Here is a 266927-nt window from a genome sequence, read left to right on the forward strand (position 1 = left end):
CTAGCCCTTAAAATTTCATCTGCTACTCCTATCCTGTCTCTGCTGCACAAGAATAAGCATCAAAAATGCCTCTTAGTCATCACCCCTGCTTGGCACACTCTGAAACAGATACTGAGGTAGTGTAGAGGTGGTAAGCATCACTGCAGCTCGGTTCTTATCATTCAGCACTGCCCTAGAAAGATCTGTTTGTCCTAGTTTCCATCTTTTGGAAATGCAGAAGACTGCTGATGCTGATAGCCAGATCTTTTACATTCTGCTGTTTTCCACTGGATGGTTTTGCTTATCAGCAATGGCATGGAAGAGGAACAATATCCACTGCGTCTGTGCAATCAAAACCAGACTATAGTGTTCATCATAGAATGTAATCAACAGAAGCTGGAACTGAGTGCAGTCAACACGAACCACTTTTTTAAGCTTTCTTTTTTTTTTTGTCATCCCAAAATGTGGAAGTGACTGCTTTGGAGTTAAAAGAAGTCAGAACTCTTAGAAATAGTTACTGTTGGAGTTGGATATTGACCCAGGTAGTGTGAATGCCCATTTGAGGACTTGAACTTCCTGGGACCCTTGCAGGGTCTTTCTCTTGTCTTAGTTCAGCTCCCTGCAATAACTGCTGGTGTAAGAACATATTTTTATGGCACACATCATCTGGGTAGCTCATGAGGAGCATAGAATAGAATTAAGCAGGTTGGAAAAGACCTTCGAGATAGGCATCCATCACCCATGGCTTTCGTTACAAAAGCCAGAGATACCAGTACGGGCTGTGTGCTGTGTAAGGTCAAGGCCAGGTACTCACAGCCCAGTGGTACTAACAAGAATATTTTTAAGCATGGAATCTCCTTAGGTGCGTTTTGCTGCTTCATGGTACTGGGTTCTGCACACACCTAACCACATCTCTATGCAGGAGATAGTTTTACTGATAACACTCAATCTGTAGAACATTTACAGCAGAAAAATACCCATCTCTAGTAGTGCTGTACAGGTTATGAGGGTAGCTTAGTGGCAACTTCAACAACAGCAATTAAATAAATTAAAAGCTGTTAACTCCTAGTCTGAAATTTGTACTTCCAGGGAATTACTGCTTACATGTTCCCTAGTGACTTATTTTACCAATTCATTTGTCTCTAAATTATGTAATTAGATTTAAAAGTTTTGTTATTTATATTGTTAAAACTTAGGGAAGGTTTATTCTAATTCTAAAGTATTTTTACTTTGCTGCTAGGCTACAGGCCTAGTGAACAGTGAAATTATTTAATTGAAAAAAGAGGTATCTAAAGATACCTAAAATTCCTATTTGGAATAATGATTGCCTCAGTGGGACTTTTTTCAGAATAAGATGCAATGTTTTCCTGTAAGCAAAGCCCTCATTGAAATGAGTTAACTGATGAATGTGTCAGGAATTGGTTATTTTGTCTCTTTTAATAGGCATTTTTCAGAAGAGGATAGAAGAATAAAGAAGGATTCTGTTCAATGTACTGCTCTAAAAGTTCCTTATATTTATGCGAGTACATCATAAGATAGAATAGAATAAACCAGCCTGGAAAAGACAACTTTGAGATCATCAAGTCCAACCTGTCACCCAACACTATCTAATCAACAGAACCATGGCACCAAGTGCCCCATCCAGTCTCTTCCTAAACACTTCCAGTGATGGTGACTCCACCACCTCCCTGGGCAGCCCATTCCAATGGCAATCACTCTGTGAAGAATTTATTCCTAACGCCCAGCCTAAACCTCCATTGGCACAGCTTGAGACTGTGTCCTCTTGTTCTGGTGCTGATTGCCTGGGAGAAGAGACCAACCCCCACCTGGCTACAATCTCCCTTCAGGTAATTGTGGATAGCATTAAGGTCTCCTTTGAGCCTTCCCTTCTCCAGGCTAAGCAACCCCAGCTCCCTCAGCCTCTCCTCGTAGGGCTTGTGCTCCAAACCCCTCCCCAGCTTTGTTGCCCTTCTCTGCACATGTTCCAGCAACTCAACATCTTTCCAAAACTGAGAGGGCCAGAACTGGACACAGTACTCAAGGTGTGGCCTAACCAGTGCTGAATACAGGGGCAGAATGACTTCCCTGCTCCTCCTGGCCACACTATTCCTGATGCAAGCCAGGATGCCATTGGCTGCCTTGGCCACCTGAGCACACTGCTGGCTCATGTTCAGCCTACTATCAAGTAGTAACCTCAGGTCCCTTTCTGCCTTGCTGCTCTCCAGCCACTCTGACCCCAGCCTGTAGCACTGCATGGGGTTGCTGTGGCCAGTGTGTAGAAACCGGCACTTAGATGTGTGAAATCTCATGCCCTTGGACTCTGCCCATCCGTCCAGCCTGTCAAGGTCCCCCTGCAGAGCTCTCCAACCCTCTAACAGATCAACACCTGCCCCTGTCTTGGTATCATCTCCAAATTTACTGATGATGGACTCACTACCCTTGTCCAGATCATCAGTAAAGATACTGAACAGGGTGGGGCCCAACACTGATCCCTGGGGGACACCATGGGTGACTGGCTGCCAGCTGGATGTGGCACCATTCACCACCACTCTAGGCTCGGCCCTCCAGCCAGTTCCTAACCCAGTGCAGAGTGCTGCTGTCCAAGCCACGAGCTGACAGTTTGGCCAGGAGTTTGCTGTGGGGGGACGGTGTCAAAGGCCTTGCTGAAGTCCACGTAGACTGCATCCACAGCCTTCCCCATATCTACCAGGTGGGTCACCTGATCATAGAAGGAGATCAGGTTGGTGAGGCAGGACCTGCCCTTCCTAAATCCATGCTGGCTGGGCCTGATCCCTTGGCCATCATGTAGGTGCTGTGTGATTGCACTCAGGATGACCTGTTCCATAATCTTGCCTGGCACTGAGGTCAGGCTGACAGGTCTGTAATTCCCTGGCTCATCCATCCAGCCCTTCTTGTGTATGGGCATCGCGTTGACCAGCTTCCAGTCTTCTGGGACCTCTCCGGTGAGCCAGGACTGTTGACAAATGATGGAGAATGGCTTGGCCAGCTCATCTGCCAGCTCTCTCAGCACCCTAGGAAGGATTCCATCTGGTCCCATGGACTTGTGGGGATCCAAGTGGCTGAGCAGGTCTTTAACTGCTTCCTCCTGGATCACAGGGGAACTATACTGCTCCCTGACTCCATCTGCCAGCTCAGGAGGCCAGTTGTCCAGAAGACAACCTATCTTGCTATTAAAAATTGAGGCAAAGAAGGTGTTAAGTATCTTTGCCTTTTCCTCATCTTTTGTTACTCTATTCCTTTCCGTGTCCACTAAGGAGTGGAGCTTGTCCTTGCCCCTCCTCTTGCACTCTCTGCAGCCAGTTGCCTGACACCTGCCTGCTTAAGTTCAACCTCAGTCTGGGTCGACACAGATCTTTTGAGAACAGCTTCACGGTGAGTCACCACCATCCCTATCCCTGGCCATGTGGCCTGGCTGGAGAACACTTCAGGAACGAGCCCCTGTGACTCAGCACCTCCCTCCCTCTGGTGAAAGCACCGCCACCGCAGCAGTCTCTGCCCACACCACACTGGCCTCTCAGGAGAGAAATAACTGACTCTGGTGGTGGGGGACGTGCTGCTCTGCACGGCAAGCTGCCCAGGTCCTGCCTCGGTGCACTGCAGTTACAGATCACAGATCATCTGTGCTTTGCTGGTCGTGTTACACTTGTAATCATATTTTGGGACATTTTCTGGCAAGAAGTCCTCTGGAAGTGCTTCACTTTTCGTTGCTCCTCTTCTGTAGTCTCAGGGGAATGGCATGGGTAGACCCCATTTGAGGACTCAAATTTTACAGTTGTTATCAGTTACTGCTTCATTACCCAAAGCTAACAGATCAAGTGTCTTCTATGTAGCTATGGATGATGGTGGCACTTTAATGATGCTCTTGAGCAGCTAACACAAAGCTGAGTCGCTGCCCAGCATTGGTCAGAAACATGTATGGATGTGGAGAGTAGTTTGTTTTCCCCAAGTCCTTAGCATACCTAAAAGAAATTACACGTGTGGTGTAAATATATCCTGAAGATTTGTATGGCTCTTTTCTTCACCTCTTTAAATCTCACATCATGTTTCTTTATCTGTGAGCTACCTCCCTCATTACTTCAGTCTGTTTTTTCATTCATAGAGCTCTTCTTATTTCTTCCAACTATGAATCTTAAAGCGTTCAGCCTTTCGTGAGCTCCAGTCTTGGTTCTTTAGTGACTCAGGGGGGTGTCCCAGCTGACTTGAGCTGTGTTGGCACCGGCAAATGAAAGCCCAGCAGCTGGACCCTGCAGGTGCGATGGGGGCCGACAGGCAGTGCAGGACCTGGTCCCTGCACTTTACCAACCCCGAGAAACTGGTGTTGAACCACAAAGGACTCCATTTATGAAATCCATACTATAGAATCATAGATCATTCAGGTCCAACCATTAACCCTACACTACCAAGTTCACCTCTAAACCATGTTGCTGAGAGCCACATCTAAATGACCTTTAAACACGTTCAGGGATGGTGACTCAACCACCACCCTGGGCAGCTTGTTCCAATGCTTGACCATTGTTTCAGTGATTTTTTTTTTTTTTCCTATGGATTAGGCTTTCTGTTTTTTCTGTATGTGTTATGGTATTCCATGCTGAAATATAGTGAACTGTTACTGTGACATGAAGTTCATGGCAAAGAACGGCGATTTAAAACCATTACCTATTCTCAGTGTTTGATGACACACCTTTGCTTCTGTTCTTACAGAACTAGAAGAGAAATGGTACAATATGTCTTTATTATAAAGTGAATTTACAAGTAATTTCAATTACCTGAGTGTGGTGAACTTACGATTGCATTTTGGCATAGCCACGCTGTGATACGAGCACAGGTGTTTGTATACAGCTATGCAGTTGTTTTCTGGTTATTGCTGTGTGCTCTCATGAAGGGTAGGTTTGCCCTTTCCCAGTAAAATATGTAACTCTTCCTCAGAGGTGTTTCTTAACCTCATCCAAGAAACAGGAAATTACTCACATTCCAAATACGAAAATCTCTTGCATGAATAATAAAACCTATTCTACATGTTGCTTTAGGCATAAATCTGGCTAAATGGCTGGAAAATGTTACCTAAGTGTCTAGTCTCAGGCTTGTAACTGCTGGAGATAACACGATTACCATGTGGATCCACAGCCGTGCATTACCCCTGGGGATCCAGCCTGTGCACAGAGCACAGCTGCTGGATTGGATGGTGAGAGTGAGGTGGCTGAAGGGTGCACGTTCAACATTACTGTCCTCTGGCTGGAGAGGAGAGCTCCTGGCAGCTAGTGTGTGCCAAGGGAGCTGCCAACTGCCCAGCCTTCTCCTTGGGAGTCTGTCTGGGTTTGCTGTCTGCTTTAGCAACCAATAGAAAATTAGTTAATTGAGGGAGAGGGGTGTCTTTGTCCACAGAATCAGTTTGATAACTTAATTATTAATGCTTCAGCATTGATACTGAGTTCGTGTTGTTGCTGATCACCTCTGGTCTGAGACAGTGCAAACACAAAATATGTCAGCTCAACTGGCAGAGGGCCTCCTGTTGGAGCCACAGGAAATTTCTGGAGAAATGAGGAACATCAAGGGTTTGGGTAGCGCACATGGATCATTGTCAGTTCTTGTGGCTCCCACTTGCACAGTTCCAGGGTGTCAGAAATGGGTGCTTGCCACTAATGACCCTCCCCAGTTCAGAAGAGGAGACCTGCTCTTGGCTTTCCCAAGTTGTGGTCTGCCTGCAGAGGGAGAATAAAACCCAGGCTGTTCAGCCTGGGCTGCTGGCCACTAGGGCTTTGCAAAGACATATGAAAATATTGTGCTTTGGAGTCACAACCAAGTGTCTACCCACGGCAGAACTCAGGTTATGTGGCTGAGTGTTGGGCCAGTCCTTGTGTTTTCACAGATGCTGTTTATGTAACACCCTGTTTCCCTTTATAGAGCTGTGGTCCATGTGCAAAAAGCCAGCTGCATTTTCCTGGAGGAGTCACTGCATTTTACTGTTAGGGTAGTATATATAGTAATATTTGTTTTAATAGGAATATGTTCCACTGAACTGAGAAGTACATTTTTGTTTTCATCTGTTGTATGCTATCCACATTACTTTTAACCTTTTCCAAGGAACTTGCAATCTGTGGAGGGAAGGGTTGAAGATGGGAAGTAAAAATGAGATTAGTTCAGGGCACACTTTTGTGTTAGACCTGTTACAGGAATGAATTCAAGTTGTGCTTTTGAATTTGCAAACTTGAATTTGTTTAAAAAATATGTTGTTATATGAGACTTGTAGGTACTATTTTGGAAAATTGGAGAATACAGATGGCAAAGAGGAAAACCTACAGGGAAAAACTTCATCTGGGTCCACTGCATCCAGAAGAAAATACTTTGAGACCTTTTTCTGTGACCCTTTGGATTTTGAGATACACCTATGAAAATCATAACTTTTTCATCAACTGTGTTTAAGGCTGGAAAATTGCATGAGGAAGGAAAGCCCTAACTACATGCATGTGAATTTAAATTACTGAGTTTAGTGGATACTGGAATATAATGTTTGGAATAAAATTAAGAATAAAATTAATCAGCTCTGCTTTTATTGGAACAATATGAGTTTTTCTTAATGCATCACAGTGAGAAGTGCATTTGGGCTGTGGGCACACAGGTGTGCAGGGCATACCTGGGAGCAGGCTGGTACAAGCACCTCCATGCAAACAAAATTCCTCTGTGCTGGCTGACTTTGCAGGATCCAGACTTCCAGCTGTTTTAAATGTTAGCATCATGATTGCCTTGAGAATTTGTGTCCACTGGGTCTGCATCAGCCTCACACCTCCCTTAGGAACACTAAGCAGTGCTACCCCTTAAGGCTGGGCAGTGCTAGAAGCGCTTTTTGGGCCTCACCCTGACCCTGCCGTGAGTGGCTGCCTTGGCCACAGCTGTTGTGTTTACACAAATGATGGCAGCTGTGGGCTTAATTAGGGCCTTGTAGGGTAGCTGGCTCCTTTTATTTTGTACCTGAAGCTGATAGGAGAAAGCTCCTGGCTGGCTGCTGCTGAAGGAAGTGGCAAATATGCCTAGGGAGCAGTCACTGCTGTGATACAAATGGTGTTTCTCCTGTGAGAAGCAGTAGTGTGCATTTGTGCAGGTCACGAATGTGGAGGAGGCAGGAGGTGAAGCTGTGGAGAGCTGTAGAACTATGAGCCGATGATGCAAAGCTGAGAGCAGTGGCTTACACACTAGGAGGCTGTGCTGCCATTTACCAACACCTGGACAGGCTGAGGAGTTGGGCAAAGCTGAGCCTCATGAATTTCTACAAGGACAACCACAGAGTTCTGTACCTGGCAAGGAATAACGCCATACACCAGTACAGGTAAGGGATTGACCTGCTGGAATGCAGCTCTGCGGAGAAGGGCCTGGGAGTGCTGGAGGACAATTAGTTTGCTATGAGCTAATAATGTGCCCTTGTGGCCAAGAAGGTTGATGGTATTCTGGAGTGCATTAAGAAGAGTGTGTCCAGGAGGTCAAGGGAAGTTCTTTTCCCCCTCTACTCTGCCTTGGTGAGACCACATCTAGAGTATTGTGTCCAGTGCTTGGCTCCCTAGTTCAAGAAATACAGAGAACTACTGGGTAGAACCCAATATAGGGCCATGAGGATGATTAGGGAACTGGAGCATCTTTCTTTACAATGAGAGGCTGAGGGGCTCTTCAGCCTGGAAAAGAGTAGACAGAAGGGATTTATTAAATGCATATAAATATTGAAAGCATGGAATTTATGAGGAGGAGCTCTTTTCAGTGGTGTCATGATAGGACAAGGGGCAATGGGTACAACAGAACACAGGAGGCTTCCCTTGAGTTGTGGAGAAGCTACATATGCCTGCCTAGAAATGTGGAGAAACCTGCAAATGAAGTCCCCAGTTGGTGTGGTGTTGTGTTGTGTTTTGGTTTGTTTGGTTGATGTTCTGGTGGGGGTTTTGGGGTTTTTTTGCATGCTTTTAAAATCTTGTCCAAGTGACTTTTTGGCTGCTGGGTTCTTGTGACACTTTTCTTGGCATACTTGGACACTGTGAAATTTCTGAGGAGTGGGATAAGAGGAGAAGGCATTTGATTTGCTTTAGTTAGTGGATTTATTCATTACTTGCTTGGAATTTGTTTTTGAAACATGTTAGCAGGGGGAGGTTGGTGTGTGATGTTTTTGTTTTGGTTTTGTTGTTGTTTTGCAAATTGAGAGTTCTTCAGCACTGACCTATAATGTCCATAGTCATGAATAATTGTTAAAGACTTGAATCAAATTCATAATTACCAGGTGTGGTTGTTATGTGCTCCAGAGTTCTGTTGCTGCAATTCATGATACGTAGCCCTTCACTTCTCTGTTTCAATAGATGTTCCTTACACTCCACCTCCTCATATATCTTCGATCTTGCTTAAATATTTTAAAACATTTACAAGGAAACATTGCATGTGGACACTGATGCCTAGCATGATTATTTTGAATTTAGTACTTCCCAGAATGAGAAGAGGCCTTAGTGTGCTCACATGACAGCAAATAAAACTGTTAAGTACTTTTACACATAATGATGTTCTGTTAGATCTCATTGGACTTCTGCTCCAATAGAAGGATATTATGTTTAAGGTGACTGCTATTCTTTCAGTCTTGTGACATGGTCTCAATGCCTTACATTGTGGTGGGGTTGTTAACAGGAATCCTGTGCCTGACAAAAGCCCTGGGACTTGGGGTTCTTGTTCGTTTGTATTTTGATTGGTTGTGGTTTGTTTTTTTTTCTTCTGGTAGATGTTACTAATAGTTTCAAGTCTAACTATGTACTGGTTATGACAAACACAGTTCATTACATAACATATTAGATACAAGTGCTTCTTTTTATTATGAATTGTTAGAGGGCTAAGTATTCTTAATATCACAAGGTATGCATCCTAGTGGAACAGAAAGTATATTTATTGCCTTACTATTTTTAAATGAACATTTCATTTCCTGGTGGTTTTAATTTCTTCCTCATCACACCCCTTGAGGAGAAGGCAGAGTATTTGTCTGAGACTGTATCACCATTCCCTGTGTTACATAAAAATTGAGCTTTTTAATATTTCATTACAAAAATTAAAGAATATCCCAAAGCTATTTTGCAGCAATCAGCTGCGTCCATTTTCTGTGCAAAAGCTGAACGTAGTATCAACAAGCCACAAAACTGCTGTTAGAAATAGCTGACAACATTGGAAATATTAGAAACACTGTTAAGATTAATGTTAGAGAAAAGGTTGCACTTCAGACTGTACCTTCAAGTTACTGCAGAAAAACACCCCCTCAAATGTTGTTTCTCTCTTCCTAGGCCCACCTTGGGGGGAGCTGTTAGAGAACCTCTGAGGGGAGGACTGTAGGATATATACCAAACTGTTAAGAGAACCTCTGAGGGGAGGACTGTAGGATATATGCCAAACCCACAAAGCACTCCCAGTTCTGCCTTTCCAGGGACAAGAATGGAAAGAATAACTTGAAAACTACTGTTAGTACTTGCGCTGGTCTGGAAACTTCCTTGATAGCATGCATTAATGGTTTAGGATGAAGTCTTCCTGGTATTTAATTAAATTTCACTGTTTGCCCAGCCCTGTACACACTATTTGTAGGTTTTTGTGGTTAGTTGGGAAGCTGGGGTTGCCATGATAAAATTATAGCAGACTAAAGAGGGAAGATCTGTCTGCACATCCTCCTAACAATTACTGATTTGTCTCTAAAAGATATACTAATATCAGTAGCCAGCTCAATAGTCAGCTGAATTTTTGCTACATGATTTATTTGCTAAAAGGAAGCTGTTTCTTGGAAACTATTAACTTGATAAATTGCTGCTAACATAACTGAAGAGATCTCACTGGCATTGAGTTACTGCTTGTCATACTGTGTTGTGCTCTAATGGCAGCAAAGTGCCTAGAAAGCAATTTTATTGTTTACTCTTGTGCCTGTGTAAATAGTTAATTTAACCTAATGACTGCATGGGACATAATTGGAAGTAAGTTTTTAAGCATGTGATAGGCATATTAATTATGAGTGTGATCTGGCCATCAGGAAGACTGTTGTCTGTTTGATTGTTTTCTTAATACTGGTAAACATCATTATCTTTTCTAATGAGCCATGATGACTGAAAGTGGTACTGCTCTACTCTGGGAGTCTGTTGTGGATGTCTGGTTATCAAAAGAATTTCCCTGGAGAGCGTTCAACAGTTTAAAAATGCTTATGTGGCCTCCAGAGCTCCTGTACTTTCAAGATCTATTTTTTCTATGGCTTCTATCTCTGAGAAAGGAGGTACTGTGGGTAGCACTGGGAGAGCATGTTAGGAAAGCTGGAGTCTCTTCAAGGCTCTGTGCTTGTTCAGGCCCAGTGTGTCTTTGGAGAAGTGGTTTTGCCTCAAAGTAGGGTAGTGGTTGTAACCACTAAAATGTCAACAGAGTATTGCTACAGGAAACCCTGCACTGTGCTGCAGCCAGCAAACATTTCTCTGCTTTCCTGTTAAAATGATAAACATGTGGGAGGGAAAAAACCCCATAAAATTCAAGTCTTAGAACATGCAAAATGTTTTTCCACAGTGGTGTCATTGATCACTTTCATTGAGAGAAAGAAAACATTCTGCAGCAGACACTGTATCAAATCTGGAAAATGCTATTTTAGAAAGCTTATTAGAAGTGACAGCATGTTACTGTTTTAGTGTTGCCATTGCCTTTGTTGGAAGATATTTAAATATTTCATAATGTATCTTTATAGGAAACAAACCAGTTGGTTGATTACTGCTACATTGCCTTCTACAGTTGGTTCACCTTGTTTAGCTGCTGGTTTTCGGCTTCATCAGTTTGCAAGTGAAAAGGAACGATGGAAAAAGTTAAGTCTGGTTGAAGCAAGTTGGTGTTTTTCTTTTTTATTAATGCAAGCACATCCAGTCAAACACAGAATATCCTGCTTTATGGTACAGCTTTATATTTAGCATTTCAGCTCAGAATAGCAAAACACAGTATTGAAGTAACGTATCAAACCGAGGGAGGAAAAATAAAAAGGAACCAATGTGGATACTGCGTTGATTTCAAGTATATACTAGGACTGATTGACCAGTGAAGTGCACATTCATGTGAAAGCTTTCTTTAAATACATTTACAGAAAGTTCTAAAATTGCATTTCAAATATATATTTTTTCTTAATTTTTAAGCATCCCTTTTAAATTTCAATTACATAAACAAAGCTGATATACAATCCCTCTTTTAGTGTCCAACAATGTTGCTAGCTAGAACATCTCTGAAAGTGCAAAACACTGTAATAATACAGTATAAATATTCTTACTCTAATCCAGGGCTGAAGATCAGTACTTCAGCACAGGAAAAATAGCAGCAGATCATACGAAATTATCCCTTCCCTTTTTTCTGGGCTGTTCTTGTTAACAGTATTCTACTACTTCCTTCTTCATACCATAACTTGCTTTTGTTTCTCTTTGACGTCAATGCTATGGGAATAGCAAAATGTTCATTTATCTCTATTCCATACCCCAACTTACTCTTCTAATTTTAAGTATCTCTCAAAGGGGCAGGTGGAACAGGGAAAGAGGGAAGGCTCTTTAATTTTTCACTGTACTGCAGGGCCAATACAGCAAATATTTTTTTACTACTGATTGCAGATGCTACATGAAACAGCGGCTCTGCTTTTGATTGTAGGCACTCGGCAAGGAGAGTGAGTCTACCGGGCTGGATTGAACCAGACCCTCAGTCAAGGACATCTTGCCCCTTCTTCAATACAAGGCAGAATGAGATAAAATAAGATCTACTTAGAGTTGATCATTTTAAAAGAAGCTTGTGCAGAGGTCCTCTGTGAGGCTCTATGATGAAGGCTGTAACTACTGTAAGCACTAGAGGGCCTTCTAACTATTTAGATCAGGTCATTATCTTCACAAATATTCAGGCTTTGAGACAACAATTACTGGAAAGGACAGCAGATATTGATGGGTAATAATTTATTTGACAAAATAGTTTATAATCTGAGCCTATTCTTTCTCACCTGATCTCTGAATTAAGAAAGAAGAAAAAGTCCTGAACTATGTATTTTTTCCTGAAACGAGTACCTTGAGTCTTAACATAAGTTTCTCAGATGCTCCTTTGGGTAGCCAAATTAGGTGTAAACTCATGACTAAAAGGAGAAATTGGAAATGGTAAGCATCAGTGCATTTACAGTGCATTTACCTATAATTTTGACAGTGACCTGAGTTCAAAGGTTTGACCAATATCTTATGATGTTTTCCCTTAGATTTCAATGGGTTCTGGGCCAGACAGTTAATCATGTCTTGCAAAATACTAGAAAAATCTTCTAAGTTATTTTTCCCTGTAATTGTATTTAAGTGCATTTTCAAAGGAAATGAGGGAATTAAATGACCATTTCAGTAGTGAAATTTTGAAATTTTGAAATTTTAGCCTTAACTTCACATTGAGTTCACTTCCCTCTCCCTAGCTCATGTACAATTTTTATTTTTCAAAACCTATTTTTGAGCAAACATATTGAGCCTGTTTTGCAGAGATAATCTAGATTAGACATCCTTAAAACAAAATGGAAAAAAAAAAAATCCCTGATTTTTAACAAGGAGAACACAAACTATTCTGACAGCCAGAATTTAAAGGATAGTTCCTAGAAGTATTAAAACTTAAGACGTGTGCATCTTCACACATGCACACACACATACACACAAACGCACATACCCCAGCAGTTACCTCATCTTATCTTTTAAATCGTGTAACAAAAATATGTTTGCTGCACCATCAATGTTACAGGCAGGTATACTCTACTTCATGTGCCATATTCTCCATTTTATGTAAAAAGTACATTGTAGCTGGTTTCAAGACATCCATAATTTTATCTTCTTTACTTCCAGTCCAGCGTAATAGAAGGTACACTAAACAGTATCAGTACCTTGTAAGGCACTATTTTCTGATGGAGGAGAGGAAAACATTCACTGTGGATGTCTAAGGCCTTGACTCTGCAAACACTAACACATGTGAACAGTATCACTGATTTGAAGGAGACCCTTCACTTCAAAGCTAGAGAGACAGGTTGAGTGCTCTGTAGGATACCAGTCCAATGGAGTATTTAACCTGAACACTGGCTTTAGTTGCGATGTGTGTTTTAATTTTGGCGGAAGTAATCAAAAATAAAAGTTTGGATGCTGATAGAATAAGATCTCCCCAGGGGTACCATCTCCCGTGATACATTTCATCTCTGAGAACAGGGCCCTGCCCTTGTATTTAAAATAAAAACCCAAAACCCTTCACTTAAGTGCCTTAAGGTTGACATGTGAAATATTTACCACGTTTTATTTCATAAAAGTTACTGTATATACAAAATAGACCTCAGCCAGTGAGGTCTTTCTTAGCTCAGTCCAAGTCTTTCAGGTTGTAAAAACACGTTCATTTGCTGTGCTTCAAAGTGTGCAGATCAGTTCCAAAAATCTCAGGCTCTATTAAGCAGAGTTGTCCTAGCAGAATAAAGAATAAAAATAAAATTATCTTTTCTGTCATGACAGAAAGGTTTAGTATTAGCTGGAAGCCTTGTTCAAGGGAGAGCTTTTCAACTGCGATAAACTGGAATACATCTCTACAAATTCCAGTAAGGATGCTAACTTTAAATGAAATTTAACTTTTGTAACATGACTTGAGGCTCTTAGGATGTGCTTAGGCAAATAATCTATGTTCCTCTGTCATCCTAAAACATTGCTGCTGAACAATATTGGATTTAATACAATAATGTATGCTGCATGGATGTCCTAAGTGAAAAGCTTATGTGGATTTCCTAAGGAACACTGGGATCACTGGGAACACAGTGTCTTCTCTAGGACAATATGGTTGTGATGTAGCTCAGCTGCACCTCAGGTTGCGTATAGATGTCTTCATTCTTTATCTGCTATAGACATGTCAAATCTAAATGTTTAACATGACTTATAACGGTCTAAATCTCTCTTTCTGTCATGGCCTCAGTATTAGAAGTAATTGCATCTAAATTATCTCATCATTTATGTGGAAGAGGGAGGAGGAGTCACTGAGACTTTCTCCCTTGAGAGTAGGCTGAAAATTAGAATATCCATATAAAATTTCATCTTTTATATGATGTGTAGGGATGATAAAAGATAGCAGCTTCTTAGTATCTCTATATTTGTTCCCCTGAGAAAAGCATGTCTGAAAACTGCTACAAACAGTAGATTCTTTTACTGTATTTGATAACCTAAACAAAGGAAATTCTCTTTTATAGTGATCTTGCAGCCTGAACTAATCTGGCTGGAGGAGATGTATCAAAATCCAAGCCCCGTTGATTTTATTTTTTTTCAAATGTGAATTTAGAAGAAAAATTATGTGGGCCAAAATGGATTTAAGATGGGTATGCAAATAGAAGGGAGGAAGCTGATGATCATGTGCCTGTGTCTGCAAAAAGACTCATGGTCTGAGGAAGTACCTGAGTGTTTTCCAGCTGTCTTTTTCCATGTGGTTTTCTGGACCTTCACTTTCAAAGGATGCAATGAACAGAGCTAGTAAATAAAATAAGAACAATCAGATATGTGGGTTCTATAACTGAAAAAAAACCAACCCAAAATATTACAACATAGTATGTGAGACTTAGCATACTTCATAATCAAGTTAATTCTTATTGCACCTCCCGCCCTTCGCAGTATTTTCAGCCCGCAAAGCCAAACAGATCCTGGGCTGCATCAGGAGAAGTGTGGCTAGCAGGTCGAGGGAGGTGATCCTCCCCCTCTACTCAGCCCTGGTGAGACCCCACCTGGAGTACTGTGTCCAGTTCTGGAGCTCCTATTACAAGAGGGATGTGGAGGTGCTGGAACGTGTCCAGAGAAGGGCCACAAGGATGATCAGAGGGCTGGAGCACCCCTCCTATGAGGACAGACTGAAGGAGTTGGGGCTGTTCAGTCTGCAGAAGAGAAGGCTCCGAGGTGACCTAATTGTGGCCTTCCAGTATCTGAAGGGGGCCTACAGGAAGGCTGGGGAAGGACTTCTCAGGATCTCAGGTACTGATAGGACTAGGGGGAATGGAATGAAGCTGGAGGTGGGGAGATTCAGGCTAGATGTGAGGAGGAGGTTCTTCACCATGAGAGTGGTGAAACCCTGGAATGTGTTGTCCAGGGAGGTGGTCGAGGCCCCGTCCCTGGGGGTGTTTAAGAGCAGGCTGGATGAGGCTCTGTCCAGCCTGATCTAGTGTGGGGTGTCCCTGCCCATGGCAGGGGCATTGGAACTAGATGATCCTTGTGGTCCCTTCAACCCTGAATGATACTATGATACAAGCCAATATGGATGTGATAATACATACTCAGCATATATTTTTTGCATGTTTATTTTTTTTAATCTATGTATTCTGCATTTCAACAAGTAGGAAGACTCATTATAATGTTAAGGATTTTACCTTCTTCACTGTAAATGGGTGCTGTGAGTAGATAGCTCTGGATCTTCTTGTCTTTTTCAAAAGGGCACTCGACCTGCTTCCATGTCAGGAAATCATGAATCTGTCTTGAAATTTCCCAGAATTTCTACATGAGGTAATTAAAAGAATATTATTAAAATAGTATTTGGGTTTTATTCAAATATTAGCTCTTTTGCTTCAATTCCAGAGTCTCTTATTCACACTTCTCTTATCCTCTATTCAGTCTATATCCTTGTTATCCTTTTTTCTTCCCACTTATCTTCCCCTCTTGCTCCCAGTTCCTCGCCTGTTAACTTTTCAAGTTTACAACAGAGTATCCCTGTTAATTTAAGAAATTAAAAACTACTTAGGGTTTGTCTTGTATATTCTGTGTACCTCCTTCCCTAGCCTTAACAAGGGGCAAAAAGCTTAGAAAATCTCTGACTTTTTGGGTGTGGTCTTTTGGATTTGTATGTTTGCTAGTCATGGAGAGAGAATCCAGAACCTTCAAAAGCTGATTGTTTGTAGTGTTTACAGCTAACTAACCCAATAACCTTCCATCAGGTAATGCCGACGATTCAGGGTAAAGTTATCCATTAAAATTCGATCTGATATCTTGCTTCCACAAAAGCCTACTTTCCATTCTTTACTGCCTTATGCTTTCCTAGTCCCTTCTGAAATAAGGCAGGTTACATGGCTGAGGAATGGCAAAATTTTGTCTGCCATCATATGTGGTACTCTGAAATTCTAACACCTTTTGATTTCAAGTTCTTTATTTTAAATACATGAGTACAACATTCCTTGCAGAAACTTCCCTTTCTGATTAGCAAATGGTAGACTATTACTGTACTGAGTAATTTTTAATGTTAGAGGTTTGGCTTCTGAAATTCTTGATTTCTTCTCAGTCTTTACAGGCAAATGAATGTAATTGCAATTACTTCTGCTTATGTGAATTTTTTTTGCAGTGCATCTCTCCCATTTCACATAAAACTAACAAAAAAGTCTCTTATTTCTGTGCATTTTAAAGCCTTTTAACTGAAAGCAATTACATTCCATCAGTGTTAGGGATTCTCTTGTCTGTATGTAATTGTGGATCTGCTGGATATTTAACACAAACATGGCAACTAGAAGCACTTGCTTTCAGAGGTTTGGTGACAGCATTTCCCCTAGATAATGATATTTATTTGTCTAGATCACAGCAATGCTAAAGGAATTGGTAACATAATCAGCTAGAAGTTCAAAAGCAGCAAATATTTATAATGTCCAGTGTTTAATTAGCATTACAGTTTTTAACAGCAAGGTCCTACCTTGAAGTTTATCTGCCCATTGGGCAAGCGGTTTGTGTGTATTTTGTGCAGGAAGTAGATATCCTTAATAAAGAGGTTGAAAACTGGGATGACAATTTTCTCTCGGTTGCTGTTGGCAGTTTGAGATCGCTGTGCTGCTCCCTGCAGGGCTGTACGGTAATTACAGAAGTTGCTGGATGGGTCCATGTGATGCTGGGGGGGAAAGGCAGGCAGTTAAGTAATCCATGTTTTCTAAGAAAACTCTTTGATCTAACCATCAGAGTTATGGCTTCAAAGTTCATGAAGTTGTTAGGCCCCTTTTTAAACTTTCAATGTAGAGCACGTTCTACTGACCAGGTCTGGAATCAGGTTTTGATAATTTATGTCTTGTTTGAAAGCGGGGTTCTGTACTGACTTTATATCTCTGCTTTGCTCCAGTGGTTAATGGAAGATTGAAAGGAAATGCCAAGTGACTGTTGGAGGAAGTAGTTTTGTTGTCATTCCCATCTCCACTAGATGGAGTACTGTAGTTAGTTTTAAGGGTAGAAAAATGGTACTCACTTGAAGGAAAACTACCTTGATCTTAAATTGGGAAAAAATATGAGAAAGAAAGAAGACTTGCATCCATCTTTTATTGCAGGCAAGCAGGGAGTCTGAAATTCAGAAATGCCCTCCCAAACATCCAGAGGACATTTGGTTGAAACTATTTGACATTATTTCTACACAAAATCTAAACTTTATACATACCTCTAAAACATCAAACTTGGCTGTTTTGACCTTGGACCAAGTTTTCTTTAGCCGTGCCACAGGACTCAAATTCATGCCAGCTGAATAGAAAGAGAAGAGACAAAGAGAGAAAAAACTGAGCTGAAAAAAAATAGGGTTAACACAACTCTGTATTTATGTATCAGCACCACACGTTTTGGAAGGCAGTTCAGCTTGACAAATGAAAGTTGCAGCTGAAACTTACCCACCATAATCTGTCACTGGTACATACTGCCCCTGTAGAAATCTAGGGCAAGTAAAAGCATAGTCTTGCCAGTCAGGTTGTAAAATAGGATGTGTTTTGTTGTCTGTGTTATGGATACTCACAGATAATAGCCATCATTGAGTTGAAGTTTCCAATATTGAAGCATTCTCTTGCCACATCAATGAAAAATTCCACCATTCTTGTACGCTGCTTTTTCTTTACAACCTGAAAAAAACCCAACATCTCTTGAGAGGGAAGGGATGGCCCGAATTTTGGATGGGATGTTCAGTTAAAAGCATGGTAACAGGTTGATTGAACTGGTATTTCAAGACTTTATCCAGCTAAATCTTACTATATACAGGCCTAAGGGTGTTTTGTTAAAAGTACTTTTTAATAAAATAGCAGAAGTATTTGGGGCTACTCAGCTATTTCTCTAGTTGTGGGGAGGTAAATTTTTGTTTATACAGAAAGTTCAATGTCTTGGAGAATCTCATATAAACAAGCTGGACACTTTCAGCAATTTCCTGTTACTGGAAAAGAGAGATAATATGAAGCTGGTATCAAAAAGAATATATATAAGAAATTAGAACCACTGAAATAGGGGGGAAAGCAGTAAACAGACTTGAGACTGGGGCATGTAATCTCATTGTGAAAGAGAACAATTGCAATGTTCTCATTTTCACATTTCACTGTGCATGCTTAAAATGACCTCTAGAGAGCAGGTAGTGATGATGATCAACTATACAATTTCTCAGTCATGCAAAAGCATGGAAAGTATCTAACAAGTGACACTGAACATCTACTTTACAGGTTCTTTTATAAATGGCAAAGGAAAATTAATACACAGCACTATCTCAAAAACTTTGTTTCCAGAAGCCATCAATCTTTCTCTTTAAAAAAAAAAAAATGCCTGATTAGATTCATTCATCAAAATCTTTCTCGTATTTAGACCTAGAAATTCAGTCTATTCCCTTCACCAGTGAATTCCTTTTCAAGAAGGAAAAAAACCACAACCAAATGCAGCCCACAAAACAGGAAAGAAAACCATAACAACCACCTTCTTACCTAAATACTTGGTTTTTTTTGTATCAAGAGAAAATGGTTCAGTAGCCAATGGCTTCACTTAGCCCTTAGGTATGCTAAAACATTTTGACTGTAGCAGACATACCAGCCAGGTTTGGAAGATGTCTTGGTGTGGTTTTGTAATAAGTTTTTGTACAAGCAGGAAATCTGAAGAGATTAGGATTGATGTACCAGACTTTGAAGAAACTGAGCAGGCACCTGGACATCCACAAGAGGGCTACTGACCAAGCAGGAATAGAGAGAAAATTTCCCATTTGCTGTAACTGGTGCACATTACTAGGACATTAAAAAGACAACATACAGATGGGGAGGAGAGAGAAGGTGGAGCAGGTGCTTCTGGGCCAGTATACCTTCCATTCCTTTGCTTATTACAGGATAGAAGTTATTTTAGGCTCTAAAAAGGATAAAGGCTCCCTGAAAAGAGTGTATTCCTGATTTCTCTACAAAAAAACCCTGAATATATGACAGTGTTAATGATACCTAAATGTAAAGGAAGGACACCTGTTTATTTCTGTCTGCATTTAAAGATGATTATCTAAAATAGCTCCAAACTCAAATTCCACAAAAGTTCCATTTCACTGCATGATTAATTCTACTCAGAAGCTACACAAAACCAGAGAATATACACAAAGCCAAACATAGCCATGCAAATAATTTAATGCTTGAATAATGCCATTATCTTTAATTGCACTGCTAATGTTTAAATCTCCTTTCGTCCTTAAAGCCAGGATCACTTTGCTATCTTGTTTTCTACAAATACATACCCGACAAATCTCTGTAGCCACCAGCATGCTGAGACAATTGAACCAATTGTCATAAGCTTCCAAATTATAGGTTTTGGTCACATCACCTCGGCACTGGTAAGAGAACAGGCCACATGTTAATTCTGTCCTGTATTGTGATAAAGCCAGCATGCCAAAGGATAAGCTTCCTTTTCATGTCTTTAATAAAATCTTGTTAAGTATCTCTTGAAGGCATGACCTTGAAGGTTAGAATACGTCAGCCTTTCTTGCACAGGTTATATTCCAACTATGAAGTTTCTTTATTCTGGCTTTTTGTTTCTTTTTTCCCCTCCATACCCTTTATTGTACCTTGTGATTATCCAGGGAGTCCATGTGGCTGACAATCTGCATCAGGTCCTCTGGGTAGATGTTGCTGACCCTTTCCTGTGTTTGGAGAGATGAGATATTGTCACCATACAGACAGAGTTCAGTGCAAAGTGCATCAATGAAGCCAAAATTAAGAGAAGATTTTGATAGCTTTCAGCTTCCTTCAGTGCAGACGTGTGAGGTATTTTTATTGGTGTTCCTAACTGTCTTTTCATTATTTGGTGTTTTCTGATTAAAATATTGGAAGCTCTTAGCAAAGCCATAGCAAAAATCACAATGATGAGTATAGTAATATTTAATAAATGGAAAATGAACTCATTCACACAAATTAATGTCTCACCAATTCAATATAGGTCAGCTGCTGTGCCAAGATCAGAGGGTCACAGCACACGCTCAGGATGTCCTTTTGAGTTGACTGTGGCTTGGTTTTGAGGATGGTGCCTTTGTCGGTAACAGGTTGTCGGAATTTCTCTCTGATTTCCTGATACTGGCTCCGTGCAGAGAGGGCCATCAGGAGAGTTTGTGTCATCTGGCTAATGATCTTTTTCATGGTTCCATTTTCCTAAACAAAAAGCAGAAATAATGACTGATAAACCCCTTTAACTCTTGCAGACACAGAATACTAAGGAGTTTCTATCTGGGAAAAAGAAATGCCTATTATTCATATTCATCATGGCCAAGCTGATCATCCTATGACAAATGAACTTGTCCTCACTGCCCACACAACTTCATAGCAAGGTTGTTATGCCTGCCTTCCTTCCCTATTTTGATTCATTTGCTTGGCCTATCTGCTTCTTGCAGCAGTTTTTGATTAGTAACCCATTTCAGAGGTGCTTATGTCAACACCTTAAAAAATGGGTATAGTGCAAGGTGGCTGAGTTGCTTTCATAAAGCTTCTTGGATCCTCTGTGTACCAAGTGTCAAAAAGCTCTTTTCCAGTCTGATCAGACCCCCTGATCATCACGTTTGTTCAGCAAAGGCAGAAACCAGTGGATTCTGTCCAGGCACCTACTCCTAAAATACTCTGGCTTGACTTTGAAATACTAGCATCCAAAGATTTAGTTAAAAGGACAATATACATCATGTTCTTGGACATCAGTTCATCAGGTGCAGATTTTAAGCATAGGATCAATAATGATACATACTGGTAGAGGCATAAGAATACAATCCATCCACTCAGTGTTTTGACAACTAAAGCATGAGAAATTATTTCTGCCATTGACTATTTGTCCTATAGACATTTGTCTATAATTTCAAACTTGATCTCAGAGAGAAGAGCTAACTTGATCACTTTCCTACTCCTCCTGTTAGTGCTTTAAATGACCCAGGTTCTCTGACCCTGTTCTTTCTGCTGCTGGAAAAACTAATTCTACTCAAGACAGTCAGTCTCCTCTTTCTTACATTCATGCAAATTATTTCTTTCGAAGTCAGCCACAAAGTTAACTGTTAGATAACAACCTGCTGTGTTGGTTTCTGCCAGTACACTGAATACACTGGAAAGAACTGCAATGAGTCTGTGATCACTCAAAGAACCCACTAATGTGCAGTGATGACTGAAATTATGTAGCAGATGTGAGAGAGGATGACTACCAGATACTTGTATATTGCATGCTATAATTAAGCAATAACAGTGTCAGAATGTTGCTTTACAAGGCAATAATCTGACTCCCAAGTGAAATCAAATGAAAAGCTGAAGGCAGTGTAGCTCATCTTGAGGCAACTGGATTACTGCTGAACAGCAGCTGCTGGAGCCATTTCTGATATCATGCTACAAGTGTTTAGAAATGCCAAGTGAGCGTGGTGGGGTAACTAAAAGAAAGCATTAATTCTGCTCTCTAGTATGCTGAGCTTTCTATCATAAATCATTTGACTTCAGCTGCTATGTCTGACCTATGCCATGTGTCTGGGAGGAAGATTTCTAGATATGTATTACAGAATCAAACTTGAAGGGAGGTGAAAGCATTGCACATACTATGTGAAAGTGAAAAAAACTGCAGTGACATGAAAACCAGTGGCTTGCTATTGTGAATTTATTAGTGCATTGCCCTTAAAAGATTTTTTTTTCATTACTATATTTTCTTACAACTATGGAAAATAAGTCAATGAGTATACAATAATTTGTTCTTGTCTGAGCTCAAGCAAGACATTTGTACTTGATTTGGAGCACAACTGCAGCTACAGTCAGAGTTATTTGGCATGGTGTCTGACACCACTAGGACAAGCACCTGACTGATTTGTGTGAGTTCTCAGTTGACTTTCTACCTTACGTACGGAGAATGGTGACCAAAAGGAGATGTGGTAAACCTTCTAAAATACAAAATAACCCCCCAAACCATTACCTTGCCAAAGCACAGTGTGGGTAATTTCTTGTGGTAATAAACACTGAGAGCAACAGCTGCTTTTTGTCAGTGCCAGATTATGTCTCCTAGGGGTCAGATGTGGCATAGTTCTTCACTAATCAAACTTGACTTACAGCCTTGTTAAGTGGATGAATACTGTGATGCTGTAATCAATGGATGTCATCAGATGCCTCAGACACCAGAGCACTGAGCCAATCCATGAAGATGTGTTTTTCTCTAATGACAATTTATTCATATATAACAGAGTGGGAGGGAAGAGGAAAAAAGGCCACAACTTTTCTAGTTCAAAGTAACAGACAAATTAAATATGAAGATACAGACACTAAGCAAAACCTGTCAATCCCCCTTTCACAGGAGCATTTCTGTCAGCATACACCTGTTTGCCCTGGTCTACAAAGGGAATAGAAGGGATGTTATAATCCTGTTTCCTTTTCCCCCTCCTACTAAGGCACTGACATTTTCATAGTCCAGGTAAACAGTTTTACTGATGCAACAAAAGTATCATGCTTCCTTTTGACGACTTGGTAACACCTAATTGTATTGTGTCCTATCACTGATTCATGTAATGCCGTCAAACCTGTTGTTCTTCATTCTCTCTGTACTCAACAAAAACATAATTGTCTTCCCATTTCCTGCTAATTGTTCTCAAAAACATCCTGAAGTTGTGGGTTTAAAAACAAGGAGAAGCTTCTACTTCTGTATAAGTAAGCTTTCATGTTCATACAAAAACTCCACAAGTAATTCCCTTGTAGGTCTTGATTAGATCCTTCCATTTGTCTACTGGTAGTTACAGTGACTTTCTCAATGAGAAAAAAATGCAGTTTGAGTGTTGGGGGCAAAAGAATCCTCCCTTCCTCTCTGCAAAACAATAAGCAACCAAGCTCCCACCCGGGCCCCAAACTCCCAGGAAACTACAAGCCCTTGTTTTCTTTGAGTTTGCTTTATGTGTTTGCTTTAGAAAAGTCTTTTGTGAGGTGTAGTTTTCTTCATAGGCTAGAAACTCAAGTTGCTGCTTGACTAGCTATCAGAGTTCAAATGTAACTTCCCTTGTAGAAATGCTGTGTAACCTGAAACATAGCAACAAAATACTTGCTGATTATGCTAGGAGATAGGAATGAACTATTAAATAATAAGCATCTTCACCTTGAGCGAGAGTACACTAGATACAATTAGTTGGTCTTGTGGGTCTTAGATGGACAGATTAGTAATGAAGTACAATGGATGAAAGTTAACTATATTATGCCCTTGCAGTTACTGTTCTTTCTCCTTCTGCACCACATACATTTTTCATGTTGTCATAACTATTTTGTCTCTTCCTCTTATACTCGGTGATTATATGCAGACAGTTTCTGCTAATGGACCATTAAGCTTATCACTCAGCTCATGTCCTGCAGTTACACTGACAGCTTAGCAACTGCTGCTGCAGTCCACTTAGAAAATATTGCTTGGAGAAGCAAGAGTTTGTATATAATATGATTAACTATATATAAAGGTTGACAAGTATTGTTTTTCTCCCCTGCCCAACTCGTACCTCATCACATTGTGTGATCCTGTGAGCAATCTCCTTCAACTCCTTCATGGATTTTTCATCTTGGAAATCATAGGGAAAAGTTTCAGTCCATTCCTTCAAGAGCTGAATGATTTTGGCAGCAAAGGATTTCAGCTTTGCCTAGGGGGGTGGAAAAAAAAAAAAAAAAAGCTGATTAGTTACCATAGGCCTTTCTGACTGCAGAATAAATTAGTTGAAGGAGGTTCTCAGAAAACTACAGACCCCCTCAAAAATACTTTGCATTAGTAGCAGATGGAGGGCATAAAAATACCCCGTATTTAACTGTGGGACAGATTCCTAAATAATATGATTTATCTTCCTTTCATGATATCTTGGTAATGTCTTTTCACAAACTCTTTGAAGGTATTTCCCAGATTAGTTGTTTAAAGCCAGGAAGATGACAGAACAGTTTAAGTGACTTATTTGAAGTTATTGGGACTTAAGCTGATTTATGCTGAGGCAGCAGTACACCTTAGTATTTGAATTCAAATGCATACAAATTGCAGCACTCTGCCAAACATCTCTCATGAGAAATGTTCACAAAGACATTTTTTTTCTACAAAATTTATCAGACCCTCCAGACTGAGCTATATATTAGACTAAGTGAATGACAGGAAAGATGTGTGCATTCTCTCCATGACATCTACATCAAAATGGACTTTGAAAATAAAAAGTATTGGCTATTACTCAAAAAGCTGTCAACAACAGAAAGAAAAAATTAGAAAATAGCTCTCTTTCCTCTGTTATTCATGAATCTTCTAAGGCTTTTCACCAGTTGGACCTGAAGTGGATGCCAGTTTCTCCACTATCATAGCAGTTGAGACCAACATCAGTAAATCCAAGGGAGCACTTAGGGAGTGAGAGTGCTAAGAACCCTTAATGAACAAGAATCAAAACTTAAGCTATATTTATCCGCCCACTCATGATGCACTGAGGAAAACGGAAGTTTACCTCCCCACTTGTGCAAGCTACAGAAGTCTCACTACATAGCACTTCCTTCTCCTCACACACAGCATGCTTTCCTCATTGTATTCTCCATCAGCCTCTTGGGGGTTACAGAAAGCAGCCTAGCATGTGGGTGTCACTACAGGAAATTGGTGTGCTTTCTTTTAAGACAATGGAGAATGCTTTCCAAAAGTCGGCAGGAATTCTTGCCAAAACATCATCTGATCGTAGTATGTCCAACTTAATCAAAACCAAAAGTCAACCACACTAAGCTTCAGGTTATTTCTAAACTGTGGGATAGAGTTCCACATTAGAGTTGTCTGTTTTCCACACACTCCCATTGTTATCTGCCTTGGGGAAATGATAATTTATACTTCTTTACTAAGAAATGCATGGAATTTGACATTATAAAATAATCAGTAGGTGATGATAGATAACTGATTAGTCAGTCAGTATGCTTCCATTCAATTAACGTTAACAGATACGTGTCTGGTTCGCTTTTGTTTACCAAAAGCTGCTACAGAACTGGGTTTTGGTACTGATTATCCTGGCTGTCCTTTATTTTTCATTTTAGGAACTTAAAAAAAGAAGAGGGATAGAGGCAGGAAGGTTTCCAAATCCTTCCTTATGTTGTAGCAGGCACATCAATATGAACACTGACTTCTCATATATGTGCTGAAGAGTTGCTAGGGTTGCTTCCTTCATGGTGAAAAGCCAGGCATCTTGTACAAGAAAAACTGCAAACCACATTACTTTTCATGTAATTATTCTATAGCTTTAAGTTTCAGCGGGAGCTTTTAATGTTCATGAAAGTAAGGTATGCTTTACGAGAGCAGCACTAAAAACATCAATGTAGCAAAATTAAGAGTCCCATTTCATGTGCACTCAGATGAAGCACAAAGCAGTGTGGCTGTCTTGAGACACATAATTTGCAATAGCCTAAACAGAAATCAGTTATGTGGGTAGTCACAGTTGGAATAAACCTACCAAACTCTCTTTCCTGTAGTCCTACTCCTGTGGATAAGCCCTGTTGTGCATAAGGTAAGACAGACAGAACTGAGAAACAGCCACCAATTAGAAAGGGAGGCAACAGCATTACTGCGCTTGTAGGAAAGGGAGGTTTAGTACACATGACCTAGTTATGAGTGTCGTTTTGATTTTTTGTTTGTTTGTTTTAAAAAGAACTTAACTGATGACAAAAACTGAGGGAAATCATCCTTCTTGAAGAGGCTTCTGCATTCCAACCCGGGCAAGACAAGGCAATTAATTTCTGCTTTCTCATTTTAGTCCCTACTTCTTTTCCTTTTTAAAAAAGTACTCCCAAGCTGCAGAGATCATGCACCACAGTTTTGCCAGGCTTTTCCACTAAATAATAAATACTATACAAGTGCCTTTTTTCTGTGACAATGTTGTTTAGGTCTTTCCAGTCTCTAATGCACTCAGGGAGAGTTGAATTTTATCCTTTATGGTCAAGTTTAACTACTGACTTGTATATTATAAGTGATGTCATAATATGCTGAAATCCTTCCATTCTATGAATGGCCAGAAGGACTCCAGTAGAACCCGGAATGTTTTTCTTTTAAATCCACTTTTCTCTGGTTTTGTATAGGACTTTTTGGCTAGCCAGTTATGTCAAAAACAAACGAATGATAAGTACTGTGGTGTATAACCTCAAAGCCTGGCTCCTTGCCACTTGTTCAACTCACGCTATCCAGACAAGTCACCCAGCTCCTCTGCATGAGTAAACTGTCAGAAATTAGCAGAGCTGCTTTAAACTACTTTTGCCAGCTATTTCCTGCTACAGACCACTTAAGAAGGTTCTGGTAGCTGGTGATACCACATTAAGTTATGACTGCAAATACATAGTGTATAGAGTTGAGAATTTCTATGTTGTGTGTGAATTGAGCTTTTACTTGTTGCTAGATAGAAAAACAGATGTTTGCAAATACTAATGGACAGACTATTCCCTAAGACAATACAGACGTATTACTGTAAAGGACAGCAGTCATTTGAGAAGGATGTCAGAAGTTTGTGTAGTGTTTCCCAAAAATGGAATAAATTAGAGTTTATATGAATAGGGTAGGAATGGATCAAGGGCATAGTAGGAAAAGCAACCAGCACAGCATGTAAATTAAAGCAGTCCCCCAAAACATTCACGTTTTATTGCCACCCTCCTGTTTGCTGGTTTTCTCATAGATTCATTTCCAAACCATCAGCAGAAGGTATAAGAGTGTGTGTGTCTGGAATACGAGCTGCTCTGTTTTATATACTGTTGCCAGGACATAATGCTATTTCATTTCAGTGTGGAAGTACTGATGATTATTATTTTTTTAACACATCTGCTTAAAGCAGAATAATACTACTTTACAACTAATACCTGATCTTTAAGGAGCCCAGTGATTTAGTCCACAGATGTTTCATTTTAGTATCTCCCATATGTATTCATTCCCAAAGGTTTCATCTTATATCCCATTATTTTTAATCCAAGTATTTCACACATGTATTTGGACACAATCTACTGAAAAGTCGTCTTCATCTGTCCTCAGGTCAGCTTTCCTCAATTTAACGTTTCAGACAGTCCCAGCATCTCTTACAAGTTCCTACCTCTGCTGCCAGTTGCATGTTGCTAGGGACCACAACCACTTGTACAGAATCAGTTTGAGGTTGATTAGTCATGAATTTGTTTGGCAGTGGTGATGAGAACTGTTACCACCTCTGAATGCAAAGATGCTTGTACTTTCCTTCTCTGATCATCTTCAATTGCCCAGCACCTACATGTCAAGTCACATAGCTATCTGGCAAGCAGATCAGGGGACTAACCTAGATGAAAGTGATATTTTTCACAAAGTGGTTAGTGCTTCCTGTGGAGTGATTTTGTGACATAGTATGAGACTGCACCCCAGGAATGTAAGGGAGAAAGAAGCTCTTAGGTCAATGTTGCTGTCACAAAGTCTGCATTGCCAAACCACAGGGTTACCTTGTGTGCTCCCCACCCAGAGTCATGAGACACCAAGGAGAAACAAAAGGGGACTATCTATCTATATGCTGAAGATTAGGAATGTAAACATGCAGTTTCTCAACACAGAAGAATGTATCCAAAACATGCCCAGAATTTGAACAATTAAGATCTTCAAATACTTGCTGATTTCATCCTTGTTTTTGTCACTGCATATCAGCTTGGACTATTCTGGTATTTCAATTTTAGTCAACAGCCCTTCAACACAAGCTTTCCATAACAGTGAGATTTAGATGGATTTAAGTGCATGTCAACTGTGGTTTTATTTTTTGCAGTAAAACTGCAGTCACATGTTAGACTACAATTTTAAGTAGCGCATCCCTTGCTTTTCATGGGAGGTAACTTTGTGATTTATTGTCACACCAACTCGAAACACCAAACCAATAACCTCCAGTAAAGCACTCTAACAGGGTGGTGAAGGTGACACAAGAAAGGGGAATTGCATTCAAGAAAGACTTAAGTTGATGAAAGCCCAAAAGTGTAGTGACTTGCTGAGCAGGTTTCATGGCAGGTACACATTGCTCCAATGCTCAGTACTGACCTGTAGTTTATGAGCAAAGTTATATTTCTAGCCACTGTATCCCACTGATAATGAAGTATGCAACCTATGTTTGTGGCCAGCAAAGAAGCAACAGCACCTCAAGGAAGAAGACCCAAATAAAAGTGCTTCCAGCAGCACTTGCCAGTTACAATTTCAATTTATTCTTTATCAACCTGTTCAGCTTTACAATGAGAAGGAGAGTGTGGGAAATACAATGACAGTAACACAGCTAACTGAAGGAACATAATGGTTTGTTTACCTTTTCTGCCTCAGTCCCCGTTTCTAGCTGCTGCTTCTGCTTAATGCAGATCTGCCCTACTTTAGCCAGGAGCTCATGTGGGTGAATGAAGACTCGTGAGCTCAGCAGGAAAGTGAAGATGTAAGTCCTCTGTGAAAGTAGAGAGAGAAAAAAAGAAAACAAAACCAAACTGATAAGCTCAGTAACTTCAGCAAAAATAAGCTGTCTTCCCTGGAAAACCTATTACATAAACCACAAATGTAACTCTCCTTCATTTAAATTTCTTATAATTTTTCCTGTCTCCAGAGACATGGTGGTCTTTTCTAGAGCTGTTACAAGGAAATGTTGTAGGCTTCAAGACTGTTAAGTGTGGTGTTTCCAGATTCCCAGTTTATTTCCCTTAAAAATGCTAAACATAATATGCCCAACTGGTCATTGCTCACCAAAAAGACAAGTGAAGTATGTCCAATGTGGGGTGCTGTTTCTCTTTAACAATACTACTTCTGTTGCTTTGTTTCAAGAGTGACTGTTTTTTACTGAGCTCCAGAAAACTGCTTCACGTGCATTCTAAACCACAGCTGTAATTTCTTCATGTATGAGGTTTTTTTGTTCCTTTTGCCCACAATCACTTACACAAGCTTTAGCTTTGATTGTGGCCATGTGACAACAATTTATTTTTAAGCTTGACTATTTGGGGCTTGTTTCAGAGTCTTTTGAATATAAACACTGCTAATAAATGCCAACAATTATTTTTCAGCAGAAACAGACTCTCCATTTGTATTTTAAAAGCTGTAATGCACTGTGTTCCAAATCATACTCTACATAGTTTAGTTAAAGTGAGAATGCCTTCAAGCCCTAGTCTTGCTTCAATGTTTGAAATTTGACTTCTGTATTTGGATGTAATGACCTGAGTAATGACAGCAGCATCTCATAAGCACTCCTGTTGTTCCTTTAGGCTTCTTGACAATGGATTTCAATTAACTGTTAGACTTGCAGTGTTACTGTCAACTGTTTTTAGCAATGTCATTTGGCAGGCCACAGCCAAGTGTGCAAATAAACAGTACGTGTGTATACCATCCTGGACTGGGCAAGTGAATTGAGCCATCTAAAATCTTAACACCAGTTGTCTAAAATATGGCATCTCTACTATTAGCTACTAAATTCTGCTGCTTGCAGTCTCTAAAAAAACACTTGTAGTAAAGAGCTGATGGTATCTTTAGGATTCCAAAAAGGTTATGGTGTTTATCTCTCTAATCACAATAAAAAGTGTTGTTAATGGAAAAGTTTCTACTTCAATAGTCAGTGTTAAATTAATATTATAGGGCACACTAAACCTCTCCAAATATCAGAAGCAGGTGGGAAGCAATGTATGTTTGTGGTTTTTTGTTCACTTGTTTGTATTTTTTTAAAACAAAATGACTTTAACTAGAAATCAGTGTTCTGGGAGCACATAAACAGTGTAAGAGAGTAAGCATGTATCTATTAAACATTCAACTCTGTCTGGCACTTGTGGAAGAAACTAATGATACAACAGAGATGTTTAAAAATGCTCACTCTCATTTGGATATCTTATTAGCACTGGGGTTCATGCATTAAATCAGGAATAGCATTAATTCTCTACGACTGATGCTGAAGTTGATCTGTAGTCTTTGTCTTTTCTATTGTTTATGAGTAGAGGAAGAGAGGGGAAGGGTTAACTGGATGGACAGTTTGGGTTGGGTTCCTGGGTAGTGCTTCCACTGATAACTACAGAAGATGGACAGCTGAGGCTATCTAACAGTTAGGCTCTTGGTGACTTTTGAGCAGGTGGCCAGGGCAGTGACAGGACACTGACAACACGGCCTCCCTTCCTGATGCCACACAGGCACAAATTGTGGCTCTCTCCAGACTTTCAGAGAGTTTTTTTAACATTTACAATGACAAAAAATTGAAGTTATTGGGGGGGAAAAAAAATAAAATTCAATGCTGTTCTTGTGTCTGCATTGGGGAACAGCTCATGATGTGTAATCTTTGGAGAAGCTTTATAAAAAAAATCTAGAGTAGAGTATGTGGCAGTACATTGGGCACTAAAATTAGGTCAAAGAGCTAACCTGATTCACAAAAGGTGACCTGGTTGTATTATAGGAAAAAATCTTTTATGTATGTGATCCCAAAACTGGCATGCTCCCTATTCAGAATGAAAACAAGATAAAGTGTAGTGTTGGGTTGTGAGGTCTTTGCAGAGGGGTTGAGCATTTTTGCTTGTTTGGTTTCATTGTTGTTGTAAGTTACACCTGGTTATCCTCTGTTATGTTTTGCACCTAATTTTTGTGCTCACTTCTATCAGTACTGTCCCTGGACTTAGAACTGGGAATCTGAACTATATGGGAAAGCAGTTTAGCTGTTGAGTGTGTCAGCTGTCACTGGGTTGTATGAAAATTTTTGTTCTGGAAACATGAAGCAGCCCTCACTATTACTGTATTTTACATTTGAGAGAGAGAATGAAAAGAAAAAAAAGACTTTGATGCCTTCAGAAATTTCTTGCTTACATTCCTCTTCGGGAGTTTAGAAGCCTATCTGAAAAATATATCTATGTGTTAAGTAGCAGGGAACCAAAACTTAAGTCATGATGCCCTGCCAATGACCTCTGCTCTGATAAGCTGGAATGCATTATTTAAGGAAAGGATATAATTTTGCTTCTCATACTAATTCTAGTGTTGGTCTCCTTGTGGAAGTTTGTGTGATGTGGGACAGCATTTATCCAAAGTGACTCTGAGAAAGCTCCCCTCAGACTATCATTTACCTTGTGTTATACTGCAAGAAAATTGTGACTTAGATGACTTGTTATTTTATTTGGTTTCTCTGATAATATTTTATATGATGTTCAAAAAAGTGCCAAACTGGCAAGACGCAGGAAGATGAATGGCCATACAAGTGAGTACTTGTCTCTGATGTCTCTCTGTAAACAGAAACATCTGTACTGGACCTATGTAATGCTTTCCCAGACGACACAGGACTACCACCTTTAAGAAACAATCATTACTTCTGAAACTCATCTACTGTATTCTCATTCAATCTTTTAAGTCACTTAACTGGAAGGAGGTTCAGTACTTTGGAAAAGAAAATGATTCCATTATGGTCAATGAAGATATGCTGGTTTACAACATATTGGTAGCTAATTGTGGATTTTTTTTTTTTTTTTAATATACTTGTATTGCTTATGCTAGCATAGACAAGGAGTAACTGCAATTAGGAAACAAACAGAAAATTATAGGTCTGACAGCAATATTGACCCCCATCGCCCTGCCTCTCTTCTAATAGCCACTCTATCCAATAAAGAAAAGTCAGGCTGAACTAAGCAATACATTTCAGCTTAGCAGTAGGTCTCTGGGGTTAGGAACAGTTGTTTTGGATAGTAAATATTTCATAATGATGTCACATGCCTTATCTAGATCGAGGATTCCTGGGATTTGTTGCACCTGTACTACTACACATGTAGGCTAAATGCTGTAACAGTGTAAAAACCTACAATCATAGTCAGTCTCCTAATCATGAAGACAACAGTTTAGAGAAGGTAAATTTAGCTAAGAAGCTAGCTGTTTTGAGTAAAAAATGTTTCCATAAACTATGAGATTGAAAGTTAACGTCCATTTATCCCACAAAAGTGATAGGTATTTGGGAGGAGAGACAAAAAACAAAAATCTTTTCTGCACTTGGCACAACATAAGCTGACATAAAAAGGGCTTGCGCTTTACAACAGAATAAGAAGCCAGATTCCTTTAGTGCCTAAAGTTGTTGCTAAGAGATGAGTTGAATTATATTTAAAAAAAAAAAAAAAGAGAGACAGCATGCAGGAGCACAAGACTAAAGAAGGAATTGTTGCTCTCTAACCCAAGAATGCACTGATGACTTCTTGAGGAGGGTCAAAAAACAAAAACCACCAACTTTTCTTTGTGCACTCACTGCTCATCTTGGAAGTTCTTGTTTGTGAAATACTTTCTTGAAACGTTTTCTTGCTCGGGCACAAGGGTTGCAGACTGGTACATTCCATTCTTAACCTCCCGAACTCTTCTGTCTCATGAGTATACATTTTTCTATGTGCTGAAAAAGTCCCTGTACATAAACAAGCCCCAAAAGAGCAGCAGCACACAAATGTAGGCCCTTATCTTTCACTTCCCCCTGTGCCTGACTTGTGCTCTGCCAACACTGCAAATACATTTTTGTTTTGCCCCTGTAACCAGCACAGAAAGATATTCAATGTTAGCTTTCTCCCTCACCTCTTTTTTTTTTTTTTTTTTCCTCCTGTCTGGAAGGTTACTGTGATCTTTAGCTTAATTTCCACACAGGTGGGAATGCCTTCTAGATCACCGTCTTCAGATATTTTAACCCAAAAATTTGGATGAATACTGCCACTTACAGATATGTTACTCTAAGGTTATCTCTGCTACCATTACCAATAACTTCTCTTTGTGCAAATTACTTGGTGATACCTTGCTGGTTTTAGTTGTATGTGTAACCAGAGCCAGGAGACTGAGAGGTGCTTATACCTTTCTCTTGAACATACAGTACTGGCTACTCTTCTGACGGCTTATCAGCATAAATGGCTATCACCCTCTGTAGCAACTTCCTTAAAAGTAGAAATGAGCATGAAATTCAGTACAAACATGCAACTGAACAAAACCTGAAAACTGGGATTTGAAGATGACTCAAATACAGCCCCTACTTTATGGTCTTCAAAGCCTATTTATATATATTTTTTATAATTAATTCAGCTAAATTGAGTAGTCTGATTTAACTAAAAGAATGTGTCTTGGTTTAATGCCATTTTCCATTTCTCTTTCCCGGGACACCATGATTGCCTCTGTCAGCTGTCGGCTTGCTGTCTGTTTAAACTGCATCCTCCCAGGGTGGAGTCTATGACTGCTTGATTTGCAATGCCTCCCTTGCATCAGTGGGTATGGGATGATAGCACCATGGAAACTAGCAGCATTCCAAAAAAAGTCATAGACCCCTTAAGTAATGCTCACTTTATGGAACCATTTTCAGAGTAGCTGTGTTATAAATAGATTTGCCAGAAGTTACAATAAGGAAGTGCATTAGCAGCTACTTAAAAAACTTAGCTATAGTCCAAAAATTCAAGCAGCAAGTAAATATATTTTAGTATCACACAAAACAAGGGGACTCCTTGGAAGGTTTAATTACAACAGCCTAAAGCTATTCCACTGGTAAACCGTATCAGCCCTATCTGCTGCTTTCTTCTGCATATCTGTTCTGCACTATGCATTTGGAGGCAGGGACCACAGATTTTAAATCCAACAATGGTTATTCCTCTGTGTCTTAAAAAGGACTTGATACTAAGAGTCTGGCAAAGATAGTACAATTTTATACTAGCCATATTTAAACACAAGGGTTAAGATTACTTCTAAACTGCAACACTAAACCATCCTGGTTTTGCTTTTAATATTCTGCTGATGTGATTGCTGGCAATTCTGCTGCTTTTACTCAGTGAGTTCTCATATAGGAAGTCCCCTTCTCATGCATACTGACTGTAAAGATGGGAGGGGTATACACGGGAGCTTGGAGGGACTTTATTGTGACTGATGTGAAACAATGAAAAGTTCCACACAAATTAGACTGTCAAACATAATGCATGATAGAGCATGGCTCACTACTGCAAGTGTTGAACATGCAGCTTACTAGTGATTCCAATTCCCCCCAACTCCTTGCTTCTCTTCAGCAAGAGCTGGGATGCTTCTGCCCTAGTTGCTGCTTTTTTCAGAGCTCAATGGAATATACACCATAGAGCCTCCCTGATTTTTGGCAAATTATTTAAGTAACATCTTTCGGTAAAGGGTACAAGGGGTAATTTTAAGTGATAAAGTGATCTCTTGATAATGTCCTGGAGTTTATTGCACAGAGTATGCTTCATCAGTTGCAAAGTAATTTTCAAGTTCAAGAACATACATTATTACACTGCTGGCCCTCTAAAATGTCATGAGAAAGAGAGCATTTTAATTAAAATCTATTTTGGGTTTGTGTTGGTTTTTTTTGGGGGTTGGTTGGTTTTGGTATTTTTTGGTGGTTGTTTTTTGTTTGGTTTTTTTCCAATGGCCTAACTAGGAGATGCATAGGAAACTAGGGAAAAATACTAGAGCTCATTTCAGGTCTGCTTTCCTAGGTAGGAGCTGGTTAGTAGTTAATTCTTGGCTGCCTTAGAGCTAAAGCAGCTTACGAGGATTGAAAAATCTGTGGCTAATGCTGCTTTTAATTGGCTCTTAAAGCACCCATTTGGGTTCAACATGGCTTTATCTAATGAGTATTTCCATTTAAAAACAGAGAGTATCCCCATTCAGCAACATCTTCAGTGAATAAATACTGCATGTAAAATAAATGCATCTTTAGCCTGTATCTTAACTTTGAATCAGTGAGGTAGAAATTCTTAAGGAAGCATTAATCCAGATACTAACACAGGAAAAACATGAGAAAAAAAAGCCCTTCAGCGGCTACTTACATCTGGATAATAGTCCATAGTGGGCACCAGGTGCTCTATCAAGGCCTCCAGTGATCCAGAAACAAGGTTGCCATCCTGATAAACAGGGTCCACACACCTTTCTCCCATATCTGGCTGCACTTGTCCACTACAACTGGAACCAAGCATGCTGGAAAATATTGGTGTCTGGGGCATAGTTTCCTGCAGAAGTGGGGGAAAAAGAGAGGGTTAAGCTTTTTTTTCAGAATGTCTTATGCAGGGGGTTTTCAGAGGCACCGAGTATATGGCTGAACACAGCCTGGACATCCAAGCTGAGTTCTGAATCAAGGAGTGGCACATGTGCAAGCTGGCTTTAAAACTATGTCACTGAGGCTGTAGATGCAGAAGCCGTAAGAATTGTCTTTGCTGTCTTCTTTCTCCCCAGTTTTCCTCTGGCTGTTTATGCATAGAACCATACAGAGATGAAAATTCAAAATGTTTCCTGAATTCCAAAGATATCAAAGCAGAGCTCTACTAAACATCCTGTGCCTTAATGTCCCTTTTCTTATTATTTCTGAAGTCAGATATTTGGCCAAAATGCTTGACATGATGATAAATTCTTTACCATTTCTATATCTAGATGTAATCCAGGCACAGATACCATTGGAAACAGCAGGAGAATAAAATTGTCTGAATAAAATTGCCCTTTTTTGGTATATGAAACCATGAACTGGATGGAAATGATTGCTCTGACATGGACAACTGTCTCTTTGGAGACACTTGCTTAGGAAACAAACCTGCTATCACAACACAGAAACCACATGAAGATTTTTGGGCTTCCACCTCCCTCTTCCTTGGCCACAAGCTGTATCAGTACACCCTAGTTCCCAGCTGCTAGTAAATGTGGAATTTGTTTGTTTTAAACTGGCTGAAGTTAATATATGCAAAGGCTAAACAAATTATCCAGCTACTGTATGCAAAGATCCAAAACACTATTCAGCATCAAAGCAGTTCTCCCTGGCTGCTGGAATAGTTAAAACTATTTAGAGGGCAAAGTGAAAAAAATGCACCATTAACTCTTTAGTTGATGTCTCACCTCTATGAAACAAACATGACATTGCCACACTTGAAAAGCTCTTATTTAGGGAAAAAAAGGATTAGATTATTGCTATTACCTCTAAACTGACAGCTGTTTCTTACTATTTGTGTCTTGGATGCAAGTCCTCTTTCACTGTACCAAATTTTCAGAAACCAGTTTAATTGCTGAAAATCTTAAATGCTATGAGGGTGGGATCGTTTGGGGTTGGTTGGTTTTGGTGTTTGGTTTGGGGTTTTTTTGTTTTGTTTGTGGGTGTTTTTGTTGTTGTTTTGGGTGGGGGTTTTTTGGGGGGGGTTGTTTTGTTTTGTTGGGGCTTTATTTTTGGTAGCACTTGAAAGAATTGCAGAGCAAAACTGTACTTTGTATCCTTTTAATGCAATGTACATTCTTCCCCTCAAACTCTCCCAAGTGATCTACAAGCTGGGTTACAAAGCATTTTTGTTTTTAAACTCACAAGGATGACAGCTACATTGGTAGGGAAAAAATGCCAGTTTTAACAATACTTGCTCATCAAGGTAAGAGATTTACTTCTATTTTAGATTGATAAGTAGAACTGGGTTGCAACTTTACCCAAAGGACCTTTTATGTATTCTTATGTGATACAGATATAAGGGAAGTGTACTTCCTTGTAAATTGGGATACATCAGCTGTTTAATAGCAACCAGGGAGGCTGAGGATTGCAGATCAATTTCAGAAGTTCAGGACATAGATTCAAATAGAACAGAAAATCCAGGGTTCAATGGAATATCAAAAGAAATTAGAAATTATGATTCTGCATGAATAGGCATTAAAGTTACTCAGTATTTAATGGATTTATTTTGGGCCTAAGCTCTGAAGTACACAACAATCTGACAAATCAGTGGAGCATATGATGAAGAAGCCAGCTTTCCTATGCATACTAATTTTTTGTTGGTGGTGTTTTTTGTTGGCTTTTTTTCCCCCACATTTTGTTTTTTTCCTCTTTTAAGGTCCATAGCAATAAAGCTGAAAGCTACTTCTCAGGCTGGACAGGCAGTGGTGGGCACTTCTGGCTACTAAGATGTTGTTGCACAGGGTTTTAAGAGAAGTTAACTACCAAGTAAGCTCCCACTGAAAAGATGCTTTCGGAGGACACTGATCCCGTTTTTTGGATCCAGTGTTTTAAAGTCCTTTAAGACGTTCATTGTTGCATCAGTTTTAAAGACCCTCTTCGGGAGCAGCCTGTAATGATCTTAGCCGGGCTGCAAAGGCCAGAATCCCAGCCCTGGATCTTCCCGCGGAGCCGGCTGCTGCTACCAGCACCCGCATCCGGCGGTGCCGGCCTCCCCAGAGCTGTCAAAGGACCCGATCGGTCGAGGCTCCTGCATTGGTAGGGAGGCAGCGCCCGCAGTGAGGGCAGTTAATACCACCGCGAAGAGCCGCAGCACTGTCAGCCCCCGTACTCCACTCGTTTCTTCCAAACTCGCGGTTCCCTCTACATAAATCGAACCCCCGGCTGCTCGGGGGCGGCCAGGAGAGAGGAGCGCTGCGGCGGCCGCGGACGGCGCCCTTGCGCAGCACCTGCCGCGACCTGCTACGCTCGGGGGCCCGGACAACCCCCGCCCGCTCTACCGCAGCACCTCTGCTGCGATGACCGCGGAAGACACTCACTGGCGTCCTCCCCCCGATAAGTTCTGAGGCAAACTCTCCGCGACTTTGACCGCTAGGGGTTTTTCCCCTCTCTACCACCCAGCCGTCACCCTGGGACTCTGCCCTGCCGCGCGCTCTCCCCTTGGTGTCCGCACATGGCAGACGGGGGTCACGACGGCAGCGACCGTCACGAGGCGCTTACCCTCATTTTCCTGGGCGACGTGTACATACGTGTGGGCAGGGGCGGCAGCGCCGGCGGCCCCGCGGCTGACAGCTTTCAGCTGCCCGCCCGCGACGGAGCTGCCGCCCGGCGCGGCCGGCCCGACCCCACTCCCGCCGCCCGTGACGTCAGGGCCCAGCGCGGCGCCCTGTTGGCTGAGCGCAAGCGTGGCTCGTTCAAACGGAGCCGAGTCAACGGTGCGGGGGCGTGGGCACCGCCTCGGGCTTACGCAGGTCTGACTGCTAGTGTAGGTCGCATGGGTGCTTTTTTTGGAAGCATTTGGTCTTCCTGTTGGGATTTTTTTTTTTTTCTCCTGGTTTATTTGTTTGTTTTCGGTTGGTTGAATTTGGGTTTGAGTTTTCTTTTTTTTTTTTTTTTAGGGGGGGGGTGGGAGGGGAGTTGGCGTATGTTTTTGTTTTGGTTGTTATTTGGTGCCCTTTCCCCTAGCCCCAAACCGTTCTTAAGTGACCAGCCCGCCAGCCATTTGTTTTTCACATCCCGAGCACGACGTGGGAGCCGGAGCGCTCCTCACCGGTGTGCACTTTGCCACCTAGCGTGGAGAGCCCGCCCCAGCGCGACGACGGACTGCGCGGGCTCCGCCTACCGGCACGCCTACCCACGCCCTGTTCTCGAGGGTCACGGCCCTCACGCGGCGTAGCCTCGTGCGGAGCGTCGCGGGAGAGGTGGTGCCGGAGCCTTTGGCCGCACTCACCGTGTGACGCTGCTGAAGCCGGCTGTGCCCCTCTCGATTAGCGCAGCGCTGAGGGACACCGCCCAGCTCTCCCTCCTAGTCCTGCGTTGTATTTCTTATTGCTGGAGCTATTTCCCAATTGCTTGATCCAGGTATCTGGTAGTTTGGGCTGGCCATTAGACTATAGGGCTGGTGTACAGCCAGCCCCTGTTGTTCCCCTCTGCAGGCATGGGTGCATATCTAGTATCTGATCGCCTGTGGAAATGCTTGCTGGGCACATCCAGCCCCATCACAATCTCCTTGACCTATACCCAGGAACAACTACGGGCTGCCATCTTTGCAGCCTTCCTTCATGAACATTTTCCACATCCTGTTTCTCATTTTACTTGTGATTATTTCAGTATTTGCCTCATTGTCTGCAGGCAGTTTGGTGGTGAACTTAGTAGAGTAAGGCTGATGGTTAGACCTGATGATCTCAAGGGCCTTTTCCAACCTGAATGATTCTATGATTCTCTGAATATATAGCAGAAGGTTTCACCAGTTTCCATGGTGATTTATGTTGGGGAAAGTGGTTTTGGAAGTAAGCATGCAAGGCTAGGCAGGTGGGAGGGGCAAATAAATTTGGAACACGCACATACTGTAGAGCACTAGGAATATATTCATGTTTACTCACCTTTTAAGGGCTGGCACAATCATCACAGAATGGCTTAGGTTGGAAGGGACCTCCCTGCCTAAACAGTCATTTCAGAAAGATCTGTAATCACCATCTTCACTGCTTGCCTACTAAATTCTCTCTTGATTTCTAAATCTTTAGAGATCTGCCATAGAGTCTTTGTTAAATTAGCTTTTGCTGCTCAGTGACATGGAAAGTCAATCCTTTTCCTCCCTGCCAAGTTAATTTTGCAGTTAATCTTAGTCCTATAGCTTACTCTACAACCTTTAGAGCATGCAAATGTTGGCAGCAGATTTGATACCTGTGTACTCTCAGGCTTTCATCAGCCAAGGGTACTGGTGTCCTCACTTGAACACAAAGGAAGTGCCCAGGTAACATGAGCTTTGAATCTAGTTGCCTGACCTGCTCCAGTGCATGTTAGAATCTTTGGGTATAATGCTAGAGGAGGGTGTCTTATACAGAGGGTGAGGGGAAAAGTTTTGTCAAGTAGTAGTCAAACAACTTCAAGATCTATATAAAAGGTTATTGAAAGCAGATTAGCATTATGTAATAAATACATTTCTTTGTGAAGGTTATGAACCTCTTTAATAATTCATATGTACAGCTAAGAATATCAGCAAGCCTGCAAGTAAGTGTGCATGAAAAGCAGGTATTGGATCTCACTCTGTGTCTATGCTAATCTGCTTTCCTGCCTTATTCAAACATTTGCTGAGACTCATAGAAATATATGTTACTCTTAGAAAAGCATACAGTTAATTGAGCTGTAGTCACAAATTCAATCTCTTGCAAAAACAATCCCTGATCTTTTTCATTGGGGGGGGGCTGTGGATTTTGTTTGGTTTGTTTTTTGGTTTGTTGGTGTTTTTTTTTGGTGCTGGGTTTGTTTTTTTTTTTACATCAGAAGTTGGATCTGTTACTGAAACTAAAAAAATGTAAGCATTTAGAAACATTCAGAATTAAGGAAAACAATGCTAGTTAGGCATGCTTTCATTAAGAGTTGTGTATCAGTACTCTGGTCTATAGGCGAAGGCCTGTTATACCACCACGCAATAAGCACCATGAAAAGCACCTAGGATTTCTACCACGTTCTGGAAGAGCTGACAGACTGTACTTGTTCCCCAGAGTACAGATTGCATAGGAGCTGATTCTTGTCATACTTGGATTAAATCCAAAATAATGTATGTAGAGGAAAATGGCTGGGACTTACCCTGTTCTCTATAGTTCCTTACGTTGTGCTTCTTGGCACCATATCAAAGTTTTTCCATGCTCCTTCATTCTGTAGTCCAGCAGAATGTGTTTAGAATTTTTTTTCCCATGTATATGTAAAAGGGTGTGTGTATGATCTTAAGGGTCCTTTCCTACTGTAATGATTCTATGATTTCTTGTTTGTATACATACCTAGTGGCATGTATGCAATACTGGGGGGAGTGTTAGAGAATGGGAGTAGGGAAATGTATATTTGTCGTTTTCTAGCATACACAGTGCTTCATTTTGGGGGTACTGTATTGCAGTGTTGTTGGAAAGGTAGTTTTTATAAATCAGGAAAACTGAAGACCTACATTCAGCTCATGTGAAAGAGATAAATCGTGTTATCTTTCTATTTCCATTTCTCTTTCTGTAAAGTGTGGTTGATGACCTTTAGCTATCTATATTCTGAATGTTGAAATCTGTTGATACAGAAACTCTAAGGTCAAATTGTTTTTGCAGTTGTGTAAGTTCTGCTCCTCAACAAGTTGCTTGCATTTTGAAAACATTTTCATTAGACATTGCCTCACAGTACTGGTGGGTGGACCCTATAGCAAGTTCAATCAGCAGAGCCTGTATTTGTTCTGTAGCTTGCTTTTGAGGCAGTGCTGCGGTGGTTCAATCCAGCTTGTCGGAGTATCTCTCTGCAGAGTGAGTCAGCAGCAGTCATGCCATGACTGTCTCAACCTGGAAGGTTGCTTCAGCCTCTCTTATACTGGCTAACATCAGTATAACGTGTTCTGTTATCCTATGATTAATGAACTGGATTGGAATTTGCAGTATTTGTATTCCATTCCTGCTTGCACTATAGACTTACTGGACAAATGATTTAATCCCACTGTGCTTCAGTATTCATCTGTGAGATGTCGATAAGGATGGTTTCACACTGTTATGCTTACTGTGTATGTTTCTATATTTGGACAATCTGATAAGAATGGGGGAAGAAGTAACTTGAGTTTTTTCGGCTGGTCTTAGAAAAGGGCATTTTGGAGACAATTTACTCATTCATGCTCATCTGAGACTATAACCTCAAGTATAAAAGAGCTCCCATAGAAATGGAGTTTTCATTGTCAAGTTACTCAAGGCACTCTTTGTTCACCTTCCACATAGATATGGTTAATATTGACATTTGGTTTCATTTCAGAGAGTATGTCAACATGATTTAAAGCCCCAGTATCTGCAGCAAAGGAAGCAGGGAGAGACAAGGAGTCTGAATGGAAAATGGCCTTACGTATGGCATTCTTCAAAGTATTGATTAAATAATAAAATGTGATCAAGGCTTCATCTGACTGTTGCCACTCTTTTATGTACACAGTAGTCTTTTGAAATACAACTGGATTTAGTGCATAGCCCTGTATCTTACCCTGAGGTTGAGTTTGAACTACAGGTCTTGAAAGCTGCGAGCGTGTAGAGGGTTCCCGTGTATGCACATTAATTTCTCTCCCACAGAGAAGCATGATTCCAGAAACCTCTGTATGCCCATCACCATGACAAGTATCATTATAGCAGTATACTCTGGTTTGTGCATTTTGGATGGCTGTTATTTGGAACTTGAAAAAGAAAGGTGAATTAAAAATGCATGCTGTATTCATGGCTTTGTTGACTAATGGCCTTGGTTATAGACAGAACTATTTTATCTGTACCTAAAATAAATAATTTGTCCAGTAAATGCCATTAAAACCTCATAAACAGTAATAACAGTGGCCTCGGATGGGGCTTTTGCATAGACCATTTGTAAGAATTCAGAATTCCAGGAGCTGTATGTAGATAGATCTTCAAAATCTTGGGCAAATGTCTTTAGGGAGCATTAGGGTTTTGGTCTTATTTGTAGGGCTGCACAGATGTTCAGGATTTGCTTCTTGCATACAAATTTTAAGTTTTGAAAGCTGTTCTCAAACCAGTTTTAGATGACTCTGAAGATTTCTAAATTTCAGAGATTCATGCTGCAAAATAACTTGATGGCATATTAATAACTCTGCAGCAGATGGGAGTGGGAGAAGAGAGTTTGAAATCGTGGTTTTGAACTGAGAAAAACTTTTAAAACTTGATACTTGAAGTGAGGCTGAACACTTAAACCATCAGTCTGTGATTATTGTCTGTGCCTTAGTCTCTCTCTCTCTGTCTGACCTAAGACATAATGACATAATTTCATAATGACATAATTTCAGACATAAAGACATAATTTCTGCTATAGTCAGAACCAATGAATGTTGTAGTTTGGAAATGTTAGTTTCCAGTTGTAAAATGTTTTGCTGAAAAGGTCTTGACCAGCTTGATCCCTGAGATATCCATCAATTTTCAGTGCAAACCAAGCTGAAAGTATAAGAACAATTTAACATGTGGCCCATCTCTGTCTGGTTTTAGTTCTACCTGAAGGGAAAACTAGTTGTGAAAATTCAGTCGTATCTGCTGAGCAGACTGTGTTTTCACTGGCATTAGGTCAGCCATGTGACAGTACTGAGAATAACTGTTTGCTGAGCAGTGTGAAACTGATTTTTCACTGATACTCAGTACTGTAGTTCAGACATAGTTTGAAAGGAAAGCCTTTCTGCAGGATTTAAGAGAGGACCTGGTGCTAATCCACATTTTTTGTGCCTCTACCAAAACAGGTGATTTAACATAATCTGATGCAACTGCCTATGATATTAGTGTGTTGCTGTTAATTAGTGACTGAGGTTTTAATGGTCATTTTTGGCATAGCTGCCTGAAAAAATTCAATGCCAGTCAGTTTGATTTCTCATTTTCATAAATACTTCATTTGAACAAGTCTGTAGTTTATAGGAATTATCTTGCCTGCTAATTGAGATTTAAGGTACATCCTGTTGGGAAACAATGCTGTAATATATCATGGATGTTGTTACTATATTGTTGATTGGTGTGGATGAATCAGCTTTGTTAAAAAAAAAATTAAAATGGCAAACAAAAAGGGGTTATACTACTTTGAATTGAAGACATTGCAAGAGAAATATGTTACAGGGGTCTGAGGAGATCAGGTCATTTAAATGCATAGGAGAGCTAGCCAGAGTGAAAGGATAAGATCTCAGAAAAAGATAGCTGTCTTAGCCTACTCTGCTTAAAGGAGCTGCTACATCTTGTCAAGCATAAATGACAATTTAGGCAATCGGGGTGTAGATGAACAGCTGCTTCTGCTATAGCTGTAGATATCTTCCATTTTTATTCATGTTTTCTGGAAATGATGGAATCTGTTCAGAGTCTTGTTTTCTAAGAAGGCAGAAAATGCATTTAAAAGCTTTTTAATAATTGTGATTTGGTCCGATTTTTTTGACTATAACAGGGGAGAACAGAGCTATATATTGTGCAGATTTGTTAGGGTCTTTTTAAGCTGAATATTTAAAAGCAACTGATATTCTACTTCAAATTGAGTTCAAGCTCGGGTTCAAGATGAAGGAGTTCTCATCCTAGCTAGTGTGTCCTTTGCTTGCATATTCATACTTGCTTTGACACCAGCTATTCCAAGAATGTGCCACCATAGACAAAGTGAAAATCAATTATGCCAAGAAGGGAGCATGTACATACATCAGCGATTTGGTGCCCAGGGGAAGAAAAATCTGCATGTTGGCTGATGTCAATCTTCTTGACATGGTATTTTTGTAAATGCACATTTGTTGCTATTTCTTTTAACCAGCTCAACAAAAAGAAAGTTTATTTTTAGCGTTATAAGCTTGAGGGCATCACAATTAGCAGATCAAAATTGCCAGTCTGACTAGTCAACCTTCTGTTTGCCTTAGCAGAAACTATGACAACATTGTTAGCATTCCCACAGGTGTTTTGGAAGATTCATTTATGTCAGTGATGGATTCAGTTCCCTTCCCCCCCCCCCCCCCCCTTCTACCCTGTTTTCAGTGTCTTTGGTTTTACAAATTTCTCACCATCATCTGTAAAATAAAATGCTGGGCTGATGAGCTGTTTTGTGGTAACTGACTTGTGACAGACAAATTTCTATTAAATGTGATGTATCTGTCTTGCCTGAATTACTGCAAGTAGTTCAGTTCCTATTCACATCTACTGCTTGGATTCTTTTTGCTGATACAGCCAAGTAGTTCAGCAGCAATTATTAGGGAAGTTCCAGAGTGAATCAAAAGCTACTTGGTTTATGTGGCAGTCAGCAGCTTTTGCTTTAATTCTAATGACTTTATTTGGAATAGAATCAAGGTGTGATAGTCTTAACTGTATATCGAAGAAAAGATAAGGAGATATATTGAGAAAACTAAGTTAAATATGGTTTCATTTTAGCAAGAAGTCACCAGATGAAGTATTCAAAAAATAATTTCTCTTTGAGGAAGAATTTTGATGAATAACAAGCATTAGTGAACAGATGGATGAGCCCCCAGACCTACTTTGAAATGTGCCTGTAGATTAGCTACAGTGTGTTTCAGCATAGTTTTAGCTATATAGAGAGAACTTGCGCTATCATACCACAAATGTGTATTGATTTGATGTTGAGTAGTGCAGAATATAGGTTATTTTCTGATATGCATATGTATTTATCCTGTCTTGTATATCCTAGGAAACAGCCTCAGGCTCACCAAGCATGAACTGCTGAATGTGAAACACTAAAATACGATGATATATATTTGCTCTAGATTGAGCTGAGAAGCAATCTGCAGATGCACAAACACCCTGCTATATGTGCATAAATGTTGAAAGTAAAAAACCCAAAATAAACCAAAAAAACCCCAAACCAACCACTCAAACAAAAAAAGAACTACTTGCAACTGAATAATTATGTAGTCTTCCTTTTGCTAAAGCATCTTGACATAAATCAGTTGAAGAATTAATATGAGTGAGCTAACTTGGCCCAACCCTTTATGACACCATCTGTATAAGGAGATAGATGCAAGTGAACTACAATAGGATCTTCCTGGAGCTTTTCTTTTTCCTGTGTTTTGTATTGATCAAATCACAATTCAAGTAAGTGAGGATGAAAAAGCAGTGTGTTCCTTGAACCTGTTCAGCTTTGTCATTTAGGACTGGCAGTGATATGAAAGTGTATTGTAGCATACTAAGTTTCAGTATTTTTGTTAAGACTTGGTTATTTTGGTGTCAGTACAGTAATTATTGAATTTGTCACTTCTTTTTTAGTTCACTGAGCCAATATTAATGATCATTTGGGAGGTTGATTTATTATTTTACTGAAGTGTTACAATTTATATTCTTCCCTTCTTTCTCACCAGAAGAAGGATCAAACAGTATAAAACAATTACAGTGAATTCAGGAGTCCTGTGCATTCTGATGTTATAGCCTTACTGCAGCTGAGGCACTTCAGTGGCATGAAACTGATGTCATATCAGCTAGCAACTTCAAAGGGGATTCCCCAGGCACAAATGCGTGAAACTTAAAGCCGATATTGTTTCCCCATTGAAAGCTTGTTCCTCCTGGTACTAACTTGGGTTTACCAGTAGTTCTTGGGTCTGCAAAAGCTGTGCATACAATGGGAAGCCAGCCTACTTTAGCTCAGGTTGGAGGATTTTTTAAAAACTTCTTTATGGTTTTTATTATTTTTAGAGAAGTATTTTCATTTGTGTGGGATGCCAAAGCTCCTTAAAATAGTCATGTTAGTGAGAGATCTTTCGGAACCTAGAGCTGAGAAGGCTGTAATCTCTAGAATTCAGACTGCTCCTATGGTTGATGCTATTTTCACTGTATTTTCTGCTTTCCTTACTGCCTTTTTTCTCCTGAACTAGAAGTGGGTAGAAATGAGTCCAGATTGTAGGTATATATGAGGAAAAAAAAAGCTACAGAAAGATACAGGCTGAGTTTGTGAAACGGGGGTTTGTGTGTGTATATATATATATATTGGATTTTTATGCTGTCGTTTCCTTGTGTAGGAGATTAATTCCTTTATGAGCTACAGTCCCAAATTTTCAAGATACTCTACTGGGAGGTAGTTGTGCTGTAGATTTAACTAGAGGGAAATCATGCAGCTTAATTCTGAAATTAAAAAAAAAAAAAAAAAGCAGCCAGCATGGTTTACATGAAGTGTTGCAAATTCATTAAGTTACTTAACTGTGTTTTCAAATGCATTAATGAAGTTTATCTTAATTTTGATCAGTGTTTTCAATGTAAATGTTTTATAGATGTATATTAATTAGGGGAGTTCTCTGCCTAACTGGAGACACTATATTCTATACCTTTATATTGTTCCCAGAATTATTATGAGCCCATGGCTTAGATGGGAGCACACTGCGATGGGTTAGGAACTGGCTGGAGGGCTGAGCCCAGAGAGTGGTGGTGAATGGTGCCACATCCAGCTGGCAGCCAGTCACTAGTGGTGTGCCCCAGGGATCAGTGCTGGGCCCTGTGCTCTTTAACATCTTTATTGATGATCTGGATGAGGGCATTGAGTCCATCATCAGTAAACTTGCAGACAACACCAAGCTGGGGGCAGGAGTTGATCTGCTGGAGGGTAGAGAGGCTTTGCAGAGGGACCTCAACAGGCTGGACAGATGGGCAGAATCCAAGGGCATGAGATTTAACACATCCAAGTGCCGGGTTCTGCACATTGGCCGCAACAACCCCATGCAGTGCTACAGGCTGGGGTCAGAGTGGCTGGAGAGCAGCCAGGCAGAGAGGGACCTGGGGGTGCTGGTTGATGGTAGGCTGAACATGAGCCTGCAGTGTGCCCAGGCAGGCAGGAGGGCCAATGGCATCCTGGCCTGCATCAGGAGCAGTATGGCCAGCAGGAACAGAGAGATCATTCTGCCCCTGTACACTGCACTGGTTAGGGCACACCTTGAGTACTGTATCCAGTTCTGGGCCCCTCAGTTCAGGAAGGATGTTGACTTGATGGAGCGTGTCCAGAGAAGGGCAACAAAGTTGGTGAGGGGCTTGGAACACAAGCCCTATGAGGAGAGACTGAGGGAGCTGGGGCTGCTTAGCCTGGAGAAGAGGAGACTCAGGGGTGACCTTATCGCTCTCTACAACTACCTGAAGGGGGGTTGTAGACAGGCAGAGGTTGGTCTCTTCTCCCAGGCAGCCAGTACCAGAACAAGAGGACACAGTCTCAGGCTGCACCAGGGGAGGTTTAGGCTGGAGGTTAGGTGGAAGTTTTACACAGAGAGAGTGATTGCCCATTGGAATGTGCTGCCCGAGGAGGTGGTGGAGTCACCATCACTGGAGGTGTTCAGGAGGAGATTTGATGGGGTGCTTGGTTGCATGGTTTAGTTCATTAGGTGGTGTTGGATGATTGGTTGGACACGATGATCTTGAAGGTCTCTTCCAACCTGGTTTATTCTATTCTATAGTAGTAAACATCAGAGACAGCATTCTCCTGTGGTTACACACCAGTCTGCATAGCATCAGTGAGATAGACTGAAGAATTTCTTGCTGTATTCTACTTTGTGTAAGACCAGTCCAGCAAAGGGAAAAAAAATAATCACGTTGGTTCCTGCTTTTATGTTTCTTATCAGATACACTTGTTTTGCTGGCATAAAAATTGGATGATGCAGGAGGAGTTTGAGATTATTGAAGTACTTAAGTGTTTGGACTTGATATCTCTGTTACAAGTTGAGTACAATTGTGCTGTGTGTCCTTAGATGAAGTCAAATGTCTGCCTTGTCTCACACATGCATCTGTTGTAGTAAAGTTTGTTCACTTGGAGCAGTTTGTTCTAGCAAATGGCATTGCAATTGTAATATCAGATGAAATGCACTGTATATGCTAATGCTTTTTATTGGTGGTTATTTTCTAAATGGAAGCCTAGAATTGCCCTAGCATTGTATGATGTAGAAGATAATAATTCATAATAGCTACTACTTTAATTAACTTTTATAACAGATATTCTGTGAAATTGTTGTGTGCTTTGTTGTTTTCCAATTCCCACTGATTCTATCAAGTGATACATTTTAGATGTTGCTGTTAAAGCTTGTTAACTGTTACTAGAGAATATTGGATTATGTAATCACTTTATGGTTTGCAAAATAATAGCAAACTGAAACTGAAGTCAGCGAAGGAAGGCACTGCGAGATATCAGGAAGGGCAACTGTAAATCAGCTGTAAATAATAGTACAGATAACTTCATGCACAAACTATGAAAAATCATGTCTGGTCTGTTGTCGGTTACCTTTGTCAAAACTGTCAATAACAAGGCAGTGAACCTAAGTGGAATTGCAGGAATATAAGGCATTGGTGGAATGCCCACTTGACATCTTTCTCTGGGACATATCACAGCAAGACATATCCAAGCAAGAATAGCTTATCCAATGAGAAATATTACTTTCTAGAAGACTTTTATTCCTTAATTAAAATGCTAGATTTTCAGGTAATTGCTAAGCTTTCTGAAATGAACAGACTGTTTAACATCCTGTAAATATCTGGGCTAGTGCATTGACCTAGGTGTTGGCTAAGGAACCTTCCAAGGTGCATCTTTTGACCTAGAAACAATTCCTAGGCTACTGTGGTCAAACCCTTGTAAATTACATGGTTACTATTTCTAAAAAGCCTCATAGAGAAGTTAGAGGAAGTTTCACAAGAAACTTTGGTTTCTAAGATCAGAACTGCATCTGAAAGCAATTTATAATCTGTCACAGAACTCTGTTTTGACATATGTTTTGTTAATTGAACTTCTGAGGATGCTCAATTCTAATGTGTCTGTTTAAGGAAGCAGTGTTGCTTACCTGTTTCACCTATTCACAGCTAAGCTAAACTTTCATCTTTATTCTGCTCAGCATTACTGTTTCTACTAAAACCAGATGAATTATTCATAGCTGCTTCTAATTTTGGCCTAACTTTGAACTGGAGATAATTGGAATGTCTCCAGTTGTCTTATATCTTCACACATCAAAGAACATGAAGTCAGTAGTCAGCATTGTTCTTGCGGTGTATAAAATCCTAGAACTGTTTTGAGGGGAAAAGACCTCTAGGATCATTGAGTCCAACTGTCAAAGACCACTCTGGCTGTTAAACCTCATCCCAAAGTGCCATGTCCACACATACCTTGAACACCTCAGGACAGTGACTCCACCACCTTCCTGGGCAGCCTATTCCAATGCCTGACCACTCTCTCAGTAAAGAAATTTTTCCTAATATCCAATATGAACCTCCCCTGGCTGTTTCCTCTAATTCTGTCACCTGATACTAGGGAGAAGAGACACACTCCCACTTCACTACAACCTCCTTTCTAATATAATTTCAGGCCTTAAGAGTTTCTTCTTCTTTAGAAGGAGGGAGACTGCTAGATAGGAACAGGACCTCTTTAAAGCAAATCCAAATACCTCGTGTAGGTAGAGCCTGGAAGGACAGAGGTTTTGTGTCATCCTTCCTCATGCCATGGGAACCCCCTGGACAGTGTTGCTATAATAATTACAATGGTAGTTCACAATTTTTAGATAAGCTTTTTTTAACGCTTAAATATATACTTAAACATAGAAAGACATGTTGTTGCTCTGTTGCCCTTTACATACAAGCACCTGTAATAAGCATTTGCAATATGTGTGGATTTCTTTTAAGTGAAACTTGCCCCCTTTTTTTTCTCCTCATTTTTTCCATATAAAGAGATGACCTTTCACAGAAACAGCGAGCTTGCAATACGGTCCTCAAAACTGAGCTAGCAAAGTTATCTGCTTACGTGTCTGCTCACTTGGAGGAGTGTTCCTCTGTAGTTATGGCAAATGTCCCAACACGATCTTTTATATAATTTTAGTGATAAGCTATGTGAAGTGTTCAAGGACTAAAAGAACATTTCAAGCCCACACAAAGTTTGATGAGAGCTTGTGGCAGTGTACAATTTACAATAGCAAGTTGCATGTTCCCTGTTGAAACAGTGAGGATGGTTAGGATGTTAGTTAGTGGGTTTTTGGCATTATTTCACCAGAAGACAAAAAAAACAACCCCCCCGAAAAACCCAACCAGCAGCAATTCTTTCAGTTTCATGCTGGCAAAATAAATACTTTAGTAAGGCTGGGAGAAAGTTGGACAGTAAGGGTATATTGAAGGTGCAGAGAAGCTTTCTGAACATGTTGGTGAACATTAAGGAAATAAAAATCGGCCTAGGAAAGGCATTGCTTACCTTGTACGCTTATAACCTTTCCCCAGAGACCTGTGCTGCAAACCCCTCGAAGTTCCATGTTGAGTTACAAGCACTTTTTGCTACCTATCTTTTCCTTCCCTTTCTCCAGGCATCTTTTTTTCCCCTTCCCCCAACTCGCTATTAAAAGGAAAGCTATGGAGAGCTCATAAGTAACAGGCTCATGCTTTCAATCAAAGGAGAGAGCTGAATAGCCTTCCACTCAGAGTGAGTTCAGCAGACCTAGAGTCAGGGCCCCTTTAATAAAGAGAAAGGAATCTGTTCACCTTCTGAAATCTTTCAACACAGTTGTGTTGAAAGTTGTCTGAACCACACAACTTGCATTTCTCTGTATGTGGCCACCATTCGATTTCTCTTTCTCTCCCTCATCTCTTAAAAAACAGATGTACAAAGGTAATTTTTGCTCTTGCAGATCCTGAGGTTCCTGATCTTTATTTGCACATTAGGAGATGCCATTTCAAATTATTTCCCTCTTTACTGTGGCCCCTAACCCCTTGGTTTCATTGAAAACAAACAAACAAACAACAAAAAACCCCCTTAGTCTTAGAATTACATGCGGGGAAAACTAACATTTGCATCAGGCTTGCCAAGCATGTGTGCAGTGCAGGTCCAAACACATTGGTTTTGATTCTCAGGCTCAGTGGTTTTCATTTATTTTTTTTTTTTCCTCCACTCAAACCTGTGTTTCAGTTCACACCAATGGAGGTTGTTTTTTTTTTTAATTTTATAGAACCAATCCTGGAAATTCAAATGCAAAGCTCCAGTGGAACACCTCCTGTTCTTTCTTCAACCAAACTAAGTTGCAGCTAAAATGCTAAAAATTACCCTTAGCTCCTGAAACTTAGTTCAGATTTGGTGAAAACCTCATTAATCTAAGATGATACCTGCTTGGTTTGAGAGATTATATTTGCTGTTTTGTTTTGGCACTTCTTCTATGTCATAAAATTAATATGACCTTAAATACCCCACCAAATCAGAAACTCTGTATCTTTGTTCCACATATTAACAGAAATAGAAAGGCATTCTTTGTCATTATCTCAGAATTTAATTTTTTACTCTGTGTCTATACTGTGCCTATAATGCTACTCTATCTATACTATGCCTATAGTGCTAAAGAAATCATACCTGTGAGTGAAAGAATAAAGCAGTGAGAAAAGCCATCGTGTGGATCCATCAGTATCCAGTTGTTATGCTACAGATGGTCTCTTATATAATACCTTGGTCTGGGGAAACAAAGTTTCAGTAGTACTCCTGCTGGGGTCCCTTATGTAAATATAAATTACTTTGCATGCAATAACTATGGGGATGCTTTGTATGTGGGAATGGGAATTGACAAGAAAAGCATGTTCTGTAGATTCAGTTTAGGCAAGCATTGGTTTAGGTTCTGATAGTGCTTTTGAGATCAGGCTCTCATTATAATATGCAAATTATTACAGTAAAAATTAAGACCAAATTGGCCAAATTCAGACTGGATTGGCCAAATTCAAGCTTCTGTTGGTGTTTAGATCCATTCTGTTTCAAAAAGTATAATTTTCTATTAATGAAAAAATCATAGTACATAAGAAAGAGGAAATTTTTGGTTCTTGAGCTTTCTTTGTTATTTTGCATTGACATACACCTTGACTGCCTGAAACAATCTGAATGAAAAATACCTAGCATTCTTGACTTTAAAAAGCTGTAACTTGTCAAAACAAGCCCTGCTTCTTTTCTATGAGAGAAAAGAACTAGAGAATGCCCAACTCAAGTACTCTGTATGTGATGTTAATTGCAGTGAGTACTGATTGCTTGCTAATTTAAATAGATGTTATGAGTGCTCAAAACCAGGGTATGAAATGCTGGCAATTGCTTTCTCTGCCTGACAATCATGTGAAAGAATAATTTACAACTGAGATTACAGATATAGCTGTAAGATTATACGCAAGACTATGATTGTCTATCTTCCCCATTTTTGTTTCCTTGTTCCTAAATTAACTGAGGATTGAAAATAATTGCATCAGAACATAGGGATGAAGATAAGCCAAGTGGAGGTCAGTAGTACTGTGAGACTAAGTTAAGATACTGGTATATTTCAAATCACATCACTGCAGCAAGCAACTGTAAAAATCTGCCTGTGCCTATTTTTCCAGATGTTCAGTGGCAGTGCCTGCTGGCATGCTCCATGGCACCCTATGCAGCAGAGGGGAAGCATTCACTTCTACTCTTCAGGCTTGTTTTTTATACTTGCAATCATTTCTCTCCTTGCTATTATTTCAAACTACAGAAGGGAGCTGCTGCTTGTGAGGACTGTACTCGGGCTGTTCCAACCTCCCTGCCATGGGCAGGGACACTTTCCACTACATAAGTCACATAGTAGGTGAGGCTGGAAAGAGACCAGGTGTCCTGGATCTATTGTCAGTTATCCCATTCTTCTTCTGAAGTCCCAGCTGTCATCTGAACATTTGACTTCCATTTTGCAGCTTTGCTTGGCTTTCTCTCTCTGAACACACAGGGGTGGCTCAAGCCTGTATGGTGCAATGACCTGCTCTTTTCTTTTTTTCTTTTTCCCCCCAGTTAGGCTCCCTATAAAGAACAAAACTTTTAGGTACAGCTGAAGCTCCTTGCGGTGATTAACACAGCACTGCATCTACAGCAAATGATACAAGACCATTTCAAGGACTGCTTGATCATGACCTGTTCTTGGCAACTGTGCCTAGAAGTTATTTAAAATTTGTGGACCTATTTCAGTTTTCTAAGAGAGGACCATTCAGTCTCTTTTATATTCTGCCCAATAAAAGCCAAATTAAATGTTACTACCATTTATTTATTATATTCTTATTATTTTAGAAAATGTTAATATCTTGTTTACTGTTATGCAGGCTGCTCTGGATTTTCAGGTAGGTGAAAGATGTGATCCTTTGAATTTTTCAAGGTTGCGTTGAAACATTTCAGAAATGTGTAAAGGGGGCTAAAAAAGGCCTGTGTTTGTTCACACAATCAACTCTGCAAGTCCCACAGGAAGGTCCATCCTTAATACAATTTAAAATTTGGAGCTGTAAGCCTTCACCTTTCGTTTTGTTAATGCTGAGGTTAAGGAGTCAAGGGTCGGGGCATTAATCAGTGACTATGGTGCTAAACTTGTGGTGAAATATGAGCTTGCTGTCATGGGAACAAAGTGGGAGAGAGAGCCATTGGGAAGAGTCAGCCTTACTAAGCCTCCTGCAGGCAAGGGCACCTCTGTCTGGAGCAATTGTTTGTGCTGATTTACACCAGTGCATGTGTGTACTCTGCATTTAATCTTCAAGGCTATGGATTTTCCTGTATTCCTCAGCAAGTTAGCAGCTTGCTAGAGTTAAGGTCAGTTATCAAATGCATGATTATTCTTGCTTGGTGAGAAAGTACCAAATAGAGTGAAATCTGCAACCCCAAAAGTTTCTGTGATGTTATCTTTGCTCAGCAGTAACTTAAGATCTAAATCCTTCTTTACGTAGTCCACTGACAAGTTTCCTTTAGCGCAAACAACCCTTTAAGAGAGGAACTGTTAGTGTGCATAGCTTTCACAATGTGGTTTTATGTCACGATACTGGAAGATGCTGAGCAGATGTAGTGCCCTTCAGTGTGTTATTAGCAGTTACAGGAGAGGACTGCTTCATGCAGATTCTCTCCTTTGTGAAAGAAACATGAAAGCACTCAGGCTGACTTCTTCATGCAGAGGGACCTTGACAAGCTGGACAGATGGGCAGAGTCCAAGGGCATGAGATTTAACACGTCTAAGTGCTGGGTTCTACACATTGGCCACAACAACCCTGTGCTACAGGCCGGGGTCAGAGTGGCTGGAGAGTGGCCAGGCAGAAAGGGACCTGGGGGTGCTGGTTGATAGTAGGCTGAACATGAGCCAGCAGTGTGCTCAGGTGGCCAAGAAGGCCAATGGCATCTTGGCCTGTATCAGAAATAGTGTGGCCAGCAGGAGCAGGGAAGTCATTGTGCCCCTGTACTCAGCACTGGTTAGGGCACACCTTGAGTCTTGTGTCCAGTTCTGGGGCCCCTCAGTTCAGGAAAGATTTTGAGTTGCAGGAGTGTATCCAGAGAAGGGCAACAAAGCTGGTGAGAGATTTGGAGCACAAGCCCTATGAGGAGGCTGAGGGAGCCTGGAGAAGAGGAGGCTCAGAGGAGACCTTATTGCTGTCTACAACTACCTGAAGAGAGGTTGTAGCCGGGTGGGGGTTGGTCTCTTCTCCCAGGCAACCAGCACCAGAACAAGAGGATACAGTCTCAGGCTGCACCGGGGGAGGTTTAGGCTGGATGTTAGGAAGAAGTTCTATACAGAAAGAGTGATTGCCCATTGGAATGTGCTGCCTGGGGAGGTGGTGGAGTCACCATCATTGGAGGTGTTCAGGAGGAGGCTTGATGGGGTGCGTGGTGCCATGGTTTAGTTGATTAGGTGGGTTGGATTGGTTGATGGGTTGGACACGATGATCTTGAAGGTCTCTTCCAACCTGATCCTGTCCTGTCCTATTCTATTCGATATTAATAAACTATTATTTATTTAGTGTATGCAAATCAAATTTCATGTTCTTATTCAGAGCAGAGACTGTTTTCTCCCGAGTATCCCCAGTCATCAAGAAAAGCTATTGCACTTTAATATAATTCTTGAGCCATTAATCATGTTGACTATAATTTCACAAGAGGCAGAGTTTTAGTTACTTGTAGTCTGTTCTTTACACTTAAGCTTTTAAATTATTGTGCATCTTTATTCCTCCCTTAAGACCTTCAGAAATGATAAAATCTAAGGGGATACCAGTTCCTTCTCTCATTTAAGTGTGCAAACATTGTTTTCAGAGGCCTTTTGTTGTGGTGGTGTTTTGTTTTTGTTTTGGTTTTCCCCCTTTTTTCTTTTTTTCCTGTGGTAAAAGCAAGGTCAAAACATGTGGCAGAAGATACCCAAAAAAAAAAAAAAAGAAGTATCCAAACTAGATTCTGGTTATAGTTTGGAAGGATTTAGTACTGCCATCTGTTTCGTAGTCTTCAAACACCTCATAGCACAAGTCCGAGAAACCTGGCACTTACTTTAATTTGTCCATAGTCTTTGCAGCTCTGGGAGAGCTGAGCAAAATGCAGGCTTCTACTGCACTAGCATCCTGCTTTGCTATTCTAACTTGCCCATCTCCCTTCTCTACAAGTAGCACGGCCTTACTGTTCTCACTTCAAATGATTATCAAAGCTATAGATGCTATTCAGCATTACTTCTGCAGATCCCTTCAGTGTATGAGATAAATGACGCTACCTACAGCGTACTATGGCTATTCTAGTTTATTCTCAAAAAGCCAGTTTGGACAAAGTGGTTGCACATATTACTGAGTGACTTAAAATACCAGTTTTAGGGTCCATTACTGTGTATTGTAAGATAGTCTATTACTTGCTTGAGACAAAGAAGTAACATTCATTTCTGCTATTGCTTGATGACAAAGACTGTAACATCCTCCTGGTATTGCACTAGCAGTTTAATTTTTAGTTTAGTTTTTATTTGTATTATTGTTTCTTATTTTAGAACAAGAATGAAAACTTGTATCAGAAAATCAGACTTACTTTCAATCTGTTATCTTTCACTGTCAGATCCCTAACCTATTTCCCTTCTCAAGGGACTTACATATTTGAACTTTCTAAATCCAGAGATGAGCAGGTTTTCTCCTTCTTCTATTTCTTTTCTTTGCAAGGTTTTTTCATCTTCTTCCTTCCCCCTCCCCCCTTTCTTAGTGTCTGTGAGGCTGGAGCCCTGGAGATTTCAAGCTTCTTTCATCCTCCAAAATGTCAGCAGTTTCAAAGAAGTGGGTTTCTGTACACTTCTTTTTACCTCCTCTACAGTACTTTTCAAACTTGACTTGCAAGCTCTTTCTCTGCAGGTGAGAAGTGAGTGCGGGCAGGGGACATGTTTATCCTTCACTCTCTAGCAGAAACAGTCACCAGGGAGAGGAAAGCACCCTGGCACAAGCAAATGTGCACAGTCCAAAAGAATGACATTTACTTTTGCATCTTCACCCTCTTTTTGTGGCCTCCTTCTGAAGTTTGCAAACTAGCAAATTCATGCAGCTGAGAAACAGCTTTAGGGTGTCTTAGTTTTGTGTTCTTGCAGTGGAAAGAAACATGAGAAACAATCAAAAGCAACTGTGTCAAGTCCTTTGCTGCTGCACTCACTGGGAGAACTCACCCTTCAGCTGTTCCTTCATTTTAGGTTACAAACTATGAGGTGACAGAGATGGAGATCTGTAAATGCTTGTGTGTGCAGGCCTTGTGCATCTTCATTTAGACTAGAAAAGGTGGGTGGTGAAGGAAACCAGTGAATGGGAATAAATCCTATTCCTGGTAACTGAACTAGCAGTGGTAATTAAGAGGTGGCTGGGTCACATGACCAGATCAGTATGGAGAAGGGAACAAGGCAGAAAGCAGGTAAATTCTGGAGGTAGCAGTAAGATACGCAGAGGATCTGGTAAAGTAATACATGTAAGGAGGGAAAAACAGAAGAGGTAGAAATGAAGAAGTGGAACAAGGCCAAGTAGAGTTTGCAATAATCTTTGACCTTAAAGCATTAAAGCCATTTAAAACTTGTCGAAGGTTATTTTCTCCACAGAGACATACTGCATTCACTTTTTCAGAGGAGGAATGGTGCTTCCCATGTTAATATAAATGAAAACTTTCCAGATTAATATCCTCTTAGATTTGTGTGATCTGTTCTGAGCAAAACTTGATGGCTGTTTTTAAAACAAAATTTTGTGCAACACAAATTTTACTTTTAAAAAATTGCGTATTATAATATTGAGGAATGATCATTTTTCGATCTGTGCTCTTTATGTGTTCAGAGGTGTAGCTGTTGTACCACTTTTAATGGTATGAGCAAGGGCATATGTGTAAAGCAATGTAATTAGAGAATGCTTTTTGACAGTTCAGAAAAGCATCTTCCAAACACTTTTCTTTGGGAGATTACCTGAGCCTTTCCAAAGAAAAAAATAGTTCTGGGTGAAACCTCCCTCCCATACTTTCAGCCCTTAAAGTATAAAAAAACCCAAAACACTGCTGTGCTATTCCTGAGCAATCCTCAGAAGGTTGGTTCTTTCACATTCTCAAGGAGCAAGCCATAGATTTTGGATGTGAAAACAGTTATTGAATCTTAATTGAACTCTGCACAGTATCACAGAATCACACAGGTTGGAAAAGACCTCAGAGATCATAAGTCAAACCTATTACCTAATACCACCTGATAACCAAACCATGGCTCTGAGTGTGCATCCAATCTTTTTTTTAAGATGTCCAGGGGCAGTGACTCCACCACCTCCCTGGGTAGTACATTCCACTGATCAATTACTCTTTCTGTGAAGAACTTTCTCCTCACCTCAAGCCTAAATTTCCTCTGGCACAGCTTGAGACTCTGTCCTCTTGTTCTGTGACTGCCTTTGAGAAGAGACCAACCCACCTGTCTACAACCTCCTTTCAAGTAGTTGTAGAGAGCAATAAGGTCATACTAAGTAACAATGGACAGTCAAGATTCTGCAAAGCATGAAGGTACATTGAGTTTGGAGTAGCCTTTACAACTACAAATAGATTAATCTCTTTCAATTCAAGTATCCTAGAGTGTATTTAAGGCAAGTGTAATTAAACTGAATCCATAATCAGTTATTGTTCTTTTCCCTGGTCCCCCTTCAGTCTTAAAGTCTTTTTCAATGGAATGTTAATTACTCTGTCAGATCTTTCAGTAATATACAAAAAGTTTATGTTAAAAAAAAACCAACAAAACCCCAACAAACCATAAAAAAACCCCCAACCCCCCCCCCCCCCCCCAACCCTGGACTTCTATTAAGAGAAACTGTACTAATTTAATTTTTTATGAGTGAGAAAAAGCATGACCAATTTAAGAATAGGTTGAAAGAATTTGCTTGCACTTAATTTTGAAGAAAGTTTAGCAGTTGTGAAAAGGATCACAGTAGCAACTTGGATTGTGTGTTTTCATAGGTACATTAAGTAATTACATTTTATGTAGGAGAAAGTCCTGGCTTGCTTTCTTTCCTTTTTTTTAAAATTTATTTGTTTCCCCCCCTCTTGATATGGTTTTTCTGCTCCCATGCAACTTAAATAGAGGCTCTAGATCCAATGCTCTGTGATGCTAAACTGGAATGAACTACACAATTCTTGTTCTGTTCTATGTTGCTTTGTCCTTTGAAGCATACAAGAAGCAGACATGGAAAGTAATGCTTCATGAGAGCTCTTGGTTCCCAGGCTATCATAGTGTGTGTTGTCTTGTCTCAGGTGGTGTTACTGAGTATGACAGATGTACTACAATTTTCCTACTACAAACAAAAAGAAATTATTGTACTTGTAGGATGCCAGTGGCTTAGCTGTTGCATTTTGCAAAGTTGTGTGAAGATAAGGAGGAGGGAGTACTTAGGAAAAATTGAACCATAGTTTTGGTGTATCTAAGAGGGGTGAGTGTTGTATGTGTGGGAGGCAAAGGTGTCAGGAAAAGGAGTGATATTTACTGAACTTATTGCTCAAGCTCCCTGTAGTTCCAGTGTGCCTACCTAATGGTGTTTGTAGAGCAGTAGATGTGTGAAAGAGGAAAAAAAAGACCTTATACTTAAAAAGGAAAAAATAAAGAAATCTCTAGCTCCTATTCTGTCTAAATCCAAAAACTTATTTAGCAGTTTGGAGTAGTTTTTTTGTCAGAACTGTCAAATCTGTCAGACTATATGAATGAAGGGCATGCATTACATTAGAAATGTTTAAACCCATTATGTAAAGCCTGTTGAAAATGTGTATAGCTATTGACCATTAGCTGAATGCCATCTGGTTCATTTGTACAGTTCTCTGTCTTGAAACATCAGCAGCTGTCCTGCACAAGTGTAATACCTAAAGCTAAACATACCACAGAAGACGATATAAGTCTCCACAGAGAGCACATTTACTTGCTGTTTCCTGTTTCAGGTTTTGTGAATGAAATGGGTTAGGCAGCACTTAAACTGTATTGTAATTTACTCCAATAAATCGAATAAGAATATTCCATAAATCATTTTCATGCTACTGAGCTGCCAAAAGCTAACTACGGTGAAGGTAATATTTAGTTGTTAAATTTAGGATTAATGGGTTAAGATGCATAGTTAGTAAAAATCATCACTTGTCACATCTATGCCAGTCCCATGAGCTATAACCGGCTTGGACATCTCTTTTGTTCCAGCCATTTCAGTTTGCTTTTCTGCTCTGCAGAATTTCCCAGGAGACGTGATGGGTCAGTAACAGGCCAAAGGAGGACTTCAGACCTAATCTAGTCAATAGTGTAACAAAAGTAATGAAAGAAACTATGTCACCTTGGAATCCCATTTTATCAGCTCAGCTCCTAATGGGATTTGACAGCAAAGTTGATTTGTGTCTCCTTAGGACAGAATTTGTGCAAGGGCTTGTGCAAGGATGGCTGTGTGGCAAAGGGTAATCTAACTTCATGACGACTGCAGCTAAAAGCTGACGCTAAAGGTTCTTACACAGTGAATCAAATAATTATTTTTATTACCTTCATTTTCTGTGTATGCATTTATGTTTTCAGCTACTCTAACATATTATCTTTGTTAAAAGAGAAGGTAACTTTTTAAGAACCTTCACAGTTAAACGGAAATTGTTTTCACAAATTAGAGAGCAGTAGTCACTGGCTTTAATACACATTCCAGGCATGAAGTTGCATTTCAGTTCTCTGTAATGGTTTTATATTTTATTTTGAATTGTCCCTTTTTGCAATCACATACAACTAGATATGTGACATTTCTGTGAGACTGGAGTCAATGCATTTGCTTGTGCTGTCCCTTTACCCTAAATTTCTGCCTCAGGATGAATGGTAATTGCTATAAAAATGCTCTCGTAGATAGAAACTCCATGACCATTTGGATATTTGGAGAAATATAACTAATATAAGTGTTGGTCAAGAAGCTCTTGTATCTTACTCTTTTTCATTGAGGAGATAATCTTTAATACTTTTTTTTTTTTCCCCTCCATGCATAATGTTTTAACATGAAAAATTATATTGCTTGTCCACTAAATTAAGAGCAAGTTTTCTGAATCTCATTTTCAATTATTGAAGTTTTCTATGTGAGGATTTCCATAAATTGCCTTGATATGTAAATAGTGGAGTAAAGCTGCCTTATACTTTTTACTAATCCTGCAATTACATTCTGTAGAATCTTTTTACTTTCCTGTAATATGAAGCTAAGCCCTCCACTCACCTACTCCTTTACATAAACAATGCACTAAGAATTATGGACATGACAGCTAAATCCCAGATGTAGTAGCTGTGTGCTATTGCTGCTCCCTGTTTCTTTCTAATGAGCTGTAAGTAGTGCAATATCTTATTAGTTAATTTGAAAGTCATTTCTCAAGGGATTGCATGGCTTATGTGCATCAGGTCGCTACCAATCCACTTAAAGCTTAAATTCACCAGACTGAGAAACAGTGTGGGACTGGATCTTATTTGCTGCAGTAGAAACATTAATTTCCCTGTAAAGTACCAGGATAGCATTTTTGATCTAGCAGAATCTGTGCTGGAAATGCTCCTGAACCACAGTTTCTGGGGACAGTGAATCCTATGTCTCTGAAAATAAGAGCTCTCACCAAATATTTGCTTGTATTTTAAATCTACCAAACCCTGCTATTTCTGCGATCTTACAGAAAATGTTTTCTTACTCTGCTGCATAAGCTAACAAAAGGCATATTTTGTTGACATTAAAATGCCCTGTTTCTTTTGAAATTTCAGTGTTGTTACTGTTCTTTTTTTAATTAACTTGGACAAATGCTGGCCTTTGTCTAAAATACCTGAAACTTGATTATTGATGATCTCAGAAGCAGTGCTTGAATTTGGGATGGGCTCACCCTAAAAGGCGAATTCAAACATAGCTGGAAAGTTGAACTTTCATACTGTGTTTAGGGCTTTTGGGTTACTGCATCATTTTAAGCCTGCTTGCACATTACTGAAACCATCTCACTTGGTGAATATTCTTTCAAATAGATGTTTCTGTTTCATCTGGTATTTTGCTCAAGAGGAAAAATAAAACTATTTAGCAAAACAACATGAAATTTCAACCTCTGTTTCCATTGTTCCACAACAGCATTGTATAAAGCCACCAGCACATAATCTTCCTTATGGATAGCATAAGTTCATTACATAGGAGCTAAGTATCACCTAATGCACAGAAAAAAACAGTGAATTTATAAACTGTGTCACAATTTTAAATGTGCTTTCTCTGTATTTAACTACATTGACTCAATTATACATGATTATATGGCTCTCAGTGGCTGAACTCTGCCATCCCTGTAACAGCACCACCTAGCACAGAGGATGCTCCCACTGTAGTTAGCCCAGGTGTGCTTTTGCCTTTTAAAGTATCAGCAGCACACTGGAAGAGATAGTATACAGAACTATGTTGAACTTACCAGTGTCTCAAGGACCATGTCTTCTTACAGCTGGGGCACCTTTTGTGTCAATCTGTCCCTGCTTTTTGCTGCCACGTACACAAAGAGCTACTTCACCACTTCTCTTCCACGTCTATCTTCAGGCAAAGTATGCTGGGGACTGTGGTGAGCCTTGTGTTTTCCATTACAATTATACCCCAGAAAAAATGAAAGTACTACAGGAGGTAGTGCACGAGAGGAAGTTCTGAATCTCAGCCTTATGCTACGTAAGTGTCATGTGAAAGGCTGCTGGGTGGTGACTGGGAACTTCCATTCTTCTCTTTCAGCTGTAGTGAAACCATGGTTGTTTTGCTGTTTTCTCTACATACAGAGTTACAGGAATTGATATGCTGGTTAAGATGGGTGTACAGATGTTGCAAAAGAAAGGAAAGGTTTTGGGCAGGCATTTCTAACTGGCTGCTTTCTTATGGCATTGCTGCTAAAATGTCTCCCCAATTCTGTTTTCTCTTTGAAATTATTTTAGAGCAGCATCTCTCAAGTATCTCAGTTTTGTCCTTTTTTAAAAAAATATATATAAAAATTTCTACAAACCTATCTGGAAATTTTCTGCAGTGTGTTCTATGGAAATCTGACAGCCAGGAATCAGCACTCTGAAATTACACTCATATTTTGTTTTGTATTTTAATAGTAATTTTTTATTTGACCATTCTTTGGACTTGATTTTTGTGCATTACTGTCCACAGTATACCAGTCATTACTCAGAGGCTCAGTTAAATACTTTGGGAAAATACTATGTGTATTCTGTTGGGAAAGCTGAATTGGTTTCCCAAATGGTATTATATCCTTAGTCAGTAAAATAATAAGACCGAAGGATTTCACTATTTTTCATCTGTGCCTACAGTGTGAAATCTCCCAAGTAAGGCAAATCAGGAATAAGGAATTTTCTGCGTAGGTAACGTTTTTAGTTGACGAAGACTGTGTGTCAGTTGGTATTTTGTTTTGTTTTGGGTTTGTATAATGGTAGAGAAAAGCTAGAGGCTAGAGAAACTGAACAATTGGCAAAAGAAATGAGGAATAAAGCACAGAGGTGATTGCACAAGATGATGACATACCTTTTTGGAAATGGAGCTGGCATTTCCATAGAGAAAATGTGGAGAAATAGCTTAGAAAAGAGAAAGTAATGAGATGGGGACATGATCATATACCAGTGAAACATTTTTGAAAGATGTTAGTGGAATATATTTGATCTTGGAGGAGCTATGGTATCCAAGATGAACGGTAGTAATGTATAAGAAGGATCTGACTTTTACAAGTGTTGCGTGTATTTAGATGGGATCTGAGAAGTGGATAACGGGGAACACCTAAGTCCTTTAATCAGAAATCTGTCCAAAGGGGTGGAAGGAGAGGATGAGTGGAATGTGTGGGAATAAAGGGGTTTTGAAAGCAAATATTAACCATACTGAATTTTGCAATGAATTATTGCCCCTGTTAAGTGTTTTTGCCTGCATTTCCTAATGCACAGTTTGGCCTCAAATAGTTCCAAGGTTCTTCTGTACCTGCTTACAGAAGCTTCTAATGCCTGAACTAATTTTTATTTAAGTCTAAGGCTGCCCAGTGTGATTTCTTAACACTATAAATTACTAACTATAAATTATCCTGCACAAGTGCTTTCAAATAGAAAAGGAACTTCTATGTAAGAATCATTAAAAGTAAAATAATACTTACTTTGCATTTCTTTACAGCTGCATTGCACAGTGGTTCTGCCATCCAGCCTTTCCCAGTGGATGGACTTCTAGCTATTTCACTCTATGATTTTTGTCATGTGTCTTGCCTCCTTCCCCTTAAAATGACAAGTGAAATGAATTACTATTCAGAATATGCTATTGTTTTCTACTAAAATGCATTGTAATATCAGAATAAAATTTGACATGCATAATTTTAGAGAGAGAAGGGTCATAAGAAGGAGTAAATAGTACAAATTATGATTTTATTATTTTTTTTAAAAAAGGAAAAGGCAGAATTTTAAATACTATCTGCCAAGAAAACGGTATAAGGAATTAAAGGACTAAATGTTCACATAATTGTACCTTCAAGGCTGAATTTTCTAAAGTGATTCAATGTCATCACTGTATTTTGTTTTCTCTTGGTGCTTGATCAGTCTCCTAATTTAAATCAACTTCTAAAAAATTTCTAGTGCTCCTGTAGTCTCAGTTAATCTATGGGTTGTTCTAAATCAAAGTAACCATCTCTTTTCAAAGCAAAATCTGATTTCTTTGATTTTTCATTATGCAAACATAAGGAAATACAGGAAGTAAACAAGAAACAGGAAGAATGCAATTCTGAGCTGGATGTACATTGTTCTGCTACTTTATGGTACAAGGTGTTTCTTCTTTATTAGTACTATTGGAGAAATGCTGCTTCACTTCCATGCAAACAGCTGCAGACTGCCTGGAATTGAAGTGAAAATGGGATTTTTTTTCTTTATAGTAGGGGGATTTAAAAAAAATATAAAAATCTATAAATATGTTCCCGATTCAGGAAAGCTTCTCCAATGACTTTGAGGATGAAGATAAGTCCCATATAAATAATTCAATGATGTTCTGGCAGTCCTTCCAAGCTCTGCTGCAGATGCCATCAGAATCTAATGCTGCAGGAGAGCACAATTGTGTTTAGATTGTGTTATTAGTGAACATGGTTACCAGGAAGCCAGCTATGTTTATGCAGCTTCCTTCTAATTATTTTTTTTTTCCCCCCAAGTAAAGCCTAAAGTGCTCTAAACCTAACGTGCCCTAGTACTAAAGGTACAGACTTGCATTGTAGGGTATCTCCTTTTGCTTTGACAAATTAGCCCAGCGTGGGACATGCAACATCTTGCCTGAGATTCAGAGAATTCCTCTTAATACCATGGCATAAATGAGATCCATGTGCAGTTACTGAGCAGTCTGTCTTGACCTTCAACTTTATCTAGCTGTGACCTTTTGTAGTTGCTACCTTGTGAATTAGGCGTAGGCTTAATCTGTCATTTCTTATTGCAACTCTTGCAGTCACATATCACACCAAAAGACTGAATGGGCTTGGCTTTGGTAGAAAGTGCATGTGTCCATATGAGGTTAAACTAGGCTGTGACCTCAAAAAGCTGCAGGCAGACAGCTTCCCTTTTTGTTAAGAGAGCCACTTCCTGCTAGCACTGATAGTTCAACATACCTCTGGGTATGTAAAGTGGAAACCCCCATCATCCTCGGAACTCTATGTAGTGGAATGTACAGTAAGTGTAAAACCATAATGGTATGTTTATTTTTAGACAAGAAGGAAATTACTGTGGGAGTGAAGTGTGTTCTCATGGGGTTTTTTCACTGTCCACTCAGTTACTTGTATACAGTGGTTTGGAGGGAAAGACAAAAATAGCTAATGAAATCCTGAAGAAATTGAATGTTGGGGGGTATTTTTGCAGGGCTTGGCGATTTTTTCCTGATAAAAAACAACTGTATAATTTAGTCTAGGTGATTCTACTCCAGCAGGGGGTTTGGATTAGATGAACTTGAGTCACTTCCAGCTACTGCCATTCTGTGTTTTTGTAACAGAACTGTTACTGGATTTGTATTGCTTTTGCCATAAAGGAGAATATCAAGCAGTATGGTCTGATATGAGATGGGTAGCACCTAGTCCTAGGAAATATGGTTATAAATCTGTTATTCTTTTACTCTACCAAGGAAGGGATTTTCAAGGATTGCAGGAACTAAGCAATTTTTGTTGTTGAAATTTTTTATTTTGAATGTAAACTTGGAATAGTTAAAAGAATAGTAATGACTCTTGTTTCATTTATTGAGCAGTGAAGATTTTGTGGATATACTTTTTAGTCTTATTTAAAGTATATGGGAAATAGTACAATGTTCCCTTTCAGTTTTATTTAAAGTAGGAAAGAGGAAGCACTCTAAAAAAGGCCCAGAATATCACTGCATAATATTTGATTTGTGGCATTCTGAAGATTGTATTTGATTGCCCAGTACAACTGAAACAAAGCACTGGTGAGAAATTTTGTGCTTGAAAGCAGCTTCCATATTTGAAAGATAACTTCTTCTGATAATCATGACAACAGGATGGAAACTAGGTTTGGTTATGTTGGTCAATGTTAAACTTTGAAAATATAATACACCTGGAAAGGTATCAGAAAAACATACTATCAGTCATAAGCTATGTCTCAAGATTTCCCTTTAAAAGGGAGATAAATTTCCCTTTAACTATTTCTGGTACATTGCTCCTAGGTTAATGGCTAGCAAAGGAAGAGAAAATTCTTCATTTCTTACAATTCTGTAGGAGCACATCTTCACTGTGCAGAGGAGAATATTCAGTGTTGCTTTGAGTTGCTGCCTGCATGCAGTGCAGATCAATGCTGCCAGAAGCACTTACGTGTGGAAATAGCAGCATTAACCCAATATTGTGCCAAGGCTTTACAGCCAAGAGTGAGACTTAGGTCTGTAGAGCTAATTGCAATATTTAGACTCTTTAAAAAATTGACAAAAGATAATGGTCAAAATTCACTCTGACAGTCATATGCGTGTAGATGACGATTCAGTGGTCCTACTTCTTTTCATAAAGCTTTGCAAAGTGGCCCCAGGGATGTTGTGTTTTAGCGTCAGGCTTTATCTGCAGCTCCTGTTTCATGCAAAAAGGCGCTTATACACTCGAACCTTTGTTGCTTCCTGTGATGCCTGTTCAATTACGTACACAAGTTTTAAAAAGCATGGAGAGACGTGGACTGGTATGATTTCTTTCATACTGGTTTCATTGTGAACTTTTCTGTTGTTAAGCAAAGACACTGTGGATGTAGTAATTCCCATAGCTTTTTCTGTTGAAGATGTCATACTGATGTAGATGGCATTAAATAGTCTTATTACAGTGAGAATACTTCTCAGAAGGATATCATGTAAAATGAAGATGCCGGTCTTAGGCCATAAGCTGTATGGTCTCATCTCTGCCAGTGATCATCAAATATGAGCCAAACACAGCCACACTATAAATAATAACTAGTCATTATTTGTGTAAAGCTTTTAGGGTGGCAATTAATGTTTTGTCCACCTGAGAAAAGAATGGCTGTGTGTTGTTGATGGCAGAGTTTTGTCTATATTGGCAGTGCTGCATACTACAATCCCCTGCTCTCAAAGTGTTTAAAGAGATTATATCAGACTGTTGGTCCTTTACAAAGAAATGAGATGTTTTGATACCCATAATAGTTACAGAACATAGAGAAGGCATATAAGCACACTGACTAGCTATATGCAGGTAGTATAAATGATGTAAACTTGGGAGGGTCTGAAGACACATGTTGGGACAAACTCCATCTTCTGGTTTTGTCGTAGATTCTTATGTGAGCTGTGTGTTAGCTCCCTTGTCTCTGGTTTGATGTTCACATGGCTAAATTTGCCTTCATTCTTCTGATTTTTCTGAAACATTCTTGGAGAAATGGGAAATGGAATGCGTATTTTTCCATTTCTTAATTCTAATTTTGTTTTCACAAATGTCCTAATGAACACTTTTATTTCAGTGCTTCAAACTGGAAATGGACAAGTCTGTACTATGCCTTGCTGTTTCATTGTGTACAGCTTTTTATGATGCTGAATAAAGGGCTTAAATTGCTTAGTAGTAAGACTGATGCCTCTTTTTGGTGTGTTTTTGGTGTTTTTGGGGAGTTGGTTGGGTTTGTTTATTTGTTTAGAAGCATTTCTATTTGCAAGTCAGAAGGGGAAGTTTTGGCTGTAAATTTGCTGTACACTTTTAGGAAACAGGCTATTTACTGGGGATTTCCTTGTTGAAACAAATTGCTTGGCATGGGCTCAACACTTGCAAGATTTGAGCCAAATTCTTGGACCCTACCTCCATATTTTATCATCTTTCTAACACAAATATTTATATTCAGATCATACTGCAACATTGATTTCCTCTAAAAACAAGTATCACTGGTGAATCACTTGATATTTGCCTTAACGCAGAACCATCCTTTGTCTCTTATTAAGCACTCTCTGGTTTAAAAGTTGTTTGAAATGTGTGTGGAAGGGGTCTTTTGTCTGATTACAGGGGCTGTGTTTTGCTTTATTGATGTTCAGGTGGTTCTCAGTAGCTTGACTACTGAATGAAAGCAGTCAGTGTACGAGCTGATGATTTCAGCTATTATCTGTTGCCACAGTCTTGTTTTTTTTTTTTTTTTCTAATGCTCTTCAGTGTGTGTCCCAGAATAGAATGAGGATCTTCCAAAGAGCATGAGGCCTCAGATGGTCACCGCACGTGACCAAAGCAGAAGCTGTAGAAAAAGCAACTATCCTTAATTATGAAAGGAGAAACCCAGCAGCTCAAGTGACAAAATCCATCCTGGAAAGTACCAAACAATTTCTCACATAAATCTTCAGCATTTTTCTTGTTTACAGATAAATCCAAACTCTCCAATTACGAAACAGTTCTTACAGTCACAGTATGGGAATTGTTGTAAAAGGTATTTGAAAGTGATACTGTGAAAGAAGGTGAACAGATGTGAGAAACAGGAGTTACCCGGATTACAAAGGTAATGCGAAGGAGAGTGCAAGAACACTTCTGGAAAGAAGGGGAGCTGGTGTGACAGCCAGAATGTGTTTCAGTGGAAAGGGAGTGGAAAAAACCCAACTTGGACTTCACACACGTTATGTAGCCATTAGAAGTTGGACATATGTATTAAGAGTTTTAAATTCTCTGCTAATAAAATATTGTTGTTATGCTAATGCAGGCTTACAAAATAAGTGTGGTCGCTTCAAGATATGGGCTGAGGGCCAGCAGAGAGGGAACTCTGCTTCTAGCATGAATTACTGTGGTGGTGTTTTTCTGGTAGATACTGAAGGCCACTCTATGGAAGACTGACTTGAATGAATAAATAAAGCTTGTGGGACAGATGAGACACAAAAAAATGAATAGATCAAAGCCAGAACTTGGTCACCATTCTGCAGCACTACAGAAAATGCACCAGGTAAGCCATAGCCAGCAGAGTATCTAATGTTGTGTGCTGTGTACAGGAGAAAGAGCCCAATTCTTGGATATTAGGATAAAGTGGTGAAAGAAAATGTAAGACACTTAGCATTTAGAAGCCAAGAGGTTCATTTCATTCATCACATCCTTCTGATTTTGAGCATTTGCTTGAGCCCATTTTGTGTGTGTGTACTTCAGCATTCCTTTGTCACTCGATTTGGTTAGAAACATCCTCTGCCTCTTGTAGTTTATGCTTCTGGATGGAGGTTTTTTTTCTCTAAAGCTTAGGCTTCATGTCCTTGGGATAGTACTGGTATCCCACACTGTATTGTGGTAGCTGATTCATGTTATTAAGAAATTACTAATTCCTATTCATGGGACAAAGCCTTCTGTTTAAACCAACACCTTGCTTTTGAATTAGTTTAATGAAAGCTGGTGGGGTTTTTTAATTAGTTTAAAAGTATAATTGATACTGTCACAGCCTACTATAAACAGTTTAGGAGTTTTAGTGACAAATAGTAAACTATAATTTAGAGAAAGTTATCTTCAAAAGACCCCAAACACAAAAAAAAAGTAATCTTTCCTTCAAACGACTCTGCATCTTGTTACTCTCCTTTCTCATTACCAGTGGTTGACAGGGTAGCATATTTGAAGCTGAGACTTCTCATGACAGAAATCTCTCCATTTTCTGTTGGAAACACATTTCACTAGCACTGTATGCTTGCTGTCATGAGGAAAACAGGACCAAGACAGACACTTAATAATTACAAAAATGAGACCATCATGACCACAGAGACACAGGAGGAAAGAACCCCAAGCAAACAAAACCTGAAAAATCAGCCAAACAAAAAAACCCAAACCGAACCAAAAACCCACATCAAAACACCTAATGGCTACTGAAAATTAAGACCAGTACTTGTCTTTCCTTTGTGGTAACAATTACTTCGTATATCAGTTCTCAGCACCTGTCAGCAGTTCTCTCCATTTAGGTGTTCTTATGGTGCAAGGTAACATCTTTTGGGGACTTTGTTTTGGTTTTGCTGTCTTTCTAATTTATCTTATTTTCTTTTGGACATGTTTTCTCTGCCACTGATGATGAGAGGTGCAGGCACAGTGAGACCACCCAGAAGTGTTTTTCCCAACAGCAGTGACAAAAGGAAAAGGATCCCCAGGGTTGGCCCTCCTGCTCTCCCAGCCTTCAGTCTTGTACTTTGCTCAAGAGAATCAGCCTCAGTCTGGCAGTAACATGGTGAAGTTCAAAGGTGAACAGGCATCCTGGTTCCTGTCACTGAGCTTTTTTAGCAGAGTGTAATATCTACTCTTTGTCATATGCTCATCTATGCTTCAGGAGAAAGACATAAGTGTGACATGAGCAAACAAGCTGAACAGATGACGAATAAAAGTGAGAAATACAGTTTTTCTTTCCCCCCCTGATTATTTTAGGGATTTATTTTCACCAGTCCATGTGTTGGTTTATGCTTGCTATTCTAGCATGAGGTTTATGACAGTTGTATATCTGTTCTGATCACACTGCTTTGAAAGCCAGGGTGGCCACGATGAGCTGGCCACCAGAGAGGCTTCACTCAGCTGCTTAATTAATGTATGAGCTGATGTACCAGGTAAGTCATGTAGTTCTGGCCACTACTGTAGTCTGTAGAAAGTGTCAGAACCTAAGTTATATCTAAACAACATCTTTCATAAGAGTAAGTTACAAAATCACCATTAGAAATTTTTATTTTAACTTTCAGGTCCAAGAAGGTGTCAGTGTGTGAGCTCCTCAGCTGAATTAAATATTAATTCCATCAAAATCATCAAATAATCTGAAAACAAGGCTCAGTGCAATACAGTGATGTATACAGATAGATGACATTGGAGCCTTGTTCTGTACTGTCACTTGCCACAAACCTGCAGTCTGATTCTCACTCAAGAGCTGGCAATATGTCACCATGGATGGGCACAGAGAAATTTGCTGTAGGCAGTCTGGCTCGGAAATTCATGGAAAGCCCAGTCTGAGAGCCCTAGAAGGTTTCCGAGCTATTGTTTTGCTCACAGTGACAGGTCATGTGTGCTAAGATTCCAGATGACATCTGCCATATACCCAACTATTTTTTTCGCCCATTCTGCCCTGCTTGCACAGATACAGACTTTTATCCCACCCTCTGTCATATCTCAGGTACTTCACCAATCCTATTTGTGTACATTCACCTGGGTTTTTTTGCTTATGTGCCAAAATGAAGGCTTTGTGTAAGCTGTATTTCTGAAATTAGTGCTAACCATTTGAGAAGCAACTTTTGTCTGAGGGTTCTAAGGCGTGCTCCAAACAACCAATTAATCTTTGCTTTGGGGGAGCTGAAGTTTATATTGGGTCAGCTAGGCTACAGGATGTTACTTAAAACAGGTGTAAAGACTTACAATGCTCCTCTCAGAATAACAATAATTTAGTTCTCTTACTCTACAGATTGAGGAGGAATCAAAAAACAAGCAGTGCAAAAACTTATTTTTCACATAAGACAGTGAGCTCTCAGATTTGTGTCTGATGACATTCTTAACTAGTGCAAAACCCATGATGAAACTTGTGGCAATTCTGTCTCTGATCTTTCATCATTCTTTTGTAGGTAGATGTGGGACAACTCTTTCATGCAGAATTCCTGTAGAGATAATGCATAGTTTGTACAAGTGAAGACATTTCAAGCACCTTCTATCTTTCACTGAACTGAAAAGAGATTTCATTTAAAAAAAAATTTGCAATGATTATTTGTAATTCATTGTAGCTCTGTGAAAGTGAGTTGGCATTTCTTACAGATACATCAGTATGTGATCTCTTGTGGAAAGCCCACTTGCACTTAACAAGCCTAATGCAATTACATCCACTAAGGTCAACACTGGAATGGAAAAGTACTTTAAAATATCTTTTTCTGAAATTTCTGAAGTCCTACTTTGTCATCAATATGTGAAAACAACTTTGCTGATTTGGAAGATGAGTATTACTATAGTGTTGTTTTTTTTTTTTTTTTTATTCTCTGCAGCTGAAAAAAAGAGATTTTCCCCTATTAGTGGATGTTACTGAATTAAGAGTAGAAGTCTTTCCTCATTTTTTTTCCTCATTTCTCTCTACTGTAGCATTTGAGGACAGTAGGAGTGATTACTCTCTTATTACCAAGAATAAAAAAAAATAAATTCATGGCATGTGTTTCTCTTGAGATGAATATTGCATAGTATAACTGTAGATTAGGTACAGATTAAGTAGGATTTTCATTTTTTACTTTTGAATTATATGGATCATCTCATTAAACAAGCGGAGTCCCTCAGCTATCAGTCCTGGGACCTGTCTTATTCAACATCTTTGTGGGTGACATGGACAGTGGCATTGAGTGCACCCTCAGCAAGTTTGCTGATGACACCAAGCTGTGTGGTGCAGCAGACACGCTGGAGGGAAGGGAGGCCATCCAGAGGGACCTTGACAGGCTGGAGAGGCGGGCACAAGCCAACCTCATGAAGTTCAATAAGAGCAAGTGCAGAGTCCTGCATCTGGGTCGAGGCAATCCCAGGCACAAATACAGGCTGGGCAATGACTGGCTGGAAAGTAGCCCTGAGGAGAGAGACTTGGGAGGGATGTGGAGGTGCTGGAACGTGTCCAGAGAAGGGCCACAAGGATGATCAGAGGGCTGGAGCACCTCTCCTATGAGGACAGACTGAAGGAGTTGGGGCTGTTCAGTCTGCAGAAGAGAAGGCTCTGAGGTGACCTAATTGTGGCATTCCAGTATCTGAAGGGGGCCTACAGGAAGGCTGGGGAAGGACTTCTCAGGATATCAGGTAGTGATAGGACTAGGGGGAATGGAATGAAGCTGGAGGTGGGGAGATTCAGGCTAGATGTGAGGAGGAGGTTCTTCACCATGAGAGTGGTGAAACCCTGGAATGTGTTGTCCAGGGAGGTGGTCGAGGCCCCGTCCCTGGGGGTGTTTAAGAGCAGGCTGGATGAGGCTCTGTCCAGCCTGATGTAGTGTGGGGTGTCCCTGCCCATGGCAGGGGGGTTGGAACTAGATGATCCTTGTGGTCCCTTCCAACCCTGAATGAAACTATGAAACTATGAAACTGTTACATGCAAATCTGTTGTGTACATCTTTCTACTTTTACATCTGCTTTGTGCAATGAAGGCTTTTTCTGGAGGAGTTTATTTTGTCTTGGAAATATTTCAAGAAGAGATCACAGGAACAGGGCCTGGAAGCGACATGAGGTACCAATTAAAATCAGAAGTAAGGTACACACTAGTTTTGGCACATGGCTTTGAAATGGCTCTTTTAAGGTTTTAATGACAAACTTATTTGTGTTGAAAACAAAACAATTGCAGTCCTTCCTTGTATGATATTTTCCAAATTTTTTTTTCTCACTTTTCTCTGAATGCTTCTTGCATTTTTATAGTTTGGAGTTCAAATTTGAGTGCTACGTTCCAGCATTGAAAAGAGTGGTATAATTACCATTACTGCCTGCCTGTAACATTCATCTCATCTCTTACAAATATTTTGTAATAATCGCTCTAAGTTATTGTGTTCCTTTTCATGTGAGTGCATTTCCTAGCAGTTCTCCAGGCTCGTTTTTCATGTGTCTCATAAGAACTTTTCCTGTTGTTTTTAAATTCTAGTTTGCCAGGAACACTTTGAGTTTAAATACTGTTGTCCCAAGTACATCTTCTCTCACTTTGGTAATATTTCTATATATCTTGTGTATAATTTATATCACTGATGTCAATAAAATACTGAATAGACTGGGCAGAATACAATGTAGACCCCATATAGTCCCCCTGGAGACAGCTTGCTGATGCTGCAGCAAGTCACTGATAATTGACTCCATTATGATTTTCCAGCTGATAGTGGACCCTACTTATGCTAATTCCCTGCAGAGGAAAATTTCTTAGCCTCCATTTGAGAATGTCTTCTGTGACAGAACAAATAGCTTGAGCGTAGCTAAGATATGTTGCTCCTACTGCTGTATCCCAGACATCAGTTATCCTGTCACGTAAGGAAATTAGTTTTGTTTGACATGACCTGTTCTTGACAACTTCCTGTTGGCTATTTCTTTCTGCTTTACTGTACTCCACATATTGTTTTTCTTTCTGGGTCATCCTGAGCATTACAGTTAGCACCCTGTATGCGATACCATAAGTCTCCCTGCTTCAACTAATTAAAATGCTGCATTTATTTTTACTCAGTAATCTAGTATCTCTCCTTCTGTGCACTTTGCCGGTTACAAAAACGAACATTATGGATTTGTCTCAAATAGAATATTGGAAAACTAATTACATATCAATTCTCATGAGCTTCTCATCTGAATACAGCAGCTATTAGAGGATTAATTAGCTTGAACAAGCATCAAATGTTTATAGATAAGTGATTTTTCAGTTTTACATCCTGCACTGTACTGTTATGCTAAATTTGGTGCGATTTTCACGCAGAAATTTCCACAACAACAAATCCTTGGTACGATATGGTTTGTTTTCGGGACAACTTCTGCTAGTTTTGCACTGACATACTAACTGCTATGCTGAGCTGCTCTGTTCCACTCCTGTTCCAATTATGCACTCCAGCCTGCTCAAAAACTGAAAAAAATATATCTGCAAAATGCTTTAACAGCTATTGCTCAAATGTGTCCAAATATCTTTGACGGAAACGGTTAACAATAAAAACTGATGCTGATCTATTTGTGTTTCTCAGGCCTAAGGATGGAAAAAAAGAAGTGCAAAATAGGGTCATAACTGAAATATCAGAATCCAGGAGTTTGTCCCTTCCTGTATTTGCAAAGCCTACATTGCTCTATTCCATATCCTTTCTAAGTCCTTGTTTATGAAGTTTGTTATTGTTTTATACAAGTCAGGAGTTTATTCCTAAGCTTAGCAGTAAGTATGCTTGCAAGCATTTGCAGGAATATGCTTCCAGGAAACTGCTACATATTTTGTGAGCATTATCACAAATTCAGCTGGCAGCGTTTGAAAGAACAAAACCCTTTGAGTTGTTTTGCACTTGTTCATGGTATCCTGTTTCATAAACTGGTAGGCCATGTTACTTGCTGTAACTCTCACCTGCACACATTAAGCCTCAAAAAAATACCAATTTTAGGACTACGAATTATAATAAATGCCCCTCTGACTGCCTTAGTTCTAGTGAAAACATTAACATATTCTCTGGATGCAAACTGCTCGGGCTACATTTGTAGAAAGAATTCATCTGTGTCATTTTATGTTGACTTTAATATTAGAACTGAATTTGTAGATCGTTGTTATCAACTTTCTGCCTAGCACTTTACAAGCCTGCTAAGAAAACGTTTGTCCTGAATACAGACAAGTAAAATTTGTCATTTGGAATGTATATTTTTAAGGAGTCTGTCAGCCAAGAAGACAAAATCCTTTGTTTCCAGAGCTGAATATAGCAAAGGACAACGATGAAGTATCTCATTCAGAAATATTAGCTTTTGTCTCTGGCATTTGGATTTGTCTTTCCTGGATTTGATCTCCTTACGATATGCTGATACCAAGAGAAACTTGATCAGATCTCTCAGGAACAGACCCTGTTTGAAACCACAAATTTAGCAGGATTATTGTGGGCTAAAGATCACTTAAATGCCACCAGCCTACTGTAAATGGGGCTGCTAGTGTGATTTAATCATAGACAAACTCTTTTCTGATGATTAGCATTTTCCTATGCAAGGATAGTGATAAGAACCATTAATAGCATGCGCAATGATGCGTGCAGAGATTTTATTGTATAATTCCAATTCACAGAGAGCAGAGGATCACAAGAAAGCTTACTAGTGTACTAATTTATTTTTTAAGTTTTAACATACAAATATAATGTTTTGGGGTTTGTATTTGATTTATTATTATTTAAATCAGATTGCTCTGAAAATAATGAGCATGTGAGGAACTGTGTCCTATTCCCTGACATCTATAGGAAGGTCCATGATGAAATGTTCAAGATAGGGTAGCCTGTAGAAGCTTGCAGAACTACAACTTAAAATTTTCTGTGTAAAGAGGGAAATCCTGTGCTTGGTTTTTAAAATGGTTTTATATTTTAGAGTGTAAATTAATGTTCTCTGACCTTTTGGGACATTGTTTTAATTCACAGTTAATCTCTTCTGAACATACCTTTCCCTATGTTCAGACCTAAATTTATTTCTTTGTGTTAGAAAGTTGTTGGGGCTTTTTGGGGTGTGTGGGTTTTTGGTTGTTTTTTAGTCTGATGTTTTTTCTCTTTTTTTGTTGTCTTGGAAAAGAAGCATTCTTTATTCAGAGAGCCTTGCAGTCTCTTTTGCCTCCATTTATTTAAATGTTATTTTTAAGGGAAATTGCCTTTATATTTTGTTTCAGAAAAGTTTACTTGACACTTAATGAATTCCTGTTTGCTAAATCAGCTACAAATATTACTTTCCCTAGGATGTAGTATTTATGACCTTTAAAAGTAAAAGTTATTGTCTCTTAAACAGGTTTTAATTTCTTTTTAGATTAACTATTTGATTTGACCCACCAAGATGGTTTGGGTAGTTTGGTTTTGGAAGATTTGTTTGTTTAGTTGTTTTTTTTGCACATATGTGCAACAGTATTTTTCTTGCTCACTCTCAGCAATTTGTTGCTTCTGTATTGTTCATAACCTGCTGACAAATTTGAAAGGGAAGAATTAATTGCTGAAATACTTTGCACTTTAGAAAACAGGAGGTGACATGAATACATTAATTCTCTCAATTAGGTCTCGGTTCACAAATTCATCTGAAGTATTGGCAATGTGCTATTCTAAACTGAGACGTTAGGTTTATCTAAAATAATGTGAAAAGGGCTTGTTTATCTTAAGTGAGGGCTGTGACAGCATAGTCATATGGGATCTGAGAGTTAGAAAGAACTTTGAATGGGAAGCAGTATTGATGTTAAGCAAAACATGCAATATTTCAATTCTTTGTGCTTCCACAATATAGAGAATAATAATTGAAAACAACACTGTTACAAGCTATAAAGTAGCATCTCCATCCACATACCATCGACTACTCTTGATCCTGGCTTTACTATTTACCCAGAGATTGATCAGGCCACTGAATAGAAATGATACATTATTGTGTGTGATGGGTTGGTGTTTCAGTCTAGCTGGTTTTGTTAAGGCAGTGTGGATGTTTGTACTTGAGTGGTTTTACACGTGAAATGCTGACAGTGATCACAGTAAATGAGATGCAACAACTACAGAAAAGTAGTTTGTATTCCCATTGTCACTCAGAAAATTAACTTGAGATGAACATAACAGTTGTACAAATACCTAGCAGTAAGTTAAGGCTATAGGACTATACACAGTTTCAGCACTTGAAATAAACATCAGCTTTTTGTTGACTTGCCTTTTCTTTGTAGGCCTTTGATTGTTGTAACGGAGGACAGGCTACAGACATATCTTTCGGTCACAGCTGGTCTGTGGAAAGAAGCACAGCAATGTTGCAGACTAGAGAGTTAAAAAAGTCACAGAGTAGGGAAAGATAAGAAGTACCTTTGAAGCTGATTTGCTTTTTGAGGACTATCATACTGTGTTGCTGTTAGCAGTCTCTCATTCTAAGATTTCTGTCACATAGAAATGAATTTGAATATATGATATTTTCTTTTCTTTGATACACGTAGCCAAGAAAGATCTATGAATTCTTAAAATGGTGTAGAGAAAGAAATCTGTATCCAGAATTTGAGCCTGTTCCAGTGCTCTGTCACCCTCACTGTAAAGAAGTTTTTATTCTTCTTGAGGTGGAACATCCTGTGTTTATGTCCAGCCTCTTGTCCTATCACATGGTACCACTGAAAAGATACTGACCTTTTCTTGCAGAAAAGGAGAAGAGGAGAACAAGGGGTGACCTCATTAATGTTTACAAGTATGTAAAGGGTGAGTGCCAAGAGGATGGAACCAGGCTCTTCTGGGTGATGCCCAATGACAGGACAAGGGGCAATGGATGGAAGTTGAGGCATAGGAAGTTCCACGTAAACAGGAGGAAAAATGTTTTCACTGTGAGGGTGATGGGACACTGGAACAGACTGCCCAGGGGGGTTGTGGTGTCTCCCTCTCCCGAGATACTCAAAATTTGCCTGGATGAGTTCCTATGTGATCTGGTATAGGTGATCCTGCTCTGGCAGGGGGTGGACTAGATGATCTTTTGAGGTCCCTTCCAGCCCCTAACATTCTGTGATTCTTCATGACACCCACCCTTCAGATATTTTTAAATATTAGTAAGATCCCTTCTCAGCCTTCACCTCTCCATGCTAAAGAGCCACACATCTTTCAGCCTAAGACAGATGTTCCAGTCCATTAATCATCCTTGTAGCACTCTGTTGGACACTCTCTAGTGTTTTCCTGTCCCTCCTGAACTGGGGAGATCACAACTTGACACAATGCTCCAGATGTGGTGTCAGTAGAGCAGAGTACTGTTCACACACTTCTTAATGCACCCTAGGATACCACTGACCTTGGCCACAAGGGCACATTGCTGTCCTGTTGATATCCTCCACTAGGACTCCATGGTACTTCTCCATGGAGCTGTTTTCCAGCAGGCCAACCCCTAATCTGTACTGGTGCATGGGGTTATTCCTCCCCAGGTGTGAGACTACACTTACTGTTGAACCTCATTAGCTTCCCCTTTGCCCAGCTCTCCAATCTATCCAGATCTCACTGGCCACAAAAAAGTGAACTTGCTGAGGATACACTCTGTCCCTTCATCCAGGTTGTTGATGAAGATGTTGAACAAGACTGGACCCAGTACTGTCTGCTGAGGAACACCACACTAACTGCAGGTCTCCAAAAGGACACTGCCATAGCCATAACCATCTGAGCTCTATTGTTTAACCAGTTCTCAATCCATCTCACCATCCACTCCTCTAACCTACATTTCCTGAGCTTACCTACAAGGATCTTATGAGAGACAGTGTCAAAAGCCTTGCCAAAGTTGAGGTAGACAACATCCCCTGGTCTTCCTGCATCTACCCATTTAGTCACACCCTCACAGAAAGCTATGAGATTAGTCAAACATGATTTTCCTTTGGTAAATCCATGCTGACTTCCCTGTGCTTAGAGATGACTTCCAGAATGAGCTGCTTCATCACCTTTCCAGGGCTGGAGGTGAGCCTGACTGGTGAAGACTGGAGTGAGACTGGCATTCCTTCAGTCCTCAGTCAAGGACAGAGCTAATAATATTTGCATCAAAGAATTTTTTTTTTTTTTTTTATTATTATCTAATGTAGTAAACTTTTCTTTGAGAAATGTGGGGTTTGATTCTATAATGATTGTTATTTGTCCTCAAGCATTGTTCTATCTCTAAGCAAAAAGCAAAACTGATACTCTGCATTTTTAGTATGACTTGCAAAATAGCACAAAAGTGCTTTTTCTTTGTAGTGTGGGGCATTTTGGTTCTTTAAAATGTATTGCTACAGTGTATATTCTGACATTTTGTAACCAATAATGAATGGTAGATATTGCAGAAAGTGGTGTCGGCAGTGTGGTCAGGGGAGAGGAAATCCCCAGAAGCAATTCCAGTCCTTATTGCTGTCTATTCAGTATCCATTGTTGTCATAAAATATTGTGAGAAAACGATTTGCTTTTGATGAGCTTCCTACTGACTTTGCATGTGGAAATGGCTTGCTGAAAAATGAATGTGGCCAGGACCAAGCAGGTGCTGAGGTTGAACTGGAGGGGCCAGTAATTAAGCAGACTTGCTCTGCTGTGGAACTGCAGACTCAGTGCCTGCCCCAGTTATTCACCTCTGAAATTCAGATTTCAGAATGAACCAACACCTTTATTCATCTTCACTGAAATTCAGAGCTGGTATTTCTTAAAATTTGTCAGTTTAATACTTTTTTTTTTTTTTTTTTTTTTTTTTTTTTTTTAATTGGTCATCATCTGTCACTTATTGTGATAAAATAGTATTAGGATTTAATGATGTATCCCAAATCCCTAACTTGGCTAAGCATTTAGTAATGCCCCTACACTTATTCATCTAGATGTCACTTTTGGTGCAGTAAGACTGCAGCATGGAAATGTAGATAATGAATATTGATATTTCCTAATGTTCCATTTAGCTTTTAATCCTCAACAATTTTCTCTAGCTACACCCAGTTACACCCATGTAATTCACAGATATATGTATTAATCATAACAGGTTATTGATTTGCTTTTACAGCTCCCTTTGTCACTTGTTTACTGTCACTGCAAGGATATTTGACTTGGAAACATGAAAGTAAAATATCTGACTTTGCTGCTAATGATATCTGATATTTGGATATCTAGTAGAACTAGCTACAGTATGAAGCTATATATGTATAAAATAGATGTAGCATATTTTCCCTTCACATTATCTGATGAATTAGACATTATTACTTAGCATACTAAAAAGGAGAGACTAAAAAATTTTGATTTATTCAGACTCGTACAGGTACTTTCAAATACAAAAATTGTCTGGCTGCCATTTCTGACAAACCCAAAAGAAAATACCATATTGTTTCATAGTGAGATTGTTTTACATCTTGTGATGGAAGGCTTGCTTGTGATCTTACATGCATTTCCACCTGCCTCAGGAGACTAGGTTGAAGAATAAGGTATCTAATCATCTCTGGGTAGAATGGTATCACTCTCATAAAGAACAGAAGGAGAATATCTTTGATCATAGTCTTAGCAGAGAGGCTAAAGACTAATTCTGTACAGATTAAGATACTCAAATTCAAATTTTCAGATCAGCAGTAGGATAGACAGCATTTATAAGGATGCCTGCCCATGTCTATAAGTTACATAAGCAGACTACTTTATTCACAATATCCATTGGTTTGTCATTTCCCATACATTTTAAAATTCACCTCAAAATCAAAGAGTTATTCTTGTCAGCTCTGGAAAAGTCCATAGGCTGAAAAGAAAGAAAAGTGCCAGAGCATCTTTTATCTTATGGTTGTATTAAGGAATGTACTGGAACCACTTCTGATGATAATTTAATATATTGTACTTGATGAAAATGTCTAGCTAATGTGACGTAAAAAAATCCTTATAATAATTTTTGCTGTTTGTTGCTCCACAAGGATATTCTACAAGGCCATCTAAAAGGGTTTTGTACAGAGTTGATAAGAACCTAGTCTGTAAATAGTCTTACTGAAAACAACATTATACTTAGCTTTTATTCATTATTAATTTCTCATAAACAACAGTATCAGTGGTTTTAATATTTAGTTCTGTGAAGGGAGGCATAAAATTAGTTACACAATGACTGTGTATGTATAATTTAACCCCTTTTTCTTCCAGAGCTTCTAGTGCCAGCACAATTGGAAGATATTGCCAATTTTTACAAATTATGTTTGCAATTTGAAGGAGCTGTGTTTTGCCAAGTTGTGTGAGTGTGTATAGAAAACATAATGTGCTGGTTCAACCGAGCGCTACTCAGTGTATAATTTTAGCCTGATGAATCATTATATTGTGCTAAAAACTACAACCTTATTGCTGCAAAGCATTAAGACAGTGTCTGTAGGCCTCCATCTCCATTAAGTCAAACTCCGTTATAAATGCATCTCTAATGACATGTATTTTGCTGTGGACTAGTAAATGCTTTTTCCTCACCAAGCATTTTGTGCCTGCATGCAGAGCACTCTGTAGTAAATGAAGGTTATGTGAATTAGTACGATGTGGGAGATACTTAAAAATCTATAACTGAATCTTCCCTGTTACTTCTAACACCAGTGCTTTGATTTGAAACCTTACAGATTAATTCATTGAGCTTGGAACCGTATGGCAGTGCTAAAGCATAGCACATACCCTGCAAGCTGCACAGAAAGTACTAATTGGAAATGAGAGATAAGGTAGAAGTCATAAATCTCAAAAGCATCAGCATCAACTGAACATCTACATAAAATTACTGACTGTGTCTGTATTTCAGGGTTCTATTGTTTTCTCTCATAATTTGTTCTTTTGAAAAGAAAACCACAATGGAATGGTGTAAAACATGCATTAAACTTACTAGTGTTTGTTCAAGTAAATATGTAAAAGCTCAATGAAAACAGAGGCTCACAGAAACTTTAGGCAAAGTGATCTGTTTAAAAATAGCTGCTGCAGATTAAAATACGCACAACACAGAGTGCTCGACGTTTTGTGTGATGAAAGATACAGGTGAGAAATCTGCCAGTGGTAGGAGCAGTTGTTGTAATTTTTAGTGTCAAAGTGTATTAGAAAAAGATTTCAAATTCTCACAGGAAAGTGCACATAGGTTCTGAGTTACTGAAAGTTGCATGAGACTGCTCGTAGTGGGTACACTCAGGTAGGTCAAACAGTGTTATTCCTGGTGTACTTGTTCCTCTCGGAGTTTCATCAAATCTTTGCAAAAGAGTTTTTCTTGGGGTGGGGTTGGGGGTGTGAGATTCCATTCATTCACTGGAATGGGGAGAGAAAAAAAAGAACCAATTCAGGAAGATATGAGAAACAGTGATAGCTACTTTACCAGTACAACCTAGAGGTCCCACATAGGAAATGAGGGAATGCACCATATCCAGACCCACATTGCAGAGATATTTTCAAGTAGTGAAGGTAGTTAATTTAGATACTTACACAAATGACATGGATTAGCATCCAGGAGCAAGTGTTTGTGTTCTCCAATTGCCCAAACCCTTAAAGATGTCAGATGAGAAGCCATTAAGGATCAGTGGAATACTGGCCAGCACTTTTTTGATGCAACACAATCCATGGCTATAGCCAATGCTTTGCTGTAGTGATTTAATCAGGATTTGGTTGTTATGGCTCTGAAGTGCTGCAGAGCAAGAAGCAGTCCTTAGGAAGCACACCTGCTGGGAAGCTGCTTAAATACAATCTATTTGTCATCTTCTGATTATTATCAGAAATTACTGGAAATTTGGAAGAATCCTATATTTTTGTGCAAGCCTAGAATAAGCTAATAAACTGTCCTTGTTTTGGTTTGAAATCTTTAGCTGATTGGTTTTACTCAAGGTGAATAGTAAAATGTAAGTCATGCCGAAAGGCAAGGATGTTAACCATAGTTGCTGCTTGACTGTCTAGCTCTGAAATGTTTCAGAAGAAAACAAACCAACCTTCAACCATGTTACGGTCTATATTGCTGCAGATGTCATTAGGACTTGAGCATCATTACTACCTTCCTAATAATCTGTTACAGCTGTGGTTTAGATTTTTTTGTTGTTGTTGTGATGGTGGTTTTTTCTTTTGTTCCCCCTTCCCCCCCACCCCCCCAATCTTAGAATAGTAAAAAAAAAAGTTTCTTTCTTCTCCAGAGATTCCCTGCTTCAACACCCTACACTGAGGAAGATCAGATTTGCCTCCAAATTTCCTGGTGGATATTTTCCCTGAATTCTTTGCAAATATTTCTTAATACCGGGATTTCTGCATTTGTTCAACATTTTCATGTAATTAGGGGTGTTTTCCTATGAGCCTCTTACCATTCCTCACTTCTCCTTTCCTTTGTAATGTCCTGTAGTGGGTTTTGTTTCTGTATTCTGCAAAGTTTGCACTCTTGTCAGAACAAGACTACAACACCTGTCCTGTTCAAGTGACACAGTAAGAACAAATCCACTGTTTCACAATCTATAACCTTACTGCTTCGTGCAGCAAATAGAGATCTTTTTTTCCTGTGGCCTCCTTTTTTCTCCCCTTCCTAACCTCCAATGTACCTGTGGCCACTGACAACAAATAACACTGTCCACTTCATGGTTGTTTTTTACTTGTTGAAAGATGAAGTTTGTTGCTTTTTAAATTAAATGATCCAGTTATATTTCTCAAAATGCATTTTCATTTTATTTCTCTCTCCTTGGGACTGTGTATAATTTCTACTGTGAAGAACTCCAGTTTGAGCCCACTATTCCATTTGAATATATCAACAAGAAAGGCATGATTATCTCTCCTATCTTGCATGCACCAGGACTGCATTTGTTTTTTTCTGCAGTGTTACATAATTGACTCAACTATGATTCATATCAGCACTTTGGTAGTTTTCAGCAGTACTGCAGCGTAGGCTGACAAGTTGTTCTCCTTCATGTTTTAAAAAAAACCCTTATTCCATCCTTTAATCTGGTGAATTTACTTCATGTTCTCTGCATCTCAAGTTCTCCTTGGGAAAATTCAGGTGTTAAAGATGCATCTAGTGGTACCTGCTAGACTTCCAAGAGAAACTGTTCGTAAATATTGATGTTGAAGTGGCTAGTTTTTAAATTGCATCATACAATAAATGTGACTCTTTGTGTTGCTGTTCAAATCAAAGGTATACAGGAATATGAGGTCAGATGAGGTGTTCAAAGAGCCATTTTGGGGTGAGGAATGACATTTTTCACACACAAAGCACTTGCTTGTAGGCAAGTATAGAAGTGACCAAGTTTTCCTGATGTAAAGGATCTTAATGATTGGATCAACTCAATTTGGAAAGTTAGAAATTCCACAGATTATCAAAACTGTCATATTTATTGTATGTTTAGGCAGAGAAGGCAAAGACTGTGCTGAGCCTGAAACTGTGTTCTGTCATTTACAAACACCATCCATTTAAGTTCAGTCACATTTGTTTAACAAAGTACCTCATACGCTTCACAGTGTCTGCCCAAGTGTGTGTAGTCTTTTGCTTTCTTTAGGAAATTACCTTACTAGTAGCAAATGTACCATGCAGGTGTCCTTTCATGCTTTCATTTCTTGTTTGGTAAAGTACACAACTTCCACTTCACTAGAATTGCAGAAGAAAAGGGCTAATAGAAATTTAAAAACTCTTTCTTGGAGGTTTACAAGTTATTGCTAATGTGAGCATATTCCATTAGAGCCCACCTGACTAGTTTTGCTGCTTAACTTGCTAAGAAAATTGGTCCCAATACCTTTAATCTTGTTGCTTGCTTTCTCTTGGAATACCCAGTTGCCCAACTGTTACATAGTGTAGTGCATCTGTAAGTGACTTTATATTACACCATTTGTTTGAGAAATATCCCCTCCAGTGTCTGTCTACAGTGAAATAAAATTAATTTTGAATAGAGCACTAGTATTTCTTACCCAAGGCATAAAATCTCTTGGATCATTGCACATCAGAGAAATCCCTATCCTTTCACAATTTCAGCTATGTAAACATATCTTCTCTGAGCCTCCAGTATCTAAATATTTTTAAAGAAGTTCTGTGATTACAATAAACAAATAGAAGAAATATGTAAGTTGTGCTTCCTTAAAGACAAACAACAGCACTCTAGGACTGGCTTGAGACTGCTAAAGAATTGTTCTAGTGTGAGGGACTCCTGTTTCTGTCTTAACTATTTATTTTGAATGTTGTTTTTCTTTTTTTTGTCTCGCATGACAGATACTTTTGCTGTGCTGGCTGTTGTGTTTTCATTCTGTCTGTATTCAGAATGTCTGTGGTATGCTAGAGAAATGCTGCCCAGGGAGGTGTTGGAGTCTCCATCCCTGGAGGTGTTCAAGAGGGGATTGGATGTGGCACTTTGGAGCCATGGTTTAGTTAGTCAGGAGGTGTTGGGTGACAGGTTGGGCTTGATGATCTCTGAGGTCTTTTCCAAACTTATTGATTCTATGATCTTAATATGCCAAGTCATCCATAGGAGAAAAGCCTGCATTTATCCAAGAGCACATATAACCTGGTTTGTAAAAACAGTATGCTTATGCTGCTGACCTAGGTCCAGGAACATTAAGATAAATGCATAAAAAATAAACTATAGTAATGTGTACTAAGCAAAGATTAGCCAATGTTTACTTTATTTAAGCAGCTTAATGACCTGGTTACAATCCAGTACCAAAACATAATTGTTTGACTAGTCACTTGATTAAAAAAGTGGAATCCCTACCTCACTTTTTAAAATGCACAAGGCTAATCTTGTAGAGGTATTCTGCCCGAAGAGTTTCTCACTGAGAAATCCAGATTTGGACAAACTAAAAAAATTCAGAAACTTTTTTTTTCTATATTATTCATTCAAATAATATGACTCTTTCCTTTAACAAAGAATGAATATATAAGCAAGCTATTTTTGCATTGTCACTGAAAAGCAGGCATAGATGCCAAAAGTTTTGTGTTTCTCAAAGGGCTCGTACTTTTTTTCCGTTTAGAGAGCTTTTTTTCTTGCCTTTGTTTACAAAAATCATTCAAGAGTTTCTCTAACAAAGCAGTTAAAAAGAGGATGTGCTGACTAAGAATCCCTGTACGCTTCTGAGTTAGGCATTGCATTCCTCTTACTCTGCCTACAATACTTTTGATGTTTGGGGCCACACGGTGTAGTTCAGTAAAATGGCTGGGGTGTTTTTCTTTAAAGAAGTCTTGTGCAGTTCTCCTTCAGTTTCTTTAGTCTTGTCAGTTTTGATTCATTTTGTTATTTAAAAAAAAAAAAAAACCAAAAACAAAAAACCAAAACAATCTGATTGAAATATTTGGCAAAAAAAGGAGTTTGAACTAGTGCCTTCAGAAGTTTATATAATAGATTAATGTTGTCTTTCTTCCCTTGATTCTTGCTGCATTAAAAACAATGTGGAAAATATGCAAATATGACAAAACCTTTCAGAATGGAAGAGGAGAATAAAAGCTGCTCGAAACTTGTGAGAAAATTCAGAGATATTATGTTGATTTGTTTTCCAAGACCAATATGGCCTTTAATGCCACCCTAGTAAGAAGAGCAACAGCTTAGAAAAAGCGGCTGAGGCAGAGGATTTTTAAGAGAGAATCCTAGGATTTATTGGGTTATACAAATTTAGATTGATTTAGGCATCTCTGATGCTACAAAGTCTCTGCAAAGATATAGGGATGAAACTGCTTGCTTTTTAGAACAGGACAGCATCAGTTAAAAACATGCTTTTTATTTGGAAGGTGTTTTAGTTGGATGCTACTAGCATAACAGAAACAGGTTTAGGAGATTTTCTGCACTGGATTTCAGAGGTGCTGTACGAAGTTTGATGGTAAGAAACTTCATGGTTGCAAAGAGGAGATAATAGTGCTTCCTCCCATAGCAGTAATAAAGACTTTTGGGGAAGTACTTGGATACTAAAGTGATAGCCACTACATGAAAGCTTTGTCGGAAAGATTCCTGTCTTAAAGCAGTTGCTGGTTAGTATGTAATTTGTCATTATGTCTTATGTCAGTATGTGGTAGTTTACATTGAACAGTGAGTCTAAACCAAATTGTTAACTGATGTCTGGTGCTTATTGGAGGAACATAGTGAACAAAGTATGATAGTGTCACTTAAGACTGGATCATAACACTCCAGATGGGGAAGTAAAGAGGCCTGTATAATATTTAATCATTACCTTCCCTAACTTTGAAATGGTTTACTTATATGTGCAATGATTCCTACAATCATTTTGCAGCCTTCTTAATAACCTTCTTCTTAGCACACTCTTTTGATTATGATTTTATATGCTACCTCTTCTTCATGTGTAACATAGGAAGGGATATGTTCCATTTTTGCTAAGTAGAAATGTGTTCAAGTTTTCCCAGTCTAATTTAACAAGAAAACTTAAGTCATCTGAGACCCATGCCCCACAGTACACAGAAATTACTATAGAAGACTCAAAGTATATGTGTATATATTTTGGTTTTGTTATCCAGATATGTGTTTTTATGCATAATTTATCAAGAAAGTACCTCTTTAATATGTATTATTTCAGTCTTTGTAATTAGTCACCTGTCTTCTGCCTTCTCTCTTCTTTCCCATCCCCCAATGATTTTTGATCACTATGGAATGAAAAATGTCAGTGAACCATATGTAAAATCTTAACATATGCAAATTCCTCACATTTTTCGCTGGAGAAGAGTTTTTGGCATACACCATCAATTTATGCAATGTTTTTTTCCTTCCACAATGCTGTTTGTTTAATGGTTTCTGTTGTTGGTGGGCAAGGCCCACCAAAATAAGGAATATATGATAACAGTCTTTACTGATGAAGTATTACTCTTCCAGCAATTTAACATAGAGACTTTTAGCGTTAAGCCAATCACTATGCAAAATCTGCTATGGAAACAGCTCATCTGAGCAGCTTCAGGATCAGGACACTGAACTATCATGCTAAAGCACTGTAAATTGAATGTAAGACAGAAAGCTTAGCCTGACTTATTTCCTTACATTTCTGATATCTGGATTGGCTTTTCTTTATTGACTTATAGCAGGAAATTAATTCACATGTAGGTAGGTGTGAGGGGACAGAGTCACCTGTGTGATGGTCTGAAAAGGCAGTTTCTTTGGGGGAGAAGTAACAGTTGATTCTTTCTTTAGAGCCACAATGTTTTGCAATTATATTTATTTTCCTCTTAGCTTTGTGTTCTCTGAGGTACTAAGCAAATGTGAGAGAATGTAGATTCAGGAGAGACTGAAGGCTTTCTGCTCTGGCTGCTGCTGTTGGTTTGTTGACTGCCACTGAAAAGAAGCTTCTTTTTAAAAAGGAAAATAGTAATGTATTACGACCCTCAAAAGTCCTGATTGAAGCAAGGAATGAGAGAAACTTTCTTGCTCTCACAGCACAGTGTTGCAGTCAGATCATTTTCCAGATCAGAGATTTTAACTAAGATCTATGAATATGTGAAAAGATATGGTTGCCACTGATGTAGCAGTAGCATCAAGTATGTAACATATGGGCATATCGTTATATAAGGAAGTTGAGAAATTGCTCTACTAGTACTGATCAGTATGTGCATAGCTTGGCATCACATAAAATGTTTGTTTCTCCCTGATTTAGATTGGATCTAGATCTGCTCATCCTCTTCCTTGCTCACTAAGCAGCTAACATTTTCTCAGTGAGAATTCACTTAGAGACCTGACTGTTCCTGAATGGTGCTGTAAAGCTTAAAATGGTAATTTAGAAGCAAGGCCAAGCTGGTTTTCAGTGTAGTGCTACTTAGAATGTCCTTGGCACTTGGTGTTTCTGCATTATGCAGCATTTCAACATCAGTGTCAATATTTAATGCAACAAAGCAGTGGCAAATCATTGAAATTTACTGTTGGACCAGATATTTTGGTTGTAGGAAGAATTTATATTCTACTCTGGTTGATGCCAACCCTTTCTTGAATGTACTCTGTCTATTAACTACTCTGGGAATGGTATACTACTTTTCCAGGTTGATAATTTCTTCAGATTTAACTATTGCTTGCACATAAAGAATTACCCAGCCTTCTTTCTACTAAACTAGCAGTGTTGTCTTTCTCAGGGTAGCAGGCTTAAAGTCAGTTGTCTTGAAGATAATGTCCATTGCTAACAATGCAGTTAGCAAGTTGCTGTTACTTTCCTGAAATGAAAGATGAAGAGGAAAGCAGCAGATCAATGCTGCTTTTTGATGTTAATAAAGAAAATAATTTTATCCTGGAAAACAATGTTAAATTCCTTTGATTGGTGCCATATGCTTGAGTTTATAATAGGCTTTAGTGTTCTCTAAGATTGAAAGTGGGATAATTATCAGTGAGAGTTAGAAATAAAATTGTTTTCTATGTCAAAACAACTTCATTTTTATGTCAGTCTTGCTGTCTTTCTGGGATAGTGAAAACTGACTCCAGGTTTAACAGCAACAGCACAATAATTGAAATTCAATTCATTCCTTGAAATTGGTTGTGGAATGTGCCAGCCCATTTTGCCTTGTGGACAGAGTATTAGGACATAAATTTCTAATTATGATGGGTATGCTGGTATTAAGGCTGTACTAGTAAAAATTACAAGCCCTACCCTTCAAGTAACAGAATACTCTTCCAACCTTAGTGATACTGAATACTGAATAATCAGGGTATAAATATTTCTTGTTTTCTTATCTCCGTTTTTCCCCCGAAAGATTTATGTATGAATCTTCTATATTGCAGAGTTTCACCAGAATTCTTTTTTTCAGTGCTGACTTTGAATACTTAGGTGCAATAGCTTTAATTGACTCAGACAATTATATGTTTTGGAGAGAGATCAGGAAGTCTGTTTGGTATCAGATGAAGGATGGCTTTATTAATAGAATCATAGAATGGCCTAGATTGGAAGGGACCTTAGAGATCACTTATTCATTCTCCCCACTATGGGCAGGAATGCCTCTCAACTAGACTTGTCTGCTCAAAACCTCATCCAGCCTGGCCTTGAACACCCGTAGGAAGGAGGCAGTCTACTCCAGAGTCTTACTACCCTCATACTGAAGAACTTCTTCCTAAAATCCAGGTGATGTTATCTATACTGATGTAACAACATTTAGAAAGGTAACTAAAAAGTATAAGCAGACAGTGTTATTATGTGTCCTACGATGTGCCTATATTTCACACACACCTTGAAACTAAAAACAACCAACCACCCACAGTAATTTTACTGATTTTCAATAGTAAAAATTTTGCATTAGAGTATTTGCAAAAGAAGTAAGACCAAACATTTGGTCTTGTAGGTATGGTCATCCATTTCTCATGACTTCTTAAGAGCATGTGGTTGAGTTTGTCTCTGCAAATGTGTGCCAACGTTGTGTGTGCCTGTGTCTAATTAAAGAGCTTCTAATTGTTTTAAGAAATCTTATGACCTTAGAGCTTTCATAAAACCCAGAAAATCTAAGAGACATAAGGGAAGCGCTGAAGTCTCTATTGAGATTATCTTTTGTATTGTATAATTTTAAGTAAAGCTCCAGCAGTTTTCAGTGTTGGGAAAAGATAAGAGATTGTTGCTATAGATGGCTTGTATTGCCATGGCAATATTCTTCAGATGTAATAAGCCTCCTGCATATTGTGCATTATGGGTTTCTAATAAAGCATGTTAAAAAAAGCAAAAAGAGAAAAAGTAAAGGAACAATAATAATATGTTTTGTAGAGTATTGAAACAAGATATTGGGATTGGATAGTGATGTTGCATTTGTTTTACAATGGGCAATAATGCAATTACCTAATGAGTAGTCTTTGAACATTTTCCAAAATTCATTTGGTACAGAAGGATATAGTCTGATTTTGATTTTCACACATTGTGATTCATTTCATAATATCAATATATGAGAAATCACTTTTCAATACTGTCTGCTGGGACTTTTCCCACCCTGGAGTTCAACTGTGTGGATATTATTGTATAGGATGATATAACAACCATTAGAAGCTAAACAATTTGTCATGACTGGTATGTAAATGGGCTATTCGTTCTTCCCTCTGGTTTTCATTTACATAAGAGTAGGTAACTCTTGGTCTTCAGCAAATAGATAATGGATTCGATACAAGTGTGAAAGTTCATTGGTGGAAGCATTTGCTGTTTTTCTTGGAAATTGCATTACTTAATATCTGAGAATAAAATCCTTTCTCTGATATTTTGTCCTACTGCTCAGGAAGCCTAAAAGCTATTTTCAGAAGCAGCTTAAGATTATTTTTTTTTTAAATTTCCAAATTAAAAAAAATTTTTTCATCATGCTCAAAGATTAAAAGAAGGATGAGAACATAGATGTACACTGCCTTACTCTTTTCAGCTATAGCCACTAAGGTCCTGAATACAGTTGACTGAATACAGTTAGTTTTGGACTTTCCCAAAATTGGGAGACAGAGTTCAGTGTTCCCATTTTCTGTGCTCTACAGTATGGGAATTGAAGGATACAAAAGCAAGCAAAAATAAACAAGTTAGAGTAGGAAAGTGTTACTATAGCTAACTGGTTGAAAGAGCTGTCATAAGACATTACCTAAGGCAAGTAATTAATTTTTGTTCAAATAAGTATTAGAGAATTCTGTTGCCTCAACAAGGATAACAAGAGAAAGGCAAGACAGTTCTTGCCGATAGTGTCTACTTTTCAAGACAGTTCTTGCTGATAGTGTCTTCTTTGCATAGAAATTAGTGTGATTTTTGACAACTCATTTTATGGAATTGTTGTTGAATCAGAGAAGTTTATCATTAATATTGCATGTCTACTGATTGTGTCACAAACCCAACAGGCATGTAAAATTATTAATGGCACAGTATTAATTTCACCTAATATATGAATGAGGAAAACCTCTTGCTTTGCTGTGATTGGGATAAATGCTATAGACTTGATCCTGACTTGAGTTAAAGGAGTCCTTCAGCTACTAGTTCCCTCCCTTCAGAAACACACAGTGTTTTAGACATGTCAATTTTCCCCTATATTCCCCCTGTCAGCTACTGGCACACAGATAAGATATGCAGAAGCAGGATCCTGAACTTTGAGCACTGACAAAGAAAGAGAAACCTAAATTAATCTATTTCCACAAACCCTCTCAGAACTGTCTTTAAAAGACAAAGTAGGGTGTTTGAATTTTTTTTTTTTTTTTCCTGGTATTTTTTCCATCTCTTTTAGGTGTGCCCTGTAACTGTAAAAACAAACTAGGTGCTGTTTTGCAGCCTTTACCCTTTATTAGAATGCTGAACCTCTGGTTCTATGAAGTGTAGACTATATTCACATTCTTTTGTTAAAGCTGGCAGGAAAAAAAAAAAACCAACGTACTGTGTAGGCTTTGTTTTTTCAAACATTTTTTTCCTATAAGAGCTTTAAAAACGCTTAACTTGTTATAAAAAGAAACACGTCAGATATTCTACAAACATTTCATATACTACGAGGCGCTGTCTTCCTCTGAAGTACTTCAATACCCTGGTTGCCATGGCAAGAGAGAAAAAGAAGGAAAAAAAAAAATTCCTGCAGTGAATACCTTTGTAACTCCAAAATCATCACTCAGCAGGGCTGTGTGCTTAATAACTCATAAAGAATACTGTGGATTTTTCAGAATGCTGGGAGGGAATTTCTCCACTGATTTGTCTTGTTCTGTTCAGATGATTGCACATGCTGCTAAAGAGCAGAGGTGACCAGGAGGGGCAGTTGCGTGATGGTGTGATTTTCAGCTTTGACATGGGTGTGAGCATATTCAGTCCTTCAGGCAAATAATGCCTGCTTCCCTGGCATGGCACAGAGGAGGATGGGAAGGAGCAATGACACTCCAAGCAGCTTGAGTTGTGTGAAAGGACAGAGACTGATAGTGTCCCTTGAAACTGGTCAGCATGGTTTTCAGCCTGGGCATGATTGTGTTAGCTGATGCAGGTGATAGCCTAGGCTTGAACAGCCTTGTGTTCAACAAAGAGTCTACTTCATATCTCCGAAGAAGGTTGAAGGTGCTCCTGACATTATCTGTTGCCACCTTTCAGACCACAGGCTGTCCTTTCTGTGCTAGGCTCTGGATCACACCACTTCTGCTGTGCTAACAGGCTTGAGAATCTCTATGCTATATACAAAATCTCTGAGCTTTCCAAAAGCTCTGGGCTTTATGCTGGAAATGAAAGAATTTTTTTGCTCAGTGAATACCAGGTACATATCTCTAATGTCCTGGCTATTTTTAAAACATCCCAATTCCTCCTAAGCCATAGCAATGTAGTTTCTGAAGATTTTCCTAGAAGCCTGACCCAAAGGTCCTTGGTACCAAATAAATCATGTTAATACTTGGAGCATTTCACAGAGTTCAGACTGAGACCTGCAGTAGAGTGATGACATTTTGAGACTTCCGGTGATAGATGAGAGTGCCCACAGTCATAACAACTCGATGCAGCATCCCACTGCTAGCACCATCTGCTGCAATTTTTAAATATAGAAGGGGATTTTTCTTAGTCAGCATGTTTCTGTCAGAACTACCTCTTTATAGACCCAATCTGAATGCCTCTGCAGTGCTTCAGACTTCATCAGCTCACTAATGGAATAATACAGCTCAGTCTAATCTTTTTGAAGTGTATTTGCCTTTTCCTAGCAAATGAAATAAATTTTTATTCTTCAGCGATTTCCGCGGCTGTGTCTGCACTTATGTCTAAAATGTTTCCTGTCTTTGCACTATCATTTGTATTTCTGTCAAGAATGATTTGAGGGTTTGAGAAGACATCAACTGCTGAAGTGTGTGGAGAGTTGCTTTTTTTTCCTTGAATATTGCTACCATAAAATGAAATCTGTAATAACGTCATCAGCAGCTGCCTATGTTACTTCACTTCAGCTCAGTACTGATTTTTATTCATTAGATGCCTCAACAATGTGTTTGAAAGCAATGCTGAATAGCTGTGGCAACTCATCTGCAAAGTGCCAGATAACTTCTCTAAGACTAAGTGTCTGTCAGATAAGAATCATGATGGTTAAACATCATCATAAGACATTCTGAAAGCTGCAGATGAAAACACCTGTTTTTATGGTATTCCTTGGTGGTGGTGAAGACAAGTGCTGTGCAGGTACTGATCCCAGTGCTGCAGGTAGCTTGATTTCTATTATTGTGCCAGTGAAGCTTCTTAGCATCTAAACATTCTCCAACACCTCTGTGCTGTTCATCTGAATGGAAAACAGCCTGTTTCTGAACATGAGGACAAACTCAGAGGCAACAGCAGTACATACTGCAAGAAAGGATTTTTCCTGAGCTGATGGAGGGCTTAGGCCAAAGCAAGTCATTCAAAAAGTTAGTTCTATCCGCTGGTAGTATTTTCTCCACCCTCTCCAGGAAACAATTTTTTTTCTTCTCCTTGCTGAAACTTTTTACATGCTGCTGCAAGCTCAGGGTGCGCTTAGGTGCTAGCTAAGGTAGGGTGCCATGCATGCCAGACTTGACTGCTTGTTTGCCAAGTCCGTAAGACACGAGTGGTTCTTCAAGGAACACACAATTTGTCCTCACTTTCAGAAATTTTCTTTTTCCTTTTTCATGTCCCTTGGACCCTGAGGAAGGTGTGACACAATAGGGATGTCTCACAGGGTTGACACTCATGGGCCCCTTCTTCCTCTGATTGTTTCCCCCACAGCTGTTCTGCAAACATTTCCTTCCCTTGCTGCTCCTGAATAGCAGCCTGAGAAACTAAATGTGCAATGAATTGCTCGGTGTGCAAGAAATTGCTTGGTGTGCAAATAAAATAGAATTTTACCTATGCAGATCTTAGGACTTTACCCTGGTCTAATTAAGACAGATTTTATGTTTAGTCTTTGTTTGGATCTTGATAAGCAGTTGATTATTTGCTGAGACGGATGCTTGTCTGTCTTTACAAAATACTTTATAGCATGGTTATACTGTAGTGACCTGAAACACAACAATAATTTGAATAAACAGATGACTTATTGTAATGTGTGTTTACTTATGTAGCCGTCCATAATGCACCCTTCTGCTCTGTGAGTTCATCCTGCAAGTATATGTCTCATTCAGTTGTGTATTAGTTAAAGATCCTCTTGAAAATGAGCTACAGTAATCATTCTTCATAGCTGTGTATCACATCTGACACATAAAATGAAAGAACATTGTCATTAGCTGAAGCTTTGGAAAGCAGATTGAATGTGTAAGCAATAAACTACAAAAACCAAGAGTAGTGACAGACATTATCAGCATTCTGGCCAATGTGAGTTTAAGAAGCCTGAGATTATTTTGCTTTAATAGTTTTAATGAGAAAGAGTGAGAGAATCACATGCTAGCAGAGCAACATGTAGTAGGTTCTCTTCAAAGCGGATATTGTCTACACTTAAGGAGTTTGTTTCTTCAACTTCCTCTCTGAATAGCACATTTGCAAAATATAAATCACAATTCCTTTTTTTTTTTTTCCTGTATATGCTCTTTATCAAATCTCTCTGTATACAATTTTTGTCTTTTTTTCCATACTGGTGAACTGACACAGCAAGCTTTAGCCCTGACTGGCCTAACTTAGTGTTGCAGTAGGATGCAAATAAAATACTCCCAAAGAAGGGACTATGCCACAACGTGTAATGTCAGCAAGTGTGACTGTTTAGGCTAATCCCGAGATTTTTTGCTTATTTTGAAATTTGATCTCATTATTAGCCTAATACAGTACATGGCTGAGAACACATAAGGCTCAGTGTCTACTCATTTTGATTTTTGACAGTCTGCACTTGTGTTTCCTGTAATGGGCATTACGCACAAGATGAGTACAAAGGACCGTGGGCAGAAGACTAAGAATAATGGGTTCAGGGGTACCCATAATAAAAGGGACCTCAAGTAGTCATGTAGTCCAGCCTCATGCTCACTTGCTTAATTTCTTTGCTTTGCCAGAATTCTTGTCTTGTTTCATGTAGACAGTTCAAATTTTCTGTGCTACTCTTCATATTTTGACAGAGGAATGAGTATCAAATACATAACCTGAATAGTAGGAAACTTAATGAAATCTCCTGAGAGCCAAGACAAGCAGTATTTTGTTAGATCTATATACTGTTGTGTATTTCTTTAAATCATATATGGCACCAATTAGCTGCATAATCAGAAACAATTTCTGTAAGCCCACATGGCAATAGGTACAGTGACTGCAAAAGCAGAATATCTGACTCAGGTGATTCAATAATTGTAAGCTGACTGTTCAGAAACACAGAGTTCATTTTGCCCATCTTTCTGATCTCTTTCTGATTTAGCTTTCTTATTCACATTGTTAAATTTGGTAAAATGTATTTACCTGATTTGAGAAATGTTGAGCTTTGGTAAGGTTGCTGTAAGTATAGAACCTGCAAGGAACCCCCAGCTGATCTGAGAACAGCCATAGGTTTAATTGGCTTTTCTATTATTTGTCTTCCAGAGCAGTAGTTTTGCAGCCTGTAATGATGGTTTGAGGGACCTCCATCAATCCTGGCCCACCTCAGGCAGCTGCAGCACAGACAGGAACTGCATTGCAGAACTGAGTGCTGCAGTCAGAGCTGATGCTGGCTGACACAGATGATCAAATGATCAAACTGCAGGTGATCTATAGTACAAGATTTGCAGCTCTGCCTGATGTGGAATGTTTTGGGGAAGCTTAAATTCTCTAAGCAACTTCAGGAAGGAAATATTTCTAAAAGCTACGAACCATTTGAGACATAATAGTATGTTGGTTCCATATAGCTCTTATTGGTAAATTAAAGAAAGTTGCTAGGAGGTTAATGCTGGATGCTGAAGGATTCCTGGTTTTGAAGCAATTGTCACAAACCTGACAGCAACAGTACCACCTATTTTGATAGATTCTCCTTTATTAGGCGATACAAAGATAAATCCACCAAAAAGCACCCTCTTATGTTTGTCTATTGTTATGCATCAGCAAATGTTGTTTGAATAGTGTGTGACTTTAGTTTTTGGAGAGTGATATATTCTGTAAGGTGGATCTTATGATTTTGGTTAATTCTCTATTTATTTATTTTTTAATTTTATATCTCTATGCTGTGTTTTCCAGCTACTGTCCATAACATTCACACAAATGAGTTCAGTGCTCTAATTTCAGATTCTGATGAATCCAAATCATCTATCTTAGATTCAGATCAAAGCCACTAGAACTGTTACAAATCATATGTAAGGTAAAAGGGGAACGTTGTGCTGAAGAGGTAAGAGGTTTTAAAGATAATTTTAAACTCTGAAATCCCAGTGATTTATATAAACTTATTAAGGCATCAAGTGATAGCAAAAATTTTCAGGTATTCAAATTTGGTAACAGCTGTGCACATTCACTTGTGGAAGGACAACAAAACACAGACAGTTCCCTGAAATATACACAAAGATTTCACCTGTATTCTTGACTAGAAACCTCTCTAATGCTCCTGCCTTGACAGGGAACCTCTGGTTTTACTGTTTCTTTCCCGAAATTTGGCTTGTGCTGTGGGTGGAAACTTGTATTAGTTCACAGTAGAGCATTTTTGTTCTTTCTTAGGTGATGTATCAATTTATTGTTTGGGTAATGGCTATTAGCAGGATAAGCAATTTTTGATATCTCTACTTATATTTTTTAAATAAAACTTGAGGATATTAAAATTATCATCTTGATTTCACCCTATAAACTCCAACAGAGTCAGTTTAAGAGCACTTTTAACAAAAAATGGTTATTTGGCAGATAACGTGTCCATTCAGCAGACTTTTCTCCCCAAACCACCAGGCTGATTGACAGATCATGCTCCCTTGGACCTCGTCTGCACTTCATGAATCTCCTCATGAACGCTTATCTGTCCCCAACAGATATAATGAATCTTTCCCCTGCTATTCAGGATCCGTTTATTCATGCCCTCTTTCTTATGACCAGTAATATTAAAAGCAACCTTTTCAGTGTAAAATTTTCATACCTGGGTAATCACAATACAATGAGGAAGCATCAAGCCTATAAAAAGTGGATGATGGAAAATTTGTAATTTTTTCCTTTTAATTTGCAGTCAAAAATGGACATAGAATGGAATCATAATTGGGTTCATGACAATTTTCTTAATGTAATTCTACTTATAATGGCCTAATCTCAAAATTTGCCAAGGAGAGTTGTTAAATTTGGTTCTCTGATGGGCAGTTTCTCAGTTTGTGATAGTAGTTACAGATTTCATTCATATGTGCAAAGGTTGAGAGTACTGCATTTACAGACACTTCCCATTGTGAGGTGGGTTTCTTTGCACACTTACTGTGTTAACTGTTTTTTTAAGTTGCTTTGGTTTAATTTCAGCTATTTCTGAAATTAATTCAGAAACAGAAATACAGAATTTTTCCTCTGTTCATACATTCAAGTGGGCATTTCTTAGCATAATATTAATGTATTTCATAGCAGTCCTTCATAATGTGGTTAAAAAGGATTGTCATTAAATTCCTTCTTGCTTGCCAGACAGAAGTATGTGTGTCTGGACTTCATAGTCTCTGCTAAGTGAGTTCATTAAATCTAGGAAGCAGTGAGGTTACACTAGGCAGGTGCTGCACAGGTAGCTTGAGTGACAGGATGACTTCTATGTGCTGCAGAGTAGTGGTTTGGGAGCATGGTGGTATGTCTGCATGGCTGCAAGTGAACTGTGGGATGCACACAGGGTACAAAATTCTCCACTTCTTCCCTAGGCAAAATATTTGAATGGGGAAAACAAATGTGTGTAGGACATGGGCTAATCCAAGTGATCACTACACAGTTCCAACCCATTTTGGAGGCACTTATGAGTCCAGCTAAGTGTAACTCTCTTTCCTGGAAAGAATGACAGCAGCTATGGCTGCTTTTGTGAAACAAAATGTTCTGGTTTTGATTAAAATCTAGAGGGTTTATTCACAGTTGGGTGCTTGGTTTGCTTTCTTTGGTACAAATTGCATTCTAAAAATTAACCTCGGAGAAAGAAATTACATCTTACTGAAATGCAGCCTGTGGAGGTTCTCTTTCTTCTGGGTTTTTTTTGTGTTGTGTTTTTTTTTAATGATTGTTGGAATTGATTTGGTTCTATGGAGTTTTACAATGCAAGTCACTTATCAAAATATTCAACAAACTGGCTGACTGCTGCTGATTCACACTGGTTTCAGTATAGTTACAGATGCTAAAACTGTGGGGTTTTGTTCTTTTTCCCTCCTATTTGTTCTTATGCATGAAGGCTATATTTTACATATTAGACTTGTTATGTAGGTATTGATGAGATTTTCCATTTTGATGTAAAATCTGTTAAGCTATGAAAGTTACAGCTATGGCTTCTTTCATATGTATATTATTTTTTACACTTTAATTACTGTAGCAGGTCTTTTCCATATGTTCTTTGACACATTTAAGTGTATGATAGATCTCCTTTGTGAGCATGACTGTTTTGTAAAACCTGTGTTGTACAAATGTGGATTGTTACCCTATGGGGGACAGAAATGCGTGAGGAAATGCAATGTTATAAGCTGTTAGATGCTATCTTGGAAAAATGGTGTTTCTTACACTCTACCATATACAGATACTGTCATTATATATGTGTACAAAAGGACTATATGAAAGTTCTGTAGGATTTTTTAAAAACTGTTTTGTATTACCTTCCACCTTCTGACTGACTTGGCATCTTCAGTAAAGTTTTCCTAACGTGCTTTTCCCTCTTCTTCCCTGCAATGTATGACTGAATGGCTGCACTTACAAGAATTTGTATTTCCTCCTCTTTGTTGCTCCCTCTCAAATCCCATTTGATATTTGTCTCAAGTGCATTGAGGAAATACTTTCCATTTTGCAATAAAGTCAGAGGATGAGCATGTATGCTCTGACAATACTCTTTTATTAACCCAAGTAGTTTACATAATGCTTGATGTCTTATTTTTTGTGTTGTGTATTGTTTGCATAGGTTTTAGGAATGTTGATTTTTCTCTGTGTGCTTTGTTCAAGCAGCTATGTAAATAATTCCTCTGCCTGAAAGTCAACAAAAGCTTTTTAAAAAATTATTTTTAAAACCACTATCTCAAAAGGCCAGTTATAAAATCTGGAGTCCAAGTGCAGTGGAAGCAAATTTCTACATGTCACTCAGGACTTTGGTATGATCTATGAGAACATGAGAAGCATGGTAGAGTCCTTTCTGCTACAAATGTTCCAAACCCATCGACTGATTTTATACAAGTCCATGAATTTTAGTCTGTTTATGGTCTTAGAGCTTATGGGTAAATTACTTCCAAGAGCTTGAGGTGTATGTGAATTCTTTGGGAATTAGAATATAAATTAAAATTTAAGTTAGAATTATTCATTACAGATTAATAATATGGGTGTGGTGTGAGATGCAGATACCCAGACTAACAATGGTAAATGCTTTGAGTATATGTATTTGTCAGTAAACAAGTCCCTATCTCTTCTGTAGTGTTTCTTAGCAACTGCTGCATTTCATTTTGAGCAAGTGTTTCCTTGACAATACTCATGGCATACATGTAAGGCATTTCATTCAAAGGGCTTTGTAGTCCAAGAATGGATTTGTAAAGCATTCTTGAAATGCAGCTATTGTTTGGAGAAAAAAGTAGGCAGGCACAGCACTATTGCATGATTTCATAGAAGGAATGGGAGAATAGGAACCAGGAGTTTGGGCTAGTCATGACAGGAATCCTTTTAGAGGTAGTAGAGAGAAAGACTGTGTCTAAAACTCCCTCTGTCTTTTGGAGTGGTGAAGGAAAGCAGATGAGTAGCTTATCTTGTCATTGTATCATTTGAGCAGAACACTGAATTTCAGCATTGTTCCTGGGGGATTTTACAAGCTTCTAGTCCTGTAGTCTATACCTATTCACATGCTATGTTGAAATTTTAAATCCCCTTTCCTACATCCTGTCTTCACCTGGCACGTCTAAGACTCTAGGTTTCTGTACTGTTGAATAGCTGGACCTCTCTGTGACAAGTTGTCAAACTGTCTGTGTCTAACTGCCCATCTCTCACTGGCTTTGTTAGCTGCTACATCACAAGTAAGCAACTGCTTCTTTCCAACTGCCTGTGATTTGGGTATGAAATGCAGGCAATGTGCTATTTTTTCTTAAGGTTTATATATATCATTAAAAAAATCTTGTAATTAGGGGATATCACCTGGAAAGCTACTTTAAATTTCTGTATTCTAATATTAAGAAATTAATATTCCTGGGGCTACGTGAGGATCTGCTTAAAGATTCACAACCATTTCCCAATTCAGGGAAAGCAGAATTTTGGTTAGGGTAATTGTCAGGTTGAGACAGAGAAATGTTTTTTGTTTTTCAGGTCCTCTGTTATAATTCTTTACTAATTTCTTTATTCTTAGGAAGCATTAAAGGACATGAACTTTCAGATTATTTTAATTGCATATTTAATTCCATTTTTCATATTTGCAGCTTTTGTTGTTTTCCATTTCCATTTGTCTCATTTAATTTTGTAAGCAGAAAAAAAAATTGAAAGCTTAAGGCTGTTTGGAGCTGCTTATCCGCTAGACAAATTTATCATGGATTGTGATTCAACATCTTGCTTCATAGGTCTTCTTTGGAGAATGATTGCGCTTTAATGTTATTTAACATTCTAAGTAATTGTAGATTCCTTGTTATCAGACCGTAAGACTTCTGAGTTCTCAGAAACTTCTTCAGCAGCTTTCAAAAGTCCTGTCATTTGGGATGCTAAAAAGCAGGTTGAACTTTTAATAGTAATTTTTTACAGAGAAATCAGTGAAATGTGAATAAATAGCAAATTCCTCTTTCTGTCACCAACCCACTTTAATAACATGAGCATTATTAAAAGTTTAGTTTATGTGTCTATTACTGATTGCAAGTTAGTTTGGCACACTACCCTATAAATACCAACTTGAAATCAGTTGAAGAGCTGAAAATTGGTGTGGAATAAAAATATTAATGGAAAATCAAGCTACTACCACTGGCCATTATCCAATTAAGTTACAAGAAATGGATTATCAGTTTGGGGCTGCATGCCATGTATTTGTGTTATTGTCTGTTTCCACCCTTAAGAAAACAAAAGAAAATAACCAACAATCAAAACCAACCATAGCTGACATAATTTGGAATATCAGCTGAAGACAAAGTGAGGAAAGCAGTTACTTGGGGAATTGCTACTGACTCAAATACATTGGCAGGACAGTGAGGAAAGAGCTACCACAGCTGCTTCTGTAGTTTGCTCTGCTGACTTCTGTGCTGAACTGTTCCACCCTGTGATTTATGGTGAAGTTTATCTTACGGAACTGTCATTTTGGCATCTTTCACTAGTACAGCAATCACTTTGAGGGGGGGTAAAAAAAAAAAGTGCTTAAACTGGCCCCTTTATTTTTGTAATCAAGAACAGGATGCATCAGCTTTTAATTCAAACTGCCCCGTTGTGCACACTCGAGAAATGAGTCACAATCAACCTCTTAGAATAGACTCTTGGTGGTGGGACGACAGACACTCAAATTCACAGATATGAACATCCTTCAATGTTTTTATATGTTAGTGAGAGCCAAAGCAGCAAGGGAAGTATTTTCAATTTCTTGGTTTAGAGTTCATAAATATGATAAATTGATTATAATGTTGAGGCATGTTGTGGTGACATGGTGACACCATTAGATGCTTCAGTTATGTTGGGTGCTTAAATACTGAGTAAAAGTAGGGCTGTTGATTTTCAACCCTCTGGTGTACTTTGTCTACATCTTCTGTCCCTTCTTTTCAGTGCTTGATATTTTCACTCCATTCTTTTTCTCAGAATCTGTTTCCTTTGTTTCATAAAGATACTACCGAATAACAATGGTTCTGGGTTTGGAGCATGTTAAATTTAATTAAATTACCTTCTTTTTTATGTGTATTTTCTTTTAAGTCATAGATCTATGCTCATGCAAGGATTTCTGTCTCTGTCTTTCTGATTTCTCACTAATTTTGTATGCACACTCTATTTAAAATGTACTATCCACCAGAGTCAGAAGCCAAGTATGGGCAACTGCGGGCTGGGTGATGCAGATTTCTGCTCCTATTTATAACCGACTCTTCTGTTTAATTTTGTGTTTTTCTCTGAAACTTAGAATGCTATTTCCATGGACGCATTTCTGACTTCTTAGCTAAAATTTCTGTTTCTAAATTAAGGTTACACCCTCCACTGAATAAAACTCAAAGTTTTAGTTCAGTGAAAAGACTGTCAACAGTGAGATACAGGCCTTGTTTGCCCCATGTGAATGATTTTGACTGTGTAAAATTGAAGAGATGTAAAATCCAGTTCTTTGATTAGACTTTGCTTTCTCCATTTGCCCAGAATCCAATTTGATTCTGTTATGGAATCCCAGAAATATCTTGCAAAAGAAGCTACTTACAAGAGCAAATGTTCTATCACACTTTTGCTTTTGCTTTTCCAAAAGAAAAATGCTTCTTGGGTACAAATTTAACAGATGAATTGCAATGAATTTTTTTCTAATTTAGAGCAATCTGTTCTATTAGCTATGCAAAATACAGAGGTTTCTGCCTCCTCCTGATGTGCACCAGAGTGACATTGTCATTTGTCACTTTCTGCAGTGACCTACGACCTTGTGTGGAGAAATAACACACTCCAATGCATAAAAAAAGTTTTAGAAACTCATACTACCATTTCAGCTTCTTTGTGCCTTAAACTTTATTGTATCTCAGTCAGTGAGATGTTAAAGTTTGTCTTGCTATGTAGCATCTGCTTTGAACTCCCCAGCCAGATTCCAAATAGTTTTTGGCTAAGAGCTTATCAAAACCTGTGGTCTTTTGGTAAGTATGGTCTCTGGGAACAGATATTTGCTGGAAGCTTTTTATGACTCAATTTCCTTATTGTTTATATAGTCTGTCAAACTGTTGGGTTTGTGAGGCACTGTATGTTCAAAGACACGTTCTTTTATGCCAAGTTGTACTCTTGACTAGCAATAGGATTTTAAGTGACAGCAAAACCAAACCAACTAAACAAAAACTCAAACCCTCACAAACCCTATGTAAAATGCTAGGCTATAACCAGCCTTTGGCTTTATAAAGCAGCTTCACCACCAGCTGTGCTAGTGCAAGAGAGACTAGCAAGTAAAGGAGTGCAAGGGAAGAAACAGTGCCTGGCTCAGATAGCTTAAAGTGCAGCTCAGTTTTAGGCTTCAGTCTGCCTTTTTTAGGAGGCCCAGGTCTGGTCTGATGTAGGCTCTTGTGTTTTTTATTATATGTGTCTCTATATATTATATATATATTTTTTTTTTCTCTCCTGGTTTTTAGAAATAGAAGGTTTTAATTATTTGAAAATAGGCAGGGTAGATTCTCTAATCTTTGAAACCGAAGGCTTGCATGAATATGAATTGTTTGGCTATGCACTCAGGTGTGGAAGTACTTTTCCATGTTAACTGTTATTGCTGCTCAAAGTTGTGGCACCACCTGTTCAGGCAGTAAGAAGTTTATCTAAGCTAGACCTGCCTTCTGGAAACTTTTATTTGTGTGCATACATTCCAATGTATTACATAGTTCAAGGTTTGTTTTTGTTTTTTTAATGAATGTATATTTTTAAAGTGCTTTCAAAATAAATACATTGTACATCTAAGTGTTAGGATTATGCAAGATGTAAAAAAGTTGAAACTAAATTTTTACTAAAGAGATTCTGTCTGAGATGAAAAATTTATTCAAAAAAAGCCATAACAAAAATCAGTTTCTCTCTTTAGTCAATATGAATGATGCTAGAGATTCTGGAACAGGAAAAAGCATTAAAACAGTGAAGAAGAAGAATGATACATGTTTTTGGTTTTGTCACTACATATGCATTTGACAACTTGATTCTATATCAAGGCTAGTATTGGCAAAGAGATTATCTTGCCCACTGACTAGAATAACTAGAATAGAATGAGTCTTCAAGTGGATTTTATGTAAGAGAGGGACATACAGTTAGGAGACTGGAGGCAGATTGCCAAGAAACTAGCCTATAATCTTAAAAACATGTAAAGGTAAACCTGACTTCATGGAGGGTGGCTAAAGGCTTAATGTTTCATTGACTGCTTTCGTTAACAGACAGAACCTATTCTGGGTGGAATTAGAAATGGCTCTGTGTGTGTGTGTGTATAAAATCAAGCTATAAATAAAAGCAGGAAAACTCAAATTCACCATCCAGATAAGAACTAAGAGTGTGCTAATAATTAGAAGAGAGATAAAGCTGAAGCATTCTTGAAGAGCTAAATACTAAAATAAATTTGAGGAAGCAAATTGTCTATGTACAAGGCATAATGACTTTAGATAGCATTTTAGAAGGCAACAGCAAGAACAAGGTTAAGAAGATGAGAATCAAAACAGGAGAGGTTGTGGAGTCTAATTCTCTGGAGATTTTCAAAACCAGCCTGGATGCATTCCTGTGTAAGTTAGTCTAGGCATACCTGTGTTAGCTGGGGGGTGTTAGGCTAGGTGATCTCTGTAGGTCTCTTCCAAACCCTGCCATTCTGTGATTCTGTGAATTACTTGTGACTGGGCAGAAAGGTGTTTATAATACTATTCAGGGTAGTGACCTGTAGCTTAAAGAGCAGTAGGATCAACAAATTTGTTGTGAAGAAGTTAGCAAGTGGGTATAAAAGCAATTCAAAATAATCAATAAAATCCATCAAAGGAGAGATAGTTTTATCTGATTTCTTGGAAGGGATTAATTTATTCAGGGTCTATTTTTACTTTTCAGCATTTTAGATAATGTAACTGGAACTAGGTTAACCCTGCAGGTGACACCAGACTGAGGGGGAGGCGAACTGGCAGGGTGGAGAGCAAAGCTTGGTAAATGGCATGGCACCCTCAGATAGCCAAGGTGACACTCAGGACAACAGTATAATGGACAACAGACTAAATGTTGGCCAGTGGTGAGATGACATGGAAAAATGACAGAATCTGTTCTGGGTGGAATTAGAAATGGCTGCGTGTGTGTAAACCACAAGATGCAGTCCTATCCCTCTGGTCCCTTCCAGGGCATGCAGGTGGTGGTGAGTCTGGCTTGATTAAGGTCACTGCCCTGAGAGAAAAGAGTCCAGGGAACTGCAAAAAAGGACAGCTTTAGAAAATGTGATTTTTGAGGGTGTGAGGAATTTTCTGATTGAACTTAGAGACAAGAGTAGAGTTCTAAAAATCTGAATCATATTATAAGGAAAGAAGTGTTCTCAGCCAAGGGCAAGACAAATGCTAAATTACTTAACTGCAGCATAGCCAATTTAGGTAACCAATTAAGAATGAAAATGTTGTAGATTCCAAAATAAACTGTAGATCTGTCTCTTTAGGAGAGTGCAAAGTAACTTTTCTGGAACTGCTGAAAATGGATTAGATAATAGATGCAAGGATACTAATTCAAAGAATCAGTTATCTTAGATCATCTATTCACCTTTCTCTTCCTTCTGTGCATTGCTACATTTCTGTGATCTCCAGAAGAAATTCACTGCATTCTTTATTCTGATAGATATTACTCTATTCCATATGCCCAAATGAAACTTCAGGTAGTTGAACTTTGGACTACTAGTCTACCTGTCAACTACTAGTCTATTTGTCAACAGCAGAAAAATCCATGGGACAAGGAGTCAGTAAGGAAGGCCTATAAAAATGATGGGGACAGTCTTTGTAGCAGGCCCTTTTAGGGCAGAACAGGGGGTCATGGTTTTGAACTGAAAGAGACAGACTAGATTTAGACTACCTAAATAAAAAGAATAAATTTTTTACAATGATAGTGAAACACTGGAACAGGTTGCCCAGAGAGGTGATAGATGACCCACCCCAGAAACATTCAAGCTCAGACTTGAGGAACCTATTTAGTTAAATATGATTGTGCACACTGTAGTGGGGGGAGTGGAATAGATGACCTTTAAAGGTCTCTTCCAACTCAAAATCTTCTGTGATTCCATGAAATTAATCCTGTAAATGACTAAATTATTTGCCAATGTTTTGTGACAGTGAATACTGGAGGAACTAAAAATATTGGTCAAGATTAATTACTCCTCACTTTCTTTGTACTAAACAAGTATTTACATTAGAAATATCTGCTGCTAAAAACCATGTAATGCCTAAACATACAAAATAAAGGAAAATTTCTTGGGATCTAGAATGGCCAGTGTTTGCCATAAAATGCCGTTCTGATTTGAATGAAGGTGCCTTTGTGTCTCTAATACTTCATAATATTTAAAATGCAGAGAAAAGGATACAAGTCAACAGTTTTAAGAATTGCTAGCCATGCTGTTATATCAAATTCTTAGAGTGAATAAATCCAAGATTTTCGGTCACACTTGTGGCAGTTAGAGAGAAATTAATAGAGGGAGTGGAAAGACTGCACTACTCTGCAGGCAGATGCCAACAACATTGGAGATTGTTACACAGATTATTTTGTAGTCTTTCATCACAAAGTACATTATGCATTTCAATTCCAAAATCATGGCTATGCTTTACAAATTTGGAGGAATTTGCCAAAATTTTATGAGTGTCTTCCTTACCTAGAAGAACAGAATTTGTAATATCATTCTCACTCTCTTTGCAAAGTATTTTTTCTTTATTGCTTTAGGTCTTTATTGGGAATCAGTTCTTGTATTTGAACCATGAAAGACAGGAGAAATGTACAAATATGCTACTTTGCCATTTTCAAAATAAAGTAATGGAAGTTTGTGACATCCAGTTGTAGAATCTTGTAGACAACCAGTGGTTTATGGTAATTTACAGAAACAGTTGAGATGATAACTTATTCATTATTGTAAGATTTTAATGATGTCACTCTCATGATAGCAACCCCAGTTTTCTGTCGCCTTATTACTACATGCTTTTGCAGGTGGACTTTGTTTCAGTTGTTAACTAAATATATACACAACTTGTTTTATAGTTTCTATCATATTTAGGGTTTGGTGCACAGAATTGGATTTACTTTGGATTTAAAGCTTTGCTTCACGGTCATATTACATATCGAGGGAGGTACTTACATCTCACTGAGATGAATGAAGTGCCCATTACAGACAGGATTTTAGAATGTATAATCATTTCCCTTTGTAGGTAACCTCACTGAAATCCCTAATTTTTAGGGGTCAGAGGCCTTGGCACGTTTTCCCAGGGAGGCCTTCCTCTCTTTGAGCCATCGTGTCAGGCTAGGCATGTGAAAATAAGATCCTGCATTTGCTATGCTCTTTCTTCCATACTCTTTTTTCCGTAACTAGGTCTCTTATTTTACAAAACTTAATATTCATGTTACCCTAAGGGGAGTGCAAGATTCACCAGTGCACTATAAAGTAAGCACTTCAGTAGTGTCCTAGAGATCCCCAGCTTTAGAATGTTTAAAGATGATACCTTCGTTGTAAAGTGCTATTGAAGCTTTCTTGCTGAAAACAAATGGTACAGTCAGAAATATGTAGGAGTTAGTCAAGTATTAGTTTTGTCACTTTTCACCACAGATTTAATGACATAATTGTGAGACTGCTATTATCCTGGTTACGTTTCCTTAATAATGAATATTGCTCTTGTATTTGGTCTTTAAACACAGCTGTGTTTAAAAGAAACCAAACCCACTCAAAACCCACAGCTGTCTTAAAAAAAAGAAAAAAAGTAACTAAAAAATAATCCTTAAAATAGTAAGCATCTGAAAACTAAAGTGATAGAATGATGAGATACTACTTGACTTGCAATAAAATAGAAAGATCATGTATGAATGCAAAAGGTCACCCTGCAAAGAGAGTTCAATGACACTAGTGAAATCAGAAATAGTTTCATCCTTTGTGGTGTTACAGTAATGTGAGCAAAAAGAGCTTCTTCCACTGATTGGGGGTATGACAATATAATACTCTTTTGTCAGGGCTTTGAAACAGGTGGTTGAGATTTGGGGAAAATTGAGAAAAAAAAAAAAAAGTTGAAATGTTGTGTAACAATTGGCTAAAGGATTTAAAATCATTCTATGTGTTGAAAATATCAGCCTGGAGTCCCTGGAAACTATTAACTAAGATACTTTCAGGCATGCTTAGGAGGAACACTGATGTTTTGATCATAGGCTACTTCAGTTCCCAAGGAACTCTCTGAAGGCAATGGGCTGTGGTATCCTTTTCGCTGGGTTGGGGTTTTTTTTTGGGTAAAAGGTATAGTTTGAAGAACAAGGAGAAAGCATAAGGGATCTGTGGAAAGAAACTATTTGGTTCACTGCACCTGCAGAGAGACAGCATTTCTACAGTCATTATTAATGTTCTTTTTATGCACGCTGGTCATTTGAAATGCTTGTCTGAATTAATTCTTTATTTGTAATTTGTAACTAATTATTTGACTAATTTAGCCTCTTTTCATGTCTACAAACTGTCACTGATGGATGATATTTTTCCCAAATGCATCACAGAATTTATCAAATAATTTTGTCAGCTCATTAACAAGCAATTGTGAATATTTGTTATAGGAAAACTGGCTGAATGTTCTGTCCCAGCTGCATGGTCCTAGATCCTGTGCTGAGACAGAAGGTGTTTCCTTAACTTCAATCTCAATAACATCCATAACTTTTTTTTATTCCACTGGAATAGTTCCTTGCTGAATCCAGTTTGGTGTGGATACTTGCAATAAGTGTATTCCATTTGAAGGGATTGTGCTGCCAATAACTTTATTCATTTTAGAAATGCTGCCAGTAAGTAGACTCTTCAGAGAAAATAAACACAGATGCTCACACATACAATGGCAAATTAATTAAAAATTTCAACTGGTATTCATAGAAAATTGTTTTCAGTATATTCACAGACCTGTTTATGATAGTAAAATAAAAATTGCTTTCCCTATTCATGATATTACAACTGAGTGCAGTGTGTTCTGTGAGTATGTTGTTGGACACTGTTAGAGTGCAGCCGACAAATGTCAGGGATTCAGTTTTCCTATAGCTGTCTATTTATTTATTTATTTTTAAGGAAAAAAGTAATATCAACTATTTTAGAAGGCAGTTTTTAAATGCTACAGAGAATTTCAAATAGTTTGAGATTCAAGAAGCACCTCCAAAAAAAGTGTATGCATTTAAAATTTGTCTGTGGCTGGGCATTTAGCTCTAGCAGAGATTGTCTTTGAATTTACTGAAAGTAACTTTCCTCTTCATGAGCATTTCCATTTGTTAGTGATGATTACAAAATGGCTGCTATTATCTGATGTGAGCTTTGCTGTAACTAAACAAGCTAGAATATACAGGAGAAAAGAAATTGGGTGAAAATTATTCCAACGCTGCTACAGAAATCTTTTCCATATATAAAGTAACCTTAGTTGTTTAAATTAAAGACAAAGGAGTAGTGCCTAAAACTGCAGATCACTTGTGGCTTTTTGGATGCTGATTTACTTACTTCACTGGGTTTGTTGGCAGATTTTAATCACTACAAAAGCTCCTGTGGATATTTTGTTTTTATCTTAAAAGCAGAAGCATATGCTTCTTTAAAAGATCTGTGCCACTTTCTGTACTCATTTAAGCAATCAAATCGATGTTTTAATGTGCATATATTTAGTTTCATAATCACTCAATTTAAAACTTAACCCCTTGCAAACACTGCAGAGTTGTTATGCTGACAACAGTCAGCCTTTAACACAATTTCCTGGAGACCTTGCCTTATTAATTCAATCAAACCAAAAAGGATATTTGCAGGTATTTCTACCAAAATGACTCAGATAGCAGTACAATCTCTTAAACATTTGAAATAAATATATATTTTGGTCTCTTCTCCCAGGCAGCCAGCACCAGAACAAGAGGACACAGTCTCAGGCTGTGCCAGGGGACGTTTAGGTTGGATGTTAGGAAGAAGTTCTATACAGACAGAGTGACTGCCCATTGGAATGGGCTGCCCAGGGAGGTGGTGGAGTCACCATCATTGGAGGTGTTCAGGAGGAGACTTGATGGGGTACTTGGTGTCATGGTTTAGTTGATTAGGTGGGTTGGATTGTTGATGCGTTGGACACGATGATCTTGAAGGTCTCTTCCAACCTGGTTTATTCTATATTTATGAATTGTTTAAAGTGTAGGGCCTGTCTCATGTAGACATAATAATGAGAATAACAAAAGCACTTGCTTTGCCTTTGGACACACTGCTTTAGGTCTTGGCCTTTCTATGCTATTTGTCACATTTTATACTGTCACCTATAGTAGAAATTGCTGCCCAATTAAAATCTAAATGAATCCATCTTCTTTAAAATCATTATAATGTTTCAGTTGAAATAGGTGATGTAGACCAAGCCTAGTCTTATGAGATTGCAAGCCCAAGTATCATATATTCTCCGTGAGTCAGTTTAAAAAGAAAAAAAAGGGCCACTATGAGGTAGGTAAGCAGCATTTTCTCAGGCATGATTTAGCTGTCTCTATTGGTCAAATTACTAATAAACCATTAATGAGTAATTTAAAGAGCAATCTTAATAGGCATATTATGGTGAAACCGTCATATGTAAAAGCGTTTATATTGCTTATTCTGCAGATCGTAGATTTAACAAATTGGATTGTCCATTTCCCAACTATTGGACTGTTTCTCTGATTTGAATTTTAGCTTTGTCCTACAAGACAAGAGTGGGAGACTCAATGTTAAGGCTCTTTCTCCCTATGAATTCTGTGTAAACAGGTTAATGATAAATGATCAATCATCACTGATGATTCCGGAGTTACATCTTAGAATTTCATACTGCTGGCAGATAAATAAGACTCAAAATACAGTGCCCATGTCTCATTTACTAAGTGGTATTAATTTATCAAGTGATAGTTCCAAATGCAAAAGCTAGATTTAGCAATGTTTTAATACATTTGAGCTAAACTGTGAAATTTTGTGGTAAGAGCACATAAGGTGTGGTTTTGTAGTTTTGTGTGTGTTGTTTTGATTCACTTGAGTCTGACTATTACTGTTCACTTTTGCTGATACCATTTAATTTGATTGAACAAAAATGAGTCAAAGAAAGCTGACAGAAAAGTTGTATGTGAAGTGCATTTAAACTCATCTCAGGTGTTTCTTGAAAATGAATCTTTGGCAAAAGATTAATTTAAAGACAGACACCTGCCTGACTCCATCCCAAACCCCAAACCACTGCTGTATGACAACCTGCAATATTCTGCTCTAGAAGAATTCCTTTGTGTAGTAGAAACCTTAGGAGGGGAACCCAGAAAAGATCACATCCTTACTAGCATTGCCCTGAATAAGTGATGTTTTCTATAAAATATGTAAAGAGGCATCTGCAGTGTCTTCTTCAGAGCCCCTGTGATAGCACTCGGCATGCCAAAAAGAGATCTCTTGAAGTTTGGCTGCAACCAAACTTCTCCTTACTGAAACAGCAGTACAGTACCAGATTGTGGTATATATTCCCCCCTCTGCTAGAGGAATTGAGTTTTCTGTGTGTTCTGCCAATATAACTTGGCTTGCTGATATACTAGTCATTGTCACTTGGAGGAAGGAACATGTGGGGAGGAAATGGTGCCTTGCTTGTGGTTGCTCTCTGGAGCAACCACATCTATGCCCAGATACTGGAGAGAAAGGGAAGGGAGGATTTCCATCCATTGTGTTTAGGAAATATCTTTGCTGATTATAAGGCTCTTAAGTAGAAGTCCTTTCCTGAACTTTCAGCTAAAATCTACTTTTATTGCATGTCCATTGGAGGATAACCTCAGTGGCAGCCAAGTATACTTTTCCAGTGTGCTGAAAAGAGCAGAACTCTGCTCTCTGAAGCATTGGATCAGAAAATACAGTCATAGCTGTGGCCAAATGGGGATGTTGTCACCTTCTGTGACACAATGAATTTGAATATTACTGGAGAGTGTGAATGTGTACAAATGTACATTTCCTTCCTTTGCTTTTTACAAAAATGTCTCTTTTTGTGTTAGTCCTGTGCATAGTACTGTGAATGTGTTAGCTGTGTTTGCACTGGATTTCCTTTTTGCATCAGTCATCAAAATTATTTCTGCGAGTTCACATTTAATCCATATTACACACCTGGGAAAGGTTACTAATACAATAGGATTTAAAATTACCCTTATGGCTGATAATTAATATATAAGAACATCATACATAAGTAAAAAACCATATTGCCTAGAAAGTAATGAAAATGTAGCATACATGGTGTGTTTGTTCAATATTGCCATATGAATATGGCAAAGGACAAGGAGAGGTTGTCATGCAGTGAATAGGTGTGCTGAAGCAGCCTTCTGCAGAGCCTAACAAACCCTTAATTTCACCTTGGACTGCCTGACTAGTGAGGTGTTGCTGCTTCAGACAATCCAGGTCAAATATCTCTGGACACACTGGAAATGCACTTGTGAGTACCATGTAGACATCACCATCTTTTTTTGCCTGTCCACCTGCACTTTTCAAGGCTGTACAGAAGGCTGCAGTGGCCCCTGTTGGAAAATTGCCATCTCCCCTGGCTGCCTTAAACTAGAGCTGTCTAAATTGTCACAACCTTTCCTAGTGCATCTCTTTTGCCTCTTCTTGGGCTTGCCAAGGGGAGATTGTCCTTGTCCTTCAAACACTTCCAGACCACAGCAATTTCACTGCTTTACATATTAACTGTGCAATTGTCTGGTTTTGATGCTGCAGTAGTGCTGACAAGAGTAATGCCATGCAGAAACCCAAGCATTAAAGGCAGCACATTTTTGCTTTTTGGATGTAAATTGATCATCTCTGCAGAGATGTTTCAAATGTATGGCGCAGCTGGGGAAGCTCAGTATTCAACATTATCTCCCTGAAGCCACAGAAGGAAGAGCAGATTCTGGATTTGATTCAGGTTAGGGTATCTTGGCTTGCCCTGCTTTCTGTGACATTCAAATGATGTAATTGATATGGCAGCAATAACATACAAAATGAATGCTCTATTAATAACTTCCCTTTAACAACCACTTAACCCAGAGCCTTAGCTTTGTATTGAAGCCTTCACTGATAGTGCTTTGCAGCAATTGTACTGACAGCCTGTCTTGAAAGTTAATGGGATGCCTAGGAACAAATGTTTTGCAAGATTGACACCATTTAGAGGTTTATTTCAGGTACAGTTTATCTTGGTGTAAAACACTTGAAAAATCTGTCCCTAATGTATTCTGATTCATTTTCATCCTCAGTTCTGTGCACTGATTTCCCTACTGAATGTGAAAAAGTATTATTTGTTCTTTATCCTAGATGTCCCGTAATAACTTGCTTCAGCTGTAACACTAATAGAAAGCCACTCAAGTTTATATGTCTATATTTTGTATACACAAATACAATACATGTACATGATATATATTTATATTAGCTCTGTATGGGGGAAAAAAGCATATTGTTCTCTGCAATTTCCATTTTGCAGTCTATAATTTCCTTTATTTCTCCGTATTGAACAGCACTGTGTGTAATAACACTGCTACGGATGTAGCAGGTGTCAAGGTGTTCTAAAAAGTGGTAATCAGATATAAGGTGTGATTTACCTTTGGTGCAAGAAAAGATTGGTAGAACCTCTCCACTTGATGCAGTGGACCAAAACTGAAGAGTTAAATGCAAACCTTCATCTGATACATGTAGTAGCTCACTTGGGAACACTGCAGGCAGCTGGTGGACTGACTTCAGCACCTCCAATTCTGCAAGTACTTATAGTGAGTCTAAACTGCTTTAAACATGCAGTTTGAGCATGCCCTTAATGTTAATTACATTGATTAAGTGCTTTGAAGAACTGAGCTTTAACTGATTCAGTAAATCATATAACATTGGAAACAGCTTTTACCGATATCGCAAAATATATTGCCATTTTACAGTCTTTGCAATGGTATTGTGGAATTGAATTATAACCTAGGCACAGCCTGCAGTCTTATCCTGGAATTTTTCCACCTTTTGTTTGCATTTTGTGTTACGTAACTATTGTTTTAGTTCTTAAGTTTCCCAGGCTTTTCACCCCTTTACACTTACACTCAGAAATAAAGATGATGCTTGTGGGGAGAGGCAAAAAGGAAGGGAGTGGGCAAGAATTAAAATGAATCATGCCTGTCCATGAACAGGGATGTGGTAGCTATTTATGCTGTAGTATAAGTACCAAATTAGTAGGGTTTACAATATTATTGCTCTGCAGGTCTCAAAATGCTTTATAAATGCTTCAGTTAGTCTTGCTTCACGACTTTCAAGCTGGACATAAGACAGACAGTGGCTTTAATTTTTAAGAAGATTCATAGTACACAGTGATTTTCCTGGGCTTGTAAATTATGGCTGCAAGCAATTCTTGCTGTTTGAAAGAGGAGCTTTCTTATGCTTGCCAAGGAGAACTACCCACTGATAACTTCAGTCCTAATATCACTAGTTCTCAACTAATTGCAGATTGGTGGACTCTGCTCTTACGATTCCCCAAACATATTTGGCAGGTTGCCATGCTACGGAGTCAGTACTGCATATGGGTTTGCCATTCTTTATGGAGGGAGTACTCTGCTTGTTCTGTTTCCCCAAATCACTTGTATTATGTAGGGGAAATAGTTTGCTATTTCTTACTAAGTTAAAGTGGCTTTAGCTTTTTTTGTTGTTTGTTTGGTTTGTTTTTAACTATGACATTGACAACAAATTCTTGGAAGAACAAAATCAAAAGACGTTGTCAAAATGTGTTGAAATGCATCTCTATACTTTTCAGTAAAGATCTTTCCTGTCAGAACAAACACTGCAATCCTGAATTTCACAATGCCATTCTGGAAATTGTCTTATATTTAATGACTTTCCTTGGTCAGTGTTACCAATTGGCACACCTCATTTATATTAGGTTATGGCTAGGTTATTAGGTTATTGCTAAGTGCAAATTAATCTACAAAGCAGAGCTGTCTTTTGCAATTATTCCTTTCAGACCCCTAGCACACAGAAAATGAATTTCAATATTCTAGCCTAGGAAGTTTAGAATTCAGTTGATAATAGGTTTCTCTTGCAGATGTCCTGGAAGGAAAAAAAAAAACAATCCCTGTCTCTTTCAACATTTTGGCATACAATTCATGATTCACTTGATGTGATAAACATTGTTCAGAAATGCTGCATTTAATTGATGGACAACTTGGAATAACTTTACTAAGATGCAGGGCTTGTCCTGGTACAGGTGACACAAGAAGTCCACCCCTCCACCTCAGCTAATATTATGCTAATGCAAAACAAGTGTCCTGCTATTGGTGCTATTTTCCTCCTGCCTGGCTCTGTAAGAAGCCACATTTTCAGCCTGCTATCATTGTGGTACCTTTACTGACTGCATGCCCAAAGTCTGTTCTGAGCTGTTGTTACATAATGAATTGACAGACAGGATTGTTTCACAGCAATAATTCCCTTTGATAGAATGTGAGATGTGCACATGTGTGCATGTGTGATATCCATGTGACATTAGTTGCTGGTCTGAATATGGGTCTTGTCATAGTGTTACAGGTTCACCAGCATTCATTTTCATTTGAGTTATTTCTTCCCAAAGCAGAGAGGTTGCAAGAAAGTGGCAGTTATGTAAGAGAAATAAACCAAATGGTAGCTAACTTCTCATTGCTCTATTCCTCTGGAAAGTGCTGTTACACCCCCTAATAGTGTTCCAGAGTTCAGTCAATACTGACTTCAGCCAAGTTTAGCTCAGGGCATACGAAACCTAGGAACCACTTGGGAGAGGGCAGAGTATTTGCAAATGTTACTTTTGTGTGTTTGTGTTGTCTTTACCCACTCTTAATTCATATGCACAGTGATTTAGGGGGTGTTGTTTTTTTTTATTGGTGGTAGGTTTTTTGTGTGTGGTTTGTTGGGATTTTTTTTGTTGTTGTTGCCTGGCAGCTAGATTCCATGGGATAGAAAAGTGGGAATTAGACATATGGATTTGTTTTTCTTTTCAGATGAGTCAGAATAGGTAATACTGTGTTCAAAATTATTAATACTTAGTTTGCCTGTATTATTGCATCACTATATTTACTGATAAGGAATGACATTAACTGTCTTGGTTGCTCAGACAAGGAAGCAGCACATTTGCTAGATCTTGTGCTAGGGCCACCCCCAAGCAACTCTGCCACTGCAGCCCCTGTCCTAACTGCTCCTGTCCTGCCCCTAAGCACACATAACTTGTAACAAGATGCAGAGTGGTCTCTGGAGTGGGAAGTGGATTTTGACTGGGTGGTAAGGAGAGATGTCTGAGAATCCTGGTGCATTTCCATGTGACCTAAAAATTAGTTCTGAATTAGTTGCATTCCCATGACAAAAAGAAATTCAGAGTTGTTACTGGCTCCAAATCTTAGTTGTTTTGGTTTTTCAAATGCCTTGAGCAATCAGTGGGATACCAACTGCCACTAAGGTCAGTGAGACTGCTTACAGAGTCATGTATTGCCCAGGGGTAGCTGCTAGCTTTGCAGTTGCGCACTGTGTGATTCCATTTTCTGAAGGAGAGGCCAGCTGTCAGAATGAATATTTTTGTTACATGCACAAATGAGTATCTGAATAAGATTATTAAGAGATTTTGGTTTGCCATTTTTCTTCTCTCAGAATGTTCTTGTGTACTTGTAATTTGTGAAAATGCTCTTGGACACTGAGAAATATAAAAGCTATGTCCACATAAATATTGAGAAATAGGACGATAGTAAAAGACTCAGGAGCGCAAAGCACTACTTAGGATAGCACATCAAGATACATCAGAATAGTTCACTACTTCATAAATGTAGTGTGACAATTACATAGATGGATTTTCCAGGATCCCCTGGGCTAGGGCTGAAAGAAATATGAAGAATAGATTGCTATCTGTAAGATAAAATATGGAGTTCGTGCCTTTATATTGCTGGCTTTAATCTAGCAAATGCTGTCAAATGACAGTAAAAGTGTTGGGACAATGTATATACTGCCTGACCAACATCAAGCACTTTGTAGCACTGTCACCGATTGTGGATTGATGCCAGATGCTTTTTGACACCTCAACAACTATTTAACATGCAGAGATTATGCCAGTAGTTTTGCTGCAATAAAGCCGCAACCCTGGAAGTTTTTTTGCTTCTCACACATTCCACTGCTCTGGTAGGGCAGGGGATACAAGAGTAGTGTTTGCCATGTACAAGCCAGCTTTATTTGAACACTTCTGCAAGAGGTACTTCCCTACCTTTACCACAGCAGCTTTAGACTTTCCTATCAAAACTGATAGTGAATTCTACAACACTGAGTCAACATATTTAATCTATATTCTACATTTATGCTTCTCCTCCCTCAATTTATTGTTGTGTTTGTTTTGTTTTTTTTTGTGTGTGTTCATATATTTGGTTCTTGCACATACATGTTTTAGTAAAAAGTGAAAAATTAAATTTGAAAACATAAGGGGATAATTTGTAATTAATTTCTGTTGTTCTTGTTGCTGTCGGTTATTTCCATAATGGTACACAAGAACTATGCAGGCTGCTACAAGTTTTACAAAGTAGTTTTTTATCATATGCTCTGTGCTTGCAGATGAAGTTGCTGTAATCAGTGATAGCAAGTGTATTGCTGTGTGCAACATCAGTGTGAGTTTGGAAACAGCTCTTATCGAGAATGTGCAAAGATTGCACTATAATATTTGGTGGTTTAAATAACGCTCATAGAGCTGCCTATTGGGTGTCTTCTTTTGACAGCTCTTAACCTGTGTAGGTTGACACTTTTGCTACAAAGCAAAATTCTGTCACTCATTTTAAAATGCGTTCAAAGCCATTAAGTGTTTGCCTTCAGCACAATCAGGATCATGTCATTCAGGTGCTTGTTAAAAGAATGCGAGCATTCAAAATAGAGAGTCAATTCCTAAAGCTGCTGCAGCTGTATATGTTACTCCATCTTTTCCATGCTTGGTAGAAAAGGAACTTAAAAGATGGGAAAGAAGTAGTATTATGTCCTATTTGCAGAGGGGAAGCTGAGACTCACCTTGAAGAGTGTTCCACAGAGGTAGGATTACAGCTGTGTACTAAAGTTAGTAGTCCAGTGCCCACAGTTCTGTAATCTATTTTAATAATACTACTAATAATAGATCATTAACTAAACCTAGATGTGTTTGGTGCCCTCATTTGGGAAGGACTGGTGTCTTATGAGATGTGGCTTTGAGGGGGGCTCTGGTACATTTCAAATAGTACAAAAGGAGGTGTGACACTGCTTGTCAGGAATTAGGCAGTGGCTGCTGAAGGTGACAAAAGTTACCCTGCCTTAGGAACAAGTCATGTGCCCTCAGTATTCTCACTCTGCACTGCAATTGAAGGAGTCCCAGGAGTTATGTCTCCTCCTGCAATGGCAATGCCTGCTGCCTTAAACTGGGAAGGTCTAGTCAAGCTAGAAATCAAAGTCTGCCAATTGAACACTTGTACTTTAATCTGTTTTCTCATTCCTTTTCTCTTAGAATCACTTCCATTCTTCATTTTCTACTTCCTTGTTTGCACTTCTCATTTATTTAAACTTTCTATGTCTTTGCCTCTTTTGGTAGCTCACTTGATGTATATGATTGGTAATACATAGTACATATTTTCCTCTTTCTGATTTCTTAAGGAATGTTTTCAGACTCCTTAACTACAGTAATGTTTTAAATGAAGTGTTATTCTAAGTTCTAATGAATTCATTTAATAAAAATCTGGCCATTCCTGGATATTTCAGTAGTAGCTAATGTTTACTGTGATAATTGTGTGTAACAGCGAATCATATAATTCAACAGAGAAAAACAGTGCCATTTTATAGCAATACCTTTGTGTGGTGGTCGTTTGGGTTTTTGGGGGGTGTGTGAAGCTAGATATGTGAACTAGAATGGTTAGTTGGTAACTGGATGTGAAATTACTTCTTTTTTTCTTCATGGATAAGAAATGCTTTTATGACATGTATATCAGTTTCTTACTTTATAAAGGACATAATCTACTAATATTTCTTTTTCAATAAAATTTGGCTATTCAGCAGTATGTTAAGGCCAGCTGTCTGTTAAGGTTTTGTTCAAACTTTAGTGAGGCAGAGACATCATTTATGTCAATCAAAGATTTGATTATTTTTTTGTAATGTATTTTTTTCTGACATGCAATTTAGCTTTAGAGCTGTTCGGTAGACCTGTTCGATATCACATATATTTGTCACTAGTTACCAAGTTTTGGCTCTGTCCTCTCACTGCAGAGCCTATGCTTTACAGAAGCTCAAGCATTACCATTGTTTGTTCACTCTTCAGATACAATTCAGCACTACGTATAGTGCTGGTTCTCTACGCTACTTCTGGATGTTAAGTGAGAGAACATTTAATTTGCCTGACATGCACCTCTGCCGTTCAAGACAGACACAATCAGCTGAGCAGCTGACATGCTGCAGTCCTACATTTGTACTTGCAATTTTTAATCTAGAGACTCTGGGCTGTGAAAAAGTGACTTGATTCCCTTTAAAACCTACTGGCTAATCAATCATGGTTGCAGAGTGCTGTTGCAGGCAGCTTCTTATAACACTTGATTAATAATAAGTGCTGATATGAGGAATGTGTTACACTGAGCAGGATCACATCTGGCAAGTCATCATTGCTGCTTGCTGCTCTGAAGTGTAAGCAGTTTTCCCCCCCAAAAAATATGTTGACCTGATTCTATGCTGTTGAATTCTCAAGTTGTAGTACCTGCCTTGTAGTGTATGTTGCATGTCCAATTCACAGTTTGAAACTATGGGAAGCACACATAAGTGGAGAGTGCTGTGCAGGCATTTGGATTTCTCAGCCCACTGACTTTTGTTTTGTAAGCAAAATGTGGTAAGTATCAGATGGGGAAATTTGTTGGTGACTGCAAATTTTGTCCACATCTAGTCAGCAGTGTAATTATTTTAAAACAAATGCTTCTCCATTTAAAAGCAGATTCGGGATTCTGAAGTTTATGTGATTAAATATTTCAGGGAAAAGTTGAGCTAAAATAGTTCTGTAAACTATAGTGCCAGAACACTCAGGACAAATGGCATCCCATTTTTTTTCTCAGCTGGGAGAAGCTAGGTACTTTCACAAGCAAATGATTCTTAGACTTCCAGGTAAGCTGCCTTTCTGTAGATTTCCTACACTTTCAATGTGTGAATCATTTTTCTCTGTATATCACAAAGCAAAACAAATTCTTGCAGGACATATAAGTTCCTTAAAAACAAAACAAAACCCCACCACAACAAAACACATTTTTTGAGTCCATTCTATATCTATCCTAAAGCAAAACTAGGAATGGCAAGTGACTAGCATTAAAGAAATATATTTTGATTAACACCTTCAAGTCAGTTGTTTAACATGTATTTTTGTATTCTAATTTTCTGTGACATAAATAAATAAAGAATCTCATGAAACTCCTAAGGAAGGAGTAAATTCATATTAATTTCAAGCATAAACTCCATGAGACTATCAAGTGCCCAGAGACAGAAACTAGCCCATAAGTATTTTAAATTGCTTAATGGAGGTTGTGGAGTTTCTTTCTCTGGAGACTTTCAAAACTGTTTTGGATGCCTTCTTGTATGGCTTGCCCTGGGAGATCCTACTTTGGCAGGGGGCTTGGACTTGATCTTTCAAGGTTACTTCCAACCCCTAACATTATGTGATTCTGTACCTTTGAAATGTTGAAGATTTTAATGGTTATTATAGGTTGAAATGCTTGCAATGTGCAATTGAATATGAGATTACTGACTATTAAGGGAGTTTTGTTGTTCTGAGAGAGAAGATTGTGCTTGATAGCCCTTTGCTGAGACTAGGTCTGCCAGAGTATGTTAGTGCATTTCCAGTAACTAAGTTTTAGCCTGGTGAAAACTGGTAGGAAGCGATCTTGAATACTGCATCAGTAGAGTATCTGCATACTGTCCAGCAATAAACTTTGAATGTATGTGCATTGTTAGCTATACCCACATTCATGATGGTAAACTTGTTACCCATTTGGCCACCTGTACCTCTCATTTTCTTCCTCTCTTTGTTCCCCCTTAACATCAACTTAGAAAGCTTGACTTGGAGTTAAAATAATTTATACCATCTTTCTGTCTGAGGCATAGAGGGAAGGACTGGTATGATGTCAATATGAGTGCTGGTAATCAATTGTAAGTCTTTTTGTGAAATGTAATGAGAGTTTTTGTTATCCTCAACTCAGAGGCATTTTCATACTGACTTGGAATGGGCTAACACTGAGATTTATAACCAGCTTTCATCCTTGTCTGTTGTTTCTGTTGAGGTATATACTCTTCACAAAAACCCCAATGAAATAGTAATTTGTAAAAGCACAGTTATCCTGGCAATCATGCTGAATTGTTCCCATAACCCATGTCAATGAGTGAATGGTACCGCAGCACTGCAAAAATTAGGTCTCCAGCAAGATTAATAGGATGCATATAGCAAAGTGGTGCCTTCCAGATGGGCCCCACTAAACAGCATTAAGACGTTTTATACTTGCTGTATCTTGACAGCACAGTCCTGATAGCACTGGGGTTTTAAAATTTAATGAACACTAATGTTACTATCTATTCAAGTATATAATCTAAAATAGTGAAGGCTTTCTTACCATCCCATACTTCACGAACAAAACCTTTCATGGCTCTAGTAAGTCCATTCATATTTTTTAAGGACTTGGAATATATTATAATATGATAAAAGATAACTCCTTAGGTGGCAACAGTATAAAGTCTAAATATGCAAGATGGGGAGTGAAGTATAGGAAGAATGGGCAAATTGCCCTTTATCAGAACAGAAAACTGTTGGAAAAGATACTGTAGCCTTTGCCACTGAAGTGCCCTGTCTGTTTTCGTTGAAATATAGCCTGCCAAAGATAGCTTTTAATTTCCTGAATTAGGCTAATGAGAACAGAGCAACAATATTTATAAAAAAGAAAAAGAAGTAAATTTTATTAGCAGAACTCAGAAAATTAGTGCAGAAAGCATACTCCCAAGCTGTATACATCTCTGCTGCTTTACAAAGTATCTACTTGTGTCTACAAATATTTGAAAGTTAAGATGCTCACAGACAGAAACTTCTGGTCCTTAAAGGTGTACTATGTAAAATCCCTCTTAGGGCTGAAAACATCCCTGGGATCAGGAACTGTAATCTGATTGTGTAATAGGATTGATATAAATATAATCCTATTACTAAACCATGCGCTTGCTTGTCAAAATGAAAAAAGCCTAGAAAATGTTTGGGCCATGTTGCTCCTTCAAAAGAGATAATCAATACACTCAGACTTTAGTGCAGGGAGAATCTTCATGCCATAAATTAATTTTGCAGAAGGTTCTGAGCTGTCAATTTCCAACACCACACCCACACCCCCCCCCCCCCAGCTTTTCTCTTCCAGAAATAATAAAAAAAATGAAGGCCAAAATTATTTCTTTTAAAATAAACCTCATGTCTCATGATAGATACAAACCAACAAATGATACCTTATGAAGTAAACCCCTATTTACTCAGAAGGGATAAATCATCTATCTGTGGAAAATATGCCATTTTATGTGACTGATAAGAAGAAAGTTAAATGGCTCTTGTCAGATAATTAGCACAATTATAGTATATTAAGCCCTTAACAACCTAAACCCAAGCATTTGTTGAAAGCCAAGTGTAGATGGTGATTGACCTAGATTGCTGAGTCTCTTGAACTGTAGTCACGAAGGGGTTAGCAAATTAACTGCCTTTGCCCTTTCCCGACACATGAATGTTGCAAAGAAGACACTGTGAACATTTTATGCAAGCATCATGCCAAAGCAGTGCTGGCAGTAGCTTTTTTTGGTCCCTTTCTTGTCATCAATCTTGAGGCAGGAGACACCTAGGAACGAGCAGCTCTCCACACTTTTTCTGTTTTTGAAGCCTGACCAAAGATAAAAGTAGGCTAATAAATTTCCTTTTAAATCTCATCCCTCAAAACAAACTTTTGTGTACCTGATTTTTTTTCAGAAGTAGTGCTACATGTAGGTCTTGGATATAGTTTAATGTAGAAAGTTTTTTTCTGTCTAAGTGGTATAACATGACTATGTATGATTTTGCTGAACAAACTTCTAAACTGTGTCCTTACAAGTAAGTATGCATGCTAACATCTATATGCACACATGCTACTTTAATTGTAATTAAATAAGTAGGATGTGAGAATGAGTTCTCTGCTCAGCCCTTGACATGCTGTTCCTGGTTCAGACCCTGCAAAGGTGTGTCTGATACTTCCACCTCATTGCTGTCTTCAGGTGGCAATGTGTTTCCAATTCATTTGAATTACCATTCTATTAGCATATCAGTACTTGGTAAAGCAGGAGAAAAAGAACTGTAAATAAACAAGAATCAAGGTGTGTGCCACTTGAACACCTAGAGGTATGTTAGTCTGAATTCTGTCGGCTAGAAAAGTTTTTTCCAGCTTGGTCTAAGTAGTGAGAGACTCTGAAAATAGCTGAGGAATGGTAGATATTGAGGATGTGGATTAGCTCTGTTGCTATCTAGAGTCAGCATTTATCTTTACTCATGACATTTAATACAGTAGAAAGAGACAAACCCTTATTAAAAAAGTTCAATAGATTAAGCAGACAAAGGATTTTTTTAATGCTTCCTTCCCCCCCAAAAAGGTGGCAGTGGGAAAAGGCGCAGAGAAAAGCTTGGGATTTAGTCCATGCCTTTTTGAATCCCAAACAATTACTTAACATCTCAAGACTTTAAGGTCTCCAAAATATTTCATTTAATATGTTCACATTTTATAATTTCAGCATTAAGCAGCCTATTTTGCTTTATTAGAATCTGGACATAGAGAAATCAGGTTTGCGGGTGGGATATTGGAGGAAGTTGTCATCTGGTATTTCTGTGTTTATGTTAAAAGTTACTGCTAGGTGAATATGCAGTATTGCACAAATCTCACAACTTTCCTAAATCCAACTGAGGAACTTGCTGTGGTTTGTCCTCATCATTCTTAAATTATCTTCTGGTATAAATCCCAATATGATTTATCAGCGGTGACAAATGCTGCCTTCTCTTTACAGAACCTATTATGTTAATGGATCATATTTTGCTGGAAAACAGCTTTTCTCACATGGCCCAACCCTGTTCAACAGTGCTGAATTATTGTTTCACTAGCTTTGGTTTCTTATAATTAACTTTCAAATGTACTGTAGGAACATAAGGAGCAAACAGACTGATTTTACAGTAACCTGTAAATAAATCTTCAAAACAGAACTGGCAGTTAATGCTAAGCAGTAGTGCAATTGGCTATCACTAGAGAGTGTCATGAAATGAATTACCCATGGATGTGAAATATTGATGAATAACTAACACTGCCTCACTTCATCCTTTTCATATGTATTGTGCACAAAAGTGCCTAGAATGAGGGCTGGAGAAGGGAACATGAAAGCTTTTAAAGTTTACTGATAGTTTACTTTCTTATTTCCTTTAACTATTTTCTTGTGTTTTCTAGTTAGTCATGTAGGTTACTTAGCAGTTCCTGATTACTGCTAGTTTGCCTGGGTTGTTTTTTTGGTTATGGGGTCTATCCTAAGATCTGCTTTAATTCATCTTTCAAAAGTAAGTGTTCATTGTCTCCATGTCCTTAATCAGAGTCTTTGTGGACATTGCTATTGAATACCTACATTATGTGGTGTACAACAAAGAAACTCAACAAAAGTTCATTATTTTAAGTAGCAATGAGCATACCAGGGGAAAAAAAAAATCCCACTAAATTCCTTTTACTGAGCTATATTCTTTTATTATGCTTATTTGTGTTACAAAATGTCTTTAAGAAAAAGTATTAATGCAGGTCAGAGCTACAAAAGTTTTGGTTTTGTTTTGTTTTTTTACCTCAAATCTATTTAGACATCTCTCCTTGTCCACCATCAAGCAAAACTATTATTTTTAACACTTAAAAAAAAAAAAATCTTTAGGGTAAAGTTATTTTTTAACCACAGCGTGATTGGTTTTGCTTCTGTTTTGTTTGTTTGTTTGTTAATTTTCAATTCAATGTGGACATTGTACCTAGAGTATTTGAAATCAAACCTGTACTTTATGCAACATACTGCCATGTATGTGACACAAAGAATGGCTTGTTCCAAGTGGCCTGTCAAAGGAGTGCCAGAACTAGGGATTGAGCCCCATACTCTGGAGACCCAGTGTGTTAGTGCTTCTGTAATTTGGGTAGCAAAAATTTATCAGAAGAGAAAATTTGAGAGAAGATACACTTTTGCAATGTTTGTCACTTAATTTTCTACAACTATGAGCTTCATGATGCTCCCATGAAGGCCACTGTGTAGAGGCAACTGAGGAAACCTTGGGATTAGGGAGAATGGTGGATCATAGATAGGGCTTCTCACAGTAAACAGTTACAAAGGCTTTTTAGAGTAGTTTTTGAAGAAAAGGAGAAGAGAAACTCTGCAAGGACAAATCTTGCCTTAAAACTAATAGCAGACTCCCCTTCCCAGCAAACAAACCAGCCAACCATCCCAGAAAGCAACAGGACCTGGGTAATGATCCCAGAAGCACGTGATATGGTTTGTGATCACACAAACATTTCTGCATAACTACGGTTTTCTCTTAGACACACAAATTGGCAGCTAATTGAATGAGGCTCAAGCAAGTGTGAGGTTAAGACTATAAATAGTAGTGAGAAGAATATCAGTTTCATAGGAGGAAAGAAATCTCAATGTGATCAATTATAGCATTAATGTGTCTGCTCTGACTCAGCTTTTTACCTCTGGAGAGGAATGTGGACTAAAACTGCTAACTGGTGAAGGCGGTCCTGGGTTGTGGTTACCATTATAGCTTTGTGCCTTTATGCAAGGGTTGAGTTTGAGGTTTTCTCTTTCTTTTGTTTTAGTATTTCAAAGCAGGGGGTTATTTGCTTAGTGTTTCTTAAGTTTATTGATGTCAAGATGTTCTTTCTGCTCCAACAAGCATTTACATTTTAAGAAAACAACAGGTCTGGAACAAATTCTGCTGAGATTTTTTCTCTACTGCCATCAATTGCAATTGTTTAACAAAAAAGCAAGCGAACCATCACACCATCAAAAAGGCTTGTGACCAAATCAATTCTTAGACAAGAGATATTTATGCATCTCTTAATTTGATTTACAGAAGACCATATTTATCTTCTCCAAGAAACAAGGGAAGAAGGCCTACAACAGATGGTGCTCTGCTGAATGTGTTGGAGACTCAAGACTTAAATTCATGCTTTAAAAACAGTTACAGGTCAGTTCTTCAGGGAGTTATGTTGATTAAAATCTCAGAAAATCAGGCCTACCTAAGTCCCAAGATTGATCTTATTTGAAAAAAACATAAACCAGAAATGCTGATGCAATTTGTGCTGTAATTTAAATCCCACCTAATTCAGTAGAAGGAATAAGAAAAAGCTTTGCAGAACAAGGGAGGTGTTACCTCACTATTGAGAAACAGATTATTGAGTTGATTTGTTGCACTTTTATTAGGCTGTTATACTGTTGAATTTTTACCTGTGAAAATCTGGGAGAAAAGTCCTATTAAAGGGAATGCAAATATAATTCAATAGCTAGCTCAGCTGCATGAGCAGGGAATTGTTTCTCAAGCCATCTAATTAGGAGCTAATTTCTACAAGACAAGTAGAAGTAGTAATATACTAGGAATGTGAGCAGAGAGGAGCAAGGCCCTTATCACTTCCTGCAGACTGTGCTGAAGATAGGCTTATCTAAGGATCTTGCACATGGAATTAAATTTAACTGTGTCGTTCACAAAGCAGCTATTTTCTTCCATTTCCAGTTAAAGTATTTCTTAATAAGAATAAAACAAATAAGAATAAAACAAACAGGTGTAATTTACTGACAAAAATTTGTCTATGAACACAGTGTGCTGGTTAAATTCAGTTATGCCCTCTTCCTTTTGTCTGTAGTGACTGCAGTGCTGTTTTTCTGTTAATGAGAGTTACAGGGAAAAGCCAGTCTGCATGAAACTGAGGCTTGACCCTTTCAGTTGCTGACTGTTCAAAACTCCCATTCTGAAAACATGTCTATCTAATCAACTTCAGTCATGTGAGGGTCTCCATAATTGCTTTATTTGACAGATGTTTTGTGTAATCTGTGTTCATGATTGATTTAAACCAGGAGATGTCCCAGTTTACTCAGTGTCTGTTTCCACTGACAACTGTATAGCAAACTTCTTGGTCACTTCTCATAAAATGCTCTTTGAATGTGAGTTCTAAACCTTGGGATTGTGAAACACAAACAACTGTTAAAGAACAGATTATTTGCAAATGTTATTGAAACATTTGACTGATTTTATTTATATATTAATTTAATCATCTTGGTATTCACACTGGAAATTTATACTTTGTTTTAGACTTCTTTTAAAAGTTCATTTGCTTTTACCTTTTTTTTTCTTTTTCTTTATTTTTCAAAGATACACTGGATGACTTCCCTCCAGCATGAGGCGGCCATCCTCCAAATTGCTAAAGCTGTTTATCCACTGAATACATAGAACTAGTACAACCATGCTTCTTTACACTATATTCACAAAATAGCTACCTTCACCATATCTCTAGTTTTTGTCTCATTTGCATTATGTTTATAATAGTGAGCTCATCTGCATCAGAAGCATACTGGGTTTTTGCTTGTTATTTTCAGCTATAATCTGCACTCTGTGCTGACAAATAGAAACAAGTAGTTAGTGCTGAAGTTGCGTGTATGTAGTCAAAAGACACTAATTCATCTGCATTTAGGAGATTAACACCCAGAGATTAATTTCTTATTACTTTGTGGCATCTCTAGATTGTGGAGGATGCAGTAATTTAGAAAAGTAGTTAATAGAAAGTCAGTTTTCAAATCAGAGACTGATCTTAGTAGGGTGAGATGCTTTCCAGTTTAGATAGACTCTAACATAATTAATACGGGAACAATCTGGTGGGATTTTTTTACCACCTCAGTTAAAACACACACAAAAACGAGAAAAATAACCAAAAAACACCTGTACAATTAACTGATAATCTACACATTACTCAAATCAAATAAATTGTAGCTGCTTTTTTCTCTCACATCAAACCCTCCCCCATTCCTTTCTCCTCACTCAGCTCTAAATCCCTGTTGTTCATTATTCAGCCTAAAAATCTTCCTATCAAATTTTGGGGTTGTACTCCCACTTCAAATATGGTGTGATGATGCTTCTTTGCAGCTTTCCACCCAGTTTCTCTCTTCTGACATTCTTTCACAGATTCAGAAGTGTTTTTAAAAAATTAATACCTGGTGAAATTGCCCTGATAGTCACCAAAATATTTTCATAGAAGTCATATATACTTGACAACTAAAAACCCAAAATTCTTCCTTGGGCTGCTATTTGTGGAATACATATAAAAACATTGCTATTTTTTTTAAACATCTGAACAAAAGATGCTTTTAATTCTCTGTTTCATTTCACTCTCTACTGTGTATTTCCAATAGATACCGCATGCCCACTCACAGAATTATGTTATGATTTATTAGTTGTAAAGGTACTAGAAAAAGTCTGATATAACAAGTAACAAAAGCTGATTTTCTCTCTTGAGAGAGGAGCCTAGAGCTGATATGAATGTTATGGGCTGGTAGTTGAGCAGTTCTTGGGCTTCATAACTTATGTGATACTCATGGTAAAATGAATTGGGGAAGTTTTCCAGTAATCAGACTGTAGTGACATGACAGACATGAGTGGCAGACTGCAAAGCTGTTTTCCTTGCTTCAGTCTGACTCAAAATAAACAAGATAAAATTCAACAGACAGAAGATGACATCAGATTACTTAGTCTTTTGTATGAAATGGGAATTACTTTCAGAACTGTGATTGTATGTTTTGCCAAAATAAGTATACATTTTTCAGAAAATGCTAGTACCTTGACTTAAATGGAACACAAAACTTTACCATTTGCATTTATGACCATCATCTAATTTCTTTGCATAATTATACATATTTACATCCAATTTGGAATGTCAAAGATGTAGATTCAATTCCCCACTCTACCCAATGTAAGACAAGACTGAACTTGGAAGGTCTGCCTTTGATTAAGACAATACAGTTAATCTTAATATCTCATCTTCCTAATTTAATTCCTCCCCCCCCCACCCCCTTCAGTGCCCCAATTTCTTACAAGCTTTTAAAGATTTTTATTTTCAACACTATGTTCTTAACTTGTAGAAAATTCTGATTTGATTTTTCAGTACCAGCAAAAGCAGCTTATAGGAAATTTTCAAATCGCCATTCCCAATATTTTGACCTTCTGAAACAGTTAGCATCAAACTTGGCCTTCAGTTTAAAACATGAACATTTTTCTGAATAAAAATAATACAATAATACAAGCTGTTTAGCATCTCTCATAGTAATCCTTGTGTATGACTTTCTTAGATGGCTCTTCATAAGCACTGTGATTCTACATTACAATTGACAACCGTGACATAGTAATGCCTGGTATATGCATTTTTTTTAACTTCAGTGCAATAATTCTACGGATACTTACTAAAAATAGAGCTTTTAAGAAATGCATAGGGAAAATAATATGTTTTGGGGCATAAATCAAAGGAATAATCACTAGCTTCGACCCAGGTTACAGTTTTGACTTGTTCTCAAATGTGTGCAACCAAATCACTCATTTAGAGAACTCAGATCAATGTGCTGAATTGCTGCTTTTCTGTCTTTGGAGAAGTTGCCCACACTTGCTTCACACAATTTACCCCGCTTTATTTTGCTCATCTTGATCTTGCCAGAGTTGTCACTCTCAGGGTAGATTAAGGCACATATTTAGAGGATTGCTAAGGAGGCAGTAGGTCTTACAGCTATTGCTGCTAAAACTTTCCCACTAATAAAAAAGAAGTTATATAACTTTCCCCCCCCCATATTTTGGTCTTGTTTTTAGCACTTAAAACAGTAAGCCTGGTTATGAAACATAAGATATCCTTGCTCTTCCAGTCCTGTGAAAAAGCTGCACAGCATTAGTTTTTGCATAACCTCAGGGTTTGCAGGTTCCTCAATGAACCGTCTCTGCTGGCCTGCTGTGTAAGTAGACACTCTGAGTGTTCAGAATCTGGTGGGAAGTATGGAACAGTGACAGAACTAACATTTTCTCACAACATTTTTGATGAGTTTTGCAAATTTGAAAAGCTGGGGGAAACATCAGATTATTATTTTTTTTTTAATCACTATTATATTTTGAATACTTATTCCAAATATCCCTCAACTCATGATCTAAGGTACCAGTCTAAACTCTTGCTGGTTAGCACACAGAGAATCTAGTTTTTCTAACTAGAAATTCCACCAAACAGATAGCAAACTTTGTTGTCTAAGTGGAAAATTTGGGGTTTTCTTCCCCCCACCCCCAATCAATACCAATCCATAAAGTAAACAACAACAACAAGAAAATTAGTACATGAAATTTAGAATAGGATGCTTTGAATTTGTTACCTGTCATTGTGTATGTGTAGAATGGATAGATCAGTGAGGAGTGGCCTGTGTAGAACAGCCTTGGGACTGATCTGTGAATAGCTGATGGTGTAAATTAGGGATATTCAGTTATTTATGCAAGTACCAATCTTGTAATGGTGTGAGAGTGCAGAGAAACAGGAAGCATGTCTGGGATAATAGTGTTTTAATCTGTTACAGTAGGATGTGCTGCAGCTTGCATGTTATAGATGTTGCTTTTTCACATGTTCTTTAGTGATGAACCTGCTGCCTGGGTACTCTATAGAGTTCTTTCAAGTGTCATTCCTGAATGCTGAGGGTTTGAGTGACAAGTGACTGTGCAATGTTTTTGAGCCATTTAATGACTGAATATTTTTATGTTGTGCTAATTTTCCAGTTACACTCCTACTCGTGTGCTTTACCCTTGGCAAGAGCATCTTCCCGCAACCTTTTTCTTCATGTCCTGCAGCATTTAATGTACTGAGCAGAACAGAATCTATTATATGGTGAATAAGCTATTTAAGAATTAAAAGAAAACCAACTTTCTAAGTGTATAACCTTAAATAAATTCTAATTAATGTCAGCAGGGAAATCTCTTTAGGGAAAAAAATGGAACTGTAAAGTGTTTGTTCTGGTTTTGTGAAGCGTTTTTGCCTCTTTCCTCCACAGACTGATAAAAACCATAGTCTACAAATGCAGAGAGGTAAATATTGGCACTTGCAGGTTTTTCATCTCATACCTTGTGGGAAAATGCCAATCAGTTTTCAAGCTTTTCCAAGTGAGCCTTTAGAGGCTTGTTCACCAGACTTTGAATTTATGGTAAACAGTTCCCTTTTACCTTTGGTCATGAGACACAAAATTCATTTATATCCTGTTTTCAATTTTTGTATTTTCTGCCTGACTTTATTCTGAATACATTCTTGGAGGGCTTTTTCATTTGGGGTTGGGTGGGGGTTTTTGTTTGTTTGGTTTTGGGGGTTTTGTTTGTTGTTTAGTCCTGAGCTTTGCTTGCATTGCTGTAGGCAATCCTTTTTAAGGCATACCCTCTAACATGGTTTTAGTATCTGACAAACCTTATATTTTTGTTTGTGATGTTTCTGTAAAAATATTCATGAAGCTTTCTTATATGTTTACTGGTGAGAAGTGATTTTTGCTGTGTATTATGCACCATGCAAAATTATTCCAATAAATGACCATTCCTGACAGGCTAAAAAGGTGCGGTAATTATTGCTAATATAACTGTAAAACAGGCTAAAAGGGGAGGGTATTGTATAAATAGAACCCAGAAAGATTCTAACTAGGATGAAATTTTCAGCCAATGTTTGGTTTAGATATGTCTATGGTATGAACTGTGCTGCATTTTAAACTGATTAATGTGGGTTTTTTTGTTTTGTTTCCTCAAGGGAACACTTTTTGCTCCCATCACATTTATTAATTCAGAGTTTTCCATCTATGTAATTCAGTGGAATAAAGTGTAGATATGCAAATAAGTGACTGAAATTGATACCTGATAATTGGTCATGTATTTGCCCTTAACCCCTAAGGTAAATAAAGACATTTGACTTCAATTAACTCGGGTTTAGTAACAACTAATCTAGTGTAGCTGGCTTTACCTGAGTTAAGATCACTCACACAGACTATTGATGTTCACAGGTAAATGCATGATGACTTGGGGAAACTTGTTGCTGTCCAACCTCTGGGTTATATGGCTACTTTACCAGGAAAAAAATAAATGATGGTGATTTTAAAATACTGGTATCATTCCAATTTAGAGTCTTCCTTGTGGGCACTTGATATAATTTTCTTTAACTCTAAAACCTGTTTTGTAGTCAGGCATGACAAGAGTTTTGTTCCATTAACTCTTACGGTAATTTAGGTCTCTATTTTTGTACAAAGGTACTTACTCTTTCCTAGTTGTACAGAGAAAGATAAGAAAAGATAGATCTGGGGGTGGTTTTTAGGTTGGTTGGTTTGGGCTTTGGTTTTGTTGGGTGGTGTTGGGGTTTTTTTTTAAGTGTTTGGTTTTGTTTCCCCCTCCCCCCCCATCTAATAATAATATTAAAGTGGTGCTGTTAACTACTACCCTAAAGTTACAGAAGAAAAACCAACCAAACCAACAAAAAAAAACCCCACAATTTTCACATCAGAATGAAGAAACTTCCTCGATATGAGCCCGGGATTATTAACTGTATCTTGTAGTCCTGTGGAATCTTAGAAAACTGGTGCTGTAAATAGGGCTGATGCTGTGTCTTTGATGAGAAACATCTGAATATGAACATACAATAAGACTATCCAGTACTGCAGCCTTGCTTGCTCTTATTTTTCCCTTTTCAGGCTCACCCTTTTTCCTTTTTTGTTCTTAATTTTTCTCTTTTAGTAGATGTTTTTAGCAGGGGACAGACTTGCAGCTAATCTGTGAATGATGAAGAGCCATTTATCCAATCCCTTTCTTCTGCGTACTGTCAGACCGTAATTCCTCTGCTCCTGCTAGGCAAAAAGAACCCCAGGTGAATGACAGCATCAAGCAGGTGCCGGAGCAAAACTGCATCTTTACTTACAAGTGATTTTCCTTCGAGGAATGATCTCCTAGCTCTTCACATGCAGCTTAGATCCAGTTCCCTTATATTATATTGATCTAAGTATCTTGATCCACCTCACTAGTGGGTATAATATGGTACTTCTGATTTCATTATAATCAGATTTTTTAAAATGTAATAAAAGTTACTTAAATTTAATTATCTAAAATCTAGATGTTTACAATGGGAGGGCTGTAGTGTGAGTGCTGATTTCATCACACGTGGGGAATCCATTTTATGCCTCAGAGCCTTAGGTTATGTAAAGCGTGCAATACTTAAAGGACATGTCTAGAGGACTGAATAGGATAAAAAAGCTGGCCTGGTCTGGCCCATGCTTTCTGCTTGGAGCAGTTTTGTAGAGAATTATCTTTCAAGAGAACTGGTATTCTCCACAAAGTAGCTGGAATTTGTGTGAGCAAGGAGGTATTAAAGGAAACATCTATGAGCATATTGACTAAGTGGGAATTTTGTTACTCCTCATGGAGGGTGTTTTAACCATTGTTAGAAGATTGTGCTGCTGTTTAGAATGAACAATTTTGCAGGAACCTGAGAATCTTCACTTCTGAAAGTCTCAGTATTTTCATCATATTAAAAATGCAATAGGGATGAGATGTGTTACAGATAGACTGACAGCACTACATAAGAAGAGAATGGAGACCCTGGCATTATGGCAGTGAATTCTACACATAACGATTTCACGTTTTCACGGTATGATTAATACCGCGATGCACTGATGTGATGCTACAGAGGTCACAAAATATAACTTTCTAAGACAGAAAATATATTATTGCATTTTAAAAAGAAATTATATTTTCCCCTTATGCCTATGCTTTTTCCCTTTAACCAGAGAGAGATTAAAATTGTTTAGGAACATTGCAATCTTCTTGTCTCCCTAATTTGGCTTGAATACATGTTTCAGTTTCATATCTTCTACACAACTCCTACAGATATCCTCACAAAATGGCCAGCCCCATCTTTTCTGGGGCTAACAGATGACTTTTTCAATTGGGCAGTAACTTCATGTAAGAAAAAATAATATATTCTCTGAAAAAAAAATTATTTGGAACAATCATGGATTAACTGAACTTAATCTGATAAAGACAACTCAATACTTAATTAGTCACCTGTCTCTGTTGCATGTTCTGAAGCTTGAAGTTCATCATTAATGAAAGTAATTAAGTGAACAAGTATTTTATCACCAACAGCATTCTTGGAGAAGGGGACAGGTTGGCAGTGAAGGGCTAGCACAAAGGCATGCGTGGATCAATAACATGCAGATCTGCCTTTCTTAATAACAACTATTGTGCTTCCAATTATAATTGCTTTGGCAGCACCCAGGGAATCTAAGTTAAGTGTGCAGAGATAAACTGAGATGGAGGATTTACGCGATAATCTTGTAAAGGTGGCCACTGTACTTTGAATTGCCACTTTCTGTTGATAAGAGAATTTATTAATCAGTCATGTTACTTACTAGAGCTTGTCCAAAGGACAGACTGAATAAGCTCTGCCTAGCAACTAAATATAATTCTGATTTCTCTCTTGACAGCCAAGGTTAAGTTACAAATTTGTATTTCAACTCATTACTGTATGCAAAAAAATTAGCCTTTATAGTACATTCCTTGCTTCATTATATTAAAGGTCATTTGCTAGCTGTCACTCTCACAAGATGAAAATAATCTACTTTCATAACAAGAACCACAGTTTTTCAAGAAAATCTGCTGATAAAGAGAAAATATTTCCCAAGGCTACTGTACTGACCTCTGTTGCGTTTCCTAGTCAAAACACTTAGGAGACAAGATTAAAGTAAGCAAGGGTATTTCTGATACAAGTTATATTTTTGAACATGGAACAACTATTAGAAATCTTGATTCCTTAGAATTGAAAACAAAGGAGGATTCTCTTGAGAAGACCTGTATGACACAATTAAATTTCATGTTTAATGCCCACTGAGCTTGGCTCATGCAAAAAGATCAGGAAATTGTGTGCTTTGGTTTTGCAGAAACTTAGTGCATAGAAACACAGATAACTCCCAATAGCACTTAGTAACTTATGTCCTTACAAAAGGATTAATGTGTATCGGAAGGATGATGGAAATAAATGAAGCTGCACAGTGCTGCATTATTGTTAATATATGCATTGGAAGTGGGTGACTGTTCCTCATGAAAGTCTGGTTGTAAAAGTCTGTGTAGGAAGAGCAGGGAGTGTTTCTGAAAAAATCTGATGATTGTTTAGATACCTGTTAGAATCAAAAATTACTTGGGGAAAGGTTTTGCTTTTAGTCTTGAAGGCTGCATTTGATGCTGTGACTTCCATCAGATCTGCTTCGAGAAATGAAAAGTAAAAAGAATAGAGCAACAGTTTCATGGAGCAGGAGCTGTGTAGCATAGGAGAGAAAATAATGAGAAAAGGGGATACTTTCAGAATCCAGACATAATTGGGAGATAAACAGTTGAGTCATTCCCAGCAAGCTGGAAACTCCCTGTGGTAATGTGACTCAGAAATGAAGCCATTTGTAAGTATTTCCATGGCAATATGCTCCTCCGCAATTTTTATTCATGTCTTGCAGCAGTGCACAGTATTTCTCAGAAAGGTAGAGGCAAAGAAGAGTTATCTTTGTCGGTCCTGTTATTAATATCTGCAATAAAAGAAGCGTTTGGTGTCAAAGACCTTTTTGTGATTACTTGGTGTTGGGGTGTTTTGGTTGTTGGTGTGGGTTTTTTGTTTGTTTTGGTGAGTTTTTTACTTTTTTTTTTCTTTTTTTTTTGTTATGGTACAGGCTTCACTAAATTAATAGAATAGCCTGGGCTTGGAAGCAAGCTGACCTTTCAAATATTAGCTCTAATGCCATTTAAAAAAAAAAAATGCATCAAGAGTTATGAAGGGTCTCATAAGCCATGAAAATAAAAGTGAAGAGCAGATCTGATTTTAGACCTCCTTACAGCATGGGTTGGTAAACAAAGGGAAAACAAATGTACCAGCATGGCTCTGTCGAATCTGCTACAGGGATGAATGAGTGACACTAAGCTTTGTGTTTAACTATTGTGAAGTTACTCTGACAAATCTAGCTCAGGTTGTCTCAAATGTTGTCTTTAGAAAACATTACACAGTTAAAGTGCTAACTGTTCAGTGCTTCATCTGAAAAAAAATACATGATTTATAGTAATTACAGTGACAAGAAACCCATTTATGCTCTCTGAAGTTATGACTACTAGCAGTTGTGGACAATGCTTGATCTGAAGAAAGTTAGCCTGCGTTTATCTGGTGCTACATGGTTCACTGGCAGTAAATTGGATGTTAGAGAGATGAAATAGAAGCCACACATTTCTTAGTCCACCAGTTAGCAAATGATGACTAGGTACATTTGAAATATATGTATATATATGTGTGTGTGTATATATATGTGTGCAATAAAATATAAATAATTTTTCATAACCTTTTTTTTATAGTTCTCCATATACACAACCTTTCTGTAGGGCTGTTAGTAAATCATATTTTGATATGATATGATGAAAAGACCTTAGACTTGGTGCATTTATCGATTTAAGAACTTTTCATTGTAAAGTCCAACATACTCTAAAATAAGGCAGATACTGTTAGGGTTTGATGTGGAGCTTTTTTTTTTTGCATTAACAATTAGGAAGGGTCAGTTCGAGCAACAAGCAAAAGGGAATTCAGCATGAAAATTAGGCGTCTGATGTTTACATCATAGTGCAAGAAAAAGAAGATGATGCTGTTAATGACATAATAAAAGCATGTAACCTTTTCAGTGTAAATTATTTGTGAATTTGATAATACTTTGTGTGTTCTCCTTAGTGATAGCAGGCTAGTTTTTTTACCAGGTGCTTGCTAACATTTCGCATAGTTAAATGGTTCATTACATTGTAACTTTAACAATATCTAATGAAAGAATGTGCATGCGGACTTAATCAACAGCATAATTAAACTGATATAAGTTAGAAATGTATAATTTAGATACATTCGGGGAGAGCATGTTGAATTGATAGAGAGAGGAGAAGACAGTTGTATTCTCTAAGATGTTTGTTTTATGTTATCATTGTGAGTTCCTAATATATTTCACATCTAACATTTAGTTTTCTTTATAGCTTTTCTGATATTTGACTCCATTTTGTAGTCTTGCACATGTTTAAGAGCATGATTTTTAACCTGCACAAGTCTGCAAACAAAACTGAAAATCACACATTTAAACCCAGAAATCTTTAATGAATAGTTTCAAATAGTAATCAAATATACTTAAAAAAAAAAAATATTTTAGAATTATTTCTCTGTGTGTTAGAATTATTTTGGTTAATGGCTGGGAAGGAGGATATGGATTTGACCTTTTGTAAACACCCACCACACAAACTAATGACTATTGGATTTGCAAATTCTCATTTCAGAAGGACATTTTCTAACAAAACCTTGCTGCATGCTGAGAAAGTCTTAGCCTTTTTCAGTTCCCAGAATAGGTTATATCAGTACAATATCTCATTACACTTTATTTGCCAGTTGGCCCTTTTAAATTAATTGCAGTGCAGCTCAACAGTGTCAGGGAAAGCAACGAAAATAGAATGAGCAACAGGTTTCTTTGAATGAATCCACTCCATTTCTGTTTTTAACATCCAATCCAATTCTGTAATTGTTTATAACTGACTAACATCTCTCCAACTCCACCATGAGGGAGAGGGATAAAGTTGATGCATTTATGATGACAATAATATGATTTCCACCAAAGATGTGTCTATTCACCATCCTATAAACTGTTGCTAAGGTTTCTTTCATAAAACCTACTGACAGAATACAGATGTTTTTGAGAAGTTTGAGAAGTTCTTAAAACATAAGCCAAGAAATGCTCGAAAAGCTTAGATATAGCTTAGCATACAATAAAATGTCAATTCTTGCACAAAAAATTTAAGTTCAATTGTGAGATTTTTGTATTGCAATAATAAGTAACTACCCACAGCAAAATGTAAAGGGAAATGAGTTTATACAAGAAACTGAGGTTTGGTATTTTGTTCTCTATCTGCAATGTCACGCTGGCTGAAGAAAATATAGAACTTGTGCTAAGAACTGAGTCCCAAATTTATAATATATTTTTCATGCATATACCAGTGATAAATTTTAGGTGGTTGGATTTTATGGCCCTTTGGTTGGAAAGAGCTTCCTGACACCGGAACTATTAAGCAAAAGATAATGCCCTTGGTATTTGGGGGTGGGGGGGAAGTAGAATTATTTGTATGGTCACCCCAGACAGTACCTATGTTCTCAAAAGGGAAGAATTGGTTTGCATTTGATAACAACTGGTTCCCAGAATAGATAGAAACAGGTTTCTCTGAACTTCATTTTTTGTATCAGGATCTACAAGTTAGAAAATACAGCTCAACTGAAGAATGCCAAAGAGAAAGCAATCTTCCTTAAGCCCTCTGGCTTCAGTAAATTTTGGATTAAGCCTGTGGGTAAGTGCAAAGGAATAGTACATGCTGAAGCAATCCATTATGAATTTGGTAGCTGAAGATGATCACACATCTAGATGACTGATATATTATGTGGCTTAGCAAAAGAAGACAAGTTTTTGAAATGAACTTGTGTGACCTGAGAAATTTATTTATGGTAAGAACAAATGAAAGTGAAGAATGAGTTCATTCTGATGCTGTCAGGAAAGCTAGAGCAGCCATGAACTTGAATTAATAATGAACATAACTCAGAAAGTTTTGTACGGATAAGCATTGAACTGACTAGAAAGCTATAAGAGCAGAAGTGCCCTGAAGTTTGATGGAACCTATTTCCAAGTTGAGAAATGCATTCATGTTGTGCTGGAGTTGCTAGACCTCAAGACCAGTTGATACAAAAGACTTGTTTCGTCCATCCCTGTAAGAAGGCATCCAGTTTCAAACGCAATGTTGCTCCACAAACCTGGAGGACTTAACTATGTGTGAATAGTGTGAATGCCCAAGTGCTCTGTTGAATACAGTACAGCACAACAGAAGAGAACCAAAGGTAGGTCAATATACTTGTAGGAGCTCATCCTTAGGGAAATATTTCTACCCTGTGCAATTTACCACAGGGAATTTATTAAGATTTGCTTCTCTTGAGTGTGGTGATACAACTTAGAGAATTGGTTTTTTTTCTCCCCAATTTGAACCTCTGAACATGCATCAGCTGACTAAATCTAGGCACGATAAATGCAAGAGATAATGTCAATCAGCTAAGACAAGCTCTATTCTTAGTGAGATCTTGTGCTAGTATAGATGACTGCACTTTATCTCGAGGAAAGAATTGGCTGGTCACCGTGTTCTGTATACTCTTATAAGAGACTTTTGCAGGAAGCATTTGAGCTGTTGTCTTGGTTACTGTCGTGCTCTTGCAACAGACTGTAGAGCTAACACAATCTCATCTGCATGTGTGGATTGTGATCTGAAAAGCACTGAAAGACCTTTCTTTATTCCTATTAGTGCAATGCTGGAGCACACTGTGAAGTTTTCATAGCCAAATTTTGGTGTTAGCGTTGAGAAGTTGATGCTCTGTTGTTTCGCTCTCTCTAGGCAGACTTCAGTAAATTATTAAAATTTAAAAAGTGGTTAAAGGGAAACAAATTGTTTCTCTATTTACTTAATATTCTCCTTAATAGAACCTCCAATCTATTAGTGAAAGTATTATTTTTCTATCCAGGCAAATGTTTCTAAGACAATTATCTAGTTTCAGTTACCATGGCACCTCAGCAGCCTTTATCATAACTGTGATTATCTTCTGTATGCTTTTTTGCCTTCTCCTCAAGTTGCAAAAAAACATAAAACGAAGTGTAACCTATGGCAGTGGCGGCAGGGTGTTGGCTCCAGGGCCCTAGAATGCCAGAGTATGACTAATGAGAAGTTTCCTCCTTTAGGAAATTGACAATATGATACTCAGTTGTCCATGCTTGTATTCTTTCCTATAAGGAGCTCGTTGCAGTAGTGAGAGCTATTGTGTTTATTTGTAATTAAAATTACTGGTGCATGCCTGATCTTTAAATTTATTTTTTCTTGCTCTCTGACACAAAAGTAAAAGCTTTAACCCAGTGCTGAAGGAGACCTGCTTGAAGACAGCAATGATAGTAGAATAACTGAATGTGTGGAAAGAACAGCATACTCTTTTGTAAGAGTGTGCTTTTATCCTATATACCTTTATTGATGAACTGATCAGACTGGGCAGGCACCAGATTCCCAGAACGGAAAAAAAAAAACCAACTTTGAAAAGTGTGGAACACTCTCTGTGGGCTCAGAGGAATGCACACTAATTAAATCAGGTTAAGACAAAGGTTTCTGGACAGTTTTCATCAGTGACAAATTATGGTAGGTACTTGGAACAAGGGGACCTCCTATAATTTGCAAGAAAAGCTGGTGTATAGGTCATATGCCCCTTTTCCTTCCCCCACTCCCCTTTTCCTCTCATATGTTTCTTGAACTTATTTTTTCTAGTAGGGCATTTTTTCCACAGAGACATACTAGTTGCTCACTCAGGAAGGCCTTCTATAGGCTGTTTGTCATCATTTGATCTGAAGATTCCTCTTGCTTTTGATTTTGCTACATTATAATATTTATGAAGTGAATTGAGGCAAAATAAGCAGTAAAAGCACAAACAATAATCATAATCAATTGTCCTTTACCGTGGTTGTGTCCAAACTCATAACCTAGAATGGCAGTGGAAGCTTAGCTGTAATGTTGATGTGTAGTGAAAGATGTACATAATTAGCTAATTATGTTAAATGCAATTAGTCTCTATAGATTGCCTGTATGTTCCATGTCTTTAGAGAGAAAGAAAATGCCCCTCTTTGTAAGCACATCCTTTGTGATGATATCTATTGAGAGGCTGTTGAAGATAAAAGTCTTCTGTAATGAAGAAACATTTAGGAATTTTAATCTTCAAGGAGATATAGAGACGATAAGGGTAATATTTCCTCTAGAGCATGCAGAGTAGATGTCTTGGCCTTTTGTATATTGCACTTTTGTGAGGTCTGTGTGCTGCTAGATGTAATCTTTCACTTAAAAATATTCTTCATTTAATCTGATGGTCACAAAAATGCTTGACAGAAAGTTGTGGAGAATGTAGCTTCAGTGTTTCCAGAGCTAAGGGAGAAATATTAGAGAAGTGTTTCCTTTGATTATGCATTTACATTTTTCAAGTGAAGTTGGTTTAGTAAAGCACATACCCCTTTGAGCTTTGTTTAGCACAAATGTCTGTGCAATAAAGAAAACACATTTGTACTTATGGTTGTAATTTTTTTTTAAGCTTATTGACAATGTGACAAAAAGAAGAAAAACAATAAGTTTTAATTTGATGGATAAAATATGAGTGGAAATAAGCACACTTTTGTGAATATTCTGGTGCACTTATGGTTAGACCAACGTGTCCATAAAAGGGTGACCCATAGTTCTGTCTGTAAATGCTAGTTTATGTGTCTCTGTGGCTCTGTTATTAAATCTATTTTCCTAAATTATTTTTAAATAAACATAGAGGATTTCTCCATATTGGAATTTTGGGAGTGTGCCATGCACTAGCCTGTGGATTGTATCCAGCTTTTAATTACTATGTCATCTGGGCTTACTGCAAGGTGGGTTAGACAACATGGTACTTGAGAACATCTGCAGCCATATGCTGTTCTTTGTAGGTCAGCATTCCCAATACTGCTGTTGCTGGTGGAGTACTGGGTGATGTAAGCACTGGTGGGAAATCACAGGGCTCGACATAGGTTAGGAAGCAATTGGCTTAAAAGAGTGATCAAGGACAGCTTAGAAAAGAAATGTTGCTTTATTTGGGGAAGCATACAATTCAGACAAAACTGAGCATGAGGAAAGACAGGGGTGGTCAAACAGTAGTTAACCAGAACACTACCATCTAATCTAAGGCTCTTGACCTACACTTCTGCGATTGTTCAGAGACTTTGCTAGCCAGAAGACACTGTATCATTGATTATCTTCTCAAATTACAATTTCCTTAAATTATGGGAACTGGATTTCTACTTCATAGTGCTAAGGCAATTTTATCCTAGCTATATCCAAAGTGTGATAGGATGAAAGTGTGGTATGGTACACAAATTAGGAAACTGAATAAAAATATAACTCCTTTGTAGGCTAGTTTTTTTGGGATAGCATGCATTGCTGGTAAGGTGGTGCATGATCAACTTTGAGTTTAATCATGACTAAATTCACATGCTACTGGAAGTTTTAGAGTCATAGATTCATGCAGCCTTTTTTTTGACATCATAAGTAACGTGTTGGTACTTTTTGGAGCAGCAGATATGCAGGTGTAAAACCTGAGGCATACAAAATCTGTTGTAGGCCTTAGGGGTTTTGATGTAGAAATATAAATGTACTATTTGCCTGTAAATTTATCTTCACTACCTGTTTCTCCCATGTACAATTAATAGTATACAGGTACATTTGTAATGAAGAGTTGTATTAATGAAATCCTTCAAAAATATAGAGGAAATAAGTCCTTGTCAGGTATATCTTGTTGGAATACACTGTGCTGAAATGTAATAGTTAACATGTATGAAGAAGAGTTTTACTTGTTTTCATAATACGTTCACCAACTATAAAATAGGAGATCATGTTTCTTTGGAAAAACCTTAAAATAGCTGTAATGAAAAGCGATGGCCTGACATCAAATTACTCTTTACTAGTCAATACTGGAACATTTGGTGAAAAACTGTGTGTAACACCACTCTATCAAAGGACTATTTGTGCATCTTTATCTGTACATTGTGTTCCTCCCAGTGACAGTTTATTATCTACTCAAGGATGTTACCTTTATTATTAGACATTGCCTAAGATAATCCTCTACCTGCTAAATATTCTGGGCTTTACAGATCAGTTCTACAACTAATAAAAATTTTTTTTTTAAAAGGTTCAACAGCAGCAATTTTTCCTTTTTTAAGAGAAAATTTAAAAAGATTAGAGGTGGTGTATGTTCTTTCAAACTGGCCATGTACATTTTTATGTCCTTTGTTATTGCTTCCTCTGTCTGTTATGTACACTCCTCAAAGGGCAGTGGACAAGGAGGAGGATGGGCACAAGATAGTATTATCCTATTGCTATTGCACGAAATTGCAAAGTAAAAGCTTTCACACAGTAAAGCCATGTCTGTTATTAGCTGAATGTAGTTTTTGCCTCTTATGCTGTTTGGATGGATTTGTTTAATGATGCCATACCTCTTCCTGTCTGTCCACAATGACAGTAACAAGTGGAATGCAAAGCAAGCATTAACAGATCTTTGAGCAGTTGTTCCTACTTTTGAAAACTTTGGGTTTGTTGTAAAGGCTATTGCAATGATTTGCAAATAGAACTGACTGAATCATGTCAAGGATTGTCACAGTAAATTCTCCAATAGAAACCAACAGAAAAAGATAACAATAATTTTGAAAACCATACCTAAAGTTGCTAAATGCTATTTGCAGATTTAGAATAGCAATTAAACTATATAAAACATGAAGTATTCTGAGGAGAAGTTAGATTTCTGTCATTGCTCCATTCAATAGGCTTTGTTTGTGGACTAGAGAAATAGGCAAAAGACTCTTCCTCTTCTTTGGGCAGTGCTCTGAGAAACCATGTACCATGATGTGTTTGGTTTTGAAGTGCAAGAAATGCATTTGATAGAAAACTACCATCTTTTATAATGATGTTGAAGGCATGTGTAAGGTTGGTGTGCTGGGTTGCTCCCATCCTGGGAGGGGGAGGCTTGTGAGAGTCTTGCTCTCCCCGGGGTTTAAGGAAACCTGATCCAGGTGAACTTGGTTCCTCCCCTCCTCCCCCCACCACCCCCAGAGGGGTCCCTCTGGGTCTAAGTTAGTCTGTTCCACTCCCCCTTCCTGTCCAGTTCCTGCCTCGCCTGTGCGAAAGGACCAAGAGCCACTGCTGCCTTCCTGGTTCTGCCACGTGGTCAGGCCTGGTCTTCTCCTTGCTGCATCCACGTTTCTCCAAAGGACTGCAATTCACATACATTGGGGGAAATACAAGGCCATCTGAACTTGGTTTTGTATTTCTTCCTATCCATCCTTGTTCCTTACCCTTGTGAACCCTTCCTGTTATTGTTACATGTATAGATATACAGATACATTGTTTAAAAAAAAAATAATTACTTCTCTACTTCCAAATCAACTCCAAATTATTTCTTGGTAGATTTGCCTCCTCCCCTTTTTCCTTATCCCTTCTTTTTTTCCCCCCTTCTCTTCCCTTTTATTTTCCTATTATTTCCCTTTCTTTTTTTTTTCCTTATTAGGAAAAGAAAAGAAGGGGGAGCAGGGGGGCAGTTCTCAGTCTTGCCACCATCTGAGCTCTTAAATTCCAGTTAAGGCTCAATCCACAGCAGCTGGCCAGGGCAAGCCACTGCTTGGGACTGGCTGTGCATCAGTCAGTCAGTAATGAAAAGTTGCTTTCATTTGAATCACGTGTCTTTCTCGGGGTTTATTTATATTATTTTTTTCTTTTAATTGCAATTTATGATTAATTTTATTTTATTTTATTTAGATTATTAAACTATTCTTATCTCAACCCACAAATTTTCTCCCCTCTACTCTTCCAATTCTCTTCCTCACATGCTGCTGGCAGGGGGAGAGAGGGAGCGGCTGTGTGGCACTCAATTGCCAGCTGAGATTAAAACATGAGGAAAGCACTGATAGAAGTTATTAGATAAATGAATTCTGCTCTGCCAGGCTTTCATGACAAAGGATATCAAGTTTCTTTTTAATCAGAAATTTTTTTATGTTTCCATTTGCACCTTTTCATTTACTCTCCTCCAGTTTTTCCTGTCGCTAGTGAAAAGCTGGCAGAAAAAATTTCTACAAAGCAAAAGAAAAACTTCTTGGAACACAGATCATCTTTATAAAATTTCCAGGCAACAGCAGGAACTAAGTAAGGTGTTGACATCCACATGACTGACATTTGCAAAAGGTAGAATAGTAGTTTATACTTAATTGTGGTAAGAAGCTAATGATTGAAACCTGGAACAGATTTCTTGCTCTAGCTTTGACTTTGCAGTCTTCTACAGCTGAGTCACACACGCTATGTGTTTATGTTTATTTCTGTGCTGCAGAGCCAGTATATTTTTGTGTGTGCATGAAGAATCTGATTGCTTTGCAACTGTGCAGTATAGGAATGTTGGATATCAGAAGCATATCCTAAGAGGTTTTCCAACATGCTTATTGGACAACAGGGTTACATGTTCAGAAAACCATTATAATTTTTACCACAATGCTAATACTTCTTCAATGAAGGAACATTTCTTAGAAAATGCCACACTTAAAACCTTGTGTGCATTGGAAATAGTATTCTGGACTGAATGTGAATGCAAAAGGAAAATGGTAAGCTATTATCCATATTTCTCTATCTTATGCCGCACACAGCTGAACAATGTAAATCATGGATATGACCTCAAAATTAATTTGTTACTGTAACAGTTATGGAGTTTTGCACCTCTTCTTACAAATGAAATGAGGCAGAGCTAAGCCGCATAGCCATCATTTGGCAAGGGAGCTGCTCGGGACCAGCACTGGGACTGGCATGCTCGAGCTGAGAGGTGCTCTATTTTGGTTTCTTTAGGTGAGACAGGTGAGGGAGAAGAGGAGGAGGGGTGGCCCTGTATGCCTGTATAGGAAATCTCTTAATGCCACAGAGCTTGAGGTAGAGGATGAAAGGTTTGAGTGTCTGTGGGTTAAAATCAAGAGGGCTAACAAAACTGACATTTTGGTTGGCGTCTGTTATAGACCACCCAACCTGGATGAAGAGGTTGATGAAATATTCTATAAGGAACTGGAGGCTGTCTCAAGATCATCAGACCTTGTCCTTGTGGGCGACTTTAACCTGCCAGACAGCTGCTGGGAACTTAGCAGAAAGGAGGCACTCCAGAAGGTTCTTAGAGTGTATGGAGGACAGCTCCTTGATGCAGCTGTTAAGTGAGCCTACCAGGGGTCAGGCCCTGCTTGATCTGCTGTTCTCAAATAGAGAAGGGCTGGTGGGAGATGTGATGGTAGGTGGCTGTCTAGGGTGCAGTGACCATGAGATAGTGGAGTTTTCAATATGCAGGGAAATAAGGACTAGCAATAACAGAACCCTAACTTTGGACTTCCAGAGGGCAGACTTCAGCTTATTTAAACAACTAATTCAGAGAGTACCCTTGGTAGCAGCTCTTAAGAGCAAAGGGGTCCAGGATGGTTTGACCTACTTCAAACAGGAACTCCTGAAGGCACAGGAACAGGCTGTGCCCATGTGCCGAAAGATGAGCCAGTGGGCAAGGCAACCGGCCTGGATGGGCAAGCAGCTCTTGAACAAATTAAGGGGGGGGGGGGGGGGGGGGAGAGGGGCGGAAAGGGGAGGAGGCAACTCGAGATATGGTTAAGGATGTTGTTAGATCATGGAGGAGAAAAATTAAAGGGGCAAAAGCCCAGTTAGAACTCAAGCTGGCCACTTCTGTGAAAGACAATAAAAAGCATTTTTATAAATATATTAATGCTAAAAAGAAGGACCAGAAGAACCTCCACTCTTTATTGGATTTGGAGGGGAATATTGTAACTAAAGAGGAGGAAAAGGCTGAGGTACTAAGTACCTTCTTTACAGTTACCTGCCTTTTCAACAGTAAGACAGGAGGACTTCAGGATAACTGGCCTCCTGAACTGGTAGATGGGGCCAGGGAGCAGTATAATCCCCCTGAAATCTGTAAGGAAGTAGTTAGGGACTTGCTGAGCCACTTGGATACTCACAAGTCCATGGGACCAGATGGGATTCATCCTAGGGTGCTGAGAGAGCTGGCAGATGAGCTGGCCAAGCCACTCTCCATCATTTACCACCTGTCCTGGCTCACTGGAGAGGTCCCAGATGACTGGAAACTGGCCAGTGTAATGCTCACCCACAAAGGCCGGATGGAGGAACCTGTAAACTACAGACCTGTCAGCCTGACCTCAGTGCCAGGCAAGATTATGGAGTAGATCATCTGGAGTGTAATCACAGCACACCTCCAGGATGTCCAAGGGATCAAGCCCAGCCAGCATGGATCTAGGAAGGGCAGGTCCTGCCTGACCAACCTGATCTCCTTCTATGATCAGGTGACTGCCTGGTGGATGTGGGGAAGGCTGTGGATGTAGTCTGCCTGGAGACTTCAGCAAGGCCTTTGACACCATCCCCCACAGCAAATTGCTGGCCAATCTGTCAGCCTGTGGCTTGGACAGCAGCACTCTCTGCTGGGTTAAGAACTGGCTGGAGGACCAAGCCCAGAGAGTGGAGGTGAATGGTGCTGACCTTGACAGGCTGGACATATGGGCAGAGTCCAACATGATGGCATTCAGCAAGTCCAAGTGCTGGGTGCTGCACTTTGGCCACAACAACCCTGTGCAGTGCTACAGGCTGGAGACAGAGTGGCTGGAGAGCAGCCAAGCAGAAAGGGACCTAGGGGTACTGGTTGACAGCTGGATGAACATGAGCCAGCAATGTGCCCAGGTGGCCAAGAAGGCCAATGGCATCCTGGCCTGCATCAGACATAGTCTGGCCAGCAGAAGTAGGGAAGTCATTCTGCCCCTGTACTCAGCACTAGTTAGGCCTCACCTTGAGTACTGTGTCCAGTTCTGGGCCCCTCAGTTTAGGAAACATGTTGAGTTGCTGGAATGTGTGCAGAGAAGGGCAAGGAAGCTGCTGAGAGGTCTGGAGCACAAGCCCTATGAGGAGAGGGAGCTGGGGTTGTTTAGCCTGGAGAAGAGGAGGCTCAGTGGAGACCTTATTGCTCTCTACAGCTACCTGAAAGGAGGTTGTAGCCAGGTGGGGGGTGGTCTCTTCTCCCAGAACAAGAGGACACAGCACCAGAACAAGAGGACACAGTCTCAAGCTGTGCCAGGGGAGGTTTAGGCTTGAGGTGAGGAGAAAGTTCTTCACAGAGAGTTAGTTATTTGTCATTGGAATGTGCTGCCCAGGGAGGAGGTGGAGTCACCATCCCTGGTGGTGTTCAAAAAGGGCTGGGATGTGGCACTTGAAGCCATGGTTTAGTTAGTCATGAGGTGTTAGGTAATGGGTTGGACTTGATCTCTGAGGTCTTTTCCAATCTTATTGATTCTATGATTCTATGATTTTTTTTATTTACTAAGGCCTGCATGGAGGAGGTGACAGCCAGGACCCTGCATGGAGAAGGTGGTCAGCCAATTCACAATTCCTTTCCTTCCTAGATGTTAGGCTTGATGTCAGTGGATTTTAAAGTCTAGATGGGTTAAATGAAACACATTTTGTTGTTTTTTTTTAAGCTGCTACCTAATAATTTTATCTGATGTGCTCTACTTATGTTTTCACATAGCAGATCATGCTAATGACCCTTATTCTTCCTATTGCTCATGGTTTCATAGCTGCTTGATCATACCATGTATCTTTAAGTCAGATGGTGCAATTTTAGTCTACATAATTTTCACATTAAAAATATATTCTTTACCTTTCACTAGTTCCAAAACCATTTTGAGATTCTTATTTTTTCTTTTCCTTATTAATTTAGTGATTGTAAAACTGCTGTCAGAGCAGAGACTCTCAATTTGTACACAAAATAACTGATCCAAGGTTTCCTCAATGCCCAGGTTGTCAATGGCCCTGCTGTTTTGGCCTACCTTCCTCTTGGGAAGTACTGGTTCTTATGGGTGTGGATAACGTTAGTGTCATGTATTTTTCCCATGCCACCTACTGAGTCAATCAATTTCACACACAAATGTATGCACATACATTTGGCGGGTTCTTGTGATTCAGCGGCCTCAATGCACAAATTATACTTCTGTTTCAAATCAAAAAAATTTGCTGTCAATCATTTTATTTCATTAAATGTGTTGAGTAATACTGAATGGACTGGCTACTTGTGTGTTAAAATCATTCATCATCAGTTCTTTGTCTGCTAGATTATTGTCTAGGTTCTTAGTATAACTTTTATCTGGGTGCCCTTCTATACAATTACATTTCCAGAACAGGCAATATTTTTCTATTACTTGTGATGATGGATTTTAATTGGATATTATAAATAAACCATTTGACCTAAATTATTCTTTCCTCTCTACGTTGACCTTCTATGATTTGTTTTGCTGAGTAGATTTAGTGTGAAGGCATGGGGGGAAAAAATATCCATGTTTCATTTTGAATCTTTTGTTGCTAAAATCTAAAGATGTATTCGTAGGAATCCTATTAGAAGAAATTATCACTACCAGTTTGAAAAGGGTTCTCTGCAGAATCATGTTTATCATTTAAGTAGAGCTATTTCATTAGAAGTTAGCAAATCTTTTAATAAGGTCAAGTATGCTTTTTTTAATGCTATGCAAATAATGATTGTATTTTTATTTTCTTTCTTTTATTATGTTGTCTTTTAATAGTGCCTTGATTTTTTTTCCTACTACATACTCCCCAGGCTTCCTCATACTATCTTTTTGATTTGCTCCTTCTTTTTCAACACTATCCAGACTGTATTGCCCCTGTGAACTTCTCTTTAGAAGATAACTTTGTATCAACTGGGATTCTAACTTAACTTTGATAAGGAAACCATCCCTTCTCCACATGTGCAGTGCTACTGGTTTACTGTGGTTAGGTATGCACTAGTGTTTGTGCACATGTTCATATTGCTCTGTGTAGAGTATAATTGTCACTTTCTAGGCTAAAAATTTCTTGAACAGGATACCTATTCTATTAATTATTTGGAGCAAACTGTGTAAATTGATTAAAATGAATGATGTAGGTGTGGAGGCTGTAATCCACAAGGTTGTTGGGAGGTTGTGTAGTTGAAAACTAATTGTGTGGCACATAGGTAACGGCACATCTGTGGCCCTGAGCAACCTGATCTAGTTGGAGATCTCCCTGCTCAATGCAGGGGGGGTGGACAGGATGGCCTTTGAAGGTCCCTTTCAACACAATGCATATTGTAATTCCATAATTTGGGGGTCATTTTAGGAAAATGTTTATGAAGTCATAATAGGTTTTGGTTTTACCCTTTGTGCTGCAGAGAGGCTGATAAATATTAGCTGCAGAATTACAAGGAGAAATTTTAAACTCTTCGTTTCATAGATATTTTTCTAAGAACTGCACACTTGAGAGTGAGAATTTATTTTACAAATTCATTATATATTTCTGTTAATGTGCAGTTTTCAGAGCTCTCACTGAGTTTGCTTCCTAGTGAGAATGGATACTTCTTGTACCAGGAATTTAGCAGTGGTATTATTCGTGAAATCTTGGGGCTTCACTCAGAAGGGCCTACTCCAAGAACCACATGTAAATCCTAGTGCTGAAACCTTAGCTACAAAAGCTTTCTAATAGAATTAGCACACAGCCTAAACACAAATGAGGAAAGTATGAGCTACTTCAATATGCATCTTGACCTCTGGGAACCAGAGGTCCTTTAAGTCCTTTAGGCTCACCACTGACACGTAGCAAGTAGTTACGAATGGGGTGTAAAACAGCATCTGTTTAACATAGCAGAACACTGCCAAATTGCTGAGGACAAATAACTTCCCTTCTCTAATCTCAAATACATTGAACAGCTTGAGCCAAAGAACAATCAGCTTTTTGGCAGGGGGTGGAAAAATGTACTTGGCTTTCCCCTCATATAAATAAATAGCTGAGAGGAATACAGTGACAAGGATAAACAAACACTCCCACCCTCACCCCGTATTAAAAGATGCATCCATTGGGACTGAGAATAGCTTAATCTCTGTAATAATTTACACTATCCAAAAGGGAGACAGATTCTGAGTATGTAAAATCCCCACTCAACTCTTGAAATAGGTTAATTTAGTTGCAGTTGCTACCCACACTTGGATGCAATAAAGCAATGGGAAATGATGTACACATGGCTACCTAGTGAAGGTGCTAGACAATTGCCAACTCTGGCATCAAGTGAAAGGAAGATGGTGATTAACACCACATGTCATACTAAAATGGTAGTTTTTCATTCAGGATGAATCACAGGGCAGCAATGTACAACTTGCTTTTACCCACTCATTGCGAAATGAAAAGAGTAGGAGAAAATGAAGACAAGCTTATGAATATTGCAAGGACAGAGACTAGCTACTAAACTTTTGAGGAGTGAAAAGGACAATTTTTCTAGTTTTCACTGCTGACATGGGGTGAAGACTTCTAGTGTTTATTTTCCCTGAAATATTTTTTTTTTTTTCAAAAAACAACATTGCTTATTCAGAAAATAAGTAAAAATGGTCTTGATACTATATTAATTATAAATGCTTTACTTTGTGGGGAGGTTTTTGTACTAAGACAATTTGGGTGAAAGAGCATCTTAATTTTATTCTTCCCTTCACAAAGGTAGTGACATTTTTTCTCCAAATAGAAACCTTTGTGAATTGCAAAAACAAAGTTAGTATGTGTCCATATGCATTTGAAAGAGCGCCAGGTAAAGCCCTCCTCTCCCTTTTATACATGCATGCTCAGCTTTGATTATTTGTTGATATTTCATGTGCATGAAATGTTTTTCTAGAAATATCTCTGAGGTATTTTTGGTAGATCCTAGGATCATAGGGTAAACCATGTCAGAATGGACCTCAGAAAGTCTCTAATTTAACCTCCTGTTCAACACATGGTCATCTATGAGGTCAAATCAGGCTGCTCAGAGCTCTATTTGGTTGCCTCTTAGAAACCTCCAAGGAAGCGGATGGAACAATCTTTCTGGACAACCTGTTCAACTGCTTGGCTGTCTTCGTGACAAAACCCTTTCTTTATATCCAGTCTGATGATGGTGCAGGGGTCTAATTGGAGGCCTGTGGCTAGTGGAGTTTCCCAGCGGTCAGTACCAGGTCCAGCCTTGTTCAACATCTTTATCAATGACCTAGATCAAGGGACAGAGTGTACTCTCAGCAAGTTTGCTCATGATACAAAATGGAGAGGAGTTGCTGACACATCAGAAGGCTGTGCTGCCATTCAGTGTGAACTGGGCGAGGGACAGACTTGAGAGTTGAAGACAGGTGAACCACATGAAATTCAACAACTGCTTCTTGCTGATGAGCATCAGAATGTTTTTTAGGGTGTAACTCTCAGCAGAGTTTTGTCTGTGTGCCTGTGTGAGAGAGACTGAGATTAGTAGGGTGGTGAAGCTGCCTATTCTTTCAAGTTCACTTCTGAATCTTCCCAAATTATTGTGGTATTTCATGCTTCAAGTACAAGTCTTAAAATCACTGGTTACAAGCCTAAGAAAGGAACTACTGGAGGAATACCTGTTGTATTTAATGAGCTAGTATGACTAGTTGGTTTTCTTTTCCCTTTCTGTTGTCATATTATTGCTTTCCACATACATATCATGACTGAAATCAAGAAACTATGAAACTGGAGGCCAGGGTAGCTCTTACATGTGTCTGTTAAAATTATGAAACAAAATAGTGGCTCACAAGATTAGTAATGGCATAAAGAATGTTTTTTTCTATTTGGTTCTTATGACGAAAATTTGTTACTATCTGAGAGCTGTTTGGCTTCTTGCGTTCAATAAACAGGCTGGTCTGGGTGATGACTGGTGGGCAGTTGCTCATATCATGCAGTAGGTCAAGTTTTGTATGAGTGTAGATGTACAGTGCTACCCTTATGCTTCAATCTGTCCCTCCTGGCTGTGATCAACATAATTCAGCTGTCAGAGCTGTGGAGGCAGCTTGCACTACTGCTGTCCATACTGTACTCGTCTCTGCTTTAATGGAGTGGTTCATGGAAATATCTGTGCTAGCCTGGCATCTTTCTCAAGCATAGTAAAAATTCCTTGCACATGCCACATGTACTTCTGCTTAATTATTGAAACAGTATTTCTCAATTAAAAAAAAATAATTAACAGACTTCTCATATGCAGTGGGGTTTTTTTTTGTTTGATTTATTTTTGCCTGAAATCTGCCAAAGCTGCCTACTGCTCTAAATCTTTGGTGCATAACATAGTGTTTTGCAGGGACAACTGTACTTGTTTTGCCATTTTGGCAAGGTGCTTTTCAAAAGGATTAATGAACCTGGATAGAGGAGTACATTACTGGATGGCTTGCTGGGGTTGCTTTACATATTTCTGCATAGAGTGAGGTTATGTAATACTGATGGAGCATGATACTTCTGAAGAATAACTTTTTGTCAGACTAGACTCTTGGTCCTTTAGTGGTTTAGCTTGGTTTGATGTCCTGTTGCCAAGGGATCTGAAGTTACTTACTCACTGCATGATAATCTGCTTAAACTTTAGATATTTGAATGTTAACATCTTGTTTGCAGCTCTGGCATCAGCTTTCCTGCACTTAAGCATCCAGGTATAGAAGACAGATCAGCTGCAGAAAGCCCTTTTTCTTATGTTTGTTGCATGGGTCTGGCCTCCCCGCCCTTGTAAGCATTTATTTTAGACATTTGCCATTCCAATCTGACTGAAGCACAGAGAGGGGAAAAGACTTCAGCCATACTACTCCAAAATCATCTCAGCCCTTCTCCAAACCAGCCTCTGTAACATCTGGAACTCCTAGGAAACTCAAAAAAAGGGTACATGTAGTGCTCACTGCTGTTAAATCTGAATCATGCAGCAAACAGGCATTGGCAATAAGCCTCTCTCACTTACCATATTATAAAAGAGAACCTTCCTGAAAACAGGAGATGTGTTTTCAACAAAATTGTTCTTGGAGTTTTGAAAAAGACACTTGCCTGTTCCACATAGGTACCCCACACCACTAAATATTGTGGAGCCTCTTCTATTTCAAATCATAATGTCATTCTTGACTGGAAAAAACCTCAACCCTTTTCCAATTAAGTGTTTTATGAAAACTGGCAATTTCTTTAAACAAAGACAATTTTAAAGTAAAAACAATACAGTAAAGTGAAGAATACCAGTCTGTGAAAGCTGCTGTTAATAAGATGTAGAATCAATACTGCATGAGCTTATGGACATGTATGATCCATTTCATAGTTATGCCATTATATATACCTATCTAAATTCCCCCTGAAGTGTAACTGGACGTGTTTTTTCCTTCACAGCAGTCCTCAAAATGTAGATTGTGATAGGATTGAGAGGTGTCAAACTGCTATGTGATCTGCCTGGGGTAGGTGAAATGAATCTTCTCAAAGGTATATTGGGTTTATGGGCTATTTTTAAAATGGAAGCTGTTCTATAAATGTTTTAGATATAATTAGAATATATAGGGAGAGAACTCCCTATGGAAATACATGCAGAGCCTGATTGGCTGGTGCAGGCTTTCCAAGGTGCTACCTGCCAGAACCATAAGATAAAGAGCTCAGTAAGCTTTAAAGGTAGGTGAAATAAGCTGCTTATCCTAGTATGGTGATATGGCTTGCAAAGAAAGAAAGGAAATTTGCTCTCATGGTACATTTGCTATTTGCTGGCAACAAACATTTGCTGCTAAAATTGTTAAAATGGTAAATCTTTCTTTACAGAAGCTTGGAAATCTAAGAGGGGAGGGAAGGAGAAAACACTTAGAAATAGGTCTTCCTAGCAGCACCTATTTCAAATGGTTTTGCAGTATTTGTGGAGAAAGGAGAAAAATGGGCTTAAATAGCTGAACATAAATTCTATGGCCTGTTAACTTTATCAAACCAACCAGATATGGATGAAAGACATTCAATAGAAACAGGAAGTATTGCAGAGGTAAAAAGAAATTGTAGGTAGAAAGAGTAGTGCTTTACCTAACACTTTCTGGATAATGGTAGTCTGTTTTATCAAAATGGAAGGGACATTTGTTGGATACAAAATAAGGAAAAATAAGACTTAATTTAATTTACTTGCTGTAAGAATCTTCTGAATGATAGAAATAGAGTCGAAATGTGTAATTGTAGCAATCTAAAATTTTGGCTGCCAGGTCTCTTAAGAGTGCACTTCTACTCAGTATTTTTTGGCATGGTGCTAGTTAAGAGTTTGGGGAAAAGCCATTTTTGGAGCTAGTATAATTAATACCTATATGAAGTGTTAAACAAATCTAGTTTAGGAGATAAGTCACTGCTTTGGCTGAAGATATGCATTGACAAAATGTCTTCAGCTGGCTAAGACATTTTAAGGTTGGTTTTTTTGTTTGTTTTTATAAGTGTCTGTACACCTACCCCATGGCTGCATTTGAACACATCCAGAAATTCTTTCCTTATTATTTGACATTGTTTGGTAAACTTCAGTAAACAAAATCTCAGTAAAAGTTTAGGTGTTGAGATGAACGAAGAACCAATTTGCATTTAACATAATCTATGGTTAGTCATGCCCCAGACTTTTCCTGTCTCTTTGAGATGTGATCTTTGTTTATCCTTAAAATGCAGCCATATTTAAAATTACATAGTTCTGACAGATATTTGAAGTGCTTTGAAGATGGTAGGGACTAGAGAAGTGCTAAGTATTACTATTATACTTCAGCTAAAATTAAATTTTCCTTTTTCTAGAAAGAAAATCTGCCAAAGTTAATATTTAATCCAGTGGAATATCAGTGATTTATTCAAGAAATGCATGTGAACCACAAAACTCGTGCAACAGAAATATTCAGATATTGAAGTCTGCGTAATTTAACCTTCATAAATTTTTACATTTTAAAGGAACCAGCATATTCATCATTAATTTTTGGATGAGGTACAGAACATTCTCTCCCCCTTTCCATCTGTCTCAGAAGATTGTCATCCTCCCCCCACTGCCAAGTTCAGGATTACTAAGTAATCCTAAAGACAAGAACTGTATTTATAGCCCCCCAGTTAGCTCACTGAGAAAGTCATTAGTTATTAGAATGCTGCAATCGTGCAATGCCTTTCTCAAACATGAAAGAGAAGATAAACTAAATTTAGATGCTCTTCCTATAGGTATCTCATCTTAAACAAAAACCTTTGTTGTTTTGAAATAAGTGTGTAATAAGGAAAAAACAGAAGTGGTGGATTTATGTTTGTTAATAAGCGTGTATTTTAGAGTGGAAAAAAGGTAGTAAAACCTCTTAGACTATGCCCAAGTCCTGACAATCACATCATTTGTGTAAAGCCTGTGCTGCTATTTGTTAATATGATTGCTATGGCAACTGAAAACCTACATCTCTTCAAGGTAAAATCAGAAGTGCATTGAGTGTGAAAATGCAGGAACTGATTTAACACATACACAAATGGATGTTTTGTCTCTCCTGCCTCTTTTTGCAATAGATAATGACTAAACCCTTTCCTTTCATTTGGTTTTCCATTCTGGTACTGGGAAGGGTAATTGTGAGTTCTGAGTGGTAAAACATGAAACCCACTGGGGGACTGAGATACCACTAACTGCTGGACTGCCAGTGATTTCTTCGACAGATGGTATCAGGTCTCCAAAGAGTCTAATTGGCTTATCATAGCCAATGCATGTGTTAAAAGTGCTTAGATAAAGCCAGCAAATATGCATTAGGCTGATGACTTGATTTTGTAGCTATGCTTTTAAAGAAAAATATGGAGAAGATGGTACAGCCCCCTTTGAAAGTGATAGATTTAAGCCTCTTGAAGCCTGCAGTTTTTTGCTGGAGTTATCGTAAAAGTTGCTAAAAACATCCATGATCTCTTACTGGCTGGCACAATCTGTGTGTTTGCATGGGAAACTCCACACTGTCCCTGCTGTAGGTGTTAGCCTGATGCATCTAACACCTGGTAAACTGCCAAAGTCTAGGTGACTTCATAGAAGCTGACTCAAATGATCCCTCTGAGGTAAACGTGTCTTTTATAGAGCATTTCTAACAGCATTAATTTAAAAATCTTGCAATATGGAATAGAATAGAGTAGAGTAGAGAATTAACCAGGTTGGAAAAGACAACTTCTCTGGTTCTCTGACTGGAACATTGGTAAGAAAAGACTGGACTGCTGCGTTGACTAAGGAGGTGACAGGTGAAAAATAAGTTCTAGTAAGGTCTGGACAAAGTAATTGAAAGGATCAGCTTGCTCTGGTTTTTCAGGAAATTTCACTCGAGGCATCAAAACTTTTAAAAATCTAGTAAAAAATACAGGATTGTTTTTGCTCCTATGCAGTTTTTTCCCCATTTCAAAAGCTGTTCTAAGGTTAAACATCTGTAAAGGACTCTCGGACGTTTTTCTGAAGGTGTAAGGACTTCAGAAGTCCTAAGGTTAAAGAGTGGCTGTTCTTAAATATGGCTAGGGCATAATGCAGATCTACCAATGATGTAGCAGATGAAGTCATCCTACAGTTGCAGACTGCTGTACCAACTCACAGAGCAAAATGATTCATTGCATACAAGTGTTAGGGTTTTTTAATTTTTTTTTTTTAATTTTAAATTGTCTTTAAATGTGTTGGCCACTGTGCTGTCATGAATTTTCCTGTAGGTCCACAGTGTTGCCTCAAAAATAAGAAGAGCTTTCAGAACCTCAGGCTGGTATGTGCTACTTGCCTTTTTTATTAGTCTGAGCGAAGATGCCAAGGAGATGCTGGTAGATAGCCCATCTATGTGAACACAAAATGGGACCTGTGTAATGAAGGTTGGTATATCACATTGCCTCATCTTCCTCCTCACTGAATTCATACATATATACATACACATATCAGAATGCTAGGGGTTGGAAAGTACCTCTAGAGATTAAGTCTAAGTTACCTGCCAAAGCAGGATCACCTGGGGCAGGTCGTGCAGGAACACATCCAGGTGGGTTTTGGAAAGGGATACTTTTCTTTCCCGAGAAGGGGACTCTACAAACCCTTTGCTCACCCTGCTCAAGTGCTCTGTCACCCTCACAGTGAAAAAGTTTTTCCTCATGTTTACATGGAACCTCCTATGCTCCAGCTTGCACCTGTTTCCCCTTGTCCTATCACTGGACGTCACTGAGCAGATATGTATGTATATATACAAAATGGGCTACTAGTCACTCATTTGCATGTTTTAAAAAAACCCTAGATTCAAGCACAGAGGCTTATATCTCATGGGATTTGTCAGGGAAGGTCAGCTAGTATCAGCTAGTATTTCTAAAGCACTCTCATGATCTGTAAAATATTAATGGTTCATATACTGTGGTTAAAGGAAAGTTATGGAATTTGGGAAATTGTAATTTTGTGGCAGCTGATACAGTCCTGTTAATGTGCTATGTCTGTCAATTCTAATCAGCAAAAGGACTAATAGTCCTTCTCTGTCCTTCTGAAGGACATATCAACAAAAAAGTCCATTGCCATATTCTGTGTTTTTTTTTTTCCAGTTTTGTTACAAGGTTTCTGTTGAGCATCCAGTTTTAAGAAAAATAAACTCTCTGTAGTTAAAATGCATTTACTTTTTTTTGTCCTATTGTCCATTTGTCATGGTTCTCTTGATAGCATAGCGTGGTGGTTCTCTAGATGCTGGATAAAGCCATTCAATGTCTGTCCATGAAATGCACTGACTTCGCAGCTTATCAAGTGCATGTCAGTACCCTTTCTGGACCTTCCATTCACTATGATTTGCCAGGAGGTCATTCTGGCAAAGGTTTCATGCAGTTGCTTGTTTAATCTACTTGGCAAAAGCCTGCCTTAGATTAAAAAAATGCCATTCATTTATGCATTTTATAGTCTACATGTATTCATTGTCCTGCTTTCCCCTGCATCAGGAGCCCCAGAATATGTGTCCTCAGTGCACAGCCTAAATTAAAAACAGTAACCAAAAATACCCAAATAAATTAAAACCACCAGAGAAGCTAGTTCTGTGTCTGACATACAGTGTGCCATCCAGGAAAAAATATCAAATATTAAGACACAAATGAAAAGAAAAAACAACCCAAAACCAAAACATCAAACTCTTGCTCACTTTTTTTTTTTTGCAAACTCAGAAATGCAAGAGGGTAAAACCTTGCATTTGAAAGAATCTGTGGGCTCATCATGTGCAGACCATACAGGAAGAATAATTCTGCATTTAAAAACAATTAAAACACTTCTCCCCTGTGCAGTTATTATAGGACTTGAAGGCCAGACACTTTCAGATGAGCCTGGGCACAGAGCTACTACATCAGATAGCAAAAGTAAATTATCCTGTGGAGAATGACTGTCAGAGATTCACTGGATTCATGTAGTTACTGTTAGCATACTGTGAACAGGGACACAAAAGCTGCTTTTGTTGACTTATACAATGAGATTATAGAGGAATGAAGATTCTAGTAAGGGAGCAGACTCAGGAACTCATGGAGTATTATTTGTTGAGCATGACACTGAAACAGAACTGCCTACAAATCCTTATTTGGTTCCACAGTTCCTTGTGGAGTTAGGTACTGATTCACATATGTTTTGCAACATTTGTTGACTGCTTGTGGGATATGTTTGTAACTCTTAGGACCTGGCCAGCAATCTGTGTGACAAGTAATATTCTGGTTTTTGATAGGCATGGATTTTGTGTTATGTTTCAGTTTACAAATTATTTTCAATTTGAACTTTTTTTTCCAGTTGCTGTCATGCTAGGAAATCATGAAAATAAGAGTATATACATCCATTAGCTGCACTGTTCTTAAATGACTTCTTGGGTGAAATCATGAGGTGCACAGTTAAAAATTTGTGTAGACCCACTCTTCTGGAAAGAAACAGGTGTGCCAGAAAATGTCTCCAAACTATTTGGGGAGCTACGTAGGGAGCACAAAGAGTCTACAGAGTGCCACCAATAGAGTGGCAACTTCTGTCTCCAAATTAGCAAGCAACTAGAATTGCATTCAATTCAAAATGGATTAATCAAGTCAGAGAGTCGTTACCTACCTCAATCCATAAAATTAATCGCCTGCAAAATACCACATGCAACTTGGCAAGCTCTTCATCCAAGAAGTTTTTTGAAAATAAGCACAACTGGCACCCCCAGCATATATGAGGACAATGTCTTTCACAGCAGTTTGTCACAAAACAGCATGCATTTAGTAATTCATTACTCATTAGGACTGTCACACGTGCAACAAATGCATATACATATGATGGTAGTCCTGGGAGTGCTACTTCATTGTATGGATTGGTTGTGGCTTCTGTTGGCACTTAGAGTCCACTCTAAATGTTTGTACAGACACTATTTGGTGCACAACAGCGTATGAACCTGCACAAGTTGTGATAGCTTATAGGCATCAGCATCAGTGCTGCAAATGCCCATTGCCACACCCCTGGAGAACCTAAGGAAAGTAATGTGATTGTTTATATTTTAAGTTGTACTGTAAAATCTCAAAAGTTATGGCAGGACAGGCCAGGTGAGTTCCTCCGCAACTCTGCATCCCTGTAGAGACCCGGCTGGTAACAGAGTTCCTAGTCGGTGATCATATAAAAAGAAGGTCTATATTTCCCTAATTGCAGAAAAAAAGGACAAATCTCTTCGAAGCACTGTTAGACACCATTAGTGCTTCCCTCACCGGTGTTCATAAACCTTCTTTTGTGTTGTGCAAGCTCTGCAGAATGAGGGAGTAGTACTCTTTGCAATTTTCAACTCCAGCTAATAGTGTTCACAATAGTATTACAAAATCTCCATTCCAGGTTGCTCTAGGCCAGTAGCCCAGGATCTTATTTCCCAACCTCTCATTTATGAACTATGAATCATTATCAATATTAGGTGGTCTGGGGAAGATGATTTGTAGACTTTTATACAGGATAGGGTTTTCTGTTGCCATTCTGTGGTACTGAAGGTGCAGGTCTGTGTTAGGTTCAGGATTATTTCATGCTGAGCTTCTGGAGTAACTATGTCTGCAAACTAACAAAATCTTCTGTTACTCTATTTGGCCTGCTGTCCAGATGCACAGGAAAAAAATTGTCCTGGAGTTTTGAAAATGTGTTTCATAATTCATTTGGCAGTTTCCAACATCTTCACATGTTGCTGCAATCCCCAATCTACTGTTTGTGCAATAGATGCTTCTCTGGACATCCTTCTGAGTTGCTACATGTGCTGGCTGAAGTCAGCATGATCTGCCTTACTCAGTCAATGCACCTAGACCTCTGGACAGAGATCTGCAAGAAAGTGACCTTTAAGGAGACTAAACAGTGGGGTGGATAGGCAGACCATTTATTGCAATTGAGGATACTTACTGTAGTTCAAACAAGTTTTTAATAAATTGTTTTGAATTAGTATTGCAAAACCAAGAAGGTAGCAACAACTGCTGGGTTGTTTTTTTGCATAGCCTTCTTTCTCACTGCTGCAGTCTAGGCCTTTAGCTCAGATGCTTCTTTAAGTCAAGGTTAGTTCATACAGTACTAGAAACAACTTTTTTTTCCTCAAGTGTAGTTTCTAAGCTTCAGAGATACCACAGGGTAAGATGGTAGATGGTTAGAATTTGTTTTAGAAAATGATTGTTTGAGATCATTGCTTCATATGTTTCAGGATTTCTACATCATACCTTTTTATAGTTGCAACCTCCAATTCAGAAAACCATTCTGAATGTTTGGGTGATTTGAGTTAAAACGGGTTTTCATTTCAAGTGTTGTTGTTCTTTCCTCTTTTTATTTTTTTCTTCCCAAACAAAAGCAATTTTGTGTGTCAATTTAATTAATAAATCAATTCTAGTAAATTACTAAGTCTTATACTGAATGTCCTTTAAGAGCAGAGAGTAATTATTTGACTAAACAGTGCTTCATGCTTTAGCCCTCAGTTCATTTATAAGTTCTCACTTGTGCTTGGGATTCAGATGAGTGTTAACAGATGTTGGCAACAGGAAGGAGCTAACCACTGTGCAAGTTTGTGGCCCATACTTGGTGACTTCTATCAAGATATATCATTACTCTCAAGAGCTCTTGATTACAAATCACTCCTCGTCTTTTCAGTTCGGTCAGCAGAACATTGAATCTAATTTTATACCAGTGCTGACCTAATTTTAGGAAACCTGGTTCCTTTGGGCCCTGTATTACTCCCTAGCCTATTTTCTGCAAGTGCTTTTTTCAAGGAAATATCTAAGGCTTGCCTTGCAGCCTAAAAACCTTAAGGCAACACTTACAGCTATTTTGATGTAGGCTCTTCCACTGCTGTAATCTTTCCTTGACAGTTTTTTTTTTAGGCAGTGGTTATCATGGTATATTGCTGCTTGTGGTTGTAGTATGAGATGGATCACAAAAGGAAGTCTAATTATTTTAATTCCTTTCAGTCAAATACATTTCCCAGTCATGTTTATTTTGAATGCTAGTTTTCAAGCCATTGAGTGTTTCTCATTATGATGTGGAAGTTTAGGCCTACAAATAAAATTCATTACAGCTAACTAAACGAATGGTTTCTAGGAAGAGCAGCTGATTTTGTTCACTCTTTCTTTGTCACAAACATTTATACAAATGGGTGGGGTTATCTTCAGTTACTTTCCCTGGATCACAGACAATCCCTCTGTTTTTAAAAATGATGATTCTTACAGCAATGGCTGAAGAACAGAGTGAGCTGAAAGAAATTGCTTCTTTCAGAGAAGGTAAGCACAGAATGTCTTCATCTCTTTGACACAGTGAAATCCCATTGTTCAGCTATTGCTTACACATTTTTCCTGTTTCAATGTACCTGAGTTGTTGCTGTTGAATAGTATCCATTTTCTGTGCTAAACTCTGAATAGAGGATGATGAAGTGGTGGCTTCCTGGAAAAGAGCAGGATTAATCTTCAGAATTCCCCATCCTTTGTAAAGGGCCTTCTGACAATTTTTAAACTGACAAGTCTGAGCATTAAAATTGATGCACCTTGGAAAAAACCTCACTGGGTTGTCCATTTGAGCATATTTTTAGGCTGGAAGCTTTTACTTTACAAATATATTGATCTTTAAAAAGAAATTATTGATCTTTAAAACCCTGCAGTCAGCTACTGGCTGGCTTATTGGAGGTATTTGGTTATTTATGTTTGCAGAGCCCTAGGTAAGAGCTGGCAGTTTTGAGTTAGATCCTAAACAATGATCAGAAGCAAAGGGCAGGTGATGAAAGCATTGTGTTTACATGAAATATAATTACACAGGACTGACTGCAGAAGGCTGAGATATCACTTATAGGACATCTGTCTGCATTCCATGATAGGGGTACTTTATAATTTGTTTCTTCCATCCCTTCCCTGAGACAATTTGCATGCCACTTAAAATATGCGGGGGGGGGGAAGTTGATTTATTCTTCTGCACCTGTCCCGCACATGCTGCTCTACCTTCTAAGCAGTTTAGTACCCACAGAAGTGTGTGTGTGTTTATAGGTTTCTGAATAAGGTCTGAATGTATGTACCACTAATTGTCATATTTACCAGAGAAGGACCAGGCTGTTTCTACTGTGTTGTGTTGTATTTGTTTTTTTCACCTGAGAAAATAAATTGTTTCCTAAGTTCAGGCAGAGGAACAATTTTTTGGCTGTCAAAACTTATCAAGAAGTGGTGTATGAATGACACAGTAGTTACTGTGAGCTAACACTACAGATTTGAGAATAAAAAAAAAGTTGTTATTTAGCAACAGTAGATTGATAATAGATGAAATAATACATAGTGAAGTGTGTTTCTGTTAGTGTTTCTGCTGGGTTTCCTTGCTTAATATTACAGAATTCCCCTTTCAAATGTGGTTAACAGGTCTTGGCTTGCACATATCTAAGATCTTCAATGAAAAGAGGTTGTCATGATTTAGCATAGCTCTGAGTCAAAACAGGTGGAAATCAAATCCCTACTTGGTTCTACAGCTTTCAGTTTTTATACTACTGAGGAGTAAGGTGAGGAGAAAGTTCTTCACTGAGAGAGTCATTCATCATTGGAATGGGCTTCCCAGGGAGGTGGTGGAGTCACCATCCCTGGAGGTGTTCAAGAGGGAGTTGGACCTGGCACTTGGTGCCATGGTCTAGGCATGAGGTTTGTGGTGACAGGTTCATTAGCAGATGCAATGCTGGAAACAGATTTTTTAGGGGGCAGTACAGAGCACAGAGAATGGCTGAGGGAACTGAGGAGTTGTCCAAGTCAGCAAATCCTGTCATAATGCTGCAAAGGGATATTAATTTCTCCTGTTCTCTATTACTGCATAAAAACATCCTTCCATTTTTTAAAATCCTTTGTGGTATGCAAGTGTTTGTCTCCAAAGAACTTCATAAGCTCCATTTGCAAGAAAGTGCACAAAGTTAACATTTACATTTGCCTTTTGAGGTGCAGCACTGATAAACTTTTGATTAAGGTTGAACTTAACAGTTTTTCCACTTTCCACATTATGGTATTTAGGAACAATATGCTGAAGAAAAAGTACCTTTTTCAGGCAGGAAAAATAAAGAAGAAAATGCAATAATGTGATGTTGCACTTGCCTGAGACTTCTGAAATTATTAACTGTTAATATCAAGTGATAAATGTGACTGTCATCCATGTTGAACTCTAGATCATGTTCTCTAATCACTTTCCCTTTACTTTTTAATTTTTCCCTTAGCTTTATGTGAGGAATGCATTTTGAGATTAAACTGCGTTGCAAGGCAGGGGAATTTAGGCTAGATGAATTATGCGTGGGGAGGACAAGAGAAGGATCCCATTGTGTTGCATTTGCAGCCTATATTATAATTTTCAAAATCTAAACCTTTTTTTCTAACAATGAACTTATGGATGCAAGATACCAGGCATGACACAGGCAAAACTGGATGAAATTGCAGAGTTACTGTGGTATGCTGGAAGTCAGAATCAGTTATTTAGTTGTCCCATTTGGCTGTAATATTTATGGATTTTTATTGGGGGGTTTTGTTGTTGTTTTGTTGTTGTTATTGTTTTATCAAATACTGAACTTCATTTCAAGCACAAATATCCAAGCTAATTATTTTCAACTCCCAAGGTGTCAAACCCATTAAACAACAGAGGGCCTCAGTAATAGTTTTATTACTGATACTGAAAGTGTAATAATACTGGTGGCAAAAGAGGACAGTGAGCAAAACAATGAGCAAAATGAAAAGGCATAAATAGTATCATTAAAACTGTTTTACAAAAGCTAAACATGACTGTCAGGCTAATATTTTAGCCACAGATAACAGTTTTAATTAACTCTTTATTCCATTTCCCTGGTGAAGAAACTAGCTGTAGAATTACTTGGCGTTCTCAGAAATGCAAGGCTTTCTGTATTGTTTCCTCTCCTTCCAAAGCAGTATCAGCTATAATGAACAGCTGCAATGTAGTAAATGCTTTCTGCATTTCTGCATTTGTTATAACATAGAGGTCATCTTATTTTAGCCTAATATTTTTTTTTTTCTGCTCCCAGTTCTGTTCTGCATGGGCCTCCAATGACTGTAGATGGGCTGTGCACGTTTCCTGGTGCCCCCTGGCTGGATGTGAAATTTCTTTGCTGCACACCACCTCAATGACGTCCCCAGGAAAGAAGCCTGAGCTGTTTCCAGGTATGGCAGTGTCTTATACATTTTATGACCCGAACTGTGTCTTGGAGTTTTATGGGATGGTTTGTAGTAGGTTTGTAGTGTATACTTTCAGTATAGTAGGCATGATGTAGTGGTGGTAGTAAAGTTGGGAGTGTGTGATTGTAAACAAGGCAGAGTCTGTAGGTGATTTAGCAACTGAAGAAAGGTTAGTCTGATCGAAGCTTCCATGTTGTTTTCTATGTATGTAAGGATGCCTATTGAAATTTATTTTTCCTGCCTACAACCTTGCCTAAAAGATTATTAGATGTGATTTGTGAAACTGGAGTTTTATTTCTGTTTTAGGAGGGTTTTTCACTCCTTCAGCACCTGGAACTGTTCTAGTGTCATACATGCACATGTATGTACAGAAAGTGCACAGGTTCATGTGATTTTTGAATGTTTTATCTTTTCAAATTTCATGACAAGACTGTTAATGTTTCAGACCTAGACAAAACTTGGGTCTTTTTGTTGTAAAAGATGAAACATAACAACAGTTATATTTCTCATTTACTATTTCTGCCACACACACTGTTTGGGCATCTTGATGCGTTAGTTAGTCTTGTGCCATAAAATTCCACTATCTCTGCAGCATGCAGATTCACCTTTTGCTATACGGTTTCAAACAGTGTGTGGATACAGGTTCCAAGTACCATTACAAATCAACAGTCTTAGTAGTTGCTGGTTTTTGGTGGGTTTGTTTGTTTCCCATAAAACCTGCTCTTGGCTTTTATTTTGCTTGCTTTGTCCTGTGGGTCATGGAATTGTCCTCTGTTTAACCTACAGATTACTTAGGTGATACATGCTTCACTAAACATTGGTCAATGTTGCTGGTGCCCTCAGTCATAAAAACAATTTTTTCAAACACACTCTTAACATGACAGGGTTGAGAAAGAAGAAGAAATAGGAAGGAAAAGCTACACAGAGCTTGTTGAGTATAGCCAAAAATTCTGATTATGTCTGAGATCAATTTCTGATGTGTTATCCACTGGAAATGCTCTAGAGAATGTACATTTTGCTCTCATAAATGTTTCCCTTTGAACTGTTCTTAGTTTATTCACAAAGATTGTCTTCGATGCATCATTCTTCAATTAGACAATAACTCAGTAGTAAAATCACCCCAAAATCTAAGGGGAATACATGCTTAGCATACTCAGCTTCCTCATCATTTTGGGAATTTGAATTATAATCAAACAAACAAGCAGGCTGATACTGAGTGAAAAGACTTTTTCACATGTTAATGAAATGAATGAGAAGAAAAAGTATTTTTCTGTTGTTTCACTTGTTGAAAGACATCCATGTTCACAAGTCCAAATCATATGACAAATCTCCTTTGTGGTGAACACCATATTGCTTTTCTTTTGCTTGAGCAAGAAAGAACTAAAATGGTGCCCTGGAAACTACATCACCTATGTTTTATCTGGGAGAAAATACAGAGCCCTGTTTGGAATTGATAAATAATACAGATTTAAATGGAAAAGTAATTAGTCCTTACAAATAATTAAATAAAAACTGAAAATTGTTGACATTATTTTAATTAAGTGTCAAAACTCAGCTGTGATGGAAATGGATATAGTATCTTATATTAGGTTCTGACATTGCATTCACACAGGTATCCTGAGATACACTATACATTTCCTACATACTCCTTTACAGTTTAGTTATTTGTACTCTTCACTGGTGCAGGTGGTCAGTGGCTCAAACTCCATTGAACTGAAAATGCTGCAAGAATGCGGTCAAGTTTCTTGAGGAATAAGATAATTCAAAGTAATGAAAACAATATTACCGCTCCAACATCCTAATTTACAAGATGTTTGAAACCAAGATTTCTTTACTCTGAGGAAAGAAAAATGCTTTTATCAAAAGGTAATGTCTAATCATAAGGGTTGGATGCCTGCTCAACACAGAATACAGGCCTTAATTTCATCCCTGTGAACATCCTGGTTTGATCTTAATTGTTAAGGCTATGTTACAGGAAGTTCCTGGAAAGCAATATAGCATGTATGCAAAACATGCCTGTTCTAAAACTAGTGCCTGTCTACAGTTCACTTTAATCACATTAAATTGATACATTAGTAGAACTGTACAAAATGTTGCCTGTAGGTACTGCTTACCTTTCAACAAAGTACCATGCAATGAAATGGAGGCAATCTTGACCCTATTCAGTGCGCAATGAATAGAGCTACCGCAGCCTGAGCTACAGTGACATTAACAGTGAACTATAAAAATGGCTAAGTGTGCTTGTTGCAATGGAGAATGACATTTTACCCATCTTTGCATGCCTATGTGCAGCTGAGTATGTTTATCAAATAGTTGGGATGAATTTCATACCTTTCTAGAGCTTGTTATCAAGAACTGGTGTGCTCCTCAGGTGTAAAACTTTGTTTATTTTTCTAGAGCTCTTCATCTTTTTGAAATCTACAGAAATAAGTGAGAACTGAAGACAAGCATCTTCTATTTAACATGATTTTCTGAGCTAAAGAATTTGTCTGAACCTTTTTCTAAAAGGAATCAGTTACGACTAAATGTACTGAACTAGCCACAGCAAAACTTCTGCCTCTTGTGACTTCAGTTTGTGGACGTGAACGGTGTAGAGGAATTTGAAAATCAGAGCTGAGGGGATCCCCCAGCTACAACATGTCAAAGCCACTGCTTGACTCCAGTTAGGTGGTTTGTGGCTGGTTTAATCTTTTTAGGCTCCATCAGAGCTCCAGAATTGAGCTTCTCTGTGTCTTAGGGATATCTCCTGATGGTTCCATTGGAGCAGATGCGCGTTTTCTGTTCCTTGAACATGTAGTTGCTTTGATACTGGATTCTCTATCCGGAGTAAGATAGGTAGGATAATAGGCAGTACTGTGCTAGTTGCTCTCTTGCAGTGTGACTAATTTCCCTCTTGCTGTCCTTCCAGCTCACCAGTAAATAAATCACCCAAGACCCTGATCATGGGTAAAAGCATTTGAAGTCTATTTTAGTGAAAATATTACACCAGAAGCTTCATAGAGAAGCCAGTGATAACCCCATACAGCCCCTACCTGGACCATAGTCAGACCATTTTTAAATTTTTTTTTACAGTAATATTAAATGCCATACTTTTACTTAATAATTCATGTTGCAACTAAGAGTCCTCAAATTAAAGCATGTGTTTCTGCTTTATAAACAGCTCCTTGCACACGTGCTGACTTTGCAGCTGTTTTCTGCAATCTTTGACTTGTGTAATTAGAACCACCAGTGAGCCCAGCTAATGGTATTAAACTGACTGGTCCACAAGTCTAGAATGTCATTTATCTCAAGGGTTTAATTTGCTGAGTGTGGAGCAGCACAATGCAAGATTTGCATGTGTGATGGATGTAACTTGGTTTATTTAGCTCTTGTTGCCAAGTTACAATAAAACTGTTACCACAGTGGATTGTCTGCATTTAAATGGACAAATATCCCACCTGAAAAGAACTATGTTGGTGAAACTGCTAATATACTGTTTTCTCTGAAGAGAGGAAAATAAAACAGAAAAAAAATCCCTCTTTGTGAACATGATGATTTTGTATTCCAGACATTAGCCAGACAGGCTCAAAAATAGCTGTTCAGACCCCAGAGACTATGACAGTAGCAAGTGACTAAGTGCTAACATAAATAAATAGCTTCTAATTTAAACTAAGTAGCATGAATATTATCAGTGCTTAAAGACAGAACCACAGTGGTTTGTTATTTGAATTGTACTTTAGAGTTACTTTTCATGGAAATAATTTTATATCCTTGGAGTCAGGTATCATATCTAAATGCTAAGGAAAAAAAAAAGATAAATAGAAAAAAAAAAATACTGAATTCTCTGCAGTTGTCCAAATTATCCAAAATAATTGAATAATCTTACATTTGAATGCTGATAAACCCTTTCCACTTTCATCAAGTGGAAAAATACACCATATTCTGATGGAAGATGAGGTAGAATCCATACTGATATGTCAAGCTGTTGTCCTACCCCTTCCTGATGATTCACATCCAAGTCCTTTGAGTTCTCTTAAATAAGAATCTCTTCTCCCCTAATCTATTTCTAAAAAATTGCACTGAGGAGTGGTAACTAAGGGGGGGATTGTTTATTACTGCCATCTTTGTGTTCATTTGAAAAATCTCATACTGGGTCAATAGACCAACCAAGGTAGTCTTGGTGACTATTGGGAAGCTGAACAAGATTCGGTGTTAACTGCTGATACCTGTTTAGTCATCCCTGTTGATGTGATCAATGTGAGACCTGTCATTGTCTTTGAGCAGAAATTATTTTCATAGCAATAATGTCAGGACAGTTCTTTGTGGGTTTAAAAGTCAGCTCTTAATATACTGATTGCTAGTCCATAGGAGATCTGAACAAATCGAATATGTAAGATACTGCAGAAAAATACTGTATAATGTATGAGAAACATAGGTACACCTAGTTACAATTGCAACACTTTTCACACTACAGAGAACATGTAAACCAAACCAAATCTCTTCACTGCAGTTAGACCATTAAAGATCCAATGGCAAGATTGTGTGATTCTGCAACGTGAACTAGCTAGTCTGATATTCTCTTTATAGATTTCAAAAAGCGTGATGCTGGGTTAATTTTAAAGGTGTCAGCCTTTGAAGTAAGCCATTTGGTAAAAAGCATTGGATTGACAGAAATGAAGCTGTAGATATTCAGTGAAATATTTTAATTTAAATCATGACTAAAATCTGTCAATCAACCCCAGCAGAAATCTGCTTAGATAACTCTGCTTGAAATACTGTATCTCCTTAGAAAATGGAAGAAGGGAATTTTGACAGAATTTCAGAACGGTGGGAACAAGATTCTCCCTGTAATTTAAATTGCTGTTCCAAAGACATGTTCTGTCGTTGCAAAAATCCTCCTGCAACAGTGAATTTTTGATTCACAACAGAAAACCACAGAGAGAAATGCAGGCAGAATATATAGTGCAGTGCTCCCTGTGCTTCAGCAGACTTGTTCCGGTGGTTACAGTGTGCACTACTTTTGAAAAGCCTGTAAATGGATCATATCTATAAGATCCTATGAGAATCCCTTGGAGGGAGGGAAAATGACAGGGAAGTGCTTCTGTGGACTGTGGAATTCCAACTCATTAAAGTGATGAAACAACTGCCGTGGGAATGAACCCACACAGAGTCCATGACAGATGCCTGCTACACTATACTCCCAGCAGCAGAGCACAAAAGCCTGATCACTTAGTAATATTGAGAAGCTTCTTGTATTCACAGGAGCAGGTGGTAGTGCTGCTGTAAAAGTTGCGTTAAGGGGAGAAAATGCAGTCACTGGGTTATATGATGACCTGCCTTCTCTCTCCCCGGGGTGTAGCTGGGTGGCACACACAGGGTTAATACCAGAAAGACAAACTGGTGGCATGTAATGCCAGGTGTTCAGACACCTACCGAATTAGTTCCATTGCCAGCTTTTGTACACAGTTTGGCACCCTCAAGGCATCAGAAAGCTTTAGGTTAAAAAAAACCAACAAAGGCTTTAAATCTCTTACCTTGCTCTAGTCCAGTGTAGCTTTTTGGTTGTTCTCCGTCCACTACCAGAAAAAGAGAAATTAATGCCAGATTCCAATGAGTCATCCTAAATGACAGAGTAGGCTCGCTCTTTGCACCGGCTGCTGGCTGCCTCCGCTGTGTGACAGCTGCCGGCTGGCTGGGGAACAAGCGTGTCCCATTCTGCAGCCTGCGGCAGGGGGAGAGGGGAAGGCAGCGCTAAGGAGAGGAGGTGGGAGAGAAAGCCAGAGAGAAGGACCAAAAGAGAGAGGAGAGAGGCAGAGGCAGGAATATACCATGTGTCTGCGTGCTCCCCTTCTCTGCCTGATGCTCATCCTTGCAACGTGCTGCCTAAAAGTTACTTTTTTATATGTGATGCACTCTCTCATTTTAGAGCCTACTCACTCCTGTTCTCTTTTCAGTCTACACTCCTCAGCATTTTGGCAATTCCATTATCATCTCTCTCTTTTGGAGGCTGACTTGGATGCTGTACACAGAGTATGTTTAGTAAAGGATGGCTGTCTTCTGGCTGTGTGAAAAGCAGCTCTTGGTTTCTTGCAACAATTTTATAGGCTCTTTATCTGAGAAAACAAGGGCATTCTGTCACCAGAGGAATAAAACAGAAAAATGTGTTGGAAGCACAAAATCATGCACAAGATTGTTGGGGGAGACGTTTTTTTTGTTTATTTCTAAAAGAAAGAAAGGTTGGGATCATTTCTGAGCCCCTGATTTGTCACCCTTGGATAGTGCTCTGAAGATCAGAAATCAGTGATGAGGACAGGATCCTTGCTGGGGATTGCAGAAATAATTCTCAGGAGAAAAAAGGCAGGTTGTTGCCGACACTAACCTACAGACATGTCTCTGGGGAAACTCTGTCGGTTTCTAATTATCTGAAATCTCCAAAGTACAGTTTAATAATTTCATTAGGTTTGCACACCTTGCGTGCATACAATTGTTGGTACAAATATTTTATTTAGGAAACAAGTAAGGACCAGCTTCACAGAAGTTAGTAATTACTGTAAATACTTTAGTGTCACTGGGAAAGGGGTAGAACTGTTCAGGTTCCCACTGTCCATTGACTAATTCTTACCCTCTATCAACTGTTCAGATGCTCTGAATAGTTGTAAATTTATCTGCATCTAAAAAGGGGTGGTGCTTCATATTCTGTATTCCTACAGTGTGAATGTGAGTGGATAGTCTTCATCCTGATTAACTGGCACATAATTTCCAAAAAACATAGGGAAATAAACAAGAAATAAAGGTGGAAGAGCTAAAATATTCATGAATTTTTGATTGTATGGTAGTTTCACATTTCCTCCAATGATTGCACCAGTTAAAGATCTGTTAGACGTTCTGCCTGTGTTTCCACTTGAAGAGTATATAATATTTTCTTTTATTCTGGTGATATTGCATGGGAGTGATCCTGTGAGGATGAGATATAAACTCTTCAGTTGTGGTTTTCTTTTATTTTTTTTTTCTTTCAATATTTGATTTAATTCTATGCATAATTCAGACTTTGCTAAAGGTACTAGTGATTTACCAGCCTCGTAATTCATAATGAAGCAGAACAGCAACCCCTATATGAGATCTTAGGAAATGTTTCCTTAGAGTGATTGCAGGCAAAATAATATTATTCTCCCACAAATTTGAACTGCCACAGCAATCTTTTCTTTTGTTTTAATTATTTTTAAAAAATTATTTGGTTTTGCCACATAAATTTCCACACCTAGCTCTGCGTGGTGGCATGAACAGTATATACCTGTGAGCCATGTGCTACTGTAGCATATGAGGACCTTTCTTCTTCAGCCTGTGAGTGAACAGCATGAAGAATATCCATAAAAAATGTTTAATCTGTACTTTGTGCACATGAATTCACTAGGAGAAACAGATATTTGGTACAATTTGGTAGTGACCGAGGAGATCTTTGGGGATAATCAGCTGTAAGATGTCTATCCAGGGTTCCTCCCAGTTTTTTAGAAATCAGCCAGTCTTACAAGCAGTTCAAAATTAGCTGTGTAATAGACCTCAACTGAAAAATGGTTGTGTGTGAGAAGAAATAGACTTTGTGCTATGGAGTACAAATACTGTAACAAAGATTATGCTTCATACATCCTGTAGGGTACTGAAATTCTCCCTCAATATCCTGTACTGTTGGAAAGACTTACTGGGGAGAGAGAACATAGGGACAGGTATCAGTGATAGAGGGAATCACAAAATAATCAAATGTTTTTCTGAGGTGATAGACAGCAGCATCTGAAGGTGGGTATCTTTTGTGGTAGGATGGGAATGCAAAGTGGTATTCAGAGGTATCTGAAGCCAGGTCTGAAGGCATACTGAGTGTCTAGGGTGCTGACACCTAACCACAAATAGGCTGAAGAATAACATAGTAGAAGGATGTTTCTCCTTGGGTACAAAACTATACTCAGACCAGTTACCTGGTGATACAGGCTAATATTTTATAAAAGCATTCTCCAAAACTTTAATACTTCCTTTATTAAAATTTGTCTAATCTCTTCCATGCTGGGTGTTCCCCTTGTATCTGCTTGGTATTGTGTAGAGGATATTCAGTAACAATATGAACTCTGCAGGTATACACTTAACCCTCATGTTTTGAAGAGACCTTTAGTTAATGGAACTAGTATGTTGTTGTCAGTATCACCTGGCAAAACAGGAACACACATATATATATGTGTGTTTCTGACTACATGACTGATCTTTCCATAGCCAGAAGCTGGCTGCTTACCCAGATATTTACTGATGGATAAGAAATTAAGGAGGTGGATATAATCAATTGTTGCTTCTTTTGGAGCAATTAAAGTGACTGTAATTGACATCTGTGCATGTTCATAGAACCAAACACTTGGTAGATTATTCTGTAGTACAGTCTATTCTACATTTGACATTGATATAAATGTCATTATATTGCCAATTCATGTTCCCATCAACAGGACATTAATATTAATGTCAAAATGAACAAGAAAAAATGTTTTAAAAGTAGGAAGTACTCACTTGAAACAATTTTTGCCATAGCCTTGTACTTTAAATCTCTGAGGGGATACTGGATTAGTCCTTTGCAAATTCTGTTTTCCATTGAAATTTGACCCAATGTATAGGAATTTTATGCAGTGTGAGAGATTAAACCCAGTTTGCCCTGTTTGACTGGGAGGAGTGCTGATGCTTTGACAGCAAAGGTTTGAATCAGAGTAGCAATATGGAGTAAGTGTTAATTCCAAGTACTCTTGAACAACTTGAAATTACAAGAGCTGCATGAGGAAGACTCTTTCTCAGATGTCTATTTTTCTAGTGGTACCCATGATTGTTTTTTAAAAGCACTAGCTGGTGACAGGAATGTTATTTTCTGGAGAGGTTGGTTGGCATCCTTGGGAGCTGACAAAGAGGATTTGGGTGTGCCAGAATAGTCCTTGGGATAACAATTATTAAAAAGAAAAAGAAAAAAAAAATAGTCAAGGAAAAAAAAAGTCCTTGCTCCAGACATAATGAATGGGTCACGGATTAAATTAAAATCTAAGTCAGGTATTGGCAGGGTTGCATACAAAGCTTGTAGCACACGCACGTTTGTCTGTAGCTGCCATAAAGCCATATCATTGCAGTATTCAAAACCAGTTCATGCAAGCACAAGAACACAGGAAAGCATAAAATAAAAAGAGCATGCTTTTGTTCTGGATACAGCTGCTATGATTTTCATTCTTTCCCATGTGCAATACAGACACTGAATATACAAATGAAATGAGCTTGGAGCTGGTCCTTTTCATTGACCTACTATTGAACAGAGTCAATCAATTGTAGAATCCCATTTTGGACTGCTCAGTTTTACCTTTTGAGTAACTAGGCACCTTCCAAGAACTTATGAAATCTCTGTTAAATGTGTTTTTCCTGAGTGGTTCTGAATTGAGCCATATATTTATTTCTTACTCTTCTTCATCCAAGTTCTTCCTTTTCAATTTCATCCTTCACACTATCTCTTTGTCTTTAGTTGCCTTATCCCACTCCCACATCCATGAAAAGGTAGATGCTTTTGTGCTTGCTCACAGTTAAGACTCCAGATGAAGCTAAACTTCAGTCAAAATTTTGCACTTCTATCTAGGTGCTGAGAAAAATGTCATTTTAAACTCCACTAACACGTTGCAAGCATTGGCCCTGCTCTATCTCCTCTCACAAATGTTATTTTGAGGTTGGAGTAATACAGTTTGTGCACTTGGAAGTAATATACACTTAAACTTTAACCTTCACTGTTAAGGACAAACCTACACCAGTGATGATCTGCTAGATAAATAAATCTTGATTTACAAAGTACTACAACATTTCAAAAGTTGTTGGGTTTTTTTTTTGTTTAGGTTTTTTGGGGGTTTTGTTTAGTTGTTTGTTGTGGGGTCTGTGGGATTTTTTTTGTTTTGTTTTGTGGATTTTGTTTTGATGTCGGGTTTTGGGTTTTGGTCAGTACATAGTTTGCAGTCCAAAGCATTATATTTAATGCTAGGAATGTATTTATATTCAAGAACCTGAACTTCCTATAATATCAGTGTTTTTTGAATGAATGATATTAAATCCATAAAGTTAAGGATATGAAAATCTATTATTTTTTAACCAAATAAATGAAATAAATTATATGGCTGTACACAGCTGCCATTGGCTATGTGTAGGTGTTTATGTTTCTACTTACTTTTTAAACACAGGAATGACATTGAGGGAGAACATGAATGCCATGTGAAAGAAAAAAAAAAGGGACTTTTTTTTCTGTAGGTAAATAAGTTATAATAGTTGAAACTAGTGAGACTTTTAGTTTTTTCAATTCCATTTTTTTGAAAGGATGAAAACTTTCAATCACAACTTAGAAAAAAAGACACTGCACTGTATCTATTGCAGCTAAACCTACGTCATTTTTGGTTCTGCCTGCACTGCCTCTAAATACTACAATAGTATGAACTTCTCAGTTGCCCCTGGCAACGTATTCCAGTAGTACATTACTCCTATTGTTACAAAGTTTGGGGATGTTTGTTTTTCCTTTTATCTAATACAGTGCTTCATAAAAATACATTGACCATCACTTTTTCTCCTAATGATGAAGGGAAGCTGACTAATCCCTCTCTTTTTCAGCAACAGCTTTTTAGCAATTGTTCTCTCTGCCCATGTCATCTCACCTTCATGAGATGCACAACCTGTCACTGAAAATGTTGCCTCTTAGTAGACTGTCACATGAGAGGATACTTTAGTAAACAGATGGATGATCATCCTGCAGGGTATTCAAGCAAACTTAATTCTGTATAGCTGTATCAGTGAATCAATATCCCTGAACATCAAGGAGGTGATCCCAGGTTTCTAAAACAATAGCCTTAATAACATATACTATATGTTATTACATAACATATACTATTATTACATAACATATACTATGTGTTAATAACATATAGTATATGTTATTACATATAATAACTACTGTTATTATACTACAGTATAAAAACATGTTCTACATGATTTTACATGTATGCTGAGCCTTTACACACGTTACAAAATCTGTTTTCAATACTGTAGTATTTTTGCAGTTTCCATTATGAAACAATATTTTTGAGTCTGACAGATTCCGGGGGGGGGGGGGGGGGGGGGCGGGGGGCGGGGGGGGGGGGAAATCCCCTTGGTTCATCTGTTTAAGGACTTGACTTCTATTTTTATTTTATTAAATTTCTCTATCAATTTGTGACAAAAATTAACTTAGGCATGGTTGCTTTCACAAGACTTTTGCAGTCTGATTCATACATGCTTGTAGAACCCAAACTCTCAAAATTTACCTGTAATTGAGAAATGTGCTAAATTCAAAGGCTGGAAATTCTTTTAAAAATATGCTTTACACTGGGAAATAAATAGTCCATTAAAATTCTGGGATGGCAGGACTTTTTCCATTTCTTTCCTCTTCCCTTCCCGCTGGAAATATATCTGTATTGTACAACTTCTGGAATAGTTCATCCAGGTGAATTAAAATTCACTTCAGATGAGCGACAGATTTGGATCCAGCCAGTACTTACAGTTGAGTCTCTAGTCAGAAACTAACTTCAAATTTATTCTTCAAATTGAACGATAAAGGGACTGTCCCTGAATCAAAGGAGTTGGAAGTGTGTTCTATCAGGTGTTATTCCAGATTACTAAAATGTCTTTATTTCAGAATAAGATAGAACCCAAATAAATTTTAATACACACCCCTATCCCACCTCCCCCAAAGATTGTAGCTGTCAAAGGAAACAGTTGGATAAGGGACATTTACATGGGTTCAGAGATAAATTGAATGCCTTTTCCCAGCATTACACTTCTTCTTTGTTCTTATTAGAGGCTGGCATGGTCAATTGTCTGCTCTTACTCAAAAGCATTGGAAGTGCCCAGTGTCAAGTACACTCATACTGAAGTATGTGTGGACTGATTTTCGGGTAGTGCTAACTGTTCCAGAACCTTAGAGTAGCTCACGTTTGGTGCCCAAAATTAGGAAATCTGTATCTTATTTCCTTTTTATATAACAGTGATATAATACCAGACACAAAAGATCTTTCTATAAAAATAGTAGTTCTCCTCCTAGAATATTATGAAAGGGCTTTCTGAACTCCAGACTAGCATTTTTCACTGAATCCTTTTCGATTGATGCAGTGTGGGAAAATATTCAGAAGGAATTAAAGTTGCAGGGGTTTTGATTTGTTAATGAAGTCGATTTGTTTCAATCAGAGGAATATACTTATATTTTAGAGAAAAAGTGTTCAGAGCCTTGAACTTCTCAGTAATTAATTGGTATCTGCTTTTAGCAAAATATTTACATACCTATACCAAAGGAAAACTAGTTAATAATCTGTCATTTGCTAATTTCCCTGATGAGTAAAGCTTAGAAAATGCAGCTTGCTTCACTGAGCTGGCTTTTGTTGCTGGCAGAATTGGTACTTGGTGCCACGCCAGTTCAGTTTTGTAGGGAAAGGTTAGTAGCACAGTCTTGCTTGGCACAGTAGCTATCTTAGATTTGTGAAGTAATGAGAGGTTAAAAAGTGTGAAGAAGTGTTCCAGCTACCTGAATTTGATAGCCCGTGCATCCTGGAAATTTAATTACATATTAATGGCTGTTTTCTGTGCTGTGAAATGGCCTGTGAGGGAGACAGTCTCAATTAGCCCTTGCATTAACTTTTTGTCATTAATGTGTGTCAGTACTGGTGCTCGTAATTGCATAAGACTTGTGGAGAGGTATGCATAATCATACAGGGATGTCTGATTTGCCTGAAGTCTGGCCTCTGAGGTCACAGCAATAAAGAACAATGGGATTTGGTTTCCAGGGACTCAGCATTTTAAACATTTCTTGCCCTCCTGTTGGATACTCAGCCTGTAAACGACATGGTGATGTCATGTGCCAGGGTCAATATTTTTAACAGGTAAAATGTAAGGGAAAAATTTTGATGCCAAATGACTCTATTTTTATCTCTTTAAGATCTTCTCATTTTAGAACAGGAAGCACAGGACTGTGGAAATTATCTGCTTGATCTATGGGGTATCATAAAAGTAATTTTGTGTGTTCATTAAAGATACGAGTTTTATTTTCTACCTTACTGAATAGGTTTATTGAAGTCACAGCAATAAAGGTTTTGGGTTTTTTTTTTTGCATTTAGGGAAAAGTATTTATTTGGTATCTTTCACATCCTTAAATTTTATCTGATTTACCCCCAAATCTGTCTGGTTTCCCTTGATGGTTACATGGTTCTGAAACCAGACGATGTAGTTTGCAGTTTCTTAGCATGTTCTTTGTTAAATACAGTTTATTATGTTTCCTCAACTCTAGGCATGCAATACCAGACCAGGTCAGTTAACATAACTAGAAAATATGACTTATGCATTTACCACACCACATATTACTTCCTTTGCAATCTGAGATGGAGGTCATCCAGTTGCCAATCATCCTGTTCCTTCTTTTCTGACTTTTGCTTCCACAGCCACGTGGATGTTTCCATTTCAGTACACAGATGTTTCATCAATCTTGTATGGAATAAGGCAAAGGATTTAACTTCCCTGATTATCTTCCAAATGTGTGATCATTGCTATTTGTTTTAATATAATTTCCAAATTTTATCCATCTTGACTTTCAACAATTCTTTCCTCTGCTACAGCAATTAAAAAAAAACTCTTTTATTTATCCCCACGGTTTTTGACATCCAGAGTGTACTGTTCCTCTTTTTTGTCTGAAGCAACTGTTCTTCTACCCAAGAACATTTTCCAGACTGAGACTGCTCTGCACCAAAGCCAGTCTAACAGAAAGCAAAGGAGTTTGTTGGCTGTGACATTGATAAACATCTGGATTATTGCTATTAGCTATCTTTTTTTTTTTTTTTTTTAACCTGGAAAATTAGTCTTCCAGAATAACACAAATCCTATTTCTTTTGGTCTCTCTAGTAACAACACAAAGATTTCAATGTGTTCATATTCAGTCCTGATAGGTAGCACTGTCTCAATTTTCCTCCAGTACTGCCTCTTTATAATCATTCCCTAGAGGGATATTATATAAATCGACTCTTTTAGCCATCCTGTGGTTTTACCAGCATAAATGCTACCTCATTCTTAATGTACAGATCTGTTATACTCAATCTTTTCTTGCATGCTGCACACATTTCTTAGCTCTGTATCTCTTTGGTCCTTCAGAACTGATTCTCAGTCCTCTGTTTTTGTTGCTGTGTTCCCTGCTCTCACACATGCACCGTAGTCCCTTTCAGCACCAAGCACCGTGTTCTCACCAGTGTCACTTCAATCTTTATTGCCATGCACAATTAGGCAAGGCCCCTAAAGGGCCTGTGGTTGCATATTAACAGTTGATCTCTTTAAAGGCACGTTTTAAATCATACATCTATGACATCTTATTGCCCTTGTATACATATGTAATTCAGTAGTACTTTTAGAAGCAGGTATAGAGCATCACAGTTTAACTCCTGAACTACATTTTGCTCCTGTCTGGATGATGTGAAATGTTGCAAAATATTTTAGAATTATTAGAGGTAACTGTCAAATGGAGTAGATGCCTGATATAACAAATAAGGAATCCATTTAATAAATATTAGGAATATCAATAGCAGTTTAGACAGTCTACTTGTCAAGGATAGCTACTCTTCTATAACATAGTAAGGCTATGGGTGGGGGGGAAAAAATCATTTATTGATTTTTCATGCTAGACAGAGAGGTAGTGGGGGGGGAAGTGAAAAATGTCACTTATAATTTTATTGTTGTTATTGGTGGTGGTGTTGTTATTAATTAATCAAAATCAACTTTCAGCAGCCTTCAAAAAAATTCCTATTATTGAAACCAATTATCAGTTAAGAAGAGTGCCACAGTATCTGAATGCACGTTTGGTGGAAGAGCCAACACCCAAAACCCAGAAGCAGCAACTGGAACTAGAAGCCTCTTATGTTACAATTTGAACTTCAAGCCCCATAACACTTTACTCCAGCCAGCACTTTCATTTTGAAGCTGGTATGACAGCAGCATGGGATTGAATATCAGCAGCTGATTCAAATTAACCCATGACAGTAATACAAGTTTAAATCCTCAGTAGCTCCAAAGTTACTGGTGGCAAATGAAGTGTTTTTACTTACCAATCTTTAATGAAATGAGGCTTTTTGAATATGTATCATATTTTTGTGTCACTGGCCTAAGGTCCCACCATATTCTGCCAATACCTCATTCCACATAGTAACTCAGTTGTTTAGGTTTTCACTGTAGAAGTCGTCTTCGGTTTTCATTTCATTCCTTAGCTTATTTACTGCTGTCATGATTAAGCTTTATTAGTACTATATAGAAACCTATAGAAAACACAGAAAATGGGCTGATGAACATCATGGACATGGACAAATGCTGAGAGGTTTCTCTGATCATATATTGACATCAGCAGAATTTACACTCTGAACATCTACGCATAGGATCTTCTTGTTATAATTTTAAAAATCCATCTTTTTATTAATATTTATATAGTTGGTGCAGGTAAACCAGAACAAAAAAAAAAATTAACTTTTCTCATGTGTGGAAGCTGGCAGTTTGAATTCTGCTGTGCCCCTGTCCTTCATATATATATTGGAGTGACCATGCAAACAAAGACCAGAAAAATACTCTGATCATTGTAAATATGGCCAAAAGTAAACACTGCTGATTTATATAAGCCTAGGTAATTTAGAAGTTTAGACCAAACATCTGAGTTATCTGCTATTTCTGTAACAGCATCATATTTTCTTTCAAAAATAGTTTACTGCAATTTACTTCAAGTAGTGGAAAAAGAACTATAATGTTCTTGTTACGTGGATCTGTTCTTACTTCCTTGCAGTGACGTGTGATTCCCATTTCCTCTTACTATTCTGACAGGAGGAAACAATACCTAAAACTGGGTATTTCTGGGCCTTCCATCTAGCACTGGAGGCTCCTTGAGGAGTTCTGGCTGGCCAGGATGGAGCAATTTCCATACAACTGATTTTACTCTAGACTGGATTCTGTGCTTGCCTTGCCCAAGTTTGTCCTATAACTGTAGCTGTGCCCAAAATACCAGGTATATGAATGAGTAGAGCTTGTTCCTAATAGGGGTAATTAAGAACAGATTTGTAATATTTTTAATTTTATACATAATTCATAAATAAAAGTTATTAGTTTGACTGGTCTACAGCTGAAAATGTATAACTTTTCAAGGTTTTCTGCAGGTCTTTTAGCTGCAGGGAATAGATAGCAGATACTCAAATAACTGGTGTATATAAAGAACTACACCCAGGAAACCATTCTAACCAAACCAGCTTTTATTAGCCACAGAGACACGTATGGCTCCTAATAAGCCATTATTAGCACCACTTTTAATACAGCTACCCAAAATAACTATACTCAGAGCTACTGAGAGTATCTCAGTTTGTCAGACTAGCTTGTAGCAGCGTTAATGAATTTTGTCTGTGTTGCTCTTCAGGGACTTAAAGAAGGGTCTATAGCAATATGGCAGATCATAGAATGGTTTGGGTCATCTTGTTCAACTTCCCTGCAATGAGCAGGGACATTCTCCACTAGATCAGATTGCCCAGAGCCCTGTCGAGCCTGACCTTGGATATCACCAGGGACAAGACTTCAACTACCTTCCTGGGTAACCTGTTCCAGAGTTCCACCACCCTCATGGTAAAGAACTTGTTCCTAACATCCAATCTATATCTCCTCTTCTCTAATCTCAAACCGTTGCCCCTTATCCTATCACTACAGGCCTTGTTAACAGTCCCTCTGTAGCCTTCTTGTAGGCCCCCTTCAGGTACTGGAAGGATGCTATCAGGTCTCCCCAGAGCCTTCTCTTCTCCAGGCTGAACAACCCCAGCTCCCTCAGGCTTTCCTTGTAGGAGAGGTGTTTCAGCCCCCGATCATTTTTATGGCTGTCCTCTGGATACACTCCATCAGATCCAGCTCCTAAACCTACTGAGTGGGTGTTTAGGTTTATTCAATCAAAAATGTAGCAATCTACTTCTTTGTTTTGTGCCAGCTCCATGCTTCTGTACTCAAGCATGCCCGAGGGAATAAGATATACAGTTTATTTTATCAAGTAAATTTACTTCATAAAAGAAGGTAATTCAACATCTTGCATGAGTAATCACTTTCAGTGTGGGCTTTTGGAGAATTTATTGCTTTTCTTCTTCACTGTTTTCCTTTAACTGATACATTTATTTAATTAAATTACAGAATCGGTCCATTTTCTTTTTCATTTATTTCACAGTTTCTAAGCAGGAAGTTCATTGAGAGAGGTTCTGCAGTTAGAAAGTATAAATCAGGAGAAGGCCTGAAGTTTCTCATGAGTTAAAGATTAATTTCTTTGTCTCAAGGAAGAAAGTAAAAAATATCCTTTCCAAAGGATGTTTGGAATTTTTAAAGTTTTGGTTTGGTTTGTTGTTTTTCCTCGAAGTAATCAAGCAAACTGGGTTTGGGGTGATGTTTGTAGCTTGTTCTTTGGTTGGCTTTGTTTATTTGTTTATGTTTCTGGTTTCACAACAAGCTGAGATTTCTTCAGGGTTCAAAATAAGTTTTATTTTTATTATTTAATTGAATTAATTCTGTAAATGAAATTTTGATTTGTAAATGGAACATGATGTTAATAATTACAGTATCAGTGCTTGAGACTTTGAAGATAGAGTCTTTCTAAAGAAAAGCAGGGAATATGGACATATTTTCCAATGCAATGGGTAGTGCTCTCTATTTTTGAAAACAGAACCCCTGCATTATTTAAAAGAAATGAAACTTCAACATTTATTAATTAGAACTTTAGTCTTTATTTATCCCACCTTGGCATGTTAATTTATTGAGCCAACTCTTCAATGCATCAAACCATCCAGGAACCCTCTTCAAGCTCAAAACTTTTCTGTGATTATTACTTAGCTAACTGATTAGCAAATTTGGCTGGGCTGTTTTTGTATTTTCTTTCTGTTTCAGTACTTTTCCCTTTTTGAACCAGAGGTTTCAATAAATATTGCTGCTATTTTTTGTTGCAAAAGTCCAACTAAACAAAGATATTTACCTAGAAGAGTTCCCCAGATGTAGGATGCATCTTGGGGGTAACTGCGCTAATTCCCTTTATTTGGGTATTTGTTTTCATGAAGATTTTACTGAAGCCACTTTATGAACTATGAAAAATGTTGTGGCCAGTAATTGATGTCTAAATCCTTTCTTCAATCTGAAAAGGTGATTTATATTTAAAGAAAATTACTTCTAGTGTTTAGGAGATTGAGCTTTGTACATGCCAGAATATTAGTTCTCCTAGTCATGAAGTTTAGTAACTGACCTTTACTAGCTATCACTGTTAGATCACTTTAAACATGAAAGGTAAACACGTACCTTTATTGGCAAAGCTCTTACTGATCTCAGCACAGCCAGGATCTAGATGGAGGAAGGGCTGCTCAGCATGTCCTGGTTTAGAGAAGGAAAAACTTTACTCCTATGTTCACAAGGAGTGAAAAACTAGAAATTACAGGAATTAATTTATCACAAACTTCTTGTTGCTTTTTCTTATGCATGACTCAGCTGCAGTCTTTGTTCTTTTATTTGAAAAATATGAAAAAAAATCATAAAAATATCTGAACAGGTTGCTAAAAGCTGGCAGAAATTTTTCCTCTTTGCTCCTGTAGCTTGAGTCATGAGTAGGGTTAAAAGGAGAAGTGGTTGTCTAGCAACACCAACATTTTTATGCCCTGTTTTGATAGTACTAATCTAACAACATCTGCAGCTAATGGGAACACACAGTTTGGAATTTTTTATTATGGTTCCATATATGAAGGAAAAAGCATTTTTAGTGGTGAGAAGATACTAAGTATGATCTTTGTTTTAAAAGGATTGTGTTGTAATGTTAATATCATATTAATTCACATAGATGTTGTAATTTTTACAAAGGTGTTTGTTTGGTTTGGGTGGTTTTTTGGGGTTTTGTTTTGTTTTTTAAAGTATTGCCTGACTGTAGATTGAAAATTCAAAAGCAAAAATTATGGCAGGCATCCTTTGGATTCATTTGTGTATCACTATAAAACATAAGGTATTTTCAGTTGTTTTGTTCTCTGGGGTTTTTTTGATCAAGTGATAACTAGATTTATATGATTAGATTTTCTACTGAAGTAATAGTCTTTACACTTCTTACTCTCAGTAGACTAAGGTTTCTAGAGACCAACTTTCTTGAAAGTAAAAGGGCAGCAGACTGAAAGCATGAGGGAGGAGATGAGTGAACTCAGGAAATAGCTGATTTCAAAATATTTCATGTAAACAAAAGGCAAATTCTTAAATGTGGGAAGGGTTCAGAGAATGATAGGAAATGAGGAAAAATGATTCAGCTAAACAGATGCAATCAAAATCTGAGAGCAAACAGCAAGAGAGGAGGTCTGGAAACAGTAATCTAGTTCTGAATTGGATTCAGGTGTGGATTCAGGTGTAGAAGATGTAGTTAGTGTGATCTAGCACGAGTATGTAAGCTAATAGCTCATCAGTGTTCTACTTGCAAAGGGAGGATATCAGTGAAACACTGGGTGTTAGTAAAACTTTTCAAACACTTTAATCTCAGGATGCAGGTGGATTTTTTTCAGAGGACGGTTAGTTAGGATTTCTTTAAAGCAAGTATTTCTAAGTCAATATATTTAATTTTGAAGAGTAGAATTTAGCAGGGAAAAAAAAAAAAAAAAAGAGGCCAAAGCAAAATGCAAGTTCTCCTGTCTTAGCATCCTGCTTCTGAGAACAACCTATGAAGGTAAGAAACATACACATAGAAAAAACCTGTGTTTGGTGTATATTTCTCACATCTGGGAAGTAGTTTTGGGGCATCTGAAATCAGAGGCTGTGTTTTTTATAGATGCTGTTGGACACGTTTTCTATTAATTCCTCTCTTTCCAATTTGGATCAATTTACACTTTGAGTCTTGGTGCTATCTGAGTAAAGACTTTCAAGATATTCTTGTTCTATATTTTCCGCTGCTTATTTTAGCCTCGTAACAATACCAATTTGCCTGTGTACGTTGTGTGACGAGTGATAATAAATACTAATTTCCCACTCACTATCTATTATTCATGATTTTATAGCTTTCTCTGATAGTTCTTCTCAGTCATCAATTCCTTGAAAAATACCTCTCCTGAGAGGCAAAAGCAGTGTTATGAAGCCAAGGATAACTGTTTGCCTCACCCCAGAGGGTAAGGCATGGTGCAGACATCCATTTACATTGAGTCCAGAGAACAGATGGCAAAGAAGTGTGTCTGTGGGGAGCCTTTAAAAGATGGAAATTACAACCTGGGACATTATTTATCTCATATATGGTGAGCAAGATAATCAGAAGTACTTTATACCTGAAGTCCTTAAAGGACTTGCTATTTGCAATTTTTAACATTATGAGAAATCTTGTAGTAGTGCAAGGTATTAACAACTCTTACAAGAAAAATAAATTCCTCTTCTTTCTGAAGACAGCATTGGCACTCATAATTTTTTTCAGATACTGACTTTGAATCTCACAGAAATTTTTGTAAATCTTAGGCAAATAGTATTTGCCCTGGATAGATTTAACAATAAATGAAATATTTTTAGAATATCTTCTCCAAGATACATGTGCAAATGAAGCAGATTCTTGTCTGAAGCTTAGAAAGTCATTATCCTATGTTTTGTCCTTTAAGAATGTACATCTGGCTATCACAGGGAATTTCTAAGTGTGAGCATGATTGAAAACTTGATATATAGAGTGTAATATCAGAAATACATTTAATTGTCAGATGAAGGTTTCATGGACTAGTTATCTTTCCTAGCTTTGTATTATATTTCCTTGGGTCAATAGCTGTGTGGACAGCACTAGGTAATCTTTTTAAGTAATCTCCTTGTCACAGAGGTTTTGGATGACACTGTGTATGCAGCCTCTTCCTTTCATTTATGGATGGGCTATCCAGACAGTGTGATCCGGTGTTTCATCTTTCGGAGACATAAAAATGTTGAGGTCCTGCTTGCATATGGTTTTGGAGGAACTGCATCTTTGGACAGGACTAAAGTTCTGTTACAGAAGTTTACTCTGCAGTTTCAATAGAACGACATTTGAGCAGGGAGGATCTAACTCTTCATTCCACCCCAGACCGTAGAGTTGGTGTCAATATTTGGGAATTTGGAAGCAAAGGAAGTGGAGAGTAGAATAACTGAGAGGAAGACTGAAAAGTGAGATGATGTTTGAGGCATGAGATAGGAACCAAAATGATGGGAGTTTGAGGAAGAAGCGTTTCCTTTGCTTCCCTTCCCAAAGCTCTGCTCACTAGCCCCATTCCTTGGATGAGTCATCATCCTGAGAGTAAGAGGATCTGTCTAACTCCTCTGACAGAACAGCCCATGTAATCTTCAAGTTTGTCTGTGGCTCTATTACTCTTCATAAATAGTGAATTACAGCGGTACTTCCCCAACTACTCCCTGTTTGAAGTTGTGAAACATGCAAAAAACCCCAAACCAATCAACCGAAAAACAACAAAACACAACACCAAAACAAAAACCCAACAAAATAAAAACCCACAACACACTCTGATAAGACTGATACAAATCCCTAAATAGACAGGGACAAGAATTCTAGTGAGATTTGTCAAGTGATTGAACACTTGACCTTGTTAACAGCAAAAATTTTTGATTTACATAACAAAAGTAGGTACCATCATAATTCTTATGATTGATTAAGAACATCACTAGGAAGTATTGTCAGCAGCTGCAAAGCAAGCGTAGGTTCTCACTGGAGGGTGAAACAAAACAAAAATTGAAAGACTGAAATCCTGAAATATTTTCTCCAAAGATCATATGGATTGTTCCTTTCCCTTTTATCACTTTGCCATCTTACAGTCTTCTTTTTCTCACTTGTTTTTTCAGTTTGTGCTGGCTAGAGCTAGGACTTCACTGACCACTACAAGAGTCGTGTAGGTCTTTGAATGAGAACATGTTTTTCAGTTGCTGCTAAAGAATTTACCTTTCATGCATTCAGGTCATTGGGTTATTCTGTTCTGTAGACCAAACTGCAAGATGATTTTTATTTCTTTTTCATGTTTTGGCATAGTATTCATGTTTTTGGCATAGTATTGTGAGCTTGTAGCTTAAAGAACTTAGTCTGTGGGCTACTGTGAATGGATATATTTAATCAAACACCTGTACTGTGTGATCTATAGAACCATACTGTAACATCATAATTGGGATGCCACAGCATGGTTTCCACAGCTCCCTAGAAACTATCAAGGCTCCATTAAGTATATCAGTGCCATTGTAGGATGCTTTATTGCCAGAATTTTCTCCAGACTAGTTTTAATCTTTCCATATGCTGAGAATCATGTTGTTCTTCCTGTAAGAGCATTCATTTCACAGTGCTGCTCTTAATGCCCAACTAAGAGTCTAGAGCTCAGTATTTAAAACTTGTATTAGAACTCTATTCCACATGCCAGTGTATTGCAGACTATTGCTTCTATTTTCATTGTTAATACCCTTTCAGGTATTTGCAGATTGTTATGTCTTCCCATCCTGTCTTCATTTTCAGCTACCCAGGTTAATAAATATTTAATTATATAAAATTTCCATCAAAAATCAGTTCTATGCTCTGATCTGTTCTGCTGGTCATTCTTAACTCACACCCATTTGTCAGTTTTACAGCTACCATTATGTCCTGCATTGAGTTAATTCTTTACATTGTGCTTACACTAAAACTGTCCAAAGGTCAGGCAGTTATTATTTATACACCCTGTGATGAATCACCTTCATAGATTTTAGTCTGCAACTGGACTTAGCCTGTGTCGGTCTTCTGATATTGCTGCAACGTGGGTGTATCCATCACCCACGCTTTTCCTTTGCCATTAGCATTTCCTCGATCATTTCTTGCACACAGTGAATAGCCAGCTACATGTTGATTTCTAGCTCCCTAGGTGTTTTTTATGTTCATTTTTCTACATTGAAACTCATGCTGTCATTTTCTGCCCACTAATGCCTCTGGCTCTTTCACTAACATTTCTTAGCTCTGCTGCTCACAACTCTTTCTGATTTAGTATTGTCTACAAATTACAGCACAGCATCATAAAGATATTAAAAGAAAAGCAGAGCTCATTAAAATATTCTAGAAGACATCTTGTTTGGCTGTGGGTTTTTGTTGTATTTTTCTTTTCTTAGTATTATTCTCTGGTCTTTAGAATTGTATAAATATGTGGGGTATATATATATATAAAAGAAAGTCTGGCAATAGATTTGCTTAACTGAAAAATTAAGGCTAGGCACTCATTTAAAGCAGTTTGCTTATTTGAAATGAGAATGCTCTTCAACAGGAGAAAAGATGCAGCCTCCTGAGTTTTTCACACTCAGAAAACAATAAAAAGAAAGACAATAAAAAGCATTTTAAAAAATATATTAATGCTAAAAAGAGAGCAAAGGATAAACTCCACTCCTTATTGGACTTGGAGTGGAACATTGTAACTAAAGATGAGGAGAAGGCTGAGGTACTAAGTACCTTCTTTGCCTCCATTTTCAACAGTAAGGCAGGAGAACTTCAGGATAACTGCCCTCCTAAACTGGTAGATGGGGTCAGGGAGCAGTGTAGTTCCCCTGAAATCTCTGAGGAAGTAGTTAGGGACTTGCTGAGTCACTTGGATACTCACAAGTCCATGGGACCGGATGGGATCCATCCTAGGGTAGTGAGAGAGCTGGCAGATGATCTGGCCAACCTGGCCAAGCTACTCTCCATCATTTACCACCAAGTCCAAGCGCTGGATACTGCACTTCTGCCACAACAACCCCATGCAGCGCTACAGAATAGAATAGAATTAACCATATTGGAAAAGAACTTTGAGATCATCAAGTCCAACCTATCACCCAACACCATCTAATCAACTAAACCATGGTACCAAGTATTTCATCCAGTCTCTTCCTAAGCCCCTTCAGTGATGGTGACTCCACCACCCCCCTGGGCAGCCCATTCCAATGGCCAGTCTCGCTTTCTGTGAAGAACTTCTTCCTAACATCCAGCCTAAGCCTCACCTGGCTTGAGACTGTGTCCTCTTGTTCTGGTGCACCTTTCCTAAACTGAGGGGCCCAGAACTGGACACAGTACTCAAGGTGTGGCCTAACCAGTGCTGAGTACAGGGGCAGAATGACTTCCCTGCTCCTGCTGGCCACACTATTCTTGATACAGGCCAGGATGCCATTGGCTGCCTGGGCACAGTGCTGGCTCATGTTCAGCCTACTATCAACCAGTACCCCCAGGTCCCTTTCTGCCTGGCCGCTCTCCAGCCACTCTGACCCCAGCCTGTAGCACTGCGTGGGGTTGTTGTGGCCAATGTGTAGAATCTGCCGCTTAGATGTGTTAAATCTCATGCCATTGAACTCTGCCCATTCTGTCCAGCCTGCCAAGGTCCCTCTGCAGAGCTCTCCAACCCTCTAACAGATCCACACCTGCCCCCAGCTTGGTGTCATCTCCAAATTTACTGATGATGGACTCAGTACCCTTGTCCAGATCATCAATAAAGATATCAAACAGGATGGGGCCTAGCACTAGTCCCTGGGGGCTAAGGTCTTTTCCAACCTTATTGATTCTATGATTCTATAAAAATTATAGCATGTCCTTAGACATATTTTGGAGAATTGCAGTGCTCCTCAGTGCTATTTCTGTACAGTTCTAGTAATTTGGCTAGATTTCCCTGCCTGTCCTCCCAGGTGTCATAGGAAAATTAAATATGAAATGATAGCTTGTGAGACTTCTCAGCTTATTGCTTCAAGTGAGAGTACAGTACATGGTAGGGGAAAATCATTTGACTTGATCTGGAGTTGTGTTCACAAATATAGCACGACGGCTGTGTCCACTGTGGACTACTTGGATGCATTAGGTACCTTTGCTGACAAAGTCCTCTAAGCTGTGACAAATGCAGGCTGATTACTGGCTCTTTGGGTGGGGCACTGAAAGCTGCTATATGGAGAGGATGATAATAATAATGCCAAAGGATAACTGCTAGGAACAAAAGGAGCAGTGGTCAACCTTGACACCCTACTTGAAATGTCTGACTGTTCCAAGTCAGTGAGTTTTAGTTCCCCAAAGGCAGTTGCACACATTTTCCTTAGGAAAGCAAGGTACTTTAAAAAGCACCTGGCACTATCAAACTCTCCCAATGTTAATTCTCAACTTACATGCCAGTTTGCCACATGGCTCAAGTGATAACTGGAATAGGTGAGAGAGAAGCCACAGGGCTACAGAGTGGCTGCTCTAACGTGGACACATGGTAACACAGTGAGGAAGCTGGCATAATCAAATGAATTACCACAACCCCCCTGCAAGAAATCCAAGATGATGGAAGAGATCCAGACTTGGTGACAGAGGCAGCTGTGAGCAAATGTTTTTGATTTTCAGTGCTTCATTAAAGACACAAAGTGAGTCCAACAGTAAACAGATCAATCTTAGGGGAAATTTCTTTATAGCAACAAAAGGCAGCATAAGTTCTCTGGGTTCCTGCTTACAGCCATGCTTTCCCGCCAGCTGAAGCGGGAAGTACATGGATCCACAAAACTCCCACTGTCTTTTAATATGCTGTACATGCCAAATAACAATCAAAATGTATTATCCACTGGTAAAGGAAAACACAAATTAAGAAACTTGTATTCCAATGTGGAATTTTGTACTCTGCTGTAAACTGAAATAAGACCGGATAGACTTGGAAACAAAACAAAACAAAACAAAAGCAAAACCAAACAAATAAACCCCGAAACAGCAACAACAAAAGGTAAACCATTAGTGAGCCCTCAAGGTCTCCTCTCCTAGGACAGGATTTCATTCTGTAATGGTTTCTTTTTTTTTTTTTTTTTTTTCCTCTCCAACTTTCTTTGGGATCTCCTGCTGCCTTTTCTACCCTTGCGAGGTCATTTCTAGCAAAGAGTAAGCTCAGAGCCAATGGAACAGCTTGCACAGTTTTATTTGCTACTGAGGCACTTTAATTCTTGGACTTTCTTTCTTTCCTGGGGCAGCCATTTAAGAGACAGGTCTCCCCCAGGTGCACAAAATGCTCTTTCAAAGAAATGGCTCCTGATTGCTGTCATACTGCTTCTGAATCTCAGGGTCTTGGAGCCAACAATGGTCTGCAAAACCAGTAGCTTGAAACAAAACACAGTACTGTAAGGCAGTTTGCTTTGATGTCTGGTGGTATTAGTAAAAAGCTTAATAAAAACAGAAATGTTTATGAAGTTGATGTGTTTGCTTTTATTTAAATGTTGTTTAAACTTATGCCACAGAGCAAAATATGAAAGCAGGTGTATGAAAATATTCCTACAGTTTGAAATCAGTCCACTATGGTTTTAGTGAATCTCTTTTCATATATATGGTTCCTGGGTTTTAATGAAATGTATGTTGTAAATGGAAGAGAAGTGATGTTCTCGTTGGTCTCAGTTTTCTAAGTATGGTTTTTATTAGCTTTTTGGAGTTCTTTCACTGCCACGGAGTTCTGTCACATCTTTTTGTCAAAATGGAATCATGCCCTTGTTAGACCACTGCTATACTGCTTTGGGAAAGAGTGGCTGTGGCCTTAAAGAGTTCTAGCACCAAGAGGTCTTGTTATATCTAGAATCTTGGAAGCACTGTGGATTTTTGTAGGACTGTTATTTGTTATTCAGTTATGCAGCCTGAGAATATACCCATTATGGATGAGGCTGCAATGGCCACTCTGAAAGAAATAGCAGATGCATAACATATTATTCTCTATTCCTACTTTAGATTAAAAATATTGAATGAAATGGTTTAATAAAACTTATGATTTAAGCTAACAAGATTTGTTCAGACTCGTGAAATTTGCCATGCTTTTTGAGTAGGCTGGATGTATGTATAGATAAACATGATATATTTCAATATATTCTAAAATGCTAAACTTAAGTCCCCAAAGTTTTTATTATTCTAAACCTCTGGATCAGTCTCTTGGAGAAGGGATCTGATTTTTGTTTAGTATTAAGCAGCCTGTACTACAATGCACAAAGTTGGCTTTTAACTTGCATGTCCAATGAAATGTGATGCAACTGTTCAGGGAGAGATGACCTACTATGAGAAACTTACTGATTGACAGGAACCAGTCCTGATTCCCTTCCTCTCTGGTTGCAGAATTTCTGTCTCTTTATGTGTACAGAGAAAGAAATAGAGAAAGAAAAGACTGCACTGTATAAAGTTATTTACTAAGTTTCCAGTTCTATAGAGTTGGCAGAAATATCACACTCAAGTCACCTTCTTTCCAGGTGTTACTTTGTTTACACAACCCACATTGAAAAAAAATGAAGTCATAAAAACTAAATAGCCCCTTCTTCTCCCCAGGAGTCTTTGGAATTTTGTCAATTCAAAAGTTTTCATAGCATAATCCTGGTACTCTCCTGAGTTCTGCAGTGAGATTTACATAAGATGTAAAAAGATATAAGGGGGGGGGGGAAGTAATCATTCCTTTTCTTCTCCCTCCCCCCATTTTCTTTTGTTCTGTTAGCAGTTTCCCCCAAATCTCACTCTTTTAGAGCAGCTAATTACTGCTCTTCCCTGGCATGCATTAGTATTATGCTGTTGTCATTCTGTCAGGTGCACTTAGTCAGGGTTTAATAGGCTTGCAGTGAGCTACAATTAAACTCTGGAATTAACATTTAAAGAGTGTTTACATGACTTCCTCTTCCTTTCCTCCCCCACAGCAGTTTGCTTAAAGATGCAAGCAGTTTTCTGGTTTGTTTTAATTATTATATGAGGAAAATACATGAAGCTGAATTTAATTTTATAACTTTCAGTTTGTTGGGGGTTTGGGGAGGGGGGGAGTTAGGTCTTGATAAACATTACAGTGCTATTTTTCAAGAGAAAAATTGTAGCAATTTAAAACCGTGTGGTCAAATGCAACCCTTACTGTAACCATACTAGCAAATGTCACCAATTAAATGGAGGAGAAGTTGTGGCTCCCGCTGAAACAGCTTTGTTTTCCATTAAGTCATGAGCGGAGTGAGAGATGCCTTGGCCTGTTCTTCCGGTCCGGAAGTAGAGGACACTTGCATATGCGTGAACTATGGTTTTCTCTATAGCCTCTTGATCTTCATTTTGCTGTCTGCAGGTCTTGACACTTTCCTTGGACACTCAGAAATTGGGAAAGAATTGCTGCATTGTAAATTCCCTTTTAATTAAGAAGCCATTAATTTGGTTCATTACTTGCAAACCTGTAGGTTGGTATTTGAGGGAAATGTGAAGATTCAAAATTAAACAGTTGAAATTTTTTGTCCTTCAATATAGAATGAAATTTTCTTTTAGGTAGACATGCAGGAACTTTATGGAAAGAAACCTTGAATTCACTACATAATTCAGAGATCAGCACTAATGCAGCCATGTAACTAACTGCTTCATAAAACTAGCAGCCACCAGTGACAAGACTAAAGTGTCTTCACTTTCAGTACCTCTTTCTCCATAACTTCAAAATTTGTCCCATTACTCTCTCAGCACAACTATTACCAGAGGATTTTATGAGGTTTTCTGATGATGAAGGCCATTAAGCCAGTAGAAAACTGTATTGCTGAATGGTGGGATTCCAGGTAGAAACACAAGAAACAAATTTTATGAGGATTTCTAAGAGATTTTACCTCTGCTAAACATGAAGAGGTTTTATCTCTGCCTAAGCACAAATCCCGAAGTTCACATAATACATTTAGCTTTTGAATCCTGCCCATGCCACCAATTTATGTATTGCAAATTGATAGGGCGAGCACAAAAGACACAGATGGAACTAAACTTATCTTTTACTTATGTATACAGCAGCAAAGGAACAAGCAAAATAATAGTACAGATAAGGTAAAATACATCAAGGTAATGCACCTAATCATTACTACATAAGGTTAGCTGTAGTGATTAAGAAAGATATAGCACCAATTGCCCTAATACTTTATTACAGTATCACAGTATAACTAAGGTTGGAAGAGACCTCCAGATCTGCAGTTGCTAGGGAGCCCTAGGTACAGTAAGGGTTTGGAGAACCTTTGCTGGCAATTGGGAAGTCCTGTGCATTGGGAAGTCCTGTGCATTGTGTCCACTCATAGGTGAGACTTCTAAAGTCACTGTAAGAGGGTCCAGCTTTTATACTGTTGAATAAACAAGTTTATGTAACTTCAAATGGGGGAATATCTGGTTTTGTTCTCCTATTAGATTCCTTCCATAGCCTGACCAAGGCATAGGGTGGAACTGAAGGAGTGTGTCTATCCATTTGTTTTTGACCATATCCTTCCAAGCAGGGCCAAACACCTGGCTGCATAGCTTTGACCATCTCTCAGTTATGGTCTTGATAGGTTACCAGGGCCGATGTTGTATACAGGGCTCTTTGGGCTGTTGACTAGTGTGTCACTAATGTGTCACAGTAAACAAGAGATTGCTTTCCTGTCCTTAGCACAGTCTCATCCAAGGCATTGCAGCTGTGTAATTGACTGAGCAGCAACAGAAAACATAGACTGTAGAGTGCTGAGCATATGAGTCATGCTAAAGCCTGGAAAAAAAATAACAGATAATGCTTTATTTTAGGTGAAATACTGTTTCTGACTCCTTAACTTGAGGGTGCATGTCAGGTTACAGAGCAAATGTGTTTTAGAATGGGTGATGCTCCAAAAAGAAATTGAGAACTTTGAGAACACTGTGATGTAGGCCAGATGAAAAAGACAAGAAAAATTGCAAGGAAAATAATCCAGACATAACACTATGTCAGTCTGAAAGTAATTCTGCTTTGCTTAGATAGGAGAGGTGCATCTTGATTATTTGTGTTCTACCCTATGAAGATGCAAGGTTTATGATATCAGAAATCTAATGATATCTCTTTATTCAAGAGCAATGTGCAATATTGATGACATCAGGCTATCTTCACCATCTTATGTATGTTGCTGAGCTTTGAGATAGAGGAGGACTGAATTTTGAAGTCTTCAGTATGGTACTCTGCTAATCTTCAAAAGTCCTATGTATGTTGCTATGAAAAGTCCTGCAAATAGACAATTACTTTTACTAGAAATTGGATCAAATGCTAAAGTGTTGGCAGAGAACGTTTCTTCTGTGAGCAAGGCTGTTAACCTAGCTGTGTCCAGGACAGATGTGCACTTTTGGGGAGTCTTTTTGCAGAGTACTCTTATTAGGCTTGAACCTGATTCAGACAAGCGTGGAAAACTTCAGTGGAGCTAATCAACAAGGATATTAGCTTCATCTCTACAGTGACGATTCACCAGGCTCTAAACCATTCTTTGCAGTACCAGGAGTTTAGTTAGGATTGGGACTGAGGAAGAATTGTCATGGTACTGAGTATATAGACTCAAGGGCATGAATTTCAAAGATGTTTAGTAAATATATTTGGTTTCATCTTCTCTGTCAAATAAAAGAGAGATTTAAAGGAGAAAGTTTTCTGAAAAGCACTCCATGTTCCTTGATCCTTGCAGAGACTCAAACTGACTTCTCAAAAGAGGTATGTCCAGAAGCTTGCTTTTTTTTACACAAAATGAACTCCCCGTTGAAAGGAAGGGAATATGAGCTAAATTTAGAGTAGTAAGCTGAGGGAAAGTATTTTCAGCAGCTGTGAAATCTATAGCTATTGAAAGTACGCTGTGAAGGATCTTTTGGTTATTAATGATAATCTCTGTTTATTTTAAAAGCCTGTCTTTGTGCAGTTAATATTTCATAATGAAAGATGATCAGTAGTGTTGAAAGTTTTGCTGTGAACATTTTTCTTTAAACACTAGACAGAAAAGGCATAAAACTGTTGGGGAGTTTATTAATACTCCAGTATGTCATGGCTTTGTTACTCAAAATTATTTAAAACCTTAGCTCAATGAGATACTGGAATAGTTTAATAAGAGGAGCCAGCATCCATTTTTAAAAGTGTTCAGACACATCTGGGATGATTGTAAATACTAGTTGTCTGTAGCCGATATCTCTACACTATTGAGCGTGAAAATGGGTAAGGCATTAAAATGTTGGATGATTTAACAGCAAGAAGAATTTGTGTTGGCATATTGGACTTAAATCATCTTGCATCACAGCATACATTTACTAAGTTAAATATCAGTGTTTGTTGCCAAAAAGTTATACTGATGTAAAGAATAGCCTGTATATTAAGGGGAAATCATTCACCATCCAAATGTCTCCGTTCACTGCATTATCTCTTCTGCAATGCAAATCTTAGCCTACGCTAATGTGATAATGGAGATATTGAGCCCAAGGATGTAGGCAGAAGCAAATAATTATGCAGTAAAACCATTTCTCATCAGTAGACAAGGACTGTGATCACTTTAAGAAGCAGAAAAGAATTGGACTAATGAAGTCAGATGTGAAATAATAGTGGTTTATTTTTCCTTTTTTATTTTACAAGGAAGAAGTCTCATGGAGAGCTTCTCCCTCCCTTTAAGAATAGTAAATTTTTTCAAAGTAACTTTATGAAAAGAAATGTAGAGAGGAGATTGTTTCTGGCTGAAATATGTTGAAACACAGCTCCTGTGTATGTTGACAGGATATAAAAGCAGATTCTGTTTTTTCATCATTATAATCTTTTTGTCTATGTGCAATTCTCTGATTTTTTTAATTTTTTTTTTTTTTTAAACAGGGAAAGGAGTTAATTATCTTTCAGAAATCAAGATCAGATTTATAACATTCACACACTTTCACCTTTAATAAAACTTTTATAGTTATGTACCAGCAATAAGTCTTGGAGCTGTGAAATAGATAGCAGTTAATAAAAAGCGTATCAATTTTAATTCAAAATGACAGAATAGATCCTGGTTTAATATGGTGTAAAACCATGATCTCCTTGGTGGTATGATTTTCCTACCCTGAAGAATGCCATAATTTAATCATAATTCCCTTATATTTCTAGTAATTAAATAACATCCTTTTAGTTACAAATACAACATTTTATGTACCAGATTGTAATTCCTTTATGTCTCTTTCTGAGCAGTCACAATTATAATGCAATAGGATGAGGCTTGGTAGCTCACTAAAGCTGGAATATTGTAACATAAAGCAAATGTACTGAGAAGAATATAGTGTTTTAAAATAGTATACAGTATATAGCATATATTAAATTACTTTTCCTAGGCAGAGAAAAATGCTTTTCTGTTATGCTTGAAAAGCCTGGGAGTGTTTAACTTGAAAACCTGAAATTCCACCCCAATGGTGATGCAGTTCTTAGCATTGAAAAGGGACTATGATAAGAGGCCTAAGAACTTGTGGCGCTGCTGGTGGGTAAAGTTTTAAGGATTTTTGTAGGTTTTTATTGCTTCCTTTGAGCAATAGGGTCTCCCCTGAGCCTCCTGTTCTCCAGGCTAAGCAATGCCAGCTCCCTCAGCCTCTCCTCACAGGGCTGTGCTTGAGACCTCCCACCAGCCTCACTGCCCTTCTCTGGACATGTTCAAGTGTCTCAATGTTCTTCTTAAATTGAGGAGCCTGGAACTCAACACGGTACTCAAGCCTAACCTGTGCTGAGTACAGGGGTACAATGACTTCTCTGCTCCTGCTGGCCACACTGTTCCTGATGCATGCCAGGATGCCATTTGCCTTCTTGTAGGACAAATGCAATGTTGTGTCTGTATCCTTTTAATCCAAGAGTGAGAATTTATTGCTCTTAAAATTATTTCCTCTAGGAAATGTGGAAGTGAATGTGTTTACATGCAAGAAAGAACTATGGAATTAAGCTGAGAGGACAACCCCCGCAAATTTTAGAGTTGTAGGCTTCTGTCTGTGTAAGTCACATGTTATGTTTTGAGACTTACTACAGAGAAAAGATGGGAAAAGTTTGGATTACTTCAGTTTTTTCATATGATTGAACATTGTTGTGGGTCTTGTCATTAAAAAAATGCAATAACAAAAGGGCCAAAGTGTGGAGCAGTGGCAACAAATATGTATTTCAGCAGCTGTGTAGCTGCAGAAGCCTTACTCTCAAAAGGAGAAAAGTAGTTTTATGGTTTGCCATAAATAGTTTTCAGAGTAGGCTTTTTTTTTTCTATGACCTGATTAAAAGATTTTTGTTATCATTAAGTGCAAGCACTGTGGTACAAAAGACAGACCTTGGAGAGAGGAGAATCTTCTGAATACCTGTGAAGTTAGATAGTTCAATTGTCCTCCCACTCTATTATTATACATCCTAGATGTCATTAAAAACTAAATATATGACTATTACCCTGCATAAGCAGACTTTGAGTAAGGTCAGCTAGAGTGGCTTTTGTGGTCACCATTTACCCACACAGCTGTTAATAATATTTCAATTAAAATTCTGCTTGATAGAACTGTAATTGTCCAAATTATACACTTAGTAATTCTGTGGCAGCTTACTGCCAGCAGAAGAGGGCCATGGAAACAGTAAGGTACACACTTATTGCAGCTCCATTTGAGAGCAAAATTTTGAACAATAATTTGTTTTACAGAAGCTTTATATCTGCTGTTGATACTGAAGGAAATGAGAACCCAATTTGGCTTTCTGCTCCACTATTGAGCTGGTATTGGTAAAAATAACCATATGCATATGCATGTGTGTATCTCTGTATTCTGTACTGGGGAGATCATAAACAAATACAAAACAGGGTGGTTTTGTTTTTAAAGGTTTAACAGCATTTAAAAATATACTAAATTCCACTCACTAATTCATAGGTATCTGATTAAGCTAAAATTTGCAGTCTTCCATTCATTGTTATATAATGCAGTTCTGAAATAAATACTTTGGTCTGTGTTGGACCATTGCTTCCAGACATGCAGTGAGATTCCTCCTCCTGTGATAAAATCAGTCACCCTTAAGACTTCTGGGTTGAGAGGAATTGATGCATTGTCTACTTTGATTGTTAGATCTTGCAGTCTTTCTAAATAATGAAATATTCCTGAAATTTAATCAGTATCTGGTACTAAAATCAAGCTATTACTGTGGCTTCCAACTGATATTTGAATATTTTAACTTCAAATAATCATCTGTGAATCAGTGTGATTTGATGAAGTGGGGAACATATCCTATTCCTATCTAATCCATTCATCCTTGCTTGCCAACCTTTTAGGTCTGTCCAAGTCTACATTTTATCTTTCATCTCTTCTTCACTGTACAGGGAAGTAATGTCATAACTTTGTTTCCTATCATGATATTACTGCCAGGTCAATACTTTCACTGGGAAATGTTAAATGTTTCAGGTGTTCACTGTGCTTTGCCACCTCTTATGAATGCAGGTAGAAGACATAGGAAAGACTGTCTTGCACAACATATTTTGTAGTGAACCCTTATGCAACCAGTACTGCCTGCCTATTCCCATAGCTCACCCAGGACCTGATTGTATAACTGGAGTCCTTTTACATTTTTCCTTGGTTGGTTTATTGATATTTATATTTGCAGTCTTTGCTGGAAGTCAGTTCCACCACCAAATCTTCTTCTCTCAACCTAGTCCATTCATCTAGATGCTCATATGTTCTATCATGCTTGTCTGGCTTACAATTCTTTCTTGTTGCCTAATATATAGCTTAAAAAAAAAAAACAAAACCAAAACCAAAAAACAACAACAAAAAAAACCACCTATTACTGTTTATACTGTAAAGAAAAAAGAAGTGTGTATGATTTGTCTTAGTGGAGGATTTGCTATTGTTGCAACATCTCTCTACATTTTTTTCTTCACTCTCTCCTATCGCCAAGACTTTTGTTTCTTCTATCTAGGAATAAAGTAGATGATCAACCTTAAAAAAAAAAATAATTTCTGGTCAGAGAGTATGCTGAAAAAAAGTCTCATACAGGTATAAGTAGATTGGTTGCATATAATTTAAAATGGTAACATTTTAGGTTTTTCTCGAAGTTTCTTAGAACCTCTTGGCTTTTCTCTGGGAACTATCTCTAGTTTTTCTCTGGAACACACCTTTCTTTCTCTCCACCCGTACTATGAATGGTATGATTGGTACTAGTAATTGGACTGAGGTAAAGATGTAATAATGATATTTAATCCAACATTACATGGTATGTTTTAGCACATATTTATGATAGAAAAAGCCCATCCGATGTGATCTGATTGTGTTGATAACCACCATCATTCTGCACTGTTGCAGAAGCCTGTTACTAAATTATTCATACACTAAGATCCCTCTTACCTGGTTAGCTCATATACAACTAATAATGGTGCCATCTTTCCCATACAGCAACTTTGTCAGTGGAACTAAAGAAAACTTCTACAAAGTGCAGGGGGCATACTACTGAATTCAAAGATAATTCTGTTATAACCTGCCTTTATTGGACTCTTTTCTGTCCCATTACCAGGACATATTAGAGCAACACAAATCTTTCCAAGTATACACTCAATTACTAGGCTCACAATGTACTGCAATTTGGTGATGCATTCTGTGCTTACTAGATTTATAAGGGTAATAAGCTGATGCATACTGATGAACCCCTCTTGCAAAGAGAGATTTGTAGCGTGTTGTTTGTGTAAAGACAGCCAATGCCTGGGATAGATACAGAGGGGAATGCAGACTTATTTTTGTTGTGGTAAATGTTGCAGTAAAGATTGTGCACCTTTTTTTTCTCTTCCCCCCCACCCCCCCGGCATCCTGTGGTATGTCTTTTTAAGCACTTTAGAGTGCATGTCGAGCACATTGCAGAAAATTGGATTTTATTTTAAAAGTTAATTGGATTGGTTTTATGTGGGAAAAAAAGTGTTAGAAAAAGTCCTTTATCTTGTCAATGTTCAAAATTTTAGGACTGTTGAAATCTTCTTTTTGTTCGCCCCCCCCCCCCCCCCCCCCCAACTGCTCAACAAGCAAAAACACAAATTTTGCTTATTGAAGATTATAAACCTTTTCCCCAATTCTGTTTAAATGGAATTCTTTGAGTGATTACAATGCAGTCATTTCTGTACATTTTACTTTCACTTCATAACATTAATAATACGTCTAGCTCTGAGTATACAGATGGATTACTTTTTTTTTGCTCTGACTTGCCATTTGAGATTAGAAACTGGTTAATAAAATTCCCCATCTCTCAGATCAGCTAATGTAAGCCAATGATGCAACAGATTAAAATGCAATCAATTGATTACAAAATAGCTGCTTCTAAGTAAATAGTTACATATGGTGACAAAAGAGTAAAGATTGTCTCTTGCATTACATATAGCCATTATAAATCTAAAGTTCTTGCTTATGTAATTAAATAATTATCTCAATAACTCTCTAGAAGAAAAGTACAAAATAAAGCATGCTGTATGTGAAAAGTACAGTGCATATTTTTATAGTGATATTAATACTGAAGAGAACCCTCAGGGATTGTTCCCTTGGTAGGTAACTGACAGTAATGCAGATTTTAATTTCTGTGTTGCCATTAATTTTTTCAGTTTCAAATCTGAGCTTGCCAACCTTTTTTTTTTCCATGTGTCTGACTTTATTGCCTATAGAGAAACCAATAATTTTATGAGTAGAATGCCACAGCTATATGTGCTTTTGTTGATGTTTCCTTCATCTAAGTTTGCATAGGTAGCACAGTCCCTGCACACTCTGCTTCTGCAGCCCTGTATAGGTTAGGCTTCTTTTCTCACTGGTTTTTGACATTGATGTGGCAATGACTGGCTACTCACTGACTTTGGCCATGACATGAGGTAACTGATGATAATGAATTTGTGCAATGAACTAACAACTTCTACAGATTTGTGATTAAAATTCCATTCTAGATTTTACTTAATGTTTTGCATGAAAATTTATGGTTCTGTAGAGCACAGCAAAGCAGGCTCACGACATGCCTCTGAAAGGTGAGTGAACCTAGAAGTAAACTTGATCCTCATAGACATACATATCTTTGCTACTTCCATCAGGGCTAATATATATGGTCTCTTGTGCAGGGCTTGTACATATGCATGCTATTCTGGGGCCGATGAGGAAGGTGTCTTTTCTTGGAGACACTGTGTTCACCTATAGGCTTCATAGTTTTGCCAGCTGCTGTAATTCACAGGTGTGTGCCAGGTGAGACATTAATTGTAAATTCTAGTAAAAGAAGGTTGTCACAATTGTCCACTAGAGTATCATATACAGGAGCAGTTCAGGATGTCTTAAAAACTAAATTATGTACCAGATAAGGTGGTGTTTTTTTTTTTATTTTCATGATTGATTTTGAGAGCTGCGAAGAAAGCACATGAGCTGTCTTCTCTGTTACTTTTGCTGCTAACATTCTTGATGACATTATGAAGCAAACTCTGGGAAACATGTTATGTAGCACCAAAATAAACAAAGCTATGTATGTGGAATGGAAAGCAAAGGAAACTAGAGGGTGCATATTCCAGATGAAAAACAAAAACCACCACCACCAAAAAAACTTAACGTTTGTATTTATGAAAGCCCTTCTCATGAGAATTTGTAATAAGTTAAGCCTCATCTGTGTGTCTCAAGTCAAGATTCCCTTAAAACAGCTTCAAGACCAACAGTGCTTTTTATGCCAATACAAAAATACAGAACTCTCAATAAACAATGCTAACCTTCCCCAGATCAGAAAGCATCTTTGGATTCTGCTTTTGCAGATGTTTTTAGTACTGAGTGAAGTAAACTGCATCTTTCTGGGCACAGTCATTAAGCAAGCTCTTTGGCAGATACTTTATTTCTCCATAGAGTATTTTATAAGTTTTTCAGCCAGGCTCTTCACAGTTGTAGCTATTTTGGTGGTGTTCTTGATTTCTTGTTGTTGTGAAACATGAGAGAAACTTCTAGAATTATTCTTAAAGGTTTGTTTTGCTGCTCCTCCATAACATTTGTATTAAGCATGCCAGAGCTTGAAACACTTTTGTTCAATAAAATTTCCCTTAATGGATTTTAAGGCCAGTGAGGACTTAAACATTTCTGATTTTAAATTGCTTAAATTTACTGAACAAATAGATTCCATGGTAGAAATAAAACTATTTAAATGGTATGAGAACTCACAATAAATGTTTTTTTGAAATATGCTAAGGTATCTGAACTGAAACAGTTCAGAGAAAAGGAAAACTGCATTTTGCTCTTTGCATTCAGAATATCAAACAAATCTGCTGCTTTCTTAGAATAAAGCTTGCAAGTTTCTTAGTGAAGTCTATGATTTCCAGCTAGAGAAATAGTTGGAACACGAAAGCGGTTCAGCAAGATGTGATGCATGCTTCCAGGAAATGAGGCCTGAGGAGTTTCTCCCATGAACATTTTTTTGGTCCAAATACACGATGTCTCTTAAAAAAAAAAAAAAAAAAAAAAAGAGAGTTTAATTTCAACAAACTGCAACATTCTGATAAAAAAACCGAACAGCAACAACAAACAAACAAAACCAACAACAAAACAAAACAGTGTTTAGCTGAAAAACTCCCATTTAGCTCTTGGTGTGTTTTGCATGTTTCTAGGATATGCAGATGTCACTCTCTGGCTCCTTGCTTATTTTTCAATTTCTGAAGGAATTGGAAGGCAATAAAGTTACATGATTTGATATGAACTCCAAGCTTTCCTTTTAGTTTGTAGGACTTTTTAACATATTTATTTAATTGAAATTAGTTGCACTTCTAGAACATACCTTAAGCTGAGTATCTGCTTGTAAGAGCAAAGCTATGTGTGATGACAAGATAGCCCTGATGTAACCCACATGCTCTCCACAGTGGGATTTCTAAGGCCTCATCTAGAATGTGGTGACTTAAGTACAGTGCATCTAGCTCAAAACTAGTTTGGTTGGGGAGAGGCAATAGTTCAGGAAAATTGCAATGAGCTTCAGGCTCCTGTGGGTACACAGAATAAAGAGGATTAGATGGGCATATCACTTGCAGCAAAGCATTACTTTAAAATACATAAATGAAGAAATCATCCTCCTTATTCATGCTTGAATGGCATTGGCATGGCCACTGCCCCTTCACCACCTCAGATTTTTTCCAATGACCAGACTTCTCAGCTGTTCTCAGGACAGCCTTACTCTGTCTTCACCTCCATTCTTCTGTCGCTTCAGATATCTGCTGAAGAAAATAGGAAACATTTTTCTTCCTTGTTTGCCTTTCATTTCTCACTCCTGAAATTCTGATGCGTGACTGGAACACTTGGGAACAACATCTTGGAAAGCCACCAAAAAATACAATAAATTTGAAGGAGAAAGTATAATTCTTTTAAATGAGTCTGTGGAGTTCTTCTGCAATTCAAGTACATAAAAAAAAAAAAAGTCAACATCAGGGGAAAAAAAAAAAAAAAGAATAATAAAAAGTTGTAGAGGGCAGCCACAAAATGAGAGGAGCTAGTGGTATGTCTGACTTGGATTCCAGAATCTTAATCTGGAATCTAAATTTTATTGCATGCTATTTTGACTTCTAAACACATCTACACTGCAATTCTGGTGATTTGTGGCATAGAGCAGCTCCTTGACAACGCATCTCCTATGCCTATGTTGTTTAATCAATATAAAAACTATTTTTCTTGTCCTCTACATGAAAGTATTATCACTTCATTAAAATTCAGAGCCTATGCGATAGGAAGTGGTCTGAGGGGCTCAGAAGCATTCCACAAGGGAGCATCCTGGGGTGGTACAGCATCAACAAAAAAACAACTTAAAAGAAGTCTCTCCATAAACCTGGTCATAGTTTCTTAGGCAACCTTTTCCAAACACGGCAAGCCTTGGCTCTGCCTCAAGCTGCTGAACTTCTTCTTTTTCCAGTTCATTCCATAAGATCTTAGTAAAACCCTCAGACTCTTTTTGCCTTTCTTTTGTTTTGAATTTTATGATGGAAAATATCTGCTGGCTCTTAGGAAGCTACTGGCCATAGATTTTCCACCCTTAGTAAGACTAAGATGTCTCAATATAGGTCTTCTGTTCTTATTAATGATCACAGATCTGATTAGGATTTATGTGTAATAACAGGCACTGGAATACATATCAGGCAATCCCATGAGTTTTCTCTTATGGATAAGGTTCCGTCATTAGCCTCAGGTTTTTATTTGATAAAGAAACCTGTCCCAAGAGTAGATAAATTCCTTATTTTTACAGACACCTGACTCAAGCCTGGTATTGCATGCTGAAATTAAGGAAATAAGGGATTTGTACTTGTTGCATGACTAATGCTTCTTTATTGTGGTTTCCCAAGAAGTGCAGGCAAGTGGAGGTATTTTTCAGTTACGTAAATTTTTGTTTCTTTTTTTTTTTCCATTTTGTTTTGTAAGTTTTATTTCTATATTTTTGCAATAAATTCTATGAAAAATTGCAACATTGCTCTGTTGCAAGACGGTTGTGGATAAATTTTTGCCTTATGGAAAGTGAAGTCTGAAAAAGTGAGACTGGAAAATGGAACAGCATTTCTGTGGGGGCATCTTTTTTTCTTTGTGTGTGTGTGCAGTGTATCCAAGTCTCTGGTGTTAAAGCTCAGTGCTCTGTGAAGAACTCTTATTATTATCCATATCACAAAACCACAATGTGTATCAGTGCCTAAAATTCAAAATAAATAGAAATATATATGTATAGCATCTTGAGCTGGTATGAAAGGATACATTTGAAGGCTGTGAAAAAGATTAAGCTCGTTACTGGCGTAAAGACATATCCTGATCTTTGCAAAATATCTTTGGCTCTTACTTGGTTTGTTTTACACATTTTAAAGAACCTTGATAAATCAACAAAAGTAGTTTCAACATCTAAAACTATAATCTAATGAGATAAGCCCACAAATCTATCTGTTAGAAAAAATGTCTAAATTTAGTTTCTGTTTTGAGTTTTGTGACATGAATACTTGACTTTTTAAAGATTTTTGTCCATAGCATTAAAATTTTTAGTGGATAAAAGCTCAAATTCTCCCATGAATGAATTATTATTGTTATTAAAAAAAAAAAAAAAAAACCCAAAAACAAAGAGTCATGAAGACAAGCTCAAGATCTGGTAAGGAATAAAATTAATTACTCTCCATGATTCTGAATACTCAGTTGAGTGTTTCATTTTGTGTTGCCATTGGTACAGGTAAAAAAGACATTAAAAGAATATTTATTTTGGCACCTTTTTTTTTCCCTTCCACAATTACCCTCTGAGGAATATTTGACAATTTGTTTTTCCTTGTCATCTTTCATTGTGTTTAAAAAAATAGCTAAGTGCTGGACCAATGTGTTATTGTTAAAATTGTTCAGTTATATTCAGTAAAGGTTGTAAATAGCTTAGCCTGTAAGGCAGCATATCTGTGATAATTTAAATACAGTAGAAAAATGTCATTTAATAATATTTTTTTTTTTTTTCCATGGAGTGACTCGGGGCTCAGTATCCTTCCATAAATCATTTACGTAAAAGCAATACTACAAGTGACCTAAGACATTTATTTTTCTGTGTTGCTGGTATGAAAGGTTATAGGACGTAAAGAACAAAATTTCATCTTTCAATAGTGCCCATGGAGGTTAGGAAAAGAAATTGCAGTGCATCTCATCTGGTGGTTTAGAACTGGCTGTAATCTTTATAGCAGAGGTACTTGAGGAATTTGTGTCCCAGATTCCTGTAGCAGACGGCAAAAACAGAGGAAATAAATTTACATCCCTGTATACCAACAGTAAGGAATTTCTGAAAATACTTAATGTAGTCAGGGTGCATAGTGGCTTGCAAGGACTGTCTTGCCAGGAATCCCAAAAGACACAAGTGTTTACATGGATATGGATGAAAATCATAATGCCATTCACATGTCAGGAACTTTTGCTGGCAGGTATCTTTTCAAGACAGGGTGCCTTTCTGTTGTAAGAGGTAGGTAACAGTGCAGAACAGTAGTGCTTTCTGGTATAGTTTTTTTTCTGTATTAAAATCTCAACTAATAATCCAAAAGATGAATTTATGGAAACTATTTCCTTCCAAATTTTTTTATTCTTCCTTCCTGTTCCTTCTCCTCTCTGCTTCCCCATCTCCTTCCCCCAAATGCTTGATATCAGCATTTTTTGAGCCCAGTTAATTAGTGTTTGATAAATGTAGCCAGAGTACATGATGCACAATTTTATAGGAAGAATTTCCTTGAGGTACTTTTCTTGTCTGCTATTGCCAATATACAAAAGGGTCCCAAATGTCACATTCCTTTTGCACTCCTCTCCAAATTATTCCATGCAATATATGCAGAACCCAAGTTTCTTTCCTTATTTTCTAGGTGGATAGTCAGGCCTTTTAAGCTTAGTTATCATATCAAAAGCAGGGAAGGCACTAGACCGTGTGAGAATCATTTCAAGGAAAGATGTCATTTTGTTCAGTGGTTTGTCTAAATTATGGACGACATTTCCCCTTCAAGAAAGAGAGGTATGTCTTAAAAAATTTAGGCTATTTTTTTCTCTTTTATTCCCCCCAACAGTAATGATTTTATATTGATAATTTTCTGCCTGAGATCAACAGATTCTTTGTTGAAATGTATGGAAGGTGTGTTTTGGTCTTGACGAGCCTTGTGATGTTAGCAGGGTAAAAAGTTGTCATATTTATTATTCCCCTAGTATTCTAGGACCCGAAGTACATGTGCAGCAAAGGGCACTTCACACAGATTTCAACTATACACTCTCTGTTATGTGCTCTGTGATAAAAGCAAGAGTCTCACAGAAGGAGAAAGATCCAAAACCAAAAAAGACACAAAGGATGCCAGTCAAATGGACACTGCTAGACGGATGTTTTCCCTAAGTAACATCAGTGATAACACAATAGCTAGTGGTATAAATCAAGAAGTGTGAAGTGGTTTTGGAATTTTACTACTTGTGTTTGAAAGAATGTTAATGTTGTGTTGCCACACTGAAAGAAAAGCAACTAGGTTAACTATCTGCAAAGGGAGCATCCCCTTTGACTTAGGTTTCAGCGTGTTTAATGTATTTTCTCAAACGTGATCCAAAGAAGGTTGAGTTATATAGATGATTGAATTTTCCACTTTTTATCAGTAAAAGTGGGATGAGTTCTTATATGCAACTATTTAAAGAACACCTCTGGGTGGGATGACTAAGGGGGATGAGAATATGGCTATTGTGTCCCTTCCCTTCATGCTAGGTATTGATTAGAAACAACAGAGCAGAAGCACTGATAAAGACTCCTACAACAGAAGTTTGTATCACAGAAAAGTCCTATTCTTCACTTTGAATAATGTTTGCATTCCCAGCCTAAGTTTGCATGACAGAAAAACAGTGCTTCATTTTAACTAACGATTGCATTCCCAGCAGAGCAGCAGCTTCCCATCAGTCTATCAATGCTTAAGGGGACAAAAGAATTGGTTGCTAAATCAAAACCTTTACTAAATTCTTGTAACAGGAGCAAAATGACTGTCTGTCTGCATTTTTAACAGTCCACAGCATTGTGGTGTGGTTGAGGCCCCTTCCCTGGAAATATTTAAGGGGAGGCTCAATGAGGCCTTGGGCAGCCTGGTCTAGTTGGGGATGTCCCTGCTGACTGCAGGGAGGTCAGACTAGATGACCTTTGGAGGTCCTCTCTGGCCTGGACCATTCCATGATTCTATGTTTCACCATGCAAAACAAGGATGTGGATGCACTGCCTGCAATCAGAGACCTTGCATCAGTTTTTTTCCCTTGTCCTCTCATGTGTTGTAACAGAAGTAGGCAATATGAATGGGAATGGTGTCCTTAGGAGAGGGATGTTGCATATCTATTCTGCTTTGACAGCACTTGTGTTAGTTGGACATAGGAATCTGCTGTGTGAAAATTCAGAGTCATAGAATGGCAAGGGTTGGAAGGGACCACTGGAGATCATGTAGTCTAAGCCCAGTGCTAAAGAAATGCACACCTACAACAGGTTGCACAGGAGTACATCCAAGTTCTGAAAGTCTCCAAAGGAGACTCAACAACCTCTCTGGGCAGCCTGTTTCAGTGCTCCATCACCCTCACCATAAAGAAGTGAAGTTTGAATAGGTTTTCTGTGTCCCTTGTGTGTCTTACGGTAAATCTGTCCTAGTACGGGTAATCTAAAGGGAACTGTAAGCAGTACCACATGCCTGTAGTGTACTCCTACTCTCCAATTAATCAACATACACTTATGAGACACTTAATTTATCAGAGGTTCTCACAACAGTGAGATATCAGAGATGTCATAGAGAGCAGAGAGCATCTCAGAGGTAGAAATCTTAATTTATGATTATTTTATCTCTAGAAAGAATCAGTGTGTGTGCATATATGATCAAATATCCACCCAGCTGGGTAAAAGCAGAAGTAGGGAGGGGAAATAGGCAGCATACAGACATGCAATCTCTATGATGGTGGGAGAATCTAACAAATAAAGACCATGCCTGCAGACACAGCATTCGTTCTTAAGGCACATGGTGGGCTGAGAGGCAGGATAACATTGCATAGCCATTCAAATGACTACCTAGGAATGAAGATTTCTTAGTAGCTCTGTTTTAGTAAACATCACAAGCAAAGATGAACTGGGTTGCTTTACAAGAAAATTACATGGAATTCTAGTCTAACCAGAGAGAATTGCTGATGAAAATATACTAAATGCTGAGGACAGTAAATCTGTGTCAAAACCAAAATTGCTTGCATTACAGACAGAGAAGCATGGCACAATTGATAATCATGTGGGAAGGTAAGAAAATTGGAAAACTAGGACACTCAGCTCAAGGTGTGAAAATAACGCAAGTATAAATACCATCCACTGCGTTTAAAGTGAACGCAACTGCTTTCTTGTCACTTCACTAATTGCTTTAGAGGAGCCTTGATGTTGCAGTTGAAGACAGGTAGATTTCCAGTTTCCCTTGCAAGTCTGGTAGGTAGTTTTTCCAGGTCACGGAGGACCTAATACAGGAGAGTCTTTTGTTTCAGATACAAAGCATATAAAACTCCATGAGTTTATGTCCCTTTATCTCCCGTGCACCTCTGTGGCACATAAGTATTTGCTGTAAGGGTAAAAGCTTATTGAGTCCTTTCCTGAGGTCTCAATATTTTGAAATTGCATGGGATTGGCCGTATTGTCTGCTCATCTGTTAGTCCCAGACACTTTCTGTCAGCTTGTCTGTTTGTACTGAATTATATCTACTTCCACATGAAGATTGAGTTAAAATGATGAGAATTAGTCATCTCTAAGTGATGGCTAAGTTTGATTATGATGTTTCTAACAACATTATTTCTTTAGAGATGTCAAATTTGTACTGTACCATAATTCAAGCAAATTATGGCTGCCTTTGTTTAATTGCAGTTGTTAACCTGCTATTTCACCAGCTGTTTCAGGAACATTTCTGTTGTGATATTGGAAACTTCCAGGAAAAAGTTTACTATTCTTCTAAGAATTTAGATGAATCTCACAGAGCATTATGTGTTCAAACATGTGTAGCATTTATTATACGTTCAGGAATGTATAGCACTTAGAGAATTTGGAGTGCCGTATGTGACCCATAGATGTTATGGTAAAGTAGTAGCCAAAGTTCATTTGGCAGATTTAGTAAGCAAATATTCCCACTATTGAAATAAGATAATTTTTTTTGTATCACATTTCCTTCCCCTTTGGGGCTTACTCACAATTTACACTGTCTCTAAATTATTAAATTAAGTCTTCTTTAATCATCCAAAGGTCATGGTCCCTAATGTGTGTTAATGTGATGGAAGTGTCAGACACAATTAGTTTCAGTAGTAAAACATGGGGTTATGGCCCTAAATACAATAAATTAAAGTGTGCTTGTAGACTGCTGTAGTCAGGGAAATTTCTGCACCATTAAGGTTTGATGAGGAAGTTCATGTCCTCTTAGGTAGGAATGGAAAGCAGTGGGTAGAAAGTGGTGTGGTAGGCTTCACCTCCGTAATTGCTATTACTCCTCCTTTGAGAGATTATGTATCAAATGGACATATAACCTCAAAATTTGATGCCTCCTCTCAGGAAAAGCCAGGCAGTAGATTTTTACACTGCTTACATATTCTCTTTGTTGGTATCTTTATGCTGAGAAAATTCCAAAGCACATTTCAGACATCAAAAAAATCTTTCATCTTGGTGCTGTGAAGGGTTCATGCTGTCAGAAACAGATCTGTTTCTATACAGCTTACTACTGAAATTTCAAGCTTCTGCCATGAAAAAACCCAGCTATAAATAGCTGTGGATGATAGAAGGGGTAATTCAGGAGAGAGTAGTAAAGTTGACTAAACTGGTGTGTTCATAATCTGTCTAATGGAGGAAGATTTTACAATTAACTGTGACTGTCAGTAAGGTGTGGGGGGGAACCAACAAAAAAACCACAAAACCCCACAATCAGATAGTAGCAGATAAGCAGGAGAGGAATGGATCAGTTTTAATTGGGACTTCTAATAGCTTTTCTGTTGGAAGACAAAAAGCAATGCCTCACTGGGCTAAATATTGCTGATAAACCAAAGGCCCACATAGACAGGCCCCTTTACATTTACAGTGGGTCCTGAATTGCTTCAAACTTAATGTATACAGAAACCAGTACTTTCAGTAAAAAGGAGTAAACAAATCTTCCCATGAAAAGTGATCCTTCTGGGAAAAAGATTGCTATCTTAAGAGACAGTTCAGTGGTGTTAATAGTACTGTATTTTTCATGGGGAATCATTTCTTACAGGTTTTGGTTTCAGAGTGGAAAAAGATGCTTCCACTTCTCTGAGTAAAAGGAAAAGATTGTGCAAATTGGTGTGCACTTAAGAGAAGCTGGCCAGATTTTTATGCCTGCCTTCCTCTGACAGAGGAATCTTGAGTGCACAAATGAAAATTTTGAATCTAAGTCTTCAGATCTGGCAGTTAGTGAGAAGTGAACAAGGTTCTTACCCCTGTTCAAGGGTTTGTATCTCAGTGTCATGAAATTTTCAAAAGAAATTTGCTGAAGTATACCGATGACACAAATAGCAGGAGGCATATTTAATTGTGAGGGAAAGACATCTAGAAAAAGTCAGCAGACAAATCAGAAGAATGAGAATGAAAGAAAATGCTGTAGTGGTCCCTTTGGGAGCATGCAATCAAATACATAAATAGAGATGTGTGAGCTGCACAGGAACAAATTGCAGTCTGATGGTGCTTTTACACAGAGGAACCTTTCCTAGTAAGACTTCCCATCCTTCTAGAAGTACTATATGTTTCCAATCCCAGGTTGCAGGCTGGCTCTAAGATACTTAGAATTGGCTGAGGCCTGTTGCAAACTTAAAACAACAACCCAAAATAACAGCAACCCAAAATAACAAACAACCACACGCACACACACACAAAACCCAAACAAACCAACCAACCAACCAAAAAACCCACAAAAATTTCTAGGAAATCTGCCCAAGTTTCCTGAAACATGCTCCCACGACCATGTTTCTTTCTTGACTTTCATCTTTTGGTGGCGAATGTTGAATTAAGCAATCTTGCTTATTTGGAGTTCATTAGATATGGTTTGTTGGTTTGCCCTCTTGTTGACCAAATGGGATATTATTTTTGGTGCTTAAGTGTCTTTAAACTTCACCAACTGTTCATATGGCACAAGAGAATAAATTCTCTGCATCCTTCTGATTCCTTCAACCCTGTGCATGCTGCACAATACTATCCTTTTTAGTTCTTGTAAGAAATCAGGATTGCAAAGTGGCGGTTTGAATGAGGCGCAGCAAGACTTTTTTATATCTGCTCCTCTGAGGGCTGCATTTTGGCACTCTGACTCTTGGCCAGCATATATATGTCCCTGTTCAGCAGAAGGAATTATTCATGCAATCTGTGCTAAAGCTTGTCAAAGTCTAAATTAAAATGCAGTTATTTTATTCTGGTTTTGCCCTGGGCTTTTGCTGCATGTTTCTTGCTAGTAAACTAGAGAAGGGGGGAAGCACTTATTTTCACAATTGAGAGTATTGATTACGTATTTTACATCTTTTGCATCTTTTGCTCTCTGAAATGAATGGTTTATATCACTTGTGTCTCAAGAGAAAAAGAATTTAGCAATGACTTCCACAAAAGCATAATTGTCCTTTGCAATAATGTTAATGTATTTCCCTTTTCGATTATCACATTTATGATCATGATTTGCTGTGTCTCACAATCCAAATAATCTCCACATAGCGGTATCAGACTTTTGTCCCATGGCTTCTAGCTGCATCACATTTTACTGTGATCATCTTCATTATAAGAATACCTCTTAATTCTTTGAAGCTGAGAACACAGATTAAAACATATATGTGGTATTTTCCCAAATGGCACAGGGCTGGGCAAGTACAAGTACATATAGTGCTATGCAACTTGAAAATTTTAGGATTTTTAGGGAGCAGAACTGTTGGGGGATGGTGTGTATCAATATTATTTATTATTTTGTGATTTTAATATATTGAAGTGCATGAGTGTTGATGGCTTCTTTCAGCTTGGATGCATATACTGACAATTTTCCTGAATAACAATAATATTGATGTTCTGAATCTGCAATACTAATGGAATTGGGCAAAATTTAGGGTTGCAGGTGTAGCGAGGTATTACAGTGAGTCCTAAATACCATCCCTGAAGAGAGATTCCCAGGCTCTTCAAAGACCTTTAGGAATGCATATAGCAAGCTAATCTGCTTTGTTCACCTATTCAGTATTCCTAAGGTTGGAAGAGACCTCAAAGATCATCGAGTCCAACCTGTCACCACAGACCACATGACTAGAGTAGGGAGGACACTACTGCCCACTGCAAGCTTGAACTCACGACCTTCCCATTAAGGGTCTGATGCATTACCAAGCTGAGTCACCCTGCACCTGGTTTCTTACATTTATTCTTAGATATTTTCATATACAAGGATTGTTATTTTACTCTTAAATGCACTTTGGATTGATTTTGTGTTTTGGTTTTAGGGTTTTTTTTTTAGTTGAAAAGAAATAATTTGAAAGAAAGCTAATGTTTTTATTGGAGGAGCAGCAGATGAGAGGAAAACTGAGTGCTCAGAAATGTTTTCAAGAAACACTTGTGAGATGTTACAAAGCTAACCATTATTTTTAAAATTCTCATGTAAGCCTAGCAAGAAGTGCTCCCTGTTGTTCAGAGGATTGAAACTTTTAAAAGCACTCTGGCCTAAGAAAGGAACCACAATAGCCAATATTGACAGATGGTATTAAAGTCACAGGCAGAGAACCAACATGTTTTTTGATACTTTATTCCCATTACAAGCTCTCTCAGTGTATGCCTCCTGGGTTAATTACTTGAGTTCTCACAGAAGGAATCCTGACTTCTGGTGCAGCAGCTTGTCACAAGACATGGTAAGAAATTACACACAATTCTGAGCTTGTAGACTGTGAATGTGTGTCACCCTGGTAACTGTTTGCACCTGCAAGCATGAGTCATAAGAGCTGAGGAATTGTAGGATTTTTTTTGTAGTCTTCTAAGCATCAGAAATTCTTCATAGGCAAAGCCACATAGAATAGAAAATAGCTTTATTTTGACATTCCAGTTGTTTGGTGGGTGTGACCAGGGCATCTCTGTGCCATTGCTGTGCTCATTAAGCTGTTTTAGATAATGATCATCATATCTCTACTCAATAAACATGAAAACAAGTCGGAATTTGTCAGTAACTACAGTATTTGATTTTTAGAGTTTGTTAAAGGCACATAAAGACATTTTTTTGTGTGTGCAGTTTAAAAAGGGCATTTGTCAAAACTAAAGCATATTCTAAAACCCAGTCAGTATGGGAACCATGCTGATAAGCTGGTATTTTATCCTGCAGGTATCCTTCTAATAAGAATGGTATTTGTCCTCTTACAACACCCATGTGATTTGAGGAGGAGATGATTCTCAATTAGTTCGTTTCAGTGACTTGAGGGGAGCTGGCAATTAACACTAGCTGAGAATCTGTTCTTGAAAGTTTTGCCAACGTGATATTGCTTTTCTATAGCACCTTTTCCTCTTGCGTCTCACAATGATTTGCAAACATTAAGTCTCATAACACTCCTCTGATGTATGTAAGTGTTGTTAGTCTTAGAGATGTGTGAAATATTCATGACAAAATTGGAAGCATTCAAAGTTAACCCTCTCACAAGCTCAAGGATATTAAAGAAATGCAGTTACTTGAGATTGAATTAATGAGAGAATTTGTCTGTCTTTTCCTCTCTTTTCACCTGTCTGTTAAGAGCCAAAATATCTCAAATGTTTCTGTACAGCTTTCTTGCTGTTGTTCCAATTTTCAACAGGAGAGATTGGAGTTCTTCCACATAGTTATTTTTTAGTTTTTTCTCCTTCATAATTAGCCAAATATAGACAGCTGTCCACTGTACAAAAGGAGATTAGGCAAATGACTCCTTGTCTACTCAAGAAAACTGCAACTTGAAGTAGAATTTATCTAGGCAAAGATTTGTCATGAAAGTGTAGTGAGAAAAGGAAGACGTAAAACAGCAGAACTTGTTATTATATTCCATCACAACTATAAGGCAATATTTTCCTCTTCCTACCACTGTGGTTGTACAGTAGTAGTGCAGATTAATAATGATCTTTTTAAGTGAATATCATACCTTCTCATAGCTTAATTCATATCACAGAGAGGTTGTGTAGCTCATGAACTGTATTTTATGGGATGAAACCAAGCTAAAAGATGTACCCCATCCACAGGTGGGCCATCAGTTCATTAGACTAGATTAGACTTCTCTGAAAACTAGCAGCAGCTGTTCCACTTCCCAGCTCCCCTCCTCTTGTTCTACACTAATGCACCCTCCTTTAACAAACTTTGAGTCTCAACTCCTTGATATTTATGATGATAAACAGAGTTTAAAGAAACAGTACAACTCTTGTTTTGGATCTCTTTCACCCCATGTGGTAAGGAAGGGATCTCAGATTGAATAGAGCGCCCCATTTATTTTCTACACTATGCTTTCTCTTTAAAGTACACTTCAGCTTATGTAGGAATCTTTTCCTTGTTTACACTCTGTGACATCTGAGCTTTGATTTGTTTGTTTGTTGTAGCAAGTAATTCAGTTTGGTTTCCTTAAAATTGGTTTGTGTATTGTTGTGCAGCTGTTTAATGGTTAGCTTGGATGTGGCTGGTTTAACATTGCTGTGATTATTCTGCACATATTTTCCAGTCTATTAACAGTCTCAGATTTCATATAGCTTTTCATTATAATTGCTAAGCAAACAGCAGTAAGAGGAGAATCTATGGCTATTGAAAAAAAAATATTTTATGGAATATTGGAACTGTCCAAGTTTATGTAGCAAAGAGGAATACATTGAAACTAACACAAAAGAATGGCTTTTTCCTTTCTATATCTACTATAATCTCTATAGTTTGTCACAGTGTGCTTTGTGAACTTTGTATTAGAGTCACAAACCCCTAAACTTTCCATTTCAGAGAGCAGATGAAGTGGTGTGTTGATGTACTTTGGGAAGAGTTGGCTTTCCTAATGAAAATTGTTCAAAAAAAGAAGCAGCCATGACCATACCTATTTTCAGGTAGTTTTGTACTATGTAAGCAGCTTAAGCTATTCAATGTTCTTTAATACATTATGTTACTCAATTGGTTTGGTAAAGCTTCAAAGGTGGGAGGTTGAATTACTGTGCAGAATACTGAAACAAAACTCTTAAAGACCGGAAGAAGGTATGCTGTTTTTAACAGTTTGTCCTACTGTGTAGCTCAAGTGTCAAATGGAACCCCCTTACCTTAACACACATATCAAATAGTAAACAGTTTGATTGTTATTTCAATTAGTTATTGATTAATGGCTTGTATTCATGAGTTTCATCAGGCAGATTTACCTGGTGAGGTGGGAAAGGGAAGCTCTGTAGCCATGTGGACATACATAAGTGTACTACCTTTTAGCCCTTTGTTTAGTTGTGCCTGAAGGAGAATTTGATAGGTTAGCAGAATTTGGAAGACATTTTTTCTCTTTAATAATTTACTGGTAATATTTTCCTGTAATGCTACTATTCTATGTTTACCAGGAAAAATCAGTGCTTTGTCAAACCTTTCAATAATTTGTAGTGATAAAAATAATAAAATAAAAGTCAGTGCTATCCTTTTCTTATTAATACAGAGATGGTGAGACCAATCTACTACTCCTGAAAGACTGCAGACAGCCTGCTTGAAATCAATTGCAGATTTACTTGGTCAGAAAATTATACACCAGCAGAAGGCTTGTTTTCACTATGAATGATTATAATTAACAATGCCTAGTTCTAGAGGTGAGCAGAGCATTATCCACAACTTTATGGGTCTGGCTTCAATCCCTCTATCTTTGTAAGGGACTGTATAATGACAGTCGAGTGCCATCTTCCCATCTTGGAACTGGCAGGTAATTCTGCTGAGAAGCATATATTGCAAATTACACCAAAGTTCATATGGTAGACATAGCAACATGCTGCAGAAATGTTCTTCTGAGTCACCCTGGTAACCAGCCCAAGTGGAAATCATAGGTCTGCAAAGAAAAATAAAAGGCAGGACAGAAGTGTACGTGATTCCCCCATGAGAAGGAAAACTGAACTATCAAGCACAGCAAGCTACAGTGGCACCTTAAATGCAGCTTTGTGTGGGAGAGAAGACAGTGCAAAATGGGGGCGTGGGACTTGCCACTGACTTTATTGGAAATGGAAGACATAAAGCAAGCTTAGAGCACTGCAGCCTTTCAGCTCCTTGGTATAATGAAGAGGATGTCACCTAAGCAAATATTAGGCTGAGGAGAACAAATCAAGTATATTTAGTAGCTGTTGATTTAAACAGTAAAAAACATGGAAAATTTCTAGTCAGGTACACATGATAAGCATAATGTTGTGTTGTGGTATAATCACAGAATTAAAGAACAGTGCTGTGTTTGGATCTAATCTAGTTAGGATCAGCTTCCTTTTAGTTACTACTGTATTTTAAGAAGACAATTTTCCAAGTCTCTACTAATGTAATTTATCACCTATGTTCAAAGCTCTGACAAGATACCGGCTCTTGTGTTATGCATAGTAATCGCTGCCCTCTAGATTTATTCTCTGTGTTCCTTCTATAGCTGCAGTACTTCTGCTCCCAGATCTGCTTTTCTGGCAAGGATATTATAACGAAACAAAAGTGTCATAATTCCTTAGCACATGCAGTGTATACAGTCTGTGATTTTCCATTTTATAAAATGAGGCATATAGAGCCTTGGTATAAAGCATTGTCAAAATGAAAAAGGTAAATTTGTTAGAGGTTGGGTACAAAAAAAGCTGGCAATTTGGTCTCTAGTTAAAAGCTACTCCCCTACCAGTGACTGCTCAATGAATAATTATGACAGAATCTTACAGATTTCAGTTTACGCAGAATGATTACAAATACTCAGTATCTGAGTAGTTCATTCACATGATGATCTAAAATATATAGAAGGCATAGCACTGACATAATTTGGCCACAGAGTTCTAAGCTCAATTTTTCAACCTGAGAATTTCATACTAACAAATTATCCAAATTACAATATTTACCAACTATAGTTTTTAGTTACACTTAAATTTCAGACATCTGAAAATTAAAACACAGCTCAATTTTAATACATTAGTAATCTAAAGGCAATCTAATAGAGGATAGGATTCAGGATATCAGCTGTCCTTTTGGATTTACCATTCCAATGCTTTCAGAGCATCTTTGTCTCATTGCCACCCAGGCAAGGTTTCCATGTTGCAGAAATGTCGTTGGAAAGCAATACTCACAAAAATATTACATACAAGGTGATGTATACAGAAATTTTCTTCATGTGAATATTTCTATTAATTATGGAAACCCTGTGTAGATTCTTCCAGTACATCTTTCAGATGTGAATACAGTTCTTCTGGATTCTATGGATGATGGATAATTAAAATTGTTCAGGATTCTTACTATCTCAGATGGTCATACAGAGTTTACGCCTGTCTGCTCATTGCTGAAAGTGAAGTTCTCATTCTAGCACAACAGAGATTAAAAAATAATTGCAGTCTCATCATAACTGTGAACAGCCAACTATGATTTAAATCCCAGCAATGAAGCCCAAAGCGTAGTGCATCAAAGCTGAGTGCTTGGTAGTGAGTTGAACTGCCATGCTGTGGTAGGTAGGAAATTAAAGGAGAGAGAAAATATATAAGTAAGCAAAGCTTCACAGAACTGGCAAATTATTGATGTGTTTGTTCTGCAAGGTGATTTTTAATGAAGGGTCTAATGCCCTAGTCATGTTGAATGATTTTCCTGCCACTTAGATACTCAGGGTTAGAACTACTTGATCTCATCTCCTCTTAAGTTTGATGGTGCAGACACCTACACGGGCTTGAAGAGTATTTGGTCCCCAGAGCGTATTAAATATATTTCAGGATTCAGAGCTAAAGAACATTCAATTCAAATATGTTGTTTTAGGATAATTTTATACTTGATACCATTCTGCTCCAGTAAGATTCACTGGCTATTTTTTAAGAAACAAAGTCACTCTCTAATAAGAGGACATTAGCAAAACACTATTACTTCATCTCTCAGTGCCTATGAATTTACTTGAGAATGTATGTTCTAACCAGCTCTTCCTCTTGCATGCTTGTTGCATTCCAGTTTTCCATTTACTTCATCTCTTAAATTCTGAAACCAGGTTGGACTCAATGATCTTTGAGATCTTTTCCAACCTTAGTGATACTGTGATATTTCTGCAAAGTCAAACTCATCTGAAGTTGACAAGAAGACATCTAACTGCTAAGATCTTCTATTCAGCACCTTCTGACCTTAGATCAAGTATCATTTTAAATTAATAACATTTTAAACAACAAAGCCACAAGTCAAAGGATTAAATGACCTTGTAGAAGTTCTTATATCAATGTTGCTGTGTTATCTTTGGTAGTAACCATGAATGCGAATGATCTTCCAGCATATATGGAGGATATGAATTTTATTTGGTAAGTCAGTAGCTACTAATACAAATGAAGGGGTTTTAATATCTTGGTATCTTCTCTGAGAAAATCAAGGAATCCAAACAGTTCTGCTTGAAATAACAAAACTAGAAGCATAGTTGAATGTTGATAATCTGGGCACTGATTTATTATCTAGTACTTGTCTGTTTTGACATGTGGATAAAAGAGACTTTTAAGAACAAGTGGAAGAAAACAAAGCTCACACGTATCTCCTCTCTCACAATGTTAATTAGACAGTAATTCATCTACTACATGCAGTTCTTCAAAGTGGGAAGCCGTTCATCAATATCTCTTCTGATGCAGAGGACAGTGTTGTCCATAGATGTGGTACAAGGAAAGTACTAAGTAAAATTCAACTCTTTTAATCTTTGAACATCTCTGTCACACTCTGTAGTAACCTAAACAGGATGTTGTTTATCAAATTGCCTTTCTACATATTTGAGTTTTAAGGATTTAGGCTAGTGTAAAATAAAACTCATAAAGATACTATTTTCCTCGTGGTTAGGACTGTGAAGCAGTATTTGAATTTGCATCTTTCCAGAATGGACATCTACATCTCACAAGAAAGGAGATGAGTAATCCAGATGTAAAATTTTGTTCTGTGAATCCATAAATTGGATTTTATCAGAGTAAGAAACAAAATCTGGCCTGGAGCCTGACAAATAACCCAGAACTGCTCACTTCCTATTGTATGTGTTACTCTTTTGACTATATTTTGATGAATGCATTCTACAGTAAATATCTCCCTTTGGACACATGCTTTTGGAACTCTCCTTTATGAAGTGCAAAGGCATTCTCCTTGCCTTGTTATCTAGGTTCCATTCACAGCCCATAAAGTTATGACATTTTATTCTTTGTGTAAATGTATTATACGGAAGTAAAGCAAATAAAAAGCAATGAGATAATGAGTTTTGATGGTACTGTAGAAGGAATGCAGTATTTCAGTGAAACAAGTGACAGCCAATAACACTACACTGTTTTATCTTTTTGAACACATTTTACATTTCATTCTAGTGCTCTGCATTAATTCATATAATATGCCTGTTGATAACAGGTTTATTTAAAACTCATTAAAAGTTATAGAAAAAATGAGATTTGCGTAGAACAGAAGTCTTTGGAACTTTACGCTTTCCCCCCTTCCTCCTTTTTTCCAACCCTCAATGCACACAGCAAAAGGCTAATATGGCAGATATCAAACTTCTGTTGGCATTACTTGTTGGTACTTTACAAAACCCTTTATATAATAGAAGATGGCATAGGATTCAGGCCTGTCAAACCCACAAAGACTGTGAGCCTAAGGCAGTCCTAGCTGCTGTTACTGGAAACTAGAAACCACATAAAAGTGCTCCAACACAGTAGAGAGGCCTCGTGGTCCAGTGATTCTTATTTCTGAGCTTATGAGACCTTTGTGTTTGTCAGAGGTGCCAAGCTGAGAGCCCTGGAGGGAGCAACTGTCAGCTGGTATGCAGAGCAGCACCTGCTCTCCTTCTCTGCCACACTCACGTGAGTACCCAAATGCCCTTGTGCATTTGTAGATCTCTTCCAGCAGTAGAAATGTAGTTTTTTGTTTTTTTTTTTCCCCCTCTTGCTTATTTAGTTCATGGCTGGATTCCTAATTCTGCCTACAGGGAGGCAATGGGATAGCAATTTGTTTTTAAACTGAGGATGTGGATACCTGCCTATTTGAAACTGTGGACATAAAGCATCTATAGACCATCAAGTATGTCAGTCATGCCTGAGTATTTAATAGCCTTTTCTTTCTTGCTGCCCTACAGTAAATCTTTAATTATGCATTGTGTTGTTGTATATATACGTATCAATGCTATAGTATGACAGACTTTTGTAGGCAACATCTAAGCAGATATCCCTAACCCCTGTAACTATGAATGCACTATAACTCTTTAACCTGCTTGCCTTTTCATATCTATCACATTAATTTATTATTTTTATGTGGCATGATATGAAGTAATGGGTCAACAGGAATGCTGCAGTTGTGAACAAGCAGCCTTGCAGCTGTCACTATACCATGCAAGTACAGACGGACAGCATAGGCAGCTCCAAGAGGGAAAATGCTGTCCCTGCTGGTGAGACATCAGCTTTCTAGCTACAACTTTCTAGGTACAGCATGTTTTTTTGGGATAACCTTTGCAGCATGCTTTCTGGAGGTCAAAGCGTTAGATGATGTCAGCAAAGAATAATTAGCTTTTGAAACAGCTAAATGGAAAGTTATTTAGCTCTCTACCGGCAGCAGAGATGTTTTGCGAACATTGCCTGCAAATTAATAGGCATAGAGCTCTGGGACCTTTGAACAAATCAGTGGTAAAAAGTCAGGCTTATTAAGGGGCATGGACAAGTATATTTGTTTCACACTTGGAATCCAGTTATTGACATCAGTGTTTCACTGAATTGCAAAGCAGACTAGTGCTGGGCATTTTACTAGATGAACATTTTCAATGGGCTGAAGAAGGAGAGGTTGATGTGAGTCAGACAGGTCTTGTGGATGTTCCCTCCTCTTCCTGGGAAATTGTTTTCTGTATTATCTCAGATCTTTGCTCCCACCCAGTAGTCCATAATAAACAGAAGGAAGAGGAGGATTCTGAGGTTTGATAAGAAGCCCAGAAGTAAACAATAACAGAGGAGATGAAGTGAGTAAAAGTAATGATAATATTGGGGCTGAGAGAAATGCTTCAAAGAAATTTTGTCCTAGGACAGAGGTGAAATTGATTTCATGTTTCCAAAGAAATGTGGAAGGCTGAGACAGTTTGGTCTGGGATAGGAATCCCAGAAGAAACATATTTTTGATGTCTGTTCTTCAGAACCAAAGATGACAAGGCACCAGAAAGTAGTGCCATCACACAAAATTTACAGAAGGATGTATCTTATCAGACTCATTCTGTGAACGACCAATGTACTCAGAAAATAACCACTAAATAACCCAAACCTGTCAGTCCTAAAATTAGTGTTTCTTGAAGTTTTTCCTGTAAAAGAGGTAGCTGCCATAGGCAGCCTGGTAGCACATAAGACCCTTAATGGGAAGGGCGCGAGTTCAAGCCTGCAGTGGGCAGTAGTGTCTTCCCTACTCTAGTGGTGAGGTCTGTGGTGACAGGTTGGACTCGATGATCTTTGAGGTCCCTTCCAACCTTAGGAATACTGAATACTGAATATGCTTATCACTAAAGCTCCACAAAACCATAAGGGTACAGGCACTGTTTGGGTTTTTTTTGGGGGGGGTTGTTTGTTTGTTTGTTTGTTTATGATAATTGAAATACTTCTAGACAACAGCTAAGATAGTCAGAGCCCAGAGTCGGAAAACAGCCTTCAACTAGAAAGCATATTCAAAGCTCAGCCCACCATATTGTGTCAGCTTGCCTGCTATTCACAGATGCTAGCATCATCCATGTGTGTGCAGGTGGCTTCAGCCAAGCTTCTAATTTACTGATGGACCTTTCTGTCTCATGTCAGAGTCCTTCAGCTGTTTCCTATGCTGATCTGATTTATAACTTCTTGACTTCAAGCCTCACATTGTGTGTGTTTTGTGGACTTTAGGTGGGTATGCCAGCAAATTTACTAACCACGTTTTTGTTGAACTTTTGATTCTTAGTTTAGTGCTGCCATATGGAGGAAGTGAATTATGAGTGGTGGGATATGATATCTTTTGTTTCTCTTCAATTTTAAGCAAGATAAATAATGTGGAGTTTAAACCAACTACTTGGGAATTTTTTGCTTTTTGTACATGTCGTTCACCGCAAAAGTTTTCATTGCTTTGAAAGTAATTCAGATTTAAGCTTTGAAGGTAATTCAGAGTTGCAAAGCATGCACAATTTTGGTGTGGGTTTTCCTGTCATCCTGTCTTGCTAACACAGTTTTTAACTCAAATGCTTATAAATACAAAGTTATTTTTCTGACTATCTCTTTCATGGGTAGTTATATAGTTGGCTGATTGGATAGCATTAGAAGGAATTTAGGACAGAAATGGATCTCAATGATGCAGGTATTTTAGAAACAAAACGCAGATATAAGCATAGTTCCCTGACATGGCATAGATTAAAAGACCTGGTTTTGTCTGCTCTTTGGCAGTATGTGTGCGGGATTCAGGAAGCAGCGCCTGTGCAATTAAGGGGATTAATTCCTTTTGGTATGGTCTGACATAAATAAATCAATGTCTGCTACTGATTAATATTTTTATTCTTCTCTTACTGTGTTCTGACAAAGATGTAGCTTCCTAGCTTCTGGTGGCAGATTTTCAGGGGTTACTTGGGATTTTTTTAAGTGAATTTAAAAAAAAAATCATAAATATAGAAGTCTATCAAGAAATCTGTTTTTATAGACTGGTGAATATCAGATTAAGTATTTCTGTTACTTTTTCTTTTCTTTAAAAGGTAAGAAGCAGGGCTTTACTAAGACCAAGCTGTTGCTCAATGTCACACAGTATCATGGAACTGGGACATGCTCTCCAGTTCAGCTCTGTGGCTTAAAACACCTTCCTGTCTTGCAACAACAGGCAATTCTTTCCTACACCCTTATTTGCCTAAAAACCTTTCTGTAGACCTAGTACTTCTATTCAGGTTTATTTGGGAAAGATATCTAGGGAGACTAATGGTATCAATTTTGCATTGATAATGATTATGAAAATTGATCATTGAACTTTTTTTTTAATACAAGCCTGCAGTTATAGCTTGGCAGTTATCTATCATGAAAGAAAGGTCGATTGTTCCTATGGGTGACTGAAAAACTATAGGTGGACAACACCTTGTAAAATGAATTGTCCTCTACTTTAGGTATTTTTCCAGGAAGTGGTTTCTGGTTCTTCTGTTGAATACAAATAGTGAAAAACCCTACAAGCTGCAGGCACTTCAGTTTTCAAAGCATGTATCCAGTGTCCAGAAAAGACGCTGTTATAGCAACTCTATATGCTTTGCTGCAGAACCTGGTTTGAAACAGAAACTCACTTTTCAAGCTTCACCTCTGTTCTGCTTGTGCTCTTCATTTACAAAGTGGAAGGAAAGGCTCAAAGATGAGAATAGGTATTTCTCATTCCTATCCAATTATTGACCTTTCTGCACCTATGTATGCAAGTACGTGACTGACCCAAGAAATTACTTCATTGAAGTCCTCATCACCAAACTTCTATTAGTCACTGTCACCTAGATTTCTACTGTTGGTTCAGCTGAAAAACTTACTTTGTCAGCAGGTTCTCAATGTTTAAAAGCAAACTCTTTGGAGATGTTTTAGTCAGAGACAGACATAAGGTTATTTACAGAAAATGGAGGAAGTTGCAGCAAAACAAGCATTAAGCCCATGGTTCAGAACTATAAGAGCCAATGAATTACATAAATACATATTTTAACATCTGTTTCTGATGTATCTGCAAAGCTGATGTTTCAATTCTGTGTCTTAAGAAATTATAAGAGCAGTAGTCCATAGGAGACAGCATGGTAGCTGTGCTGATTTGGTCTGGTTTGTTCACTAAGGGCAATTCACTAACGTGGACCCATCCTTTTAGTTTAGCTATCAAGAAATGGATCAAAAGCAGCCGTTGCAAAGTAAAAGATGAGTTGTCCTTGGGAGTTCTTAGAGATTACCTTCATTTTGCCATGATTTCTCCCTTGCTCTGTGTTAACATTCCTGTGGCAGAGTTGTTTATTGAGAAAAAAGTCACACACATCACACATCCCTGTTTATGGGGGCAGCTGCAGTGTTCTGTTTCACTTTGAATTTCCAGAGTGTTTAGTGTGTGTAAACTGAGAGCAAGTGCTGTTTCTGGAAGAAATCATAGTCAAATTATGTAATGCTTCAATGTATAGTGCTCTTTAAAATGAATGTGTGAATTTTAGCTTCAAAACAAGAAAGAAATTCAAGTACTTAAGTCCTCCACTCATATACACATGCAGATAGATGTGTGCTGTACTACTTATGAAGGTGAAGAGATGGTATTTAAAAGAAAAGGAGAGATGAATTTTAAAAATTAAGGAGAGGAATAAATATCTCCATCAGCTTTATTCATTGGATTGTTACTTTGGTTCACTTGTGTTTGGTGGTGTTGATCATGCTACTGCACATCTTACCGCTGTTCTGATCAGTCCTGTTGTATGTTAGAACTTTTCAAAGCACAAAATAGTTAGTGTCTAGTCAATGGGTTAAATGAGAATGCTTTGACTAGTGAAGGGCAAATGATCCAGAAGAGCTACAGATGTCAATGTTAAGAGGCCCCTATATTGATATTAATTTGTATCTTTGCATATGTGTAAACATTTCAGGTGTGTGTATTTACATATACTACAGAGAAGAGCAACTAATATACGTCAGTGTATCAACACATAGCAACATGTATTTCGTAGAGATACATACGTTTATTCTACAAGAGGAGAGAATCTCATTAGTATCAGAATATGTTTTAATCAGCTTATTAGTTTACCAAACTTGTATATCCAGTAGTTTCAGGAGATTTGGGGTTAAAGATTTTCCTTTGAGATTCACTGTCTTCGTCTCCTGACATTTTGATGTAATCAGTCCATTAAAAACAGAACAGTAAGTTCTTCAGACATATATTTTTCTCCTTGGGACTTTCAAATGCTTTGTACTGAAAAGATTCAGGAGCATCCAAAGGAAATTGATTTAACCAAAGACAAGGAGACCCATTCATTGTGTCCTCAATCTGATGGATACATTTTCATGAGGGGCCTCTGGGAGCTCCCTTCTATCCATCTTCAGCATATCAGTTAAGTAAAGTAACTGACCTTGTTTAATGTAGCATTATCAGTGCTTTTTCATGTGTCACAAAGAAGTTTGCAGCTGCTAAGGACATATCTTGCAAAATCAGACCCTCTAGGAGTGCTAGATGAGTCATAGAAGTCAGAAAAAAAAATAATTTGCTGATTAGGTTAGTTCTACCTGCAATGGAGTGGGGGCTGTCAATGGAGTGGGGGTTGTCTCTAATTTTTACACAACTAAGCAGCACAGTTATGCCTAATACTTCTCTCAGAAATCCCATTTATGAGAGTGTTTTGGGGGTTTGGTTGTATTTTTCTGATCAGGCAGTCTGGCACGTGCAAGCATTTTGTATCTGTCCACCCACAGTTTGTCCTTTCTGTCTTCATTTGAAATATGCCATTCTTGGGCCCACAGAATTGATGAGGAAATAATATGCTGCAAGGGGGAAACTTTACCACTGAGTAAATGAGTTGGTTGCTGCTGCTTTCCAAGTGTCTGAGCTTTAGTTTAGAACAAATCTTAAACCCAGAGATTTTCAGTATTGTTTTAACATTTCCTAGCTCTTTATGTTAGACTAGCTGCACTCTTATTCAAGATAATGCATTGGTGTAGTAAAATAGTTTTAGTCCACTGAAGGAGAAAAATGGGAAAGCTATTACCAGTATAGTAGTAAAAATAAAACACACACATGACTTTTTCTGTAACTGGTTATTTTTCACTGTGCACACGGTACTCCTAATCATAAAGCATATTTGTACATTTTTAAAGATGTTTAGATACACATTTCATTTTCCTAGCCGTTACAAAAGATTGAAAGATTCAGTGGCATTAGATAGATTCTCAATATGAACAGATTTTTCTCCGCCACTCGCCTTACAGCAGGATGCAGTGACCTAGAGTATCAAACAGGAAAGATATAGCTCTTACTGTTAATAGTGGTTATTGCAGAGTGGTTATACTGCCTAGCTTGAGTGTACAAAGTTATCTTTTCTATCATCAGTAACATTAAAAACACATTTGCTACCCTGTGATCTTTATTCAGTCAGATTCCTGGTGCTGTAGGTACAGAAGGTTGTGTTTTTATTGCAGAAGGGAGGTCCTTGTCATTCAGTTCAAGATAGGCTTTGATATATATTAGGTTCATGTGGTGAAAACTGCAGCCTTTTTTGAGCTCAGTAAGTTAACTGGCATCTGTAGTGTGCTTAAAAAGGAAAATGGGAGGAAGAAGGGAGGTCAGTGCTGAGGTGACTAAGGGAGAGGTGGGTTTGGCGCAATGAATAAAGTGAAAAGCCAGAATTAAGCCAGTTCCAAGACTAAGAGGCACATGTTAAGAAAATCATCATCAAAGCAGAAAATGGGCCTGAATGAGAGGGGATGCCAGAGAGGGAGATAAAATAATTCATTATCCGGATGATACAGAGCATTCTGTATACTGCATCACTGAAAACAGCTTCCCAAACAATTCTGGAAAGTTCCTGATCTCCCTTCCTCCTTTCCATACTCATTATCTCTTTTCAAGTCATGTTGCCTGCTAAGCTGTTTTCTTCAACCTTTTTCTTTGAGAATATTCAATAAAATCCCTACATTTCCTAGAGCCTTTTAGATCTTATGCAAATATTCTACAGCACCTGGACTACTTGTCCTAAGGCACTGTAAAGACCTGGTAAATCACATAATTTGCTTCCATGTTTGTAGACTACTTCCTGGACTGTAAGGGAGGTCAAAACAAAAGTTCTCTAGGAGGTTAAAAATCTGCTTTCAGTTTACCTGTATGGCCCCAGTGACTGCAGCTGCTTTTTACAAGGTGCTCTGAAAGGAAAATTTGTCCCTCTAATTCTGAAGCTGAGAAGAGAGGAGAATTAAGTCTTTGCCTAATGAGTGCTACCTTTTAAAGGTCTATTTTAAGCTGTCTTCCTTCAGCCTAAACGATTTGCTAGTTTCCAAAAATATTATTTAATCATATCTGATTGCTTGCTGGAATCTGCAATTAACTTATGTGCAAAGGAATTAACAGTATTTGCCAGGTGCTGCATAATTTACCAAGAGCTGCTTGTGCTACATATATGTAAAGCGTGTTGGCTGTTTAAAATTATTGGCCAGAATATTTTAAGCTTATGACTAATTTTTATTGCTTCCTTTCATTTTTTTTCCCCCCAGGATGACTCAAATATGATATAACATGTAATTATATTCTCTATACTACCAAACTGTCCTTGCAATTATGCCACATTGTAGTTATTTCAAAAGATTCAAAACTACCTTTCTAGAAAGCTATTTTTGGCATGCAGTTGTCTGCTAGGATGAAGCAAATTTTTCAAGTAGTTTTAGACATGATATTGAACAAAAAGCTTAAATTAACTCACTGGAAAAATAGTTCTCATCTCGGAGGACCTCTGAAATCCCTTTCCACCAAAAAGGGTGGAAGTAGTTTTAGGAAATATTTTGTTTTGTTAGGTCTAAGACTTCTGTCCTGCTTGATAGTCAGCTCTTGCATCAGTTGCTTAATTAAAAATAGCAAGAGAATGCAAAGTTGGGCAACTCCCTGCAGGAAAAAGTTTTGCTAAGTGTTGGGAGTGCCTTTGTGAGCACAACATTTGTTTCCTAATCCTACTCTCAAGCCCTCTTTCATAGATCCATAGAATGGTTTGGGTTAGAAGGGACCTTTAAGATCATCTGGTTACCAACCCCATGCCACGGGCAGGGACACCTTCCCCTAGATCAGGTTGCTTGAGGCCTCATCCAACATGGCCTTAAACATCTCCAGGGAGGGGCCATCCTCTACCCCTTCAGGAAACCTGTTCCAGTGTCTCACCACTATCACTGTCAAGAATTTCTCTGTAATACCTAATATAAATCTACCATCCTCAAGCCTCAGTCCACTCCTTCTCATACTATCACTGCAAGCCCTTATGAAAAAGTCCCTCTCCAGCTTTCTTGTAGGCCACTTTCATGTAGTGGAAGGCTGCTATAAGGTCTCCCAAGAGTCTTCTCTTCTCCAGGCTGAATACCCTCAACTCTCTCAGCCTGTCCCCACAGGGGAGATTCTCTAGCCCTTTGATCATCTCCATAGCCTCCTCTGGACCCACTTCAGGAATGTGATATCTTTCTTATATTGAGGGCACCAGAACTGGATGTAGTACTCCAGGTAGGGTGTCACAATAGCAGAGTCACTGCCCTTCTCCTACTGGCCACACTTCTTTTAATGCATCCCAGGACACAGTTGGTCTTCTGGGCTGCAAGTTCACATTGTTGTCTCATGTTGAGTTTTTTTAAACCTGATGCTGCCAAGTCCTTCTCTTCAAGATTGCTCTCTAGCCACTCTGCACCAAGCCTATATTTGTGCTTGGGATTGCCCTGACCCACATGTAGGACCTTACACTTGGACTTGTTGAGCTTCATGAGTTTGGCTTAGGCCCACCTCTTAAGCCTGTCCAAGTCCCTCTGGATGGCATCCCTTCCCTCCAGGGTGTCATCCAGACTGTAAGCTTGCATTTGCACTATATGTTTCTGAGTACTGGACAATCTCAGGAGTTTTCCTCATAGTCTTTGAACTTATTTTTTTCTAGTTTCATGAAGATAAAACTTCAGATCAAGCTAGTTGTGAAAGTATTTATGCCTCAGAATCTGGCAGGAAAGTTTCTATTTTCTGATATCTCTCCTCTTTGTCAAATGTGGTAATTTGCATGGCCATTAATATCTGAAAATCCCCAGAAAATTATTGTGAAGATACACTGAGAAGGCAATTATTTTAACAAGAATACTGAACTAGTCTAAACATCAGCAACAACTCTGAAATTCAGAAAAAGGTCACATGTACTCTCTGGTGCCCATGTTATAAGGAACTATGGCTTTAGACTGCCATTTACTTGGAGGATATCACAATAAACCCAGGCACAAATGACAGACTGACTCTTGCCTCATAATTTTGTCAGTCAGATACATGAGCACAAGCAACTCTTATTTCTTAAGTACAAAGTAGCAAGTGTATGCCTACAGTATAATGATATGGGCATCTGCAGTCAGTTCTGCATGTCTCTCATTCTGTGTTATTTACACTGAAACCAGGAAGCAAATTGCTCAGTTTCATGCTTCTGAATCCATTTACAACCCTTTTAAATTTTTTTTACTGTTCATAAAGCTGGTGAATACTGCCTTTTATTGAAAAGACTGTGCATATCTTAAATTTCCCAAGGAATAATGCATTTCTGTAAAGCTGTCACAGACTCCAAAAGCAAAAGATAAGGAGAAAACAGCACAAATACAACAGACTTGATAGTTTATTGTTCTGTGAACCAGTCGCAATTGATGTAACCTTATCAGAGACTTGTTTAGATTTTAAGATGATGTTTGAGGCTGCAAAGGTAATACTGCAGCAGCAGCCTTGATAAATATAATCCTGTCTGAAGCTCTGTGTGCCCCTCATTCAACTGGAACTTTAAAAGAGGAGAAAATGAATGTTTAGAATCACATACAGAAAAGTTAAAGTTAGTAAAAGCTTTTTTGAGACTGAACTTCCAAAACCTGCCAAGACCTCTAAACAAAGAGGACCGCCAAATGATTTGCAAAAAAGTATGTGTGGGAATCCAGAGAGGCCAGTCTAGAGGGTGAGATACAAGTATTTTGGGATTTTTTTTTTCTCTTAAAATCTGCACAATCTCAGGAGATATTTTCCATGACAACTAGTGTCCACTTCAGTCTGCAGCCTTTCTGGAGGTGCCTGAGCCTGACTTATGAAGTGACCCTTGCAGACCAGGGAACAAGATACTGAACAACAAACTGATGTTTCTCTGAGTATGTCTCCAGATTTAGATACTTGATACTACTTCTCTGTTTATGAAGGATCAAACGTAGTCATTCCTATGTTTGTTCCTGAGCTTTCTTCCCATTCTGTTACCTTCTATCCAGCTTTGCCTTCCCACTTTGGTTTTTTGTCTCCTATATTTTTTTCTTCAAATACTATTGTACATTGTTTTCTTTCTTGTTCTTCATTTCATCACTTTGTATGTTTCCCATTATTATTCCTAAGTCACTAAAATGAGCTTCTTTCCTGTGTTGAAGAATCAGCCTGTTTGGAGACATCACCCGCCATAAGTGATTTCCAGAAACACCGGCTGAGTGGAGTCATGGAACTACAATGAAGGTGAATTGTCCAAAGGTAATCAGAAATCTCTTGACTAGTTCATTACCATGGAAGCATTGTTCAGGCCAAGGATAGTCTTGTTAAGAAAATGTCAAGCCTCAAGGAGAAAATTCAGTACAAGTCATGCATTAGTGGACTCCTAAGCAGAACATAGTGGATCACAAAACCAGACAGTAGTTAATGATCTTCTTGAAACAGAATTGGAAGGTAATGATGACTCATTTCTTCAAGAGAAATGATCTTGCAACGGTGATTCAATAAACCTTAAGTTAAAATTCTGTTTGGATTGCAAGATCCCAAACTAATGTTTATACACATATAGGGAAAACATACTTGATGCAACAGATGCAGTAAAGATTGCAGAATCTCTATGAGGCGACGCAGTATGAAAAGGGGAAAAAAAAAAAAAACAACAGGCATTCGATTTGCCAAGGGAAGAAAATAGGGGAAAAAAATATGCACTATGCACAGTGAGAACCTAGAAAGTTGTTTTTATTAAGAATTAGAATTTAACGAGGTTTGCAGAAGTGTTGATGCAGAACTCTGCCTGACATTTTGCTTACCCAATGCAACAAAGGATAAGAGCCAGCATTGTTAGAACACTGCAGGTGGTTGAATATGCTGGGAAAGATACATTACACTGGGAATTTTCCCGTGAGTTGTCACAAATATGTTTCAAGTACCTTTATGTGCTGATGCAGGTTTTTCAGCGTGTTTCAGTAAATTCTTTGTCATTTATTACTTTGGCTGAGTATAAGGAGACTTGCTATTGTTTAATCCCTTTTCAGGTTTCCAAAAAGACTCTTAATATATTGCTTCATTTTAAAAGTTGTCAACACCATTGGCAAGCACTAAACACAAACATGAAGGAGTTGTAGTCTTTTGGATGTGATTAACTTTGGCACAGTGCTTGTTCCCATGGCTAAACCCTGTGTGCACTGCTGTTCTTGTTGGGTTCATTATGTGTGTTGTCTCTTTCCAAGATATTATGTCTTCACTGTGAAAAATGCATCCCCTCTCAGGTTTGGCAGAGTCTGAAACTAGCAGCATACTGATTTCCAAGAAAAAAAATTTGTTCCCTTGGAGGGGTGAGAGAGAAGATATTTGGATTTTAACAATGCTCAACTGTATTTTATAGCATAAAACTCACTGTATGTTTCTGTATGCAACATTGTCACAAGCAGGTGCTTGGAAGTGACCTTGATGATCACTTGCGAAATTTTGGGTTCTGTTTTTAAATGTTAAATTCTAAGAAACTGAAAATAGTGTCAAAATGTCATGACTGTTGAGAGTAAGCTTTCCTTTCCAGCTAAGAGTATACGGTGACTTTTTAAAGCATCCTTTGTCGTGACATTATAACATGGCTAAGGAAACTGAGTAAAGACGCAGATACTATATGTAAACTCCCATGTTGCCTCTGAGACACTTAGCAGAAAGAGAAGTGGTTTAAAGCTTTTCTAAAATAGGTTGTGTTTATACGGACAGAAAATCCTTAATGGGGTTAAACTGAAGGTTCATGTAGTTCACTCTTCTGCTTCTGGCATGTTAGAAAAATCAAAGAATCTTGTAAATGACTCTGATTTAATTGCCTCCATATTTATTTTGTTTCATATCTCAGTTTGTTAATGAAGAATAACATTGAGAGTATGAAACAAATATAAGCAGGTATTAGTATTTAATACTGTACTAACAGTCTCCAGTCAGATCTTCTTATGGTACATGGAGTGAATAATGCAAATAACTCCTAGCAAATTTATGTTGCTGGGAGAAAAAGTATTTAAGCCAAAAAAATCCAATGAGCAGTGCTATCTCTTGAGAGAAATGCTTATACGTACATTGCAGTATAAACAATTAATTTATTGCTAGACATCTTTTAACTTCTGCAATACTTCAAGATAAATCGGTGTTTATCTGCATAGCAAAATCCTTTGTGGCCAGGGAAGATGTGTCATTAAATGGGACTAGTCCAGTAGAGAACTTGGAGAATATAGGGTTCTGTTTTTCAGGAATAATTACCTGTAGTTTCAGTTTACCAATCCACACTTCTCCTTTTTACCTTGCATATAGCATATCATGCTTTACAGAATGCTGACATTCTAGGAACTTGTGCCTTCATTTTAAATTATAATGAGTGGTGTGGGTTTGTGGCAGTTTAAGTCCTCCTTACGAGTGCATGTTAAAAGGAGGACTTTATATTTTGCTGACTCCAGCAAACTTTTGATTTAGCACAGATGAATTCCAGATACACAGCCCAGGAGTGTGAAATTCTGCTTACTCCCAGAATAGTTCAGGGAGAGACTGCAGCACTGATGCCCTCCCAGTTTCATTCTTATTTTTAAGTATATGTGAGAATAGAATTAACCAGGTTGGAAAAGACCTTTGAGATATCAAGTCCAACCTATCACCCCACACCATCTAATCAACTAAACCATGGCACCAAGTGCCTCATCCAGTCTCCTCTTAAACACTTCCAGTGATGGTGACTCCACCACCTCCTTGGGCAGACCATTCCAATGGCCAATCACTCTTTCCATGAAGAACTTCTGCCTAACATCCAGCCAACCTCCCCTGGCACAGCTTGAGACTGTGTCCACTTGTTCTGGGGCTGGTTGCCTGGGAGAAGAGACCAACCCCCACCTTCACAACAGTGGCCAGTCTAAGCTCTAAATGGGCTTTTGCCTCTAATTTTTTTTTTCTTGCATGACCTAGCAACATCCTTAAATGTTTAATGAGTAACCTTTCTTCCTTCCAAAGATGATACACCAACTTTTTTTCCCTTAATTCATTAAGAAGTTCATTGCCCATCCAGGCTGGTCGTCTTCCTTGGCAGCTCATCTTCTGGCACATTGGCACAGCCTGTTCCTGTGCCTTCAAGATTACTTTCTTGAAGTAAGTCCAGCCCTCCTGAACCCCTTTGTTTTAAGGGCTGTTTCCCAAGGTACCTTCTGAGTTAGTTCCTTAAGTAACCTGAAGTTGGCCCTCCAGAAGTCCAGAGTGGAGGTTTTGTTGATGCCCCTCTTAGCTTGGTTGTATATTGAAAACTCAATTATTTCATGGTCACTGGACCCAAGACGGCCTCCAACCACCACATATCCCACCAGCCCTTCTCTGTTTGTAAAAAGAAATATTAGGAGCAGCTGTCTATTTTTGTCTACAATATTTGCTGCTCCAAAGCTGCCAGGTTAGATACTAATAAGGTGAATGTCTGTTAGGCCTGAGGTGTAACCAGTTTCACAGAAAATAAGAAGCTGAATATATTATTTTTTAGTAGAATAAATCTGAAAGTAATTCTTCTGTTTTGTAAACTATTATTTCATCTGCTGACAAATAAGGAAATGAATATTGCAGTAGTTCTTCTTTTGCTCAAATCTGCATAAGTTATGGTGTAGTTTTCAAGCCATCAAGATTTATATTTTAAAAGCCATTATTATTAGATGATTATATTAAGCAGTGTGATGAGTTTCTGAATGTTGTTGTTCCATTTAAATACAATCTCGTAAATGGTAAGGGTTTAAATATGCATTGCTCCATTATTCAAAACCATCAGGATACAGCTTTCAACCAATGTATTTTTAATAGTTATTGGTGTGGGTTGGGGGTGTTTGTGTTTTGTTTATGTTTTTTTTTCTTGTTTTGTTTTTGGTGTTTTTTTTTTTAAGACACTTGTATATTTTAATCTTCTACACTGTCAGTATTGAAGGAAGTCTCCCTTCTTTTTTTGTTCAGTGAGATAACTTGACTGATAACCTTTATATAGTTCAGGGACTTACTTCATTGCTTTCTAATAGAGTTTCTGGAGAGTATGGATTTAGATTATAATGCTGAATAGGCATAGTGCCTCAGGGAAATATGTTCTCTTTAATGGACTTGTTAATGATTATCATTGAAGAGATTCTAATAGTATCAGATGTAAACGTTGTCACAGCCCTCTATCTTTATCATGCAGATATGGAGATGCATCATTAATTCACACAGACTGACTCTCAGTGCTCTGCAAATTGATGCAGTATGATAATATCTGAAGGAAATTAAAAGCTATGCATTTTCAATTTAATATTTCAAATCTCAGTTTTCAATTAATATGGTCTAAGAGAAAGGACAAATTGAACCATGACAGTAGTATGGGTCATTCAAAAGAGATCAAATTCACACTATGCTTCTGTCAGTTTCAGCTTTATTATGCTCCTTTGTGTCCTCCTTGAGAAGCACATGACAAATACAAACTCCTCTCAGTGAAGTGCCTCAGCTACCAAGAAAGAATATGCTAGACAAGTAGAAGAAAACTATAGTAACATGAAATAGTTTACAGAATCTAGAATAATTTTTAACTTAATTTCTTTGTCAAAAGTTATTTACCTTTATTCTAGTGTGGCAGTATCTTATTCATTTATCTCAGCTTTTATGGGTTTATTCATATTGCACTGAATGTAATAAATCATTATCTTGCTGAAATTTGTAGCTTTAGACACTGCAGTTTACTAGCATATTTATAAAGTATTTACTCAAATGATGTAAGAATTTTATTATGCATATTTGGGCTGAGTTTAGGGGGACACATTTTTGGTAGGAAAGACTTTGGATTATTTCCTTGTTGACAACCATTTGAAATATCAGTATTTTCAGAACAAATAAGTAATGTGCCTTTTTATTTTGTAAGAAAGGTAAGCTTTTAGAAATAATACAGCACTTATAACTGTGTTCTCACTTGTGCTAGAAATGGTAAAGATAGAATGAAAAATAATTTTTTCAGGGACCTGCTTTGATATCAGAATGTTCTCTTGGATGCATCTTCTTAACTGGGCAGCAGAAGTGGAAGAGCAGATTTTGCAAAAGGGGAGGTGTTATTAAGTTGTCCTTAAAAAAAAAGGACACAATACGAGCACTTGATAGTGTCATTTGTACTGAAATGTAATCAGTTGTGAAGTCATGAATGAGAGAATTTGACTCCAAAATCACCAAGTGCAAATATATGAGTGTAAAAGAATTTGCCTTTGAAAAGGCAAATGGGATATCCCTGGTGAAAGGTGTGGAGATATTATTTTAGATCAATGAAGGATCAATAAAACACTGAACTAAGCATGTACAATCAAACTAGAGAGTAATTGATCTCATACAGAAATAAAATCACAGGAGCATGCAGAATAATGAAAAAAAAATGAAAAGCACAGCACTAGAATGCTATGTGCAATTGGGAGTTAAATAGATTTCTCTTGATCTACTCAACTAAACTTCTCTTTGGGCAAAAATACTGTAAGAACATTTTTTGTGTTTCTCTGAAACACAAAACTCCTACTGCATTAATCTGTTACAAACTATGAAACATTGAGAGAATATTAGCAAAAAACACACGAGGAATTGACAGTGTTCTTTATAATATCCAAGTCAGGAGGAGTCCTATCTCAATCCATATGCCTACTTTTATGGCAAAGGGAATTTACATTAGAGACATTAGAGACTTCTTTCCTGCTTTATAGCAGTAAGAGAAGCCAACTGTACAATCGAATCTTTACACAGCTAAGGTAGAAAATTCATGCTGAGTACTATGCTACCAGCAGACAATGTTGAGATACCACTAACTGTGAGTGTCCTGGCTGGAATGGGTCAGGATAAGTTAGTTGCTACAGTTGCACTACTTACCACTGATGCAGTGAGTGAGTAGAAGCTAAAACACAAAACGTTCTTGAGTAAGTCATGTTACTTTTAACTTCACAGGAGTAAGAAATCTTGAAGAAAAGCTTTATTTCTAATATTCCTGGCCACAATGATGCACATTTGAGTCTCCCATTGCTTTTAAGTTACTGATGAATCTATGAAATGAAGTGTTCTAATTATTTACCTCTAATGAAAACATGTAAACATCCAAAACTGGTCCAGGGCTGCTATAAAATGTCTTTTTAATTCTGTTTCTTCTATGAGGCAAAAGAGAAATTTGTGCTCTCTTTCTGAAATCTTATCTATTCTTCTGATATCATTCTTGCTGCAATGCAGTGTGCTCCCAGGACTGAAGGATAATTCCTGCTTGCTTCCCCTAAGTTGTTTGGACATTGCCTCTTTGAACATGCTCCTAAGCCTTCCAGATTTTTAACAATGTGGAGAGCGTATTGTAAGGTCTGGAATGATTACTTGGCTAACTGTGAGAATTTGGAGAAGTGAAACCTTAGCAATTTTTGTGCCATGTTAACTCTACTTTTCACATTGTAGTCCATTCTTTCTTTTTCTCTCACTCATACTGATTTAATCTAGTTTTTATCTTACAGTTTGTGCGAAGTACAAAATTTGCCACATATTCAGCTCAATCTTTCTGTCACACTTGTCACCTGTCTCTATTTCCCCTTAGGAAGTCATTTTCTACCCCTATTGCAAGGTTCTAATTTTAATAATCCCAGCCCACCCAGAGTTGTTTCCTCAAAGAAGTATTTCACTGCACACATCACTTAGTGTGTTGATACTTCTTGTTAGTATGCAGCGTCAGGTTAGCACCTCTAGATAACCTTGATAAATTAAAAATTGGCTTATCAATATTCAATCAACCTAGCTCATTTATCCAAATGTCTGACTGACTTTCTGTCAGAGGTGAGCTAAAAAGGCACTGCAAAAATAAATGGAATGAAATGCTATGTTTTCCTTTTAAACAGAAATTAAATGTCTGCTTCTAATGTCTCTTTAAACATTGTGGTATAGCAACAGTGAAATAATATGTAGTGGCACATATGAGATCATGAAATGTTTGATTTTGTTTGACAATTCTTCCTGGAATATAGTGGACAATCATTAGGAAAATTTAGAAAAGATGTGTTTGGTCTGCCCAGTTCTTTGTATTATTGTTGAGTAGACTGATTCTTCTCTGTAATTTTTATAGAGCTTTGTACCTTACAAAGGGCTAGGGAGCATGTTTGGTGAGGTCCTCCGAACTTACCTTCTTTTCACATACTAAGAGCTGTGTAATTTACCAAGGGAGATCTCTCCTCCTCTTATGCTTTATTGCTTTTGCAGTTCCTAAATCCTCAAACATCCCTCTGTCCTTGCACAAGTATTATGCTATAGTTTTCTCTAACTGTTCCTCTCAGCTGAACAACTGCTTCTTTTTGTTTGCTGGCCATTGTCTTGGTTTTGCAAATCACAGAGATATCATCAGTGATATGATGGTGCTGTCTTGACATCATAACAAAAATCTAACCGCACACCAGGTGAAAAGACAGGTATAGAGAAGTTTACCAGGACAAGGTTCTCAAAAGTTGCAGTAATTGTAGGGTTCTGAATTATGATGTCATAAATAAATCTGATTGTCAGTAGGCAGATGAGCAGCAGCATTGCCACTGAAGAGGTTTTTATCCTCTCACTCTGCTTGAGAATGGCTTGCTTTGATGTTCTGGACATTGGGCACAGACCCTGAAGCTCCAAGATGTTCTGTGATGTTTCTCAAAACATTCATGCAGTCATTTCTTGATGGGTTTGTGCTGATGAAAACTGACTACATTGACACTCAACAGAAGGTAAAAAAAGGCCAATCTTTTATCACAATATGCAGACGTCATTAATTCATATATAGCATGAACTTTGCTAACTGTGGTGGGTTTTAGGCTATGCCTTTAAAATTTAGCTGCAGATCTTGAGCAGAAAAGTAGGTGTATAAAGGAAAACAAAATATTATTCTAAACAAATTCATTGGATAAATGTCTGCGATAAAACTGAGGGAGCTGGGGTTGCTCAGCCTGGAGAAGAGGAGACTCAGGGGTGACCTTATCACTCTCTACAACTACCTGAAGGGAGGTTGTAGACAGGCAGAGGTTGGTCTCTTCTCCCAGGCACCCAGTACCAGAACAAGAGGACACAGTCTCAGGCTGTGCCAGGGGAGGTTCAGGTTGGATGTTAGGAAGAAGTTCTATACAGAAAGAGTGATTGCGCTATGGAATGGGTTGCCCGGGGAGGTGGTGGAGTCACCGTCATTGGAGGTGTTCAGGAGGAGACTTGATGGGGTACTTGGTGCCATGGGTTAGCTGTTTGGGTGGGTTGGATTGGTTGATGGGTTGGACGTGATGATCTTGAAGGTCTCTTCCAACCTGGTTTGGTTTATTCTAAATAAAGAGGAGCTGTACTATAACAATTCTTCACATTTTCCATTTCCCATTCACTTGTCTCTTCTCTTCTGATCTCGGCAGTTTTGCTTTGCTCAGGGGAGAGATAATGTGCTTCTGGCTGGCCCCAGATAAGTCTAACCCACTGCGTTTCTGTCTCTGCTCCTCTCTCTCTTTTGGGACAGAGGGGCTAGTGGGGGGGCAGGGGAACAGTTTTCCTGGTCTTTTCACCGGGGGAGGTGTTGTGTTGTTTGCTAATTGTAAACATCTTTATAATAATGTAAATGCTGTATCTATTGTACATATTCATTGCATTCCGTTTTAGAGTGTAGTTTGTGCTTGTAAATACAGCTTCATTTCCTTCTAACAGAGTTGGTCTGGCAAAAAGTTAATGCTGGGGGGAAACTTCAACCCTCTACACTAACTTATAAAAGCAAAATTTCCTGGGAGCTTATCACCTATGTTTATGTTGTGTCATAACAGCTGTCTTGTTAACAGAGGACATCATCAATTCCCTGATTTTCTTCTGTTTTCAGTGATCTCTAATTTTGTGGTGAAAATTATTTTCTTATGAAGCTTTGAAATTCTTGGAGTTTCTTTTCCTTTGTTTTCCCTGTTGCTAATGCAGAAACACACTTTGCTGTGCGTTGTTTACTAAAGTTAATCTGTATAGGTTTTTGCATTAAGATAGTTAGAATTATTTCAATGCTGACAAATTAAAACCCCAAAGCACTAAGTTCAAGCATTTTCCCTTAGAATTAATTAAAGCAAAACTTTTAAACAAAACCTTGCAGGCTTAAAACTTTAAATTTCAAAGGAAAAAAATGTTGGTTTAAAAGTGTTGTTGTTTTTTAATTAATTAAAATTTACATAAAATATGTTGTTTGGTTTATGAGGAACCTTATACTTTAAATTTTACAACTCTATGAAAAATTATTATTAGCACAGTGTTAATGATTTAATTAACTAATAAACTGATTCTAACATTCAAGTATATTTTGTATTCCTAGACCTCTTCCATGTCACTCTCCTTATCTGGACTTGACATAGACTTGTAAAAGAAGGCAAATATCACATGAAATGCAGAGTCAATGAAAAATTGTTTTCAGGAAAGTCTATACCAAGATTTGAAAATTTTCCTGGAAAAATATGCAAAAGTCTCAAGATTTTATTCTTGAAAACATGGTAGTAATATAAAAAGGTGTACCTAGTAAATTAGTTTCTTGATTTTTTTCATTTGCTTAAGGATTTGAATATTAGAATTTTTTTAAGGCTAATTTCTTCATTCTTCCATTAGAACTTTCAGATTGGCATTTAGTATCTCCTTGGAGAGTCTTTATACACACCCACTAGGTCTGAGTGGGTCACTGATACAGTTTTTGATGAAATTGATAAGCCAGAAATATGATAACATATGAATATGGTTTATTAAATATCAATAATTACTTTTCTGAGCCAATTTGATTCAGGTTCATTCACCTGGTCGATGGTAGGTTGATTACACACAATATGATGCTAATAAACAGTGGAACAACAGTCTAGGAAAATCAGAACTTGGAATACAGAGGAACAGACCGGAAATTCTTACAAGAACGAAGACAAACAGCAATGCTGCCCCAGGTGGCAAGATGGACCACCTCAGGTTCACAACAGAGCTAACCAACAGGTAAGCTAGCTAGAGACCTTAGAAATAACCAGGTAAATTAGTGTAATTTACTCACGAACCGCCAATCTGTTAACTAACAAAACCTTGCTGAATGAAGTGATGATCTGAGTTTGTATTTGTAATCCAAAGGGCAGGAATAATCCAAAGGGTAGTATCCAAAATTAGAGGAAGTGAGAGAGAGGGAGACATGCTGTAGTCTAAATACTATGTTGTTAGGACAAAAAAACCTAATTTCCCTGAAGATGGAGTAGGTGCTTGTCATTGCCTCAAATCCCATTAATGAATAGGGGGGGAGAAGATGAGAGAAAAGACAGAGAAGAGAAAAGATGTGGGCTCTGAAATTCCCTTTTTGAAAACTGAATGGCCCAATGGCACATTAGTTATTCAAATCCTGCCAATCCATTCAAAATGTTGTATGGCAGGCAAAACTGCACACACCTTCTCATACAGCATCTGACACATGCAGTTGCCTCTCCGAAATGTGAGGTTCAGGAGTCCAGCTTCCACCCCCTCCAGGCAGCCTTAACGGCACCTGCCTATTAGCTTCTTGACCTCAAACCTGGACCCTGCAACAGGGAGGAAAGAGAAAAGGCAGTGGCCAAACAAGTTTAGCTGGCTTGTTGATGCCTCTTCCAGGACAGTCACTCATCGATTCTTCAGCTATTCTTGCTTTGCCCTACCCCCATGGCAGTTATTTTAAAATGAAGTAATTATAAAATAGATCTAATTAAATCCTGTCAAGATTCAAAGGTTTGCTTCACTTCAAAAGCTCAGTACAATTGTTGCTAATTTTAAAGGAGCCAAAGAAAATGCTTCAGTGTGCATGTGCCAAGGAGAAAGAATACAAGAGGAAATACAGGCAAGGAACTGCTATTCATATATTTTTATATATATCAGCAAATTGTTGCACTTTTATATTAGCTAAATATTTACACATGTTACCTAGTGAGACTGACAGTGCACTTTTTTTTTTAAGTGAATAATTATAAAACACAATATCACAGAATATATCTGGTTGGAAAAGACCTTCAACTTCATCCAGTCCAACCTTGCGCCCTAAGCCATGTCTGTAACTACGTCTGTAAGTGCTAGGTCTGCACGCCACTTGAATATTTCTAGGGATGGTGACTCCACCCCCACCATTGCAATGTTTGGTAACACTTTCAGTGAAGAAGCATTTCCTAATACCCAGGCTAAACATCCCCTGGTGCATCTTCAAACCATTTCCTCTAGTCCTGTCGCTTGCAACCAAAGAGAGGGGGCTGGTCCCCTCCTCACTCCAGCTCCCTTCAGGTAGTTGTAGAGGTCTCCCCTCAGCCTCCTTTTCTCCAGATTGAACAATCCCATCAGAGATGTCATTTGATATCATCAACATATTGCACTACTAGATTCACTAAGGAGAAGTGTAAAATAAGACCTTATGTCTGCATCGATAACTTTGTAGTTTGGTCGAACCACACATTTGCCCCTCTTTAAAGCTGACGGTTTGCAGAGAAGCAGTGCTGTCCTGCTGCTGACATTATTGTTCACCAAACTGCTTTCTGGGCCCATTTCAGAGTTGATTAGCTGTTATTAGGATGTTTCTTGCTTCTTTAAATCAGTAGCCCTAATTAATCTGTCCACGTTCTATATATCAGACTTCTCAGTCATATAGTTCTTGCAGGGTAGGCAGACACCCTTAGGCATGTATGGCTGGAAGATTCTCCATGTCCTCTGTTTGGTAACTTTTTTCCTTCCACTGCAGGAACCAGTTTTTCTGTATGGTTTGGGATTACAGAGTATGATGAAGTAAATTAAAGCACCTGAAATTAATAGCAGGTGTGGAGGGCATGCATCCTGGGACACTGGCCAGAGGATGGAAATCAAAGACTGTTCTAAATGTACAAAACACTTCTCAGCAATGAGGAACAAAAAGACAACAGTAACAGAAGACTAAAATATCCAAACTGGAATACTATTCATTCAGTAGAATACTTTGGGAACTACAGTAACAGCAGGCAGCTTCAGCCTTCAAATTATTCATCCTTGCAGCAGGAATTTAATAGAACAGTGGTGGAATTTGTGTTTTTCCCTTGGAAAAAAATAAAACAGACCCTAAGGATGATAATGTGAAGGACAAAACTCGTTCAGAGTTTGAATTCTAGTAGAAAAACTTAAGTTTCCCCAGCACTCACTGTCTTGTATGTAACTAGTCAAAAGTCCATCCAAGGAAGAGAACCTCTTTGCTTTCATTTTGTTTTGTTTCATGTTAGCTTTGTTCTGTGAAATGCAGATTTTCATAACTGTCCAGGTTTGAGTCAGAACAGAACTAATTCTGTTCAGTGATTTTACTTTTTGGCTCAGCCTCTTCTACATAACCACTCTTTCTGCAACTAATGATGTGTTTTTACAGACTGTCTCCTTCCAGCAATGATAACTCTCAATGTTTCCAGCTAGTACCAAGGATTGGTATGTATACTAAGGTCACTGCTGAATCTTGTGTAGTACATTGGGGGTGCAGAGTGAAAGGTAGGAGTGGACAGGACAGATAACCCTAAAATGACCAATGAGGTGTTCCTTTCCATTTGATATAAAGCTGAGGGATCACAAGGGTCAACTTTTTCTTATCCCTCTTCAATGGCCATCATCTGGGGAGTACTCTGTCCATTCTGCCTTTGATCCTGATCCATTAGTTCCAGAATCCAGCTCCTGAATCCTGTTCCGGTCTGCCACAGCATGAGTGGTGACAGCAAAATTATTGCCATGAGAGGGGTTGGGTTCGATATTGATTTGTATATATCTCATTTTATTGTGAATTGGGAAAGAAAACTGAAACTCCTTAGATGAAAATAAGTGTCTCTTCCATAACCCCTTTTTCTTTCCTTTGAGAATGGAGAGGGGCTGGTAGAGATCATCTGTTGCTTATTTAGTAGTCAGTCCAATGTTAACCTTTGAAAATAGTATCAACAACACTGAGTGAATCTCTGCCTGTATTGCTTTGAGTTTTATAGTACCTGAAGTGTACCTTCCAGTATAAATCAGTTCTAGGAACTAAATGCTGTGGTTGGTAGAGAGCTAGGCATCTAAAGGTAAGAGAAGACTATTCTAACAAAAGTTGTGGCAGCTATGTACAGGAAGGGCTATCAACAACATCCAGAGTGTCTGACCTCCTCTTTATGCTGCTCTTCCCAGTAGGCAGGAGAGAAAAAAATTTTTTTTTTTTTATTTATTCTAGCTTTAAAAAAATAATTTAAAAACCCTGTTGTTTTTTTTCTCATACATGAAGATCAGATATCTTTGTCTTCACTGCAGGTGTTGCTGCCAGTTATTTTTCCCAGCCTAGCCACAGACATGATGCTCAGGATGATTAGGTTAACAGATGATGAATAATACTGATTTGAACTGTGGTTTGTGGTTGAAGTCCCAGTGCATTATTACTTTGATTCTCAGTAGAGTTTGAATATTATGCCACAGGCCCTATTAGAATGGCCAGTTCAGATTTGAAGAATTTCATGAAATTATGTTAGAGATGTTAGTGATTGGATGGGAATACATTTACAGAAAACATACCTTCTGCTAATACAGCAAGACATTTGAGTGAAGATCTATGTCACTCAAATGTAAGCAGCTCATCAGAAAGGTTCCAAAGTTAACAACACATTCAACTTGTGTGGCCAAAACTTTTTCTTTGTGAGGTGTCTGAGTAATCTTGAAAACAAGATGCTGCTTTTTCTGTTTTTCTTTCTTCTGTTTACACCATAAAATTCTCCTCCAAAGTCTGCTAGTGTCTTTCCTCTTAAAGCACAGATGCTGAAAGGAGAGGTGTGGGTGGTGGAGGAGAATACTGAACAGACATTAAGCAGCCCCTACTCTGTTGAAGCAGAGTTCTCTGTATTATGAATTTCTAAGATCTCTTCAGAAGCTGCATTACAGAACCTAATACATTGTTATATTTCTTTTGAAGTATTTTAAACCATGACTTAAAGTATTTGATTAACTGAGTTAACTGCATGTCAAGTCCTCCATTTCTCAGTTAAGGAGCTACCTACTGTATTTATCCCTCTAACTTCAGGAGATACTCACTTCTGTAGCCTTTTTTTTTTTTTTTTTTCCTAACAAGGTAATTGTGGTTTAGAATAGTTTAAAATTATTAAATACTTACAATTGTGTTTTAGCAGTAGTTTCTATCAACTTCTTGAATAACACACCATGCATGTTGCATATAGTTAAGTTTTAGCCTTGGCAAGTACACGTTATTCTGTATTTTTTCCTGCAAAATCTAAGTAAATGGAGAGAGAGCTTCTGATTACTCCTGTTCATTATCACCCAGGCTTAGCTTGATTGAGTTATAAGAGATGTGGAGGGTAGGGTAGAAATAAAGAAATACACACAGGCAAAATAGACGGTGGTATTGGCATAAATACCTTAAAAATGCTTGTTGAAACACATAGAAATGAATTATGTTACAAAGAATGTTGTGCTTCCCAACCCATGAAAATTGCAATTAAGCTCCTACTTTGTTTCCAAATCTATTTCCTAGATATGTGAAGTCCTTATGAAGTTGTTTGGTACCCATGGTTACCAAATACAGTTTATAAACTAGCACAGCTCTAGTGCTGTGACAAATCAGCAATTTTTTGTCTTTTCCTAGCAGTGTTTTTCTGGTACAAATCCTCACAGGTATAAACAATAAAACCTGAAAATATTTCCTGTGTTTACAGTAACCTATATTTAACATTGCTGTTTCTGCATGACTTTATTGTCTGTGTGGTATTGTATTACAATGCAGGCCAAGAGTATTTGTGTTACTGAAGTATTCCAACAAAAATTGTCAGTGTTCTAAGACATATAATTTCTAAATAGATGACAAGTCTTTATACCTAAATCTGAAATAGAAACTGCACCTAAGCCACATAAAACTCTTTTTATTGTTCTTCTACATTGAAAATAGAAGCAGATAGCAGCAACTGTTGCAGCTCTAATTGTGGTGTCAGAGGTGCTGTGATATTCTTTTATGGTAGAATTCACACTTTTGAAATGTTGTGTTCTTTTCATCTGATGATTCAGGAAATGTGTGAAGTCGAATTTGGGATGCTGTGTCTTATGGATTCTCTGTGATATCTTTGTGATACAAAGACAGGAATATTCACCAAAGTGTTTTACATCTATGAAGAAAAAATATATAATTGCCATTATACAGGCAAATTAAAGCAATTATTTTTTTATATTGTTGTTTCTTTTTCTCCCCTTTTTAATGCATGAAATCATCACTTGGGTTTGGTTTGTTTTTTTCTTTTGTCCCTCTCCTATTCTGGCACTTCTGATATGTGTCTCTCGCATACACAAAAATTGTGATGCTAATATAACAGGAAAAAATATTTATAGGCTCTGTTAGTTTTATCTGCTCCTTTCCTCTTCTTTAACAATCCCTTTATATGCGCTGCACATATATCCAAATAAATCAATTAGTGAAAGCCAACATGACAACCATATGTATGAGTAATTAGCAGGTACAGTCTGATCGCCATCAGAAGTGGGTAATGTTTTGGCACTAATGGGCCATTACAATGAGTGGTCATTATGGGCTTACCACTGCTTTTGCATTTTCTGCTTTTCTTGCTGACAACAGCTTGAACTAAAATCTTGGATAAACCAAGTGATCCTCCTGATCCAAATCTGCTCACTAAAGAATAACAGTTGGGAAAAAGAAGTATTTGATATAAAATTAATATTTCAAAAGCATGTTAAAATAATCTAGGGCTTGTATTGTTTTCCACTCTAACCGTGCCATTTGTTCTTAAACAAAAACTTACAGGAATCCATTCCGTTTACAGGAGACCTAGAAAACTGTAGTGCACATATTCATTCCTGTGAACCGTTTGTTATGTTATTGCAATTCATCTCCTTCTTCAGATACGTGCGTTATATGGTAAACACAACAACTTGAAGCATCTGAAATCTGAAATGCCTATTGCTCAAACCAGATTTCTGGAAGGGTCAAAAAAAAAAAAAAAAAAGTGAACAGTTTATATGGAGCTTTATTTGTGAAACATGGATTCTTGTTTCACTTTCTCATTCTCTCCTGAGCAGTACACAGGGACTGGTAGGTGCAGTGTACTATTCATCCATGGATAAAAAATAACTGTCAGCTCTGTTTATCAGCATTTTTGCTGTTGTGACCAACTGGAAGACTGAGGTAAGCAGAGAGAGGTTCATGGCCTGACAGGAGGCAGTTGCTGCTTCTGGCCCTGGCTTGGCTGTTGTCACAGCCCACTACTGCTGAGCATTGCCAGCAGCAGCTTCTCCTTCACCTTGCACTGTGGGGCTGAACACCCGTAAGTTGTTTTCCAAGGGCTGTGCAGGGTAATCTCCCATCAGGAATGACTCAACAAACACTCACTATGTGTGTATAGGGTAGTTTAGGAAGGGAGAGATTATTTGATCGTATGTTGCAAACCATGTTATACCAGGAAGAGAAAGCATTTTCACTTCTCTTTTTAGCCTGGCTATGAAACTTAACAAACTTGGCATAGCTGCAACATAGAAAGTCTGTCTGTGGGAGGAACATATTATTTGATATCTTGAGATACAAAATGCCAACAGCCATGAGCCTCTCTCCTCATTTCATACCTGTCTTGGGAACAGCACGTGGAAGCAGACCAAAGCTGTTAATGTAACGGAGTGTGAAATGCCCAAGCAGAGTGCAGGCAGCTGTTCAGAAAGGGAAATGCAATGAAAAGAGAGAGGTCCAAATGATTATGTGATTGCACTGTGTTCCTTGTCCAGCCATGGAGGAGTTCTCACACAGGAAATGTTCAGGCCCATTTGAGGAGTTAGCACAAGCTAAGCAATGTGCTGCTGAGCCAGAAAGGGCTTGGTCCCTCCTCTGCTTCCCCAGATGCAACTCTGGGATGCCTTCAGCCCATGTTAGTGCTTCTGGGCACCCAAATCACTGCAAATACTGTCCCCGAGCAGGCTCAGCATGCGAATACAGTCTGTAATGTCTGACATGCAGTTAGCAAATTGCTCTTTGGTACCTTCTAGGTAGGGTTTCTTTCTTCACAAACTCCATCTTATCCTGAATTGAAATACATTTGCACTAATGTTTAGGATATGTAAATCCAGGACCATACTAAGGCCACAGTGTTTGTGATCCAAGCCTCAGCACACTGTTAACGATCTGATCTCAGCATCTGTTGTGTGAGATAATTGGTGTGTCTTGGCTTTGTGTCTAAATGTTAGGCAGAGCAGAAAGATGAACACGCTGTGAAGATGGAGATTGTCTAAAACATTTCCATGAATGTTGCTGGAAGTAAGTTTGCCTACAGCATGATCTTGCGAGTGTGACATGTCTCTCCATAAGCTGTTTACTCTGTTTCTTCCAGATAGTCACAAGTTCTGTTTTGTAGTGTAGCTTTGTTTCTCTTTTTATGGGTTTATGTGGGAAAATATCTGTCGTTACACTGTTTGTAGTCCCTGCATGCTGTTATTATTTAATGTTTGTTACCTGTGCCACTTGAGATCAGTCCCATTATAGACTTTGAGCACTTTTAACATACATTATTTGATCTATCTAGAATGTAACGAGTAATTTTAACTACATCAAATGTGAATAAAACTTGACTTACAGCCACATAGCAGAAAAAGAGCAGCAAAACCAGACATTACAGAAAACAGACAATTGGAAGAAAAGTGAATGACACCCACTGTGAGTATCAGATTTTGGATTTATGGTGATTTATACCATGGTTCTTGTGAGGGAAGAAACCAGTAATTGATACTAAAGACCTATCTGTGGATTTCTTTTTTAAGTTGTGCTATAAATAACAGGAGGAACATCTCTGTGTGCAAAAGCGATCACAGAAAACTTTATTGTTTCAAGTTTTAATTGTAAGGGGTTTTTTTGATATGTCACTTGCTCTTCTGTGAAGTGTTGGTGTCTGTCCAGATACTCGTGAACACCAGTCCACTTTAAAATAACTGCATCTACCAACATTTTGAAAATAAACATATTGGATACTTAGTTAACTTCTTCACTTTTGCTTTGTCACAAACAGAGACATCAGTATCTGAGAACAAAACATTTTAGCTCCAGATTTCAGTGGGTTATGAAAGGACTGATATCTGCCTTATTCTGATCCTCACAGTTCTTAAAGACATTCTTGAGAGATTTATTTGCGCTCCCATGCAATTTCAGAGTTCTGAAGTTTTGTGAATTACTTCAAGGCCTGTATAAACTTCTTGATGTGTTTTTTTCCCCCCCTTTTTTTTTTTTTTTTTTTTCCTTTTTTTCTTCTTTTGTTTTATTTATTTGTATTTTCTGGAGTGATTATTCTCCCTGCCTTCTTCTCTTTCTCTCTTCTCCCCACTTTTTTTTCTCCCTCTCGGTCCTCAAAAGCTAAGCCCATTTTAATGTGACGTTTTCCCAGCTGCATGTTGGGAAGGATGAATCCTAAAACACTGACTTGCTTAAACCCACTCTTTACTTTTATACTTGGGTCACTGCAGAGCCCATATACAACAAAGGAGACTTTGCAACAGCTAAAAGAGGATTCAGGTATAGTAAGCATACTGCACTGTCTCCATTTTTTTATTTATTTTTTTTACACAATGTCTGAAAGCTCTTTGTTTCAAGTCCTGTCTCCCCAGCCCCCACACCCACCCCACACAACTCCCCCTTTTTCTTTTTTTTCCCCTGAGTGGGATTGGATCCCAAAAGATATGACTTTTAAGATGATCAGGTAGGACCAGAATTTCACAGGATTATGCAGTAACTATAGTAAATACATAAAATATTTCCAACTTCAAGTGAAAAATATCTTCATTTCACTTTAGAATTGCAGAATCACAGAATGTTAGGCATTGGAAGGGACTTCCAGAAATCATTGTATCCAACCTGCCCTGCCAAAGCAGGATCACCTAGGGCAGGCCACACAGGAACACATCCAGATGGGTTTTGAAAGCCTCCAGAGAAGGAGACTCCACAACCTCTCTGGGCAGCCTGTTTCAGTGTTCTGTCACCCTCAGCGTAAAGAATTGACTTCTCATGTTGAGGTGGAACCTTCTGTGTTCTAGAAGATGCTGTTAACACTTCTGTAACTTCATTGTTTAGTAAAAAAATAGAAGTAATAACTTAGTTTTTCATTATATAGATCTAAGCAATTTCCTACTGTAAATCATGCTACAATTTTATGCTATAAATTGTAAATTCTAAACATAGCCTGTAGTCACATGACTGTGTTCAACAATTGCATTTTCCTGATATTTTTCTGTATTAATATATCACCTTTCTGGGTTTCTCATGCTTGTACTACAGAATGTGTTGACAATGCTTTGGTAAAAGACACTTTTTTTGTTCCTGGTTTGGAACAATGTGGTGCCACAGTTCAGTGGTCAAAAGCAGGGCTGTATTAACAGAGGCTCTACACAATGGTTTGGGAATGATGGTAGAGGCTGAAGTCACTGTCCTTGTAAGATTTGTGTAGTTATCTCATTTTTGCTTTTTACAGGATTTTCAGTTACAGGATTGTGTATACTGTTCCACGGTAAGCATTAAGTTCAATGAAGTCATGCAGCTTTTTTGTCTGGCAGTCCATGATCTTAGACATTATCCACAAAGAATGTGAGGTCCTCCCAAAAGAGCAGCAATTTGCTTTCTAGCCACAAAATTGCAGTGTTTGTGGTAGAAGAGGGCAACTATGGGAAAGCACCAAGACTGAACGTGCATTGCAATAAAGCCTGAGCAAACTGATGGGATTTTATTTCAGTTCTGATGAGACTATTAATTTCTCTTCATCTGGAAGAATATTCTCAGGACACATCGTTTTAGTTCTATTACTGATTTTTAGCCACTTTTAATTAAGATTAGATTGGATCATAACAGATGTAAATACATCTTCAATCTCATTGTCCCAGTGAATATGAAGATGCCAAACCTTAACATTAATACTGCAGGATTTGTGCAAATTAACAGTAATGGATTAAAATTAAGAATAATTAAACAGTAAGGAATTTCCCTATGTCATTATGTGTATTTTATTTAAATTAAGCTTGCTTTGAAATAAGTTTGGGGTTGACCTTAATGGCAATGGTTTTCACCCATTATATCCCATAGCTTTTGAAATCAAAAGAGAAAACAAAGAACACAGAAATTGCTGACCAACCTCATATTCATCTTGGAAGGATGGCAGATGTATCTGCAGAAGCAGGTGCCCTGCAGATTTGTGCATCAGTTTCAAGCGCTCTCTGTGAATAGTGATTTAATTTTCCTTTTCTCTTAGAGCTTAACTTGCCATTTATTAGGTAACTATGATCCTTATCTCCTCTTGGCAGAAGTCGTAATATTTCTATCACTCATGTAAGACTAACTGTGATGACCTCCAGCATGCCCCTGAGACTATGTCCTCTATTTACAGTTCTTAAATGAGCTGACTTGAATGTTTTGGGTTTTCTTAATTTATCGTTGTCAGTTTATCCCTTTCTTCTTGTTGTCCATGCTACTGCAGTCATTTATTTTAAATAGTTGATGTAATTCTATTTACACAAAGCTGAAGAAATTGTGTAGCAGTATAAGGAGAGTTTCAGAAGCATTTAATACTTTCCTTTGCAGTAATTTTATCTATCCCTTGTATTTTGTATTTCATGTCATCACTTTTGCAAGAGGTTAGTTGCTATTCTAACAGAGTATTTTATTGCACTATCTTGTCATCATAAGTCTTCATGCTGTCAGATGCTAATCTGCCTGTCTTGAAAGCTTTCCAGTATCTGAAATACTAACTGCCTGCTTTATATCCCAGTTATATTTACATTAACTATACTCTATGTATTGTTAAAGATCTGGACAAATGTTTGTATGGCATCTCTTTAGCCTGCAGGAAGAATTATGCCACAGGGGTAAGTATTCCAGGGGTAAATATTCCAGATGTTTCTTAAATCAAAATTTTAGTAATTTGTCATTAGCTGTCTCAGTACATGCAGAAGCTTTTCCTAACAGGAGGCCTTCCTAAAAAAGGTTTCCTCACTTTGTCGTAGCCTCTGTTGCTATTTAGCAGCAAGTGCGTCTTGTATGTTACACTGCCAAAGTGTTTGATAGCACAAAGGATTTTATTTGAATTCTTTATTTCATTTTTTTAAGTAGCATCATCTAGCCTGTACAGGAAGCAGATGTTTCAACTGTTACTATCTATGTAAGGTACTATAATATTAAGTGCACTCAGAATTACCTAGGATAGAAACACAGACTGGTATCTGGGGAGAGTTTGCCTATGAGACATATGATTCACACCTGGTTGGTGGTGGTTTCACAGCTCCAGGTTCAAAGACTGAGCAATCAATCTCCTCAACTGAGACAGGTCATTATGACACCTTTTATAAGACCAATCTTTTTGGGATCCTAGACTTCAGTGTTTGATTTCTGTCGCTCTAGTTTCCTGGTGAGTGATGACAAAGGTTCATGCCTTACATTTGTCTCATAGTCGGGAGATACCTCCCATAGATAAATATAATTATATTGAGAAATTTCAGTATTTATTCAGTCAGTGTGTGCATGTATGTATACAAATATTTTATATGTATGTATAAAATAATGACGGGTAGAATGGGCATCTTTGTTTGGGACAATTACCTTTTTTACCTTTTGTACAAAATTATTATTCTGTGTATGGATCTTTTGATTCTTGCAATTTTACTACCATAAACCTAAACAATTTATGCAGTTATCATTCCATGGTCTTTTACTCTACATCTAGAGTCACACAGGATTGGATTCTTTTTCTTCTTGATTTGTTCTGCAGATCAGTTCTAAACTATTGATTTTGTAAAATGGAGATCAATTCCAGAGGGAGAGTAGTGTTTCAAATACAGAACTACGACTTCACTCATGGCTTAGGCAGTAGAAGGAACTGGATTCAAGGGTTCTGCGTGTTTTCTTACATCTACAAATATCTAATATTGAACAAAAAAAAAAAAAGTGCAACAATTCCATGAATGTTCCCTCTTCTTTATGAAGCTTTTTGCAGAGAGAGAAGGATGCACTTCAATTATGTGAGCTATAGTATAGTTCCTAATGAATATGAAAGGTATAAAGTATTCCAGACACACACACTGCCCACAGGAAGCCAAGGAATGTCAAACTGCAGTTACCCTTTTAGAGTTAAGATTGTATGCTGCTGTAGAAGCCCACTGTGCAATTACTTCACTTTCATAGTCACAGACTGCTACTTTGATAGTGTGTGTGTACATATATCTGATAGTATTTGATGAAGCATTTAACATTTTGAATTGCAGTGGACTAGTACAGTTCAGAATTCATCTTGAATATTTAAACCAGATGAAATTCCTCTGAGAATTTTTTGTCTCAATATGCCTTGTTTTTTTTACTTTAAGAAAATGTTAGACATTTTAAGGATATAGTATTGAAATTCTGTATGCTGCTAGAAAAGATATACAGTTTTTTTAAAAACCAAAACCTTTCCTTGGTGGCTTTGACCATTCCTTTTTCATCATTAAATATGTATTAGCTCTTTGAGGCAGTTGAGCAGTCCTATTGTCCTGGGCACCAAAAAGCACAAAATCACTTGCAATCAGTTTGCCATTGTATTTGGAGATTGAAGGACAGGATCTAACAAATGAGCCAGACCTTGAGTCAGAAGACTGGGTAGCATCAGACAATGCAGTTAAATAATGTGTCTGGCATGGATTAGCTCTGAATGAATTCATGGCCAGTCATCCTTTTGACAATCTACTTGTCAAGGTAAGGTCTTGATTTATCTTTCAGGTAATATTGATTTTTGTTTGTTTGTTTTAAATCTTAAGCTATTTTTTCTGTTCAGTTTTAAGATTTGTGGTGGTCTTGTATGCTTCAAGGAATCCATAAAGAACACACTGTGCATTAGAAAACTTTCTGTGGTTACTCTCTTTACTCCCATCCTGCCATCTGAATGACCTCATTCTAGCAGCACATGTTTTTACCAGTTTATCAGTTTTCTAATGTAAAGAGCAGTGTACAAGGATTTATGTAAAGGTCTGGAGATGACTCAACTACTGGCTTGCATATCTGCAGCAGAAGGTTGTGGTTTCCATTTCCACTTCATGTACTAGGCTCATGCCCAACATTTGGCACTACATTTCAGTGACAGGGGGTGTTTCATTGTGGAAGATGTCATCCTGAAGATGACATGATGAACTCAGTTCTATTGTTCCTCCATCTGGAGATGAAAACCCCAAGGAACACTTCAGAAAGAGCAGGAGTTCAGCTTAGGGCCCCTTTCCACGCACCCCCGCCCCCAACATCCCTAAAATCACTGTTGTGGCAATGTGTGATATGTTCTGCCTGAAGAGTTTCTGCAGCATCACTGTCTACATCAGTACACTCCATCTGTTCTGCCATTTGTAAACCATTCAGATTTCTATTAGCAGAGCAGAATTTTTTCTTCAGTGCGAGTGACAGCAGTTGTAACAAGTCAGCTTTGCTGTTGCCTCATCTTCCTACCTCTGGAGAGGCATATTCTTCCTGTTACTGCAGCTGCAGGGTGAAAGACTGCTGTAGAAGTCAGTGTGTGGCACCACTGGAGCATTTAAATGCATCTGCCAAGGGAAATGCTCCAGCTGATTGCATATTTTTCAACTATATGGAAACAGAAATTCTTTAATTATGGTGCATAATGGAGGTGATCCACAAGGGGCTGATATTGACAGTTTATAAATGTCTTTACTAAAGAAACTTGATGCATCTAGGGAAAATAGAACATTTTTATTCATTAGGATACTTTCCTTTCAATTTGCACTTTAAATAAAATTCTTTATCTTCCCAGAATCTACATAGTATGTCATCTGTGTCTGTCTATCTAGCTTTTTCCTATCCCAGTTTATCCATATTCTCCATGACCTTACTGCAGCTTTCTCCTCTGATCAGAGGGGAAAAAAAAAAAAAACACAACAAAAAAAAAGAAAGGAAAAGAAAAAAAAAAAAACTAAAAGAGAAAGAGACTCAATCAACCAACCAAGTCTTTCAAATCTTTGCTCCCTTTTTATTTCTTTTTCCTTGGAATTAATAAACACGGAAAATCCTTGATCCAATATATGTAAAATGTGTTAGCCAAAGGCCAGAATTCTTGCCTGTGTTTTCATGCTTTTTGGCAGGGACCATGTTGATGAATCTGCACAGACCTAGTCATAACCCAGTAAGGAGTTTGTTCTTAACCAGCGAACTGATAGTAGATTTCAGCTAGATGTGGGGTGAGGTATTCTCAAAGAAAATGTTTCTGTTTGTTCTGTTCTCTTTAGTCTGCACCATTGATACTATGCTGGACGATATTTAGTGCAGTAGATTTTCATGCGTTGAGGTCAGAACATACTCTCCTTAATTGTGAAATTTTATGTGATCATTCTGAGACAGTATTTTACCAATGGGTCTCTATCTATCTACTTTTTGAAATTAAGAGACCTCATTGCAAATCTTGTCCTCTGATGGAATTAGAACCTAAAAAGTCATCAACTATGAAATTTCTTGCAAACTGGGAAAGACAAACTCATGTATATTTTGATTGATTTGATTGGGTTTGTGTTGGGGTTTTGGTTTTATAGTTTCTTTTAGAAGTCTGCTTGGGAACTGTAGAAAGTCAAAACTGTAATTATGTGTGAAGTCTTGCAGCATGCATCAACATAACATGATTGGGCAATATTCGTTGTGTGGTTTGGATTCTGGTGGCCCTAAATAAAATAAAACTTAAAAGACTCCAAGCTAGTAAATCCTCAAATTCAGATCTATTGTTTTGGATTGGATGGACAGTATGAACAGCCAATGAAATTGTTTAGAAGGGGTGGACTGTGACCATTTGAGGCTGTGCCATTACGAAAGAGAGAGTGCTGGGACACTCTGGCTGAATGTTTTGGAATATTAATGAAAACAATCAGATATTCTAAACTAATTTCATTGGTGGATTGGTAGAATGCAGTTTTAAGTTTAGGTGCAGTCAGAACTTTCCTCAGTTCGCTCCTTTCCTTCTCCCTTTCCAGCTCATCTGCTTCTGGGCTCCCTGCCAGAGTGACCCTGAACAGATAAGGCCTACTAACACTCTGCTTTAATTAATAACTGCTCTTTTTCTCTCTTTCTAACCCTCTTTGGGAAAAAAGGGGAGAGAAGGGGGTACGGGGGGGACACCCTCCTGCAGAGGAGGGAATTTTGTTCCTGTATTATTGGTTTGTTTTTTTTTTTTACTTTGCTGTATCTTTCTGTATATATGTTGTAAATACTGTAAATTGTGTACATATCCTGCATTTTCCAAAATTGCTTGTAAAATATAGCATTTTTTTTCCTTTTGATTCTCAGGCTGGCTAGATGTGGTTTTTCTTCCTCTTTGTGGGGGAGAGCAGGCTAGGCCCCTCTCTCCAAACCACCACAAGCCTACAGGTGAGAAAGGAATTCTATCTTGCAGTTTTAAGTAATCTAAGGTAGTGTGACTTCTCTTCAAAAGTGATTTAAACACTTAGCGTATAATGTCTTCTTTAAGTCCAAATCTGACTTTTATAAGACACAATGGAGCACATTACCTAAAAGCAATAGGGCCCTGAATCATTGTCCCAATGGTGCTGAGACTGCTTTTATTCTGTAAGTATTCTACTAGATTGTCTCTGGTTTTAATTTATAGCTAATAGGTAATGATGAACACTTGTCTGGAAATATGCATAGGCTTTATGTGAACAGCACTAAAGTTTGCATCAATGAATTCCTAAAACTAGTCTTGTAAGTTTTTTGGTATCTTTGCCTTTAGTGGCTATGGAAATAATTGGCAAGCAACTATATTTTTTCATGGTATGACAGATTCTTACATTTATGCTTGGAAGTACACAGGCACCAATAGCTGAGAAAATACTGAGATAAAAATGAGATGTCAGAAAGCTCTCAGGTTAAAACACTGGTTGTCATCTGGCATGATGAGCAACTAGAGTTTAAGCCAAAAGCATGTTGTTTTCCGTTACATATATCTGTATATATATATATACTTAAAATGGCAGATATTTTATAAGTGTTGTCTCAGTTTCTGAATGCTCAGTGCTATAGGCTCAAAATTATTGCAGGCAGCATGAATTATTAAAAAAAATGGACAGTTAGTCTTATTCAAGTATGTAAGAAAATAATCAGAAATGGTGACCAGGAATACTGGGACAAACTCAAGTTTAAACACCTTAAATAGCTTTGCTAGTGCAGAGAACTCCCCAAGTCTGTTCTGGGTTCATGATCCCATTAGACTGTGGCATTGGAAAGTGCTGTCTGACCACTGCAATCAGTTTGCTGCTCCTGCCAGTCAAATATGATCACTGGTCCTGAATAATGCATAGTGAAATGACATTGCACAGTGAAAGTTTTGAGTGGAAATGTTGCCAGGCTGCTGGATGATGCTATGGATTTATACTACAGCAAATGCATATATACTTAACAAAGTGTGGCATAATCCTAGTATTTTACTATGCCACAGAGGTTTAATGCTTTTCTGGGACTTATCTCAACCCACAGTTGACCGGTGTGTCAAACTTCTTCAGTTACTCTCAAGGTTTCCAAAAAACTCAATTGAAAAATATTTTCTTGGTAATTTTGATATTGGGCAAAATAACAGTCAGTAGTGACACCTCATTATACTACAAATGCTTTGTGAATGGGTTGGTTAGGCTTTTGCATATTCCAGTGTGTGATACCAGTGACCAGGACTGGAGGCAGTACACTGCAAAACACCAGCCTTGTTGGTATCAGTCTTGCCTGCTCCTTCCTTCACCACACATCTAATTTTTACCAGCAATTAAGATTTCATTTTAAAGTTATATTTTTATATATATTTTATATATATTTTACCAGTATCTTACAAGGATACCATCATGTTCTAAACTGATAGTATTCACAACAACACAGTAGTTATTTGGTGAGTTGATCTTAATGTCTGAGCTCAGAAATAAATCTTGATGGAAGTTTATGGAAAATCAGTTCTGAAAAGTCTTGGCAAGTGAGAAAAAATATGTTGTTTAATATCATGAAAAACATCTTGCATCTTTACAAGTAGTATAACTGTTCAAGCAATACCATTTTTGTTCCTGCAATTCTCATGATACACAACTCACCTGAAAACCCTAAATTGAATTTGCCTTGCAGTCCACAGAAATAAAAGAACAGGTATCTTCAATACAGTCTTGTGTGTGACCAAAGCTCGATGTCAAATAGGCTACTGTTAGGGAATTTAAGTAGTTTTCTTCTTTAAGAAAAAGATGGCACTTAGATGCTCTGACAAATTTTAGTGGATTAAGACACAAAGAGCTATCCAGAGATCTGGAAAGAAGCCACTTTGGAACATGATTTTCATAAGAAGAGATTAGAAAGAATGATTAAAACAAATCTGAAGTTTTAATAAACAAACAAGGTTCCATCTTCATTGCTTATGTTACTCTTTCCCTCTTATATTATGCAGGTGTTACTAGATTGCAGGTACCAGATGGTATTCTTGTTCTTCATTAGACTTTAATATGACTTTAATATTTAAAATTTATAACAAGTCTCATGAATTCAAATGAGCCCACAGATTCATTCAAATACCACAGATAAAGTTGCAATAACAGTTATACAGCTTTTAGAAAAAAGCCAACCGCAGGTATCAACTCATGAATGTTTATACAAAGCAGACACCTTGGAAGAAAAATACAACTTCAACCTGATCCTATTCCAAATAAAATAGATGAACAATACCCAGTCCTAGAAATAATCCTGTAAAAGACATCAGAATAAAAAAAAAAGATAAAATTACTTCATCATTCTCATTTGTTTCCCCCCAAAAATGGGATAGAGGAGAAGGCTTGGAAATGAAAATATGACATAGTAGGGTTTTTTCCAGTCATTGAGAGTGTACGTGTTTTTCTTACATTTGGAACAGATTCTTATCTTAAGACATTTAAACTAACTCCTATTTACATATAAAATTTTTAAATTTAGTCAAAATTTCTGAATTTAAGCAAATATTCTTTGTATGCCTATTTTTATGAAATTCAGTAATTTTTGTCATGCCTGTGGAAATGAAAGCATACATTAAAAATATTAAAGTCAGTAAAGATTTTATTTTAGTTTTATGTAACTGGCATGCAGCCAAATGGATTTATTTTTTTTTTTCACTTAGGAAAACAGTTATTCAAACAAATAAAATTTCTATTACAAGATACCATTTTTTTTGGAATGTCCTAGGAAAAAGAAAAAAGGGACTCTGTAATTAAAATTAAATAAAAATAAATGCCTGGTAAAGTACAAGCTGTAGGCCAGATTCTGATTTTATTTACACCTCGGTAGATACTGGGATATTTCCATAAAGTAAATAACAAGGTTAGAGATTTATCTCATGATAGCATCATGCACCCAAAAATGTGACACAGCAGAGGTGAGATGTAGGAATTTTTATACATCGATAAATTTCAGCAGTTTCACACATCAGGAAAACAGGACTAAACCCAGACTTTCTATGGAACTTACATTTTCACTCTTTCCTCATTTCTGCACTTTCATCCTAAAAACAAAACTCCATGAACCAGCAAGACCCTAAAATGTGTATGAGAAAATGCTTGTGCCATTAAAATGCATGAAACTACATAAAAATAAATTGTGTGCATTTTATATCAATTTAGAATATCAATGAAAGATTGTGGAACATTATTAATTGGTTAGAAAGACACAAATCTGTTCATTATTTTTTTTCTAGTGGCCATGGATGATGAGGGAAATTATACAGAACTGGTGACTATGTTCTTACTCCTTGTCCCAGCAGTCCATTATTTTCAGGCATGATCAGGTCAGATATTAAAGTGATAAAGACCTATTGCTCAGCTCAGTCTGGGACACCTTCTCTGTCTTCAGAATTAAAGAGCTGCACTGAGTTACAGAAGACAGTATGCAAGTACAGTACCCAGCAAAATTTAGAAAGAAATAACTATGTTTATTTCAGTATGACAGTTCTCTAACAATGGAGAAGAAAAATAGTTTGGTTTAGGAGCAATACTATTTGAGAAAAACAAATAAATGCAGGCAAACTTTTGTAAGTGTGGTGAAAGTGGTATAGTTCACTGTGACTTATCTTGAGCACGTATTGTATGAGAGTTTTGGATTAGCCATTATGCATTCATGATAGAGTGAATCCCAGAAGATTTAGAAAAGCACTTAAGGATGTTATTTCAGTATTCCATTAAAAACATTTTACACTTTAGTTAGGTACCAGAAACAATATCTGTTTTCAGTGTTTAAATGTTAAGCTCGGTATAATCAGAATAAAAAGCTAATACTTTGATGGAAAAATAATTAACTTGGGAATTATTTGCAATGTGCAGTAAAGCCAAGAAATAATTACATTCTATTTTAAAGGAAACACTAGAGGACATTTCCTGCCTATGATCAGAGAAGAACATTAAGTAGCCTGCCTATGTGGCTAGAATATTGGAAATTTTGCCTTTTCTTTCATTTACTTTTGTTGAATATATTTTTAATAAAAATATGCTGATCTCTTTGAGATACATAATGCTGCATGGGCAGAGGGCAATGCCCAAGTGTGACATATGGCACTGGGTCACACTTGGAACTGGGGGTTCTAGTTGACAAGTTGAATGTAAGCCAGCACTGTGCCCAGGTGGACAAGAAAGCCTATGGTACCCCAGTTTGTATTAGAAATACTGTGTCCAGCAGAAGTAAGGAGTTGATTGTCTCTCTATACTTGGCACTGGTGAGGCCACGCCTCAAGTATTGTGTCCAGTTTTGGGCACCTCAATGCAAGAGAGATATCAAGGTGCTGGAGTGAATGCAGAGGGCAGCAAAGCTGGTGAATGATGAAGGGCCTGGAGAATAAATCATATGAAGAGTGACTGAAAGAGATGGGGCTGTTTAGTTTGAAAAAGAGGAGGCTGATGGGAGACCTTATTGCTGTCTAGAACTGTCTGAAAGGACGTTGTGGAGAGGTTGGTGCTGGTCTCTTCTCACAAGTAGTTAGTAACAGAAGAGGGAATGACCACAAACTGCAACAGGGTAGGTTTAGACTGGACATTAGGAAAAAAATTTCACAGAGTGGTCAGATATTGGAATGGGCTGCCCACAGAAGTGGTTGAATCACCATCCCTGGATGTGTTTAAAAGATTTTTTAGATGTGGTGGCTGGGCATATGGTTTAGGGATGAACTTTATAGGTCAATGGTTGGACTTGACAATCCTGGGGATCTTTTCCAAGCAGAACAATTCTGTGATTGTCATCACTTTATTCAGTGCAAATGTGCAAGGAAGGAGAACCAGGCTTTCTTACAGAGTCTCAAGAATGATAATCAGGTGCAGGAAAGTTGGGGTTAATTCCACATCTAAGTATCCATATTATTGCAACTGATTGGCATAGAGTAGTTGGATGCCTGTTTTCAGCCTAAGATCATGAGATGCTGTAGACAACATAGGGTGTCTCTGCATCTCTGGGGAATTAATTTTGTATTTGCTTAGTAACAGAAGTCTGCACTGTCTTAAGAAACAGTTAAGTGCATTTCCAAGAAATTAATTGGAATTGCCTAAAATGAAGCAGAAAGCACATTCAGTTTTCTGTGGACTCAAGCATTTAAGACAAATTTAAATAGGTTAAAACCATCTATTCTTTCTTATGGAGAAAAACATTAGGACTTAGATATACAGCTGAACAAGGATATGGTTTTATGTGAGGCAAAGTCTGGAGCTCTTGTGCTGCATAATGATTAGAATTAATATAGAAATATTGCATAGAAAGGAAAGGCATTCTAATTCATATCTTCTAATTAATTGTCAAACAAATATGACATGAAGACAGCAGAAAAGAGGAAAGCGTGTGAGTCATCTGATGCTCTAGCACTTAATTTTGTTGCCTTAAGAAACAACTTTTTTTGTTACAGTTTCATGACTTTGCGTTGTTGGGGTTGCTAATTTACAGTACGCAAGAGCCATAGTGTTGTGTAGAGCCTAGTGAAATTTGGATTTTAAAAAGGAAAGGAGTGGCTGAATGTGTGCCATGTTCAAATCAGCAAGTCAGATGTAAAATAGTCCTCTAAAGACACAAAAATGTTCTGCGAGAAAATGTAATTGAAACATACCGGCATCAAAGCAGCAGTGCTGGAGGCTGATGTGTTCTCTACCCACAGAACAGAGATGTTCTAGTGAAGAGAAGCTTTGCCATGTCCCCAGCAATGTGCCTTAACTCTCATGCAGAAGGGTCACAAGTGGGTCTGCAATAATGGTTTTGTGTTTGGGAGCTTTTTTCTTTTCTTTTTTTTTTTTTTTTAGCAGGAGCAATATAACTGCATGTGAGGAAACATCAGTGTAGGCAGGACAGCAGTGTGGGGGTTTCTGACTTGAGTCTGTATCAGCAAGGTTGGAAAGCACTGCATGATTTGGAGCTGAGAAATCAAAGTATTAGCAAGCTGAGGGAGGAATCCCAGTTCCTTCTGACTCTATTACTGAACCTGGCAGCATCTAAGATGCCGACAGAAGTGATATTCTGTATGCCATTCATCACAGGGAAGCAGATGGCAGAGACAATAAAGCCTTTGTGAGACTAGTTGTTACTGGCCTAGACTGGTGTGAAATGCCGCTCTCTCCCGGCGCCTACACCTCAGCCTGCCAGCTTTTTCAGGCTTCACTGCCTGGCGAAGTGCTATCTCGTACAGGTACATGGACGGACACCCTGCTCCGGCCCGCGCCCTTCACCCTGACATCCCCCCAGCTCCCCCGGCTTCCGCCCTGCCTGCCCTGCTTGGTTTCGGTGCAGCATGTTCCCCCTCGGTGACCAGCACGGTTATTTGCATCTCCTCTCCCAGCGGGTCCTCTGCCCTGGTCCTGCCTGAGAACACCAGCAGCAAGTGTGAAGAAAATCAAGCCAGTGTTTTGTAAGGCTTAAGTGCAGTAATTCACCCTGAGCTTATGTGCTAAGCCTGAAGAGCTTAATAACTGCCCAGTCACGTTTAAGGGGACTTTTCAGCCCAAGTGATCATCGTCTACCAGTGAAGGCTCCTCTTTTAGGAGGTGGAATTCTGCAAAGTGTTTTGATGGCATTGATCTGTTTTGATGACACCTGTGTTAATCTGGTCTTCCAGCATCTTAGCAGACATGTGGCCTTTAGAAGCAATTTCAAACTGTTACCACATTGGATTCTAGAAGCACGTAAAGAGTGCAGCAGATCCCAAAGCATTCCAATAAATGTGATGAATGCACTTGTTGCCAAAACTTTCACCTGAAAAAAAGTAGTTGTACGTTATTTAAATGTATATTTAAATTCAAAGGGTAATTAGACAGTTTTGGGAAAAAACTAAACACCTCATAAACTAGCACATCAGAAATTCATATTCATTTAGTATGTATTCTTGCCTGTACTTTTGCTCCTTTAGTGGAAACTATGAGAGAAATGGATTTAAAGGGAGAAAAAGTGACAGATACTTAATTCTTGTCTTTAATATTAAAGGCTAGACTGAAGAAGAGTGCATAAACATTGCACTGGGAGAGCATGCCAGCCTGCACAAGCCAATGGGAAAGTAGAGAGAGGAAACTGGACAATATCCCAAGAGAGTATAACTGAGAAACTGTGGAAAATGAAGGCAAGTCAAAAAACAACACACACACAAAACATTATGTTTTAACTTTACTGTAAGTATCTGATGTTTAGGTTATTTGATATGTAGCAAATATAAATTTCCTTTATTTATCTGACCATTTATATCCCAGTATAATTTCCTATGAACTTTACACACTACTATACTACTGGCTAAAAGACAAATAGATGTTTATATGTATATATATAAAATATAGAAGAGTATCAATATAATAACCTATACTTGCTTTACAGATTTTATTTTCTCCATTTTCTTTTCACAGTGACCTGGAGCTAGTACTTTAAATCTCCTTGGCTCAAAAATAACATGTATTTTTATTTCAGAATAGCAAGGGATTTAGACATGAAGTAATACATTCTTGTGCTTTACATTTAATTCCAGTTTCCTGATTTTTCTTGATGTCTTTTCTGCCCATGATCACCTCTGTATGCCAGTTAGAAAATACAGAAGTACCACAGAGACAACAGTGTATTAGATAAAGAGGAAGCCACAAAACCACTGTCAGGTTCTGAGTGTCTCCCTCTGAGTGGTTCTGTTTAAACTGATTGAGATGAGTCTAGGTCAGCAGATCATAGAATCATAAAATTGTCAGGGTTGGAAGGGACCTCAAGGCTCACCCAGTTCCAATACTCCTGCCATGGGCAGGAACACCACACTAGATCAGGTTGCTTCAGAGCCCCATCCAACCTGGCTTTAAAAACTTCCAGGAATGGGGCTTGCACCACTTCTCTGGCAATCTGTTCCAGTGTCTCACCACCCTCATGGTGAAGAACTTCTTCCTAACATCCCATCTGAATCTACCTACTTCTAGTTTTACTTCATTCCCCCTAGTCCTATCACTACCTAACATCTTAAAGGTCCCTCCCCAGCTTTCTTGTAGGCCCCCTTAAGATACTGGAAAGTCACAATAGGGCCTTCACTCCAGACTGAATAGTCCTAGCTCTCTCAGCCTGTCTTCATAGAAGAGATGCTCTAGCCCTCTGATTATGGCCCTTCTCTGGAAATGTTCCAGCATGTCCATATCTTTCTTGTAATAGGGGCTCCAGAACTGAATGCAGTACCCAAGTACTCCCCAGAGTGGTGTAGAGGGGGAGAATCACCTCCCTTGACCTGCTGGCTATGCTTCTCTTGATGCAGCCCAAGATGTGATTTGCTTTCTGGGCTGCAAGTGCACACTGGTGGCTCATGTTGAGCTTCTCATCCACCAATACTCCCAAATCCTTTTCTTCAGGACTGTTGTAGACTAAATAGTTGGGTACAAGTAATGGGATAAAGTCATCAAATTCTAGATTACATTTGCTCCAGAGAATTCAGTGAAAGACCATTAGTTTTAAGAGTTACAATTCAATACAATACAGTTTCTTCAGTAAGTTCTAAACAGAAATAGGATCCTTGGCTAAGAAAATATATTACTGATTTGTGTGCTGTTTTCTGTTTTGTTTTATTGTTGTTTTGTTTTTATTGTTGTTGGGTTTTGTACCCAAAATATAGCTTTAAGTTTTAAGGATTGTGCACTTATATATATTTCATCATAGTTTCTCAGAGGTCAAACTAGCATACAGACGCTATGAAGTTGAGATACTATCTTAAATACAGGAGCAAAACATTTTTTTAAGAGTGGCTAACTCCATCAGGTAGACATAAAGAGTGGAAAATCAGGGAAGAAATTGAAGTTGAGACAGTCTGGCTTGGTGTGCCTCTTTCATTTGCTAGTAAAAATACATTTTTAAATATTTTCACTGCTTCATTGTCTCCATAGTGGTTATCTGGGAGAGCTCAATAAAAGAGTGAAAAAGAAGGTATCTTTTTAACTTAATAGTCTAATAACATTGTGAAAGACACTACAGTAAATCAGAAGTTCCTACTTTCTGATTCCATTAAATAAAGGAATGATCACTTAGAGGACTTGTAACACAGAGAAGTTCTCCTACTGAGAACGAACACAATGGGCACTTGACACACAGATTTAGGAAGGAGACAATAGTAAATATTAGAGTAGCCTAGTATAAAGAGCTGTCACAATCTTTTGCAGGTGTAAAGGGACAGAGGAATCATAGTTCTTTCATTTGTATGCTGCGTAATCCTAGTGTATAAAATATATCCTTCACGTACATGCATCTTTTTTA

General features: G+C 38.1%; 1 protein-coding gene across 3 annotated transcripts; it reads right to left on the reverse strand.

Annotated features, from left to right (window-relative positions):
* Positions 1-10839: 10839 nt before the first annotated feature.
* On the reverse strand, positions 10840-171594 carry RASGEF1A (RasGEF domain family member 1A). Of its 3 annotated transcripts, XM_068139946.1 has the most exons (15): positions 171430-171594; positions 77272-77342; positions 63646-63760; positions 34970-35149; positions 28501-28629; positions 23722-23859; positions 20171-20392; positions 19813-19887; positions 19486-19578; positions 17761-17863; positions 17416-17495; positions 16690-16881; positions 15386-15509; positions 14426-14498; positions 10840-13454 (listed from the first exon to the last, which is right to left on the reverse strand). In XM_068139946.1, the coding sequence occupies exons 3-15, from the start codon at positions 63685-63687 to the stop codon at positions 13430-13432; spliced, it is 1476 nt and encodes a 491-aa protein (XP_067996047.1). In that variant the 5' UTR covers positions 63688-63760; positions 77272-77342; positions 171430-171594; the 3' UTR covers positions 10840-13429. The 3 variants fall into 3 exon arrangements, with proteins under 3 accessions (XP_067996047.1, XP_067996049.1, XP_067996048.1); XM_068139948.1 differs by lacking the exons at positions 63646-63760; positions 77272-77342; XM_068139947.1 differs by lacking the exons at positions 63646-63760; positions 77272-77342; positions 171430-171594 and adding an exon at positions 37837-39278.
* Positions 171595-266927: the final 95333 nt, after the last annotated feature.

The sequence above is a fragment of the Melanerpes formicivorus genome, unplaced genomic scaffold (genome assembly GCF_026170545.1).
Source record: "Melanerpes formicivorus ecotype bairdi unplaced genomic scaffold, bMelFor1.0.p_v2 SCAF_6, whole genome shotgun sequence".
NCBI lineage: Eukaryota > Metazoa > Chordata > Aves > Piciformes > Picidae > Melanerpes > Melanerpes formicivorus.

Excerpts from the sequence above, each read along its gene's own strand:
- RASGEF1A (XM_068139946.1), bottom strand. The coding sequence starts at position 63,687 with ATGGCAGAACCACTGTGCAATGCAGCTGTAAAGAAATGCAAA. Across the intron at positions 17,864-19,485 it reads TGGCTACAGAGATTTGTCGG|GTTGTAAAGAAAAAGCAGCG; the intron begins GTATGTATTTGT and ends GGTTTTTTTCAG. Across the intron at positions 17,496-17,760 it reads CTCAATGATGGCTATTATCT|CTGGCATGAATTTGAGTCCT; the intron begins GTGAGTATCCAT and ends CTTTCTATTCAG.